Raw genomic sequence first — 243793 nt, 5'->3', positions numbered from 1 at the left:
ATAATTAATTTAACTACATTTTGAAGCTTTAAAAATTATTTTTATTATTTTGTTGGGTTCAAAGTAAATTTTATTATCATGGTGAAATTCTTCTGATATGATTCTAATCTCTGTGGAATTTAGATCTTTCTGATTCTTGAGAATAAACCAGCATGTAACCAACCCGAGGGTTTCATGTACCTTTCAATTATCCTTTTAAACCTACAGATATTCTTCTGGCTTGTGCTCTGGAGGTCTGTGGTTCCCTCTGTTCTCGGAACAGTATCACATTGGTGCAGGTGGGACAATCGAGGGAGAATGGTACAGAAACCTGTGAGGCACTTCAGTGCAAACACATCAAGTGGTAACACATTTCCTAGTAACTGACAGAGACCTCATGGGTATTGCTTTGGGACCATCTGGAACGTAACTGAAATGACAACTTCGTGGTGAGGACATAAGACGTACTGCTCAACACTGGCTGGCTTTGTGGTGGCTTTGACTTTGACCGCCCTGCATTTGAACAGGTTGACAGTTCCCATTATACTGTTTCTTCCCTCCTCTTTGAAGCTTTCTCCGTCCTGAGGCAAAAATCAAAGGTTCTTGTTAGTACTGGGAGTCCTGTCTTCTCACCTCAGGTTCTAGATATGATCATAAGGAAAAAAATTATGAAATATTTCAGGCATACTAAAATGTATAGAGAATACTATAATGAGGATCAAGTACTCACCTTCTACCTTAAGAATAAAACATAACAAATACAAGCGAAGCTCCTTGCATATTCCTTCTGCCTCCTCAGTGGTAATCACTATTTCCATACATGTTTTTTGTTTTTGCTACATAGTGTACATCCATAAACAATATATAAAGGTATGTTGTGTGTTTTAAATTTTCATATAGATGGTCTCCTTTTTTCATATTATATTTAAGAGAAGCTAATATATATAGTTTTAGTTTATTGATCATCATTTACCAGTACAAAGTATTCAATAGTATGGATATACAACTTATTAATTAATTCATTGGTTGATGTTTCAATGTATATTTAGCACAGTTCTCCTTGAGCAATGTGTGAGAATTTCTTTAAGTTACAGACCTAGGATCACAATTTTTGAGTCATAAATATGCATGTCTTCAACCTCAGGAGGAACTGTCAATCTCCGGAGATTGAACCCCCTCTCTTCAACAAGCCCTAGGGTTCGAAGTTTTAGATTCATTTGTCTGGAAGGGGGTAGCGTGGGGGGGTAGTACAGGAACCACCTGCATTTCTAACACGCCCCCATGCGATGCTCTGAAGTCCCTGCTGTGGCGGTGCGGTGTCTGGGGCTGCGTTCTGAGAACTGGTGCTCCTAGAAAAGCCTACGGGTGGCGTTTTGAAAGAGGGAGCTGATGGGGCACTATCTGAAAAGTTGTGGCTGGTGAGGTTTTTTGAGGTAACTGAAAGTTAGCCTGCAGTATAATTTTAGCATTTGGATTCTAGGAAAAAACCTGACTAAATATAGATAATATGTAGTAAATAACCAGTATGAGCGATTGTCATCACAGGCTAAATTCTCAGGGAGAGGCGCTGCCAGCTGGGGCCTCTGCGGCAGTCTGGCCGTTGCTGTGCTGGGGAGGGCGGGGGCGGGGCCGGTGGCCCTGCGCCAGGCCAGGGTGCGCAGGGAGTGTGGCTGCCACAGGTGTGTCTTGTCTGCACCAACGAAACCCAGGCGTTGACCCACGCGCAGGTGTGAACATTCACTTGAGGGTTCTCACGATGTAAGGTATGGGGCTATTAAGTCTTCCTGACTTGGCTGTTTTTAGATGTGTATACACTAAACAAAAGAAAATCAATCTTTATATTATAGATTTTTAAGAAAATTATATTCCAAAGTTAGTACTATGGTAACACAATGCCAGGGAGGTTTTCCTCAAATATTCTTTCAGCAAGAACTTATAAAAAATATCGAAAATGAAGTCTTCACATGGTTTAGGGTAAAAAAAACACAAATAGACTTGCAAAGTCTGAAAATGTGAACATAAAAACTGGAAGGAAAGTGCATTTTATTTCACATTTGGCAATAGAAAAGGTAAATAAGGAATAAAACTGTACCAGTAACCAAAAGCATTTGTTTATGTCAGTCCCCAATTTACATAACAAGACAGTTGATTTTCAAAACCGGACAACAGGTTCAAAAATACTGCTTTCCATGCCTGTAGTGATACCGGGGGGAACGAGCGCTGGTATCAGGCCATTTACTGCAGGCACGCTTTCAAAGAGTGCCGGCTATCAGTGCTGTCAGTTCTATCTTCTTTCTTTTTTCTCTCTCATCAGCTTTTTGCTTTCCTCCCTTCTTCTTTTATTCACTGGATTCCGAGGATCATAGATTTCAAATGTGTCTGAGTCTTGCATGCTTGCATCTTTCACCTTTCTGCTTTTATCCTCAAACTGAAGTACATGTGACATCCTAAAGAGGGAGAGAGAGAGAGAGTTCAGTGATTTGGGTGTGGACACTGAGTGGAAATTCTGTCCTACACTCGCCGTGGCATAATGAACTCTAAGGGGACAAAACAGCAAGATGGGTTATTGTTCACTGGTGCTTGTACCGCATGGAAACCAACTTCTCAGAAAATACTTGAATTTGAAAGACGTCTGTAGGTTGTTCTGTTGGCTTGTATTTCTAGTTGTGAGTTTCTTTGAATCAGTTTTCGCTTGCGCTTTTTTCCCTGATAGGAGGTTAAAAGAGCTCTACACAGAAGCATGCCTTAGACTAAACCCAGAGAACATTCTGCCGTCCGCCTTTGAGGAGTGCACTCTCTTAAGCAGAGTGAGCCAGGCTGCAGAGCACAACTCCTGGCAATAAACCAGCTCTATCTGATTTTCTTTGTTTTGAGTAGTTAAATGGGTCAAGAGTAGGTAATGTGTTAAGAAAATTCTTGTTCCAATGGTATTGACACCCTTTTCTGTGGAGTTGCTGAGTCAAATATGTATTTTTTTCATACAAAAGGAAAGTAAGCTTTTGGCATAGCTCCTCGGACTAATTTCCTCCTCCTGTTGATTACACCAAGTCTAACCATCCTGCTCTCCCACTTTATCAAATGCTTACTGGTCTTAAGGTATCAACATGTGCTTGACTCATAAGTGGTCATAAGCCGGCGATCCTTAGCAGCAGGGAAATATGTACGTGATTGGCTCTGTCCCCATTAGGAGGTGTCAGGAATAAATGGGGGAATCAAAAGACCAGGTTACAGAGCTGTTGAATGAATCTGGAAAGAGGAAAAGTTCAGTTTTTATACGTAAACAAAACTACTAAAGCTTTCCCACTGGTTATGTAAGCAATTTTTAAAGCAAGCGTACATAGCACTGTCCTTTATCAGGGCAGATAGGGTGAACTGCCTATAGGATTAACACTCTACATACACCAGTTATAACTTTCAGAGAAAACTGAAATATTACAGTAGTTTCTTTTTCCCTGCAGTAGCACAAATGCTGAGTGAAGTTTAGTTATATGACCAACTACCAAGGGTATACTCAGATTTTAAAGAATCCTAAAAAGATTTTGGGAGGGAAGTAAGATGTAACAATATTAGTGATACTGTAATTACTAAGGGTTCACTAGCTACAGTTCACCAGGGCTGACAGGTTGAGTCTTACTTTCATTTCCAACTCTTTCCATCCCAGACAAAGCTGACTGGAATGCAGTGAGTACGAGTGATATTATTATACGGATGATCTAGAGTCTATTTTAATTTACTACATGAGGTAAATCACATTCACATTTCTATAGTTTGTTATTAAAAATACATTATTTGTATCAAATTCGTAACCAATCTCAATATATGAAAATAGAATCTCACATGTGAGAACTCTTGATTTTCAATACTTCCTGTTGCTTTAGTAAACACCCTTACTTAGAAAATGTATCATAGGATCATTGCTTATTCAGATGGATTCCTCAGAGTCTGATTTTCTTGTGCATTCTATTCCCTACAGTGTTTAAGTATTAGCTTCTGAGAATAAAACCACCTCCAACTCCTAGGCAAAGGCTGGTTGTTCTACAGCCATGATAACAAGTGACCACTACAGCTGATCTGAAACAGTCACACTGGGTTTAATCAATTAATGTTGACCCCCCCCCCCACAAGCCCTGGCCTAAATGATCAGTGATAACTCACTTCAGTAAACACACCTCTGAAAGCCAACTAATCAGTGACAGCCTTCTGCTTTTGAGAGCTGGCCAATCAGTGGCAGACTCACTCCAGTGAAAATGCTTCTGAAAGCCAGCCAGTCACTGACAGTCTCTCCTGAATAATGAGCTTCTGAGGCTGATGTCCACCCCGAAACAACCCCTAACCCCAAAATCTGTATAAAGATTTGCAACCTGCTTTGTTCGGAGAGACTGTGTCTAAAAGCATAGCTCTTCCTTACTTCAGGAAGCATTGAACTTCGCCTTTTGTTTCAGATATTGAGAGATGGTCTTTTCCTTGGACACCTCTTAGCATCTGTTGCATTCCCCACAAAATGCACTTTTTAGAAACTGTAAGTGTATTGCCACTGTTGAGGACTGAGTTTGGAAGAACGGTGAGGTCCTCTGTTGCACAGGATGGGGAGCCCAGCCCCACGCTGCATTTCAGTGCGTGCCCAGCAGCTTTCCAAATGACTGTGCAGCCGCCCGAGCCCAAGTGGGAAGTAGCTGGCATCATACGCCCTTTAAAATATTTTATTCAATATTCCTATGTTGATGTCCAAAAAAACCCCACTATCTTAGTTAACTATTAATACCTGTCCATACATGCATTCTTCTATTTTAAAAAATTTTCTGCCCCAAAGTACAGATGGGTTTTGTGAAATACCCATTTCTAGTAGGGACTGTCCATGTTTAAAATGACTTTACCAGAATTTGTCGATTAAAACCATAAAAAGGCACCTTCTTTCTTTCTGTGCTAGGAGACAATCGTGCAACTATTGGCTTGAGTTGGCTCTGATATAAGAAATGACATCTAGAAACAGGAACCACAGCACACAGTCCAGAGAAAGAAATAGATTTGCCTACAGATTTGAAAAAAAAAAAAAACACAAAAAACAAACAAAAAAACAAACCCAACCTCTGTAAATTAAAGTAGCTGTCTTTTTCAACTGTTTGTTTCATACACCACTGCACTAAACAAGTCCAACATTTTGATTAATAACAAACCTAAGCCCAGAGGAAAGAAGGGGCTATCAGCTTACAAACTACTTCAGCTTTAATATCATAATACTTAGCATGGCTGGTTACTCAGCAATAATATTTAATCTTTAATAGAAATAAAAGCGTAATCAAAAATGTTTCACCCATTTATCTTTCAACATGCTTCAATCACTTCATTTTCAAAGGCAAACAAAACAGTTATTATGATTTTCAGCATAATAAACTCCTGACCTGTGTGCCTCTGCAAATCACAGACCGCGTGAATTGAAAGCATGCCCACATTTTATAGTCTCCTGTGAGAATGCACATGCAGACTTACACCACAGACTTAATTCGCGTACACAAGGGTCTGGTAGTTTACAGTTTTGTACGTACCAATAACTCAATGCTATCCACTCTGTGGCTGGCCATGGAATCGGCCCGAAAAGAGCAGTGAGAATTAAGTACACGATGGTCATTTACATATGAAAATTTTAGAACTTGTTCACTTGAAGGCAAAGACAAAAATTAGATCTTACTAATAAAAAGTTTTACATGAACTCAGATCATCAGTAAGAGCACTAACTTCAGCGTATTATAGAAATATGGAGGGTTACCATTTTCATAAAGGTTGTGTTTGATAGGGAAGGATTTTTTTTTGTGGTTGTTATGAGACTGTGTGAGATTACAAACAAAAGTAAACAACAGATTCTTTGAGAAGGACCTGGACCTTGACTAACCTCACTAATTTAACAACCAGTTTTAATGTTTTCACACAGTTGTGAAATAAAGTAAGATATGACAGCAATTAAGATTAATGGGAAATGCAACAGAGGTACTGATTTTCAGACACATGGTAAGAAACTCAAACTAGAATTCCAATATTAATAATTCACTTCTGACTGAAATGCATTTACATTATTTGTGCTTATGTAATAAAAACAGCTATCTTTTCCACTGGGAATTCTTTAAACCACTCCTGCCAACTTCCAAGTTTCCCAAATTTAGGAACTTAGCACTCAGCCCCAGATCGGTGTGGGTGCCCGAAGTGCTCTACACCTGTACTGTTTCTCCTTCTTATCCTTCAAGGGCTCCAAAATAACGCCCTTACACATTTCTTTTATAGCATTCCTTTGAGCGGGAACTATCAGGTATTGTATGAGACTGAAATACCTCAGCCTGACCCTTAAAACCCTCTAACAATGGGATCTTCCTCTCTCACCAACCTCATTTCGTTTTCTTTCATCAGCACTCACTATTCTGTAATTGCCTGTTTACTTAATTGCGAACAGACTGTCAGTTATTCAATACAGTTTGAACCTTGTTCACAGCTGTATTCCCAGTGCCAAGAATGGCGATTTGTGTTGTGAATCAAAGCCTTCAGGCCCTTTGTACGGGCCAGGCCTGCTGGTGGTACTTGCTGGTTTCCTAAACTAATACTTGACCCTGCTTTTGTGGGCAAGGACTATCCTTTATTTCTATGACAAACTTCTAAAATGTCTAAGAGACTCTGCAGATCATGCTCAGCACAACCCACCTTTCCATGGCCTCGCTCCGCTCAGCACGCACATGGGGCTGCGTTCCCATTGCACCCCTGTCGGGGGCGCTGGTTTCACTCCCCGAGAGTGCAGTGGGAGCAGGCCTCATGCTCGTTTCCGTTTCCTAGGGCACCCAAGGTAGAACTAAGTAGGATATTTTTTAAAGCAGTGTTTCTTAGAATCTCATCTTAGAGCCCTGTATCAAATGTAAATTCTTCTATGCTTCTCAATTCACTTTTGATACTGTTTAAAATATCAATGGCAATTTCGTTTAAATTTTTTGGCATTTGCCTATAATTTCCAGAATATTTAAAAATTCAGCCCTGGCTGGTGTTGCTCAGTGGATTGAGCGCAGGCTGCGAACCAAAGTGTCGCAGGTTCAATTCCCAGTCAGGGCACATGCCTGGGTTGCAGGCCATGACCCCCAGCAACTGCACATTGATATTTCTCTCTCTCTCTCTCCCTCCCGTCCCTCTCTAAAAATAAATAAATAAAATCTTTAAAAAAATTTCAATGGAATGATTCTCTCATTTCTGTATTTTAACTATCAAAATATAATATTTAGGTAAAAGCTATCACTGACTCATCTAACTTAAGGTTCCCTTTTCACAAATGTTCAAAGCTTCTTTAGGAATTAAGAAGTTAAAGATTTAGATTCCCAGCCAGGGTACATTCCTGGGTTGCAGGCCATAACCCCCAGCAACATCACATTGATGTTTCTCTCCCTCTCCCTCTCCCTCTCCCTCTCCCTCTCCCTCTCCCTCTCCCTCTCTCTCTCTCTCCCTAAAATAAATAAATAAATAAAATTGTTAAAAAAAGTTAAAGATTTAAAGAACCAGACCTATGAAAAAAGCATGAATCTTTTTCAATATAGATAGTAGAGATGATATTAATTGCTAAGCAGAGACAGAGAGATAAAACATGAGTGAGTCCACAGATCGAAGTATGTAAAAAAAAGTCTAGTACAATGAGGTCACTGGCGTTCTTCCTGTCCAGCAGAATAGCATGGCACAGGACAGAGATGACTGTGACAAACAGAACAGAAATAAAGAAAAAAGCCAGACAAATGGTGAACATTCAGAAGAGATTTAAATTTGATGGAAGAAAAGCAGGAACAAACAGAAATAAGTATAGGAAAACAGGGCATTAGGTAAACCAAACAGAGAGGAAAATGGACACTGGCCTTTGAAAAAAGAACAAAAGATGAAAACCCATAGATTTTCTTTTACTGTTCACCGTTAACAAGGAAAACCTCCTTTGCTCTGAACTTTGAGCAAATGTTAATACTCTCCCCTCAGTTTGGTGTTTTGAAAAGCCAACTCTTAAAAATGACTTTTGTTTCCCTCAGTTAAAAAGAATAAAAGAAATCGTATCATAGTGTCTTTAATAGATGTTGAGTATTGATGGATTAAATGTGAAAGATGTGATTTTCAAAATATCTTCAGCAACATGGGAATGCAGTTTCTCGGCTTTCCTGCCTATCTAATATACTTAACAGTTAGCAGGACACAGTTGGAAAGATTTGAGAGCCTTTCCAGAATAAATCAGTAAAGTGCATTCTTACCACTGCCCTGGGGTTAAACAACTGCTCAGCCAATAACATAATCTATGGCCAGTGAACCAACGAAAACACAGGGAAGGTAGAGTTCCCAATCAAACAGGCCTAGTAAGCAGCTGGGATACATGACTATCTGTCTGTCTCTAAAAACAAACGCACGAGCAGAGCAAACTGTCCTAACATGATAGAAACTTATTTCAGGGCAAAGTATATGAAAGTACAGTCAGTACAGAAGGGCTTCCTTCTTCCAGAGGAAAAATGGCAGAAAAAGGGGTGATATCAGGGATTCAGCAGGGGGCTTAGAATGAAAACAATCACCTTTCCAGGGTCAGCAACGGTGGCAAGACCTATTTATGAAAGAGCCTCGACGTTTTCTTGTAGCACCGTTTACTCCCCGTGTAAAACGAGCACACTCACCAGGAGACCTGAGGGCTAGTCACATTCCTCCTGGCTTCACCTTCTCACTACCTTAGGACTTGGCTAAGACAGAGGAATGGAAGCAAACATTTACATTACACTAAGCTTATGATTATATGCTTTCCAAAGTGATGGTATTCTTTTGCTTTCTATTTAAATTATATTTATAATTAATGTCCCCCCCTCCTCCAGCTTTGTGTTTAGTACTAGCCTCAAGGAAAAAAAGACTATTTCATTAATGAGTAATTACTGTTCACTGTAAGGTCTCAAGTCTCAAATTTATTTTATTTCAGAATGTTAAGAATTACAACAGAAAAGATGTTAACCATTGCAACTCATTATGCCTTAACTAAGAAAAGGTCACAAGAACTGTCAAATGTTACAGAAAGAGTAGAAACTCCAGTGATCATGTTGATGGCTCTACTGACAGGAGTCAAATCTAGAGAAATAAATTCTTAAAAATATCAATGACAACACTGTACATGAAAACAGCCAAACATTTATTGAGCACTGATCGTTCCAGACATCCTGCTAAATCCTTTAAAAATAGCATCTCATTTAACCCACAACTAACCTACCAGAAAGGTACTGTTATCACCCCCAGTTTACACGTTACAGAACAGGGTGGGAAGGCTGTATGACTTGCCCGAGATCACACAACTAGTACTCGTCGAAGCTGGGACTCACACCCAGGCCTGGCTCCAAATCCCACACCCCGCAGCACTCCGCTATTTACATTTCTATGAAAAATGACGAGTAAGTGTGGCAGGAACTTCTTGTTCAAGTTAGGCAAACTTTTACATAACTTTTTGATTTTTAATTCTTCAAGTAATACAAGGATTATAATATTAGGGATATGGTCTTAATATCTTCTGTGATTTAAAGAGGGTCACACAATTTTTGACCAAGAGTCAAGAAAGTCCTGCAGTCACTTGTTCGGCATGATTACTGTAGTTGGAAACGTCAACAGTGCTACTTTATCTGAAAATATGAAAAATATACAGGCTAGCTCAATTAGAGACATTGCTGCAGTACAAAATCACAAGAGATAATGTCCTCAAAAAACAAATAGAATTAAACTTTTGGGCCTGGCATGATTGACTATTTCTGAGTTCTATAACTCCTACATCTTGACCTAAGTTACTTAACCTTTCTGTGCCTCCGGTTCTTGCCATGTAATTTGGGTATAAGAACAATATGTAGCTTACAGGTTTAAAAAAGACTGACTTGTGCTTTGTAAATGTTCAGTAAAAGGTAGTTTCTTACTATAACTTTTATTTCTACTAAAAAATAGCTCAAGCCCAATATTTTACCCGTCATGGGTGTCTGAATTATCTGCACACAAGGAACAGAACAATATTATTACGTTTAACTTATTTGCACTAATACCAGAAAGGGGAAGAGATATTAGTAATTCAAAATGGTGGGTAGTAGAAAAATTACTAATGAATGTCTTTGGAAAAGAATTTTGTGGTTTGCATTTATATGTAACCATCCTAGATGTCCTGGAGATTAGCATCAAATAAAAATAAAAGTAACAGGTTGTCTTACTTTTGCAAGAGGTTGATGACTTTGTTAATCCTTTGTGCTGTTGTTCAGTACCAGAGAAATGGAAGAAAATCTGATCACACATCTCATAAACACAGTTATATACTTATAACAGAAAATGGCAATCAAATATCCTTGATTCCGGTCTTTTTTATTCCTCATGCTACTTATTTTCCACACGTGATCTTTTCCATCACTTTGAAGGTAGGGGGTTTGTCTAAAGACTGATTATTTCCTTTTTGGCACTAGGGCCGTAATTCAGGTAGCGGCCACCTGTTAAATAATGGGGCCTTTTTATTGATTCCATGGTCAATTGTCTAAGCTTTTTCCAGGTGTGGTTAACTAACAAAAAATAATTATAGCACATTATCCAGCTGCTTAAGCTTTTAAAGGAAAAATACATATTGAACAATAAAGGTCCAACTTGTTTACCAGATACTATATAGTATTATACTGCTACAATAATTTAGCAGTGAGGTATTGACCCAGGAATAGACAGAAAAATCCAAGTAGGATAATAAAACTGACTGAAAAAAAGATATAAGACCTTACTCTATGCTAAAGTATAAATTTAATATTAGTGGGGAAACAAGATTATTCACTTGTGGTTAGCAATTTAGAAAAAAAGTTATAATATTAACATAATATAATACACCAAATCAATTCCATGTGGATTAAAGATGTCAAAATAAAGGAAAAACAAAGCCATAAAAATACCAGGGGAAGATATAACTAGGTATTTATACAATCCTGGGATTAAGAAGACCTGAAGAATGACACTGGGCAGAAAACATGAAGAAAAAGATCGCCAGATTTGGCAATGCAAACTTAAAACTCCATGTTAAAAACAAAACAAAACAAAAAACTCCAGAAAAACTGTAAGGCAATGATGAATTGTAAAACTATTCAAAACAAAAAATAATATCCTTAATATTTAAGAGCTTTTGTAAATCAAGGAGATAAATAATCATTAGGCTGTACAATTAACAATCACAGCCACATAATACAATATAAACAGTTGATTAACACATTTTAAAAGTTCAACTTTGCCAGTAAACAAAGAAACACAAAATGCAAGACAGAAACTGGCAGAGATTAGTATAACTATACTTGTTATCTGTGATACATTATAACACATATATACTACATAAGACCTAGAGGAAGGAGCAACTGGCAACTTTATTCACTGCTGGTACAGGTACAAGTGATCCTACTTTCTGGAATGCAATCTAGGAAGAATGTCATCAAAGGGAAACCTGAGCGGACAGAAGTCAGAGTGGCTGGGGACAGGGGACTGGCTGGAGGGGTACTTCTGGGCAATGCAAGTATTCTATACCTTGGATCGGTGGTGTTTACGTGAATGTGTACAGCTGTCAAAATTCATCAAAGTAAACAGATATAAACTGTATCTTCTTATATTTAAATTACAAAGGAAAAAAAACACAACACACGACTCAGCTGTTTTATTTCCTTCAGCCCAACAAAGGAACAGTGAATTTGCAAAATAATTTAATTACTGGCTTATTATGGATGAAAGCTTATCATAAAAAATTGGATGAATTTTTCCATTTTTGGAAAAAGTATATATATAAATATACGAGGATGGATTAAGAGCCTTTAATAATGATTATTTGTGGGATATAAAATTATTAGTATTTTTTTCTTTTCTGTCCTTATTTAAATGTTTTATATATTGAACACATAAACAGAAATTAGGTTATTTGAAAAATCAATATGACTATTAGTATTAACTTCATGTAATAACTTGGGAACATAAAATGACACATTGTTTAAAACTGCCTTTAACGAAACACAAACAACTACATACGAGTTATGTATCTTCTTACTACTTTGGTTTTTCTATCCTGTTTGAGGCATTTAACTTTCAGATTTAGTTAAAGTACCAGAGTGCCTGTTGATAATTTCTTGACTGCCTATATAATGGAAACTTTCGTTTTATGCTAGTTTGGTTGTTATCTGGAACTACCACTGTGAAATGACTTTTTATTATACGTGCTAATCCCAAGGACCCTTGCTCTTTACATTTTCTTTCCAATAGAAATAAACCACTTGTGCTTACTTAGCTTTTATCTGTTCCAAAATGCTGTCTGCTAAAAAGAAAAAAACAAAAAAGATTCTGGAGAGTCCAAAATTTATGATGGTATAGACCCAGCATAGAAAAGGTGATCTTGACCATTCTCCTCTTTCTACATGATTGCTAAATTTATATTCACTAAATTCTGCAAGCCTTGGCATTTTATAATCTCCACTGAGTAGAACAACCTGTTTTAACGATACTTTTCTCTTTTTCTCAACAAGTTTTAAAATAGAACCACTGAGCATTAGCAAATTTAATGTATATTTTTACATTTCTTCTAGGTCACAGATAACCTATCTGAAGTAATTTACCATTCACCTTTTCTTTATATGTAGTTTTCTTTGAGGTTGTTATGAGAGGGCTGTGTAACTGACATTCTGTCAATTCAATTTAGAATGTTTAATTTGTGCTGCTTGAGTAATTTGTCAGGCTGTACCAACAGACCCCAGTCCTGTGCACCCTCCTCCCTTTCTTACACTTAATATTTCCTGAGCACCTCTGCCGAGTCAGGCACCATGTTGACTACATTACATGAGTCATCTGCTTTCATTCTAACAACAACTCTGAAGTAGGTTTGCTACAGGTGAAGAAACTGCATCTTGCAGGAGACGTTGCTTGCTCAGGTCACTTAGCAGTCATTGTCAGAGCAGGGATTTGAACCCAGGCAGTCTGATTCAACCACCCACTGTATAAATAGGAGATAATTTGATATGTGGGATTACAGAAAGCCTGTGTGATGATGCATTTCTTTAAAGGAATGTGGAAGGCATTCCAAAGATGAGAATGGGTGATAAATGCTGTAACCAGCTCCAGAAGACATATTAGTTAGAATCAAAGGGCTCTGAAAGTCAAGACGAAATTTTTTTCTTATCCCACTGATTATTACTTCACAATGAAATCACTGTTTGTAGAAGCTGGTGTTCTGGAAGCATCGTGGGCTTCTATGTGTGATCCACAATCTCACCATTCACTACTGTGTGATCTTGGACAAATAACCTAATTTCTTTGAGCCTCAGTTTCCTCACCTATAGAATGGAAGTAATACCAATTATCTGATGGAAGTACAAGAAAGAAATCCACCACAGATAGCCCCTAACCTGTGGACCCCAAGAGGTTCTTACGAGGGGTAATGAGAGAAGACAGCATAAAGGTCCCAACAGGCCGCCTGAAATACAGTTGACCCTAGAACAACGCCAAGGGGGTTGGTTAGGGTGCCAAAAAATCTGTGTAACTTTGGACTCCCTCACACTTAATTACGGTTGGACCTTTGCGTTTGTGAATTCAACCGACCTGAGAGCAAAGGCAGTGTTTTTGATTCATGGTTGGGAATCCATGGTTTGGACACCGCAGTTGGCAATGCAAAACTACTGTTTCAATTCATGGTTGGTTAAAGCGGAGGATGCAAATGAAAAGGGCTGACTGTACCACTGAAAAAAGAGACTGCATGTAAGTGGGCTCCTGCAGGTCAAACCCAAGCTGTCCAAAGGTCAACAGCATATGCAAATATTTGCTTCAAGAATGAATTGGTGAGATCCAGAACCACCATCATCTCTTACTATTGGTAGAAGAGTAAGAGTAAAAAAGGCATAAAAAAGATGAATATTTAATTTAAAGTCAGGTATAAGTGACTTCTACTCATTTATTTTATATAATTTTATTAATTAATCTGAGTAATTTATTTTTAAAAAAATATTTTATTTATTTATTTTTTTGGAGAGAAGGGAAGGGAGGGAGAAAGAGAGGAAGAGAAACATCAATGTGTGGTTGCCTCTTGTACCCCCACTGGGGACCTGGCCTGCAACCCAGTCATGTGCCCTGACTGGGAATTGAACTGGCAACCCTTTGGTTCACAGGCTAGCACTCAATCCACTGAGCCACACTAGTCAGGGCTGAATAATTTATAATTGGTTAAAAAGATACTTAACCAATGATTTTAAAAGAAAAAAATAAAATTTCACATAAAAGTACTTCTGCAGATGTGTCAAAAAAAGTCTGTGAAAAAGAAATGTTCTACACCCCCCTACCCCCCAAATGAATCTAGACACAGTATTTAGACCCTTCACAAAAATTACCTGAAAATGGATCATAGACATAAATATAAAATGCAAAAGTATAAAACTCCTAGATGATAACACAGGAGAAAACCTACATGACCTTGGGCATGGCAATGACTTTTCAGATAACATGAAGCGGGCAATGTATGAGTGAAATAATGGATAAGCTGGACTTCATTGAAATTAAGAATTTCTGCTCTGTGAAAAACAGAGCAGAGGTGGGGGAGGGCAGTTACAGGACTGGGTGGGAAGGGTGAGGGGATTAAGAAGTAGAGTTGGCAGTTACAAAATAGTCATGGGGATATAAAGTACAGTACAGGGAATACAGTTAATGATGTTGTCATAACTATGTATGGTGCCAGGAAGGTACTGGAAATATCAGGGGGAACACTTTGTAAGGTATATGATTGTCTAGCCACTATGCTGTCCATCTGAAACTAAAACAAAATAAATTTAAAAAACAAAAGAATGAAACCATCAAGAAAATTAAGAAAAAAAGAAAAACAATGTCAAAAGAATAAGACAAGCCACAGATTGGGAGAACATATGTACAAAAGACATCTGATAAAGGATTGATACTCATATATACAAAGTACACTTGGAACTCAACAATAAGAAAATGAATAACCTGATTAAAAAGTGGACAAAACCCCTTAGCAGACACCTTACCAAAGTAGATATACAGATGGCAAATGCCATGTGAAAACATGGTCACCACCACAGGTCATTAGGAAATTACCAATTAAAACAACAGTGAGATACCCCTACACACCTATTACCAGAAAGGGCAACATCCGTAACACTGACAACACCAGATGCCAGTGAGCACGGGGAGCACCAGGAAGGCTCATTCATTGCTGGCGGAGATACAGAATGGTACAGTCACTCTGGAAGACAGTTTGGCAGTTTCTTACAAAACTAAAACACATGACACAGCAATCGTGCTCCTTGGTATTTATCCCAAAACTTAGGTTTACGTAAACATTCAGAGCAGCTTTATTCATAACTGCCAAACCTGGAAGCAAACAAGATGTCCTCCAGTAGGTAAATGGATACACTCTGCTGCACCGAGATGATGAAATATTATTCAGTGCTAAAAAGAAATAAACTACACAGTCATGAAAAAGACATGGAGGAAACTCACATGCACGTTACTAAGTGGAAGAGGACAATCTGTAAATGCTATATAGTGTATGATTCCAACTATATGATATTCTGGAAGAGGGAAAACTATAGACACAGTGAAAGGACCAGTGGTTGCCAGGGTTAGGGGAGAGGGAGAAATGAACAGTCAGAGCACAGAGAATTTTTAGGGTGGTGAAACTATTCTGCAGGATACTATAATGGTGGCTGCATCTCATTTTCTATTTGTCCAAACACATGGAAGGTACACCACCATGGAAGGTGAGCACTAATGCATAGACGTGGAGTGATAATGATGTGTAATAACGTACCACTCTGGAGTGGGACGTTGATAGTTGGGATGGCTGCGTGTGTATGGGAAGAATGCAAGCAGGCAGAATATGGGAACCCTGTACTTTCTGCTCAGTTTTGCTGTGAACCTAAAGCTGCACTTAAAAATACATTTATATTTTTAAACATAAAGTGTATTTATAAAGTTTATAATACACTTTATAAAATAAAGTATATTAAATTTTTTTCACCTGACTGGTGTAGCTCAGTGGATTGAGCATGGACTGCGAACCAAAGGGTCGCTAGTTCATTTCCCAGTCAGGGCACATGGCTGGGTTGCAGACCAGGTCCCCAGTGGGGGCCATGTGAGAGGCAACCACACATTGATGTTTCTCTCCCTCTCTAAAAATAAATAAAAACATTAAAAAAATGTTTTTTTCTGAAAAAGTAATCTCCAGGTTTCAATGGCAAATTCTACCAAATATTTAAGGCAGAAATAACCCCAATTTTATACAATCTTTTTTTTTTTTTCCAGAAAATAGAAGAGTAGAAACATTTCTCTCCTTTTTTGAGGCCAGCCTTACCTGATACCTCTACCCGACAAAAACAGCAGCAGAAGACGATAGAGCAGTAGCCCTTATGAACACAGGCAGAGAGATCATCAACAAGGAATTAGCAATTTTAATTCAGTGAAAATAGAAAGGAAAATACACCATGACCACGTGGGGTTTATTATGTGACTGCAAGGCCATTCAAGATTTGAAAATCAATGAGTGTAATTACCCTATTAATAGCCAAATAAGAAAAAGCACATGATCATATTAGTACACAATAGTATTTCATAAAATTCAATATCATTCATGTTACAAACTCTCACCATACTTGAAGATGAAGGGAACTTCCTCAATATGATAAAAGGCACCTACAAAAAATCTTAGAAAAGATTTTCAGAACCAGGAACAAGATTACTCAAGAGCTGAGGATCTTGAGAAGAGGAGTCACATTGAAATTTGTACCAGTTTTATTTAAAACAGAAGCAAATCAAACTGTTGGTATTTTTTAAAAGTTTACAGAGAAAAGCATTTCTCCTAAGGTGTTACTCTCTTTCACTAAGCACTGCAAAGTACCTTAATTAAGTCTTTGAGATACTAATAGCCCTAGAAGCAACTCATAAAATGATGTTTACTTGGGAGCATAAACTGGAAGGACACTTTGGGAGGGCAATTTGAAAATCCTCTGCAGAAGCCTAACATGAATGCCCACTGACCAAGAATTCCAGTTACAGAAGTTTATCTTCAGAAAATGGCAATGACAAAAATACAAACATGCTCATTACAATGTTGTGTACGATAAAAAAAGGAAAGAACTGGAAAGAGTCTGAATATCCAACAATGTGAAGTTGATCAAGTACATTGTGGTTCATCATACTCTGGAACAGTACATGGCCATAAAAAGTTTAAAAATTATATCAAAAAGTTATGTATGATACAGAAAAATATTCACTGTATGTTGCTGAGGGACAATGCAAGTTATAAAATTGTGGCATTATGTTATCTCATTTCTGCTTAAAATATGTTTATGCACAAAACTATCTGGATGGGTATACACATGTATAAATTAATAGTATTTATTATTGAGTTTTCAATCACAGGTGATTTTTACTTACTTTTTTTTGAGGAGTCTGTATTCTGGTTTCCCACAGTAAACATATTTTCCTTATATAATAAAAATGTTAAGATGTTTACTGGAGGCAACCATGTAATTGTTAGTGTTTTTCTGACTCATAAAACTGACTACTGTAGGTACTGTGGAGAGCGGTGGTGGGGAGAGAGGGAGAGGGAGAGGAAGAGGGAGGCAGGCAGACAGACCTCCCTTGTGTGCCATTTTTCATGTATATTTGTTGTAAAGTTTTAGGTTAATCTTAGATGTAACTATCTGGAAACAATTTTTAATGGAACATAGTAGTGAATAGATAAGGTTCACAGGATCGCAATATAGTTGCATAGATTTAATTTTTCTCCTTTCCTTGGAATGCTGGTTTTGTTTCGTAAGGAGCAGGTGGCTTTCTTTTTTTAAGTCTCTCCACTGCCTTGTCAGACACAGCTCTCTCAGAACTTTTTTGGGAGCTAACCAAGTTTTATCTAAACAAACCCAAAATGACATATGGACTTCATCCACATGGACATATGAATCCTTTGGCTGATGACTCCAGCCATGTATCTAATTGGTTTTATAAAATCCATGCTCGAGAAGGATTCTATACGAGGGTGTAATGCTGTGGGGAGAAGGAATGTAGTGGCAAACAGACCCGAGCTGCTATGCTGGAATCTGGTGCCGCCACTGCCACCAAGCATAGGCAGTGTATATCCCCATGAAAAGGAGAATCCTAATAATGTCAAGTGAAAAGTTTCTATCATGCATTTCGGCTTAGGCCTACTAATAACACTTTTTTAAATGCCTTGTTAGACAGTGAAATCTGGGAATAATTATCAAACACCATATATAGTGTTTACAATAGAGTCATATTTCTTCTCTTTCTCTCCCCATCCCACCTTTTTTTTTTTTGCATAAAAAATAGAATGCTGCTGAATGGTACCCAAATGTCTGTTGTACACCATGCCAATACAGCAGCCCAGCCAAAAATGCGAATAGAACCATTCGCCAAGCAAAAGAAAACATAACAAATTGGTAATGGTTTCTATCTTGACAGAAAACGAAAATGATCCCTCAATGTGTGGTCACTCATGCGGACACATAAAAATGTCTCAGAAGCAATCATTTTGCCTCAGATAACAGACCCTGACAGGGCAGGACAGCATGGGCTGACTTTCACTTCTGAGAAGAGCGGCGACCGTGACCTACCAAATACTCTGGGAGCCATGTAATTTATGCATAACACACACGCACATGCCATACACTCATAATATTTGCTATAAATCATTCTGAATATAAGACTTCTTTTCTGAGTGGGATATACTTTATGAGAGATGATCTAAATCTCTAGAGGTTTGATAAAGCTGAACTGGTTTATTTATGAACAGAAATGATGTTGTTGGTTATAAGGTTACAACATTTCAATGGCCTATATTGCAATAAAAGGGCATTATATAAGGGTCCTGGGTACTATATATGGTTCTGCATAGTGCCTTGGATACTGAAGTTACTTTATGAGATGTCAGATAAAACAAATACCCCCAAAATGTGCAAGTACATAGTGTATGGTTCTGATTTTCTGTTTAGGAAACGGCAATTAAAAGTAGAAATGAACCCCCTGAAGACATAGTGATGGTTCCTTTAACATATTTCCCTTTTTTCCTTTACCACTTATTTTTGTTCTCCGAGAACTGGCCAACATCACTGACCAGTGAGTTTTCCCCTTATCTAGAGCAGTTTTCCCATTTGTTTAATTTTTTAATGAGCGTGTTAGAATAGTGATTGCACTGTGAAATCACATCAAAAACAAGAACGACACTGTTAAAAACACTAATTGATACCTGAAGCTAATGAGGAATTCAGAATGAGAAAATACTGAACCAAAGAGGCTAGGAAGAACCTTGGGAGTTAAATGGCCTTGCTGAGTTGAAAGTAAATTTGAGTTCTGTAGGTTGTGAGTTTCAAATGGAACTTCTGGGTTTAAATTTGTCGGTGACTTTCCTATTCAATAAAAATGGACTTAAATGGCTTGTAAAAAGGTTAAAAAAACTTATTGGGCATCAAGCTGCTCTTACAAAACACCCTCTTGAAGAGTTAAGTGTAAATGAATCAGAAACACATGGATCATATTTCCTTAAGAAATGTGTACGGACTCAAAAATAAGGGGATGAGGACTTGGTAAAACATTTGTGTGTGCGTGTGTGTGTGTGTGTGTGTGTGTGGTGACTGAATCCAAAGCATTTAAAAGATATTTTGAGACAGTCAAGGAATCCAGAATACAACCAGACCTGTGCAGTCATACAAAAAACAGAAGTTCCCCACTGTGCAGTGTGCACTTATCTCTACGGGCCCATCAACGCTCCCGGGCCTTCGCTTTGGCGCAGAACTGTGGGAGGAGCCAGCTTCTGTCTTTAAGCAACTTAGAAGTTAAGTATAAATAAATATGTAAGTAATACAAACCTATTAAGAGAGACCCACGGTTTTACAAAAAATCTGGCATCATAACCCAGATCACACAGAAACTGTATATAGGTAAATACACAAGGACTTTTAGGGTCCCGGGGTAGGCAGGATTCATTCCATTCAAACCATCATCCCCTTGGCCCTCTTGATTAAAGTTATATATTGCTGCCGAGTCTTACTTGCTTAAATGTTTTCTTAATGAGTGTTTTTATGTCTTTTTTTAATGTGTGTCTCAGCCCTCTTTCCTCCACCCTCTGGATTTGTGAGTGCTCAGCAAATCTTGCTGACTGGCTTCCTGGAGGATGGGAGTGTTGAACAGAGTTTTGAAATAGGGGAGAGATGCTGTTTGGCAGAGAGGAGTGAGCTATGATTCTGGGTTTGGGTAATGGCACCTGGGACAATTCAGAGGCTCCAAGGGTGAGTCATGTGTGGGGGTGCCGCACAGGCTTGCTCGCAGCGATGCGCCCCAGCCAGCGTGCAGTGGGAGCCGGAGGCAGTTAGGTGTGGGGAGGCCTAATCTACTGCTTGTGAAGTCAACCGAAGGGCGGAGGAGTGAGTGCGATAAGGAAAAGCACAATTCTTACTCTTCCTTTTATTTTGCCAATATAGGATAAAGTGCTAAGCACAGGATAAAGTAATTAATTCCTTTATTTCTTATCAGTGTTTTAAGCAGCTGAAAAGTATCCAAAGATAAAAATAAGTTAATTATGCATGCATTGCTAGGATCCTGTAGGTCATAAATTTGAAGAGGAACTTAGTAGGATTATGAAAGGGATTACTGAGCTCTGAAATACTGGTCAGAAAGTATGAAAAATTAATGATTTAGAACCTTTGAAGGCCATTTTTTTTAGTTGTTTAATGTGGGTTTTATCTTGACCATGGTATTAGAAAGTTATTTAGGACAGGGACAGTGTTGTGTAATTCTTGTGGATCCTGCACTGGCCAGTGCAATGCTGGGAATACACCACATACTCAATACACGCTTCCCCGAGGGAAGTGAGGTCAAGGGTGCTGAGGCCCCGTGACAGTGAGGGTGTGGCTGAAGGTAAAGTCTGAAGAGAAAAACACCCGGATGATGTAGTGGAAATGCCCTAACAGTGTAGTGTCTCTGCTGTGAGCCTAGTTGTTCCTGGCGAATACACAGAAATCAGTGCCCTTACCATCCTTCATCGTCTTCTACTTCCACTTCAGAAATGTTACTTTCAGGAGTTTCAGCAATTGCTTGCGTGAGTTTTGATCTAAACTGGTTCAGCAGCGCAAGGGTCTGAAAGAAGAATAAGACTGCTAAATTTTCTGATAAGGAGAAATGTAATTTTAGAAGAGACACTTACATTAGTTAGAAAAAACATGTCCTACCTGAATAAATGTTTAATTTTGAAGGAAAATAATGTAGAACTGCCTTCCAGCTGCAATAGTGATTGATATTCACAAACCCTGACATCACTCTCTGTGCATTCACACTGATATTTTACCTCAGAGATACAGGGCTACCTTCTTACTTGGGGAACATAAATTTGCTTATATAGAAGACATTTAAATTTTAAAATGCGTGCTTACTATCCATAGCTAACTTTTTAATGTCCACAAGACAGGGTGGTGCTTCATTAAGACATGTAAAATCAAAAACAAAATACCAACAAGTAGTGTATTTTCACTGAACAACTTTCTAAAAATGTAAACATATCAATGTTGGGAAAGGCAAAATAAATATTTTTTTATTACCAGAACACATTAACTGCTGTAAGATGGGTAAAATGAAGTGGTATCTTTAGAAAGCTCTTAATATGTACTAGAAACTTCAGAGGATCATTCCCTTTGCTTCGATAACTCCAACCCTGGGAACATATGCAGAAAAATAATCTAAAACACGGGAAATGGCTTACGCAGAAGACGTGCATTACAGCAGCAGTCACTCGAGTGGGAAATGGAAACATGAGATGTCCTGGCTGGCGTAGCTCAGTGGATTGAGTGTGGACTGGGAACCAAAGTGTCCCAGGTTCGATTCCCAGCCAGGGTACATTCCTGGGTTGCAGGCCATAACCCCCAGCAACCGCACATTGATGTTTCTCTCTCTCTGTCTCTTTCTCTCTCTTTCTCCCCCTCCTTCCCTTCCCTCTCTAAAAATAAATAAATAAAATCTTTAAAAAAATAAAGGTCTAGACACACTTTGGTAAAAAGTAATGACTATGCCATTATATTCATTAAAAATTCTATACATGAAGCATTACACTCTATTGTTAAGTGAAAAAAGTAGGATACAGATATCAAGTGGAGTATGTTTTCTAAAAAGGGGACCGTTCCTCTGAGTCTTGCTGGGTCCCCACGCCCCTCTTGGGGGAGAGGAAATGCAGAGCACTTGCAGCTCGGAGACCATGCCGTCTCCCGGCTGCATGTTAACCATGTGCTCCAGAATGTGAGCATAGAACAGAAGCTAGCAAAAAGTTGTATTCTGCAGCTTCAAAGAGTTTATAATTAGGAAAATGGATTAAATACTATCCGTATATAAAAACTAAGTATCTAATTAAAACACAGATACATGGAACTCAGTGCTAAAATAGATTTTGTAGGGAAAAAGTTGTGTTATAGCTCAACCTGTAAATAACAGGTACAATAAGGAGTTCCAGTGAACTGCTAGGCTCCAGAATTTTCCTAGCAACTGTCATTGAGACCACAGCTCACGAGAAAATTAAGTAGGTTTTGTTGGTGTAGAACCTAAACTCAATAAAGACAGGTGCTGACAAAACAGGAAAAAAGGCAGTTATTGCTAACAAATGCTAGTGAGATGTGCCTTGTATGTTTCTGTTAACATTTTTAAAAAAGATTTTATTTATTTATTTTGAGAGAGAGAAGGGAGGGAGAAAGAGAGAGGGAGAGAGAAACATCAATGTGCGGTTGCTGGGGGTCATGGCCTGCAACCCAGGCATGTACTCTGACTGGGAATCGAACCTGCAACACTTTGGTTCTCAGCTTGCGCTCAATCCACTGAGCTATGCCAGCCAGGGCTCTGTAACATTTTAAAAAAGATTTTATTTATTTACTTCTAGAGAGAGGGGAAGGGAAGGAGAGACAGGGAGAGAAATATCAATGTATGGTTGCCTCTTGCACGCCCCCTACTGGGGATCTGGCCTGCAACCCAGGCATGTGCCTTGACTAGGAATCGAACCTGGACCCTTTGGTTTGTGGGCCCGAGTTTGATCCACTGAGCTACACCAGCCAGGGCTGTTTCTGCAACATTTAATGCCTGGACAGCAACGGGAAATATGCACGTTACCATGATGCAGAGTGAGATGAGTTTGAGAGAAAAACTATAAATTCCTATAGAAGATCCTCACAGGCATTCCAAAGGCTGCTTGGTATGTTAGGGCTTAGATATTTGACTCATTTCTAGGGTAGTAATTATAGGATTAAGTTCTTCAAACAATGTTGACAGATAAAGAATTCCTTGTTTTTAAATCTTATTCATAAAAACAAATCTTTTTGCTTATAAACTTTTATTGTATTTACTTTAAAATAAGAAAAAGGTTTATCGTAGAACTATTAGAAAGTAAAGAGGAGCAAAACAAAAGTATCTATTATACTACTACTCAGAATAACCACTGTTGATATTTTGGTATATCCTTCAAGCATTTTATGTGTTTTTGTGTGTGTGTGTATGTGCTTATGTACTTAGATCTATATTACATAAACATATATCTTCCTATGCACATCTATCTCTTACTTACAGGTAAATCTCGTCAACTTTTAATGGCGGATTTTTGTACACTTGGAAATCTCTTTTCTGAGGGCATAAATAAAAATGAAAACAAAGGAGACTTCTTAGTGAAATGAAATTTTAAAACTTCCTAGCAAATTACACTAGACCTGGATCTTTTTTTCTTGAGTTAAAAGTGGCAAGGCAGTCTGTTTTCAGAGCCAGTCAATATGCTACTGGCATTTCCTCAAAGACAGGGGCTGTGACAAACAAAAACCATCCTCTTGGCCTTGCTTAGCATCTCCTACACTCAAGATTGGGCTTTCTTTAGCTGCATTCTAAAGGCAAGAGAACCCACTAGGCAGAAAAGCAAACATCACAAAAACGATGGGGTAAAGTATGGGGTGAAGAAGATGGGAGGTGCATGGAGGCATTTCTGATCAGCATCCAGAGGGGAATTGGTCCCCTGCCTTTAGCTGAAGGGTGAACGGCCAACCACTAACAGCATAGCTCTTCAGCACAGCTAGAGTCTTCCCAGCACGGAGAAGATGATTTGAAGGGATCCTGCCTTGGGAGATGTTGTGCAAGCATAACTGCACACAGAGCCTCTCAGATGGCCTCTGAGTCTCTAGTCCTGCCCTGGGTCCAGTCTATTCTCCTGACTGCAGCCAGGTTGGAGGGATCTTCTCAAATTGCAAATGAGATCATTATATCTCCTTCCTTTGATGGCTGCCCACTGCCCGTAGGGTACTCTAAACTCCATATTAAGGCTCAAAAATACCTTCCTTGCATGAGTTAGCTTCTGCTTACGTCTCTAGCACCATCTCTCTCTTCCTCATTTTTGTTCCAGTCATACTTAACATCTTCTAGTTCTTTGCAAAGAGATAGAAGACTTGTTTTATGCTGTTCCTCCATCTAGCCACACATATCCTGTTCAACCTTCAAAGGTTGCAGTGCTCGCTGGGTTTTCTCTGACAAATTGTTTTCTCTGGGAGGCCTCCCCAGATTCTTAGGACATGTTAAGTCCTAGTATTACACCTTTACATAGTTCTCTGTACCTAAGCTGTCATAATGCTCACCCCCTTTTACTGATATTACTGTATTTGCTCAACGGCTCTCTTCCCTCATAGCTCAGAAAGGGCAGGGATATGTCCAACCCTGATCATCACCAAATACAGTGAGTAGTACATGGTAGATTCTATTTTTTTCCTTTATTGAATCTAGATAGAGGGGAAGGAAGGGAGAAAGAGAGAGAAACATTGATGTGAGAGAGAAACATTAATCAGTTGCCTCTTGCATGAGCTGAACTGGAGATCAAACCAGCAACCCAAGCACGTGCCCTGACCTGGAACAAAACCAGGGACCCTTCAATTTGCAGGATGACACCCAACCAAATGAGCTACAATGACCAGGGCATGGTAGGTTGTTAAATAATTATTTGCTATGAGGGAAAAAGGAGAAATGCATGAATAAAAGTGATGCTTAGCACCTTTGGTAGTATAGTGATTATAGCGTGACTCCATGAACACAAGTTAATACTGTACTTTTTCTTAATTTTATTTGATGTTCCATTTCTTTTTTTTCTTAAGACTTTATTTATTTCTTTTTAGACAGAGGGGAAGAGAGGGAGAAAGAGAGGGAGAGAAACACTGATGTGAGAGAGAAACATTAATCTGTTGCTTCTCATACGTGCCTTGGCAGGGAACTGAACCTGCAACCCGGACATGTGTCCTGACCAAGGATTGAATCAGGGACCTTTTGCTTTGTGGGACAAAGCCCAGCCAACTGAGACACACCAGTCAGAAGGATATTCCATTTCTTTTAAAAACTGTACAAGTTAGTTATCTGCAAATATAATTTATTATACTTGACTTCTTGTTGAACTTTCCCTATGATTATTTTCATGTTAAGTACTGATGGATGCTTTCCTTATCAGTAATTAGGTGTCATTTATAATATATATTCTATATTAGATAGATAGATAGATAGATATCAGCACCAAAGAGAAAAGATTTCAGTCTGCCCCCCAGCTTTTCAAACACGAAAGGCTAGGGGGATTTACTGAGTGCTGAGAGCTGCACGGTGTGCGTGGTGGACTCCCAAATCATTCAGCTAGCTCCCTGTCTCTTTTTATTCTTGACTTCTTACAATCTTCCCATATTACTAACTTCAAGATACAGGAATTACCCGCAAAAAGCAGAACTTTGTAATATTACTTACAATAGAAATCAACTAGTAGACCAGCTGCCTTATTTGTAGGCAATGTATTATACAATTTCAGGTGGAGCTGGCTAGTCAGCTTGTGAGATGCCGGGCCAGAAGAGACCCCTTCATCATTTACAGTCACCTCTTCTCTATTTCATAAAACTCACTCAGAAAGAGGTTCTGCCCGAGTAACTGATAACATGTGGGTTTACAAGAGTCCTGTGCTTGATACAGGAGTACACGTTTAAAACCTGGAAGGTTTAGGCTTTTCATCTCCGATGTCTGGAAAGAACTCTATCATCTGGACCTCTGCAAGAGTAGCCAAGGTCCTTGTCACCCCACCCTATAAACACATGCTTTTTCACTGCTAAGAGGCAGTGTTTCCCCTGACGTATAATCAAATTAGGCTCCAATAACAACACTTGAAGGCAACTGAAAGATAACAAATTACATATAAATTTAGGTTGTGAAATTACCTGGTCTTCCCGGGAAGTTCCCTTCTTTGGCTGCTGCTTCCTCAAAGCTTCATACTTTTGCTTTTCTCTTCTGTATTCTGCAACAGCACCACCCACAGCAGTGTCTTCCTCTGAAGAATAATAGATTATTCTTAGAATAAATGGTAAAAAGGCTCTGTGGTTTTCCTCCATTTAATTTAAAAACCAACCAATAAACTCCACCAGCTTCACAACTATTTCCTAGATTAGAAAGTGACTGATGTGAACGTATTGACCAATTTTATGAACATCTTTATTATATACTGTAATATTTTATTGTAGTACATACTGTACTATTGTAATTGTTCTTATATTTGACTATAAAATCACCTATGTCACTTTTAACATATTCCTGAAACTCAGCAATACTATTTTACATTATTCTCTTGCCTTATAAGATACGTTCTTTCAATAATGGTTGATTTGCCAGTTTTGTTCTCCAGTGAAAACAACCACAGTAATAACAACAAATAACTTCAGCTTGATGGCATCATACTATATGCATATATCTAGCAAGTAAGTCAGGACAGTTACCAGAAGCAGGCAAAAATTATTTTCACTAAATTAAAAATCAGAAAACAAATGTATGGATTTGATACATATAAAGATTAACTGACATCTGGATTCACATAATACAGTTTTGCTTCAAACACACAAGTCCTGTACTAACATTGTATAATACCTTATAGGTACATGTATTAGTGAAAGTTTGTGACAAAAAAAAAACACAACAAAAAAACAAACCCAAAACAAATAACCTATGTCTTCTCATCTTTGACTGGCAAACCAAGATGAGCAAGATGTAATCACGAATGATAGTAACTTTCTACTCAAGTCCAGGTTTATTGTTTGCCTCTTTGTCACCTAGTTTAAAGAATAGTATTAATGTGCAATGTATGTGTTAACAAGCAGCCATTTTTTCAACAGATACTCTAATTAAAAAAATGTGTGAACTAAGAAATAAGTAGTCTTTTTATGGTTACCTAATATCATGATTTTGATGTTGGTCAGAGGGTACATGGGTATAATTGTGTGGGACAGGTGAGTTCTGGAGGTTTAAGGTACAGTAAGGTGACTGTGGTTAATACTATAACATTGTATAGTTGAAATTTGCTAAGGAGTTGATGCTAAGTATTCCCACTACAACCCCCTCACACACACAAATTAACTCTATGAGGTGATACGAGAGTAATTAGCTTGATTGTGGTAACCATTTCACAATGGCTTCTCTATTTCTTGGTCTTCTGAGATAATTAATTGCCTGGTTTCAGGATGTCTTTTCCCTCCTCCTGTTTTAATTTCTACCCCAAATGTACAGGCAAACAGCTTGACAATAGCTGCAAGGTTGTCTGGTCTTTTGTTACATGCATCTGTGATACCAGGATTAAGCCTGCGAAAGTTACATGTGGACCACATGAGAACTAACCCCACACACTCACATGGCACGCACAACCAAATGAAATAATGTCTGCTGCACACACTCAACTGTGTAAAAAATCTGATCCAGTCTTCTATTTCTTAATGGGTATACCATATTAGTATAAAGTCCTGTTTATAAATGTGTGATCAACTATGAATACTCACAATACATTCACTTTTCCTGTTTCCATTTCTCAGCAGTATATTCTGAGCTAATGTCCTTAGCTCTGTATTTCAGTTCTCTAACTCTCCGTTTACTTGTATCTAACCATTTTTTGAGATATAAACTGTCTTTGCTTTTGATAATTATGTTTTTAAAAAATTTCTAGATTTTCCATTTGGTTCTTTTTCAAATTCACCCACTCTATTTGATAGTCTTAGTCTTTTATTATAATTTCTATTCCTTAAAAAATCTTTTACATTATTTAAAACACACTTGTTGTATTGTATTTTTCAGATTGTTCTTGGGGATCCTTCTGTTATATCTTCTGACTCTCTCCCTAGAGTGGTCATTTCTCTATGTGCTTTCTAACTTTTAATTGTCAATTTATCTTCACTAGAGCTGCATCTCCATCATGCTCCATGGGAATCCTAGGCACTTAGGATTGTTTAAAGATTTCTACAGGGAACTTCTCCATTTGTTTCTACCAGGCAACTAAGGGGTTCTGTAGGTTCAGGGCCATTTTTCCCCAAGTTAATATCTTGGCTTAGAATTTCTGTACCACACAGGTAGTATACATTAAGACTTTGCAGCCATGCCTGGTAGAGATTTATTAGAGTTTTGATTTTGATTTTTTTATGTCAGACTTTTCCCCCCCTCTCACATAGTTCTGAAAAATGACAAGCTTCTTTGTGGCCTGCCTGACCAGGTAGACAGTTTTTCTAGTTTCTACCTCTCTTGACCCAAGGCCACACCTCTGTCCAAGTGTGAGGTTAAAACCCAGCTTCCAGCTAATAGAGCCTACATCTGGTTCCAATATCCCTCTGGGCAACTACAGTGCCAGTTTGCCCATTTAAAGCTCTGGTTATGCTTCCTCTTTGTTTTTGGTACCTAGGAAATTTCTTCTCTCTCTTGCTCTGTAGCTTAGCTAAGTACTTAAATGGGGATATATCACATTTTATCCAGCATTACTGTATATTTGTAGGAGAAGGAAGTTCTGTGTTAACTCACTCCATGTTGCCAGAACAGAAAGTAGCACATTTATTTCTCATGTGTTTGAATCCCTCTGAGTAAACAAAAATTGAATAAATGACTGGACAATTTTAGTCACATAAAACTGGCTAATAAATTACACAAGGAATTTGAAAAATTCAGTTTGTCTAAGTACAGAGTGCTCTCAATGTACGCTGGATGATAATTCATAAATTATAATGATGTAGCATGATGACTATTTGTCATTAACTGTAATTTCTATAAAACATATGTTAAATAAATAGCAATGAAGAACAGGGAAAAATTTTGCTCAGGATGTAGTATATGTTAGGCACCATGCAAAGGTGCTTTGATTATCCATGAAGAAAGTATTTACAAACCTGTTTTAGAAATGAGGAAACAGAATTCAATCACAATTAGAATACAGTACAGCTGAGATTTCAGCCCAGGTCTGCATGGTACTAAAGACCTGCACTGTGCCCTACTATCTTCTACTAAAACTTCAATTCAGAAAATAAAATTTACTGCGTTCACCATATACCTGGCACTCTGAGAGCTGCTATGAACGATACCCCAAACATTTTTAATACAGGGTTTTTGATCTAGAAAGTAACTGAAAGGGTAAAATGAGTGTAACATATGTAAAAATAGTTAAGATACCAGTTACTGATTATAAGTGTCAAATTGCTGATTCATGAGTAGAATACCAGCCTTTTTAAGAGGGCTTAAAGCTGTCCCACATTTTTAATGTTGGAATAAAATTTTAAAAATATCTTAGCTTTTTCTGAGATAAAATTAGGTTATATCCATGCAAAGGCCTGGTGAAGAGAATATCCAACACGATACAACCACTAATTCACTACTAGAGTGTCAGTTTACTGGGGCACCAGAGCTAACCTGGGGGGTCTTCTAATCTGACTTTTCAATTGAAAGGTGAGGTCACCAAAGTCCAGGTAAATGAGGTTACTTAGCTAGTGTCCCATGTGGATTAGAGGCAGCGCCTGGGCTAAAACCTGTGTCCTAACTCTTAGTTTAGGTGACAATTTGTAGAAAGACTTTTTGTCCTTGTATGTTATAAAGAATGCTTCTAACCCCTCCTCTAAAAATTAGTCAGAAACTTAATATTTGCTTCACTTGAATCTCTTCACTATAAAACCTTTTTGTTCTGAGCATAAAGTGGGGGCAACTACTCAGTTATAGGTTACTTAGCTAATGAACCAGTGGTATCCATCTACAAATCTTATTTCATGCATCAGAGCACTTATACCCACTACTATCTCAGTACCAGAGCTCAGGGAGTGACAGAGACAAGCAGCTTCACATTTATTCATTTTTAGGAAAAAGTTTATTAAATAATTATGTATCAGAAACTGTCAGTAATGCTGCTTATGAAAGATGTTTTAGTTATCTGGATTCACTACTTCAAGGAAATTTTTAAAAAATTCCTATTTAAATAAAAACTTTTACAAAAAAGATTTTATTTATTATTTATTTTTTAGAGAGGGAAGAGAGGGAAGAGAGGGAAGAGAGGGAGGGGAGGGGCGAGAGAGAGAGAGAGAGAGAGAGGGAGAGAGAGAGAGAAACATCAATGTGCGGTTGCTAGGGGTCATGGCCTGCAACCCAGGCATGTGTCCTGACTGGGAATCGAACCTGCGATGCCTGGTTCACAGCCCGAGCTCAATCCACTGAGCTATGCCAGCCAGGGCTAAATAAAAACTTTTATATAAATACAGGTGATGTGATGATAGTAAACAGTATTTGAAAACAAAAGGGATGGACTTTAAAGGATATAGAAGCACTGGCTGGTGTGGCTCAATTGGTTGGAGCATCATTCCATAGACTGAAAAGTTGCAGGTTTGACCCCTAGTCAGGGCACATACCCAGGTTGTGGGTTTGATTCCCAGATGGGGCATGTACAAGAAGGTAACCAATCAATGTTTCTCTTTCACAATGATGTTTCCCTCTCTCTTGCTCTTTCTCTCCCTTCCTCTCTCTCTAAAAACAATGAAGAAATGTCCTCAGGTGAGGATAAATAAAGAATAATTTAAAAAAGAATATAGAAACCTGTCTAGTTATATTTCATCATACTTTCTGGAAGCTACAAAGTATGCTTTTATGAAATTTTATTTACACCAGATCTTAAATTAATTCCAGGAAAAGTACTAGATTTGAAAATGGCAACCATGATACCTAACATTTTAAGTACTCACTAGGTGCCAGACAGTAGAACCTGCATTACATGTTTAATCCTCATAACCAACAACCCCACGAGGAATGCATATCATTAGTCCCATTTTGCGCTGGGAACTAAGGCAGTAGAGGTTAAAGAATTTATCTCAGATTATAAATATGGGAATATAAACACATGCAGTGTGGTTCTAATGTACAATCTCTTAACGAGTTTGTTTTTTTCCTTCTTATTTGAGACACAAGAAAACTGAGAGGAAGATATTTAAATATGACATAAAAAGGCATCAGGTCATCAACTGGATGTGTCCTGATGAAATAAAATCCTACTGAAAAAGGTCCTAGACGCCTCCCAGACCACAATAAACGGATAGTGCTTTTACATAAGTGATTTCCACCTAGGAAGAATCCTTTATGGCTTTTTCTTGATTCTTTTTAATTAATGATATTTTCCCCTTATTTGAAACTTTAAACACTCTGTAGCTCCTAAACACACTGTATTTATAACTGCCTCTTGGTGGTATTGTCCCCTGAGCTATAAGCCCGTATGACAGAAACTGGCCCCTGTCTGTGGCCTGGCATATGCCTTGCATACAGTGTGTCCTCAATAAATAGTAACTAAATGGACAAATGATCAGACTGACCATTTTTGCATCTTAGATAGGTCTTAGATTACCACAGTGCCCATAGCACCTTATTACTCTTGCTAGATGAAGCGGCTCCTTCAGGCACTTGTAGGGGCCTAGGGCCCCTAGCATACAAATGCGTTTTCAATCCATAGTTGTCCAATTAAGTTGAATTGTAAGGAATGAAATGATTTCTACATAGAGGTGAGAAATCTACATAGATTTCTACTCTTACTACATAGAGGTGAGAGAAGTAGGAAAAGTCACCTCTATGGCAGGTGCCCCTGATTAAAGCCCCTCAGCACTGAGTGTTTGGGTAGAATCCCTGTCATGGCAGCAGCTGTTCACCAAGGCTTTAACCATCTCATCGAGGAGCTCCTGGGGATTAACTACACACTCCCTCCAACCCCCCACCCCCCACCCCAGGGCAGAAAGGCTGGCTTTTCGTTTGTTTTATTAAAAAAGTACTTCGCCCTGGCTGGCATAGCTCAGTGAATTGAGCGCGGGCTGGGAACCAAAGTGTCCCAGGTTTGATTACCAGCTAGGGTACATTCCTGGGTTGCAGGCCATAACCCCCAGCAACCGCACACTGATGTTTCTCTCTCTCTCTCTCTCCCTCCCTCTCTCCCTCCCTTCCCTCCCTAAAAAATAAATAAATAAATAAAAATCTTAAAAAAAAAAAGTACTTCATGGAAATGATAATGAGAATATTCTGTGACATTGAAATGAAGATCTTCATATGGTATACTCTTTATTATTATTCTTTTGTAATTATAATCCATAACATTTATTAAGTGACTAGAGGTTAACCGAATCTATACTAATTTTATTTTAAAGATAATTGAAAGTTGCTTAGATTATATCTTTAAAAAGTGGATGAGAAGAAAACTCTCTTTAGCCAATTACAGAGCCCAAATGAAAATTTATTCATAATAAAGATATTGTTTTATGAAGGTGTCTATATGCACATTTACAAAGACTATGCAGAAGTTTAGGCTAAAAGTTTATTTTTTTCTGTACTCTGAACTAAAATAGGAAATCAACAATTTATTCATTTTATTTAACCAATTTTTATTTTCAGCATATTTTTTATTCTACAAATTGAAAAATACTGGCTCCACCTGGTGGTCAAAATAAGCCTCTAGAGTTTCATAAAAATTAGTCAAAAGCAGTTACATGATTTAGGGACTACCTGAAATATTCTTGAACATTGAACCATAAATATTAGAGTATGCTTCAACATTGACCTTGATTAAGTGGAAATCAGTCTACATTTTCATGAAGTTTTTCTTCTGCTTTTCTGGTTATTCATCCTGGTTTCATTGCTTCCTGTTATTTTAGGGCTTAAAAATTCTCAAAATAAAGTAACCAAATGTTTTCCTCTTTTTTTCTTAGCTGATTTGAAAAATGTGAAATTAACAAGTTAGAATATAGCTAAATTTACCCAGATTTTCAAATTGTATTCTTTTTTAGAATATAAACTATAAAAACACTCACTGATTTTAAGCTGTATTTTCTCTGACACATCCGGAAGGGGAAGCTAGTTACTATACAGAATATTAGTACTAAGAAGTTTTTGGGCAGCAATGACTGGCTAATTTTACAGACAAAACAAAACCAAAACCAAAAACGGATGCAGAAAGGTTAAATCATTGTGCTACACTGGAAATATAGGAAGCCAGGTTTTCTGACAACTCAGTATTGTTTCCTGTCTCTGTACACTACTACGCGTGCTTTCTTTTTGCAGTGCGTCATCAATACAGATATTTCATTACGACCTAATAGTCACTCTGAAATTACATATGTTTATAGTGCAGTGTGACATTTATAAAATGGCAATGAATCCCCAATACGAATTTAATTCTCTAATTAGGAATTTTCTTAATTTTTACTTTTGTTATTTTCCCTTAAGATATTAGAAATTTTGAAAATCTTATGTTTAAAGCTTTATCCCATCCAAATTCAAAATTTTATCTTTTTTTCAGAGTTATATTGTTAAGTTTATAATTCAAATAGAAGTCATATTGGTAATATCTTACAGTCATAATAGCTCACAAATTAGTTAACACAAAGTATTATATTAGAAACCAATTCAAGTCAATTCAAGTGAACTTATCTAAAAAACTTAGTGATAAAGAGAATTTGGATCAGTAAAGACAGGTTCTGAACACTAATCATTAATTTGGTTTAAACTGGGCTTGACTTACCTTTTAATATAATATTTATTTATATAACAAATTATATGGAGCCTACCGAATACTCTTTTTATCAGGCACTTTGCCATTCATCTTAATAGTGATTATGAAAAAGAATTACAATATATAAATGATTGTTGAAAATTAACGGAGGACACGAATAGCTTTTTTTCTGGGGCACCCAGCTTTTCGCCTGTGAGCTGCAGTGTTTGCTCCAGTCCCGATTTACCTGCCCCCGCCCACACGGACCTCAGGACCGGCACCGAGGCTGACCGATGGCGCCCTCAGGTCCCTCCGCCGCAGCACGCACTTTGTACTTCTCCAGATGGTGTGACCCACAGTCCTTGTCATTTGATGGCCAATGTGGGACAGCACTCCCACGTTGCCCTGTCTTTCTAAATGTGACAACTACTAATTATATATTCTGTGTTGTAGCAGTGAGAAAAGTAACATAAAATTCTTCAAGATTACAATATTTCATAAAACCAATAAGGGAAAATACTAAAGAAAGAATTGCTATGGCTACGATAACTCTAGCAAATTAAACACTGCAAAATACCTGCATTTCTACAATAATAATACTAAGGTGGGTTCTGTTGTTTTGTAGTATACCCATGAGGTACTTTTCTCCAAGCAGTTGTAAGAGTTTACAAACCAGTACAAAACAGTCCTTAAATACTTGCATGTGCGGTATGGCAGAGAGTTCTTTACATCCCCTGTATGGCTGAGGAAAGGGAAGCAATAAAGTGGCTTCTGAAATACAAGCACGACCACTGCCACCAGCACCAGCACCATTTTTCAGGGCTTAGCATGTCTGAGATAGAACTTTAGGAACTCTGGGCCTGCTTTCTGCCTGAGTTCTGTCACAACAGAAGGGGTATTATCATCTCTGTGTTATGCGTGAGGAAACGGGTTCAGAGAGGTTAAGTGTCTTGCCCAAGGTTATATGGCCAATAAAAAATAGAGCAAGGATTTGAAATCAAGCTGCCAGACTTCAAAGCCCATGCGTTCTCTATTCTATTACATTGCATACAGTCATGGGGGAGAGGGGGCACTATTATCATGGGGGTGAGGAAAACAAGGAGAGTTCCCAGTGCTGAGGAGCATAATGGCATAAGGGATAATGGAAAAGGGATAAGGAAATATAATTAATAAAATAAAATAAAAGATAATATAATATTAACATAAAATAATATAATATAAGCGAGGTCTTGACAAAGGACTATGAAACTCACACAGAGGAGGAGAGGGAAAGCTGGGTGGAGGAGGTGGCAGTAAGTGTAACTGGGCCTTGAAGGGGAAAGGAGATTTAGCTGCAGCAGGTACGAGAGGGATCCAACCAAAGCACGAAGGCAGCCTAGTGCAGAATGCACATGGGGAAGAGGAAAACTGTTTTGTGAAAATGAATAATGGGTAAATGAGATGGGGGATAAGGAAAATAAGGTAAAATTTGACCATTAAAATCCCTGAGTGTCAGATCAAGGAATCTGAACTTTATTTTGGTAAGCAACGAACAGCCACAATATGTATCAGCCTTTTATGAAACTAAATGAAGTGAGTTGAACCCCCCAGATGGTTGTGTTGTTACAACTCATTTCTAAGAACTTTTTAAAAGGGTGTTTCTCATGGTACTAGCTTGAGTTAGTTGACAACATGGTGGGGGAGGAGTCAAGTTCCAAATTTCCTGATGCCCACACTTCTCTCAGCCAATGAAAACAGTCCATTTCTCAGTAGTTTGGTGAACAAGAGAGCAAACGTGGGTAGAAGAAAGAGACAGAGTGACTTCCAAAATCTTGTTGAGGTTTTCTCCAATTACTTTAGGAAGAGACTTTGGAAAGTATTCTGGTACATTATTTTCCCATACCTATAAGAAGATTCTAATTTAAATGTGAACATATACACAATTATTTGAAAGCACCATGCCCAGTTGTTTCTGGCTCTGTTCACTGTCTCAAGTTTTTTACCTGCCTAGACCATGTTCTCTACTGTAGGTATACAAATCCTGGCTCAGATTTCACCCCTCTTTCCCAATCCCCATATTTAATGACATCTCTAGCAAGCTAAATTTTCGAGATGATGTGAAGATGGAAAAAAGTCATCAAACCAGGCCGCATCTGAAGTTGACCTGTGTCCAAGTGTGCTTTTGGGTCTTGGGACTGGAGGGTGAGCTGGGGGGATGGGGGCGTAGGTTACCTTCCTCAGTCCTGGTGGTATTGCTATAGATTAGAGGCCAGAATCTGTCTGCTGATTCTGGCTTCCGCTAACAGGTCATATTGCTTGTGGCTTATTTTATTGTATTTTTTAAGGAAACAATGGTTTACAGTTTTATAGTGGAAAGAGTATCGGACAGAAGAAGATCTGGCTCCTTAAATCTACTGTTTAAGTTAGCGTGAGTACTAAACATCTTAAATGCTTTGGTTTCTTCATTTGCAAAATGGAAACTATAATACTTGTTTAATCTACTTCTCAGGACTGTTACAGAACTACATGTAATGAGGCATGTGACAGGGCTATGTAAATTGTTCATGTTATATAAATGTGAGGTATTACTATTTGGCATTGAATACAGGGCAACATATTCTATGTCTGTAAGCTACTTTATTAGTCATGGTTCCCTCCAAATGATTAAATCTCACCTGAAGAAGCAAGTACAATATTTTTCATTTTATTAATATACTCCTTTGAATAAAAATATTTTTGTATATTAAATCATATTTTCAAAGCACCAATAAAACTTATAATTGGAATGTAGAAAATGCTTTTTGAAGTGAATTATCAAAACTTAATATATATTTCTATACAGTTCATACAATTTCTATACAATTCAAATGTAGGACTCTTATCATGAGGCTTACCTATAATTCTGAATTTGTTTAAGAATAAGCAGTACCTGCTGGCATACTGCTAGGACAGAAAATGCTTTGCCACTCCTATCTTCTATTTATAGCCAACACTTGTACAAACAGTGCTTTCCATGTGCCAGTCAGTATTCTAAGTGCCTTATGCATTATAACTCATTAAAATATAATAGGAAAGTAGTTGCCACTAAAAGGAACAAGGAATTATACTTGGAAATCTATCCTTTTGGAAAAAACCGAAAACTAAAAACATATGAGTGAATGTGAGTGAGCTCTGACTGAAGGAGGCACCAGAGTGGGACACAAGAATAGAGTTCCTTGAGGGCAGGGATTTTAAAAAAATATTTTAGAGAGAAGGGGAGGGAGGGAGACAGAGAGGGAGAGAAACATTGATATGAGAGAGAAACATTGATTGGTTGGCTCTCACATGCACCTTGACCAGGGACCCAGCCGCAACCCAGGCGCGTGCCCTGACCAGAAATCGAACCAGCGACTGATCCTTTGCTCTGTGGGACGATGCTCAACCAACTGAGACATACTAGCCAGGGACTTTTCTGAATTATTTGCCATTTTATGTTCAGAGCCTAGAATAGTACTTATAAAGTTTCAAGAATCTGATAAATATTATTTGGAGAAATTTAAAAAGTTTTTAAATGAAAAGTGATTTTTTTCAAAGGAAAACAGATTCCTAGAGAGAGTAATTGAGAGACAGAGTGGGATAACGCAGAGCAGGCTGAATAACTGGCCTTCCTTGTCCCACACCGTGAAGACCTGCAATCATCAGGTGCCACCTCAGGCTCCATGTCTCTGACGTTTCTTAGGGGGCGCACAGCCACACATAGCAGTAAACAATACAAATGTAACGCTCATCAAAGTGATTTATGAACTAAAGTTAAAGTCTCTGGACTTTATATCACAAAAACACATATGCTGAGGAAAAGAAAACATAATTGTTTTTAAAGTGCCTCAGTTTCAAAATTGCATCAATTAATGCTTTAATAAAGAAGGGTTATTTTGGTTTGCCTGATTAATTTCATAAACTGAAATTGTTACTAAGGCAATGTTACACTTCTTCTTGGTGAAGAGGAAAATTTCTCACACTCTTATTTTGGATTAGAACATAATTACAGACACATTCTCACTGATTAATTTTTAAGAAATCTTTGGCTTAGTCACAAAACCAAGTCAACACATTGCATGGACTGGGTTCAACATTTCAAATTAGCAACTTCACATTCTATTCCCAGCTCCATCACTCAGCGGAGTAAAAGCTTAAGTCGATCCCACAAATGCTTTGTCGCTGTTTTGTAAGACGGTAAACTCAATGTTAATTACTACTGCCTTAAATGTATGCAATGTAGTAAATTAATTAGTGTGATACACTGTTAAAAATATTCAGAATAATAAGAGCGTGAAAACAGAAAAATAAGCAAGCCAATATTGAGAAATACTTCTGAGAAACCGATTGGATTTTATCCCAAATGTCTGCCCAGCATCTTCACTGGATACCACAGACAAATAAAGTCTTTGGCTGTAATACAGTAAACATTACAACCACTTTTCTTTAATCATAACCAAATTGGTAAGAATAAACAATTATTTTTCTATATATGCCTCACATGGCAACTCAGCACAATGTGGAATAAAGTGTAAGGGACTTCTCCATGGGTTTTGTAGAAAGGAAAGTACAAAGGGCTTATTTTTGATGTTGCTTTTCTATAGCAGAAAGCCAGCCTCCTTAAGTCACAGAAAACACTGCAATTAAGTATTCAGAAATAAACCAGAAAAGAGTGGTAAAAGGAAATCAATGCTGCTAATCTCAATTGGGATTATTTGAAAGCAGCTCAAACTGTAAGGCTGCTTCTACAGAGAAAGGTTTAGTAACATAGCATCTAATATTCACTGCCAAATAGTAATAATAAAACTATAGACTTGAGAGAGACGATAAAAATGATTTTATATGAGCCCTGGCTGGTGTGGCTCAGTTGGTTGGAGCACCCTCAGGTATTGGTTCCCAGTCAGGGCACATACCTAGGTTATGGATTTGATCCCTGGTCCAGGTGCCGATCCCTGGTCTCGGGGCATATGGGAGGCAACCTATTGATGCTTCTCTCTTGCATCAATGTTCCTTTCTCTCTAAGAAGCAATGAAAAAAATATCCTCGGTGAAGATAAAAACAAAATAAAAAAAATGTCTGTATGAAAAACACCACACCCCTTTCACTCTATGCTCCAGTCACAGGCCTGCAAGGTAAGAAAAGGTATCATGCTTGCTCTAATCTCCACACACCTGCACACATTTTATCCTCTGTCTGGAACACCTTAATTCAACTAACTTACTCAACCTGAACAAGTCACTTCAAAAATTTGTAAAAGTGAGAGGTGTCTAGACCACAAAATGACCCATTTAGAAGTGAAAAGAAAATGCTAGAATTCTACTTATACTTTGTTGTATCTTTGAAACTGTTATATTTGGGGTATTTGTGTTACATACAGTACATGATACATTTGTTTAGTAGTACCTATATATGAGTTATAAACACATTTAAAAATACATATATTGGGAGTATCCACACCGATATATTTTATAACCCAAATGTCCATCAACTGACAAATAAAATGTTATAGCCATAATATGGAAGATTATTTAACAATAAAGAGGAATGAAGTACTGTTACATTGAACAACGTAGATGAACCTTAGAAATATTATGCTAAGTGAAAGAACCCAGTCACAAAGGCCACTTACTAATTATCCTATCCAGATGACATATCTAGAACAGAGCAATCTGTGGAGACAGGAAGTAGGGTAGTGGTTGCCTAGGGCTGGGGGAGGGGAGGCTGAGGCTGCAGCAGGAGACAGTCAAGCGTAGAGGGTTTCTTTCTGAGATGAAGAAACTGTCCTAAAATGGTCTGTGGTGATGGTTATATATGTCTATAATATGTCCATAAAACTTACGCCTATAAACATACTGAAAACCACTGAACTGTGTACTTTAAATGGGTGAATTGTATGGTATGTGAACTGTATCTCAATAAAACTGTCAAAAATAAAATAAAAAACAAAAATCTTCATTCTACAGGGGTAATAAAACATATTTGGAGATTATCCATTTCACTAACTGATGATTCAATTTGGGTTAGTGTATCTAGGAAGATACGTTGTGATCTAGATTTAATTGCCGTTCCTTCGCTCCCTCAAACCTTCATGAGAATACACGCCATGCTGTATTAATATCTGGTAGTTTGCCTCTTTCACCTGCTAAACTATAAAATCTTGTACCCTCGCCCCACATCATAGATTAAAATAATTTTCAGGTGGCTCACACACACAATTAAAAGTACAATAATAAAAGTAATTAGAAGTAAACATGGATGAATATTTAAATCATTTTGACCAGAACCTGGGAACCTTCAGAAAGTACTGGCACCTGGATCATACTTCCTGAGCTGAGAAATCTCCAGGTGCTTCTGATATGCAGAAAAGTTTGAGAACCAATGTTCTAGTGATGGAGATCAGGAAAGAAATCTTACAGAAACAATCTCAAACAGCAACTTGAATATCGAGGCAATATTCATAACATGTAGAAGGCATTCCAGGAAAAGGAAGCCAGGGCACCAAAGGCTGAGATGGGAAATAGGTTGGTGTGCAGAAAAATTTAGCCTTTATGGAACATCGGATGCACAGTGACAGATGATACTAGTGTGGCAGACAAAGTTTAGGCAGGCCATGTAGGGCCTTGTATGGCATGCAAAGGATTTTATCCTGTAGGAAATGAGACGCCATTAAAGAATTTTATGAAGGGGATTGACACATGATCAAGTTTGTGCTTAAGAAAAGCCACACACAGAATGTATTGGCAGGATCTAAGATTAGGAACAGAGATCTGTTGGCAGCCTGTTAGCAGGTTGTTAAAATAGCCCAACAGAAAAAAATATTGTGGCTACAATGGTCATGGTAGGGCATTAGGTACAAACTAGAAACCTGCAGGGAAGGGGAGGAGTTTGCAAGAGAAATGTACAAAGAACAGATTTGTTTTGAGAATACTGCAGTACTTTGAGACCTGAATCTAATTCTTTTCATTCAGAAAAATATGCAAACACCAATCCTTCATTGACACATGATAAATGATGTTTTTCTCTTAAAATACCTCTACGTATCTAGACAATAAAAGTTTCCAAAATAATTATCCTGAGGTCTTGGATTTCACATTCATTTTATGAAATCTTAAGAAAATTTTTATTTCCTAAGTAAAACACTGAATTTCCATAAGGTTATAATTTTCCACATTTTCCAAGGTTCTTAAAAGAAAAATCAAATCTAAAAAAATAAACCAAATAAAAAAACCCCCCAAAAACCCCAACAACACAACTAAGTAAAATTAAAGCTGTTTGTAAGGTACCATAAGCTCTAAAGTGAGATTTCAAAAGTCCTCCCAAACAGTAGGTCTTTGATCACATTAAAATTAGTGCTTTTCAAAGTGAAACAGTTTTCTGATCCCATTTCATTAAAAGTATGTGTTATTCATGACTTCTCCCCATATATAGAATCAAGGTTCTGCAAACTATTGAACTCATGTTACAGAGATGCCCGTGTTATAGGAAGGTACCATCTGCACTAGCCAGACCCATTTCTCCATTTCACCTCCCTTGATGAGAGAGCTTTTCTTAGCCATAGCAGTTCTCCTGGCTCTGAACATCATGAAATCTCATAGTTCATGTGCACACAAAATGTAGCACTTGAAATGTGAATATATTTAGTTATGACTATTGATTATTGATATTGACTATTAATTATAAAATGCCTGCTTCCTGTGAATTAATCTTGTTCTACCCAGCAGAAGCTAGCTATTTTAGAATTAGGGGGAAGTGTTCTGTGGGGGTTTTCTGGGTTTAGCACACTGCTGTTAGACTTTCATTCTAACCCAGTGGTTTTGGAGCTCTTGGATCACGACCTCTTGTAAGGGATGTTTTCTTTTTTGTAAAAGGGGTTTAAAAAATGAATTTTAGAGAAGAGGGTGGGGGGAGAGGGAGAGAGAGAGCGAGAGCAAGAGAGTGAGAGAGAGAGAGAAATATAGATTTGTAGTTCCACTTATTTATGCATTCACTGGCTGATTTTTGTATGTGGCCTGACAGGGGATCAAATCTACAACCCTGGTGTACTGGGACAATACTCTAACTAACTAAGCTATCTGGCCAGGGTATAAGAAATACATATTTTCATTTGAACTCTATATAAACATTTGTTTGGCATATAGCTAATATACAAAACCATACACGCACACAAATAAATATAAGGTTGAAATTACTGATATTCTATTGTTTTATCTATAAAATAGTAACTTCTTATTGCTCAACCAAATATAATTAAAAAAATCAAAATTTCATAAAACACTATTTATTGTTGCTACATATAATGTACTCTGATTTTTCCTTGTCTACACCATTCCAATAAATAAAAAAATGTTAACATACATTATTGATTTCGTAATCCACCAGTGAATTTCTGGGTACAATTTGAAAAACCCCACTGGAACCTCCAACCTATAGTCTAGGCCTGCCTCTAGCTTAAGTCTTAGGGTAAGAGGGTAAAAGCATCCTGAGACTCACAAGTGGACCAGATTGGCAGGGTAAAGAGGAAGCAAGTAATGAGGATGGTGCAACTGCCTAAAACTTTCTGTACACTTAGCAGTGACAAGGATCATACTAAATGGAGAGAATTTTGATGTTGGAGATTTTGACTAAGTCTTTTCTGAATTGACAACTGAAACTGATTACATAACATGCAATGCAATTCAGCATGGTTGAGTGGCAATGCTCAAAATCAGGGTTATCCCCAGGGACACAGTGATACATTTTATAAGGCTCTCTCCAAAGGCCTTTCTGAATCTTAAAAAAAAATCCCCCAAAACAAAGAAACAAAAAACTTTGCATGTAAGTCCAGATTGCTTTCCACAAAGAGGGGAAGCCCATAGGAAATATTTCTGTCTGACACTTCTTTTCTGGCTTTCTAGAAGATTGTCATTATGCTAAATGAACTTTATAACATTTTCAAGCTGTATATCATTTTCCAAAAGTGAAGCTTTTAAAATATATATATATTTAAATATTTTATTTATTTATTTTTAGACAGAGAGGAAGAGAAACATCAATGTGTGGTTGTCTCTCATGCACCCCCTGCTGGGGGCTTGGCCCTCAACCCAGGCATATGCCCTGGCTCGGAATCAACTGGCAACCGTTGGTTCGCAGGCCAGCACTCAATCCACTGAGCCACACCAACCAGGGCAAAAAGTGAAGTTTTTTCAGTTCTGTTAATAACTAGTGAAACAGTAAAGATGATAACAGATTGCAGGCATGCTGCTTATATTCTGATTTTTAGCTTATTAAAAATGATATTTAGCTTATTAAAAATGTTTATATAAAAGTCTTATACAGATGCTTAATTGTTAACCATTGTGTCAATAACAACCAAAAAAAATGCGTTCTTATCCAAATGACTCAACGATTATCAGAATGATGCAGATACATGCATGGGTGAGTGTTGCTATTAGCACCAATGTACAGCTAAATTAGACTAGATTTCAAGCAAGAGCATAGGCACACAGGCTAACACAGGAACAGTAAAAGTGCTGTCAGCTCGTTCACTGGAGCTTGTATCGTGTGCACGCACACCACCTCTTCTCATCCACAGTCCTATCTGATGGAACCGTGTTGACAGAACTTGAACTGGTGCCAGCCCCACTGATGAGGAACAAGGTGGAACACTTGCTGGCTGGAGGGAATGTTTCCTTTTTAGGAAGTAGCAGTAAGATGATATAAAAACATGGTTGGAATGGACTGTCACACGTTGCTAGTACAAGAAATGTTTTTAGTTTTTAGAAAACTGTGGCTCCAAGACAGTCAATCAAATGGCCAATGTATACAAGAAGGCACTTAAACACTGAGGTGAAAAATATAAAGTACATAATAACTGGCCATATAGATATGCCTACTAGCAATTGAACTGAGTTCTAGTAGATGCGAGATTATGTTTGGCCTTTTACATCAGCAGAGTAAGCATGAGAAGAATAGTAAGGGCAAGAATGGTAAGTCTAGTCAGCTGAGAGGCCCAACCACTCACCGTGCCAACTGAAAACCACAGAGACCCTATGATGCCAATATAAATATGAGATGGAAAAGAAATTGCTTGTATAATTGCAGGAAAGAAGTAAAACTTGAGTCAGGTAAGTTTTATAGCTGTAAAAGCTAATAAGGGCAAATGGCAAGAGTAGTTTTATTAATAAACATCTTTCTAAAATGTAGCATAGTATATTCATTCTCAAGTCCAAGACCAATATAAGCCAACTGCTTTCATCTGCTCCATCATCTAATCTCATGTGAGAGCTTAAGGCAGCTGCTGTGTCTTCTCCACTGAATAGCAAACCTGAACGTCCATTATTCTATTCTCTACAATTTTTGTCAAACTGAGTTATTTGTTTATCCACAATGCATATGATACATGATTTCCCTGCTACCAACCAAAAGGAGCCAAAAAATCCAGAAATGTGTTTTGAAATGTTAAAGAGGGGATAATCATATTCAGGTTAGTTTTAGTGTGAATATTTTATTATATGCATTATACGACATGTACACAGTTATGGTATATGTCTACATAATTATACATTTATACTAGTATATGGCTAGTGTGCTAGTATTTAAGCATACTTGAATACCTTAAATAGTTCCTTCTAGGTAAAAAAGTTTACAATTATCTTTTTTCTACCACCTAACAAAAACAGGAGACAATTATGCCTGCTCACCTTATTTGCCTGATTAAAAATAACAACTTTATTTGGCACTTGGAATGTTTTGACTGTGGTTCTGGCTTGGGCAGTTGTTGGAAGAGAGAATTTCTGATTGGGAAGACTGGAAATGATGTGGGGAGAATAAGGAGGAATCTGATGACAAACCAACATATTCTGCATTCCATTGTGTAAAAAGTACACCCTGGCAGTAAATTAGATATCAGTAACTAATTTATCACTTATTATGGAAGTACTTTATTCCAAGATATATAAAGAAATAGAATCTTGTATTAAATATGCTGTGTTTTTTTTTCATTTTGAGATGACTGGCAAAAAACAAATGAATAAAAAACCCAGCAGATTCATAATCACTTTTCTGTAGCTAAAGGCTCTCTTGGTTCATATGCAGGGCCATACAGTATTCCACAAAATATTGTACTACATTTTAATCCTTAACCACTATGAAAAAAGGACTGCAGTTGCTATTAGGCAGTTTCAGTCCAACCAGCTGTGTTGGTGCTCTTGGGGAAAAAAATCAATAACTTATATGAGCCACTATTTCTTTATGTAAAATACTACAAGTTCTACCTTCCTCACGATTTCTTATCAGAGAGAAATGAGTGGGGAAAGAAGAAAGGCATAACAATATTCATAAGTATGAACTTGTGTTAGACATAGCTGATTGCTGAAGCAATAATTCTATCTTTTTTGCTAACAAAATACAGATTTGGTTTAGGCAACAGAATGCTCAGTATCAGAGGACACATCATGACTGTTTTAAGCCATTTAGTTTATCTTTCATCTTTCATTGGAAGAGGTCAGATTATATACACCAGATCTGCTGATCAACTGGATTGGGGATATAAAAGAAAGAGAGTCTAAGATTAACTGAGATAGGAAAGAGCAGGTTTAGAAGATCAGGTTTGGGGCATGTTCAGTTTAAGATGCCTATTAAACACTTTGGAAATCACTAGCGTATAGATGACATTTAAATCCATGAGATTAAAAGACATGACCAGAGAAGTAAGTATGGCATACGAGAGAAGATACAGGAGGTCCAGTGGAAGACGATTCAAAGAGGAGGGAGGGATCCACGGTGCACAATGCTGGTGACAGATCACTTACAAAGAGGGTTAAACAGTTGATTTGTGAGGATGGAAGTGTAAAGAGTACATTCAAGAGGGAATGGGAGGAGAGGAACTAGAGATGGAAAGCATGTACATTTTTTAAGGGGTTTTTCAGGAAACAAGGTAGAGCTAAAGGGCAGTAGCTGGAGGAGAATGTTGGGACAAGAGAAGTTACACACACACACACACACACACACACACACACACACACACTTAATGGAGAAAATACAGAATGTTTTTATACTGATGGTTAAGTGATTCAGTAAAGAGGGAAATTCAATGACACAGGAGAGAAAGAAAAGACCTGTCAGTAAGTGAGAGGCGGCAGGACTCAGTGTACAAGTAGAGGAGCTGGCCTAGGAGTATGCATAGCTCGTTCATAGTTACTGGAGGGCCAGCAAGAAAATGGCCCAGATGCAGGTGAGCTTGTAGTTGTGCTGATAGTTTTCTTCTGGTTGCTTATAGTTAAGAAAACCCACTCCTCTTTGCCAGTGATTGGTTCAGGTCACAAGTTCAATCTCAGTAGACCCACTTTTGGTCAATGGTATGTTAAAGAAACTCTGATATGATAGCAGTTTCTGGGGAATATTTTCTTTCCTATAAAGAGAAAGATCTAGGAGGAGGAAGGTCTTTTGCAACCACTTTTCCTTCCAGCTTTGGATGCTATTCTATGAAGACATGAAGCTTAGAGCTGCTGTAGACATCTTATGACGGTGAGGGAAATCTACAATATCCAGTAACTTTGCAAATATGGATGGAATGTAAGGTTCATCAGGACAGAGGTGTTTTCTTCCCCCCAGTTTTACTGAAGTACACTTAACAAGTAAAGTTGTAAGCTACTTAAAATGCATGCTGTAATGATTTGAAATATATACATGCATTGTGAAAGGATTCAGAGGTCTTTATTTTGTTCCTGGTGTGCTTGAAGTGTCCACGAGTGCCTGGCACATAGCACACACTCAGTCAGTACTTGCGGGATAAATGAGCTCTGACCAAGATGGCCCATGTTCTACAGAAGCTCACAGTATAGTAACACAGGGTGGGGAGAAAGTAGGATTACGGTTGTGAGTATGCGAGACAGTTTATTCTTGTATTATTATTTATTAATTACAGTATTATTTTCCACACAAACAACTGTAAATCTACATTTGCCCCACCCTGTATATACAAGCAAATCAAGAGACAATTACACTCCCATGCTCTAAGTAGTAAGATAGGGGTAAGTACAGGGTGTTAAGAAGCTGAGGCAAATTTAGCTTATCTTGACTCAGGAATTAAATGAACTTATTTACAGACTGAAAATCAGCTCACCACTGTTTGAATGTTAATTTAAAAATGTTTTGTCCCATGGACTTCCATTCAAGAAGGAGGCGTAGGTAAACACACCTCACCTCCTCATATAACTACAGCAAAATTAAAACTAGACCACAAAACAAATACCACTTAGGACTGTCAGAAAACTGACTTGTATGGAAGTCCGACAACCAAAGATTTAAAGAAGCCATATTCATTCACAAGGGTAAGAGGGGTGGAGATGTGCAGACATGCAGAGAGGTGGAGAGGAGTGGAGACATGGAATGGGTGGCCCCACATCTACCTGGGGTGGGTAAAAATTGGGAGGGATACCTTGGGAGTGAGGGATCCTGGCCCCAGACCAGACACCCAGGCCAGGGTTCCAGTGCCAGGAAGATAAGTCCCCATAGTTTCTGGCTGTAAAAATCAGTGGGGGTTAGGGTGGTGGAGGAAACTGTGGGATTCTCAGAAAACTCCTCTTAAAAGTCCTGCAATAGTCATAGGACTTAACACAATCTCACCCCTTCTGGGATTCAGTACAAGGTAACAGCTAGAAGGGCACCAGGGCCAAACGGGGAGAAACTGAAGTGACTGGAATCAGGATGAGTGCTGGGAGATAGCTTCCTCCCAGGCAAAAGTCCACAGGCCAGGCAGTGGCACTGTCCTCTCTCTCAGCCTTCCCACACACAGAACCACAGAGTGGTGACATGGGTTGCCCTGCACAGACAAACACCTAAGGCTGTGCCCCATACAATTTATAGGTGTACTTTTCTACAATAGGCCATGCTACTAAGACAGGGAGTCAAAGCAGCTCTACCTAATACACAGAAATAAACACAGGGAGGCTGCCAAAATAAGGAGACAAAGAATTATGGACCAAATGAAAGAACACAACAAAACTCCAAAAAAAGAACTAAACAAAAAAGAGATAAGCAACCTATCAGATGCACAGTTCAAAACACTGGTTATCAGGATGCTCCAGGAACTCGCTGGGTACTTCAACAGCATAAAAAAGGCTCAGGCAGAAATGAAGGTTACGTTAAGTGAAATAAATAAAAACCTACAGGCAACCAACAGTGGAGGGAATGAAGCTGAGAATCAAATCACTGATTTGGCACATAAGGAAGAAAAAAGCATTCAAGCATAACATTAAGAAGAAAGAATTAAAAAAAACATGAGGATAGGCAAAACAGCCTCTGGGACATCTCTAAACACAACAACATCCAAATCGTATTGGTGCTGGAAGGAGAATAGGAAGAGCAAGAAATTGAAAATTTATTTGAAAAAATAATGAAAGAAAACTTCCCTAATTTGGTGAAGAAAATAGGCACAAAAGTCCAGGAAGAGGACCACACCAAGACACATCAAAATTAAAATTCCAAAGGTTAAAAATAAAGAGACAATCTTAAAAGCAGCAAGAGAAAAGCAACTAGATATCTACAGGCAAGTTCCCATAAGTCTGTCTGCTGATTTCTCCAAAGAAACTTTGCAGGCTAGAAGAGACTGGCAAGAGTATTCAAAGTAATAAAAAACAAGGACTTACAACTAACATTTACTCTATCAAGCAAGACTATCATTTAGAATTGAAGGGAAGATAAAGTGCTTCCCAGACAAGGTAAAACTAGAGTTCATCATTACCAAGCCATTATTACATGAAATATTAAAGGGAACTTTATAAGAAAAAGATAAAAACTATAAACATGAAAATGGCAATAAATTCACAACTATCAACAACAGGAGCAGAATCATAGATATGGAAATCATTTGGAGGGTTATTAGTTGGGTGGGGGAAGGGGGAGAATGGAGGAAAAGGGGCAGGGATTAAGAAGCACAAATTGGTAGGTACAACATATACAGGGGGAGGTTAAGAATAGTATAGGAAATGGAGAAGCCAAAGAACTTACACATATGACCCATGGACATGAACTAAGCTGGGGTGGGGGTGGGGATTGTTGGAGGGTAGGGGAGTACTGAGCAAAGGGGGGCAAAAGGGGAAAAACTGGGATAACTGTAATAGCACAATCAATAAAATGTATTTCAAAATATAAAAGTAAAAATAAAAAACTGTTCCCCCTTTACATATCTTATAAAACAGAAGATCCATTTTGCTCCCTACCAAAAAAATGTTTTGTCTGATATCAATATTTTCCATAATTTCTTCAATTTTTAAATAAAAATAAATAGAAAATAAATATATTTTACATAATCCTTATATTTTTTCCTGGTGAGACACAAATAGGACCATGAGCTTAGGTAACATTTGTTTTATTCATTAACTTCATTTTTTCCCTTGTCTCCATCTTTTTTGACCTAGGAGGACACTCACACTGATGAAACATTTTACCACAGCTATCACCAGTTTTTATTGAAAACCATACAGGATGCCCTGTTTTAAACATTTAAGAGTTTTAATGTCTGTTTTTTTTAAAAGAGTTATATTTCTATGTTCCATGCCAGCATGCTTTTTCTTCCTTTCATTTTAGCAGATACCATTATCTTGTTTTTTTTTTTGCTCAAAATCACTTTTGTATACCTAAGTACAATAAGCTCTTTCACTGTACAACAGAAGATAAAGTATTTACAATTTTATTATAAGGACACACACGTGGCATTATATGCACAGGAATAAAATTAAAGCTGAAGCATCCAAAGCCCAGACTAAAACCGTATTTATGCTGCTGAAGGCAAGAAAAATTATTTAGTCTACAGTAACAAGAAAGTAGCAGCAAGACAAATATTTGGTTGACTGAAAAGTCAATGCTTTCATTACTTGTTATAAGCATAAAAGCTAAAAACAGGTTAACCAAGCACATTTTGACAGCAAATAACACATCTATTCATCAATCTTTTGGTATATATAAAACTGTGATTCCTAATTTATGGGTTTATGTGTAAAGAATATAACCAACTTTGTCTTAAATACACCATAAGCTATTATGAATATATATATATTCATATTGTCCATTTACTTTAAAAAGCACTCTTGCAAAATTTTTCTTTGCTAGTACAACATCCAGTATTCCCTGCCCTTTAAAATGCTATAATCTAGTATAATACACTTAGCATACCAAGCAAACTTATTTATGTACTATTTGTTTTCACATGTAAATAGCTGCTTTGATAATGTGCAAAATGGTTATAAATTGCTGACGGTTTCCTAAGAGTCTGTAATTGGCGATTTACATATATTATTTAATACCTTATAACAAATTTATTTATTATTATTGATCTTACAGATAAGAAAACTGAGGCTTAGAAATGACATGTCCAAGACTGCCCATCCCCCAAATCAGAATGAGTAAGGACGCCCACATTTATCTGAGATAGATTTCTGTAAAATCATACACCTGATAATGTGGCAGAGGGTCTAAAATGTCTCACATGTAAGATCTTGCATTTAGCAATTTAATCGTCAATTCTATTTTAAAAATAAAAACATAAATATAAATATACACACATGAGGTCTATTTGAAAAAAGTCCAGCCATTGTTAATTTAATATACTAAGAATAGTTTACGTGACATCAATATAACCTGGCAGCCAAGGAGAGTGGACTGGAACTCACATGTGTGAACAATGATGACTTCACTGTACTAGTCAGTGGGGGTGGTAGACACTGTTGAGTGAGCATGTGTACTGTGTGGCTGTCACATTTAAAATAACTGAGCAAGTAGAGCAACAGTGTGCATCAAGTTTTGTGTTAAGCTTGAGCATTCCTCCATGGAAACTATTTGGATAATTCAGAAGGCCACAGCTATGGGCAACTGGTGATTGCCAGCTTCATCACGACAATGTACCCATTCATGCATCATGTCTCGCGCAGAGTTTTTTGGTGAAACATCAAATCACTCGGGTGACTCAGTCCCTCTACAGCCCAGATTTGGTGCCCTGTGACTTCTAACTTTTCACAAAACTAAAATCACCTTTGAAAGGGAAGAGATTTCAGACCGTTGATGAGATTCAGGAAAATGCGATGGGGCAGCTGATGGTGATTGAGAGAACTGTGTGAGGTCCCAAGGTGCCTACTTTGAAGGGGACCAAAGTGTCATTGTCCTATGGACAGTATTTCTTGTGTCTTGAATCTTCTTCAATAAATTTCTCAATTTTTCACAGTACATGGCTGGATACTTTCTGGAAAGATCTCATATGTGTGTGTATATATTTTTAATATATGCTTGTACAAAGAAAAAAGAATAGAAATGTATACTGCAGTAGCTATTTCTGGGTGAGAAAAAAGGTGATTTCCTTTTTTCATTTTATTTTATGATAAAAATTTTCTGCAATAAGTATATGTGACTGTATTTACCTGAATACAAGAATTAGCAAAGGAACACAGTTTCTTGCTAGTGAAGAGCAGTTACAAACAGGGAAGGGTGGGAAGATGAGAATGTACCCTGTGGTGTGTTACTGTGATTAGACTATCAATGCATCTCCCACATCTCCTGGCTGAGACAGACGAAAAACAACGGGAATGAGCACGCCTAGCACTCAGATCTTCATTTCTAAATACTATTCTCTACTACAAAAGCCATAGCTCCTTAGGAAAAATAATAATTTCAGGCTGGGGCAAAGAAAGTATAAAAGTCTAGAACATCTTGTTAACATCAGAAAATAAGGACATGCTCCAATAATAACAGGAAAATATCAAAAGTATACAGTCACTAGCTTGTATGGGCTCCTACTGCCCAAATAAAAATGAAATAAAAAGATTTATTTTGAGTACCAAAATAAATAATGAAAACATACTATAACCAATGAAATTAGATTTTATGAATTTATACTGATATGTATAAGTAAATGGAGAAGAGAGGATAGCTCTTTTTTATAATAAATGCAAACTATATATATAAAAGAAATGATGGAGTCAGAACTCATCTATGAATACTCAAAGTAACAGTAAAGCTGGATGAGGAATTAGATACTTATATGAACATAATCTCAAAAATATCTTGCCACAACTAGATATTTTTGATGCAATAACTTGGATCGGTTCCTGGCGTAGGGAACGGGGAACAGGTCTAAAGGACATTGTGAGGATAAAAGGCCAAATATGAATTTGGACAGTGAATTAGACACTACTAAAAGTTTGTGAGCAACTTGTAATAATTAGTATTATGTCAATGTTAAATTTCCTGACTTTGATAATTATATTGGTCATATAAAAGTACTTGTTTTTAGGGAACAGACACTTAACTATGTTGACTAAAGAGCTGACACCACTAAGGTGCACTCAAGTGGTTCAAGGAAAACACATTATGTAGACACAGAGGCACAACATGCATAGAGTACGTGCAAATGTAAAAATGCAAACCACTAGCAAATCAAAGTGAAAGATATATGTGTTCATTCACTGTATTTACTTTTTGGTAAGTTAAAACTGTTTTCAACATAAGTAACTATCTCTTATGATTTGAATGTTTAGTCCCTGGGACCTATGGAAAGTCAGTTTTCCCAGGCTTCAAAAAAGAGATTCCATTCTAATCAACATACAGCCACACACAGCTTATTTATAAGACATCAGGCGTGGTCTTCCATACCAGCTACAGTAATGCTTCTGAGTGTGGTACCCAGACTGGACCTGCAGCACCAGCTTCACCTGAAAACTTGATGGAAACTGAAATTCATCAGCTCCGCCCCAGACCTATCCATGTTATACTGGTAGAGCACAGCACAGTAATAGGGGATGAGATGGTAAATCACTTGAAAACAAGATTATGCAGAACAGAGGTAGATGACTTTATAGTTAATATGGTATATAACAACATACTACTAAAGATTTGTGAGCAAAGGAATAATATAATAATTATATTAAGAAGATCACTATAATAGTAGTGTACAGATCACTTCTGGGAAATTTTAGGGGAAAAAAAGGTTTGTTTCTGTATAGCAGCGTTAAGAAAGGTATGTTAAGAACCTGAAATAGCCCAGGGGACTAGAGCAGGACAGATAAGCGATTCCACAACAGGTGAGTGCACAAGGCCTGTCAATTCTCTGAGTGGGGCATGGGCACAGAGGTAAGAACAGGGGAAAAGGACAAGAAGAGACAAAGGCATCAAAGATTACTGAGAATTTGAGGCTGGGTGGTTGAGAGAACAACTTGAATTTAGATGAATTCAAGAAAACTTCCTATAGCAGGACTTTTTAAAGGCTAAGGATCCTAGCCTTATAATCCTATAAAAGCATATTCTTCCAAACAGTGTCAAGTAAGGAAGCAGTAATTCCAACCTTATGATTCTATAAAGCATGTTCATCTAAACAGTGTCATGTAAAGAAGTGGTTTTCAGACTTGGAGATTTTAGATATCTGTAAACACTGCAAGCAAACTTATAATGGATGAGATGCTTTTTAATTTTACAAATTGAGAACTTTAAAAAAACACTTCTACTAGCTATTGAGAGAGGATAAATTGGTAAAACCACTTTGGGAAAAAAAGGCAGTATCTAGAGAAGCAGAGGGTGTTGTATATAGTGCATTTGCTAAGAGCATACATCAGTTGAATCAGGGCTCTTGTGCTTCTTATCTGCAGAATTTTGGACAATGTAATTGCTCACTTAGTTTCTTGATCTGTAAAATTTCGGTAATAATTGTGTCTACCTGTTGTTCCAGGAATGATATAAATTAATACACACAGGGCACTGAGAAGAGCTCCTGGCACCCCACAGAGGTAAACATTCCCTACCACTGTGATCACAGTGATGACGGCAACTCACACCCAGTAATCCCATTTCAAGACAAGCCCTCAAGAAACTCTTGTTTATGAGCACAGGGGAAATGTACAAGAATGCTGTCCCCAAAATGTTTAAAATAAAATATATATGGAAAGAACTTCAATGTCTGTGAACAGGAGAAAAATCACCTGGTATGAGCATGCAGTGAATACATATCACTTAAAATGAATAAACTAGTACTACCCATAAAAACATGGGTAAGTGTGGAAAGCATAATGTTAAGTAAAAAAACAAGGTGCAATTGGCACACTAACAATAAAGTGGCACACTAACAATATTATTATTTTCAATGGCTACACACAAACCCATGATGGAGTAAAAGAGTGAAAACATGCACAGGAGAACACATTGACTTCTGGGTACCAGGTACTTCTGCGGAGAAGAGAAATAAAACTGGAGTGTATACAAAGGACCTAAGTGGTGTTTGAAAAACTTACATTTGAAAAGTCTAAAACAAATGAAAAAATTATGATCAGTTGGGTAAAATCAGTTAAATCACTGTACTTTTCTGAATGTTTAAAACGCTTTATAATGTAAAAAAAGAAAAAAAGCAACAAAAAATGAGCCCATCAATTTGGATATATTTTAAAAATTGACTATATTTTAATATTTTTATTTTGAAATAATTGTAAACTTACAGAAAAGTGGAAAAGTAATATGAAAAAGTATATATTCTATGAAAAATCACCAATTTTTAACACTTTTTGCCACAGGATCTTTTCTTTCTTCGCATATTCCACCCCCCTGGCCCCCCACAACCACTTGAAAATAGTTTGCCATACACCATGGCTTTTTACTCCTAAATACTTTAGTGAACTCTTTTATTGTTCCCTATTTTAGTGGACTACTTGCCAGATTTACTAAATGATACAGCTGTTCTGAAACTGTGGTCATCCATATTAAACTAAAAATTTGAAGCTATCCAATCAAATTGCCAACAATATGTTACTCATTTAAACGATGAATTTAAAAAATAAGCCCTGGCTGGCGTAGCTCAGTGGATGGAGCGCGGGCTGGGAACCAAAGTGTCCCAGGTTCGATTCCCAGCCAGGGTACATGCCTGGGTTGCAGGCCATAACCCCCAGCAACTGCACATTGATGTTTCTCTCTCTCTCTCTATCTCTCTCCCTTCCCTCTCTAAAAATAAAAAAAAAAAAAAAAAATATATATATATACCCCTTATGAAATCTGAATTAGAAACATGTTCATTTGTGATTATATGTACACATTATATTTACATTAATTTACCCTAGTGATAACATGAGCTATCTAAAAAATTCTATCCACCATTATAGCACTTAGCAGAATGAAGTGGCTTAGTGCTTGATGTTCAATAAACATTGCTATTACACAGTAAAACTTACCCCTTTTTTTTGAGAAAAGTTTTTAGGAAGGTCTCTTAATTTTTAGAGCAAATCAAAGGAACTTTACTATATAAAACAGTGGCTAATCCCATTTTAGAAAGAGATTAAAAAGGAAGAAAGTTTTAGAAGCTGAAAAGGCCTTCTTTGGGATAATTCTGGGAAGTAAGTAATATAATATGATCTTTCCTGCCATTTATTTGAAGTCTATCCCCTAATAATTTCCTTTCCAACACTATAATATTACAACACATAGCATTTAAAAACCAACCAACCAACTGAAAACCAGCAGAACTGTCATTACCTAACATTACACTGCAGGTCCTTGAATAACATCATTTCATTCAACCTTGTTTCATGATAACATTGATGAGATGTCACAGGAACTTAACTTTTGTTTGTATTAGGTAGCTTATGGTAAAATTGGTTTTGCTAAATGCCTTTTTCCTTAAAGTCACAGAATCTATCAACAGTGTTAAGTGAGGACTTAATGTATTGTGTATGCACATTACTGCCTGTCCAACCCTCCCCATGCCAAACTGAAATGTAAGTAGGTGCCATGAGAACTGACATTTCATCATTTTGTTCTCTGTCTTATCCTTGGTGCCTTAAAAAATGCTTAGAATATAGTAGGCACTCAATAAATGTTAATTAATAAACAGAAAATCAAATAAGAATCTTAATGCATGTAAGGAAGAAGCAAGACTACGAAAAAAGTTTTTATGATATAATACCAACATTGTGGATTACTAGGAATTGACTTATATTTGGTTTATTAGATCACTACTTAATATCTAAGACACACTTGAGTCAAGTTTATAAAATTATTAAATTAAGATTAAGGTTTTATCTTGAATGCAATAAATGGTTTAAAGTTTCATAAGTTATGTATATTTAGTTGAAATTATGTTTAATGAAATAAATATTTATGATATCTTCTGAATATATGATATAGATTGATACATAAGATTAACACAAGGCAGTACATGGTACATAGCATAAGAAATTCTCTGAAATATCCAGATAGATGTGTCTTAGGGGTAAAGCTAGAAACGCAGAATGGTGAATTAGCTGGCAGGGGAATCAGCAATCACATCTTTTGTGAGATTTTGGATAGAATCTAAGGGAGATTGGGAAAGGTTCATAGGAGTTAGAATGAGATGGGACAGGAAGGACAAAAATGCCATAGACTAAAATGGTGGATGGTACTCAGACCAATGGAATTACACTAGCAACACGACACAGACAAGGAGTGGGGTGTAAGTCGAAGATCCATGAGGGCATTGGGGGAGAATATAGAATTTGTCTGGGGAAGTAATGGAAAAAAGGACTAGATATCTGTATTACAGTAGATCTTGGGGACTCTGCATATGGTTGGCTAGAGAACAGAATGGGCACAGACAAAGGTTTTTAGCGGACACACCTTCCCCTATGCCCCTGAATCCATGTGACTCTAGTGGTGCTGACTCTATTTCTGGCTTGAGAAATGGCATGTGATGCAGGATTGGTCAATTACAGCCTTTTCACAGGTACAATGATCGATTCAGGGATGGGCACATGATAGTATTAGCACAATGAGATGGTGAGAAATTTCTGTTGAGATTTCTGGGACAAAGGCAAAGATCCTTGCTCATCGAATTGGAATCTGGGAAGATGTGAGGAGTTGCTATGACTATTCAAACCCCTGGGGGGAAACCTGAGGACCTTTTGGTGTATGGGACGATGCTCCAATCAACTGAACCACACCAGCCAGAAAACCAGTATTTATGGTAACAAATTTTCTGATTCAAATGACAAAATAAAGCAACAAAATCTAGTTATTTAGTTCTCTCTCTATATATGCACTCAAACATTTATATCTTTAAAGAATATTATAATGAGGTAAAATATACAGCAAAAATACATGGATATAACACAAAAAAGGATTTGTTTTTATGCCCTGCATTTCTCCGTGGAACTTAAAATTCTTTAACAGACATTATCTCATTGTTTTAAGAACTGTTATGAAACAATCTGACATTTATATAACACCATTCATTTTCAATAATCCCAAAGGGCTTTACAAACCCTGGAAATGACTTTGCTCATGTTCAGCATCCAACCACTGAGGGATGGAGGTGGGCTGGGTGGGTAGAGACAAGAACAGGACTGTGGTAGATAGTCTGTGGAAAACAGCAGTAACATTATACAACCATTTAAGAGAGGAAGTGAAAGACATTAAACCAAAACCATGAAGAAACAAGCAGAAAAGATCCAAGGTAAGATTGTATTACACTTGTTAAATTTGAGAAAAATATTAATACCATGGGGCTTATTCCCATTTTTGTGTTTTATTCAAATAATATGTACATAGCTTCAAGATTTTTTAAAAAATAAGTATCATCTGCTAAATCAAGAACTCCATTTTCTATAGTGCTTTTTATGTGCGTATTGGTCTGTTTTCCAACTGCCAACCACATCCAGGATGCTGAATTATTATTAATCATACAGTATATGTGTATTAAAAGACATCTCCCTTCCTTCTCTTTATGGACTGAGACTAGGATGCTGAAAAAGCAAACTCAGCTGGAAAAATTAAAAAGTTTATTGTTGTTTTTTTAAATTTTTAATTGATCAGATAGATGTATTAGGGTTCTCCAGAAAAACAGAACCAACATATAGGATGCATATATATGTAAAAGGAGACATTAAAATACTGTATACTTTACATACTTATACCTTACAATAAGCAAATAATACAGCCATTTCACAGGAGGAAACAGTGGATAAGAGAGGCCAAGTGCTGTAGGCATGTTTTCATTTGGGTAACATACTCTCTGATCCATTCTTCTGATAACAGATCCTGTCTCTGATGACAGAGAGACACATGATCAATCAATCAGCATCTGTCACCAGGGACCTGGGTGCTCAAGAAGGCTAGAAAGAAGCCAGGGTGAGTCGTCCGATGACAGATCTTAGAACGAGCCCAAGGGCTCCTGCCTCCAAGGCCCTGGAGGGGCCCCTGGTCTTCCCGCCCTTCCTGAAGCTGGGCTCCTCAGTGCTTTGTTTCATTTTGTGTGCTATCTCAGTGTCCTACGCCGCGGCTTACGCTGTAGTTGGTTGTAACCAAGAACATTAAGGAATATCCTGGTACATTATATAGTTCAATCAAAAGCAGATCGATACCAGTAAAGACACAAACCGACATTTTTCTGACTTCAAAAGCTGCACTCTTAACAATGACACCTCACTGATTTTTGAAAACTGGGATCCTGTAATGTTATCTGCCACCAAACGATATTATAACATTCTCCTGATTTTACATCTTGGCTTTAGTGAACTTTTTGAAAGTAGTTAAGCTAACATGGAAAATCCTGTAAAATTATTGTATAAAATATAATTTCATTGTTGAAAGGGAAAATCTTTAGTGGGCATATTTGAGTTGGGCTATTTGGATATTATATAAAAAGGGCTGCCAAAGGTATGAGAAAATGCTTGAGCTGTGCTCTTTCTCAGTGAGAAGATACAAACAAAACCTTCAGAGAAGCAGGTGAAGAGAGCACAGACTTTCTGTTGCAGGTTAATACAATGGAAACACCCAAACAGCCAGATTCTTCTAGTTCCACAATTGTGTGAAATGGGTGAATTCACCTCTCTGAGCTTTAGTTTTCTTATCTGTAAAATGGGGATGGTAATATCTATCTATATATAGTCACTATGTGTGTATTAAATTACGGCTGGTTCTCCATAGCTGAGGGTTTTGTGCCTGCAGATTTAACTAACTATTGATTGAAGATATTTGCGGGGGGGAATCCCAGAAAGTTCCAAAAAGCAAAACTTGAATTTGCCATGTGCTGAATGAGCACCATGAGCACTATGCCGAATCCATGAGGATGAAGTGATGTGTAGGTATACCCTGATGCAGCCTATATACAAGTATAGGTTATATGCAAACACTAGGACATTTGATACAAGGACCTTGGGCATCCACAGACTTTGGTATCTCTGGGGGTCCAGGAACCAATCCCCCACTGACATTGAGGGACAACTCTAAGTAATATACATAAAGCTTACAGTATAGCTCCTGGCATATAGTAAGCATTTGTGTTGCCATTGTTATTGTAGTTGTCGCTAAGCTGAGTCGGTTACAATGGTTAGGGAGCTGACAGGAGAAGGCTGCTGAGAAGAGTCTGGGACTAACACAAAATTGGAAACCAAAAGGACAAAAATATCTAATGAATACAAATTTTAAATTTTTGTTAGGCTCTCTCACATGTGTATGCATTTAGTCTTGTACTTACTGTGAAAGGTAATACACATCCTGAAAAGTGCACAGATTTAAAATGTAGAGCTCAGTGGTTTGTCACAAAACGAACACCCCTAAGCGGGGAGATCAAGCCCTGTTGGTCTGGCAGAAGCACCCCTGCTGCCTATCCCAGCTACTAGCTACTCTCCCTCCGCTACAAAAGATCACTGCCCTGCCCTTTGTGATAATTATGTCCTTTCTTCATAATTTTTCCACTTCAGCATGTGTTACTAAACACTACTTAATTGTGTCTGTTTTTTCGATTTTATATAAATGGAAATACATATTACATATTTCTTGTGTCTAGCTTCTCTGGCTCAACATTATATTTGTGAAATTTATTCATATTGCTGTGTGTAGTTATAGGTCATTAATTTTCATTGGTATATAGTATTCTGTGGTACGAATCTGCCACAATTTTTAACCACTCCCCTGCTGATGGATGTCTGTGCTGCTTCTGGTTACAGGTAACCCTCTCATGAACGTCCTTACATGTGCATACATTTCTGGTGATTATGTACCTAATGGCAGAATCACTGGGTCACAGAGTACTTGTATTTTTAACTTCAGCAAAAATACCTATTGTTTTGTGAAGTGATTATGTCAATTTACACTCCCAATACCAGGGGATGAGAGTCCCAGTGTTCCACATACTCACTAACAATTGACATTCTCACTTTTCTGGAGGTTGTGTAGTATTGGCTTCAGTTTGCATTCTCCTGAATGAACATGAAGTTGAGCAAATTTTCTTAGGGTTATTGGATACTGGATATTTTCCTTTGTGAGTGGCTACTGAAGATTTTGCCCATTTTTCTTTGAGTTATCTGTCTCCCAATTAATAACAGCACTTTAGATATTCTGACTATATTGTAAATATCTTCTATCCTGTGGTGTGTCTTTTCGTTCACTTCAGGGTGCCTTTTGATCAATGGAAGCTTTTAATGTTAGTATAGTAAAACCGAGCAAACATTTCCTTTATGGTTAGCTCTTTTTGTGTCCTAGTTCTTAAATCTCTATACCAAAGTCATAATGACATTCTCTTAAGATATTTCCTAGAAGTTTTATTGTTATGCTTTTCATATTTAGATCTGCAGTCTATCCAGAATCGATTTTCATGTATTGTGTGAGTTAGGGGTCAAACATCTTTCTGTCCTCAAGTTAATAATGCAATAGTTCCAACGCCATCACTTGAAAAGACTCGCCTTGCCTCATTGCTTTTCAGAGCCACCTTTGAAGGTTTTCTATTCTATTGATGTTTTGTCAATATCTGTGTGTCACTGCACCAGTTCCACACTATTGTTAACTTTATAACAGGACAATATCAGATAAAATTATCACCTTTTTCATCCCCTTTATGGCTCTTAGCTACTTGGATTTCCTTTTTAATTTTAGAATCAGCTTACAGGATTCTATGAACCTGTTAGATTTTGATTAAAATGGATCAAAACTAAAGAACAGTTTGGGAAAATCGACATCTTTCCAGTTCTGAATTATCCAATCCTTAAATGTGGTACATCTCTCCACTTAAGGTCATTTTAAGTGTCATTCTACAAGGTTTTGAAGTTTTCTCTGTGCTGAAAATCTCTGTAGTATTTATTCCAAGGTATTTGACATTTTATGCTAATGTAAATGGGATCTCTTCTTAAATGTCAGTTTCTAAGGTTTTGTTGCTTATATATAAAATGCACTGATTTTTGTATACTGAATCCATACCCAGCTATCTTATACATTCATTTATTAAACAACTTACCTGTTGATTCTTTTGGATCTTGTATGTACAATTGTACCAGAGATAGAAAACAGTTCCTTGCTTTCTAAATCTTTTAATTTCTAATTCTTGCCTTATTACACCAGGTAGAGTCTCCAGTAAATCCAGTAAATGTAATAATGTTGAATAAGAGAGATCATAGTGTGCATCCTTAGCTCATGCCAGATATCACCATACCATTCTGTATAGCTGCTGTGTGTTTTTTAAGGTACCCTTTATAATAGTACAGCTCTATCTCTAGTGTGCTAAGATGTTTTACTAAAATCATAAATGCATGCTGAATTTGATTAAATGATCTTTCTCTTTTTATCAAGATGATAAAATAATTTTTCTCTTGATTCGAATACTGTGGTAAATTATACTGGTTACTTTTGAATGTAAAGCTAAATTGGTATTCTTGGAATAAATTCAGAACTTGTTAGAATGTATGAAGTATTGAAAATACTGTCTCATATGATATACTGGTAGTTTGTTTAGAGCTTAAGAAGGTTGTTTTATGATTTTCTTTTCTTGCAATGTCTTTATCAAGTTTTCTTTTCAAGGTTATATTGGCTTCTTAAGTTGAAGAGTTAAGTGCTCCCTCCTTTTCTGTTCTTTGGAAGTGTTTCTATTTTATAAGATTGGTATTATTTATACAAATCTTAAGTTATGGATTTGATTTCTCTAAGAGTAATATTCAGAATTTTTCTTCCTGGATTAGTCTTAGTAAGGTGAAATAATTCTTAGTTGCATATGGTTTATATACTTTCTTCAAAGCATTTTAGTATTGGTAGGATCTATAATTAAATCCTTTTTGAAACTGTTAATGATTATTCACACTTTTTCTTATCCAGTTTTATTAAGTTTATCAATGTGATTTAATCTTTTAAAAGAATTAGTGTGTCTCTGTCATCCTCATACCATATGCATGTTTTCGATTGCACTAGTTTCTGCTCTTATTTTTTATTATTTCCTTCTTTCTTCTTTCTTTTGGGTTTAATTTGCTGTTCTCTTCTAACTTCTTAAGAGGGATACTCAGTCTTGTCTTTGAACTTCAAGAACAAAGCAAGGATATTTATGTTAAAGACTGTTTCTGATCATTTCATTATCTGGAGTCTCTTCAAAATTGTTTCTATTTGTTGTTTCTGCTGGCTTTTAGTGAACTGATTTTGTGTCTTTGTATGCCTGCATATTTTTTATTGTATGCAAGATAATGCATTTGCTGACTTGTTTGTAGAAAAAATAACATCTAAAATTATATTATTTTCCTCCACTGATGATTTGGCTGCTGCTAATGTCTGAAGGCACTAGCAATTCAGGGATCACCTTATTCCAATTTCAGGGACTGAGAAGGTTCTAAGCTGGACCTGTATAGGCCTGTCCACTTCCAGCTGACCAGTACTAACAGAGAAAAGCCTTCAGGTGGCCAGACACAAAGTGAGAGGCAGTCACAGAAATCCCCTTCCCAGGCCCTGGACTCCACGCCCTATCTCTTTCCTTAAGAGGCTGAGAGGTGCTGAAAGCACTGCATCACCTCTCAGTCCCACCTGAATCAGCTGAGCAGCTGCTATGAATTCTTCCCCTTAGTTTCCTAAGGGGAAGAGTTGCCCCAAATCCCGAACCTCCATCCCCACTGGCTCTTAGCCCTGAAATTCTTCACTTTCTTGTTAGTTCTCCAGTGTCTTAAAGATTAAAAAAATATATATATTTCTAATGTTCTTTATAGCAGAATCTAGTTTGCTATAAAACATACTGAGTTTTTAATGTCAACTATTATTTTTTATTTCTAGGTTTCCTGACTTTCTTTTAAAAGATACTTGTTTGTATTTTTAAACTTATTTCTTGAAATACATTACATACACTTACTTCACATTCAGTGTCTGAATAAAATCTGAGGAATTTGTGTGTCTGATTCTGTTGCCTGTTGTTTCAAATAGTTTTTGTCAGGGTGTCTGTATTGTGCACGTGTGTGCACGTGCATGTGTGAGTTCATTCAGCACGACTCATTATCTTTTGTACTTTCTTTGAGGACAGGGAATGAAAATAGGTTTCTCCTGAAAGGATTTATGTTTGCTTGTATCAGACTTCTGGGGGCACTAAGAATCCAGGATCATTTTCAACTAAATTCTTGGCTGGAGGACACTGAGGCCACCCAAGCAGGGTGAATTGGGACTCCAAACTGATGGGAAGGCTGCCATGTGGCTATAGTTCCTAGGAAATGCTTTTGCCCCTGAATATCTTGTGCCATAATTCAAAATGGGCAGTTTTCCTGTAGTCCTCCGATGACAGTGAGGTGACTGCTTATTTCTAATTCTCCCTGCCATTTAAGATGAGGTCCTTTGGGTGCATAGGATAGTCTCCTATTAGACACCCCCTGCCTTGGGAAGACCTTAAGCTTTATATTCCCTTCTTGTGAGATCTCAAAAAACAATGCTCCAGTTCACCCAGTTTAGCAAATGTCATTCGAGCTAAAGCTAAACCTAGTGCTCCATTCCTTCTCCCAGTTCAGATCTCTACTTATTCCCTGGTTTGAGTATTCCTTGTTTTGTTTTGTTTACAAGTTCACAGAAACATATCAGAAGATATTTCATATCATAGCCAACATTTTTTGTTGTATTCAGTGGGAGAATCAGTTTGGACTCCTAGTCTGTCATGTTGCCAGAAGCTGATTTTCTGTAACACTCACATTTTGCCATCCATTCCAAAATTGTATGTTTAGTTTTTGAAAAGGCAAAACAAGTATGATAATAATGTCTTCTTTACAGGACTCTAGGTTTATTAAGGAGTTTATTGAAACTATTCTCACCAAAATCAATGTGGTTTTTAATAAATATCAATTAAAACTTTATGGACTGTTTCTACTCAAGGTCAGATCAAACTGAAAAGAGCACTGGACTGGAAGCCAGGGGCCCTGGGTTCTAGTCCTACCAATTTGCTGTGTGATCTTGGGAGAGCAGCCCCTTAGCGGGCTGGTGCTTCGTTTCCCATGCATGTAATGGAGGCACAGGACAGTAGTGACTGCACACCAGTGTGCGACGTGGATGGAACACACTCAAGGTCGGAGTTTCTGATGCACGAGATATTTCTTAAAGTTAGCCCACTTTCGCATTCTAAACACACTGTAGCATAATATTTTAAATGAGCTTGCATTTGGGTGTGGCCACTTAAAAAATCAATATAAACTACTTTTTTACTTCTAAATAGATGTTCAATGATTTTTAATATATTGACATCATCTTAATTCTGAGAACTTTATTATTCCCTTTTCTTGCTCGTATTTCACATTCTTTTTTTAAGTTTATTTTATTGTTGTTCTTTATTGTAGCTGTTAATATAATTTAGGGATTATCTGCTTTCTGCATAAAAAATTTCTGATATTCAAAAGCTGCATCTGTACCATTTGCCAGGAGTTGATGTGAAGAATTTTGAAAATAAAACCATTTAAAATCATGTTAGGATATTGCATTAATCATTTAAAAATTCAATCTAATACCACACAGATTAAACTGTCCAAAGTAAATTTTAATGTGACATATTCACAGGTTTACACTATAAAGTTGTAAAAAGAGTATCTTTTTCAAATTTGATTAAGTGACGCAAGATGCTGAAGAAACTCAGCACTCAAATGAATTACGCATTTGATGTCATTTTTGGCAAAGCCTCGGAAAATGTCACATAAAAAAAAAACATTGTACTTAAAGTAAGGTCTTGACAGCAGCCTGGAATAGTTAACAACTCTGCTCCTGAACGGGAGTGCTGGTTGTAAACAAATGGCTAATGACGATGTTAGTCTCCTCACTGTGAGACAATCTAAATACCAAAACAAACAAACAAAAAAACAACACATGCACACACACACAGCCCTCACCTTATTTACTTTCTAATTTGTAATTACTTCAGTTCAGTTTTCAAATATCTAATGTAATTTCTAATGTTGTCTTGCAGGTGTATCAGCGGCCATGTGAGGAATGAAGAGATGTCAGGCTACCAGGCAAGTCAGTCAGGTCTTTGTTTGTGGTTTTGCTTTAATTTATGAGAGGCATAAATAATTTCATCAGCAACAGAGATGAAGTTCCTGGGCGTCAGTACCTCACATTTTCTAAACCCTAGAGGTGAAAATGGTAGGAACTTTCCATCTGTCAACCACATTGATGCAGTCTTTATATCCAATGTCTTCTCAATGTATCTTACCCTGTTATCACAGCTTTCTCTGATATGAGAGAATTAAGTGGAAAAAAATACCCTTATAAAGCAAGTGGTCCATTTAAAAGTTATTGGCCAATTTTACTTGAAAAGGTTTTTTAAAAGCATATTACCAACAAGAATATAACAAATAATATTATGGAAAAAATATACATGTGTATTTCTGGCATGAAGATTAAAAAGAAAAATAAAGATTATATATTAAAAAAATAAAAAAATAAAATGCCAAAAAAGAAGATTAAAAAGTCCAGAAAAATAAACTTCACAAAATTAAGTATGGTTATCTTTGGCAGAAGTATTATGGGGTGATTTTTCTTTTTATCTATATGTTTTTCTATATATTAATATTTGATTTTTTTGCAAAGGATATATGATACCTATAATTATAATAGGAAGAAATAATACAGCTCTTTAAATAGTTATTGTGAAAGATTAATGCTTACCAATATCAATTAACAAACCTATTTTAACTGGATTAGGAATGGCATTGATATTACTAATAAGAAGACAAACTAAAGTTATGGCAAATATAGCTAAAGGGTTTTGTTAATTTCCTACATAGGAATTACATCAACCACTGGGCAGAAAATATGCTGATTGAAAGACTATATAAAGACAGTGAAGGGCTAAAACGAGATACCCCTAACACACTGGTTCTTATAGATGAGTCCTAAGTTACCATTAGGAAGTCTAAGATGAGAACGAACTCAAGGAATATAAAAATATATGAATTGGTTAGAGTTGATTTTTCATTGCACATAAGAATTAAATATGTACATTTCTACAATAAAGTTTAATAAGATTTTCTTTTGATGGCTAGTGAGAAAGTTGGAGATAGACTGTCCAAAAAAGAACAAAGCACTTTATGGACTCTCAAATTAAGAGGAGCATCTCTTATTCACCTTACCAAAAGATTAAAATTCTCCGTCTAACTGTGAGGTTTTGTATATCCTTACACATATCATATACCTTTAAAAGTCTTTACTATTTATAAAATATATACTGTGAGAAATGTGCCTTTTGGCACATGAAGACAGAACTGAAAATGGCAGTAATACGTATGCAATGAAATTTCACTTGAGAGACTGATGGTCCTGACTACAAAGGGTGGCTTTATTTTTTCCAGGACTTCCAGGAAATAGGTTGTTCCACACAATTGAACATTTCAAATAAGAGGATCTTATCTTTAACTGATTAATTTTTTTTATCAATTAGGTTAGAATCATTGCCCATTCCCTGCCTTACGAAACAATAATAAATACCATCTAAACTTTTCTTAATGAATCAGGGTCATTATAATGAGCATCAGACACTGTCTCGCAGAATACAATGGTATCATCTACAGCAAATGATTCCATAATATTCCACAGCTATGGTCTCCCTTACCTCGTGACAAGTGGTCAGCTAGCACCTCTTGCTGCTGCCAGAACAGATGTCCTTGGCTATGCCTTTCTCTCTCACCTTTCTTAGCCCAATAACACAGCAGGCTAGGGAGAGCCACAGGTCAGTCTCTGCCCTTGCTTTTCTTTCACTTGTTCATTGATTTATTTTTTTAATTCTTGAGAGATATATGTTATATAGTCATAAATTTTATGAATTTGCCAACAAGGAAGGGTATTCTCCCTCACTTTTATTATTCTTTAATCTGTTTTGAAATCAGAACCAGATAATCAATTTGTCAGCACTATGCCTGATGCAAGAAATAAACAGAGTACTATTGATGGCTGGTCTGCGAGGTTTCTATAAGCCCAGGGCATATGTACTTTCACTTTTCTCTGTAAATAACATTACAAGTTAGTACACAGATTGAATGAAGACTGCAGGAAAAATAGGTCAGATAATTCTGGCCTCCAAGAAAAAAAAAAGTGATGACTCAAGAATACCTGAAGAAAGTGAGCTGTTTTGAGAAAAGGATTTTTGCTTAGTTTGCTCAAAAAGAGGAATTAATTCTACATGGTATTGGGCACAACACAGAGCTAACATTCCAAAGAGATTTCTGTTGCTTATAAAAACCAAGATTAAGCTAGTTTAATATTATAGGTTAGACAGATGAAAAGTAGTCAAAAACTGTACACTTTCACAGCCTATCAAACCTGAGGGGCCCTAGTGTGACTTAATCCAGCATCAAAAAGATAGTTTGAAGAAACCTGAAATAGCCCAGTGCTACTTGAGAGGTACTAAGCACCTCAGGGTTGTGTTTCATGAAGAAGTTTTAAAATTTTTTCTTGATTTACAAGCTCAGATTGCCCTTCCTCCTCTACTTTCAGGCAGTAGCCATAGAGAAGGTATTGTGTTCTTAGAACTTTCAAAAGAGGACCTGACACCTTATCTCCCTAAAGCTGATTGGAGAGTATGTCCAAACCTGTATCTCTATGTGACTATGTTCAGTTTGGTACTAGTTTTGATATGATGAAATATAAAAAAATCTGGAAAGTACTTAGAAATATCATTTAACAAAAAGGATTATATAGTTTATTAAAGAACTTGACATAGCCAAACAGGAAACCAACTGTATCTCTAATCAACTACCAATCTTATTTACAGTTTATTATCCCCCACAAAAATCCTACCCACAAGCCTGGCTGACTTACACTGGCACTAAAGAGGTGAGCCTAGGAAGTGAGCCTAGGAAGGCTGCAGAGAGAATTGCCCTGCAGTACATCTCTTTGGCAAGGCTGGTATCTAAAGTAAAATACCACATTTCTTGTGTACCTACATTGGGGTGTTGCAGCCTACTGCAGACTCTGTACTCAACAAAGAAATGTAACTCTTTTGAATTTTAGAGCCAAATTTTATGCTTCTATAAAAATTCTAATTATATGTCTATAATAATGTTTTTTATCTTTTAATTTATTTGTATGCTTTTTTTATTGTTGCTCAATTACAGTTGTCTCCACCTTCCCCTCCCCATTACTCTCTCCCGTCCTACCCACCCGTACCTTCCACATTCAATCCTCCCCCCATCATTGTCTTTGTCCATGGGTCCTTTATACATGTTCCTTGACTTGGCCCTTCCCCTTATTTCCCCCATTACCTCACCAGCACTTGTTTGTTGATTTGTTTATGACGACCATTCTGACCATGTGAAATGGTATCTCATTGTGGTTTTAATTTGCATCTCTCTGATGGCTAGTGATGCTGAACATCCTTTCATATGTCTCTGGGCCCTCTGTATGTCCCCCTTGGAGAAGTTTCTGTTCAGGTCTTTTGCACACTTTCTAATTGGATTGTTTGTGTTCCTGGAGTGGAGTCATCTGAGTTCTTTACACATTCTGGAGATCAAACCTTCATCTGAGGTATCATTTGCAAATATATTTTCCCATATGGTTGGTTCCCTTTTCATTTTGCTGTTGTTTCCTTTAGCTGTGCAGAAGCTTTTTATTTTGATGAAGTCCCATTTGTTTATTATTTCTTTTATTTCCCTTGTTTTGGGGACATATGGGTGAAAATATTGCTGTGTGGAATATCTGAAATTTTCCTGCTTATGTTTTCCTCTGGGACTCTATAATAATGTTTTTTATTTGTTTGTTTGTTTTTTGTTTTTTTAAGAGAGAGAGAGAGAGAACCACTGATGTGAGAGAGAAACAATGAACAGTTGCCTCTCATAGGCAACAACCTAGGTAGGCACCCTGACTGGGAATCAAACCAGTGACCTTCTGCTTTGTGGGGTGATCCCCAACCAACTGAGCCACACTGGTCAAGACCTACAATAATGGTTTTATTCCTTGACATTCTATTTCTTTCATTTACTGAAGCCTTCTTTTATATATTATCTGAAGCTTTTAAGAAGTAAATAGATGGAAAACCAATGGCAAAAGCTATGAGGTCATGTTTAGATAATGCTTTTCTTCTTATATAGAGGTATAATTATATCCATTATCTGACAATACCCTTATAAGGAACATCAGATCTTGAGCTTTACTGGAAAGACTGAAAATGAATAGTGACATGTGCATTTTTACCACATAGAAAGCCTTTTTTCCTGTGGGGGGAATGGTGTTATCAAATTACTGAGACACTTCCTTTGTCTCTCCCCTATAATATACAACTAGTGGGGCATTATAACTCAACAAAGATTCTTCTGCCTCATGCACTACAATGCCTGAGAGACCCACACATCTGTAAATCTGAAGGGGGGTGCATTAAAATGCATAGTAGTGGTAGAACTGAGGCAATGACAGGGATAGTTCCCACGTCCCTGTTTCCCTGCCATGTGGCTGAGTCTGCAGCTCTAGTGAGTACAGTAGCAGCAGTGGGGACAGATCTTCCAACTCTATCCCCACCTCCATAGCCCCAGCAAAGAAAAAGGAGAGCATTAGCATCAGCACCCATGACTCCAGTGCCCCCTACCCCCCAAGCTGTGGTGGTGCTACACCACTAAAGAGCCTAGCAACAGAAGCAGGGGCAGCGCATGACACTCTGGCCTTTAGCCACAGTGGCACCAGCAGCCACAGGGAACTGAGCGGCAGCTGTGGTAGAGTCTGCAATCCTGGCTCCCCTCCCAACCATGTCATTCACCCCAACCCTTCACCACAGCAGAGATGCCCAAGATCCAGACAACCCCAGACATAGTGGGGGCACATGCTACCACTGTGACTCTGGTGGGACATCTGTGATCATAGCAAAACCCACAACCATGGTGACATGGAGAGCAGCAAAGTGCTAGTCACCCTGAAGGCATAAGCAGCGCTGAAGAGGGTACCTGTGACACTGCTGGCAGAGGTGGGGGATGGTGGGAAGTGCTGGCTCCCAAACATAACTAGAACCAACTCAGGTAAGAGAAATCAAAAACTTGTGCTATATATAGCAAATAACACACACTGGAAAATAAAGTCCTCTAATCAACAACCTGCTAAGTTGTTAAAATTAAAAGAAAGCTGTAGCTAAATAGGAAAAGTGTTCACTAATTCAAATGTGCTAGCAGAGGAATAGCCCATTAAGCACCATGGATAATCACAGTAACAGAATATCACAAAAAGAAAATGACAATTCTCCAGAAACCAAACTCAGAGTCATAGAAGATTCTGAAATGAATGACAGGGAATTCAAAATAGTTGTCATAAAGAAACCCAGTGAGATACAAGAAAATCCAGAAACAATTCAATGAACTCAGGAATAAAGTTAATCAACAGAACAGTACTTTACCAAAGAGACTGAAACCCTAAAAGAACCAAACATAACTTCTGGAGCTGAAGAACTCAATAAATGAGATGAAGAATGTATCAGAAAGCATAAGAAATAGAGAAGACCACATGGAAGAGAGAATTAGAGGACTCGAGTATTGAAATCTAGATATAATTCAGGTGGAAGAGAACTAAAAAAATTTCAGAACCAAAAGAACTCTGCAAGAACTACCTGACTCCATCAGAAAGAGCAACATATGGATAATGGACTTACAAGGATAAGAGAGGGAGAAGGGAACAGAGAGACTAAGTAAAGAAATAACAGATGATTCTTAGGGTATAATCCCAGCAGTGGAATCACCAATCCCAAAGAACCTATGCACACCAATGTTCATAGCAGCACAATTTACAATAGCCAAGTGCTAGAAACAAGCTAAGTGCCCATCAATCAGTAAATGAGTGGGTCAAAAAACTGTGGTACATTTACACAATGGAATACTACACAGCAGAAAGAAAGAAGGAACTCCTACCCTTTGAGACATCATGTATGGAACTGGAGAGCATTACGCTAAGTGAAACAAGCCAGGTGGTGAAAGACAAATACCATATGATGTCACCTATAAGTGGAACCTAGTCAACAAAACAAACAAGCAAGCACAATAGAACCAGAGACTTGGAAATAAAGAACAAACTGATAGTGACCAGAGGGGAGGCGGGAGGGGATAATGGGGGAAAAGGGGGGAATGGTTTTTGAGAATATCTACAAAGGACACATGGACAAAACCAAAGGGAGGTAGGATCAAGGGTGGGAAGTGGGGATGGCTGGGGGTGGGGGTGGGGACTGGTGGGGGGAAAATGGAGACAGTTTTGTTGATCCTTGAACAACAAAAAGTTAAAAAAAAAAAGAAAGAACAGATGAGAACTCCCAAAACCTGGGGAAGGAGCTAGACGTACAAGTACAGGAACCTAATAAACCACTTGATTGCCTCAGTGCAAAAAGACCATTTCTAAGGCATTATATTAAAACTGTCAAAAGTGGGTTTGGCTGGGGTGGGGGGGACTGGTGGGGGGGAAATACAGACAACTATAATTGAACAACAATAAAATAATTTTTTAAAAAGTCAATGATAAAGAAAGAATACTAAAGGCAACCAGGAGGGGAAAGATAGTAACCTAGAAAGGAATCCCTACTAGGCTATCTTTAGATTTCTCAATCTAAACTCTACATGCCAAGAATGAAAACTCTACAGGCCAAGAGAGAGCTGAGTGACATATTCAAAATATTGAAAGATTGCAAACTGCCAGCCAAAAATAATCTATCCAGCAAAATTATATACTTCAAATATGAAGGAGAAATAAAGCCTTTCTTAGACAAATAAAAGCTAAGGGAGTTCACCGCAAGACCTGCCTAATAAGAAATGTTGAAAGGAACTCTTCTACTGGAAACAAAAAAATGCAAACAGTACATAAAACTTTGACTAAAGTGATAAACAGAATCAGAAAATTGCAGCCCTATTACAGAACAGGAATTTAAATACTTGAAGCTACTTCAATTTGGTAACGAATTTGCAATATAAAAAGGCATAATTTGTGACAACAAAAACTTAAAATGGGAAGATGAAAAGGGCAAACTTGTAGAGGCAAATAAAGATAACATGCTATTAGAAGAAAAAAAACCCCGATTTTATGTATGAGAAGTTTTATATAAACCTCATGGTAACCATAAACAAAAATCTAGAGAGACATGAAACATAAACAAAGAGTAAACAGAGAAAAACATCATGAAATATACCAAACTAAAAAGCAGACAGGAACGCAAGGAAAAAGAAACAATGGAGATATAGAACACTCAGAAAACAAATGATACAATGGCAGCAGTACACCCTCGTATATCAATAATCACCCTAAATGTAAATGGACTGAACTTACCAATCAAAAGGCAGAAAACAGCTCGATATGTTAAAAAAACATGACCCAACCATATGCTGCCTTCAGGAAACTCGGCTCCATTGGTATCAAAAAGATTAACAAGTTGACCTAATTACTGACTCAACTCTAGGTGTATACTGTCTTACTAGGCAGAGATGTTAGGAGACTTGGGGTTATAGATTAATATGTTTTAGGGGGGCAGCTTTGTTGAGGTGTAACTGACGCACAAAAGAGCTGTGCCTGTTTGGATGTGCGCAGTCGGTGAGTCCTGACAGGAGCGGACACCCAGCCACTGAGGCCGCCAGCAGGTGTGCACACGTGGGCCGTTCAGTTGTATGGACCCTGGTCATTTACTAATACAGAAACAACAATCTCTCCTTCAAGAGAGTTTTAATTACTTTATCTTGTCAAAATGGAACTGAGGAAATTAATAAAAAGTTAATACAGCAAAATGTAAAAAATAGAAATAACAGATCTCATTTATAAGCTTATATGTAGAGAGAAATAGATGGTTCCTAGCTTTAATTTGTTTCAAATGACAGAACAGATATAGAATCAGAACGATGGTCAGAACATAAATTCCAAATTAGCTATACAAATCTAGCCCAGATTGGGTAAAGATGATAAAACCCGGGAAATACCACTTTCCGATCAAGGGTGGTTTCCTCAGACAACAGAAGCCCCGAAGAGAGCATCGTGCCCATTAGAGCACCAGGCTGAGCGGGGAACTCAGTGCACACAGGAAGGACCCAACTAGAGACAACGATGCACGGGCACCATAACACAGAGCTTTCTGGGTTTTAGGGGTTTCTTCCCAAGTACTTTTACTCCAAGGATAAAAAATTAAATTCTACAATGAAGTGTCAGTGGTCAGCAGGTATTAGGCTTGCCAGATAAATTCATGAAATCAGGAAATCAAACTACTGGAAGCTTTACTTAAGAATGTATACAAGACTACACACACACACCTTTTAAGAAAAATATGATTATAGAAATGCGATTGTGAGAATGCATAAAAGTTTATTTTGAGATTTTATTTAGTCATATTTATATGTAGCCCTACTGATTATAAGCTTTAACAGCAACTAACACAGTATTAAAATTTATATTTTCAATTTGTAGGATGTGAACAAAAACCAAAATAGAATTATAAATAGCTATATATTTCTCCTCCAAATATAAAATTGTTGTTTTTATATCGCAATGTAAATTTGTTAAAGGTTTTCTCATTATCTAATTTACTTCTTGTAGAAAACTGAGAAGTGCACAAAGCATTATACAATAAGAAAGCTGAGTTGCAAAGGTTTAAATAACTTCACTGGAATGAAGAGTTTCAGTGCTTTCCTATTTATTTTTTGAGAAATATAATATTCCAAAGCATTTGTATATTATTAGTGTTACATATAATGAGCACCCAGTATTAGTGTCAAAATTACTATTAAAAATGAAATTAGTGCATTTTTAGTCTCTTTACATTGAGCAGATGTGGTATATGCATCCAGATAAAATTCATATGAAAGACAGGTCTATATAATACAACAACTTACTACACACCAAAACATCCACAAGTCTTTTTAAAATATTACCTACTTCTAAGTTTATTGGCAAATTAAATCGCTAGATATAGCATATCATGTTCAAAAGACCATATCACTCAGAGCTGCCATAATACTCACATAATTTAGTCTTGGACTAAAATAAAGCACATTATGAAAGCCTGATGTGTAGCCATAGAGCCCAGTTGAGAAATCTTTCCTGAATAGGTTCAAGAGGATATTTGGCTCAACTGATGCATGAAGTTGTAAGGCTATGGTCAAATGACACTTTCCAACTTCTTGTCATGAAATAATCTCACTATGCAAATGTATATGTGAACCTTTGAATCTGTTCCCAGCGTTTACATAGTTCTAACCTTAGAGTATCTGTTGGCTGGGGAGGCAGGCTAAGCTCTAGCATACATTCAAGGATGCCTAAAATCCCACTTCGTTGCCACAGCCCTACACAGTGAGATGGCTCGCGGTATCATCCTCAATCATGGGGAAAGAAGGGCTATCAGACTTAAACACTTCACAGGCATGTGTGAATATTAAATATAGTACAGTGTTTACTGAAATTCACAAATCTTTCATACTAATTTCTATCATACGATCAGCAATACCTGTGAATTTTAAAAGATCAAAGTAAGTTTAGAGGAAATACAATCCTAAGAAGAAGGTAATCCATAATGCATCATAGATATGGGCTAAACATGAATTTTGTTAAGCATTCTAACAAGATAGTGACAAAACAATATTGTTCCTAATAACACTTAATAATATTAGAATTAAAATAAAATGGCCAACTTATTGTCCACATCGTGGTTTCTGAATACAAACTCCAATAAGAGAAACAGGAGTTACTTGGAGAAGTGTTCAATTCCAGGTGTATAGAAGGCAAAGCACAAATCAACCTGGAGCATCCTGTGCTAGAAAGTAAGAAAGTAAGTAGGGGGCAAGATGAAAAAAAAAAAAGAAAAAGAAAGTAAGTAGGATGGGGGCAAGATGAAAGAACAGAGGCCAACCAGAAAGAGCTACTATGAGCCAATGCTGGTATGGTTTGAACAACAAAATAAATAATAACAGTTTGGGAGTATAATACATAGAATAAAATAAATACTTCTAAGCCAACTGACACAAATAAGTAAATAAATAAAAAATAGAAGAGAGAGCTCTTTCTTACAGAAGAATTCCAAGTAGTAAAAGTAATAGGAATCAGGGAAGTAGAAAGTCACCATAGAACCCCACAGAAAATAAGTCTTGCCTACAGGCAAGATCCATCCACTGATGCTAAAATTAGTGGGAGAAGCTTGAAAAGAACCAGAATATTTTATATAGTCTCAAAGTACCTCCCCCTAAACACTTACAATCTCAAAGGAAAAAAGAGTAATTTTACAGTGTAGCAACTCTGTAAAAAGACACCAGTAAAGAGACAATAGATACCTTGTACTTCTGGTATAATGCACTGGGAAGGACTTATCACTAATGTGGCAATCTTGCTAAAAAATGTATAACCTCAATCTAATCATGAGAAAACACCAGACAAACTCAAGGTGAGACAGTCTACAAAATATCTAACCAGGACTCTTCAAAGTAGCAAGGTCATGAAAGGTAAGAAAAAACTTAGGAACTGTCCTAGATCGATGAGAATATGGAGACATGATAAGTGTATAATGGAATTTTGGACGGAATCATAAAATCAAAAAAAGAACATTAATAGGAAAATGGATGAAATTCTAACAAGGTCTACAGTTAATTAACATTATTGTGTCAACATTACTTGCTTGGTTTTGATCACTGTACGATGGGTATATAAGACCTTAACACTGAAGGTAAAAGGAAAGTCTGTATTATTTTTGTAAGTTCTCTATAAGCCTAAAATTATTTAAAAATAGAGCAATAAACTAAATAAATAAAACGGCTCATTCTGAGGCTGGAAAAAAATAATAGCAACCATGACCCAAATTTTTTTGAAGCTAATTTTAACTGTTATTTAGATTAAGGGAAAAATTCATGCATTTTTAGATGATATAAAGAAAATTAAATTCAGAAAAGTAATTCTAATTATGGGAAAAAAAATTTTTAACATAGCCAACTATTGCATAAATAGATTGAAATAAGTTGCATAAGAATCTTCTTTTTAAGAAATCATACTTTAGGGCTCAAATCTTTCTTTACCTAGTTGTATTCAATATTTCAAAAGCAGATAAACACAGCACTATGTCTAATACAGGCCCTAACCATACATCACTATGACAGTAATTATCAATCTTTGGTTATCTCACTCCTTCTAGATTATGAACTCTGAAGGCAAGAACCATCCATCTTCTATGCCAACTGCTCAGTCCTAGTCCAGCATGGTTCTCCAGATATGGGGTACTAATAATTATTAGCTCAAAAAATTTTTTTAAGTAAAAGATCTTTCTGGTTGAAAGGACTTACTTTCATATATTTAAAATGCTTTTAATTATAAGAAACAATCTCCATGCAATTTATGATTATAAGAAGACAAATTTGAGGATTCCAATCTGCTATTTTGAAATGGAATATTACATGCTTTATAGCTGAAACAGTTTTAAAATACAGATCTTCAGTAAAATAGCTTTCTTGAAGCTTCTAGCTTCACAAAAATCATAGTGAAATAAAGAACATACTTAACCTACATAAAAAGCAGGGTATTATTTTGATCAGCTTTTGACCAGTTTTATCAATATTTTAGATTTTCTGTACCTAAACATAAGACTCGAATAGAAAACAAACAACTCAAACTAATGCATAACTGTTTACAAAAGTATCAAACATAGGGACTAAGTACTTTTCTTCGATGTTTTAAATGGTGTGCAATACAAAATAGTGAACATTCCATTCTGTGATCTTCTAGATATGTGCTATGGCAACATTTAAATTTTGCCTGACATCAAGTATTATTTTTTTAAATTTAGGAATAATAGTTACAATCATGTTTGATTGAGTTTGCTTCTCAGACAAAAGCCCAAAGAAAGTAGTAAAAAAAAAAAGGCAAAATTCATCCTAGGAAGGAACAGAGAAAGAGAAGGAAAAAAGGAAGAGGAAGAGAGGGAGAAGCACTAAATGAAAATATAAGCCTCATAAATGCCCTTACCTTCACTTTGTTTTTCTGCTTGTTTTGACGCATTTTCTACTTTTTTTTGTTTTGCTGCTAAGAGTTCCCGCTTTAATTGTCTTGCTTCTTTTCTGAGCTCTTCACTATAAAGCAAACACAATTATATAAATATACAATATACTGAGAAAAAGTTACTTAGCAAAAACAAGTAATTCTGGTTTTGAGGTACACAACTTTTAAGAGAAACAAAGTGAATAATGTAATTCATTTTGTTTCTGTGTATGTGTATTTCTGGTATGAAAATGAATTATTATAAAATATACCTTGTTTCAAGTATACCAAACAGAAGTACGTAAGTGATAAATGACCCAGTGTTCGCTCTCTAATTTACTTGCAAATTTAACATTCTAGTTTCAGCTTAATAATTCAGGGAGTTCCAAATCAAAGCAAAATTTTTGATAAAGTACTATTCACTAAAAGATTTGGCTTTAAAACTCATTGAATTTTTTAAAATTTATTTTTAGAGAGGGAAGGGAGGGAGAAAGAGAGAGAGAGAGAGAGAAACATCTATGTGCAGTTGCTGGGGGTCATGGCCTGCAACACAGGTATATACCCTGACTGGGAATCGAACCTGTGACACTTTGGTTCGCAGCCTGCGCTCAATCCACTGATGAATTTTTGAACTAGCACAAATAACTATCATTTATTAGCACAAGCTAGTTGCAGTGCTAAAATTTTTATAAACTCAATTTTTAACCTATTTAATACCACAATTTGGCAAGTAACTTCCTCTCCTGTGAAAATTATCAGACTGATGTATTCCAATGATAAATACAATCACATATTAAAGTCAAACTGAAATGTAACTCACTGTAAGTCAGAAGTTAAAGACTAGTTTATACAAGCCGGTTTTAGGACAGGAGATTCAAACTTATGCCTGAAGAAAAAATTATTAAGTGCCATTTGATGAACCCTTAGGGTCACTTGTGAAAAGTCAAAACTATGCATTTTATATCTGTGGATGTCAAACATTCACTCTATTTTCTAAAGCTAGAATGGATCACAGAGACAGACTGAGAACACCCTAGTCCAAGCAGGCTGTCATTCTGGAAATGGCTCCAAAGACACCCATGCCAAGGTTTAGTGGGATCTTAAGTCTCCAAAATTCTATACTGATTCAACCTTTAGTTCTTCCTCCTGATCTCTAATGTGTTTTTACCACTGTCCTAGAAGTTACCGAACTGAGGCCCTAAAATGGGCATGACTCAGTTCTTACTACCTCTTTCCCACATCAAACACACACAACCATATTCTGTATTGGCTTGGCCTCCAAAATCCTGACTTCTGAAACTTCCCTCTCTGATCAACATCTACTACCTTTTACTTTCTCAGTCATTCATTCATACTTATCCTGTGATCTCTCTTAAATGCTTACCCATAGTTCATGATCTACCGGTCCTATTCTAACCTCAACAGACTATCCATACTGGATGATATGGTTGGCCATTTCACTGATGTGCTCAACTATACCCTTAATCTTCTTGACATGTCTGTTCTTACGGATACGTCAATAGAAGAAGACAAACCTCCACAGAATATGATTTGTTTAGATGTTGGATGTTGCCTGGGAATTTGTGCTGGAACAAGTTCCCCAGGTGGTTCCATTATGCACTCAGGCTTGGGACCCAAAGCGTTAGCACCTTACTATGGAAATTATCTCTCTTTCTTACAACTTCAAGCACTCCTACTTCAAAGATCCTTTCATTCAGCCAACAGACATGCTCACATTTCCCTGGACTCTGCTCCAATCAAGTGATTATTATCTTCCCAAGTGGACTCCTTGCCTGAAAGAACAGTTTATATACACAGCCTACTCCATCACCTCTAACTTCTTACTTAATCTCTTGCAATCTATCCTTCTTAAACTCTACTGAAACTACTTCTGTATCAGCCAAATTCAATGCCTTTTCTCAGTCTTCCTCTTTCTCTTTGACCTATCATTCAATGATATTAACCACTCCTTCCTTCTTGAAATTCTATCCTAATCAGACTTATCTACCACTTAAGAGTCTTGATTCTCCAATTCTCCTCCTTGTTATTCTTTGTCTTCTCATCCTATAATTGTTGGCATTTTTCTCATTTCTACTCCCTGTACACTGGCATTTTTATCTAATTATCACATAACATCAAGTATCGCCTTTACAAAGGTTATTGTCAGATGTAGATGTTTTGCCCTGATTTTGGTCCTGCATTTCTAACTATTGCAAATCTCCACATATATTGGTGCTGTTGAACAGAAATAAATACAAAATAAGACACATATGCAATTTTATGTTTCCTAGCAGCCACATTTTTTAAAAATAGTAAAAAAAAAAGGTTAATGTCCAAAATATTTTTCAACATGCAACCAATATAAAAATATTAATATGATATTTTACATTCCTTTTTGGTACTAAATCTTCTAAATCTGGTATGTATTTAGTACCTCTTAATTCAAACTAGCCACAGTTCAAGAACCCAGATTTAGGGGAACAGCTGAGGCTAGATGTTACAATAATGACAAATGCTCTACGTTCAAACTTGGAGTCATTTCCTTCCTGTCCAAATCTGTCCCTTCTTCTAAAGTCCCTATTTAGTCATGGGACCACTTTCTGTCATAACCAGACCTTAAAACTCCTCTGGGGCTGTTCTCCCTACCAACTGAATCATTGTTGAAGTACGTTATTTTCCAATCTCACTCACTTATAAATGCTCTTCTTCATTTTCACCATCATGCCTAGTTTATTTCTTAGATAAATGTAATTACTTCCTATTTTTGAAGTTATATTCATATAAACACAGGGAATAGCAAGAAAATATGACCCAAACCAAAAAACAAAAACAAAAAACAAACAAAAACCAAGTAAAAGAAACAAACCCAGAAATGACAGAAATTATATGATTAGCAGAAAACTTTCAAACACCTATTATAAATGTATTCAAAGATTTTAAAAGAAAATAAATATAAAGAGAAGAAGCTGGGAGATTTTATATGTACACAAGAGGAGACCCACTAAAAAACCTGGAATTTATTTATAAAAAATTGTGTATTTACTCTTATATGTTTAAACTTCATTTGCCTTCAAAGTAGTCTCCATTTGATGCAATATACCTATCAAGACTTTTTTCCAATTCTCAAAACAGGTTTTGAACTCATGGATTTTGATGCCTTTTAGTGCTTCTGTTTTTTTGTTTCACCTTTTCCACACAGGGAAAATGTTTCCCTTTGAGGACATTTTACACGGGCAGTGGACACAACAAAAATTTGCTCCAGGCAAGAGCAGGTGAATAGGGAGGGTGAGGCATGGGGGTCATGCCTTTTTTTTGGTCAAAAACTGCTGAACACACAGAATGGTGTGGGCAAGTGCACTCCTAAACCACCCACCATGAAATGGGCAAATGTGTTAAAAGAATCTTCAAAAAAAAAATTCATTGAAGCCAAATGCAGCCTGTCACAACAATGCTAGTGGGGGAAGTCTATACTCCAAGAGGCCCAACCTCCAGAAGGTAATCCTATTTGGGGGGAGGTCCCCCATACATAAATAATAACTACAGTACATAATAAAAAGCAATAACTACCATGACAAAGAAATGACTAAAGCATGTTGAAATTCAGGGAAGTAATTCCATAGGTTAAGTAAGGATGGCCTCAGAGGAGGCAGTTGAACTGGGCCCTGAGAGATGAGTAGGAGTTGGCCATGTGGAGACACAGTGAAGGAGCATCCGAACAGTGTGCCTAAACCAAGGCAGAGAGGTAGGGAAACACAGGTACACGCTAGAGCATAAATGTCTTAAAGGGGTGGGAGGGCTAGTAACAAAAGACAGAGCTAGAAGAGAATCTGGGGCAAAGTCTAAATGCTAAACATTTGTGAGTGGCCAGGTGAGTATATTTTCATTCAATTTTTCCACACCTTTGAGCTTCCAAGTTTTTTTTCCACAACCAATTTCTTAACTGCTCTTTTTGTCTTCCTTCAACCCACTCTCCACCTATTTTAATACCTTACTAGTAACCCACAAAGTCCTAAGATTACTGTCTTCTAAGAAGTAACTTATGATATCGGAATAAAAATGTTCAAGAGCTTCCCTTTACATAGTAACTTAGACCTTCTGAGAATCCGACTTTGTTGACCTTTGCTCTCTAACATACCAGATCTCCTTCTCCCTTTTATATATTCTTTGTTTTCAGTGGTTTTACTCACCTTCTGCTCCTCAAATTTAGGTGCTTCTCAGTAGCCTAGCTTAACCCTCTCTCTCTTTAGAAATTTCATCCATGTTCAGACTTCAATTCCATCTATCTTTTTTTAAGTACATTTTATTGATTATGCTATTATAGTCCCATCTTTTCTCCCTTTTCTCCCCCTCCACCCTGTCCCCCGCCATTAGTCTTTCCCTCCTTAGCTCATATGATTCCATGTATCTTAATGGAGCACTTGTATAAAATCAAGATCGTTGGCCTGATGGTCTTTAGACATTTCTACTTTCAAGATTAAATTGATGTTTCTAACTGCCAAATGAATACTTCCATTAGATATCCCATAAATGCATCAAATATATCATTTTAAAAGTCAGACTGGTCATTTTGGTTCCTCTTTCCTACTTTTGATCAAGTTACCAGAAGGCTGACAGTGAGCTCCACCTTCTGGAGCTCCTTTACTTCCTACAGCTGATAAGGAGTCTTCCTTTCTGTGGTTAGAGACAGCTCTCCGGGCTTTCCTGACTTCACTGTCACCACAGTCTCCCACTAGGTCTACGCCCTTCTGCTCGGATGTTTTTTCCATTCATTTTGCATACTTATGCCAAATCCTACAATTCTACACCCATGATCTTCCTAACTCCCTCTTATGAGCTACCTTCAAACTACATTTTCAACTTTATCTCTCACCTATCCTCTACAGTTACATTACATTTTGGCCAAAATGTACTAGTCATAATTACCTTGGCAAACTTTGAGCTGCAGCACACATGCCCATTTCTTTGTGCCATAGTCACTACCTAAAATGGTCTTTCCTCCCTATTTCTGTCTACTAAAATCTTACTCATGTTTCAAGGCTTTCTGGAGAAAGGGGCAGTTGACCATAAGCCTTCAACCAAAGTTGTCGACCTCACCGAGCCTCAGTTTTCTCATCTATAAATTGTGGCTATATTCAGCAAATGTATTATAACAAGGCTAATGCAAATATTAAGAATTAATATATGTAAGAACACTATCTGGTGCTTAGAAGGCAGTTTTTTAAATGACAAAATATACTACAATCATCTCACAACTGTAAAATTACATAAGCAATTTAAAGAATTAAAATGGTACACAAAAATGATTTCAAGTAAAACTTAATGACGGAATGATACTAATTACTATACTATTAAATATATCTACTCTAGTGTTATTGATAGATTTTTTTTAATTAACATCCATTCCAAAAGGTTACACATTTGGGTTAAAAAAAGAGATGTTAATAGGAAAACCTAGACCTAACATCATTTAGATGGCCACAAGAAAGCAATTAGTTCTTGTTTGCCTTGGTTTTATCATCAACTATGATAGTCTAAGGAGGGTATGAATAAATATGTCTGAAATGCATACCCATAATGTACATTAAAAAATGATTACATTCTGCAGATCATTATATTTCAATTCCTTTGGATTTATGATCTTAAACTCCATTATCTGAGGAAATATTGAGATGAAGAAGAGTCATCTTTATCTCAGACACAAAGAAGTTCAAGTGTAGATAGTAAGAGATCTTTTTCAGTATTGCCCAAGTTGATAATGGGATGGCAAATATGATACAGACATCCTAATTCATTATGCAATTTCTCACTTAACCTTCTAACTATCCACTAAATGAAAAGTAAATTTAACTTGAGTGCCTTATTTTTAAGCTAAACATTTTTTATGCAACAGGAGACACTATGAATAAGTGACTATCTGGAAAAGTTTTTATAACTACAGTATGTTTACATTTTAATCAGACTATTTATATTACTTTATAAAAGTTTCAAATCTTGCAATTTTTTAAAATCATGCAGCTTTTCAGTTTGAAATTAAAGATTTAAAATGGCAATGACAAGTATCTTGCATAATTTGCAGTGAGTTTTAATTTTTTTCCAGGTGCTTTTCTCATTTTCCCTAGTTTCCAGGAATGTGCCTTAAGAAAATTTTGAATTGTATCTGTTCTTTTTTCTTATGGCATGAGAAATATTTTTTAAAAAAGATTTTATTTATTTATCTTTAGAGAGAATGGAAGGGAGGGAGCAAGAGAGGGGGAGAAACATCAATGTGTGGTTGTCTCTCATATGCCCCCAACTGGGGACCATGCCCACAACCCAGGCATGTGCCCTGAGTGGGAATCAAACCAGCAGCCCTTTGGTTCTCAGGCCGGCACTCAATCCACTGAGCCACACCCACCAGGGCTGCATGAGCAATACCTTAATATAAAGGTAGTAAACTCAAATACTGCCCTTCTCTAACATTCACCTTTTAAAAAAAAATGAAAAGTTGTCAAGACCTGAGCATTTGATATGTTTTTGAGGAGAATTCTAGTCTATAAATATGAATAAATATGTATAAATTTCTTATATTAGACAGTAAATAAATTTGCTTGGAGACCTTGTTAAGCAAGCTGACAGCTAAACATGTCCATTGGAGGTCACTGTTTCTTGGGCATGGATGAAACACTTGCAGTTAGCTTATGTCTGCTGTTTCCCAACACCTGATAAAAATTCCTAACACATGGAAAGACTGAAAACCAAACTGTACACTCTTCATAGTTTTTAGTCTGTTGCTTTAATAACAAAGGTACCAGTCTGTCTGTAATAAAACAAAAGTTTGGCTGTTAATGTTTGGCTATTGATGAAATCATAAAATGGTCATAATAAAAGCCCTTCACAAGGATTAGAAGACACGACTTTTATACTTTCTTATCATCAGCAATAGAGGAGAGGCATGTGTAGCATATTTCAGAAAGTATCAGAATATACTATAGTTGATACACGAATTTTGAAAATATATACACATATATCCAGGAAATATCTAACCAAATCAAATCAGGGAAATCCGCTTTATGTTCAAAGCTTTGTTCTACCTATTAGTAAGTCTCAGTTTCCTCATCCTGAAGTGAAAACAGTAGTAAGGTTGAATGGAAAAATACAATTCCATGGAAATGACTCAGCATACTTAATATGGTGCTTGGCCCAGAGTATGTACTTAGCATTAGTTTGCTTCTATTATTACCATTATTGTTCTCACTTCTACCACCACCACTTTCATTCTTCCTGTTTGCAGAATCAGTTACTGACTAAATGAGACCTCTGACTAACTAAAGAGATTAAAAAGGCAAATCCTTCCATTTTTCTCATGGGTGCATAGATTTACAAAGCTTAAGTTTTTGCATTTGATGTACTGCTTGGATTAAATACCATATGCTGTAAAAAGTAAGTTTTAAGAACTTAAATAGTTTAAACAACTAAAAATTACAAAGTTCTATATCCTAATTCTGGTCAGGAACATTTGAAATGCAATTGTTTATATTCTTTCATTATGATTTTCTTGAAAGGTAAAAAATAAACATGTCAACAAAGAAGTATGAGAATCAGCCTCTATGAGACAGTCTACTAGAGAACCTACATTATTTTAATCTAACTGATTCTGGAAAGCACCTATCAGAGGATAAAATTTAATCTGAGAGATACTGATCTACATGCCCTTTTCTAATCTGCTAGACCAACAGTAGGAACAAAAAGACTGTATGTGTATCTACTGGTAAGTACATTGCAGTTTGGGAAGGAGAAAGCTCAATGCATCCACATAAAACCTTTAGACTTACAATCTTACTCCTTTCATATGAAGGATCACTTCTATTTTTAAATAAAAAGTTTAGATATTTGATGTCAATTGCCATTAATCTTTGTAAGATATCTTTCAAATCTTAAAAAATGGTATTGTCTTTTCCAAAATAGACTAAACAAGAGCGAATACTGCATAAAATCATAAAATGTCCACGACACTAGGTGATATTACTGTTCCATCTAAACACCAAGTAAGAAGTTCAGAATCAAACATGTTATTATTTCACAGCAAGAACTTGGCTTAGCCAATATTTCACAGAAGTGGAGCAAATCTGTTGTGGCAGAAATCTGGCCTTTAGCAATATGTCTATTCCTCAATCCAACTTTATACGTGATATTAACTCAATATGAAAAACAAATGAGATTTCCATTTCCAGTAAGGCAGCATACCAGTAACGTAAAAACTCTCTTGCAATCAAACACCTAGAAATGTTCAATAAGTACATTTAAAAATTAGTTGTAAATGCATAGCTTAGCTCACTAAAAACACAAGGGTTAAAAAAATAAGGAGAAGACTAAAACCAAGAGCAAAAGCTTTGGAACTGTTACTGGGACACTCTGAGTTACTGGTCTTGGTAATGTGGGAATATAAGTTTTAACATGGGGTTTTAATCACAAGGGTAGAATTGCTGCTTCTACACATAAAACTAAGTGTTCTCCACTCATGGAAAGTATGGGAATACACACATCTATTAAAAGACACAGGAGGACCACAAAAAAAGCTTGTCTGTCTCAGATTCATGCAGGCAAGCAGGCTCTCAAGCTAATGAATATTCTCAGGGTATCTAAGGAGTGTGTTTAAGTAAAATCACCAGTATAGATCACTATATGCACCTGTTAGAACCAAAGGCAAATTATATCTGAAGGAAGGAATCCTCAAACCAGATTTCACAGAACTTTAAAGAGTTCTAAAACAAAATAGATACCAATTTAAAAAAAAATTCATAATATACAATAAAACCAGGCATTATTGGTGAGAAGCAGGGCAACAACAGATAACAGAGCCTGACCCTCAAATTTTCAATAGTGCAAAAATACAACAAGCATGCTTATTATATGGAGAGAATAAAAGAATAAAAAATTGAATGTAAGATCTACAACAATAACTGGGAAAAGAATCAAAACAACCTTTAGAAGGCATGAATAGAATAGCTGAAGTTAAACTCCATGGAAAGTTGAGTAGCTGAAAAAGAGAGAGTTGAGTGAATTAGAGGATACATGCACAGCTTTCAGGATGCAAAACACTGTATCAACTATAGGAGGTTAAAAGACATGGAAGAGAGTGAGCAAGTCCTCTACATATATAAATGGAATTACAGAAAGAGAAAATAAAGACACTGAGACTGAGACAATAATGTCTGAGAATTTTCCAAAATTGATGAAAAACTTTTGTCTTCAGATTTGGGAAGCTCAATGAATTCAAGCAGGATAAATAAATAAAAAGAAAATTCAGATGAAAACTTTGCACAAAATGCAGAGCACAACAAAGTGTTCTTGAAGCAACCAGCATAAATTAATAAGAATAAGTCATTTAAAATTAAGTTTACTTTTTCTCTTTGACAGAGAAACTAGACTGCCACATTGTGAGAAGAAAGCCATCATGGACTTACATAACATAAGACGTAAATGATGTCTTTAATTACAACCATTAAAGCAAAGAACAAATAATAGCTTGATGCTTAAACAAAAATGATTATGGATTAGTCCTAACTAGCTTAACTATTCCAAGAATGCTAAGTAACTAGTCAAAGTTAAGTTTTCTCTTTCTTACTCTGAGAACCCACTTGAGCTCTGGGAGGTAAATCTCAGTACTGTGGAGGCCCCCCGTGACCAGGTCCCCCCTGGAGTTTTTAACTCTCAGACTTGTCCACACTGGGCCTCCCGCAAGTTGTTCCTGTGGTGGCTTCTGCAGCTCCCTGGATTCATCTCCCTCTCTTCAAACTTGGAGGCAGAGATCCGCCCTGTGTCCTCACCTCCCTTAGTGATGTGAGAAGAGGAAAAACCAAGGTTAAATAGGTAATTTTATTAAGAGAATATTTTGTTTTATTTTACTTGAATTTAACATGAAAATACTAAATGGATGTGAAATCCATTCAGAAATGGAAATTTCTAAATTGTATATAAATGTTTCTTTGTCTGAAGTGATTTCCTAAGAAGTTCCTCCATTATGAAAAAATGTTATGAAAATATAAAGAGATTAGAATTATTTTTAAAAAACTACATCATTCAATTTTAGGCTGTACTGATTAATTTCCTGCCCTAAAGGTTGAGGAAATTAGTATACTTAATTTTTTTCCAAGTTTTCTTTCTCCCATTTTCTAATTTGGGTTAGTGGTATTATTGTTTTTACATTGTCAATGTCCATAGCACTTATTAGCAGAATTTTCACAGTTGTACAGTCTTACAGTTTTATATTTAAATGGATCAGTAACTCTAGTCCTAAATTCAAGAGCTATCTGGACTAATCCCACTCATTGTCAATGACAGTTATTTCTGGATGTTTTTAGGTGTGTTGCTGTTTTAGGTTTCCTGTTTTCTCTCTGATATAGTGCCTCAATTTTTTATAGGTAAGCATCATTTTCACAAGAAATTAAAGTCACTTAGAAAAAATATTTAATGAGCTACTTTTATCACAGTATCTAACACCATGATTCAATATGTAGTACACGTTAAGTAAATATAGGCATAACTAAAAGAGAAATAGTATCAGAGTAGCAATCTTGGAAACCATCAGAAGTGTGGGGGCTAGGAAAGAGAAGTAACTGTGGAAAGATAGACATCTCAAATATAGCACACAGAATAAAAATCACCAAGAAACAGTGTCAGAAAAAATAATGTACCTAAAAGAGATGAAGTCATTTTTGTGAAGGTCATACTTGCTTGGTGACAGATAAGCATTATGTAAATTATTTATGAACTATTTCCCATTTCCCACAGTGTCCTTAGCCTGCTAAACTTGCTCTCCTAACATCAAAACGATTATGTAAAAGAATGAAAATGTGAACAAATGTTTTAAAATACAAACATGGCATGGATTACACAGGGCGGTAAATAAGGCACAAGTTTTTCTGGTATTCAGCTAGACTTTCATCAGGAAGAATCAGAATTATACAAATCGGCTTCTAGAGGATCATGAAGTTTTACACAATGTTCACAGAAAGAAATGCACGTAGCTGATCCTGTTAAATCACCTAAACTTTTCACATTTTAAATTTAGGGACTGTTGGCCCTGCCTTTCTTACCCAATATATTTTTGAGACCTGGAGTTCCCTCCTTCACTTTGCAAGTCCATTTCACATGGCTTCTGAATCATTTTTGATGAAGACAAAAAGCATATTATGAGGTTCTATTCCACTCCAGAATGAGTCACTTTGTTTTAGGTCTATAATTAAGTATACCTAAGTGTAGTCTTTCTGATAATAGCTACGAGATGATGATAGTGATGATAATATCATTATACCTTGTTTTTCTAATTCTAATTTTAGATGCGAGTGGGTGGGTGCAAGCTCCTGTTTCCCCGGGGAAGTAGTTTGCTTGCTTTTTCAAGACAGAAGAGCCATTAGATAAATGATGCTTTTGCTTACTGACTTTGAAAATTGCCCTCCTCATTGCCTTGTCTAATTGGTGAGCTTGGACTCTTGGTACAGATGCCTTCCCAAATCAAGTTCACCACATCCTTTTGACCTTGGCACTCTTTGATTTGCTTGCCTTCAAGTTACTCCTTAAACTACAGCCATGGTAATTTTTTAAGGCTCAAATCTGATCTCATTGCTTTCTTACTACACTATCCCTTACTTCTCAAAATCCATACTCAGGAACTCTACTACAAGGCTCTCCATGGTCTCAGCTCTGCTTTCTTCTCTACCTCTGCCTCTGGCGCCTCACCCCTTGCATTCATGCCTCACATTCTAAAATCATGTTAGTTCTCAGAGTGCGTCATAATCTCTGATACCTATTCCTTAGGGCCTAAAGCACTCCTCCCTTCCACTGCCCTTCTCATAAATCACATTTATCTTTCAGGTCTCAGTTTCCATGCCACTTTCTCTACAAAGACTTCTGAATTCCCCATATTGGTATACAAGCTCTCTGTCACACTTACCATATAGTATTTTAACTGTTACTTCTTTTGTAATTTCCATTAGTCCAATAAAATTGAGTCATTTCACTTTTGCAACCCTCACAACTAGCCCACAATCTGACACATATGCAGTACTCGGAGCTCAGTAAATGTCAAATCAAACTAAACTGCTGGTAGCACTAATTTTTCCTTTAGATTGCTTAGTGTGGCAATCTTTCATCATTTTGGTAGGTTAAAAAGTACATTTAACACTATAAAATCACTCATTTCTTTTAAGCACTGACAAAATGCTTCCATGCTAAAAGCATATAATCCTTGAACTCAGGAATTCCAGGCGTTCACCCTAAGGACTCAGAAGGGTGCAAGTACCTGGACAAATGCAACTAAAGAATGTTCTGGCTGCTCATTACAATACTGTTTATAATGGGAAACGTCTCTTTGAAATGATTAGAATACATAACATAGATTACATATAAAGACCAAGTATTATTTGATTTATATAAAGTCATGTGTTTATGAGTGTGTGTGCATGCCAACATATATAAAAAATTAAAGATTTGAAAGATCTACCAAAATAAAAACTAATTAGTTTTGTAGAGTGCAATACCATGTGACTGAGTGATTTTATAAACTAATAGTTCTCATTATAAAGATAAACCTACTTCTGTTTAGAAAAAGTATAGTTTCTTTTTAGTAGAATATTTCATAGGATTCAATGCTCCTTCTGTGTGCTTTTCTAAAATTAAAAAAAAAAATTACAACTAAGAGGTTAAATTTAATCTGCTGAAGATACTCTCATGTCCACCATACTAATGTATCATTTTTACTGATTTAAGAATCCAGGTATTAAAACTTTTTGATTTCTACAATGTTATCACTGCATAGTCTCAAATATTTTAGAGTATTTTAATAGAGTAAATTAAGTCAAGAAGAGACGGTATGGCATAATCAAATGCTTGCTTACACAATGCTTAAGACTTTTCTATTTTCAAGACAAATAAATTTTATCATAGGGTATAGTCCAATTTGTACTAAGTAATACCACAATGACAGTATTGAAACTTAAAGCAATTTTTAAAAATTTCCATTGTAATTTTATTATCACGATGGATAAATAAATACACTATATGAATTTGATACAACTATAAGCCTAAGCACTCAAGAACATTCTGCTCAAATTTGATCTCACGTATGGAAAGTAAACATTTTGGGAACTATGCTGATAAATGCTTCTGTTCTATGGCCACTATGCCACTAAGGAGGTATTTTTGAGAGTGAATAGAAGCCTTCACATTTTTAAGAGGTTCTTCCTATTCTAAGAGCCATGTGGGCAGGAGATAGGAGGAAGACTTCAGCAAATAAACAAAATGGTAAGAAGGAAAAAGATTTTACAATTTTTTTTAACAGCAAACAGTAAAACTCCAAATACAGAGGGAAAAATAAAATAGTTTCCCTTCCTCTCTAGCTATATAACGTACAATATAGTAAAAAGGTATCATGGATACAGTAGGTACTAAACCATAGCAGGGGTCATCAATTGTCCATCCTGACTTTTATAAAAATTTTTACCTACACTGTACCTTAAAGATTTACTCTAAAGTAATCTGCAGATTACATACTTCTAGAACTCTGGCTGACATTTGGCTAAGAACAAGTTGCATCCTCAGAGACAGTAGTGACTGGACGCAGAGCTGACTAATGCCCAGGCTCCTGCTGCGGAAAGGCCAGTTCTTCTTTTCCGTAAGTCTGCGTAGACTTACCCTTTCTGTGGGTCTCCTACTCTGTTACCACCTGGCAGACAAACAGGACCAAAAAGAATTTTGCTTGAACTGTGCTAGACCAACCCTTCAAGAAAATAAGAACAAGATGTGAGCCAGGAAAAGCACTTTGGAAACTACTTGCACCTAATAAAAGCATATTTTTAATTTAGCTAATGTGAAATCCAAACTAGTTCAGTCCAAGTGGAAAAGATGCTTTATTTATATTTATGTGAGTTCTTAATTTAGGCTTCATTCATGCTTCATGAATAAAAGCTACCATTTCATAGAATAAGCTGCACATTTGCCCTTCATGTACCCCTACTACTTTTTGTTGAACTAATATATGTGGCAAGATTCAATACTGATTATTCATTGTCGATAAACAAAAATTTTCTTTAATGAAGTAAATTCATTAAAAAATTATAATCAATAAAGTAACATGATCACAAACTTCACATGGATACTTTCAATCCTTTTCTCTACTCCAAAAATGTTCCAAGTACTGTGCTAAGAAGCAAATCCATATATACTATATCATTTTGTTCCCACATCGAACTCTAAAGGAGTTTTATTTTCACAGGTGGGGACTGGACAGAGGAAATGGTATATGCAAAGAGACAAGAAACAGCAAAGCAAGTGAGATAACACTTTGGCTTATCTGATGGATAGTGTACAATTATTTCTGGGCTCTCTATTCTGTTCCATAAAAATGATATATTTTACATCTACTACACCCAAAGCACCAAAACAAAGAAGTTTGACTGGACATACTAGCTTAAGGAGCCCTTAAGAAAACAATGGAGGGCAGCTGAAAAGTATTTTCAATGGAACAGAGTTTAAACAGTAGTTCTAAAACTTGAGTGCATGTCAGGATCATCCGAGGGCTTCTTAAAACACAGGATGCTGTGCAAAAACTTTTTAAGTTTGATATGGTCCCATTTGTTTATTTTTTCTTTTGTTTTCTTTGCCTCAGGGACATATCTAAAAAAATATTGCTAAGAGTGATATAAAATAGTTTATTGCCTAATTTTCTTCTAGAAGTTTTATGGTTCCAGTCTTACATTTAAGTCTTTGATCCATTTGGGTTTATTTTGTATATAGTTGTAAGATAGTGGTCTAATTTTCTTTCTCTTCCTCTTCTTTTTTGCATGTATCTGTTCAGTTTTTCCAATAACATTTATTGAAGACACTGCCTTTACCCCATTCTATCTATATTTCTGTTTCTTTTGTCAAAGATTAGCTGACCACAAAGGTGTGGGTTTATTTCTGGTCTCTCTATTCTGTTCCATTGCTATGTGTGTCCGTTTTTATGCCAGTATAGTGCCATTTTGATTACTATGGTCTTGTAGAACAGGTGACCTAAGGTAGCATGATACCTCTAACATGTTCTTCCTTAATATTTCTTTGGCTATTCTGGGTCTCTTGTAGTTCTATTTAACTTTTAGGATCACTTATTCTAGTTCTGTAAAAACTGCCATTGGTATTTTGATAGAGATTTCATACAATCTGTAGATTGCCTATAAAACACTAATTTGAAAAGATATGTGTACCCTTATATTCATTGTAGCATTATTCACAATAGCCAAGATATAGAAGCAACCTAAGTATCCATTGGTAGAAGAATGGATAAAGAAGACGTGGTACATATATATACACACAATGGACTATTACTCAGTCATAAAAAATAACGAAATCTGTCCTAATTGGTATGGCTCAGTAGATTGAGTACTGGCCCGTAAGTCAAAGGATCACCAGTTTGATTCCTAGTCAAGGCACATGCCTGGGTTGCAGGCCAGGTCCCAAGTTGGGGGGATGCAAGAAGCAACCACACATCAATCTTTCTCTCCCTCTCTTTCTCCCTCCGTTGCCCTCTCTCTAAACATAAATTAATAAAATCTTTAAAAAAAAAAGAATGAAATCTTACCATTAGCAACAACATGGATGGACTTAAGAGTGTATGATGCTAAAATAAGTTAGAGAAAGACCAAATACCATATGATTTCACCTATATGTGGAATCTAAAAAACAAAACAAAGTAAACAAACAAACAAAACAGAAACAAACTCATAGATAGTTGGTAGTCAGGAGGGGTGTTAGGGTGATGGATGAAAAAGGTGAAAGGAATCAAAAAGTACAAGTTGTCAGCTATTAAAATAGTTACAGTAGGTAAAGTAGTAATCCAGTACAGAAAATATGGTCAATAACAAGTGTGGTGGCAGAAGGGTACTAGACTTCTTGGGATTATCACTTTGTAAGGTATCTAAATGTTTAATCACTGTTACATGCCTGAAACTCATTTAATATTGTATGTGGACTGTAATAAAAAAGAAATAAAAAACTTATATAAATAAATAAAATACATCTATATATTTTATATGTAAATACTTATATATAAGTATAATACTTATATGTAAAATACCTACTCAAAACTCTTATGGGAAATTTTAAGCCAGAAAAGAATAATTCTGTCGTATTAATGACAGTAAAAACCAAACACCCTGATGGGTTGCATTGAACCCATCATAAAACATAGTCAAAACAACTAAAGAAAACACCGGAAAATCTAGCCTGAAGATCAGCAGCTGGGGCTGGCACTTCGGCTTTATCTGATGATGTCCACCACATGACGGTGGCGTGCTTCAAAATCACATGTAGGGAGGTTCACGGCTATAAGGGCACTTGGCCCCAACAGCCTAGGCAGACAAAAGCTCTTTTTAGATAGATGGATTTTTGATGTTTTACTTAATAAATTAATGACTTCTGCATTTTATTTACATTGAGGGCTTAAATATATTTTAAAATCTTGTGTTATCATATTAAATATTCTAATTCTTTCACTAATGATATTTTAATTCATTTAAATATCAACAAATGAATAAAACTGTTAAAATTGGCAGCTTGTTAAGAATGTAATGGTAAGGTCACTATGGCATGGCAGTTACAAACGCATGGTTGACTGAAGTGAAACCACCTGGGTTGAAATTTCACTGCGGTACTTTTCAGCTTTTGAACATGGCTCCTCAACTCAAAAATGGGTCTAATAATAGTAACTATCCTGTAGAGTTGTTGAGAGCATTTAACAAATTAATGTAGAAGAATATACACATAAGATGTGCTGAGCATTTTTATTATTATTTATTATTATTTGTATATTTTTACTTTACCAACACTATGATGCTGGTATTACAACTCAAAAGTCAAAATAAATGAACAACCACATTTTAAGCTTTCACACTCTCTGGAAAAAGGCTCACTAAGAAGGAGAAAATCAACATAAAGGAGTGAATATAGTCCCTGGTACACAATAAACATGCATGATAAGAACAGAATCTAATAAAAAAAATCATAAGAAATCATCTGATTCTGCTTCTAGAAGTTGCCTTCATGCTGCTTATAGACCTTCCTTAGACAAATTTCATATAAATGGTCTATTTTCTTTTTAACAACATGCTAAAAACACTGGAGTAATTTTATCATTCTTGACAGGCCCACTTCCTATTACTATAGAACTGTTTGCCATTCTACGCTAAATTGTAATCAGGTCTTTCTATCTTTTAGAACTTTTTCTTTTTTCTTTGAGGTACAATTTAGATACAAGGTAAGTGTATCTCGAGTGTCAGTGAGTTTTGACAGGTATATACACCTGTGTAACCCAACCTCCAAGAATGTTTTCATCATCTCAGAAGGCTCCCTTGTACTCTGCACGTAATCTGCCATCCGTGCCACCTTCCCACACCCTGCCCACAAACACTGTTCTGTTTGCTAGCACTACAGGTTAGGTCTGCATGCCCAACAATGCATATGAACAGTATCATGCAGTGTGTTCTCTTTGGCATCAGGCTTCTTTCCCTCAGGACAAAGTATTTATTGTGAGTCACAGAAACTACTATAGTATCAGTAGCTGTTTCTTTTTATTGCTGACTACTATTCTATCACATGAATATACAGTTTGCTTATTCATTGTCCTGCTGATGAAAATCTAGGTTGCTTCTAGTTTTGGGCTATTATAAATAAGGTAATTATAAACATACATGTATAAGTAGTTTTGTGGAGAAGTGCTTTCATTTCTCTGTGATAATACCTGAGCATGAGAAATACCTAGGTATGATGGGTCACAAGGTACATGTATGCTTAACTTCATAAAAATGGTCAAACTGCTCGGCATATCTGACACTCCTACCAGTGATTGGTATTTAATAGGTCCTGTTTGCTACATCCTTGCTAAAATGAGGTTTTCTCAGTCTTTTTTAAAAAATACATTTTGTTGTTCATTTATAGTTGTCCCGCCTTCAGTCTTTTTTTAAAAAAATTTTTAGCCAATCCACTGGGTGTTACAGCAGTTTAATTTGTGTTTTCTGTTGAACTTTATTTTCATTTTCTTATTGGCCACCCATTTGCCTTTCTGTGAAATGTCTATTCAAGCCCTTTTCCCATTTAAAAAATTGTTTTCTTATTTTTGAATGGTAAGATTTTAGATACAAGTCTTTATCAAATGTACACATTACAAATATTTTCTACCAATCTGTAGCCACCTGTTCATTTTTTGATAATGTCTTGTGATAAGCAGAAATTTTTAATTTTGTGGAAGTCCTTGCTACCCCTTTAAAGTACAATTGACACGGAAATCATGTAAAGTGCAATCATAATCTGATAAGCATTTGTCACGTCCAGAAGAATGCACACTGGGGCCCAAATGGGTTTTCAGTAAGAGACCTCGATCTGTCGCTGCCTTCTGCTCCAGGGTTTCTTCCACCACTCTGACCTGACTAAATGGCTCTCCAGTTTTAAGTCTTTTCCCCCCTGACTTTTAAGATCATTTTGAATGATTCACTGACTTCTAATATTTTAGTGTACTGTCTTATTTATGCCACCAAATTGAGATTTATCTGGACTCCTTTTTCAAAGTCAACAAAATGGGTATTAATAAGGAACAGGCACTCGATATATTTTCCAGGTTGCCAAAAGCTAACAGGTCCTTTGTGGATGTGATTCTTAACTTATTTAACAGTAGGTCCCTAGCAGGAGATCTACTTTTATAGGCTTTTATTACTGGATTTCTTAAACCTGGTAGCCATCAGGTGAAATCCTGACTGAGCATACTGTGCCCACATCAGCATTTGTCTTTGTCTTCTTTGGAACACGATGGAACACCAGTCAGTGAATACATGTGGTGAAAAAGGATGCACAATCTTTATCAGGCAATGATGAATGAACTGAATACTGAAATTTAAACTGGTAATAAATGGTGCTGCCTAGACTTTATTATTTAAAACAATATATTGCCCAGCTGTTAACTTACTCAAACCTTAAATCAAACGAGAGCTTACAACGTCTCTAATGCGGTACCTTCTCAGGGAGAATGGACTGGAAAATACATTGTCAATGGACACTTTTCTCTCTGCTACTTAAAATATTACTATTTTTATGGGCTTTTACACATTTATAGATTTTTATCAACATACTTATATTCTCAAACTGGGCTAGCAACATCTGGCTCACCACACAGTGTTATGAAGATCATTTACAGAAATTGTAAAACTTAATGTAGATTTGATTTTCAGAACTACAAACAATGGGATTTATTATACAGAAAGGCTATGAAAAGACAACTAAGAACAATTCAATTTCTATTGCTTCCAGATATTCCTTCAAATTCTTATTTTGAACTCAAACAATTTCTATCCCTTAAAATTAACACTATCTTAATACAATCTTCTTTTCTTGTAATGGACACGCTATTCCAGAATGGTCTGAGTCCTTAAATTTTTCTTGGAATTACTTTTCTCAACTAGACCAATAAGACAGCCTCAAAAATTTCTTACCCCATGTGTTACCATTAAAAAACAAAAACAAAAACTTTTTGAAAAGCAAAACTATTAAAAAGTTCAGATTGAAATCTAGGAACCTCTCGTATATATACTAAATTTCTTTAAGATGAGCATGAAAGTGGCATAACAGCTCTCAAAACATAAATGCAGGAAACAGTTTTGAGAAAAGTCTAAAAAGTTATCAGTTTTACAGTAAATGCTTTATAAGGTTTCTTCTAATTAGGAAAAGTAGTTACATTCATTTTTGAAAATATATTCTACAGGAAATTTAATTAAAACATAAATATATTAACATTTAAAAAACTGAAACAATTAGAGCAAATCAATTGTGTCCATAATAGTGATTTACCTGGTGAGTGCTAATGATGTAATTGGCCACCAAGGGACCCTTTTTGTTTTTTTAAAAGAATATGAGCTACATGCTAAATATATCAATGTTGAAGATTGCAGTCACCTAAAAAAAACCCACACACACAAAATCTGCATCCAAAACAAATATTCTGTAAGCTTTTGGACTAAAGAAGATGGCGATGTTAATAATTCCCCCTAAGCCAAGCTCCCTCTTGATAGCTGAACTTACGTTTGACCTATTCATATTATAAACTTTTTAGAAACAGCTATTTTCTTTCTTTGCTTATCCCTTGGAGGCCTAAAACAAGACTGCATTAAATCATGAAAGAATTATATTTTATAAGAGCAAGTGTCAGGGAAAATGCCTGAATAAAAACGGTCACTCCCATGCGTTCAATTTTACAGTTACTCATACTTCCACACCAACCCCCCATCTGTCTTGTCCTATTATGTAAAAAGCAAACTTGAAGAAGTTTTCTGAACAATCTTTTTGTACTCAACCAAATATTATTTGTGAAACGGTCAAGATGGGACATGATTTAAGTAGGTACAGCGTTAACCAGATCATTCCCTAACCGCTCACTGTGCTGGCTTGCTTCGACCATTATTCCGTAACGCTCTCTCTGTAAGGTTAAAAGTAGGTGTTCTGCTGTTTGAGTCTCATAGCACTTGGTTTCATTCATAAACAGAATGTAATTGCACCTTACACAGTTCTTATATCGCTCTCAAAGAAGCAGTAAATTAATTGAAACTTCCTTGCTTTAAACACAGAAGGACCTCTACAGCAACACTACACAAGGCGAAACAGCTACAAAGCACCAGAGTGATCGCGACACCGACATGTTCAGAGAAAGGCGTATGTGACATACTTGCGAGCACAAGGTCGCTGAGGATTTTGATTTCCCCCACTTCTAACAAAATACTACTTAAAAATGTAATTACTTAGGAGTGAGAACTTTTTGCTCTTTTACTCTTTCATTTATTCCTAAATCATTTTTTCCCAAATATGACAACAATAAATCTTTTTTAAAAGGCTAAAAATTTCTAATTGTTAGACTATTAATATTGAGGTTACCAAGCATTCAGTCAAGGCAGCAAAAATCTGAACATGACCACACTAACTGTAAACTTGGCTCAGAGCACCAGTGACCTCACATCAGACCGTGGGCACTCACATCAGACAGGGGAGGAAAGGAGAAGAGAAAAACTAAATACCACAATGCTAAATGTAGCAAATTAGATTCTTTTTTGACAAGAGTCTTTAAAAAACTCCAAAAACCTTACTTCCTAGGTACACTAAACAGTTTTCTTATGTAAGAATCAGCATGTTCAGCTTTCACAAGTGTTATGAAAACTGCTGGAATTAAAGAGAGAGGCACACTACTAAAGCCATGGATAGTTTATGACCCTAAGCTAGGACAGTGATGAGTATTTATGAGAATAACACATAAAAGTCAACACCAGTGCTGAAAATCGGAATATTAATAGAGCAACAGCCACAAGAAGAGCTATTTCTAAGTTGCGTCTTTATTTTATCTTAAAGCACAGAACATTGACTCTATTAAGAATCTCTATCCAAGATCAACTTTATAAGGCAAACACTGCATGAAACATAACATACAGTTTTAGTACACCCCACCAGAAGGTTTCATAGAGCAGCTGCTATGCGCTGGATATTGCCAAGGCACTGGAGTCAAAATTCTGTCAGTACTCCTCACACTCACTCAGATGGCTACTATCAAAAAAAGCAAGCAAACAGAATATAACAAGTGTTGACAAGGATGTAGAGAAACCAGCACCCTTGTGCACTATTGGCGGGAATGTAAAATGGTACAGCCCGTGAAAAACAGTGTGGCAGTTCCTTAAAAAATTAAAATTAGAATTACCTTATGACCTAGTGATCCTATTCATGGGCATGTGTCCCAAAGAACTGAAAGCAGGGTCTCAAAGAGACATTTGCACCCTCATGTTCATAGGAGCATCATTTACAATAGCTAAAGGAGGAAGCAACCCAAGTGTCCACGGATGAATGAATGAACAAACAAATGTGGTACATAAATATGATGTAATATCATTTCATTTTAAAAGAGAAGAAAACACTAACACATACCATAACATGGAATGAACCCTAGAGATATGATACTAGGTGAAATAAGCCAGTCATAAAGAGACAAATGCTATACTTATATAAGGTCTTGAGAGTAGTCAGATTCATAGAAACAAAGTAGAACAGTGGCTGCCTAGAACTTGGAAGGAAGTAAAAATGGTGGATTGTTTACTGGGTATAAAATTTCAGTTTTGCAAAATGAAAACATTCTGGAGATTGGTTATACAAGATGAATATACTTAACACTACTGATATGTGTATTTAAAATGGTAAGGATGATAAATTTTGTGTTATTTGCATTTTACAACTAAAAAATTTAAAAAAATTTAAAAAGGGAATTCTGGGGGAAGGAAGCAGAAATTATATAAATACTTTGCATGTGATAGTACTCAATACATATTAATTACATTAAATTCCTGATGATATGCTGAAATAAGATCCAAAAGTTTTACACAGTTCCTTCAGAGAACAGCAGAGGTTCAACATTCAAGTCAAAAAGAAACTTAAATTTCATTTCTTATACCCAGAAATAAGAAGTCCACTCCCTAGCACCTCAAGCAAAGGGCCACTAACTCATCTGAACATTTGTACTTCTTAGTGAAATAGATACGTACTCCTTCCATTTTGGGTCAGGTCTGCCTGTCAGAAAGTTTTTCCTTATTGTTGAACCCAAATCTGTCTCCTAGTAACTTTCATTAATTGACCTTGGTTCTGAGCTTAGGAGCTCAGAAAGGACATAAATAACCTACTTCTTCTTTCATATGAACGCCTTCCAGTATAAAGCGGTCAGGGACAATGCCACAATACAAACCCTAGTCTCTAGTTTCTCTGCCAGTAACTCTGTCACTTCATTGCCCTGAAGGATGGGCAACAGGACCCATGTAATTTTAAGTCACTCTCTCTTTAAATAAAGTTTAAAATGCTCTAATTAGAAATTTTCAGAGGAATGACAATTCATTTAAATCACTTATAATTTTAGGTTTTCTTTCTATTTGAAAAGGCAGGCAAGCATTTAATTTGGTAATGGAAAGAGCTTTACTTCTTGAATCACTTCAGCCAGACCCTGAAACTCCATTTGGCTCCTTTGGTCTTTCCCCCAAGTAGATCTCAGATGTCCAACAAATGCAGTTAGCACTTATCTTGTTATCTTATTAGTAGCCCTTTATTTCATTTTGACTCTGGTTGGGGATTTTAGCTGTTCATCACTTACTTGATCTAAAGCAATTAAAATGTTTTTCATCACTGCGGTAGCTGCATAAATATGAACTAATTAACACTAGGTACTAGCTAGCAGCAAATACAAAATCCCTGAGGCACTCTAATTACTTATGTTTTTATCTCTAGGGTCATCACTTGTGCTTAAGTACTGGTGAAAGTTTATTTCAGGAAATAAGAAAAATAACAACATTGAGTTTTAAAAATTATACTCATAGGCCAGGCCAGGCTCCCTAAATTATATTGAAAGGCTATATCCTGCACTGAAATAATTGTAAGCTTTTTTTGAAATGTCTGGGTCTAAATACTTAATTGAAAAATTCATTAGCTTCTAAAAGGGTTGGTATTCAGCTGAAAAAGTAAAAGAAAATGAATAAGCTAAATTAAATATGATCAGGTTTTTGACAAATTGTAGAATAAATGAGCATCTAATTGCCTTGCACTTAGTAAGCAAACTGAAATGAGCAAAGTTGCTTTTTACTCTGTATCTTTTGTTTAGCAAATGAAATCATACAACTAAGTTTGATATTTCTCAAAACTTCTCCAGTATATTTTATTGTTATTTTATTTTTTTATTAGGTTCAGTTATGCAATTATCTTTATCTCAGTTTAACAGTTCAGCAATAATTAAGGTTCCTTTAAGGGGTTTTCACCATTAACATTCAATAAATATTTCTAAACAAAAACAGGGACACATTTATCATTTCCTCCAGCGTTTAGACAAGGTAAATATTATCTCTCAAAACACACTTCATAATATTTAACCAGATGTTCATTTTTTATGGCTATTGTGTGATTTTTTATTGATTTATTTTAATTGTTGTTCAAGTACAGTTTTCTGCCTCCCCCCCAGCTATCCCCCCAGCCCTCCGCACCTCCACCACATTTACTTGCTCTTGTAGATGTTCATTTTTAATATTAGGTAAATTGTAATATAGGAGAATTATCATTATCCTTTTAGTTCTTTTTATTTTTTAGTTTTACATGATTTGATTTTGTTTATTGAACTTATGGGGGTGACACTGGTTAATGAAATTATATAGGCTTCAGGCATACAATCCTAGAATACATCATCTGTATATTTGCATTGTGTTCACCACCCCAAGTCAAGTCTCCTTCCATCACCATTTTCCAATATATTTTATTTATTTATTTAATTTTTTAAAAAGACTTACTTACTTACTTATTTATTTATTTTAGAGAGGGAAGGGAGGGAGAGAGAGAGGGAGAACCATCAATGTGCAGTTGCTGGGGGCCGTGGCCTGCAACCTAAGCATGTGCCCTGATTGGGAATCAAACCTGCGATGTTTTGGTTTGCAGCCCGCACTGAATCCACTGAGCTATGCCAGCCAGGGCCTAATACATTTTATTTTTAAAAAAGGAAAATCTATGTTTCAACTTGAATGGTTACAACTACATTTCCATTTTGATTTCCCAATACTATAAAATCATTTTCATAAAGAGATAAGCAAATAATTTCCTTTATGAAGGATCTGTGATCTTCCCCAAATTAATCAATTTCTTTCATTTTTAACCTAGAAGACAAGAATCTTCTCTTCTATTAGAATTCTTTCCACTGTATGCAGTACACCAAAACATGTACATAATACTGTTTTTTGGAAGGGGCGTGATTTTTGAATACTTTCAATTTCTTCTGGGAATTGTGTTATTAATGGAGTCTGAGACTAAACTTGCAAATGAAAGGCCTTAACACCACACACACACACACACACACACACACGCACACATGTATATATATACACATACAGAGGGTCTGGCAGAAGTAATGCCATTGAGTGTGGTTGGTAGGATATGTGAATGCCTCACATGAGATGGACAGTAACTTGAACATTTTACCATATGAACATGTCATATGGTATGCTTGAGTGTGACATTATTATGTTACAGAATTACATGCTTATGGTGTATAAAAGATTTGTATGTAATAACAAAGGGGTTTTATTTGTGCTGGACCCTGTATATTCATTCATGTATATACATATGATTTAATTTGAACTGAGATGCTAGAATGAATATTTGGATATATGTAGCAAAACTTTGATTCTATTCTCTCTTGCACTGAAAACAATCTAACTTTTCCATTGTGGTGAATCTGGAAGTCCATAAAAGGCTCTGTGAGTTTCCTGATAACATACAGTAGCACTGTTTTCAGAATCACAAAATAAAGGAAAAGAGCAAAGATGTTAAGATCTTAGCAAACCTCAGAGTTCTTGCTGAACAAGTAAAGCTAATGTCGAGCAACAATATGTACTCTCTTTCTTTTTACTGACATACACAACTGACAACAAATAGGCCAGGGTTTCGAAAGAAATTGCTCATAACAATACAGATTCAGAATCATCAGAGAATCCCTATTCAAGGATCTTGAAAGACTCATAATATAAACATTAATGGAGAGTGTTCTCATGTAAGTAATCCCTTTAAGATGAATGATCACAAAGGACTTGAAGATTGAGATCTTAGGGTTTATTAGAAAAGCCATTTTGAGGAAGAAAAACTAGAACTCATCATCTGTAACAAATGCTGAGGAGTTGTAGATTTAATTCTGTTGGCCGTTGGGAGACATTGAAGAAATATGAGCAAATGAGCAAGGGAGACTGATGTGAACAGACAGTGTTTTAGGAAAATCACGCCACCAGGACAGGAAAGGCCAGCCTGGAGACTGAAAGAGGGGAAACAGGTTATATCACACTATTGTAAACAAGATTTCCATAGAGGGCAACACGGTTCATATTTAGGCTTTGTAGGCCACGTGTGCAGGATCACAACTACTCAGCTCTGTCCACAGACAAAAGGCAAACAAAGGAACCTAGCTGTGTTCTACTGAAACTTTCAAAAACAGGCGATTCAAAAACACAGGGGCAGGATGGACTTGGTCTATAATAGGCTGTAGTTCGTCAACCTCTGTTCTAGGTCAAAAACAAAAACCAGAAATTGTCAACTACAGTGACAATGAAGATGTAAAGAAATCAATCTTAAAGGTTCAGGAAAAAGATCTGGTAGGCTGGTGACTGACTAGACGTAGAGGTAGACCTATAGAAGAAATAAGAGTTTAGGATGACTTCCAAATTTCTAGCTTGGGCACCTAGGTGGGTAAGGACATAGTGCTTGAGAGAGAGTATCTGGGATGTGGAGGAATTTTGGTAAGGATGGTGTTAATTTCTGCTTTGTACACACTGAATCTGAAGTTCCTGTGGGACATCTAATTGAGCCAGTTTTAAAATGAGGGGATGTAATAAAGTAGAAACAGGCAAGTACAGCGTGCTTTTCCAGTTCCATGCCTTATCAAACACCACATTCTGTCAATCCTTCCTTATAAAACTCTGAAATTCCTTTCCTTCTTCGCCTTTATGACTTGGACATCAAGCATCGGGCCCTCTAATGCATTGTCCACACTATGGCCAAAGGAACCGTTCTAAAATGTAAATCTAATCGTGCCCCCACCCTGCCCCCAGGCTTAAAACTGTTCAGTGGCTCCCCGACAACACATAAGCCCTTTTATTATCTGCCTTCTATTGTACTTGCTGTTGACAAGTAGTAACAAGCAATCACAGTAGGTCTCCTTTGCCTTTATATGGTGCATACTGTTACCTTCAGGTAAAAAAAAAAAAAAACGTGCTTCAGATAAAAACTTGTAGAAATTACCTCAAAATATTAACAACTTTATATAGTCTGTGGAAACTTTTTTCCCATGTTTTTAACCTGTTTTCTAAAATGTCCTTAATAAGTTACATGTTACTTTTTCTTAATGAAAAGGAAGATCATTAAAACACTCACATACAAGAACAACAAACTCCTTTTTCTGCCAACTCCATCTGATTAGTTCTTGGGAAGCCTTGGTCTTCACATCTATCCCCCCCCCCCCCCAGGACACTTCCTGAGCGCTGCGGTCATCCCTCCCCTGTCTGGCTCCTGCTGCTGGTCCTCCTGTGCCTCCTGCAGAGTTCAGTTCTCTGCCTGACACACTATGCCACTTGTTCTCACCACAATGACTCCCAGAAACAGGGTTGGAAATCTGGCTCTGGAGAAGGCAAGCCTGAAGGGCTGTGTCCATGGCAAGAAGCTTATCTGCAGAAGTTTCCTCCCAAAGAGGTTAGGTCTAAGGGAGTTTATAATTTGTAGTCTTCTGGCCACAGATGATCTTGCTTAGGCAGTTAGCACGTTCCTTATAGGAAGTGTCAGGAATCCTCTCTGATTCCATCCTCTTGGGCACTCAATCAGTTGCCATTTCTTCGTTCACAACCAACTTTTCCCTATCTTCCTTTCTATGATCTTTTCAAGAGCTTTAATCTCTCCCTGTGTAACTGCCCTAGATTCTTAACCAATCTTTCTGCCTCCAGTCTTCCTCCACTGTATTCTATCTCATTAATGCAGCACTCAGAAACCTTAAATAGACCTCTGAAGGAAGCTGAAACAGCCTGCCTCAAGATCTCCACACCCCAGCCCAGCAGTTCTTTTCCCAGTATTTGCCCACGGAGATAGTTAGGCCTCTCCCAGTTCCCTCACCAGGTGTCATGTTTTCTAGCTTCTGGGTACTTTTTCATATACTTTTTAAAAAGAAATAGCCTCCTTCTACCTGTCTTTATCCTACTCAGTTTTTAAGGGCCACCTTAAACGTTGCCTGCTCTGTTAAGTTTTCCTTGCTCACAAAAGCCAACCTGAATTCCTTGAATACTGCCTACATCATACGTACTTGTTCCTCAGCCCCTGTCCTCCACCCCACCCCACGCTCCCTTACACCACAGCTTTTGTACCCTCATTTTCTTTATTCTTGGAATCTTCACAAGAGGCCACCATTACTCAATGTATAGAAGATGACTACTGAATGAATGTTTCTTCTGAAAACAAATATTTTAAGAACCAAGACTTTGTCCTCATATCTCTGTGCACCCAATGTGTTTAAGGGTCTAATGAAACTAGGTAACAGATACAAGTGCTTTATGTATTCACTCTCTCAATAAACATACCTAGAATATGTCAGGCACAGAGTTTCAGAATTCATAAAAAGGACTGGGTTAAAATTATAAAAATGGTCTGTGACATAAGGAAAAATATATATATATTTGGTCTATGCCCCTGGTTCTTGACACAGGGCTCCTAAAACTCTAGTAATTTCCTGAGTTAGGGGGTGACAGGAGTCCCTTACCCACAGCTCCTAAATTCCTTGGAATTTCCTCGGTGATAGGAACATCTTCTGTTCTAATGAGATGACTTCTGGTGGGCTAACTTGACAGTTGTAGGATAGGGGCTGGTTACCAGAGAGACCAAGCCATCATGAGAAGCTTGGAACTGTCAGGCCTCCCACCACACCATTCTCTGGAGAGGTGAGAGGAGCTGGAGATTGAGTTACTAATCAGTAATGACCATGTAATGAGCCTCCACGAAAACCCCTAAACTGTGGGGCTGGGAGAGCTTCTGGGTTGGTGAAACATCCATGTGCTCGGTCAGTGGTGCACCCTAAACTTCACTGGCACCCTTGCAGATTCAACGCTATGTACACATCACTTGGTGGTGCATTTGCATCCTTTATAAATTCCTTTTTAATAAACCAGTAAACGAAAGTGTTTCCCTGAGTTTTTGAGCCATTATGGCAAATTATCTAAATGAGAAGGAGGTTGTAGGAATTCCAGATTTGTAGCCAAGTTAGATTGAAGTGTGAATAAACTGGAAACCCACTACATACTTGCAACTGGCATCTTAAGTGAGGGGGTAGTCTTGTGGGACTTCAGAGTAAAAAAAGCTACAGTATAGAGAAGTATGGATGGGGCGGAGGACAGAAATTAGGGAGTAAGTTAGGGAGAAGTTAGGTATGAAACCTATGGGGTGTGCGCTAATTCTGGGTATCAAGTATCAGAATGAAATTAAATTAAATTGTGGGACACCTAGTTGGTGTCTGTGCAGAATGACTTGGTTTAGAAAACCGACACATTTGGTGTCATAAATGCTGTGAGGAGACAAACAGTTATTTTCTTTTATGATACAGCCTTTGATTATGTCAAAAGATTATTTTCCTATTAAAGAAGAGATATCTTAGACAGTTTCTCAGTTCCTTGAGTCAAGTTTTCTTAATGTGATTCATTATTTTTCATAAATAGCCTAAGTATATATGGCCACATTCAAACCTGAGTACAAAAGTCATTCTAAATCCAAACATATACAATTTTACAAATTTGGTCAATTTAGATGACCATACTTCTGTTCCCTTTCTTTGAGGCAAAAAACCATGAGCTTACTAGGTTACTTTAAGATTCAGAGTTATAAATTTCAGCTTTAATACTTATGGGGAAATGGGCTTTCCAGAACACTTGTAAGTGAAGAGGCAGAGGACACCTGGGTATTAACTCTGCTCTCTCCCTCTGGATGAGAAAGTGTCCTTTCTAACACTGAGTTGGGTTCAAGAACCAGAAAAGTCTGGTAATTATAAACATTCCCTAAAAAGAAGCCTGCAGATTGTCAGTGCAAGTTCTGGAATAATGAAAACTGAATAGTCCACAGATTGTTACTTATTTTAGAAGAGTGGATATTAAAGGGTAGTGACATGGCAAGAAATGAACTTTCCTGAGTCAGGGACCCTCTCTTGTATGTACACTGTTATTAACAACTGCTGACCCCTACTAGGGGCCATGGTGGCTAGGAGAAGCCACGCTGCGATCTACTGCTGTATCTGCGTCTGCCATGACTTTGCTTCTGATAACATACCGCATCTTTGGTTAATGAAACTGGGAATGAAAGCCAAAAGGTGCACATGTATATGTGTACATGTCTATACGGTCTCCTATTGCCAATCAATAATGCACCCAAAACAGTGTACTTAGAGAAAAACTAAGACAGCAGAGGCGATCTAAACACGTGTTTGCTAATTAGTGAAGAACAAATCAATTATGTGATCAATGCTACTTATGGAGAACGCTTATTTGATTAGTTGAGGAGAGTTATTCTACTTAAGTTGGGAAACAATATGTAGGAAATGCAAGAATCCCTAGGTAAAATGGAGTGTTAGTAAGATGCTTTTGATTTGATAGATACTTCAACATTTTAGAAGTGATACCTCAAAAGACAGAAAAGGTTAAAAATGCTTTCCAAAGGAAATACTATTAAAAGTTTCCAACTTCAGAAATACTTGAGAGGAGAGGAGTTTCCAAAACCAGTAACAACTACTTTAGATTTCATATTTTGGAACAAGTTCAGCAAAATTATACACTAAACTAATGAACTGTAAAGTTGCAAAACTCTAAATAAGATTCCTGTGAGTTGTTTTTGCTCTGTTTGTTCGTTTGCTTTTTAAGTCCACAATGGAAAAAAAGAGTGGGAAAATAGATTTCATTATGCCTGGACTCCCTGGCTTCAAGACAAGCCATTTTGCGATATAATACAAGATAAAACTAATCCTAACTATAAAACACCAACTTCACTGAAATTTTTTCTGGTGGTCTTATGAAAAAGAGACTGATTTATCTTCTCATGACTTGTGACACCAAATTTGGCACTTTAGCAGCCAAAGTAAGCGATGGAGTCGCTTACTTTTTACCATTAAAAACTCCATCAGTGTAAAAAGTTCTTTTTAGAAGTGAACTAACATAAGAATGCTATTGAGGATTTTAACATCTTTAAGTCTCAGTCCCCAAAACTGAAAATATAGTTACCTACAATAAAGATTACAATAGTGCCATTTCACGCCAAAGGTGTTAGATTTCTGCTTGAAATAAAGTAAGCCCCTCATATATCTACTTCTATGCAACAAACAAACAAACTTGTAAACCTTAAAGGCTAAACCTCATTCCAGAAATGCAGACGGAGGGCTAATTTTCTGAGGGTTTCTCAGGAGTACCTGGAAAAGTCTTGAGCTTGAATGACTTGTGAACCAGTTACGCACATCCACAAATGTCCTACTGCAGGCACGAGTATTTGTTTGTAACCTTTGGTGGGTAAGAAGTGGCAAGCACAAAAGCCATCTTTTTGCAAGTTTTCCTAGTGGATGGAAAATCTTAGTTTCTCATTTATGTAAACCAGTCCGTAACTCAGATAAATATAACCTTTTTTAGGATAGAAGCATTACAGCAGCCTTGCTTTTTCCTCAGCTAAACTTAGAGTATTCGATGATGGGCACATTTTCTGGGCTCCACCTTCTGCAAACAAATTTTAAAGTACTGAAAAGCAACCAAGGCTTTACATCACAGAATAACAGACTTAAGAAAGAGGACTGGAGGAATGTTACAAACAGTACTGTTAGCCTGTTGGGTAATTTTAAACAGTAAGATTTATTGTCTACTCTAGTCTAAATTCTAAACCATGGATTTTGTCAAAGGTTAGTACTAACTCACTTCAAATTGAGCTTGATGTGAATGGGCCAGCTCACCCCTAACCACATACTAGAAGTAGGAAAATGATTTGGCTTTTTTTTAAAGGTCACATGCGTGGGACCTCAGCAAACAGCACTATTATTGAAGGAAAAAAACTCCATGTGGTTCCAAGAATGGCAAAAACATCTTCACAGAGGAAACTCTTGATTAGCAATTGAATGAAAGTAAAAACATAACAGTTAAGTGAAATCTAAAAATAGAACATATCAAATACGGCGCTGCAAAGCCCCAGCAAACAATCGGTGCTAATTGAGATTCACCTCTTTTCTCTTTCCTGTCCTTTGGCTTCTAGAGCCACCAATGAACTAGGTCATTGCAGAAGGGTGAGCTTATCAACACTTTGAAAAAGTTGGGGCCTCAGCAATATTGAACCTAATTGCAAGGCATCTGCTGAAGGTTCACTAGATACCAATATTATTTATAAATTGGTAAGAATAATATAGTCTTGGCCAGCTGCCTTAGGTGTGATAATTAAGTACTTATTTGAATATAGTATTCAAATATTTGTTAAACTGGATGTGGGATAAAATTTGTAAATTAGTTTACTTTGAGTATCTCCATTGAATATTTTCTTTTTGAGTTAAGCAATTTAATGTCTATCTATATTATCATTAAAATTACACCAGGAAGTTTTAAATAGTTGTTTGGACTTGATTGCCCACATTTCAACAGTCCCCAAAATTAAGATAGGCTCACAAAAAAACAAGAGACACAGAAGCAACTTACATCATGACAAAACAAGTCTTTTTTTCCTTAGGCAAGAATACAGAGGTGTCCCTCATAAAAATAAACAAAAAAGAAACCCCATAATATAGATGTATCCTGTAAAACAAGTCACCAGAGAAGTCTGATTAATTTTGCTAGCGGCTATAATTCCACAGACCTTTAGAGAAAAAAATTACTGGATGATACTGGGTCTTCCAGCCAATGAAAGGATATTAATATAAAATCTACAAATTATACCAAATATTTGACCATCAAATTGTGGCAGACTAGTCCTTCTAATAGAAATGAATCTACATTACCTATATTTAGCAAGATATCACAGAGAAATATACAGCTATTTCCACTGCTAATTTACATAATGGAAAGTGGAAAAGTTTGCTGTTTCCATATCCCAAGCCAAAGTATATAATTATTTTTGCCAAACGTTCCGCAATCTACAGTTTGAATGCATGGCATACCCGTCGCCAGGATTACCTTCAGTTTTATGGACAGCACGTAATGGGAAGGAGGAACACAGATTTAGCCTATAATCCTCTAAATATGTGATTTAGACGTTTACCTCACATAGAAAATAACTGTTCATTTATTTAGCAACTTTTCAAAAAGTAAATTTTTCAATTATAATGTTGGGTGATGTTTACTATTTAAAGATGCTATGTACACACTGAAGAAGCTGGGTGGACATAGCTGATTGTTAGAAAAGTTACTATTATGTGCCTGAAAGTGCAGCTTTTAATTTATCAAATAAAATTACACTTGTAAATACAAAAACCATAAGAAAGCACACATTTATTATAATGTTCTCCACTGCTGTTTAGTTAATCCAGATTTTAAAAGATGTGTCTGTGGACTGTTAAGAGGGGACCTTCGCAGGCTCCAGAAACCATCAGTTACTCTGGAGGTGGGAGCCAGGGAACTCCCAGAATTGCAAACTCTTTTCCTGTTCTACAGCTGAATCCAAGGACAATCTTTAGAAACAATTCTTGCTTCACCAAATATGAAACTTTCTTTTGGAGATGGCTCAGGGGAAAGGATTAAGAGCTTAGGTGTACACAAGTCTAAAGAAACAGCCTAGGATAAGCATATGAATGGGAAGTTTGGGGCCCTAGGTATAGAACACATATGTGTCCTTGACATTTACAAAGAAACACTTTAGTTTCAATCAAAACAAACAGCAGAAAATACAAGAAAGGACATACATCATTAAAAATCTAATTAAGATAAGTGCTTGAAAATCTCTCCATTTTCCTTCTGAATGTGTCACTGAACTGAGCATTACCTTTTGGCCAGGCTGAGAAGAGTGATTATCATCTAGCCTAACTTAGAATGAAAGGCGTTTCATAGAACTCCAAAAACCAAATTATAAACATGAGGCTAAAAGAAAATATGAAATTATTCCAGATCTTTTGTAGGGTCCCAGCAAAGTACGTCAAAGTTCCCTTGGTTAAAAAAAAGTCCCTTTTGTGTTTATGATATGTAGAAGAATACAGAGTTAGTATGAGAAGACATAATATCAGAATTTTACAGAAGAGTTCATTTAAAGTTCGAATCAGAAAAGAGCAGGGTTTTGTTGCTGGTTACAAAGACGACAAAACGAATTGTACTTATTACCCTTTTACACAAACAGATGTAATTTGATAAATGTGGAAATTTTTCAAAGAATCAATTTGGTTTTATTTTCTTTAGAATGTAAATTAATTAATTTATGTACTAATGATGCAACATTATTTCTTTTTTCCAAAGCAGGGGGTGGTGCAAATTTTGAGGTTGCTCCAAAAAAATTTTGCAGTTGTTTCCCCCCATCTCATGTTTAGTAGTACTATATAAATGTAAGTAAGCGTTATTTACTATTCTAACAAATCAATTTCATTCAGTGTGACTGATCAATAGCATAATGACTCCTGTTGTCTCCCAAAGAATGGTTAAGCTACTTTTACTTTCAATCAGAAGTCCTAGCAAGTATGTTCAAAGTAATCGATAACCTGTGTGTTCTGGATAAATGATGAATTTAACTTAAGTAATAATTAATTTTGGCTATATTCATAGACTCAACATTTTTTCCTCTACACTGTGTTGGCAAAGATGATAAATAATCTCTTAGAACAAAGCTCTGGGTAAAGACCATAGGAAAAAGAGAATGAAAATTTGAATATATCACAGAGCTAACAACTTTCAGATAAATCCAGGTTGCAAAGAATATATGAACTGAAAGCAAGTACCTACAGAAAGCAAAACCAAGGGCTGTTTAACTTTTAAGAGTAGACAAATTGTGCCATCATTCAATACCAAATCAATCTATCACACTGAAAATCTCTCTTAAGGTCATTTAAACTGCAGAAGGAGCCCTGATCAGTGTGGTTCAGTTGGTTGGGCATCATCCTGCAAAGCAAAGGGTTGCCAGTTCGATTCCTGGTCACAGCGCATGCAAGGATTGCAGGTTTGTCCCCGGGGGCGGGTACGAAAGGGAACCAACCACTCAATGTTTCTCTCTGGAGACTCTCTTTCTCCTTCCCTTCCCCTCTCTTTAAAAATAAATAAATAAAATCTTTAAAAAAAGTAAACTACAGAAGGATTTATCTCCAAAGCACACATTGATGAATGAGAATCCAATACAGAATATATGGGGAATCATTTACATTCCCAACCCTGCCGGCAAAGCGACTCAAAGTGAACTCTGAAACCTGAAGTAGTAAAAACAAGATATACAAACAACTATCCCTGAGAATCTTCAGAACTAAAATATGTAACCTATGTGGTCTTGTTTAAGTATGAGCTGATTTGAAAGTGGTGAGATAAACTTGAATGGAGTTTTCAAATATCCAGAATTAACCTGTACAATACAAAATAATTAGTTGCAAGCATGGAGGTTTACTCTGCCAGGTACTGTTCTAAGAGCTTTAACTGTATTAACTCATACCCTCACACAAATCTTACATACAGTACTATTTTAAACTCACTTTACAAATAAAGCTGAGGGAATTACTTGCCCTAAATAGCTAGATCTCACAGCTAGGCAGAGCCAGATCCATTTAGTTCTAGAGGTTGTGCTATATGCTCTTAAATCACTAGACAAATGTTATCAGTGGAAGTGGAGTTCTTGCGATGTCAAAAGGAAAAGAGTTTCCTGAGACCCACATGGGAGGATGTGACTCTGTGGAATGGTTTATTGATGATGTACAATTAAGAGGGTTCCCCTCTCGACTTCCCAATGTCCCATCTCCATCTTTCTCACCATGGAAAAAGTCTAATCTTGTATTCAGTAGGGCCGCATGAAGGCTGCTGCCCAGAGTTTATGCTCCCTACTGAAGGACCATCCAGTCCAGCATCTGGGTAGCTTAGTGTGTGTTTCCAGATGTAGTCCATTTCAGACTTCTTCCCTGAACCTGTGTGTAGAGTTGCATGGCCATGGGCTATGAGGCTGCTAGGGCTACATAGACATGGAGAGAAATGGTGAATGCACCATGCAGATGCAGGTTATGAGCAAAAGTGGGAATTCCTTTGTACTCCTTGAGCTATAACCTGGAGCTTGGGTTTGGGATGGATAACAAGCTTCTCAAAATGACAAATCAACTTCCCAGGCTTCCAAGGGCTTTGGATGGGCTTATACCCCCTTGTTAGACTGACAGGTGCCTATGGTCCAGTGCCTCCCCCTGCACCTCCAGAATGGCTGGTATTGGAGAGGGGAAGCAAAGAGCATTAACTGCCCTGGCGGAGCAATGCTGTGATCCCCTGGTGAAGTAAACAGGCTACTGTCTCCCAGTTTATTAAGCTTCAGTGTCTAGTCTCTTTTGCTCCTCTTCTCAATATCTAGCAATATACCAACAGTAACACAAGTGGGTCCCAAGGTATGGTTTGCAGAGCCTGGAAAACCCTGAAACCACTTCAAGAGAGTGCATGAGGCAAACACTATTTTAATAACAATATTAAGATGTGATTTCCTCTTTTCACTGTTTTCTTATTTGCACTGATGCTACAAAAGCACCGGTGGGTGAAACTGTGTAGCGCGGCAGCTAACTGTGCTAGAAGTCATTGTATTTGTCACTGCCAGTCATTCAGAGTAGAGAATAAAAATTTTTAAAGCCAGTTTCACTTAAGAATATCCTTGATGAAGCAGTAAAAAATATCAATTTTATGAAATTTCAACCCTGGAGCAGAATATTTGTAGGCCCTGGCTGCTTCCATAGTCACTACTCATCTTCTGGAGCTCTGTTTTGCTTCTGACACGCAATTCCCTATTTCTCTACTGTGAAGAGAATGCACTTACAACAAACATAACAATTAGAATGGCAATTATAATTCTATAACTCAAGAAACTGTTATTCAGCATTTTAAAAAGTAGTATTTTAACTAAGCAGAGATTAGTAATAATAAATTAGAAAGCTATGAAGGTCAAATGAGAAGGAAACCTGAGTACTCCTGAGTGCTTGAAGAACACAAAATTAAGTGCACTATTCACAAACAGATGGTATTTAAAAGGCAGATATGGATAAGTACAACATAATGCAATATACATCACCTATTCAAATCCTTTCCATCCTTAAAAGATCCAGCTGAGATATAAACTTCTTAAAATCCTAATCATACAGCAGATGCTGAGTAAATGTTAACTGAAAATCTAAGTGAATGAACTGATTTAAATGATTCTCCTTCTTCACACTTGTCATTGAAATTGTTGTCAGGAAATCTCCCACAATCATGCACGTGTGCCTTATGTGCAGTGGTTTTGATATTTCATACATTTTACATACATGCACACACACATACTTTTGTGTATGTGTACAAATATTGGTTATATATATATATATATATATATACATACACTTATTTTTTCCTAGTGGTGTTCCAATAGATCCCAAATTAAATTTCCCAAATTGGGAAAAACCAGTTATCAATTACAGCCTGTTTCCATAGGAAAATTTCCTTCAGTTCTAAATAACATACAAATAAAATTGCAAATATGATCCATTTATACAAAAAGTAAGTACCCTGACATTGAGCCAATAGTTCTAAAATTGGAAGTTGACTAAATTTCCTGGCTCTAACACATAATCTAACAATAAAAGAGTAAAACATATGAGTCTTAAAAGGTATAGGTAAGGTGTTTTTAGAAATCCCAAATCAAGAGATATCATTTTTAAGAGAAATGACATTAATAGCCTAATTAATTACTCCTTTGTAATTAAATTTGTCTTAAATATACAAATACTAACAATTACGCTTTAATTTTGCACAGTCACTGGCACCAGCATGTGCACGATCATAGATTCAACATCCCCTCAGTCAGCTCACACAGGTTGAATGTTTACCATATGCCATGTCATGTGACCACTGGTTAGCCGGCTTCCTGGCCTTTTACTTGTGTGTATCCTTTTTACTACTTAGTGAGTGGGGGGAAAAATAATGTAAACTGAATAGCTACTTACATAATTTAATATGTTATTATAAACTGATGAGTGGTTTGGAAGCTTTCAGAGGGAAGTACAGGGAAAAGAATGCCAGATTTACATTCAGCTTCACTGAGACTACCTAGGTTGACAGTAACAAAACAATTTTGATCAAGTCACTTAACCTCTAAAAGTTCATCTGTAAAATGAGGAAACTGAACCACAGATAGCTAATAGGGGTCTTCTAACTTTATACTTTCACAATACTATTTAGGTGCTGTGGATATTTGGCACAGGAAGATTAAGTGGGGCAGGAGATTAAATGCTACTTGATGGGGAAACAAAAGTAGTCTAAATGACTCATCCTAGATATTTAGAAAAGTATTACACATTAATAATTTTTTCTTAAATTAACAAACTCAAATAGTAAACTAAACAGTATCCAGAAAGAAACTCTTGAAAGATTCTGAAAATACATTAGAGAATAATATTATAAGTACACAGTATCCTAAAACAGAGAGAAAAATAACAGATGTGATTTTGATAACTATGATTTATTGAATGCTCTCAACTCATTTTACCATATAATAATCTGATAAAAAGAGGTATTTTTATTACTATTTTAAAATGAAAAAGCCAAGGCTCAGATTAAATAATTCATCCAAAGATACTAAATTTAAAAATGGCGCAGTGGGTATTCCAACCTGGATCTGTGTGACTCCAAAGTAATACTTTCCCCACTATAACAATATAATACATTTTGATTCCTACAAATGAGTCTCTTTTTTTTTTTACGGTCAAGTTTCAATTACTAATGGTAATGGGAAAAGGAACAACATGGAAAAATAAATCCTAGACAAACACGGTTTAACAGCTTGTGACATGGAATAAATGCCAGTAAAATGAGTTCTGGGGCTGGGTGAGATTCTGTGTCAGATGGCTTCTTAGGCACCTTCCAAGTCTCAAATTTAAGTAATACCCTCAATTCATTAAAGCTTAAACAGGTTATCTAATCTGTTTTCCAACTCATTACAGAAATTTATAACATATACTACATAAGTCATAGATGAATCACAAATAATAAGCATATAATTTTAAAGGAATAATATGGGGAGTCTTCTAAGGATCCAAAGACTTGCTTTTATTTAACTTACTGTTTTCCTTCACTGAGTTTGTTTAAAAGGAAAACACTCTGAAAATTCAAAAGGCCTTTTTAACCCTGGCTAATAATGCTTTCTTAAAGATGGGGAAAACTGGTTCCAGAGAAGAATACACTGCTTTGGTTTATTTCCATGTGCTTTACCTGTTCTTAGGCCGAGAGAACAAAATGCCACACACACAAATGCAAAACTTTCTGAAGAAAATTCAATAGGACAAGTCCAAAAAATTGACCAACTGAAAATTTATTCTTGGATAATCAACAGGAAACTCAGAAAGAGTTCTAAGTATTATACAGAATAAAACTAAAAGCAAAAGACATGAACTAACAGTAGTCTTCTATTATGACTTACTGCAAATAATTGAGTAGCAAGGAACAAAATAAAAAGAACTTTTATTAATTGAAATAATTAATGAAGTATAAAGAAAGAGCTTACTGCTTGGTCATTTAGATTTTCAGATATAAACTCATTTCAAAAAATCTGATCATCAAGGAAATTTGTAAGCTACCAGGTACAATTTAAAGCATTAAAGTACAAGTCAAAATGTTGGGGTCATTTATAGAAAATTCTAAACAACTGCAGCAGAATACACTTTCTTTTCAAATGTATATGGAACATGCACCAAGATAAACCATATCCTGGGCCAAAAAAACAAGTCTTAATAAATGTAAAATAAATGAAATCACAAGGGATATGTCCTCTGACCACAATAAAATTTAGACATCAGTAACAGAAAAATATCTGGAAAATTCCCAAATATTTGGAAAATAAACAGCACACTTTTAAATGACCCACAGGTCAAAAAAGAAGCCGCAAGGGGAATTAGGTTGTATTTTGAACTCAGTGAAATTGAAAGCGTATTTTTATCAGTCCAGGTTCAACCAGAGAAATAGAACTGGTTGAATATGAATATCTATAATTATATCTATATCTATATCATCTATATCTATATCTATGTACCCTAATCTCCCCAAGATTTGGATCAAGCTTTTGAGCAAGCAGGACTTCCAAAACGGCAAGCTGGAACTTTCCCCATAGCAGAAGCAGAAACTGCTACCCACAACTGGAATTTCACCTTCAGGGAAGCCTCAGCTCTGCTCCTCAGCCTCTCAACTGACTGAATCAGGCTCCCAGATTATTTTTGGCAATCTGCTTTACTTATAGTCACTGATTATGGACTTTAATGATACCTATAGAATACCTTCACAGCAACACCTATACTAGTATTTGATTAAACAAGCAGGGTCAGAAGTCTAGCCGTATTGACACAGAAAATTGACTATTATAACAACATACTAAAATCGATACAATGCAGAGAAAGCAGTGCTTGGAGGGAAATTTAGAGCTTGAAATGCTTCCAGTAGAAAAGAGGAAAGGCCAGAATTAACTATCTAAGCTTCCAGTCTTGAGAAGCTAAACAACAAAACAACAAAGCAGACAAGAAGAGGAAAGGCAGATGAGGATAAGGAGAAGGAGCAAATTAAATAGAAAGTCAGTAGACAGAAGGAAATTGGAGGACTACTTGATTTCTAGACTTACTATTATAGGTCATTTAAATAGACATCTTAAGGACTTTTAACGACATATGTGATAACTTGGAAAATTCCTGGCTTCAACTTCTCCCTGCTTACCATGCTCCAGATAAAACTTTCTTAGAAGTTGAGAGCTGGATGCACTCTTGAAGTCAGAAGGCAGTTCAGACCTTTCATATTCAAAAAAAGGTACACCCAAGGACAAACATCTGAAAAAAAATAATGCTGTACAAGGACTAGAACCCTGGTTTTTGAAGCCCCTTCCCAGAGGTCTTCCTACTGCCATATACTGTCTCCAAGTTGCCTTCCAGGTCACTAAAAACCTGCCACACCTAGGCCTTTGCCCTGTAGTAACCACTGGGAACACATATCACCATGTCTAAGTACTCATTATCTTTTACTTCCCAAATTGATCCACAGGCTTAATATATGAAGTATCTTTATGTGAATTAGGAAAAGGCCCTTCTTTTGGGGAACCTCCTAAGAAATAAAAGGCACCCATTCCTTGAGCCTAGCATAGCCCTTCACCAATGAACAAGGGTTGGAGTGGGGCTGCAGACCACCACCCTGTGTGACTAGGCCCACTTTTTCCGGTTACAATCTGCACAGCTGTTTTCAGTCGCCCTGCTCATTAGCAATCATCTTGTCAAATGCAGAAAATCAGGTAATGGCAATCCTTAAAAATACTCCTTTTACTCATAAATGAGTTAAAGGGAAAAAACTTTTAAAACAATATACTAAAACACTTAAGCTGTATCTTAAAACTCATGGCACACAAAAAGTCTAATATTGTAAATATTCAAGCAGAATCACAAGGTTAAAAGTAGATAGGAAAACTTTATTACTAGTACTTCATTTTAAAAAGTGACATTTTATGTTTGTTTTGTTTTGTAAGATTTTAAGTGCTATATTAAAAAACACATAGAAGGAAAAAATAAAGCAACATGTTTTCCTAAGCAATAAATGTCATCACTGAATTTTCAGCAGGACATTCATCTTTCTAAAATAAAACAGTTGACTACACCAGCTGAGGTTGGAAATTTATCTTTAAATTTGTTTCCTTAAGTGAACATGTCCATAATCACATTTGTAGACATATGCTATTTTTGTTTTACAAAGTTAAGTTTTTATTATAAACAGGATGTTCTAAAAAATAATGCTTCCATTTTTAGAAATACCCCAAATTAGACAAATTAAATAAAAATAGTAATTAAAATTTAATTAAAATACAAAAAATTAGCATAACTATTATCTTAGAAGAGACCATTTCTTTTACTAGCAAAATTCTCCTATAACCCACTTACTCCACTTGAGGTTCCGGCTGCTGGCAGAATAAACCTGCCTTAACACACACCTTCAAAAATACCAATTAACCTCATCTGACTTAACAAATTTTACTTGGAATTTCCTATGTATTTAGCATGCTCAGTCTGTCTATGCCATTTGGAACTTTTTAATATATTATGGTCTTAAGTAAGTTCACGTGCTCATGTTTCACAGAAACATGATTTAGGCAATAATCGCATCTACACAAAGTACATTCTCTGTAGTCGAGAGGGACGTGGGAGGTGAGAGAACCAGGATGCTTATAAAGGACTGCAGTGACTAATTTTCTTTCTAGGTAGGCTTGCCTTGTTTCCCCAAACTGTCCCCATGGATGGAGTTCACCTCTTCTGCTTCATTGGTATCATGCCCCTTATATATATACATCCTCTCAAATACTACCTCTGGGTAGCCATAAATCCTTAATAACTATTGTCAATTTCCTGACAAATTAATTTTCTCATTTCATTTTGAAATATGCCATCATTGGAAGAAGGTACCAAAAGGTGAGCTCTTCAACGGTTGTTAAATGGCAGGGTCACATTGTACAGCATCATGGGCATTTTAACTCTGTGATCATAGGCTGTCAATGGCATCCTGCTTCAAGAGTAGTCTCATGTACATTCTTAGCCCTGGCTGGCGTAGCTCAGTGGATTGAGTGCGGACTGGGAACCAAAGTGTCCCAGGTTCGATTCCCAGCCAGGGTACATTCCTGGGTTGCAGGCCATAACCCCCAGCAACCGCACATTGATGTGTCTCTGTCTCTGTCTCTGTCTCTGTCTCTGTCTCTGTCTCTCTCTCCCCCTCCCTCCCTCCCTCCCTCCCTCCCCTCTCTAAAAATAAATAAATAAAATCCTAAAAAAAAAAAGAGTAGTCTCATGTACATTCTTTCATTTAACTTGACCACATCCCTGTTGAGAGGAGGAAACAGGTTCAGAAATGTTGATTTGTTCAGATCTCATTTAGAGTGAATGATGCTGGGATCATAATCCAACTCTTCATAGGTCACAGCTGTCATTAAATTTGAGTAAGATTCATTACACAAATAACATTTTTAGCATAGTGCTAGAAATAAAATTTATTTTCATCTTGCTACTAGGTAGATTATTTCTCTCTCTTAACTACCACCTTATTTATTACAGGGATTTGGTATTCATTTTTCAAATAATGAAAAGTAAAATAAACATAACCATCTAATATAATCATCTCACCAAACCCTCCTACTCATATTATTCTTCTCCAAAAATGTAGAAATCCAGTATTCACCCAACCTCGAATCTGTCAAATTGATTTACTCCAGTCAAAAGAAAGCAGTTGATCTATGTTTATCTGTACACTTGAATTAACACATAAATCAAGGAAAATGAGTTATATCTGCAATTTACTGTTCTGGAAGGTACCTCATGATCTGGTCCCAACCTATCTTTCCAGTTTTATTTCCAACTGTATCCTCTCCTCTAGTCATGACAGAGACAGATTGTTCAAATATACTCTGTACTTGTCTCCGTTTCCTCTATTGGAAATTCCCTTCCCCACCCATTTCCTCTAATTCAAACCCTACCTCTTCTTCAAGGCCTAGTATTAATGCTATCTAGTTTGCATACTCGCAGACTTCCTGATCCCTAGAGTCAAAATTAAACCCTCCCTCCTCCATGATGCTACTGTATTTTCTCTGAGCCTCTGTTTTATATAGAGTTTGTTGTGTACAGATGACTATCTGGTTCAGCTGAGAGCTTTTTTGTGGCGAGAGTAGTATCTTTCTGTGTCTTTCTATCTACTACATGCATATTGCAGATGTTTGAAAAAAAATGTTTGCGGAATGCAAATTACCTAGCAAACAAAACAGTGTCTTAACTGAGGTTTTCATTATATCTTGCCTGGACTCGATGCATTAAAGCAGCCTTCTAGTTGGCCTCCCAAACCTATTGTCTTGGTGCCCTCCAATTTATTTTCCATGTTATTACTACAGTGATCCCTCTAAGACAAAAACCTAACCATATCACTTTCCAGTTTCAAACTTTTATATTGTTTTCCACCCTCTAAAGGACCAAGTCCAGTTTTGAAATATACCACCCAATGCCCATCTTAATCTGGCCCCAGTCTGCTTCTCTAATACTTTATACCACCATTCATTCCTACAGATGTGCGTCCATAGGTACACAAGTTCCCACAGTCATCAAGATCTCAAACTCTCACCTATTTCCTTGCATATGGTATTTGCATCCTTGGTCCATCATTCTAATATTTCATTCTTCATGCTGCATCTCAGGAGAGGTAAAATATGGCAGTTAAGTCAAACATACCTGTAGGGTCATGCTGGGTATGGCTCTTCTAACCCCCATAATGGAAGGCTGGCCAGAGGACCCCTGGCCAGAAGGAATGTGTATTGTTTTGGAAATGGATTGTAACTCCCTCCTTGTCACCTTTTTGGGAGCAGCTTCTTGTCCTGTGTGACTGCTTCTTGATCTTTTCTCTCTGCACACTGAGGTAATGTAGTTTAGAACCATGTGCAAGACATGTGGACCCTTTGTCTGGGACCCCTTAAAACAGGTCTTGGACCCAGGGAGGCGCAGTCCTGCTTCACTGATCTGCTTACGTTGGAGCGCCCCCTAATGTGAGTAATAAAGGCAATGTCTGCTTCACCCAGTGCTCCTTGTGGTTTCTTCAGCTTATCCTAAAGAGCAGGTGAGGTCCCCAGGCTTGACCTCCTGCATTACAATATCTGAGTTTAAATACTAGATTGTCCATTACTTAGACAGTAATCCTGAGTAAGTTAAACTTTGCAAACAAGTAAGGGAATATCGGAGAGCTTTCTAGCTTCACCGTTCTTCCCTTACTATCTTGGCAACACTTTGCTCCTGTGCTTTGGTAGGCAACTTCAGGGTTTTCTGTAAAATACAAAACTAAGAGCCAGCATTAGAAACTAAGCTCTAGGTTCCCTATGGGGAGAAATAATTAATTAACTTCCAGATTTAAAACCCAATAATCTTTTACCTTTCTTTCTAGTTCTTTATTCGCTACGTATTAAAATGTGAAATAATAATACAAAGAAATTTTAAGTCCTTTTTTGCTTAGAATAGTTCCCCATCTCAGCAAGAATGTACAATAAAATATTTTCATGTATTGTTTGCCTCATATCTTTGGTGAAATATCTGTTCAGATCTTTTGTCCATTTCTTAAATTGGTCTGCTTTTTTTTTTTTTTTAGATATTCTGGGTACAGGTCTTTTATTGGATGTGTGATTTGCAAATAATGCTTCCCAGCCTGACGCTTGTCTCTTTATCCCTTAACAGAATCTTCTGCACAAAGTTTTTAAATTTTAATGAAGTCCAATTTATCAGTGGCCTTAATGTGTGTGTGTCTAAAACCTCTTTATAAAACCCAAGTCCACACAGATTTTTCTCATGTGGAAAAAATGTTTCTCATGTTTTCTTTCTGAAGCTTAGTAGTTTTTGAGTTAACGTTTGTACAAAGTGATGTGTGTGTCAAGGTTCGGTTTTGTGCATACGGACCTCTAGCTGTTTCAGCACCATCTGTGGAAATGACTATCATGTCTCAATCAAACTGTCTTTGCACTTTTATCAAAAATTAGCTGATAATATTCATGTGGGTCTATGTCGGGGCTTTGCATTTGGTCCCATTATCTATCTTTTAGCCATCTTTTTTTTCCTCTAAGATACAGTAAGCATGTAACGCTCTGGATTTTGGTAAACAGGGCATACTTTAACCAAGTAGCCTCTCTACTTGAAGGCATGATAGCGCTATATAAGGCTTTCTTTTTGTTCTAATAATCAGAAATGGGAATATAAAAACAACAAAAAAGTTAACTTAAGCAGAACTTTGCTAATGTGAAGCAGAAACAGAAAGCTGTAGCATGCAATAATGCACTGAGGCTAGGCAACTGCTCTGCCTGGGAGTTTTTCCACCTTAAAGAGCCAGATGAGGTGAATCCCTTTGGTATGCTCTATTTCCCTGTCAGATTTATAGCTCTGTAGGAGGTTTTACTGTTTGCATTTCGTTTTAACCTGGTTTAGGTGCCAGGTGTTCATCTATATTAAACCTCAGCAGTTACTGTGTTTTAAAAAAGGACAGTTCAAAGATACATACCATATGAACTCATGTTCTTCAAATGTCAGTTTAAAAACTTCTTAAAAGAACAATCTGAAATTAATTGTCTCTCATACAAATATGACTTTTATGCTTTTTGTTGGAATGAACAGTAGTCATTGTTTTAGGAAAAGTACTTTGAGTTAGTAGGAGCTCTTGTATTGCAAAAGGCTCTAATTCTATGAATTGAGGTAACTCAAACATCCTTACATATTACGGCCATAACAACAAAAACGCAAAGCACTGATGCTGCAATTCACCCATTCTTAGGTTATAACCCCACTCAGGGTGCTAGGTGCTTAATTTTTGTTGCAGGTTGTGCTTAAGTACTATAACAAGTTTTATGCCCCTTTCTTCCTACTAAAAAGTATTGCCATTTACTAGCACAGCATAGAAACAAGGCTAGTTTGGCCAAGAGAAGGGCCTTCTCACTTCATCTCTCTAAAGCAGGCTGCCCATTGTCTTCCACAAATATCTGAGCCTAGCACTGAAGAAGAAAGAAAATCTAGATCCAAATGTGCTTTTCAACCTTATTTACCTTTATTCCCCTATGCTTCCAACATATGGGAAATGGTTAAGTAATGCGTGTGCTCATCACTAATTAATTTGCTACAAAAACTACATGCAAAGATCTTTGAATGTCTACTAAAATGCAAACACATTTTGTTCCAACATTCTTTCCATACAACACAGCACAGGGTAAAACAATAAAAGGAATAAAACATAATTTTAGCCCTGGCTGGTGTGGCTCAGTGGATTGAGCACTGGACTGTGAACCAAAGGGTTGCTGGTTCAATTCCCAGTCAGGGCACATGCCTGGGTTGCAGGCCAGGTCCCCAGTGGGGAGTACACGAGAGGCAACCACACACTGATGTCTCTCTCCCTCTCTATCTCTCTCCCTTCCCCTCTCTCTAAAAATAAGTGAATAAAAATCTTTAAAAAAACATAATTTTTAAAACTTCACTAGAATACTGGTAAATCCTACCTGAGATTACCATAATGAGCATAAAGCCAAATAATTAAGGCTGGTGAATAATCTTGCTATGTTATCCCAGCCTTCAATTTCTAGGCTACTCTCTGGCAGCAGCAGGATTAGACATTTTCACTGTCTATCACTCTAAATGCACTTTCACAGGTCAGCTATAAATCTTTTTTTGTAGGTGACTGGGCAAGTACATACAAATTGCACCTAAAACTAAACTAACACTAGAGTCTTACCGAGTGGCGGGAGGATATAAAACACCACTCGAACACTCTAGTCTTTGTCTGAGCCTTACAAGATATCTTTCTGAACTCTTTGAAGCCACGCCAAGGGTTTTCTTTGTGTCTTTAAGGAATTTCAAGTTACTGTCAATATTGTGAACAAACAAGCATATCCTGAAATTTTCTATTAATTTGTAATGATTAATAAAACTAAAAAAGTAAATTCTTATCTAAAAAGGAAATTGGCAGGAAGTCATTATATAACTTTCAAAGTTAAGAAAACATTCTTTTTCATAGAATCAAGAAAATCAAATATACATTAAAGAAAAAAATCTAACTTACTATTTGTTGAGTATGTATATACCTTTGATCTAATGAATTTCTAGAACAAGTTGAAAATACAAATTAAAAAGAAATGATTCAGTACTTCAGTTCATATGCCAATTAATATCTGCCTTTCACCAAAAGAAAAGTGCTTTTCAGTAGGAAGAGAAACCTACTCATTATCATATAATAAATTTAAGACTGTTTAAACAAGACAGTCCTTTAGAGAAGCAGCTAAATCAACACCATATATTTTAAAATGGAAATCAGACTAAGTTGACTAAAATTAGTAATTAGCAATGCCAGGGAAATGTATTAAGAATCTTTTTTAAAAAGTGAGTAGAAGAAAAGTAAATCAAATATAAAGTTATTACGTTAAAAGTCTAGTAAGCCACTGATACACTTCCAAGTATAATGGAAATCCTATTTTAGATTTAGCACTCCCATAAGTGCATTTAAATAATAAACACATTGAAATCAATATAAATGTAACATGCACTGAATGAACTGATATACATGCTATTCCAATATCTACATAACAAAGACTAAAGAAGGAGGAAAGTCAAATATTACTAACATGTCAAAATTGGCAAAAAGGTAGGAAAGAACTGTAATGAATTTTGTGAGATTCCTCTAAAGTATAATTTATACTGTGTCTACTTTTTAAAAGACAAGCTTAAATAAAGGCAAAGATTCAGTAAGGTTAACAAAACAGCAGAATCCATTCATTTAGCAGATTAATGTGGATGAAACACTACAGTTGTTCTTAAACAGCCGTAGAACTTGTAGACAAACTGACTGTGGCTAGAAGGGGCCCTCTCACTTTCTGCCCCTGGAACGGAGTGACATTGTCCTCTACAAACGTCTGAGCCTAGCACTGAAAAAGACATAAGGCAGATCTAAAATTTCTTCTAACCTTATTTACCCTTATTCACCTATGTTCCCAATATACAGGAAAAGGTTAAATAACATGTATTTTCATCATTAATTGGCTACAAAATCTATGAGCAAATCACATGCCAGACATACGGAATGACAGTTTTTGTTTGTTTGAGGGGAGTGGGACCTAGGATATGCATTATGTAAAGGTAAACAAACTTTTAAAATTTGTCTCTGGGTCATTTGGATAGTTCCTATTTCTCCTAATGTGGTCTGCAAAGGGCTCACTAGTGAAATGATATTTGAGCAAGACACTGAATGAACACAAGGAATGGTTCCTAAGACTATCTCAGAGAAGAAAGTATCAAGTTAAGGTAACCTAAAGTACAGCAGTCGGAAAGAATGACCTTGGTGTGTCTGCGGGACAGAGAGGACAACACGCTTGTTATGAAGTGAGCAAAAGACTAAAGTGGATAATACTTGTACCGAACTCTGTAAGACAATGGGAGGGCGTGAGGACCAGAGCACAGTGTGGTCAAACCAGCAACCTAGGGGTGATCTGGAATATACCCTTTTCCTGCACGTGTCCTACATCCCATCTGTTACTTCCTTGATACCTCTCAAATCCATCCCCACAGACGCTAAACTTCTTTAGACCCTTATGACCTCTCCCTTGGGCTAAAGTAATAATGTACTAATTTGTCATTCTGCTTCGTTCTCGTCCCTTGAATTCAGAGATTTTCTACTGGTGTGCCATGGCAGACACACTGGTATGTTGCAAGAATTGTGAAAGCATACCATGCTTGATTATTTAGTCGGGGGCACTGACCTCTTTTCCCTTAGATTGTCAGAAAAGAAATGACAACAGCCAACACAACAATAGCCATCCAATGTGAATGAATCAAAACTATACTTATTTTGGTCAGATCAACAAAAATATCTATTTTTTGGTGTGCTGTGGAATTTTAGTAATTAGTTTATATGCCATGAGATGATAAAGGCTGAAAACAGCTGCTCTAATGATTAGACTGGTGGATTAAGTCTAATTCCTCCTCTACACTTATATAGAGCAATATTTCTAAATGATGTTACACCTTTGCTGGAAACATGCCATGTGAGGGTCACACTTTAACTGGACACATGACTTGGGCCTGGCCAACCCCTCTCTAGGCTCCATTAGCTGTGTCAGACCACCACAGGTTCAAGTGCTGGCTTTGCCACTACTTGAGAATCATAGAATCTCCTTAAATGAGAGTCACTTAAATGAGAATCATAAAATTATGGCTTGTTGTGAAGGTTAAATTAGAGAAATAAATTGATTTGGCACATTGTAGAAGAAAATAAATATTTGTGGGATAACAAAACAACTGTCTGGCTCCAACACCTATGAGTACTTCACAGCCCTTATTTGCTCACAGACTACATGCTTTGTTAGACACTACGCAACCTGAGAAGAAACCAAGCGTTAATCTGGGCATCCTAGGACCAAGCACAGTGCCTGGTACAAAGGAGACACTCAAATGTGCAAAAGCAAAATGATATCTGAAAAGGAGTGAAATCCCTGAAATTAGAGGGGAAGGAGACAGAAAAAAAAAAGGCCAGAAACAGAAAAAATAAAATCACCAACTATAATTTTCTGCCAGGTCCTTGTGTAATCTCATGTGCTTTTAACTTTGTGCTAAGCAAAGAACTTTGTGTCTTGGGTGGCTCTTCTTTTCCTCATTTTACCCAAATTATACTTGCCAATTTAATCTACAGATGAAGTCATTAGGAAGACCAGGAAGGCAGGAAAGCAATGAACATTTCAAAACTTTTCAACATGACTATGTGTTCCAGAGTAGAGAGAGAACACTTCCTCAAATGTTGAGTAACTTAAAGAATGCTTTTCTGCACATAATCTCAATACTATATGTCAAGTATTGAATTCCATTCCCTATAAACAACTGATACTGCAAGATCAATAGAATGTAACTCTCAAGGGTAACACAAATCAACACATTCTAAAGAGATGCAAATACCTCTTTTTGTTTTGACAGGAGAATCTCCCCCACATGTGTACTTCACTGCTTCCTGTCTGCCCTACAAAAATCTAATTGGAAAAACAGTAGGGTTGTCATATTTCTGAAGTGTATAACTGAAATTCAAGATTTTTTTGTTTTATTTTGAAGGTGATTCCTTGGATATGGATTAAGGTTCTCAATGAATCAACTGAACATTTTTAAAGTGGCATTTTATTTCAAACAGCCCAAGGAATGGTTTTGTCCCAAATATCCAAAATTCTTGCTATAAAGATCCAAACAGAAGAAAAATGGAAGCTTGCCAGAAATGACAAAAGATGGTATGGTTTATATTATAATTGTTACTATTTAAAAAATTTACACATAATAGGTAAAGGCAATAAAATAACCATCTAACCTGCATTCAGAGATTATGCAAAATTGAATTTAATGCTGAAATGTTGTTTCTTTTCAATAATAGCCCCCCAAAAAGGTTTATCTTACTAGTATTAGGGTGAAACTTACAAAATTGCTGATATTTGACTGTTCTTGACCTACAAAAATGGCAATTTTATATTCAATCCTTTTTAAGCTGGTATTTTGAACTTTTCCTGAAATAGATATTGTCTATTTAGATTCCATATTTGCACACACTTTTGTTAGAGTACTCCTATATGAATTGTGGTTAATTGTTCATTGTTAATTCTTACTCGTACACCATATTATGAAAATTTGCAGACAGAAATCATTTCTCCTTTATTTTTACGTCCCTGGAGTCTAGCTAGCTCTGTCTGGCACATAGCAGTTCCTGCAGTGACTTGCAACAAGAGTAACATATGTTTGAGAATGGAATGACTGGCCAGGAAAGAACATATAAAAGCTGAAAACCAAGTAAATGTGAACTTCACTAGAATGCGAACTGCTCCATAGCTTCATGTCTACTGTTAAATCCAAATATTTCTTGAAAGTACAATGCTTGGACCACTACTACTCTATATCAAAGAAATAATAATGGCAAATTTCCTTTATTTAGAGACCAATTACCCAATATGGAGATCTGTGTTTCTCTTCCTTACTTCCTTTCAATGTTTGCTTAAGTGCAATATCCTGAGGCAAAGAAGGTGAAGGAAAGCAGAAATGCTCTGGCTGGTCACTTCACGCCTTGCTTACAATTACTCTGTGAGATGAAGGGGGGTACTTCTTGCGAGATGATGACTCTAATGGTCTTAATAGGGTTGTTAGATGTCTGTGGATTTCAGTCTTGTTACTACAGTCTTATAAAATTTTGACTATCATTTAAAAATGTGTACTATCTTTTTAAGTTTTTGAAATTAAATACTGTGCTGTCTTTTTGAATTTGCTAAAGCAAACAAAGTTTATGTACAGACAACTGTATTTCCTAAGTCTAATCACTGAGTAAGAGAAACCAAATTACGAAGTATATTAAGACTCAAAAATTCCTAAAGGCTAAGAGAAAGATGATTAATGTTTTTGAGAAGGCTAAAAATACTGGGGACAAAATTATTCAAAATTCCATAAGAAATCCTAACAAAGGGAGATGTGAGAGACTAAAGTTAGCAACAGCTCCTCTGGGTGTTCACCCAGGCCTCAGGAAGTATTTACGACTACTACCCTTGCTTCATAATTTAAAGTTCACGCCAACTCATTAGATCTTCAACCTCAACTGAAACATTTATATCTAAATCCCTGACACTGTCATTATAGTACGATATTTCATATTCAGTCAACCTAATACAGTTTATGAGTAGAACAAATTCTACCTAACATTACCCAATGAGAGGGCTGGTTTACAACAGAGCGCCACCATCACCGTTTCAACACCAAAACCAACAGCACTCTAATTAATCTTGAATGCTTACTGTCAAATCTTGAACAACTGCCATTTGATGGTTATGTGTCAAGAGTTGATTTCTATTTCGATTTGCTGAAAATAATTTAGAAAGGTAATCTCAATAAAATTACAAATGATAGAAATCACACAATAAAAGAATTTTCATAATGATTGTAGTCGTCACAACAAACCATCGATTTCTGACTATCTGGTCACTTGTTACATCGGATTTCACGGGTCATTTACTGTGAATCGATACACAGATGCTAAAAACCAGGAGGGCAGACAACTTGATTTGCTTTACATGATTAACTCGCAGCAGCTGAGCTCCATCTACAGGCAAGAACGGGATTCTTTACAATAAGCTTTAAAATAGGATTTTCCAAAAGACAAAATCCAACTAGCCCAAACTTTCAATCAATTTTGACGTGAACATCAGAATAACCTGCATTCTTTTTAAGCATTTCTATGGTCCCACACCAAAAATTCTGATTGACTTGATCAGGTGGGGGACCACTTGTTCTTAGGTAATCCAAATATACAGAAAAGGTTAAAAAACACTGATTTAAATCCTTAACAGCACACATTTTTAGAAAATATCAGGAATACTCAAATATCACATTTTCCTTCTAAAATACTTGATATCCACTATCCTGACCCTTATCTTTTTGAAAGATGGACACTAATTTAGTTGATATAAATGTCCCTGTTAGACTGCACAAAAGATCTGAGGTGACACCAGAACTTTTATATCCGCTTTGGTGTTATTCTGTTGGGCATGTGTGTTTGGCTGGGGGGGTTGGTAGGGTCCTTAACCCTGGATGCACATTAGACTACCTGCGGCACTTTCATAAAGATTACTGTCTTAAATTAACATATGTTTTAGAAGTTAGAGAAGTGGTTACTCCTAGGAGATGAGGGGGGAAGTAACCAAATGGGGAAAGAGGGGGACTTCTGGAGAAGGGAAATTTTATTTTTTGATCTGGGTGATGGGTACATGGGGTATATGCAGTTTGTAAAAATGGAGCAAGCTGTTTGCTTATGATATATGCACTGTGAAATATAGTTTATACAGATATGTTCAGTAAGTATTGACACTTCAATTAAAAGTTAAAAAGTAAAAAAAAAAAAAAAAAAAAAAAAAAAAGGATATGCCCAGGCTTCACTGCAGATTAGATGATGCAGGCTCTGTGGGAGAGAGGACCAGGTATCTAATGCAAGCCTAATATTAACCTAATGTGCAGTCGGGAATGAAATCTAGTGAATTTAATGTGCAGTCGAAAGTGAAAACCATTCTTCTAATGAATCATAACTGTACTATTTGCTTACTCAAACACTCATTACACATACTTTAATGACCAATCACTGTATGCATACTATACTAGACATAGAGCATATAAAGATAAATAAAGCAGTCTCTGAAGGAGCTCAGTCTCAGCAAAGGATAGGCAAAGCAATAAATCCCACGTGATAAACTCAAGTTACTTACAAGACCTGGAGGAGAAAGTGATTTGTCAATTCAAGATTCACTCATTTTTTTTTCTATTTACACAAATATTTAGGTACCTATGATGCTTGACCAGAGATACAAACATAAAGGGACACAATCCCTGCCTTTAAGAAAGTTACAATGTAAGTACACAAAAAAGAAAACAAAGTATAACCTAATATCATACTATCAGAGGAGTGTGAGGATGGTGCAATAAGAATGCCCTGGGGAGCCAGAGGAGGTCCTACCAAGTTGCTGACTTTGGAGTTAAGATGATACAAACTTGAACTACTCCAGCAGCAGTGAGGATAAAAATTAGCATTTTAGAGGAGTGCTTCTCAAACTTTAATGTACATACAAATTACCTGGGGATCCTGTTAAATGCACATTCTGAGTCAGGAAGTTTGGGGTGGGGCCTGAGTCTCAGCATTTCTAGAAACGTTCCCAAGTGATAATAATGCTGTTGGTCCACGGATCATATTTTAAGAATCAGGTTCATGAGGAAGATGGGTTTCAAGAGGATAGATAAAAAAAATTCTACTGCACAGACACCAAAAAAATACAAAAACTGGCAAGCAGCCATTACATTTGTTAATTAGATGGCCTTAGTGAGAGTAGTTTCAGTGGAGCGATGAGGGGAAAGCTAAATGATGTACATATTCAGAAATAAATGTGAAGTAAGGGGGTAGGGACAGGAAGTAAAATGGAGTGCTTTTGTGTTTACTCTGGCGTACTAGGAGATGCTTAATCATAAGCTGAAGGGAAGAAACCAGTGAAGAGAGTGTGGACAGAAAGGGGCCACACACCAAACCTGACAAGCTCAGGGCAGGTCTGCGAGGCAGCCTTGTAACCTCACAGACCTACAGTAACCACAGAGGATGGTCTAAAATGAAAATTTATTAACCAAAAGCAGTTTATGGCAGGTAGTCATGTCCTAGGCTACAATCTTCCTTGACCAAAGTCAATCTTTCCCGTAACTGAACCTGTCTGTTGTCTTGTGGAATCTATGATGACGTGCCTTTGAAATGTCAACTTTCCTTTTTCTGGACGCCTCAGTGAACAACCACCGCACCAGAGTGGAGGCCACAAACCCCTCATTGCTGCTGTTATTATGCTAATTGTTGACAGTTAACCACCTTGTACCCACCAATGTAAAAAATGTATGTCTATCCCAGAGGTTCCCCCTACCCTCATCCCACTCCCCTTTCTCCTGCCCCCTTAATCTATCACCAGTGGATTTCACGTAACCCGCTTACTGTCTTCTTGTTTGGTTATAATGTATTAAGAGAGGTGCAAACTGCCATTCTTCAGAGCATTTCCTCAATCTGTTGAGGTTTTGATCCTTGAGACAACTGTCATTAGTTTGGCCCAAATAAACTCACAAAAATTCTCTACTGGTTTAAATATTTCTTATGTTGACAAGAGAAAGCCCGAACACAAAAGAAAGAGGATGGGATCGTTTTGGAATGACAGAGAGATTCCTCTCCCTTTAAATTGCAGGATAAAGATAAGCTTTGGTCTGAAAGCATAAAGGTTTAAAGAGAAAAGAGGAAGAGTTGAAGAAGTTACTCCTAGTTTCCAGACCAGGAAGCCAGAGGACCTGGGGAGGGTGAGACCCAGGTTTGAAGTATGCACAGGGGCATGGGTGATGAAAAAGCACTGCAGGCACAGCTAAGGCTGGGCTCCTACTTGGCTGTGTGATTTTGTTCATCTACATCCAGTAGTCAAGGCAGAAGCTTAGAGAAGGCGCTCTGAGTAACAGAGCGAGACTGATGCATTTAGAAAAGAGAGGAGGCAAAGGACCAAAATCCTGAAGAAGTCAGAATAAGTATAATGAGGAAAAAGAAAGGAGAGAAGGTAGGAAGAGCTATGGATTTGTTTCTCCTGAAACCCTAAGTACTTGTTAACGGAACAACTAGAGACATTGCTGAGTTTCATTATTAGGGGAAGATTCTATTCTAGTTAAATTTGTTGAAAATTATATTGTTAAATACCATCCCCAAGCTTAAATATTAAATACTCAACAAACCTGCTTGTAGGTTTAACATTCAAAGTGATAAACAGATTTAACAGATTCCAGATGTTTCTTTACCAATAAAAGCAATACCAAAAAATTTCAGTAAATTTATACTTTGAATGGCTCCTTGCCTGAAGGGCTGGTATGCTAGTCTAGTCCCTGAAGGGCTGGTATGCTAGTCTAGTCCCTGATCCCTACTGCTCAAATAAAAATTGGCCAAAAGATAATAGAGTGCTCCAAGCACATCCAGATGAAAAGTTTATATACACTAAGAACACTGAATTTTTAAACAGACAATGATTTCACACTGACATCCCATCTGACTGGCAGCTATAATTTGCATTGTAATTCAACTTAGGCTGTGCAGTGATTTTCCTTTAAGTATAATTATCCTTTTCACCACAGTACAAGTTTTTAAGACTCTTAGAGGTTTTTTTTTTAACATAAAACTAACCTGAGACTTAAACTATAGTGAAGCTAATATATCTGACCAAAAGTACTAGTGATTTGGGAAGTTTTTTGTACTTAAAATAAGTGGTCATAAGATAATCATGAAAATTTATAAATAAGACATAAAAACTCTATTTTCCCTTAGAAATTCTGTACTTCTCCTGATCTCCTCATTTTTCTTTTATTTCTCTTTGTAGGTAGGAGAGAAGATGAAGAAGGGAGAGGAGAAGATGTGAGTATTGAAATTTGGGAAAGAAAATACTTACAAATAGATGTTTGGTGTTTATTAAGGCCAGTTTTGCCAAATAAGCTCATTGAGTACTTCAGCTTTGCTAAATTATAAGTTCTATTTATTACAGCATCTATAAATATTTGAAATTATATTAAGGCCAAAAAGATAAAGTTGAGGATTTTAGAAAACATTTAAACAACAAATATTTGATTAATTTATATTAAAATTCAAAATATATTTTTGTCATACTATAAACCTAATTCATAGTTCTTAAAAATCAGAAAACACTTCTTCTGAATGAAAGAGAGAGAGAGCACATATCCTTGATTATACTCATGTTTGAGCATCATGAGATGCTCATCCCCATTTATGTACAAGCATATACATAAACACCAAACTCTTCAATTAACAGTGTCCCAAGTTAATCTACTATATTAAATTATTCAAAGTGATTACTTGTCAGGTGAACGTTGTTGGGAAACAACATTCTAAGTACCATTTCTGAATGCAAAAGTTATCAGTGGAAACTTCTGGGAATTACTTTTCTGGTTACATAGAGGAAAAAAATTAAGGGAGCTAAGCAATGACAACATGGGTATACTTTTTAAGTTTTTTATATGAGGTTGACAAATATAACATGTTGTTTATCTGTAGTTAGATCTATCTTATCCCCAAATGTAGGCCATTCAAAGAAAACAAATACTATTACTTCTTAAAGCAATATTAATTAAAATATATATCATAAAGTTGTAATAACAGAATCATAAAGAAGTTTTTCAATTAAGTTGAATCTCAGGGGGACAAAATGTTGAGTTAAAAACTCAACAGCTCTTTATCATCAGACACTTGCTGAAATTTCTTTTATGACACCACTGAGATTAGGAGGGGTATATAGCATAAGTCAGACCTGAAGAGGTTTTTAAGAGTATTTATGCTCACACACTTTCTTAACTGGTTTTGAAAAATTTTACTCACCTAAATCTGAAGACATCTTTTTTATTCTCCACAATTACTCTACTGTTCTTGTTGATATTAAACAAATACAACCTTCACATCTAGCTAGTACACTGCTTGCCCCATATATAAAAACTTACAGATTTTAAAGAAGAGATCAGAGAGAAATGAAGCAGAATTTGACTCATAGGACCATTGCTGTAATTACTTTAAAACTGGTCTATTTTCTTTTAGCCCTCCAGATGAGCTAATTTAGCGCAACTGGTACATATATCAAACATTATAAAGGTAGTATTTAAAAACGTGTTAACTGGTGTGGCTTAGTGGATTGAGTACCAGCCTGGGAACCAAGGGGACCCTGGTTCAATTCCCTGGTTCAATACCCAGTCAGGGTGCACATCTCGGTTGTGGGTCACGTCCCCAGTAGGGGGCGTGCAAGAGGCAACCACGCATTGATGTTTCTCTCCTCCTTCCTTTGCCCTCTCAAAAAATAAACAAATAAAATCTTCAAAAAAAAAGTTAATTAGAGGACTCAATCTCACTTTAAAATAAAGCATAAAAAGACACATACTCTGATACCTAGAAGTACAATAACTCACCTGCGGCTACCCAATTTCTTCTCTTCTCCAGCTGATTTAACACTTGCACTTGGGTCCTTTTTTAACTTTTTTGCAACTCTTTCTCTCATCAGGCTCTTTTCATCACCATCAATATTTTCATCATGCTCTGCATCTTCAAATTCTCCATCCTGTAGAAATTGAAATGGAGTATTTGCCGGGTGTTCCATCTCCCCTTTCACTTTCCGAGGTCCATCTCAGACTTGCGTTGCACCCTAGGCCAGATTTAGTTTTTGTTTTGTTTTGTTATGAGTTAGTAAGGGCCTGAAGAATGTGCTACAGGCGGGAATACCCCTGTTATCTGCTCCAGGTGAACTATGTAAATGTGAGATACCCCAGTCAACGTTTGCTCCATTCACACCCAGCCCCTCTGTGCAGCAAACAGCTCCTTTTGTATCACCAGCATCCCGACCTTAACCAGGGATTAATTCAAGTAGAAGAGGTGAAGGTGGGACAGCTGAGATTTCTTCCCATAATCTGAGCCACAGGTGGCAAACACAAGGCCCACGGGCCAAATCTGGCCCTCCATCTTGTTTTATCTGGCAGGCACCTTGTTTGTACCCCCTGGCAGTGCTGAGCTCTTGCTTAACTGTGAAGGAGTAATTACATTTATATGGTCCTAAAACTACATTCGGCCCTTTGAGAGCAACTGCGAGGCTGATGTGGCCCCTGGAGAAAATGAGTTTGACACTGCTTATCTAAGTCATAGCCATTACTCCTCTTCTCAAAACCCTCCAATGGATCCCCAAGTCATTCAAGATCCTATGCAATCTGTACCTCCCTGACATAATCACCTACAACTCCATCCCAACAATACTAGCCAACTTTGGAGTTGCTGTTCTCTCCAGCCTTAAACATTCTTATTCCATATATCTGTGCGGCTTGCTCTTTAATCTCCTTCAGATCTCTGCTCAAATGTTACCCTCTCCATGATACTTACCTTAATCACCCTATTAAAATGGCAGAACTACCCATCCACCTCCAGTACTACATTCCTCTTCCTTGTTTTCTCCCCAAAGCATTTATAACCCATCTGAAAAACTACACATTTTAATTAGTTATGTGTTTATTGTCTATCTCCCATAACTGTAGGAGGCACTCTATGAGGGCCAATATTCTGGACTATTTTACTTACTGCCATATCTTCATGTTCCAGAAGAGTTCCCAGCGAAAACAGAGAGAGGGAGTGGAGAGAGAAAGGAGGAGGAAGAAAGTAAGGGGAGGAAACAACAGAGGGAAGATGCTACTCCAAGTGCATCTTTTTCTCTTGTGTTTCTCTGAAGCAAGATTCTTAATTGAGGTCTGGAACTTTTGAGCAGTGGTCCTCGAAGTCTGCTCCTCAGACTACATTAAGAGGGGACCCAAAAAACCCTGAACTGCCTTCTGGAGGGCAGGCCCCTTGTAGCACAGGCTTCTCCCTTTAGATGACTGTTCTAGGACACCCATCTGTATCAGGGACCAGTTGGCATTGTTGTAACAGGCTGCGTTCAGCTTCAGTGAATTTTTTTTAAAGACTCTTTCAATAAGTTTGCCCATTTCATGATGGGTGATTTATAAGGGCACCTGCCTACATTGTGCTGAGTGGTCAGCAGTTTTTGACCAAAAACAGTATGACCCCTTGCCCTACCCTCCCTATTCACTGGATCTCACCCTGAGCAATGTTCTTTTGTGTCCCCAGAAGAAAAAAGTCCTCAAAGGGAAATGTTTTGCTGATGTGGAAGAGGTGAATCAAAAAAATGGCAGAAGCACTAAAAGGCATCAAAATTGACAAGTTCAAACACTGTTTTGAGTCGTGGAAATAAGTCTTAATAGGTATATTGCCTCAAATGGAGAGTACTTTGAAGGTGACTGAAGTTTAAACATGTAAAAATAAATACACAATTTTTAAAAAATAAATTTTGGGGTTTTTTTGGGTCCCCCCTTGTATAACATAGTTATACATTTACATATACATAGTTTACATTTTCTCTGTTGTTGAGAAAATGTAAAATCCTCCCAGTCTTTCCAAACCAAATCTCTAGGAATAGAAATTGTGAATGTTTTCAGTGAAATGTTTAAGAAATTCTTTAGCCCTAAAAGTTGATAACCACTAGGTTTTCCATGCTTAGTCCTCAGGAGATCTAAAAAAAATCCTGGCAAATTCATTAAATTTTGTTTGTGTTTGTAGTATATTCTCTGGAAAGAAGATTTACAGTTTAAGTGATTGCAAAGGATCTGGAACACAAAGCAGGTTCAAGACCACACACTATCCTCAGATGACCTCACCCCCACCAGGCTGTAAGAACAGATCTATACTTTTACATTGGGCCTTGATCCAACTATCTTCCGACCCAACTATCTTCTAACTTCCTGTTTTAATATGGGTCGGAATTATGTACATGGGCGTCTCCAAGTTCTCTGAATCTCAAAATGTACATAATTAACCACGTTATTTTTCATCTTTCTCCCCACCTCAAGCCTACTCTTTCTTGTGATTGTCCCAGACTCGACTTTCTCCCTCACCTCATAATATCCTATCAGTCTCCTCTTAGACTATATATCTTTCAGGTCTCTTTCCCACGTCACAGCTGCAGTTTTATATCACACTGTCCTCTTGTGATAGCTGCCCAAGAGGTCTCCTTGATTCCAGTCTATTTCTTCTAATTTGTCTTCTACAATATTGCCAACAGTGACCTTCCTAAAATGTAAGGTTGACCATAGCACTCTTTTTTTTAACTAACACCCTTTCAGCTGCTCCTCATTACTTTTGAATTTAAACTCCTCACCATGGCCTACAAGCGCTCTCATATTTGGCCTCACCTACCTCTCCAACCTCACCCCCTCACTCCTGTCATGACCCTCCAGTCACACCCATCTGCGTTCAGCTCCAGGCGCACACCAAGCTCTCTCCTGCTTCCGAGTCTTTTGTGCATGTGGTTTCTTCTACCTCCAACACTCTTCCTCTCTGCTGTTCACATAAGGCAGGTTCCTTCTCAAACGTGAACCTCAGCTTGTACTTTCTAAATAAGGTATAATCTCTCCTTGTTACCATGCTTTATGCTGTTCTCCACGCTAAAGGAACTCTGCCCTTTACCATGTTCTTTCTTTGATCTAGTCGATGCCCAATTCTTCTACACTATACAACACAATCATCTCTTTCAGGAAGGTTTTCTTGAGTAGGTTAGATATTCCTCCTTTCTCTGCTACACATAGAAAGAACCCCCTCTTTTGACTGTGGCAATCGATGTCAAGCTGTGTTCATTCGTAGGAAGTTATGTACTTCCTGCTGAACTACACGATGCACACAGATCAGTGGGTTTTTACATAAAGTGACAAATGGCTGACTTGAAAAACTTGGTCACTTATATATAAAGGAAATTCTGCCTCCTGTTTTATCAGATTTAAACCAGTACTACTGATGAAGAAAGAGCACTACAGTCATGAAACAGAATCTCCTGAAGTGTGTGTAAAGAAGGAATGCTGACTACTATAAATGACTGACCCAAGCATTTCTCTTACATCACGAAGGGCACACAGGCAGCAACATGCCACCTTTCCACATAATGAAATAAAACCAAGCCATCTGAATTTGGAGTATTCAAGTAATGTTATATCATAGGGAGAAAAGACAGGCTAGAAACTTCATATATAAGATTCCACACACAGAGACATGCGCTTCAAAGAAAATATTATATCAAAATAAGTGACGAATTTTTCAAAATTTTCAGATTTTCTCAAAATTTTATAACTGTAAAAGTTATATATATGTATATGTATATATATATAGCCTTATAAGAAAAACAATTGAATTTTTTAAGATTTTGAATTTTCTTTAAATGGTTCAAACTATATTTGTATTAAAATACTCACATCATCTAAATCTGCTGCATCACCTTTTTCACTGCAAAAAAATAAGAAAAACAATAAATTTTAGCTTCAAAATGAAACTAATAAAATTGTTCAATAACCCCCAAATTTAGAATATTTTGCTGGACGAATACTTCAAAAATGTATTTTAATACAGGAATTTCAGAATGGCATTCTAGAGTAAATGGAAACATACTAAAAATGAATCATCTTTTAAATGGAATAAGAGGTACTCCATTACTACATATACAAAATCAATAGAATTAAAAGAAAAAAATGCAAGCAATAACCAACAATGCTATTTTTATGAACAGAGGGCAAGTGAAAAAACTTTCTTCCACTGGTTTGATGTACTCTGGCTGGTGAAAACAAACCCTTCAAATGCAATGATGTTAAGAAGACCGTTTTGGAACAGAATTTCCGAAAATGAGCTAACCGTAGTACAACAGTATTTTAGTCTCCCTTTGAAACACTGGCTGAAAATATCATGTGCAATTATAAGGAACAGCCAGATATCCTCCCTTCTGAAAGAGGAGAAACAAAGATAGTAAGGTAATTTTCTGTTAACTCCAGAAAATATGTAAGAAATAATACTCAAAGGACTGGCCAAAACTGAGGTGACTTTCACAAAACCCTTCAATTCTGCTTTATCAATCATACCAAATGAGACAAAAAATGCTTCAAGAGAAAAGTTGGCAATGTAACTTTGAATTAAACATAAAAACATTAAAGCAAAGTTTCCTACTCTGCAAACTATCCCAAGACTTAAAAGTTTAACAATTAATTTCAATTTAATTAGTTGGACTCAGGCAGATAGCAAGAAGAGTGAGCGATAGTGCTTCTCTCCACTGTGGTAGAACTTCTACCCACCACCATTGAAAAAAGGCTTTAACTTTTGGCCGGGTTGAAAAAGTTTGACATGTGAGAAACAGCTATTTACTCACAAAGGAAGTTGTAAATTATCTGAGCCAGAAAATAAGAACTTTGGATCACACTAGCACCATACTAACCTTTCAACAACTGGAACAGAACTGAGATGTGGGTCATCCTTCAGCAAGTCATGACTGCTTTTGCTTTTCCCCTTCATGCTCTAGAAAGGAATGCAGACATCATCATGAGTCGGGGAAAACCAGTCTTCCAAAAGGACGATTAACAAATTTACATGAAATCTAGGACTGATATAACATGGTTAGCAAAAGAAATGTGTTCCTGAAAAGTTCAGTATACAGTAAAGCTTTATAAATAAGAATCTTACTCCCCTATTGACTGAAAATATTATATTAGAAACACCTTTTTTGTTTTTTAAATTTAATCTTCATTGTATTTTTCTATTACCATTTAGTCCCCTTATATTCCCCTCCCCGCAGCAATTACCACACTCTTTTCCATGTCCTTGGGACCCTTTTGCTTTTTGCTCAGTCCTTCCACCCCCAACCTTCCCTCCCACACTAGCTGTCAGCCTGCTCTCCATCTGTGACTCTGTCTCTGTTTTGCATGATAGTTCAGTTTGTTCATTAGATTCCACATATGAGAGCAATCCTATGGTATTTGTCTTTCTCTGACTTGCTTACTTCACTTAGCAAAATGTTCTCCAGGTCCATCCATACTATTGCAAAGGGTAAAATTTTCTTCTTTTTTATGGCACATTGTGTAAATGTCCCATAGTTGTTTTATCCACTCATCTACTGATGGACACGTGGGCTGCTTCCATGTCTTGGCAATTGTAAATAACGCTTCAATGAGCATGGGGGTGCTTATGTTCTTTCAAATTAGTGTTTTGAGTTTCTTCAGATATATTCCCAGAAGTGGGATCTCTGGTTCAAAAGATAGATGCATTTTTAATTTGTAAAAAGCAGTATCTCCATACTGCTTTTCACAGTGTCTGCACCAGTCTGAATTACCACAAAAAAATGCACTAGGGTTCTCTTTTCTCCATGTCTTCGTCAGCACTTGTTGTTTGTTGATTTATTGACGATAGCCATTTTGACAAGTGTGAGATGGTATCTCATTGTGGTTTTAATGGGCATCTCTCTGATGATTAGTGACATTGAGCATCTTTTCAGATGTCTGCTGGCCATCTGTATGTCCTCTCTGGAGAAGTGTCTGTTCAGGTTCAATTAATTTTTTAATTGGGTTGTTTGGGGTTTTTCGGTGTTGAGTTTTGTATATACTTATAAATTTTGGATATTAACCCCCTATCAGATGTGTCAGCAAATATGTTCTCCCATTCTGTAGGTTGTCTTTTTATTTCATTGATTTCCTTTGCTGTGCAAAAGTTTTAGGTTTGATGTAGTCCCATTTGTTTAATTTTTCTTTTGCTTCCCTAGCCCGGGGAGATAACATCCAATAAAAAGTTACTATGAGTAATGTCTGAGATTTTCCTGTCTTTCTAGGATTTTTGTGGTTTCAGGTCTAACATTTAAGCTTTTGATTTATTCTAAATTTATCTTGTGTGTGGTGTAAGAAGGTGGTCTCGTTTCATTTTTCAGCACTTATCTGTCCAATTTTCCCAATACCATTTACTGGATAAACTATCTTTAGCTCATTGTATGTGCTTGCTTCCTCTATCGAATATTAACGGACTATAAAGGTGTGGGTTTATTTCTGGTCTCTCTATCTGTTCCATTGATCTATGTGTCTGTTTTTATGCCAGTACCATGCTGTTTTGATTACTATGGCCTTGTAGCATAGCTTGATATTAGGATTGCTATTGCTATGTGTGGCCTTTTGTGGTTCCATATAAATTTTTGAAATATTTGTTCTAGTTCTGTGAAATATGTCATTGGAATCTTGATAGAAATTGCATTGAATCTATAGATTGCTTTGGGTAGTATGGACATTTTAATGATATTAATTCTTCTTATCATTAAACATGGTATGTCCTTCCACTTATTTGTGTCTTCTTCAATTTCTTTCTTCAGTGTTTCATAATTTTCCATGTCCTGGTTAGGTTTATTCCTAGGCATTTTATTCTATTTGAAGCAATTATGAATCAGATTGTTTTCTTAATTTCCCTTTCTGTTAGTTCGTTATTGGCATATAAAAATGCAACTGATTTCTGGATGTTAATTTTGTATCCTGCTATTTTGCTGAATTCATTTATCAGTTCTAGTAGTTTCTCGGTGGAATTTTTGGGGTTCCCCATGTACAATATTATGTCATTGCAAATAAAGAGAGTTTTACTTCTTCCTTTCCAATTTAGATGCCTTTTATTTCTTCTTCTTCTCTGATTGCTGTGGCTAGAACTTCCAGTACCATGTTGAATTAAGAGAGGTGAAAGTGGATATCTCTGTTTTGTTCCCAATCTTAAGAGGAATGCTTGTAGTTTTTGCCTGTTGAGTATGATGCTGACAGGGGTTTGTCATATATGGCCTTTATTATATTTAGGTATGTTCCCTCTGTTCCCACCTTGCTGAGAGTTTTCACCATAAATGAGGGCTGGATTTTATCAAATGCTTTTTCTGCTTCTAGTGATATGATCATGTAGTTTTTAATAATAAGATCACTGGGTATGATCTTTTTTATGCATTTCTGTATTTGGCTTGCTAGTATTTTGTTGAGGATTTTAGCATCTATGTTCATCAGGGATATCAGCCTATAATTTTCTTTCTTTGTAGTGTTTTTATCTGGTATTGGAATTAGGATAAAAACTGGCCTGGGAAAATGAGTTTGGACCCCTTGCATTTTACGAAATAGTTTGAGAAAAAGAGGTATTAGTTCTTCTCAGAGTGTTTGTTAAAATTCACCCGTGAAGCCATCTGGTCTAGGGCTTTTGTTTGTTGGGAGTTTTTTTTATTACTGCTTCAATTTCATTAGGTACAATCCATCTACTCAGATTTTCCGATTTTCCTGATTTATTTTTGGAAGACTATGTCTCTAGGAATTTATCCATTTCATCCAGGTTGTCCAGTTTGTTGGCATACAATTGTTCATATTTTTCCTATAATCCTTTGTATTTCTTTGGAGTCAGTTGTTATTTTTCCTCTTTCATTTCTGATTTTATTTATTTGGGTCCTTTCTCTTTTGTTTTTTCTTGATGAGTCTAGTTTAAAGGTTTGTCAATCTTTTAAAAGAAACATCTCTTGGATTCATTGATCTTTTGTATCATTTTATTATAGATCCTATTTTGTTTATTTCTGCTCTGATCTTTATAATTTCCTTTCTTCTACTCACTTTGGGCTTTGTTTGTTTTTCTTTTTCAAGTTACTGTTAGTGTCAAATTAGATTGTTTATTTGAGCTCTTTCTTTTTTTCTTCCTTCCTTCCTTTTTTTTTGAGATAGGCTATGAATTTCCTTCTTAGGACTGTTTTCCCAATGTCCCACAGATTTTGGATTGCTGTGTCCTCATTTTCAATTGTTTCAAGGTATCTTTTGATTTCTTCGTTGTTCTCATTATTCACCCATTCATTGTTTAATAACATGTTAATTCATCTTCCATGTATTTGGTGATTTTCAGAGTTCTTGGGATTGATTTCTAGTTTCATAGCATTGTGATCAGAGAAGATGCTTGATATAATTTCAATCTTAAATTTATTGAGACTTGTTTTGTGTCCTCACATGTGGTCTCTCCTAGAAAATGTTTCACGTGCACTTGAAAAGTATGTATATTCTGCTGCTTTGGGATGAAATGCTCATTTGATGTTGTGTGTTGTTTAAGGACACTATCTTCTTATTGATTTTCTGCCTGGAAGATTTATCCATTAAAGTCAATGGGGTGTTAAAACCCCAACTATAACTGTATTTCTGTCGGTCTCTCCCTTTATGTCCACCAAGATTTGTTTTACATAATTAGGTGCTCCTATGTTGGGTGCATAAATGTTCACTAGGATTATACAGCAGATGTAAGTGTTGCTACCTCAGGTTTTGCTTTCTCTTTTCCATTTGCATGAAACCTTTTTTTCAACCCTTTACTTTTAGTATCTTTTGATCTGAGGTGGGTTCTTGGATGTAACATATATACATATATATGGGTCTTATTTTCTTATCCATTCAGTTACCGTCTCTCTTTTGGTGGGAACATTTAAGCCACTGACATTTAAGGTGATTATTGACAGATACATATGTAGTGCCATTGTATTGTTAGATTGTTTTCCTTTTGTTTTTTTTTTCTTCTTAAACCAAGCCCTTTAACAATTTATTGTAGTACTGGTTTGATGTTAAACTCCTTTAGCTTTTTCTTGTGTGGGAAGGTCCTTATTTCTTCTCCAATTTTAAATGATAGCCTCACTTGGTAAAGTAGCCGCGGTTGTAGGTCCTTGCTTTTAATCACCTTTAATATTTCATGCCACTCTCTTCTGAGCTAAAATGTTTCTGTTGAGTAATCAGATGCCAGTGTAATTGGTGCTCCCTTGTGGGTAACTACCTGCTTTTCTCTTGTGGCTTTTAGGATTCTCTCCTTGTCTTTAAGCCTTGTCATTTTGGTGTAGACCTTCTTTAGGTCCAACTTGTTTGGGACTCTGAGCTGCCTGGACTTGTGTGACATTTTCCTTTGCCAGGTTAGGTAAATTTTCGGTCACTATTTCTTCAAGTAGGTACTTGATCCCTTGCTTGCTCTCTTCTCCTTCCGGCATTCCATCATGCAGATCCTGTTACACTTCATGGTGTCCAAAATATTTCTTTAGCTCTCCTCATTTTTTTAAATTCTTTTTTCCTGTTGTTGCTCTACCTGGGTACTTTTTTTCTACCTTGTCTTCCAAAATACTGACTTGATCCTCTGCTTTATCTAACCCAATGTTTATTCCTTCCAGTGTATTATGTATTTCAGATATTGCATCTTATTTCTGACTGGTTCTTTTTTATGGTTTCTATGTCTTTTTTCATGCTGTTGAGTATCCTTATAATCATTACTCTAAACTATATCTGATGACTTGCCTGCTTCTATATCATCTAGTTTTCCTGGAGAATTCTCTTGTTCTTTCATTTGGAGTCTATTCCTTTGTCTTCCCATTTTGGCTGCTTCTTTGTATTTTCTGTCTTAGTCATTAAACTGATCAATTGTTTGTCTAATTAAACTGTAAACAGCAGCCAGGCTTAAGGGTGAGGCAGAGTAATTCCTGCAGGTGGGGGTATTGCTTCCCCCAGGCTGATGCCATTCAGAGAAGTGCTCTGCCTAAGGACATGGTTCCTGCAGTATGGGGAATGATGCTGCACGGGGATCCTGGCAGCTGTTTCTTCAGGTCTCTCCCCAGAGCCACCAATCCCAGACTCTTCTCAAGTGTCTCTAGTCCACTCTGCCCTTCCTTTGCTGGATCCCAGGGTAAGTGGCTACAAACAAGATTTTGTGCGTTAGCCCTTTAAGAGGCTCTCTGCATCTCCAGCAGTTTCTCCCTGGCAGACAAAAACCCCCAGCTTTTCACAGTTGGATGTTATCTGGGTTCCTTTCTGGCTCTGATGATGTAGCTTGGGGTTTAGACCCCACACATCTCAGGGGGAGCCCTCCAGCTGCTGAAATATCCCTCTGGAACTTCAGCTGCCACTGTGGGAGCTCAGCCAGCCCTCTTACACCTCTGTACTCCCTACCAGTCTGGCTGTGGTACTTCTGTGTCTCTGTGGTTAGAAGGCTTCTCTCCAATCTGTGTTCAGTTGGTTATTCAGGATGATTTCTCTACAGTTTAGTTGTAATTCCAGATTGGTCCTGGGAGGAAATTTATGTAGCTTTCACTCACTCTTCTGCCATCTTGGATCTCTAGAAATATCTTTTTCTTTCAAAAAGTGATATATCCTTGAAAATAAGTATGGACTCTTATTTCCAAATGCTAAATCCTCATTATGATTTACATACAGGTAAACAAATTAACTTTTGGCCCATATATTAAAGCTTGAAAGATAAATCACAAGAGTTATTTGAAATAAATGTACACTATTATCCTTCAAATATACTCTTTATACTACAGAGAATCTCTTCTAAAATGTACCCAAGCAATCAGATGAGTGCACCTGTGAGGTGCTATTTAACGAAGAGGAAATGCATGTGGAAGAGGCTCTCAGTGACCAGACATGTATCAAATGTTTTAATGTCAAAGGTCATGTTCTCAATAAATTTGTATTTTACTAGAGAAACAAGGTGTAGAAAGAGATAAAAAGTATTACTATAAAATAACTACTACTACTACTACTACTACTATTTTTAACTATATACTTTGTGCCTGGTAATGTGCTACAGTACAGTATTCCTACCCCTCATTTCCTCCCCTCCCCAAATGAAAATATGTAAAGTGGGCACTTAATATATATATATATATATATATATATATATATATTTAAAATATATAAAACTAGCCACAGTTTACAGATGGAAAATTCGACTGAGTTTATGTAACTTACTAGATAGAGGTCACAACACTAGTCACTATTACAGGATCTACGATTTAAATCTAGGTCGGTCTCACAAGAGATACCAAAATGTAAAGGTATCTATTTTTTCCCTAGAGACCCCTAAGGACCCAGAATACAGACCAGATTTCAGAGCTGCAGACCATCCTACAGACTTCCCCACCACAGGGTGAAGAACCTTCAAACTCACCCTCTTCCCCTCAACCAATCAAGTAATAGTGAACAATAAGAGGTTTGAGTTAAGGAAGAAAGAATGATTTCTATTTACTTTGAAAGAAAATTTTACTTTGAAAAGTTCATTACAAAGTATGTTAATTGAAATTTTAAAACATTAGATACAAAGACATGAAACTATCTCCTTCCCTTAAGCCTCATTCACTCCTTTTAACAATTTTGAGGGCAGCCTACTAAATTTGGTAGGTATTACCTTGAGGCAAATGTATGCCTTCTGAAATATATTTTCATTATTAAAAGAAGAGGTTTAACTTTTGTTTTAACATGAAATTCTCCATATTTTAAGTCTAATTAATTAAAACATATTTATAGTCTAGTTTCACAAAACAAATCTCCCAATTAATCTAAAGATGCTATTCATCTGTAGTTTTAGAAGGTTATAATCTGAATTATGTAATTATCTGTATTTCTAAATCTATAACCTTACATAAACCAAAGAGTGATGAAAAAGCAAAATATCAACTAATTATTTGATGTCTGTCCAACTTTGAAAACTGAAAAATAACTTCAAAAATCAGAGAGTGGTATAGTAGAAAGAATACAGGACAAAAACAAAGAGAGTAGTGGGGCCGAATGAGTTTTCAAACCTAATATTCAGTAATTCTATGAGTTTTAGCCTGAAATTTATCCCATCTAGGAAAACAGAATGGCCTCATCAGACCTCAGAACCCTTGCCTACAAATGGAACTAATTATAATAGCAGCCTTGCCTACTTTACAAAAGGAAACTAAATGAGATATGTGCAAAATTGTACAAGTAAACATAAAATGACCTAAAACAGAATAGAACTTGAACATCCTGTATTCATGCTTTCCTTCCCTAAGATTGGTTCCTCCTGCACCTCCAACAGTAAACGTTTACCTTTATCTACTCTAAGAAATATTCCCTGTCTAATTTCCCCACGGGGCTCCCTCATGGAGTTGCAATCACAAACACCACAGCCAGAGGTGGCCTCGGCCTCCAGTCCAGCCTCTTAGTAGCTGGCAAAGGTAGGGTAAGAGATTCTCCCTACAGCCTCTAGAAGGAAGCAAGCCTGGCCAACACCTCGATTTCTAGCCCAGTAAAATCTGTTTGGGACTTCTGACCTTCATAACTGTAAAATACTCAATTTGTTTTGCTTCAAGCCACCAAATTCATGGTAATTTGTGATAGTAGAAATATGAAATTAATACAAATACAGTAACATCTTTTTAGAATTAGTTAAATATAAACAACTATAAAGATAAGTAAATTAAAGTTTCATGTAACTTAATGGGGCAAATACTTCATAAATATTTTAAAACTTCTGACAACCTCTGTGCAAATGGCCTGGAAGCATGCTCCATGCTAGGCCCACCCCTAGCTCTCAACTGTTGGGGAAAATTTAGTTTCAGGCTCTGGCCAGGTAACTCAGCTGGCTGGAGTGCTGTCCCAACACGCCAGGGTTGTGGTTCCATCCCGTCAGGTCAGGGCACATACAAGAAGCAACCAAGGAATGCTTAAAGGAACAACAAATCAATGCTTCTCTCTTCTCTCTCTCCCTCAAATTAGTTTAAACAAATTAATTTCACGGAATAAATGAGAATAGGGCAAAATATTTCCACTTTATTCTTGAAAATGGCTTATTTGTTTATCAACATAACTTTTTCTGAATGCAAAAATGCAGACCTTCATAACTGGATTTGAAGTAAAAACGTTAACATCTCGTGAAGTGAGAGAAGTGTAGTGGGTCACTATTGTGAATGTGGCGCAGTTGAACCCTCATTTTAAACTCTAGTTACTGAGAGGCTTTTAAAATGGTCCACTGTTTAGCTTGCCTCATGAAAACTACTTGTCTAGTTGTCAGCTTTCATTTGAAAATATTTTATGACATTTGTATTTAAGTTATACATATAGATTCAGGAGTAAACTTTGAATCTACACAGACACTTGAAAGAAGTATTATTTAAGAAAGTGACATGCAGGGAGGGAATCTTCCAGACAACCACCTTTCAGATATCTGCAGCCTAGCGTCACATTTTCACTTCGTTCTCGCTCCCCCACAGCATATCCCGTTCCCCAAGCAGTCCCTGGGTAAGACAGCTTCTGGTGGCAGGCCTGCCTCCCCACGACCCTCCAAGCTTCTGAGTGTGTGTAGTCTGTCACATTTTCACACATCCTTCTTACATGTGTTCAGAACTAAACACGATGTACACATGGGAGCCCCCAAATGCAAACAAACAAACAAACAAAAAAGTTAAATTCCTTAATCTAGAGACTTTACTCTCAATAACTCAACTATGGCTTACAGGCTATTAGGTCTGATACCTATTCAGCTGATTTCATTAAACTAAAGTATAGAGTTTACAGGTACTCCTATTAAATTTCAATTTACTATTTCAAATAATCAGGCACAGATTGACAACAAAGCACTCTTTGGGCAGAAGTATTCAATCAGCTATAAATCCACCTGACTGTACTATCTCCCAGATCACATTTCCCCATGCTGTCCACAAGAATATCATGACAGGCTCTGACAATGTGCTTTCCTGAACTCAAGATATGTTATTATGACACCCCCTATCATGCAATCCTATCAAGAAGGAAATGAAGTCAGTCTGGAAAGTCACTTAACCAGAGTCTTAGTTTCCTCTTCTATAAAGAAAGGAAGTTGGACTAGATCCCTTTGAGCTATAAAATTCTATTATTCTAAAAGAGATCTCTATCAGGTAGTAGAAAGATACCGAAATAAATAATGGAGGAAAGCTAACCCACGTGGGAGAGGCGCCTTGTCATGAATAAATGAGTGGGGTGAAGCAGTGTCTGTAACCCCACACTGATAATCCATAAGCCAGAGGGGACTCTATCTCATTTCTCCTTTCACATAGGTGAAGCCCCAGTTCAGGCTTTACCAATTACTAGCTTGTGATGCAGACTGGTTCTGGAATAAAGCTTAACACTGGAGTCACTGAGAAAAGAAACCTGATAAGCAAATGAATAATGAAACAATTATTTTTGAGTCCTCTAGAAATATTTAATTTCATGCAAACCACTACAACTGCAAATTGTTCTGAGTCACTGTAAAAGACACTTGACTCTTTCTAGTTATTACATACATTTAAAAACAGTGTGGTTAAACTTTAAAAAATATATATTCTATCAGTCATCCTTGTCCAACAGTCAAGTCAGCCTTCCCTTTCCTTACCAAGGTTTCATTTGAAGAGTGCTCCTGGTCTGAAGAACAGGACAAAAGCAAAATAAACAAAATGCACTTCCAGGTCAATTCTCTCTTGAATTTATCTCATGTGCTCTGGAGAAATTTTCTTTCCTCTATACCAGTAAATGTCAATGACTTTTTTGTTGTGGTTCTATTTTGTCAAGCTAAATTTATCTATGACTCCATTATATAAACAGACAAAACAGCTGAGCCCTGTAGGCCACAGATTCTGCACAGCGTGCCAAGACCTACTTACATGTGGAGGACGGGTTGTGATGGGTCCTGGTGTACAGGTGTACGCTCATGCTCTCCCAGGCTGCTCAAGCCACTACCTAGGACCCCGAGGGAGAGCTCAGGAAAGGCTCTAGGCCAGTTACACCGAGCTTATGGCTTTCTACCCCGGAAAGCTGAACTGCTGGGGAAGTTTCTCCCCAGCCTTCTAGATCGCTTAAGCATGAGGGTATCAGCCTCTGCATAATAGTTATGATCATATTAGAGTTTGTTTGATACTCTTTAGCTCTCTGAAAATAAGTTACAAATTATAACCTAGAGTACATTGTTTACTTTAAAGACATTTAACTTTCAGAAACATTTTCAAGATTGTATAATATATCAGTGTAAGGATATCCACAGCCTAAATTCCACCACTCTAAATGGTACATACTATTTCCATGTAACAAAGAGAAAAACTGAAGATCAGGGAGGCTAGGTTATCCAAGGTCACCAAGTACCAGTGGAAAGTAAAGTGTGAATGGAAGTTTGTGTGACCCCCAATTCATGCTATTTCTCCTCCAGCACACTCTCACTCAGACATGACACAAAGTTCACCACCAGGGAGCCCACAGCCGGGAGCTCCACGCATAATAAGGCAGAAAGAAAAGGGTGCGATGTTTCAGTACTAAACAGTGAGAAAACAGTCATATGTTTCTTATGTAATAAAGCAAAAAGAATGTTTTAAAAAAGAAAATGTGAAGATCACAAGAAAGGCAAAGGTTATTAGATTAGAAAAAGAAAAGACTACAAAAGAGTGGAAAATACATTTAGAAAAGATGTTATTTTAGGTGTTGAAAATAAATATGACTGTGACATGCAAAAGTGAGATAGGACACTTCAGGCAGGGAAAGGAACTCAAAGACACACACACACACACACACACACACACACACGGAAAACACAAGGCACTTACATAAAACAGTGAACAGTTCAGATCTGCCAACGCAGGGTTTCTTGCATTTCCCTGACAAGAATTACAGGGAATTCAACAAAAGCACAGCTTCCCAGGTCTCCTCCATTGTCAACTCTGATTAAATAGGTCTGAGATGGGTCTAAGAATTTAATTTTTAAAAAAATTCTATAAGTGGTTCTTATCAGCAGGGAAGTTGAAGCAGTATTATGCTGAAAGGCAGAGTTGGCAAAGGGGAGTCATGAAAGCAGAAGCTTGAAACAACAGGCCAAAGAATTTGGCCTTATTACTATGGTCAGCAGAGCGCAACTGTAACATCTTAACGAGGCTTCAGGAAGACTGCTCCGAGTGATGAGTGGAAGGGAAGGAAGAGAAAGGAGAGGGGAGACCAGTCTGCAGACTATGGCGGCAGCCAAGGCCAGAGGTAATGAAGGCCCGAACAAGGGGAGCAGCAAAAGAAATTAAAGGGAGAAAGAGATTTGTGGTACATCATGGATGATAAATTAGTAGAACAGTAGCTAACTGGTTATAGAGAGTAAAAATAAGAAAAAAAGTCAGGACTGAATCTAAAATACTTTAGAGGATGTTGATACTAGGGAATAGAAAGAAAAGTCATAGGGCAGAGAGAAATTTGAGGAGAAACTATAATGAATTAAGCCTCTTAAGCCTCAGGAAAGGCTCTAGGCCAGTTACACCGAGCTTATGGCTTTCTACCCCGGAAAGCTGAACTGCTGGGGAAGTTTCTCCCCAGCCTTCTAGATCGCTTAAGCATGAGGGTATCAGCCTCTGCATAATAGTTATGATCATATTAGAGTTTGTTTGATACTCTTTAGCTCTCTGAAAATAAGTTACAAATTATAACCTAGAGCCAGGGCTTGAGCAACTGGTGGGCTTTTCAGAGAGCTGTCCAGTAGGTAGCTAAACAAAGAAGAGTAAGCCAGCTGGGAGACACGGATTTGAAATACTGCCATTTGGGACTACATGGATGGACCTTGAGAATATTATGCTAAGTGAAATAAGTCAGGCAGAAGAAGCTAAGCACCCTACATGAGATATAAAACTGCAACTTGTAGACACAGACAACGGTATGGTGGTTACTGGGGAAAGGGGGGAGGGGGCGGTAAAGGGAGAAGGTATGTGGTGATGGAAGATGATTTGACTTTGGGTGGTGGGCACACAATGTAATATACATATCATGTATCATAGAAATCTACACTTGAAACCTGTATGATCCTATTAACTAATGTCACCCCAATAAATTTAGTTAAAAATATGAGTAATCGCCCTGGCTGGTGTAGCTCAGTGGATTGAGCGCAGGCTGCAAACCAAAGTGTCACAGGTTCGATTCCCAGTCAGGGTACATGCCTGGGTTGCAGGCCATGACCCCCAGCAATCGCACATTGATGTTTCTCTCTCTCTTTCTCCTTCTCTTCCCTCTCTAAAAATAAATTAATTAAATCTTGAAAAAATTATGAGTAATCCAAGCAAGAGATACAGATTTGAGAGTCAAAAACGAAACTATGATAATTTTCACAGAGCCCACCCTATTAAAGAGTCAGATGAGAAATACGATGACACCATACTAGGGTTATACTGCTCATCTGCTCAGGGACCAAAGGGTGCAGTTTTCTTGGCAAAGAGAAAAGCATTGACTTAGTCTTTCTACAGTTAGAAGTGCTTTTCAGGTTTAAGAACAAGCATAAAGAGCAAGCTGGCATTATTTACGGTGGTATCCCCTCACATATCAACCTTATGGCAAGCACAAATTGCTTTTGGAGTATCAAGTTTACTATATTCAGTATAAGGTAAACATATCTTTTTTAAAACTTTGTGCAACAGTAAGCAGCAGAAGGAAGATGGCTTTCAACATTTAATACATGCTGTTGTTACAAATAGGAAAAAAACTGAACTAATTTCTTAGTAAAGTCAGCCTCAAAGTAATTGTGAACAAAACTTACTTTAGACCAGATACTTAATTCAACAAAAAAAATACTGACAGAAAAATCCCCTTCTCCTGCTCTTGATCTCCAAGGCTGCTTATCACACAGAATCCAAGACCCTGTGGGAGTTAGGGAAGGGCGGGGACCAATCGCACTGGACTACCTTCCACCCCACAATGCTGTGCTACCAGTGAAATTTCTCACAAGCCTTTTAGATGGCTTGCAATTGAACTAGGCAGCTTCTGCACCATTCAAAATCACATCACAGACTTAAAAAGCTATAGAACCCTAACTTCAAATTTCTGATTCCACCATGTCCTAAGTACATGGTCTTGGACAAGCAACATAACCTCTCTGAGTATTGGCTTCTTCATTCACAAAATTTGTGTATCTCATGGTTGTTATAAAATAAATATTTGGCATAGGTAGCAGATAAGAAAATAAATTAATACAATGAAGTGTAATAAATGCTTTTGAAGGCCAGAGACAGACTATCCCTGAAAGAAATGAGGCTCAGCCTGGGTAGGAATTGGTTGGGAAAGGGAGGTAGAGGTAATCAGGAGATGACAGAACAGCTGAATCTTTCTTTTCTTTTTTTTCTGAACAGCTGAATCTTTTTTTATTTTTTAATTGTTGTTCAAGTACAGTTTTCTGCCTTTTCCCCGCCAGCCCTCCCCACCACTCCAGCCCTCCCCCATTTTCACCCCCCACTTGTTGTTGTCCATGTGTCCTTTATGATTGTTCCTGTAAACCTTTCACCCTTTTCCCCCATTATCCCCTCCCCTCTCCCTTCTGACCACTGTCAGCCTGTTCTCAATTTCAATGTTTTTGGCTATATGAACAGCTGAATCTTAAAGGAAAAACAAAAATTAGCCACATAAAGGAGAGAGCACACTCCAAGCACAAGGAAGAATCAGAGGTGGGAGGGCTGGGAGGAGGCATGAGGATGCAGGAAACTTGACATCCTTAGAAAACATCAGTGAAAGGAAAGCCAGGCAATTTCCAGATTTAACATTTGCAGTTTTGTCCATTTACAAATACACCCACAGGATCGTGACACATAACTCTTTCATCTTAACGAGGCACAAATTTGAACCATGAATAATGTAAGACTAGTGCACTGACATCTAACGAAGATGGCTTTATTGGGGTGACAGCAATATCGGTGATACTGACGAGGAATAGGGAAGGACGTTTTCATGTAAAGATGAATTTAATTTTGACAGCTGAAGTAGAGATACCTCCTAAAGGCAAATCAGAATGAAAAGAGCCCAGATAAAATATTCAGCTTTGTCACCTCTTTCAGAATATTAGTATGCAGGTGATAACTGAATCACAGTATCAATATTTCATTCAAGAATACTGAAGTCAGCAAGAAAAATAATTCTGACCAGAATATTTCTTATACATGCCAACTTTAATTCAGTTTTAATGCAAGGGGTATAAGTAGAGTGCTTATACATGCTCAACATTAGCCTACCAAACCCATGCTCAATGGTGAGGGAAGAAATGCACATGGATAAAGATGTAAAGACAAGGGTAGCAACAACGTGCCTTTAAGCCAATGCTATTGTTAGTGCCAGTAAGAAATAGATGACTATGTTAAGCAAGCAAGGCAGTGCTAGGTATAGAGTTTTAATTACTACGATAAAGACTTTGAACCTAATCCTTTAGATCTCAGTGTTCAGTAACTGTCAAGAAAGGAAGATGTGTCAGAGTCTTTGGGAGTAAAAACCCGTTAGATGATTTCTTGGAGTGTACTTATCAGAATCATTGCTCTAAACAAGGGTGGGGCACTGTACATGATTCTGTCACAAGCACTGTGCTGAAAGTGATACTGAGCAAAACCACACTTGAAGGTCTACGGGAAGCACTGGTGGGGTAAAAGGCCAGGAAGCAATGTATAATCCAAAGACAAGGATTTTATAGTGAGATTGATGTAGTTTCAAATTCCAGTTCTAGTTACCTTATTGGTTCTGTGACTCTAAGCAAATTACAACCTATCTATACCTTAATTTATTCATGGGTAAAGTAAGGAAAATAATACCTATCTTAAAGGGCTGTGATGAGAATTAATGAAATGAATAAGTATATATGAATATTAAAATGAATATAAGAGCTTTGGTCTATCACTGTTTATTATAATCATCATCATCATCATCACCTAGCAAAGACAAATAGTAATTAAAATCTGAAACATAAAGTTCTTTAACTTTAGTTCTGACTATTAAAAAAATTCAGGTCTTAAAAAATCACTACAATTTTAAGAGGGCATATGTTCTCGGAAGTTACAAATATTACTGACCATAAATCATTTTACAAATTAATACAATGAACATTTCCTGAATGTACACCACGTGAAATGTGCTGTGCTGTGTACAGCGGAGAGACAAACACGAATAAGAGATAAACCCTAATTTCTTTTATAATTCAGAACAAAGGGCAAATTCAAGTTTTACCTGACTGACTCGATTTACTTCTTCCTCTTCTTCCTCAGCTTCCTCTCCAAATGAAAGTAAACTAAAATTTCTAATTAAAAAGAGGAAGAAAGGAAAACAGAATAAAAGAAAATCAGCAAGAAAAAGTTAAATAAAACATAAATATGCTATTTTCAAAAAACAGACTAGAACTTACAAGAAGAAACACATTCTAACCATTTAACAATAGGCAATATTACTTAGTATTCAGTAGAAATACACTAAGGATCCATGTTTTCGACATAGTGTTACGGTTTTGGCCTTACACCACAGATGTTTCCTATGTTAGACTAAACTAATGGCTAAAAATCCATTCTGAGCACTACCATTAAATAACTAAGTCAGGTATGACAGAAATAATTAAGCTTTTTATATTTATCAAAACTGGTTAGCAAAATGAAGACTTCTAAAAAACTAATATATTACACTACAAATGGGAGGCAATTAGTCTGATGTCTTCTAAAATATGGTTTAATATTTTAAAACTAGTAAAGTAAAATTATTAAGTAAAAAAATAAGCAAAATAAGCAATAAACTTAATTTAAAAAAGTAGCCCATGGGGAGAGAAAAACTAAGTGTCTTCTTTAAGCCTTCAAACCAAAGATATCCCCAGGACGATCAATAATACATGACTAAGAGTTTTCCTCAAATATTGGAAAAATAAAAGATATGACAACAAAAGAAGAATTTTTATTTCAAAGCCTAGATGCAATCAATGACTACCATATCATCCCTAATATATTTATTATGAATTGAAAACAAAAATAAAAACACCCAACTTTTAGATTTGTTGTCAAGATAAATTATAGAAATAAAATACTGTATTTGAACATAGAGTGACCTTTCACTAAAAGATAAATTACTCAAAATAAATGAATCAAAATGTAAAAAGAAATCAAATATATAGATATATATATGAAGTTACTTTGCCACAAGACATCAACTGTTTATTAAAATGTCTGCTTCATATCTGAGAGTTTATAAAAGCAACTTAACTTACTTACATTGGTGGGTATCAAGGAAAAAAATGATTATGTATTGAATACTATACTACTGGGCATTTTCAAATTTAATTTTTAAAATTAAATTCTCATTTAATCTTCATGACAACCATGTATTTTATTTATTTTAATCTCCATTTTATTAGATGGGGGAACTAAAGGCCAAAAAGGTTAATAAACTTTGCTTCTTAGGCAGGATTATACTTAGAACTATCTGAATCTAATACTTTAAGTACATTAAATCCCTAATATAGATTCTACAATTCAATAAATTGTAGAATGAACTGAATGAACTGAAATCTAACTCTCTGACATCTATTTTAATAAAACAAATAATATAAATACCATTCATAAAATCCTAGAACTTATTATAAAAAGAAATTTCTACGTTTTGAAAACTATCCTAAGAAAATAATTCAGATACAGAAACAGTGTCCTGTTTAAAAATAGTTATAAGATTAATTTAATAGCACCAAAAAAAGAATGAAAAGTTATGTGAACATTCAGTTATATCCTTCATAGCTTACTTTCCAAGCTCCTTATGCTGAGCATATATTAATTGAAAAATCAAGTAAAAAACAAAAAATTCTCAAGAACTCATTTATATAAATAATTACTATAGTAACCCTATCTATTTATATTAACACAAATTTTATATGGACATCTGAGACAATACTTAGCTTAAGTTTAGGTTGTATACTGTATTTGGACACAAAAAATGCTCACTTAGAAAAAAACACACACATTCATAATTCAGCTATCTCCCTGGTCCAAACCGGCCGCCCTCTCACTAGCAAACAACTTTTACAAAAGGAAATTAAGCAAACTATACGAATCAGTGTTGCATTTCAAGCTGAAGGAAAATCTTACTACTGTCATTACTTTGTGCCTTTGGGTTTCAATTCCTTCACTTTCTCCTCCGGTTTCTCTTTTTTTGGCTTTTTTATTTCTCTTGGAATGATGTCATCAAAAGGATTAAACAAAACCTGTGAAAAGAAATATGTTGGAAACATTATTCCATTTTTAACTTCAAAAAAATGAACACCAGTCTTTAACGGAGGTGGCGTCAGTGTCTGTGTGGTTTGCTCACACAGCCACCACCAGTGCAGCGAAACGGACACCATGTCAACAGCTCACACTTCCGTGGGCTCACTGGGTTATCATATAACCCCACACGCTATTAAGTAAAGGACACTTTATCCCTATTTTACAAAAGGAAAAAATATCTAAGAAAATTTTATAGATAATAACAGGGACAAAATCAGGTGTTTTGACTCCAAATCAAATGTTCTTCAAGACCACCCCCAATGGCTTCCACTATGAAGGGTCACTTTTGACTTACTGAGGAAGTCACTTCACTGGGTTAAATAAACCTAATGCCTCTAGCTTTCCATTCTGAATTAAGCTTTTCATTCATTGGATTATCAGCTAAAGTTTTATCTTAGAATTCAAAACCTTTAATTAAAAAACAAACTTCTTAATCAGAAACTGTGCCTAAATTACAGAGATAAAATCTGAGTTGTGACTTAATTTAGTATAAAGCCTTCACCTGATAGTTTAAAAACAGTAATAATCAATTTCTCTTAAATGACAATTTAAGTGCTTTATCTTATACGAGTCATGCTCCTACCTCACAACTTTTTATTCTGTGTGGATTAAGTGGTCTTTCTTCATCATCGGTGTCTACTTCTGCCAGTCGCAGCATGTTATATATTGTGTCCCCCGTAACCTACCAAATTAAAATAAAAATTTAGCAAATTATTACATTCATTCTTTTAAATGAGGGAACACTTCGAAAATACTTCATATTGTTATATAAGAGCATATGCATTAATTAATTAATGCAAATAAAGCAACTTCATCTTAAGAGGAAATAGCATACATGAAATTCTACCCCTCAGTAAAATGTTTGGGAAATTTCAAATATATACTTAATATCACCTTTTATTAAAAATTAAAATATAGCCCTGGCCAGGTAGCTCAGTTGGTTAGAGCACAGTCCCAATATGCCAAGGTTGGGGTCAATCCTGGGTCAAAACACAAAAAAGAATCAACCAACGGGTGCATGGATGGGTGGAACAACAAATCAATGTTTCTCTCTTTCTCTCTCTCAAATCAATAAAAAAAAGAAAGAAAAGAAAAAAGAAAAACTAAAATATAATGCCAAATAGTCTCTTACTGAATGATAACTTTTCATTCAAACATCATAAATAAATGTAGACTTCAGAGTAGGGTAGAACAAGCAAATAATAACAATGGGGTAAGTACTTTGCAGATATTACCTCATTTAATCCTCACAAACATCCTAGAAGTAGGTACTATCATCATCTTCCTTCTCCAGATAAAAAACTGAGGTTCAAAGAAGTTCTAGAGCTGAAAGCGACAGCCTTTCAGAATGCTAACCATTATGCTCTACTTTATCTCTGATACATAAGTCATATAACATCAACTATAAACAATGGTGCAGAATGCCAACCTAAAACTCATTTGATCATAACTTTGATTATTTTAAGTAATAGGAAATAAAACCTACGAACGTCCAACAACCCGTGTCAGAGTGGCTCAGCTATGCCAATGCATATTTCTTAACTCACGTTGCTAGTATTAAACAATAATATTTTACTGCATGCTTTTTAGCTGACTCTTTTTATTCAACATTTCTCAAAAGTTTTAAAATAATACTAACTTTACATTTGTGCTGTTTGTTTTTTCATCATCACAAAATCCAGCTTTGCCTAGGACCTGGGAAACAATTCGTACCGAACCAGCAGAGGGAGCTGATACACTAATGACGTCTAACGTGCCTCAGACAAAACACAGGGATGCAGTATTTATGAGAAGGGAGAAGAGTAAGAAAAGAACCTTCAGAAACTCTTTCTACAGAAAACTGTTAAAAATTCTATGCAAATGACATTCCCTGCTATAATGCTGATTGTGTGCAGGATTAAATAGATATTACTGAAAGTAATATTTCAAGCAAACAGTTTTAATGTTAACATAACTTTCACTTTAAACTTAAGGGAATTTATCATTAGCAAAATAAACTTTGTACCATCAAATTTTATTACCTTGGTATCTTTCTAAAAACATAAAAACAGTATGAGCTGAGTGACATAGTAGCTGATACAGTTAGTGTGATTTTAGAAAAAAGAAATATTTAAAGTCATAACCAATGCCTTATTGGAAATAAACAAAAATATTCAGGTGGTCCCTCACAGTTCATTATAACCGGGATCTATTCCAGCATATTTGAAGGTAAATAAATATTCTAGGGAATAATTTGTGAAGGCAGCTCTTAGATAAGTTGACCATATATATCATAGAAGCCTAAGAAGATGAACACAAACCTTTCCAAAGATGGTGTGCTTATTGTTAAGTTCATCTGCTCGACCCAGGGTAAAGAAAAACTGGCTGCCATTATCATGAGGACCAGCATTTGCCATGGCAACCAGTCCTCTCCGATTAAAACGCAACCGTGAGTGGAATTCATCCTGAAGCATGAAAGAGAAAAGATTTAGTGAATGACCTCAGTTAGAAGGCCCTTCATATTCAGCTAATCTGCATGGGCCCCATACAGCTTCTAATAAATATGCTGAAGTTTTATTTAACTGTTTTTCAAATATAATCAAATCCAATGTTTACTATTCCTTCAATGCTATTAAATTTGACTTCAGTAGCCTGTATGTTCTAAATATGCTCAGCTACAAATTTAGCCTATTTCACGGAAAGCTGCCTACTTACATAGAGAAAGGGTACTTAAAAGGGAATAGATTTCTAAGAGCTATTCCCCAATTTTTGCCATCCATCAAAGTCATCTAAGCTTATAGAACCTCTATTTTTTTCCCCAAGAAAACTACCTTTGAATCACTGCACAGTCTGCAACTATTGCCCCTCCTCATCCCATTCTGAAAGTCAGGAAACAACTACTTTCTTCTTTTTTTAACTCAACAAATCTACTATGGTTATGTTATGTGCTTTACTGTGCTTTTTAGAGTACTAAGTTGAATTTTTTCTGAACTGGCAATGGTCGCATGTGCCATTTTTTAAAAGGCCAGTAGCAAGCCTGTTTAAGGTGGTTTTCTTGCTATGGTCAGACTACATAACACATACATTAGTTTTTTAGTTAATGGAATTTCTATCCAGGCCTGATACTAGACTCATTTATACTACAGCAATGTTATATAATCAATGCTTTTCAGAAAGGAAGTTAGTTATTTTCCCTCAATTAATAATTTTCAAGAGATTTGAACTCAAAGGATAACTATGTATACTGTATTAAAAATGACCTAATTGGAAAACTGACCAAAATAAGTTATTTCTTGAACATGATTAGCAAACATCTCAATTCAGAAATAAATTATCAAAAAGATCTATTCTCTTATACCAAATAAGAGAATAAAGGAATGATTCCTACTAGATTGAGGCTCTAAAATCGTAAGACATCTCAATCTGGTAAAATATAAACATCTGAGACACTTTTATAACCACTCCACATTTTCTAAAGACATTATCATCAGGAAATTAAAGCAAACAGTTCAACTATTTTTCTCAAGAATCAGATAGTGACCCAGTCAAACATTAAAGGAAACTCTGTCCCATTAGTATAAACATAAAATCTTTAAAAGAAACTCCCATATTTTAAGAACTGCTAAGGTTTACTCATTCAAAAAACATGATGGTGGTACCATCAGACTGATAAATAATCCAACTTTTAGCTTTTAGTTGAACCCACTGTTATTCTTAAGAATGACATTAACTCTTTTCTTTTTAAGATCCATGTTGGCAATGTACAAATTACTGACTTATTAATATTCACACTTTTTCTCTCACAATTTTATGTTGCTGCTTCTTTTTCCCTTGTGATTTCCTATTCTGGTGTGCATTTTGTGCAACAGAGGTCTATCTATGGTGTAAAATTTAGACTTAACTCTATTATGCACTAAATTGTACTTCCCTCAAATTCATATTTTGAAGCTGTAACCGCCGATGTGACTATATTTGAGATAAGGCCTGTAAGAAGTTGATATGGGTTAAATGTGGTCATAAGAGCAAAGCCCTAATCCAACAGGGCCGGTGTCCTTAGAAGAAGGTGAAGAGACACCAGAGCTCTCCCCCTTGACCATGTGAAAACATGGCGATAAGACAGCCATCTGCAAACCAGGAAGAGAACCTTCACTGGGAACTGAATGCCAGCATCTTGATCTTGGACTTCTTAGCCTCCAGAATAGCAGGAAGTAAATTCCTGTTGTTTAGGCCACCCAGTCAGACGTAGTCTGCTACAGAGGTCCAAGCAGGTTAACACAAAGTTCATACAGTATTAAATAAAATGTTTTAAAATGGAATGGCATATGCAACGTTCTAAAAATGTTTTGCATTTACGAGTTGCAGAGATCAGATACAGGCAGATATCAGGAAATACGTTATATAGTCCTTAATTTTTTACTCACTTTTATCTCTACCTGAATTCAATCTAGCATAAAAGTTTATGATAAGACAATTTAGAAAGAATGCTTGATAGGGTAAGTGCTATTCTTATACCTGCATAATTTTAAATATGTGATAGACACCTGATTTGGGGCACTAATGTGAAATGTATTTTCTTTTTGTGGGGCACAGTCATTTTCAATCAAATAACCCAAGCTGACTTGCAAATGAATAACGATGAGGAATTAGGTCTCACCTTGAATGGGGCTCCATAGATAGACTCTCCACCAGTTCCTGTGCCAGTAGGATCTCCCCCTTGGACTATAAAACCAGGCACTACTCTATGAAAAACGGTCTTGTCGTAATATGCTGAAAAAAAAATTATCAAAGTCTAAAACAAAGTGTATCTATACCAGAGTAAATACAACTAGCGTCATAAGATTCCCCCCCCCCCAAATGTTAAATAGGTTCCTAAACCAAAACTTTTTCTTCCCTACTCATTATAAAATATCTTCTCAAAACACCACATTTTCTACAGAAACCATGGTGGTGGTTGTTTTTGTTGTTTGTTTGTTTTACTTATTTTAAGGATTTTCTCAAATTCTGGATTACAATTTTCAAAATAAAAATTAGAGTTTTGGTACATATCAGTGGTCTCAACTGGGGGCAGAGGGAAACACTTTTGTTCCCTAGGAGCTATTTGTCAATATCCAGAAGTACATGGTTGTCACACAGGAGAGACGCTACTGGCACCCAGTGGGCAGAGGCCAGGAACACTAGTAAAAACCCTACAAAGTGCAGGAGAGTCACCACAACAAAGAATTACTGGCCCAAAATGTCAACAGTGCAAAGATCGAGAACCCTAGTGGAGACAAATGCCTCATTTCCTAATCTTTCCTCTTCTCCCCATAGAAAATTAACTTCCACAAACAATACAGAAACCCCAAATATATCAAAATAACTCACTGACAATAGGTCTAGCATCATCAGTGCACTGCCCCCTCCCTGAGAAATTTTCAATAAATAAAGAATCAACACAACATATAATTAAGTCAAATCAAACTCTCAGTAAGTTTGCTAAATGATTGAAATTATTTATATTTTATATAGATAAATTATTTGGAAGCCACAGACATACAAGGGGATCGCATATGATCTCCTAATAGTTACTGTCTGGAAGCTAGCATCATTAGGGAGGCTTCACAGAGAGAGAAGCAGGGAACAGCAGAATCAGGGCAGGTCCACGAGGGAAAGCATGAGCACAGATTCTGCTGAGGGTGGAAGGGCAAGCATTAGGGTTTGACTGAATCAGAGAGTTAATACTAATAAGTAGCAACAAGGACTAATACGCATAAGAAAAGATTTTCCAGCATCTTTAGTCATGAGGGAAACGCATATCAAAACTACAATGAAAGACTACTTCACACCCACTAAGATGGCTATCAGTCAAAAAAAAAAATAGACAGTGAGGAAGTGGAGAAACTGGAATCCTCCTCCTTGGTAGTGGGTTGTAAAGTGGCACAGTCACAGGAAAAACTGTACTGATACAATTGCTGAGCTAATTCACGAAGTACCCATTAAACAGGTACTTTGTGACACCATGAGGTTCAAAACATGACTCCAGTTTATCATAATTCAGAAAGCACTACAATGCAGTACTTGCAGGCACCCTCATAATTATTTGTTTGTAAAACAAAGGTGGATTATAAAATCCATTTTTCAAAAAAAATTATTCTGTAATCTAACAACTTTATCCCGTACATAGGATGGACTGGAAGAAGTAGAAAGGAAGAGCCACGGATTTTTTTCAATCCCTTCTCCCAGTGAGGAACTGTTGGGGTATAATCACAAGAGCTCCCCAGGGCAGACAAGTTCTCCTGAGTTACAAACACACACTGTAAAAACCAAGAGGTGTGAAAGTATCTCTCCTATATCCCTAGGTAACCATTTACTTGGATTAACACTGTATGTAGAGGTAAGGAGGTCTGAGTTTTATTAGGTAATCTTAAATTCAATTTTTTATTGAGATATAAGTGACATATAACAATACATGACTTTTGGGTGTACAACATAATGATTGGACACATTCAATATTGTGAAATAATCATGAGTGACAACGTCTAGTTAACATCTGTCACCAGGATTGTAATTTTTTTCTTGTGATGAGAACTTTTCAGAGCTACTCTCTTAGCAACTTGCAAATATGCAATACAGTATTAACTATAGCCACCATGCTGTACATGTAATTTTCTCATTATAAAACTAAAAATATAGAGCTGGCTGGATTGAGCACGAGCTGTGAACCAAAGTGTCGCAGGTTTGATTCCCAGTCAGGGCACATGCCTGGGTTGCAGGCCATGGCCCCCAGCAACCACACATTGATGTTTCTCTCTCTCTCTCTTTCTCCCTCCCTTCCCTTTCTAAAAATAAATAAATAAAATCTTAAAAAAAAAAAACAACTAAAAATATAAATTAACTCACAGAGTTGTTCTGAAGATTAGATAATGGAGAGGCAACCTATTAATTTTCAAGTTCAACACAAATATAGTGTCAAACTTGAATATTTTTACTTAAATTCTACAAATTCCTATTCAAATCTGAATGTAAAACATACTCTAGTCTATATCAGAGAATGAAAATAATCCCTTAGGCCCATAGTATGCCGTCAATCAACATTTTTTGAGCACATGATCATATCTGCTTTATCAAAAGATCACTCAAACTTCCAGAATAGAGAATGGATGGGATGCCAAAAGATGAGAGAGAGATGGAGGGAGGGAAACCACTTTTGTTCTAAGAGTCAAGTCAAAACATTCTTGAAGTGAACAGATTCACAAATTCTCTAGGAAGTTGGATAAGACTCAGAAATCTATTAGATGTAAAGGAAGAGGGACTTAAAAGGTCTTTAATTACTTGTGCTTTCAATTTTTAAAGTTAAATATACTTTTCTCCTATGTCTTTTTTTGGTAAAGATTTTATTTATTTATTTTAGAGAGAGGGGAAAGGAGGGAGAGAAACATCCATGTGAGAAACATCAGACAGTTGCCTGCATGCGCCCAATTAACACAGACTGAACCTGCTACCCAGGCATGTGCCCTGACCGTGAATCAAACTAGTGACCTCTTGCTTTACAGAACAACACCCAAGGAACTGAGCCTCACCAGTCACGGCTTCTTTTCTCCTATTTCTTATTCTTTCAGTGATGTTAGATTTTTACTTTAAGCTTTTCCCCCCTACTTACAGTCTTCTTGGGTGAATAAAATTATTATAATACTATGTATATTGACTAGGGATTTTCTATACTTCTCTACACTATAATTTTGTTTATTATCATAGCTAGAATTTCAAATTTTCATACCCACTATTTTTACTTCCTTGTGATTTACTAATAATCACTGTTGAACTATGCATTTATAGTTTTCCATTTCTTTGAAATTTATTATTAAATCACTGTTGAATTATGCATTTACAATAGTTTTATAGATTACTATGTGCTATATAATAGATTTTGCCACTCGCAACAATGCTTTCTTTTTAAATTGCATGTATCATTCCTGTGAGTATTTTAAAGAAAGGGGTGTTTATTTCATTATGCATGTTTATAATATCCTCCAGAATTTTCTTCACTATTGAAAACAGAAAATTATATATACCTTCCTTATATATATATATATCTTCCTTATTGTAGAAGTTCCAAACTGGCTGTTCTAGTTTTAGTTGTTCCGGTATTAGTCGTTCTAGTTTTTATTTGTGGCTGTATAATCAATGTGTATCATCATATATTTTGATTGATTATATTTCTGCCCAAGTACACAGAAGTAAGTACACACAGGAATAAATACACATGAGGTGATGGATATGTTACGAAACTTGATTGTGGTAATCATTCCACAGTGTACATGTATATTAAGTCATCACATTGTACACCTTTAAAAAATTGTGTTGTATAACTAAATAGATACAATTTTATCAACTATCCCTCAATAAAACCGAAAAGCAAAAAACTCAGGACTTCCCTTTAACTGAATACTGTTTTAGTTGACAGCCCTATCTGAGGCTGCGCTCCCACTTCCTCGTTTTTATTCATTTACCTTTTAATTATGGAACCATGTTTTCAAGCAAATACTGCTGTGAATGTCACAAGATCTAGGAATATTATTATTGTTAAGAAACGCTTAATACAAATAAATCATAGAGCCAGAGAAGTAAAACGGGGTTCTCTGAATTACGTTTTTTTAAACCTTGGCTTTACTCATTTAGGAGTGTATCGGCTTAAATCACTCTGCCTGGACCCCTTGTTGTCCTATGCAACGGTATTTTTATCTCTCAACTATTCTATTAAGAGAATTGCTCTGCTTATTTTTCTTATTGTTTTTCTTTCTTATTTTCTTCTTGTCTTCTTAGGAAAAGGGGACTAGTTTCTTATTGTTATAATAAGTCTCACCTTCACCTAACTTAAGAAATGTATTTCTTCTTCATTGTCATATTAGATCCAGATGTCTTCTGTTTCTTCCATTCACCTGGTCACGGACTGTAACTTACCATTCATTCTTTCTAATGTTTTTGTACTTCCACTCTTCTACTGTAAAATTTGAGCTTTTGATTCCTCAAAACTCCTTTCCAGAAACGAGTCTGACTTTTCTGTGTCTACTCTGTTTCTTAACTCTGTTGACAGTTATTTAAGGCTTCTCTGACTCAACTACCTGTCTGACTCAATTTCCTTCCTGCCTGCCATAGCAATTATTAATAATGGCCTTTGCAGACATCTTTTTTCTTTAGGGGCAGGGTCTGGGTATATGTGTTCCTTAAATCTTCCCGAATAACTACCTTAGTCTAATTATCTATTGAGAGAACTCTCCTGTACTCTACTCTACTATTGGATACTTTTGAATTCTCTTTCACATCTTGCTTTTGACTCAAAATGCTGTTTAGAGGAAAATAGAAAGAACTGGAAAATAATCAAGGAGACCACAAAGGATCGAAGTTATCATTTGGTCAAATAGTACATTTATTTCTCTGTTAAAGATACATAGACTTATTTTGGGGGGAAATTTTTTATCTCCTCTCTCCCTTTCCTGACACATGGCTCAACACCACATCACTCATATCAACTCCTCTTGTTCATTACCACTATTTAACATCAGTCTTCAACGTTGTAGATGAATACACTGCAGCTTATTTTTAAAGTAGCAAAGTTTCCCATACAGAATGAAACCCAAGAATTATGATTACCTTCTAAACAAAGCTGAATGAAATTTCTGCAAGCTTTAGGAGCTTCTTTTGACCACAACTCTATATCAATATCTCCAGCTGTAGTTTTCAATAAAACCTGTAGAAAGAATATAACTTCATTATATCAGATCATCCTTTTGCTTGATAATCAGTTGAATGGCCTGTCAACTTGTAGCATTCACTAATGAGTCTTCAATTTTAAAATAAAAATTAGAAGCTTTTCTTGGCTTTTGTTGTTATACTAAAAAAATTTCAGCTATTCATACAAGTCACTGTACATTATAGCTTTCAAATACCATTTTCAGAAATAATTTAAGATTTACAATTTTTATTATTTTTTAATTTAAATTATTTTATAATTTAGGATTTAAGAAAAAACAGTATACACCTCGTTTAATCACAGGAAAAAACACATTCATTAAACAATCAATAATTTAAACTTATTTTAATTAAGACTTTTTTTATAGAACTTCCAATAAAACTGGTGTAGCAAATTGAGAAATTAAAGAACAATGAACATATGAAATTGTGACACTATAAGACAATTTTACAATTACACTTTCACATATAAACACTCCACTTTCTCATTAAAAATCATGCCATTCCTAATTTATGAAGGAATAGTCTTAATCTAATTCTGGCTTGTATATTATTATAATGGAAATCACCATCTATAGTCAACGGGATCCTTTGATAGCCTACCTCCCACCTGCTCATAAAGTCAGTTACGCCCTAGCGCAACCAGCCATCTTTCAATAGCCAGAACTCCTACTGAACCCATGGGAGGAAACAGCCTATAACGTCCTATTAATAACCAGAAATAACCAAAAAGAATGTTCGACTCTGAATTTGAACATTATGGCACAGTGGGGCTTCAATTTCTCTAGGATCACTCTTTCCCCCACAACATACTGAGGTAGAGCAGTATCAATCATTGATCAGTGGTCAATTGTGACCGTCACCATCATTTTAGAATGTTCTTGCAAATAAAAAGTATGCAGTGTGACTATGTGTTTTAAAACATGAGACTGATTCTCCTGGGAAGTCAGTATCAAGATAATTATTTTGATACTTTTTATTTTCCAAAACTCCTTTATCTAATTTAGACAAAGTTTTTGCAGTTAAGCGCCCCCTCCCGAACCTACTACACAGGTGCCCCGAAGAATTGACAAACTGCCCAGAGTCTGGGAGCCTGTTAATAGCAAAGCAGGAATAGCACTTCTCTCTGCTCCCTCCTCATCCAGTGCACTTTTGGTCAATTGCCTTTCAATTTGTGTTTCAGAAGCCCGGATTATATTGCCATAATTTATATAACATTGATGAGTTTGTTGTATATTTTGGGCTTTTATAGCTCCATTGTTCTTTTATAACTATTCTTCAATAAGCAAGGGGTTGGAGGAGGTGGAAATATGTATATTATAGGAGCTTTTAAAATGGATTCCTGAACCCTTAAAGAAATATAAAAGAGCTAGAAATGCAAACGCGCATAATTTTCTCAATGAATCCATTACACTTCCTCTACAAAAAGAAGGGAACATTTGTTGAGTGCTTTCCATGTGTCAGCTTCTGTGGCAAACACTACAAGTCTTATCTATTTTAATCTTCACCTACATGGTAGGTACCATTACTCCCATTCTACTTCTAAAGAAACAGAGAGTCAGAGAAAGTACTATATGCAAGGTCTCACAGTGAGCCACTGAAGCCCAAGGCTGTCTGGCTGCGAAGCCCATGCTTCTAAACCACCATACTGCCTCCACCAAGTTCTCAATGAACTCCTCGCCATACAGGAAAAAATAGTCCATCAAGCTCAAGGGCCTGCCACAAGTCTAAAAAGAAATCCCCAGTTACCTTGGTCTGAACTGATTTAAGTAGAGAACAGTGCCTAAACCAAAAGCAATCACATACTGGCTGGACATAAGCAAGGTCTTCTAACTAGGTTTGGCATGAAACAATGCCCCAAAGTGATAATCCATATCTCTTACACATGGTGACAAGCCAACCCAACTGGATTCTCACTCTCCTGAGAAGGATATATTTGGGATTCTGAGGGGCTAACTCCCTCTACCTCAGACTGTGTAACACCTGATTTTCCATGAGGTCTGACATACATCCAATCTTAAAAGTACAGTACACCTAAAAACACAATGTCTTGTCTTACTTCATTATGCCCTCATAAGCTTGAAATAAAGATTGTTAAAGGGAACCTAGACATGTCTTCTCTTCCTTGCAATTCTAAAGCAGTGATCTCCAGGGTTTTTATGAGTGTGCATCGCTATTAGCAAAAAAGAAAAGGTGGGTGGGAGGGAGGTCAGGATTTGGAGCACACATACCCAAAACATGTATATTTAAATACACGTAGTACTATATTATTCTAGTATTATATTATAAAGGCGTAACACAAAATAAAAAAAGTAAAGGATTACAAAACAACACTTTTTAAAAATAATTCTTAATGTAATTAATTTTCTTTCCTAATGATACAATGAAACCATTTATTTATAATAGCTTTATTGAGCTATAACTCACATGCCAAACAATTCACCCATTTAAAGCAGTTTTTAGTATAATTCAGTTCAGTTCAAGTCACAGTTCTGCAACCACCACCATCATCTATTTCCAGAACATTTCATCACCCCCAAAAGAAGCCCTGTGCCCATTAGCAGTCACTCCCCGTTTCCTCCTACTCCTATCCCATGGTAACCATGAATCGACTTCCCGTCCCTATGGATGTGCCTACCGAACGTTACATACAAATGGAATCATACAATATGTGGCTTAGGTGCCTGGCTTCTCTCACTTAGCATAATGTTGCTTTCACATTGTAAAGGCCCATCTTCCAGTCCTACACACTTAATTTTTAAATGTCTTGAAAATCAGAGTGGCTTTATATTCTTAGTGATAAATATGTCAAAGCACAAGACTAAGTTTACCATTAACAATAATAAATAGAAAACAATATTTTAAATGATTTTCATAATAATTTATAATTTCTGAAAGACTTCCCATGCTAAGGCATCAGCTCTACCCTTTTCTTGTGGGTTGCTTATGTTCAATCTGAAACTTGCGAGTGCTGGTTCAGTTAATCTAAATGCCATGGAATGTAGACCCATTTAGCAAGGCATCAGGAAAAATTACATCACAATATGTAAAACGTGACTGACTAACTGAACTTACATGTTCCTTTTTATATATAAAATAGTGCATTTAAACAAATAAAGGAGAAAATAAATACAAACAAGTACATAGATTTTCTCCCCGTATCTCACGGATGGTCTTGCACACCCCTGAAGTGTACACTACCTGGTTTAGAAACCACCACTCTAAAAACAAACTAGTGCACATAACCCCACCCCCTCTCCAGGCTCTAGAGTCAGTTGTCCAGATTCAAATACTGAGCCTTTTGCTTACCAAGGGTAACAGACCTTGGGCATGATGTCTATTTCTGTGACTAAATTTCCTTATCTAAAACCAGGAATAAGAATAACCTCATAGGTTTGTTGTGGTGACAAAATGAGTTATTGTACATATGCTCCTTAGAACAGCACCTGACAAATAATAAACATTTAAAAAATGGGAGCTATTACTGTTGCCATTATTATTTTCATACAATTTTTTTTGGACACAGGCTACTTACATCTTGTAAAAAGAATGCATATATGGATATGGTTGGGCCACCTTCTTACCAGGGTTTCTTAATCTTCACTGATAAGCCACTGAATTAAAAAAAAGCCACATGACTCCCTCCTCCTTTGCCCATACATTCCTATTGGCTGTCACTATTTTGTCATACATCAGTGGCTCCTTCAGTGAAAGCTCCCAAACAGAGCAATACTTTGAAAGTACAGTGGTATCTTGGTACTGGGAACTTGAGACAAGTGCCAAAACTAACAAGTACTAAACGATAAAGCACTTTCTCTCGAGGAGTGGCATAGCGACTCATACAAATTCTAGCAAGTGCGACAAGTTCTGAGCAAGCGCCGAGTGCTATAACATTTTTTCTTGTCAAAATGCGACAACTGCAAAGTTTGATGAGTTCTGAAGCCAATGAGTACCAAGGTCTGACTGTAAAATGTTTCTTAAGAATAAGTATATGTTCATATATAATTTAGATTAAATTATTATATCTGGAAATTTAATCTTCAGTGGATAAGGAAATTTCTATCAAGTAGTTTTTTTATGCCTCATTTTCAGAGGCCAGAGTTACAGCATAATAGCAAAGCACATTTATGGAAAATTGCCAGGGGTCACCCCGCATTATTATGTATTAATTACTTCCCAAGGTGATATACTCTGAATGGAGGAATTTTGGCCTGTTTATTCTTAATATCTCTACGGTGGAACCTTAATTCTTTAACTTAATTTGTCCTGGAAGGCTGTTGAGAAGTGATTTGTTTGAAAACCAAATATCCTTTGTTTGTTGCCAAAGAGGCCTGTGACTGACCACACAGACATCAGTATGAAAGGGTTATCAAGTTGACAACTGAAGTTTTTTTGTTTAACAGCTGAGACAGTTCTCCCATGAACAACTTGGTCAAAAACCAAATCGTTCCACAAGGGAGGCATTCAAGAATTGAGGTATATCCTTTCAGTAGTTAACGTAACATTAGACAGTATAAGCACTAAGCATTTATTGAGCAAACTTGTTATTACGTCTGCTTTGAATTCTTTCCAAGCCAACCTTTTTGCCCGTCTCTCTCTGGTACAGAACTTTGAAGCTTCAATGTCTTCAATCAGCCTTATGCTGGAAAAAGTCCCAAACTGTTTTTGAAGCAAGACTTGAGCCATGCCTGTTGCTCTCCCTCAGTCCAATTTTATTCAGAAAAAGGGCAGCATTTATCACAGTCTGCATATACTTATTTGCATGATTATTTGATCAATATATATTTCACTCAACTAACCCCATTATAACAGGGACAATGCTGGCTTTTCTTTCCATGGCATCTCTAAAACCGAGCATAGAGCCTGGCACGTGCTAGATGCTCAACAGACATTTGTTCAATGAAACATTTCTTGTTCAGATGTGTACCTTTGTTAAAGGTTTTCATCTTTATGACCATGTAAAGCCTTCCTCCAGAGTCAATCAACTAAACTTGTCCTTGACCAGCAGCTGTATAATCTCAAACTCACTGATGCTTATTAATACTTTTAGAAGAGAAATACAGTATTAATTCATCCATTCATTCAGTACATATTTGAACTTCTCCTACCACGTATCACACACCATTAGAGATTCTTATCTCTGTCCTCACAGTGCTTGCATTCCATGGGAGGAGAGGGGAAGAAGGATAGAGTAACCATAAATAGTAAGTACTATAGAAAAAAACTTAAGAGATTAAGGGGACCAGAGAATGCTGGGATGCAGGACATGAATGAGGTTTGCTATTACATAGAGAGCAGACATATAAGAATATGTCTAAGGTGTCTGTTACAGTGACATTTGAGCAGGCCAAGAGTACATTAAAGAAAGGAACAGCAAGTGTCAATGCCCCGCCTAGCAGGATAGGCAACGTATTCAACCTCTACCAGGATTTATTAACTGGGGAGTGATATTACCCTCAAGAAAAAATCTGGAAATAAAAAGAGGCAGGTATTCTGGGTTTCCACAATGAAGTGGGAAAGGGGTGAGGAATGGAGAAAAGTTAAAAAAAAAACCCCATAGAATTATAACAATTGCTTTGCCCAAAATACCTACTAAATTTTTGCTGGGGCTATCAATCACAACATATCCGTTATTGTTTTCAGATTGCCCTCAATATATTACCAAATGTCTATCAACAAAATATTGCATAAGTAACTTAAGATATAGTCATGCAACAGAATTATATCTGATGTAAATTTAGTTTACCCTAATACAACTGTATTGTTTCAGTCCCACCATTTTCTACATCATGCTGGTTCATCATGTGTTGCTGGTGATACACTCTAGGTCTCAGATCAATTCAGGTGATAGCCCATTACTGACTCCTTTGCTCCATACTGCATATAAACACCTTGGAAGAGAACTGGCATACCTAGACTATCAGATCAATTAGAAAATCATTCTCTCATTTCAGTATGGGAACATTTCCCATGTCCCACTTGCTCTGACTGACAATCATCTCATGTTTTAAGACCAGCTCAAAAGATACCTCCTCCATGAAGCTTTTCCCAACTTTCCCAGTTGCTTGCTTCTCAGTACTACTGTAAACAATATACTCCTCTCTCCGTAAGAAGTCTACCAGACATATCATAAGGTTTTTATTTCCCTGCTTTGCCTCCAAACTAAACCATAAGCTCTTCTAGGGCAACAACTAGACCTTATCCATCCGTGTTTGTATTCCGGCACCTAGTATAGTGCCAGGCGCCTAGCAGGAGTTCAATGGTTATAAAATGAATGGAGAAAGCGTGAAATGTACATAAAAAAAAGTCAAATTTTAAAACGTACTTAGGTTTTTACATAAGACCCTAGAAAATGCCCGAATGACTTGGGTTGAAGCAAGGAATAGTGCCACATAGTTGGTAGATGGAGAAATCTCCACTTGGGGACTTTTTCAAAGTATACATATGCTCAGAAGTGCCAATAGATGGTTTTCGATGCAATCCTGATCAGAGGCAGGGAAAAGGACAAGACTTCTTGTGATCTCTTCCAACCCAAAGACCCCAGAACTCCCTTAATCGGGGAGGTATCACCTTTGGGAACCCAGGGATCCTAGATGGGATCTCACCTTCCCGTTTGTGGGAGGCTCCTGAATGTAGATGTTGCTCATGCTGGTCAGTGGTCAGGACACTGCTCCTTATTCTGGATGAAAGAAGATGGCCGATCTCTACAGTTATCGCCCTATCACCCTTCCTAGAGTCGGGTGGTCGCGAAAAGCTCCAGTCTGCCAATATACCGAAAGAAAACAACACCAACCACTATCTTTTCCCAAAACTAGCCCTCACGGACGCCGCCATGTTGCTCCTGGACCTGAACACCGCTAACCCTGAGAAGGGGGATTCCAATGACCTCCAAGGAACGTGAAAAACTATTAAGCTCCTAAGTAGATAACTTTAATTTGTATTAAAGCTTTAATAAGAACGATTCTTAAGCTTGGGGGTTGTTTACTTCCCTACATGCGTGAGCAGTTCTCATTCATACCCCGAAACTGGCACTAATGGTTCGGACCATGTGCGTTCTGCAATTTGACTCCCCCGGAAACTGCATCAGCGGCCACTTGGTTCCGCTATGGTTAGAGTTTTAGAGGGCCTTCCGGACTATCCCTGAGCTGCCGCGGCGCGGTCGGGAGGAAAGACCACCTTTGCTGCGCGTTGCCCTCGCAGCCGGCGGGAAGTGATCGTGCGCTCGAAAGCCTAGGGCTCCTGCGATCCTTTTTATCAGCTCCATGGCAGTCCCAGGTGAAGACCAAACTGCAGGGCTGCTGGGTTTGAGCGAGGAAGGAAGCGGGTGGGGTAGGCTGGGTTGCGCTGGGGTAGGGAGTAGCGCCCATGGGCACTTAGGCTGAGGCGTTAAAATGAACAGATTCGTTTGGTTTACGTGAAAAAGCTTACACTTCAAACATGAACTCTGACAGAAAGAAGGGAACTGTCTCCCCCACCCCAGCCAAACTCCAACTGCATTGAATGGATCACAGGGAAAGTGTAGGATCGGGAGGCAGTAACTAGGCCTCGCTGGCCGGTGGCCGAGAAAAACTGACTGTACTTTGATATAGCTTGAAAATAAAATTTGAGGTGGGAACACTTGATGTACCCAACTAGCCAGAGGCATTGTCTGTAGTTGAAGTCGCAGGGACAGAATGGGTATCTGGGGTTCTGCTTCTCTCTTCCTGTTTTATGTAGTTGTTGTGTGGCCTTGCACCGGTCGCCTTGCCCAATGGGGTTCAGTTTCTGCGTCTGTAAAAGATTTACCAATGTATGCCTGCGGTTACTAACAGCCCTCAGATTCTATACCCAGTGGGTACCGACCGAAAAATGGTGAACCCTGCGAAGTAAGTGCTTCAGAGATACCCCGTCCACAACTACCAACTTCGTGGGAAGTTCTGGTAGGGGAGGGCATCTCCTTAAACCAGTTTTGCCATTTTTTTTTTGTACAGAACACTGCTTGCAGGAGATATTTTGAGAAATGTACCCCCTACATACACACGCATACATGGAACTTGGAGATTGACAGTGCACTTTAGCATAGAAAAGACTGAGAAGCACTGTGGTTCAGAAGCTCAGTGTTTTAACCTACCCTCCCCAGTACAATTTGACCAAGATTGTTCTGTGACAACTTTTTCTGAACTTTATTTTATAGATAACTGTTTTGGAAGGTTGTGCTTTTCTACCAACTGTAGTTTGGGGAGGAGCATGGGGGGGATTATGAGAGAGAAAAGATACACTCATTCATACACATGTTTTTTTAAGTGCCTACTGTGTGCTTGATGCTTTGCCAGGCATTGGGAATACGATGGTGAGCAAGATGGTTGTTCTTCAAACAGAATTTACTAAAAAGCGGTGAAGAGTGAAAAACTACAGGAAACTCAGACTGGTGTATGGCAGGGAAAATACAAAACCTACAAAAGGAGCACACAGTAGAGGCACCTAACAGGAAAAAGGAGGGGACAGAAGGACTTTGCAGAGGATGTGGAACTTAGGATGAGACCTGAATAGTCACAGGAGGGATGGAGAGGTGGGAGATGGGATTGCAGCCAGAGGGACTGAGTTTGTAAAATGTAAGTGGAAATGTATGAGAGGAGGAAATGAAAGACTTTAGTGTGGATGGAACTTGGAATGTAAATGGGAGAGAAGTGAGAAATTAACAAGAGAGATAACAGCAGCTGAGACTTGGGAAGCATTTACTGGGTGTCAGATGTGTCAGACATTCACACCCACACTGTGAGCTAGTATTAGTATTTCCACTTTATATGAGGATACTGAGGGACAAGAAGTCGAGTAACTTGCCTATTATGAGACAGCTAATGAGTGACAGGTCGGTCTGGCTCCTCTAGACCCTGTGTGCTTTATACATTTTCCCATGTTACAGTATAATTTACAAGGTAGTTTCCAGCTCTTCAAGGACTTCGTAAGCCATGATAAAATTGGAATATTTTCTGAAGAACAATAGGAAGTCACCTGAGGGTTTTTAAACAGATTTGCATTTTGGAAAGATCTTTGTGGCTGCATAGCTTGCAGGGAAGCTGGTTTGGAGGCAGAGACACCAGTTAAAAGTAATTCTCATATGTTCAGATAATGCCTCAGGTGTGGTATTAGCAGGAAGGGAGAGAAACATAGATTGGAGGTATATTTTTGGTGGTAGAGTTACTAGGAATCGGAGACTGAGTCAACATAGGGGATGAGAGAAGAAATGTCTGGGTGCGACTAGTTACTGAAACAGGCAGGCCCTGACCAAGAAGGACAGTTTTGAGGGCGATGATGACTTTGGTCTGGGGCCTTTGCTGAGGTGTAGTCAGATGTAGGAATGGCAATATCTAATAGACAGTGAGAGACACAGCTTGTAGTTAGGAGACAAGCCAGAGTTCAAGACAACAATTTGATGTCATCCATACATGTAATAAGCACTAAGTCCCTGCAAGTAGATTCCTTCGCTCAGGTGAAGTGTGTGGAGAGTGGAGGGAAGGCCTGTGTCACTGAAGCTTGGAGAATATCAACACGTGAAGGGCATCAGAAAAACCAGCGTGCACAGTAGACTGGGCGTCGGATGGGTCAAGTCAGCCCAGGCGATCTTTGCGTTGCAGAGCTGCATCCAGAGTTGACCTGCGGCCACTGTCATTTTCACTGTTGAAGCAAACATTTTGAGCACCTCCATGGTGTGGGCAATCTGGGGGACACAGTGTTCCAGTCTGTGCCCTCATAAAACTTGTATAGGAATGAAAAAGTGCTGCTTGAGAAAGAGGGCAGCAGTGATTTTTTTAAAAAGTCCTTGAAATTCCCTTAAACTTAGACCAGTGTTATAAAAACTTAGACCAATTCAAAATAATGTGTTAAAGTATAATAATCTTAAATTGTGCCATTAAGCTAGATGGTAAGGCATAATTGAACTGTTTAAATCCAGCAAAAAAAAAAAAAAGGAATAATAGGTATGACAGCACTGTAAAAGTATAATAAAAGTACCATTAGCAAATACAGATACAGAAAATGGTAAGATAATTTTTTGATCAATCTAGATAGTGATTTGAAGGAAAATAGGGTTCCATCAGAAACACTTTGAGATAATCATCAAAAAGGACAGGTACTGTTGTGCTCTTTTATTTTTAAGTATAATGCTCATATGGATTCAGCATGGCATTTCCTGGGCGGTCATGCTAGAGATTACAAGGTATTACTATAAAGTAACAAGGCTGCTTTCCACAAAGGAAAACTCGCCTCATCTATTTCATGGTCACCTTCTTCAGCTGCTTTTCCACAGCACCGTGTATCAGCTTACACTATTATGTAGGTAACAGTGAAGTGTGTACTCTCTTAGAAAGGGAAGTCATAGACTCTTAGTCGTTATTAAAGAAATTACATTTAAACTCGGGTGTCAGTGAAGTTTACTTTCTTTTACAAACTGCTTTTCCTGCTCACAGTTGTTTACATTCGTTCCGACACTCATTTTAAGTCTCCATTTCCCATGAAGAGCTGGCCTGGCACAAGTGGCAGTCTGGGTTGCCGATGTGCTTGGCCCAAGAGCTCTGTTGTTCCTTCCTTCTGGGAAATCTGTGTAACCGAGGTAGGGTTTTCTGTAGCCAAATTAACAGTTCATCTGGCATATCAAAAGTGAATCAAATTCTTAGCACACATTACAATAGCATCTTAGTAAAAAGAATTGTGAATTACGATGCATCCAGTTTCTTCCCTCTCGTAAGCCATACTACACATAGTTTCTTTTCTCTCTAGTCTATGATACTGCACGTGGCTGTTGAAATGATTTTTCTAAATCATGTATTTGATCTTGTCATTCCTGGGAGGGTTGATTCATCTCTGAATTTTCTGTTTCTCTTCATGTGACTTAACCTTTCTGAAGCTCAGTTTCCTTGTCTCTGTAATGAAGGAGTTGATGATTAAGCCTTCTTTCCCTTCTAAACCCTTGAATGCCAAAGCTCCCCACCTCTGCAAGAAGGAAGTGCATGCCCCGGAGCATGGCCAAGTCACTCCTGCTACCCTTTCTTCCCACCTCGCCGCTCATGCATTCCGAAGTCTAAAGACGTGGCCAACTATTCCCAGAACCTCTCACGGGCTTTTCTGCTTACATACTTTTGTTCTTACTGTCCTTCCTCTCCTGTGCAGACTTACCTGTGGGAAGTGTTCCTGATCCCTCAGTGGAAAGTCTCACACCAGTTCATCCTGCTTATTAATAGAGCTATGTGTCTTTTATACTGGCACGTTCCAGCATGTATCACAGCTGTGGATGCATTATCCTAGACAACCTAGTATAGGTTGCCTACAGGCAACCTGTAGTTGCCTTTAATATAGGAACTTTATTCAACTCTGTTGTTTCTCTAACATCATTTCAGAGTTAGACCCTTAATAGGTAAATAATGCTTAAGAGGGTTGATCACTAGAATTGCTGCTGACTGGAAACTAGTACTCAGACCGAACTAGACTGAAATCTTGATTTTGTTTCATTAGATAATAAGTTAAACATCTTCATGTCTCTTTTTATTTTAAACTGGTAATACCTATAATGTTTTTCTTCACAGGTTACTTGTATTTTCTGAGGCAAGTGGACGAAAGCATTTTATACGTTTACTTAAGTGTTAGCCCTTCCACGATAGTAGTTTAAAATAAGCAACTCTGATTGATTTAGTTTTATCTCTTCTTTTGGGCGTCAAATAAGATTATGAAGACATTTTTAACTTAAAAGTGAGGACATCCACTCTTTCAGAATATTTATACCAAGGAACTCATCTAACTTTCTTTTAGTTCACAAAGAATTTTTAATTTCTGCTCTTCTTTCCATTCTTCCTTCAATACATATTCGTTGCTATAAATTCTTTATATAAAGCAGTAAAAAATGTTAAATACTTGGAGTTTTCTTTGCATTCAACTTAAGTAAAATATATTTTATAGATACTAGCACCTATGTGCTATAAAATATGACCACAGTTGGAATTTTAAAAGCAGAAGACGTCGAAGCCATCTTTAAGGGTCCTCACATTGTGATGACTAAAGCTGACACGGGGTAACCGAGTGTAAAACTTAACGTGTTACAAACAGGAACGGAATCTAATCAAATTAAAAATAGAAAGGACAGAGGGGATTGTAATTGCTAACTACTTAATAGAAATAACACTTAGTTATTTAAGCTGTTTGCTTTTAGATTTAAATGATTATAGAAAATATTTTAATATAAAGAGAACTTTGGCCCTGGCTGGGTAGCTCAGTTGGTTAGAGGTTCATCCCGATACACCAAGGTTGTCTGTCCCAATCCCAATAAGGGCACATACAAGAATCAGCCAATGAATGCATAAATAAATGGATCAACAAATTGATGTCTCTCTCTTTCTCTCTCTCTGTCTCTCATGAGTAAATAAAAAATTAAAATAAAAAAGAGAGAAATTTGACAGCCTTCCCCAAAGTCTAAAGTAAAGTAGTAAGAGAAATATAATACTCAGTTACACATATCACTGTTAAACTTTCCAATAACTAAATTGTTAGCTTGGAAACAGGTGATATGAAAATTCAAGAAGGTAGATTTAGGTCAACATGATGGCCTGCCTTACCTGTGGGGGCCACTGAGCAGCCTGAGGCAGCTGTGGGGACACTCCAGCCCTTTCTCTCATGTGTTCTCATTCCTCTCTACCCATGTCCCTAGATTTGGGTCTTCTCTAACCTTCATTTTTTCTCTTCTTTGCCCTACAGTTACTTTTTTTTTTACCTTCTATGCTGACTACTTTACTACGCTATAATTTACATGTTAATATGCACAAATGACAAACGTACAGCTTGAAGAAGTATACATATGCATACATATATGAACAAAGAGCAACAGGTAGAAGAGTGTAGTATGTTGCCATTTGTATAAAAATTATATATATAATATGAATTATATATAGATTTTATTTAAAGATAGAGGTATGTAAAAAAAAAAATCTCTGTAAGTATGTGTATTGGTTACCTGAAGAAAGAACTGGGTCTTGGGGAAGAAAGGGTAAGAGACATGCCACTATACACCTTTGGTAACTTTAAAATTTTAAGCATGTAAATAAATTACCTTCTCAAAAACCAAACCAAGAATCCTCACTCAAACGAAATCCCAATACTACGAAGAGTTGCCGTCATACATGCATTCTTTGACAAAAGGCAACGATTGCACCCGAAAATATTTCAGAGAAGTTACATTGCAGACTTTCAATAGAACTTTATTAACTGATGGTTTTAGGAACATATTTCAGAGGTTTTTATTACTTGCATTCGTTAAATGTATAAAGGGCTTACTCTGAATCGATAGTTCTGTTCAACACCCTGAGCCATAGGGAAGGATATAGGTAATGGGGCTGGTCCTTTGCTTCCCAGTAAATTACAGGGGTAGAACAGATCAGTTTCTCTGGATCCTGGACCTTGCTAGAGAATTTTGTATACAACTCAGTGCTTAGCATAGTGTAGAGTCATTATGAGGTCTTCAACAACTATTTGTTGCCTTGAGGTTCAGACTTAAGAAAATACTTTAACAGTGCAGAATAGGTAACTTCTGTAGACCCCTGTCATCAGGTATGAAACTAGACAGTATTTGCAGTGGCACTGGCCTCTCTGAGACATGACAGCATTAGAAGGAAAGGAATATAAGAAAGAAGAATAATAGAAAGCAAAATAACTGCTGGGCAGAGGGAGGGGAAAAGACAGAGGCACATGGGAAATTTCTGGGGCAACAAATATTCAAAATCTTGATTTGGGTGACAGGTGGAGATATATTTTTCTCTATATAAATATATATATATGCATATATGAAAACCTTTAAGTACTGTATATAACCTTTTCAATCTTTCATATTCTGGTAAGTAAAAAATGGAATCCCAGTATAGATTTTAATGTATACTTTACTTACTATTTTTTGTTTATATTGTTTTTCTAAAGTATATTTTATTGATTATGCTATTACAGTTGTCTCATTTTTCTCCCTTTATCTCCTGCCCTGCACTCTCCTTCTCCCCAGCATCCCCGAACCTTAGTTCACATCCATGGGTCGTACACAGAAGCTCTTTGGCTTTTCCATTTCCTATACTATTCTTAACCCACCCTGGTCTATTTTGTACCTACAGCTTCTTATTCCTTGTACCTTTTCCCCCACTCTCTCCCCTCCCCTTCCCAACTGATAACCCTCCATGTGATCTCCATTTCTGTGGTTCTGTTCCTGTTCTAGTTGTTTGCTTAGTCTTTCCTTGTTTTTGTTTTTTTTTATATTCAGTTGATAGTTATGAGTTTGTTGTCATTTTATGGTTCATAGTTTTGATCTTCCTTTCCTTAGATACATCCCTTTAACATTTCATATAATAAGGGCTTGGTGATGATGAACTCCTTTAACTTGACCTTATCTGGGAAGCACTTTCTCTGCTCTTTCATTTCAAATGAAAGCATTCCTGGATAGAATAATCTTGGATGTAGGTCCTTGCCTTTCCATGACTTGGAATACTTTTTTCCAGCCCCTTCTCGCCTGTAAGCTTTCTTTTGAGAAGTCAGCTGTTAGTCTTATAGGTACTCATGGGTAACTCTCTCCCCTTCTCTTGCTGCTTTTAAGATTCTCTCCTTATCTTTATCTTGAGTAATGTAATTATGATATGTCTTCATGCGCTCCTACTTGTATCGAACTTCTTTGGGACTCTCTGAGCTTCCTGGACTTGAGTGTCTATTTCCTTTATCAGATTGGGAAAGTTCTCCTTCACTATTTTTTAAAATAAGTTTTCAAAGTCTTGCTCTTCCTCTTCTGGCATCCCTATGATTCGGATGTTGGAACATTTAAAGTTGTCCTGGAGGTTGTTCCTAAGCCTCTCCTCATTTTTTTTGAATTCTTGTTTTTTCATTCTGTTCCGGTTGAATATTTCTTTCTTACTTCTGTTCGAAATCATTGATTTGAGTCCTGGTTTCCTTCCCTTCACTGCTGGTTCCCTGTATATTTTTCTTTATTTCACTTTGTATAGTCTTCACTTCTTCCTTTATTTTACATCCATACACAATAATTTTTGGGATGCTCAGGATGTGAGCATCCTGATTACCACTGTTTTGAACTCTGCATCTGATAGGTTGGCAGTCTCCGTGTTGCCTAGTTCTATTTCTGGAGTTTTGATCTGTTCTTTCATTTAGGTGGTGTTTCTTTGTCTCAGTGTACCTGTTATGTTGTAAGGGCAGAGCCTTAGGTGTTCACAAGGGCAGGACAACCAACTTTACTATGTTATGGTGGTGTATGTGGGGGAGAGGCCAGAGAGGGAACATTGCCACTTGCTTGGCTCTTGCCCCACTTTTAGTCACTTCCCCCACTTCTCACAAACTATTGGGCCCTTTAGGTGCTGATTCCAGGGTGGGTGGGTTTGCATACAGTCTAGGACCTCTCCAACAGATTCTCCTGTGAGACTGGGAGGGTTTAGCATCTCTCCCTATGTTTCAAAACTGTTTCTTTTTCTGTGAAATTTCTGCTCAGTTTCTTTGCCTATTTTTTTATTGTTTGTTGGTCTTTTTCTTAATGATTTGTAGGGGTAATTGCCCTTTTTTGGTGTTATGAATTGCAGATATTTTTCCCAAGTTTTCGGGCATCTTTTCAGTTTGTTTTTGGTAGTCTTTGTCATTCATTTTTTTTTATGTAGTCAAATTTATAGGTTTTTATTCAAAGCCTTTTTTTGGATTATAGGTCATGATTGTAAAGGAAGATTTCGAGGGGGGGCAAGCTCTGTTTAGGACTCTAAACAGCCCTAGCAAACTTTAAATCTTTCTTTTTTCAATCCTCACACAAGAACATGCTTATTGATTTTAGAGCAAGGGGGAAGAAGGGAGGGAGAAGGAGGGAAACGTTAATCAGTTGCCTGTTATATGCCCCAACCAGGGACCGAACCCACAACCAAGGCATGTGCCCTGACCGGGAATCAAACCTGTGACCTTTTGGTATACAGGACATGATTTGACCAACTGAGTCACTCAGGCCAGGACAGCCCTAGCAAACTTTAAAGAGGAGTAGAACAAACAGCACCATGGGGACCTAGGATGAGGAAATGGTTAATTTCTTATCGGAGGAAGGGTCCCATAATATAGCTTTATTACTCATTCTGACCATAGATTTCAAATATGTGCAATTGTGTTGGCAGAGTTCTTATACTAAACAACAAAATGCAGCTGGTTACTTTTAGCAGAAAGGAGAGCTATCAGGGAGCTCACAGAATCTAAGCAAAGGCTGGAAAATACGGCTCAGAAGATAGGGGAGATGAAGGAAACTCATAGCCAAGATCCTGCACAGGGCAGACCTGGTGAGGGCTGCCTGTGCCAGTTCTGCCACTGCCACCAGAACCAGATCCTGGGAGCAGACTGAGTGCGCTGTCCCCACTTCACTGTGTCGCTTGTCTCAGATGTATTGTGTCAGTTGCATCAGGTTCAAAGTTCCAGGGAGAAGCATGAAAATTATAGATTAATGAAGCTCAAAATCCTAATTTAACCCAAAGACTGGTAAGGAAATAGCTGATATGGAGTTACTTTATTTAGAGTTCTTGTTATATTTCCCTTTCTTATAAAATTTATAACTCTATTAAAGATGACCTACTCTGAAAAAGTTTCATATTTTGTTTATTCGAAAAATATGTTACTTAAATGGTGAGTTTTATCAGTGTCTTTCATCATAATTGATTTAATTTCTAATGCATGCTTAGATAAGATCATTTTGGATCTGTCCATTACATTTTTAGTTTGTCGTAGGAGTGGTAACAGTGCATTTAGTACAGTTTTTTAAAATTCAGTATTATTTAGCGTCTGCAGTTTCTATGGAAACAGACAACATTGACCTGGATTCTCTGAGCTTTTTTTCCAACATGCAATTATTTTATATTGAAAGAGCCTCGGATTGTATTATTAATCCAATTTTATTCCACATTCTGCTACAGTGCAGCATACAATGTTCCTATTCTATGCGATCAAAACCACAATGTTTATGAGAAAAAAAAGATTAGGCACAACACTCAAAAACTTCATCAGTGATATATTAAAAAGTAACAGGAACAAGTATAAAGGACACATGGACAAAAACTAGGGGGGGTGGAAATGGGAGGGAGGATTGGGGGATGGGCTGGGTTGGGAGTAAAAGACAGAAAACTGTACTTGAAGAACAATTAAAATAAAATTTAAAAAATAGGAACCTGATGAAAATAGTAGTATAATTTTGCATATGTTGATTGGTTGAAAGATACATAAATACTGCAATAAATGGGGCACTCTACCTTTTAAAAGACCTGAAGTTTGAAGCTTGTGGGTTCTTCTGAAATAATAGTAGGACGGTGATGGTATGGAACCAGAGGGAAAGTTGTCACACCAGATGTGTGGACACCGCTCACATCACTCACAGTGAGCTGAGGTCGCTAGAAGTGGTTTCAGTTGTACTGGTCTGTGTATGCTGTGTGTTCCTGCAAGACTCAGAGCAACTGATGCAGTTTTCTGCATTTACCTGCATTTTTCATGGGCAAAACTTATGTTATGCTCATACTGCCCTCTCTTATATCAGTTGCATTGAAACAAATCTATATCTGTAAAACAAGCATTATAATAGAACTGACTATTTTTAGTAGAACAACTCAGTAATGTATATTTTAAAGCAAAATTGGGGTTGGGGAAAAATGACTAATATTTTGACTTCATAACATTAAAATGTTTGGAAAAATGATTTTTAAAATAAGCAATGTTTTATATTTGTACTATATGCACTTTATTGTTACATTGAGATACTACCTTTATTTGAAGGGTTTAAGGGTAAGATGGCCTTCATTAAGAAAACAGAGTAATACTGTACTGACCCTCTGATTGATTGATAGAAGTCCTTATTGGAAGTTCAAGTTAGTTTCAACTGTGTGTGTGTGTGTGTGTGTGTGTGTAAAATATTCCACACACACAATGGAATATTATTCGTCCATAAAAAAGGAATGGCTTTTTTATATATGTGCTATAATGTGAGTGAACATTGAAAACATGCTCAGTAAAATAAGCCAGACACGAAGAACAAACACTGTATGATTCCACATATGAGATACCTAGAATGGACAAAGTCAGACAAAATAGAATAGAGATTACCAGGGGCTGGGGGTAAGGAGGACTCGTCAGTTATTGTTCAATGGGTACAGTTTCTGTTTGGGATGCTGAAGAAGTTTGTAAATAGATGGTGGTGGTGGTTGTACAACATAATGAATGTACTTAATGTCACTGAATTGTGCACTTAAAAATGAGTAAGATGGTAAATTTATCACAGTAAAATTCAGCTTTAATTTATTTCATCCATCATTTATATCTTCTATATTACATGCATATTCCAGTAATTATAGAGATACTGTAAATATGTCTGAGCATTGCTCAGAATGAATATATGACTAATTTTCTCTTATGAGTGCTTATTTGAGTGCTGCATTGAGATATTTTTTACAATACCCAGCAAGTTAAGGATTTTTCTGGAATTTCATCAGTTTCTTTAAGAGAAAGTCAGTTCCTCTAAAGGAAAGCAGAAAAGCATACATGAACTTGAATGTTCCTGTATATCTAGTAAATTATTTTACATTTGAGGGTCAGGCTAAAGTACTCTGGAATTTCTTCCTTGGTGTTACAGAATCAGGGGAGTGTTTAAGCTCTTGACTATAATATTGCATTTGTTGAATTAGAGAACAATGTTTTCATAAAGTATTTGTCAAAGGAAGTAATTTGAGTAAACTGGCTTTTTCAATGATTCCTAGTAACCATAATGATTGAGTACTGTTACTAAGCTGCATCGAGTTGATTTTTTTAAAGAAATAAATTCTCCAAGTGGTTTTCTTAGGTTTTTCAAATGATGAAATTTTTGTGTTTTTACTTTATATGTCTCCTAAAATGTTATCCAATTGTATTTTAGGTTGCAACAAGGATAGTGTTCGAGCAGGCTGTAAAAAATGTGGCTACCGTAAGTACATTAAAAAATAACATTGTGTATGTGGATCATTTCCTCATTGGGCACTGTGATCCCAGCACCCAGATTCCAATGCCCTGGGCACAGAAAGAAAGTCTTTTAGCCCTGTTATTTAGCTCATGTTTGAGGTAATTTAGAACTTCTGTCAGCCCTAAATATTCACTTTTATTTCCTGCTACAGACTAAGTGACGGGGCTATGGAGCTGGTGAGTAGCCAAGATGTCATGAAGTACACAGGGAGTAGTAGACTCAGGAGTCTGGACAAAGTGTGTGCTCCCAAAAGTACATGTATACCTATTCTTTTGCTTCTTATCCTTCCACATGCTAGGTGAGAGGGAAAAGCAAAGAAAACTATTTATGAAGCATTTTCCTATGTATTGAATTTATTCCTTGTAGGGGTGAAATTGGACCGAGAATTTCTGCTTGCTGACAAAATTTGATTTAAATGATTATTAATCTCCATTATGATTAATGGAATGGAAAGTAAACTTTAACCTGTGTAATCATATACCCAAAATTTATCATTATATACTATAAACAAATATTTCATTAGTTAAATGTGACAATTCCTAAGACTTTGATAACAGCCATAATAATATTTGCTGTTTTTTAAGGTGTTTGGAGACCTTGCAGATGAGCCTGGATTGTTGTTAATACTCCATATTTTGTCAGTATCTTTCAGTAGTAGTTATATTGTTTTAGAAAGTTTCAAGTTAAGGGTAAATATGTTAGTAAATAACATGGATCTCAGTTTTTCATGGCAAAGTTCCTCAGCAAAATTAGAAGAACAGTTACTTCTGTAATAGGGTGTTCTTTGTTCTTTGTTTTTTTTTTAAGTTGGCAACTCCTGAATATTGAAAAGCTACAAGGACACTAAGCCTGGCTCCATGGAACACGTCTCAAATGATGGTAGTTCTCAGAAAATATGTTTCAAAGTTCAGTACAGTAGACTATAGTTGAGCATTTGATCACAGAAACAGGAAGTAAAAACATGCTTAAATACCCTTAACATTTCATTTAATTTAAAATTCAAATCTACTGATACATAGTCATGACCTTTTCTTTGCCTGTGGGCCTGCTAATTGGTGTTACACGTAGTCTTTTGAGTGAAAATCATATCTGAAATGCCTTTTCCGCTTTTATAGCTTGTTTCTTCAAAGATAGGGAAGCACTTAAGATACAAGGAAATTTGAGTGCAAAGTTTTACTATCAGTAGTTCTCAATTAGGGGTGATACTGCCATCTGGAAATCTCTGGATGGTTTTTGAAAGTTGTCCATAGGGGTGGGGAGCAGTACGACATTTAGCATGTAGGATCCAGGGATTAGAAATGTTTTACAGTGTTAGGACATTCCTGGACAATGAAGAATTGTCTGTCCCAGAATACCATGGCTTCTCCTTCGAGAAACAGCAATGTTTTCTCATTGTCCTAGATTCCCCGCCCCCATCTTTTACAATCTTCTTGCCTGTGTCTATTTTGAAAACTGGTTTTTAAAACAATTAATTTACTTCAAGTCTTTCCAAAAGTACAGCTTTATTTCATAGAAATAACCACTCATTTTTTTCCACACTCACATTTTTTGGCCTACATGTTGTTACATAAGCACATTTTGGAACAACGAATAACCGACTCTCAATACAGTACCAGTGCATGGAGTGAAATACACAGGCATGAGCTGAGGGACAGTGACGGAGAAAATCCAGTGCCAGGGGGAGCAGGAGTGGGCCGCATCACAGAAGCCAAAGAAGTAAAGTTTTTTTTGTTTCTGTTTTTACATTGAGGGGCATTGTCCATCGTGACAGATAAGATTTATAAGAAACGGACTGAGAAATGTTCATTGGATTTGCCAGGCAGGATGCTCGCTGACCTTGGCAAGATTAGTGTAAGCAGAGTTGTGGGTCATGAAACAGACTCTGTAGATTCAGGCCCGAGAGGTGAGAAACAGAAAAAAAAAAGTGGAGAGGAGTGGGTGTCTTTGTTTTCAAGAAATTGCAAGAGAAAAGCACACTCCTGTCTTAGTCCATGGGGGCTGCTCTAATGAATACCAGCGGCTGGGTAGCTTCTAAAAAACAGACAAGTCTTGCTCACAGAGCCAGGGCTGAAGGTCCGAGATCAAGTACCACCATGGTCCTGTGAGGGCCCTCTTCCAGATCACAGACTTTTTGTCCAATCCTCACATGGGGGAAGTCTCTTTTATAAGGCATTAATCCCATTTATGAGGGTACCACCCAGTGAGGCAGAGACTATTTTTCCAAGCTAGGAAATTAACATTAAAAATTGGTCTGGTGTTATATTCATTAAGAAACTTAAGTCCAGCTACATGTCATCATTAATAAAACTACCAAAACTACCAAAAACTAAAAACTACATAGAAATTCTCATATAAAGGGATGGAGGAAAAGAACAGGTAGATATTAGGCTGAAATTGTTGATATTCAGCTGTTTTACTCATAAAAATTATAACTTCATATGATGCAACTAATAATAACAAAAAACACTAATAAAACAGTTTTAATATCAGACCTTTGAGGCAAGAGCAGTACGAAAGATAGAGATTCAAGAACAATCAACCAAGAAGATAAATTAATGGTCTTGAATGGGCTTACTTATAATCTCAAAATATGTATAGTGGAAACTATTCCAAGGAGAAACGGACAAATCTATGATAGAGGTAGTTAAAATTTCACTGTCAGAAGTTATTACACAAAAAAGTAAAATGGAGAAGATTCTAAGAACAAAAGAAACATAGAACCCTATTCAACAGATAGTGATATATATTCTTTTAAAATACATATGGAATCTCTTCCTAAATGTACTACGTGGTGGACCACAAAATAAGTGTCAGCATATACCAATGAACTTATACCACACCAACCCCATTTTCTGACAACAGTGTAATAAATTTAGAAATCAGCCGAAGCATAGCTGAAAACTTCCTATGTTTGGAATCTAAAAAGAGCACTTCCGAGTGATTCATTTGGAAGAAAGGCACAACAGAAGAAACTTGTTCCAGCAGCACGGCAGATTGCTCCCCCCTGTAAACCACTGAGACTTAGATGCAGTGTGGAGTACCTGTTCTAGGTGTAGTAGCGTGCTAGGAAGAAAATAAAGAATACTCAGGGGGCAACAACAAAGGAAAGCAGAAATCGTGAGAGGTAGGTCTAGAGGGTATCTGCAGAACCCAGGGCTCTTGAACTTCTGTTTTCATGAAGTGACAGGATGCAGGGGATAAAAAACGAGGCCCGGGGCTGTGCCCGGTGTTGGGACTCTCATAGGAGATGCTCCTGTGTAAATCTAGAACTTTTCCAAAGGACTTCATCCTCAAGTTAAGGGAGAACTAGAAATGAACCTTAGCACAGATGTGTGGTGAATCATCTGCCATCTGTGGGCTGTGAAATCAATTATGTGGTTACCGTCAGCATTGGTTTTTCTGAATATCAAATATAGTAATGCTCCGTGTAACTTTTGTTTGGATTGTTTTGTGGTAGTGTACATCTGTATATGAATGTGTATGTGAATATATTTGGTTGCATTGTAATTTTTTTACCATCATTCAATCATAGTCAAAAAAAAAATTTGAAAGCTGCTGCTTTGGAGGAACCATGCTGTATGTGCACAGAGAGCCATGAACTGCTGCTCATGTCAGCATTATTTAGAATAGCAATGGCTGGAAGCAGCCTGACACTCTGTCAGTAGTAGAAAGGGTAAATAAATATTTTTATGCAAGGAAACATTACTCATCAGGTAAAATGAGATAATGTCATCTACCATTAACACAGATAAATCACACAATATTCAGTGGCAGAAACAAGTTGCAGAGTGAGAGGTAAGCAAAATTGAGTTTATGTTTTGGAAAATAATAATATAACATGGTGTTTGGTAAAGAGAGACACCGGCTTCTGTACAGCAACTACTGCAGACAGAGGATGGAGTTGGGTGGAGGCAGAGTTCCAAAGGATGGGACGAGCTCTCTAGCTTCATGTGCACAGGGAGGCAAGCATTTCCCTTACAAAAACTGTAGGTGAACACAACAAAATAGTAACCGGCGGGCACCAGGCCCTTGGGTATTGGTTATGTTATTTCCTGCACTTTTCTGGTGTTTGTAATACTTGATCTTTTAAAAAATGGCATCATGCTCTAAGTAGACAACTGTTGTAGTTACAGAAGGAATCTTAAGGGGGTGAATGAAGTCAGAAGTACACATAGTTCAGGTGTGCTTTAGAAGACCACATTTAGTTATGTTATTATGGTGCCTTTAAATATGTGACAGCTATGCAGTTACATGAGTGTAGTAGTAAAGATGAAAAGAAAAGAGTATGTGAAAGGAATTCAATATAAAATCCTAAATATGAGAATATTTTCTTTAGTATATAAAAGAGAAAATACATTACATAAAAAGGGGAAATACAGTGTTCAGTACTCAGAAAAAAATGCTTATTAAATTAGAAGCCCTGATGAAAAAAGGAAAAAGTTCTCTCTGAGCATTATAGTCAGGGGAAGTGAACTACCACACACTGATTAAAAGTTGAAACTAAACATTATATTATATTATTAAAATTGTAACTTGTTGCTTGCTGTGAGGCAATAAAACATTTATATGATGTATCTATCATTTTGTCCTTCATATTTTTTGGTTTCACTTAGCTGGTCACCTGACTTTTGAATGCCGCAACTTTCTCCGAGTAGACCCCAAAAGGGACATAGTTTTGGATGTCAGCAGTACAAGCAGTGAGGAGAGTGATGAAGAGAATGAGGAACTGAATAAGTTGCAGGCATTACAAGAAAAAAGTAAGCAATGCTTTTTTCCTCTTCATCCTCTCAAAATGTTTCTAAATGTTCTGCTCTGTTATGTCATATTCATATTTTTTTTCTGTTGTATTCATCATTAAGACATCTCTTCTGTTTTATGTAAGAACTCCTGTAGAGGCAAGGACATAGGCTTTGAACATTGTAAGTCAATTGCCTAAAATCTAACAGCTGGTCAGTTACAGGACCAGAGGCAAGTCTGTTTTTATTCCAGAACCCATGTTTTGTTGTTGTTCCATCACACTACAGCATGACCCATGGAACAAAAGTCTGATTTAACGCTTGGTTTCTAGCCCAATATGCTGTTTTTTTAGCATGTGACTTTCAGCAAGTCACTTTACCACTCAGAACCCCAATTTCCTTGTGGAATAACACAGAAGACTGGGTGCTTAATCACACTGATTCAAACCAGAGACCTCAGCCAGTATCCAGCTTTACTAAGAATGTAAATATATAAATGACCATGAGGCATAGGCAAAGCAGCAGAGTTCTGGGATGGCCAGTACGGCTCCCCAGGTGTTTTCTTCTTACTTCGGAACCCACTGTAGCCAGAGTTAACATAAGAAGTTTCTATAGTACTTACACAAAAGAAAGTCACTTTAGTCACGAAAGATCTCAATTTTGTCTGGATAATTATATTTTCCAGGGAGTCATGCCCCATAAGTCTGTCGATTCCAGGATTGTTAACCATAAGGAATTTTAGACAAACTAGATACCTTCTACTATAAGCAGTCTGTAAATGAGGATTCTCTGGCCAACAGCTTGATCATGGACTTGTAGCTTTCAGAACTGTGAGAAAATAAAGTTCACTCCCCTCTTCCCTCCCCCAAAGTCTTCTCTAGCTAGCAGATACCATGCATTTGTTTCCAGGAGGTCTGTGACTAGCACTTGTATAAAGAAATTTATTTCCTGGGGGCCTCTTCCTCTTCCTCCCCAAGCCCCTCAAAGAGAAGAGAGGTTACAGACCTGTTTAACTGTTTCTTTCCCGTCTTCTGTATGAAATGGCCTGTCTTTGCTGTGGGGTTTTAGGGACTAAATGTGTGGTTGTCTGTGAAAATACTTTGTAAACTACAAAATGCCATGTGGCAGGTGTCACACAAAAGCAAAATACACTTTATTTGAATATGGGTTTAGGCACAGGATGAGAGAAATACAAGAATTTTAAACTCATTTAGGTCATCAGGTAACAATAAACACTTTAGAAATGTTTACACTTTCCATGTTCTGTCTGGTGAAAGGAAGTGAAGAGGGGGGATGCCAGGATGCTGGGAGAGTGAGAGCGCAGAAGAGGACAAACACGGGCCCCCTGCACGTGTGTGCCGGCTGCAGGGTGAAGACAGGTGCTTGAATACACACCCTCACCTTTGCTCCCTGCTGAAACATCCCTGAAATGATAGTAGAAGATTTTTTTAAAAGACATAACCTGACAAGGGCAAAGAAAATGGGATAGGAAGCAATAGTGATGAAGTTTCGCTGGAATGCAGGCGTTTTAGTGAGAACAGACTGCATACTTGAGAAAGATACATTCTTTAACAGTGAAACAATGAAGAAATCTGAGCAGTTACCTGATAGGCACTTTGAAACCTCCTAAGGATACTCCTTGATAATGAGTATCCTTAGATACCTTTGTAACTGAGGAATCATGAAAAACTAAAAACAGAGGGATTGGTTAAAAAATCTGAAGTAGATAGATGCTCAGTTCCTTCCTCCTACTCTGAAGCCAGGTGGCTTCCCCCCATCACCTGAGCTGACTACTATCCATCAGTTTTCCAGACAGGGTAAGACAAAGGCTCCTTAAACGGGGACACACCAAACAGGGGTAAGAGCAGTACGTTAGGGGTACATACAGAATGGTGAGAACCTTTCAGCAGTCTTCAACTGTTTGATTCCCAGACACATATCACCTAGGCATAAGATTTGAAATTTTCACCTCTGGGGACTCTGACTCATCTAAGAAGAAGGTAATAAAGAATCTGACGTCGAGGTTCTTCAAGAACATGGCCTAGCCCAATTACTAGTGAAGTCCAGATTTCCAGCCTTTGCTTGCCGAAAGCTTCCAGTCATCTTTTCTGACAATCAAGGAGCACTGAATTTCTGGGGAAAGACTCTAGCCTGAAATACAAATACCAGATCCAAAAAACTAAAAAAGTCAGCTTGAAGAATATAGTCGGTGAAGGGATAGGAAAACCTAAAAGAAGTAATTAATATCTAGTTTTATGGAGGAATAAGGTACAGCATCCATGAAGCATGATTAAGGTACTGTAAAAAGAACAAAATCCAAAAGAACTTTTAGAAATTAAAAAGAAACAGACATAAAAATGTGATAAAGATGAGAAGAAAAATCTTAGCAAAATGAGAGAAAAATGATAAGACAATTGAAGGATCAGTCTAGGAAATAATTCATTCAAATGAGCCACAAAAAGAGAAAATAGAAAATATTTCCAAGAACTAAAGAACATTAGTTTCCAGATGAAAAGATTCAGTAAGTACCAAGCACAGCATTAAAAATAGGCCCACACAAAGACACAGAATATGAAACCTCATACCACAGGAAACAAGGAGAATATAATTCAAACTTTCCAGAGCCAAGGTTAAGACAGGCCATAGGTAAAGTCAGGAGCCGGAATAGCTTTGTATTCTCTAAAGCCATCCTTGTAAGCTAGTAGGTGTGAATAATGCTTTCAAATTTTTGAAGGAAATTTGTAGCCGAGTTAGAATGATACACCCAACCAAATTATCCAAGTTTCGAAAAATGTACCTCTCCCATACCCTTATTCCAGAGGTTTCCCACGGAAGTCAGGGAGTAGACCCAAAAAGGAAGTCATGGGCTATAGGGAATGAAAGTGGTAAGAAGGGAACGAATGCCCAGGGTGCTGGCAAAGGGCGGTCCCGGGCGGGTAAGGCAAGCAGCCAAACCGCATGGAGCGGGACAGACGTTCTTAGGAGAGAAAGCCTAAGCCTGTCCCTTCCACAAGGGCAGCTTCTGTCCCATCCATCTATTCAAAAATATTAATGCGTGAAATTTTAGAATTAGGAAGGATCTTAGAGAACACATAGTTTAAACACCTAGTTTTATAAAAAAAAGAAAAGGAAGACAGGTAACCTGTCCAAATCAGTACCAAGATCCAGGTTTCTTGACTGCTAGTCCTCTGCTGTTTTCGTTACAACACGCAGCTCTCTGCCATTAAAGATCATCCGTCTGTCTCTTCTTACCTTTGTGTTTTCCTCATCACAGCAGTGTGGAAGGGTAAAGTACACTCCCATCCTGAGTAGTGGAGTGGTCTATTCTAGAGGGGATTTTTCAATCAGAAGACCTGGGACAAACTCACCCTGGGAGGAAGGGGAAGGGATTAACATAGAAACTCCAGGATAAGTAGTTGGTAAACCTTTTTTATTAGAAACAGTTTTCTTCTAGCCTCGAGTTGAGAATGACAGATTCCATCTAACTTTTTTTTCTTCTTAAAAGTATATGCTTGTGCATAGTCAATTAAAGGTTCAGAACTTGTTTCCAAGTCTTAAGACTCTGACCCAGAACAGTGCTCATTTCAGTATATCATGCAGATTCTAGTAATAAAGTTTTACAAGAGGGATGCTGCTTTCTTTCACGGTCACCTAATGCAAGCCCCGTGACCTACCCCTATCCAAATAAACAATAGATAGATTGGCTGCTGAGTAGTTGGAGGAAGAAAATGTAAAGGTTGTATTCTTTACTCCATTGATAACTTTCTGATATTGCTCAGGTCTCTGAAGGGGTAAAACACTGACTTGTTGCATGTAAGTTCTCATCCCGTATCTTTCAGGTCGTCCTGGGAGTTTTTTGACTCCTTCCGTTGGTCCTCGGAGGTAGAAAACTCTTGTAAAAACTATCTTGAATATGGTTAAGGTTTTTTGTTTGTTTTAATGACAAAATTAAAAAGCACAAGGAGAAAGCAAAGAATTCTTAATTAGCATAATTATGTAAATAGTTGTTCTCCTGTTATGAAATAGAGCCATGAAAAGGAAGGGAGGGAAACGTCACCACAAAAACAAGACTCAAAACTTATTTTTGTGTAAGTTCTATTTTCTGTTTTGCCCCTGTATGTATTTGTTTGCTTCTATTACATTGCTTACTTTCCAATGCATTTAATAGTATCTTTCATTTAAAACATGCAAAAGTCTACATCACAAACATCAATTTTTTGTGAAAATTAGAGCATAGGAGAGCAGGACTCGACATGGACGGGAACAAGTATTGTTGCCTTATTACACTTGGACCACCTGGGCCCACGCCTCCTGAGAACACGCCATCACGGGCTGCGAACAGGGAGCTGTCAGTCAGTGCACGGCAAGGGTCCTGAGTCCTCTCACTCTCTGTGCTGTGCACGCAGTTCTTCAGGAAGCTCCTTAGGGTTTCGTGCTGTGTTTTGAACTTCCTGAAGAAACTTTGGAATTGTACATGGTAGTAGCAAATATCTGAAGACCCATTTATGCTGCAATATGCATAAATTTCAGTATTTACAAAGAAGACAAGAAATTCAAGAGTATGGGTTTTTAAATTAATCAGCAGTTTGCCTGGCATTAGGAGATAGTCCTCTCCTCATATTTCATCCCTTAATATTTTACAGTATTCTTTTTGTTTAGTCTGGAAAAGAAATGTATTTTGACAACATGGGATTTTTTGGTCTAGTTTGGTTTTCTTGGCTTGTTTGGTTTGTTTAAGAGAATTTTATGCTAAATTTATACTTGATGTTATTTAAAGACTGTTGACACAGAAAATTGCATAGGAGAAAATACCAAAATCAGGTATTTTCATGTTGCCATAATTGTGTCTCTCCTTCCCTTTAGTAACTGCTGGAGTCAAATTCAAATGAATGACTTACAATGGTGGTCTCAGGCTTCATGGAGATAGGGCTTAAATGAATTCACACAATAATTGGAGTAAAGCTTATCTATGGCTCAAAATGTACTTTTTTTTTAAGAGAAGGAAGGGAGGGAGAGAGAGAGAAACATCAGTGTGCGGTTGCTGGGGGTCATGGCCTGCAACCCAGGCATGTACCCTGGCTGGGAATCAAACCTGTGACACTTTGGTTCGCAGCCCATGCTCAATTCACTGAGCTACACCAGCCAGGGTCTAAAATGTACCTTTTTAAAGACAGCTATTTGCTAAGTAGTTGGAAGATACAAAAGGGAATAAGAAATTTAGATTAATGGATCTGGGTTTGAAACTGCCTACACAGCTATTTAAAAGTAGCTGGAGTAGCTACAAGCCTGGTGACAGATTCACAAACGAAGATATAGTAGCCGAGCCTGCTTGTACTGCTAGGATGGATCTTCCATTCTATCCCAAACCTCTACGTAAGCACTGGTCCTAACCTGCAGCTCCTGTGTGTTACATAAGAGACCGCCACTCTTGCTGATCATTACAAAATTTAAAGCTAAAGTACATGGAATCTTCTTGCCTTCTATTTTGTACTCATAAGGCTGGTTGTATCATTTTCCAAGAAATCATTTTGCAAAAACTCGTATTCTTTTTCCTGCTATGCCCATGTACACTTTAACATCCTGTCTCAGAAAGAACCTTGAAGAACGGAGGTGGAGTAATTTTCAGAGTGGTAGTGTAGAAGCACTGAACTTTCTAAAACGAACTTTTGTCTTCAATGCTTGCATTCTCATATCCTGTTGTCAATACTGCTAGTTCCTAAGGGTGTATGGCACAGAATAAGTATTTCTTCAATTCTAGGATTATTTTGTTTTTATTAGAACTAATTTCTCTATGTAATCTTTTCTCCCCACATTTTTTATTGTTATTCAAATACAGTTGTCTGCATTTTCCCCCCACCACTCCCCTCAACCCCAGCCATCCCCACTTCCCACCCTTGATCCTGCCCTCTTTGGTTTTGTCCATGTAACCTTTATACCTGTTCCTGAAAACCCTTCCACCTTTTCCCCCATTATCCCCTCCTCCCTCCCCTCTAATTATTGTCAGTTTGTTCTTAATTTCAATGTCTCTGGTTATATTTTGCTTGCTTGTTTGTTTTCTTGATTACTCATCTCTGTGTAATCTTATCTGTGAACTTCTTATTCATCATTCCTAAGTGGACAAGGAAATGATTTCCATAGCTACTGTCTTATTTGCTTAGTTTCTCATAACCTTTTATTTTTTAACATGTTTACAATTAGTCATTCTGAATTTATTATAGCTACCAAAAAAAAAGACAGCTACTCAAGAAACAGCTAAAGTAAATATTTTAAAGATTTTATTTCTTTATTTTTAGAGAGTAGGGAAGGGAGGATAAAGAGAAGGAAACATCAATGTGTGGTTGCCTCTCATATACCTCCTACTGGGAACCTGGCCCACAACTTAGGCTTGTGCCCTGACTGGAATCAAATCTGTGACCCTTTGCTTTGTAGTCCGATCCTCAATCCACTGAGCCACACCTGCCAGGGCTAAAGTAACTATTTTAACGTCAGATCAAGTACAAAGAATATTGCTACGGATAAAGAGGGTTTTTTTCATAAAGATAAAAGTGTCAGTTAATCAAGAGGACATATAAATACTAAGTGTTTACACACCTAAAAACAAAATTCAAAATTTATGAAGCAAACCCCTGATAGAACTACCCGGGAAAATTTTTGTGGATACATAAATCTACAATTATAGTTGGAAGTTTCAACACACCTCTCTCAATAATTGATAGAACAAATAGACATTATATCAGAAAAGACATAGAAGACTTGAATAACATTGTCAACCAATTTGACATATCTAGCATTTATAGAACACCTTCCCAAACAACAAAATATATGTTTTTTTTTCAAGTGCATACAGAACATCTACCAAGATGGACCTAATTCTGTGCTGTAATTCAAGTCTCAAGAAATTTTAAATGATTCTAGTTATTCAAATTTGTGATTCAAACATCAGATCTTAAAAAGTCATTAATGATCAATATCAGAAAGTAAAGAAGTGACAATACTACAGATTATACAGATACTAAAATAAGGGAATGTTATAAACAACCTAGTGCCAGTAAATTCAGCAACTTAGATAAAAGGGACATGTGAAAGATACAAAGTACCAAACCTTTCAAAAAGAAATAAACTAAATGGCCTGCATTTAATGAAGAAGTTAAATGTTCAGTTTAGGAATATCCATAGCTTGGCTTCTTTCATGAATTTTACCAAATATTTAAAGGAGAAATAATACCATTTCTACATAAAATCTTTTCCAAATTAAATAGGATGGAATAGTTTTCAACTCAATTTTTAAGACCAGCAGTACCCTGATAAAACCATATTTTATCTACGAGAAAACTAGACTCCCATAAATATAGATACAAAGAGAATTTTAAGCAATTAAAATTATTTTAGCAAATCAAGTCCAATGATATTTCAAAATGATACTATGTTTTGACCAAGTATACTGTATCCCAGGAATAGGAGATTTTATTTCACATTTAAAAATCTGACAATGTAATTCTCCATTTTTAACAGACTAAAAACTCCTATATGATAATTACAGTATTTTCACAAATTATTTTAGGAAGTCCGTTTTCCAGTTCAGATGGAAATTGTTAGCAAACTAAGGAGCTTCATCAACCTATAAAGGATGTTTATTTTAAAAAAAAACTGACGAGATCGGGCATGTTCAGGATGGTATGGCCGTAGACAAAAGAGAAAAAAAATGTAGGACTTTATGTAGCAAAGTCTGTGTAAGGGATTGCATGTGCGCATTTGACTATATAGAGAGAAAGCCTAGAAGAATGCACACCAGATTGTGTGCAAAAAAAAGCAGGTTAGAGAACAGTGTGTACCCTCTGGTTCCCTTCCAGGACACCAACCACATATTGTCTGTTGTTATTGTCCTCTGACCCTAGAATTCTTATCCTAGGGTCCCATGACACCAATTTTGTGTGAAAAAGAAAATTAAAAAACTGTACTTGATTGTATGGTGTTTTTTTTAAGGCTTGGAATGGTACCCACCATAAATTGATTTGCTATAGGAATTGACATTAAAGTACTAGAATTTTTTACTCAATGTACTTATTAGTATTTGAAATCTTTATAAAAAGCATATGATAAAAAGCAATGGACCTTGAAGGCATTATGCTAAGTGAAATAAGTCAGAAAAATACAGATACCATATGATGTCACTCGTATGTGTGATCTGAAGGAAAAAAAGCAAAGTGCTAACTAAGCTCATAGATACTGAGCACAGATCGGTGGTCGCCGGAGGCAGGGTTGGGGGTGGAGGTAGAATGGATGAAGGGGTCAAAAGGTACAAACTCTCCATTATAAAGTAAATAAGTAATGGCAATGTAATATGCAACTTGGTAATTATAGTTAATATTACTGTATTGTATATTTGAAAGCTGACAAGGTAGATCTTAAATGTTTTTATCAAAAGAAAAACTATATTTGTAAGTATTTATAGTGACAGATGTGAACTAGATTTATTGTAGTGATCATTTCGCAATATTTTCAAATATTGAATCAGTATCTTGTACACCTAAAACTATTACCATGTTATATGTCAGCTATACTTCATTTTTTAAAAAATCAGGAAACGGGAAATGGTTACAAGGAATGTACAATATCCTAACCAGTGAAAATCATCAACCAAAATAAAAAATGTATACATATCAGTACATAGACCCATGGTGACCCAATTCTTTCCCATCAACACAGGAATCAATGAAGAAGAGGAAAAGAAAAAAGAAAAAAGCAAAGAGAAAATCAAGTTGAAAAAAAAAAGGAAAAGGTATTCTTTTAAACATAATTAATGGATTATGTTGTTTTCTGGTGTAGTAGAGTTTAGCACTTTTTTTCTCAGTCCGAGTTAGATGCTCAATTGTTTCAGTAAAATAACAGAAATCCTTCATTTCAGGAATTAAAAATAAAATCAACATTTAGCCACCTTAAATTTTCTTTTTGGAGCAAATCAAAAATAAATAAATAACACTCCTGCCTTTTATATATTTAGAATTTTAAGTTTCAAAACATCAGTTAATTTTTTAATGGAATATATGTCTAAATTCTTCACATACATATTTGTCTTCATCTGTATGAAGTTGGAGCTTAAACATTTGTATTTGCAAAATATTATTGCCTTGTCTAAAAAATTAATTGTTAATAGGATTTATGTACTCACTCACATGTCACGCTAAAAATTCCTTCAGGTCATTCAAAACCTTGATCAGCTACCTGCAAATTTTTATATCAACTCTTTTAATTTAACTGGTTAAAGAAATAGATCAAGAGAATTAATGAGCAACTTTTTGCATGGTTAATGAGTGCAGTTTCATTCATACTAGAGCATTTCACTCATACTAGAGTATGAGAGTATTACTCATACTCTAGAGTAAGAGTAATGTCTCTTACATAGAGACATTATTTATCATATTTGGCAATACCAATTTGGCTTTGGCGGTAGATTCTGCAAATCAGGTGCTGTCACTTTGTAGTTTTTATGGAACATTTAATATATACATTTTAACACCTCAGCTATTTTATAAATTACAAGTTAGCTTGCTTTCAAGTTCTAGGAGTTAAATAATAATCTTTAATATAAAAGCTAATAGGAAGGTAGACTCAGTGTATTGTGTAGTCTGACTAGTATATTGTTGAATTATTGGCATTCCCACCACAAGGTGGATTGCTTATAGGGAAAGTTAGATTATCTCTTTTCTTTCAAATCTAATATACTTGTTTTATAGTAACAGATTGCTTATTCTAGCCTTTCTATCTTGGGCCTACAAACTTCAGACAGCCCGAAATTATGTGAACTTTTCCAGGTACACTTAACAGAGGTAATACCACCTAATAGAGTTACTATACCAAAGCCTAATGTTTTGCCTTAAAAATGAGAATCCAGAACCAAAAATCGAAAGGAAAAAAGTTGTGTAGGCAGAAAAGCAGCTTTAGTTAGAATCCAAAGGTCATACAAGGTCTTTAAAACAGAAAAACACAGAAGAGTTGAGAATAATAGAGACAAAGTAGAGAAAGAGACTACATTAAAAATAAGCTTCTGAAATGGCCAAAAGTCTTAGGAGAAGGAGGAGAAGGGAATGCAGCCTCACAGAGATGGGGACCCCTGGGGGCCCCTGAGTAAGGAAGGCAGCGCTGGAGGAGTCCACCCCTGTCACAAACCTGCAGGCTTGAGAGTTTGCTTTTTCTCCTCTTTGTGTCTACGTTGGATTTTTTTTAGTTTGGGTTTTAACCTCTGACATTTAGATCACTGAACTAGCTGTTGAGATGCCTATTTCATTTTAAACTCACTCGGTTTCTCTCTTGTAATACGTATTTGGGGTTTGCATGTGGGTAGGTTGTTACACACTTCATATAAAGTCTGAAGAGATGGCTTTTTTTTGTTTTGTTTTTTCTTATTCTTTTTTTTAATATTAGAGGAAGGACTTCTACAGTTTTTCGTTCTTAATTTAGTATTACAGTAATGTTTAAAAAGTTTAATGATAAATCATCCTCATTCATCTATATAGAAGATTCATTTAAAAGTATCTTTTCTGCAACTAGTAAAATTATTTTGAAATGAAAGTGTTCATCTGTATCACTCGGCATCAGGACTCAAGTACTTTAACTTAAAAATCAAAATAATTAACGAAAGTGCTTTTATTTTACTAATTTTCAGCTTTTATTCATTTATACAGAGGTACATAATTATAACCCTTTTTATATATATAATTGCATCCTTTTGTGACTCTTTTAAGAGAATATGCCAGTGATTTTCAATCTGTGCCACAGAATTTTTACAACATGTAATACCTGACTATTCAGTCAGGGGCACGGACCTCTTTTCCCTCAAATTGTCAGAAAAAATGACAACAGCCAAAACAATAGCTGTCCAGTATGAACAAATGAAAATCATACCTATTTTTGTCAGAACAGCAAAAATATATATTTTGGTGTGCCACACAATTTTAGTAACTAGTTTATGTGTTCCATGAGATGAAAAAGGTTGAAATCTCTGGAATATGCTAACAAGTTACTGCATACACAAGTGAATTGTATATATAATGAGGCTTGGTAAATGCAGTGTTGTTTGCTTAACATGGTTTTGAAGGGTACGAAGGATGAAAACCTGAAAATCAGAAAAATAATTTTCATTCTTACCAAAATTAAAAATTCTATAACTATAACTATATAATTTATACAGTTAGAGTTGAGCAGAATAGAGATACTTGTTTTGTCAGTTTCTGTGACCAAGTAGCAAAAAATTCTAAATTCAGCATTTTAAGAGAATACAAGTATACAAAGCGCATTTTGAGTTTCTTTGTTTATACCCCAACCTTGCTCTAAGAAGGATTTAAGGCAGATCACATCCATTTAAATTTACCTATCAGCTATAAATGCAATTATCAGTCAGTATATATTACTGCCCATAGGTCTTATTCATCGAGTTCCGCTGAAGAGGACACTTCAAAACAAAAGAAACAAAAATATCAGAAGAAAGAAAAGAAAAAAGAAAAAAAGAATAAGTCCAAAAAGGGGAAACATCACAAAAAGGAAAAAAAGAAGAGAAAAAAGGAAAAGCATTCTTCTACCCCTACTGCTTCTGAAATCTCCAGAAAGTGACTGAGACTGTGGCTCAAGCCATTACATTTAAACATTGGTTTTGAAAATCATTTCACCTTTCTTGGAATTTGCTATATAATTTTGCTTTGCAATAAATCACAGGCTTGTCCAGATAAACATTTTTTTTTCATATATAGGACCATTATCCTCTGGCAATATATTTTCAATGTACTGTGATTATAAAGTATTGAATTAGTCTTACTACTTGATAGCCATGCCACAAGTACAGTTATCTATAGATACAAAACACATCATTTTTGGTATTTGTGTCTCTATGTTTGACTAGTGTTTTTTACTTCATAAGTTGATTGTAAATGGCTTTACTACAGTCAACACAGGTAATCTACCTGGCTGTCAGTGAGTATTTCTGAATCAAGTGTCTACCTTCCAGTGATACAGCGAGGTAGAGGAGAATGCTTCGCTCTTGACACTGATAAACTTAATAGACTTTTATATCCTATGATAATGTAAGATAGTGATATTCTTCACTTGTTTTTTAACCTCTGGCTTTTTTTAATGTTATAGAAGATGAAGCTGATTTTTTTATTTTGACAAGGACTTTTTAAATGAATGGTATCAACAGGAAGAGGATAATGAAAATATAACAGAGTTTCATTGTTTTATGACATGCAGCTAGTACCTGCCTTCTTTGTTTCTGTAACTATTAAAATATGTCTTCCTGTTTAAAAAGACAAATCTAGTTCAGCCTATTAGTGAGTCTCATAGAGATAATGTTGTGTTGACAGGATTTTTAGGATAGACTCCTGGGTTGTTTTACAAATGTGCCATATTGGCATGTCCCAAAGTGATACCTCAGACACAGAACTTTTTATTGAGAAAGATGACAGCTAAATCTTCATTAGAACTGACTTTTGTTGTATTCAGTATATAAATTTTATGAAGCTTGTTTCTATGAGTAATGTGGAAAATTTTTATAAATGTGAACATATTTATTTGTCTGAAATAATTTGTAGTTTTGAAGCAGGTTTCACGCTGAACTTATGGTTTCATAAATGACCAGTTTGGAGTGTTTCTCTCTTTTATTTCAGTCATAAACCTTAGGAGCAGTGACAAAAATTTAGGATTAAGAATTTCATTCTGTACTTTTTAAAACTTAAGAGCCAGGAGTTGCACCATGAAAGTCTTTATATAACAATGGGAATTTTATATGGGTAAGAATTAGCAAACAGATATTAGTAGATATAAGTGTGTTTTACATTTTAAAACCCACAATGATCGGTGTTAGTTACTTTGCTTAATATTCAGGTATTGCTTATGCCCAATAACTTAAATACTTTTTATGGTAGCAGCATCAGAAGTCAATCCATTATCAGTACACAGCACCAAAAATGGCAGGTACCTCACTGTGGTGCAATTACAAATTTTCAAATTGATAAACCTACACACATGGATTCAGATGAATTCATTATGGTGAAATCAGGTAAGTACACACAGGCTGGAAAGGTGTACTCTTTCTTTCTTCACCCTACACCCCTCCCTGACATGACCTCAGTAACCCTGGGGGAGCCTCATAACTCCACTTAACATATGCTTACCATGCTCAAATTCTAGGGATGCCACTCGCACATCCCTGGCCTATAGCACCATAGCCATGGAAGCTCTCACACCAGTATCTTTTCCATGGCCTAATTTAGTCATAGGGCCATAAAAAGAAATTGTCTTCTCTAAGTTAGGTATAGTCAGCTATTTGGAGAGAAACACAGAGCTAGAGAGAAACACAGAGCTATTAAGTTTTTAAGGGCTTATTTTGCCATGGCTTTATTTTATGTATTTTTGAAATCTGAATTTTCTGAAAATACAGTTCTTTGGCTATCAACATGAAAAAATTAGTAAACTTTTTAAATGATTGGAAAATGCTGTGTATAAAGGATGGCCTCATCCCACCCACTGAGTGTGTAACACGATTCAATACGAGTTTAGTGAGCAGGGTTAATTTAGTTATCTGTAAGTTTTGTTTGTGTTAATTATCAAGATTACAGTTTGGCTCATTAAGTTTTTTTCTGAATGATGACATGGTGAATTATGGTTCAGAAGAGTCACATAAAATCCAGCCCCAATTAACTATACTGAATGCAAATTAAAAGATTTTAATGCTCAACAATTATTTCTCCCCAGAAACAATCTTGGAATTAAGAATAATTCCAAGCTAAGTAAATTTTTATATGAGAGTAGTTTATGAATATCTCATCTGAATAAATAAATTTATTTTTAGTCAAGTCATCTTCTAAAGTGATATTATCATTATTGGGCTTGGATACAAATCCTACTAGTATATTTTGGAAAAATTAGTAAAATTTCCTCTCCTGCAGTAGGTAGCAGAAGAAAAATCAATTTAATAGTAAAAATCCAAAGAGTCCTGGACGTTCTCACTGCTTATGTGACCTCCAGCAAAGTCATTTGACTTCTCTGGGCCTTGGTGTTTTTCATCTATAACATATTATGCCAAATTATCTCCAAGATCGCTTCCAGTCCTTAGTATATACGAGTATTGATATTTTACTAAAATTCAAGTATTATTCATTTTAGAAATTATCACAGATAAGGAGTAGCAGTTTGTAATAGTAAAGGTTGTATGTATTAATAACCACTGTTCAACACATTCACATCTGTAAGCAGATAATCGATATTTGGTTTTACATCCTTATTATCCAACATATGTCATTTTCACAAGATGCAGACAGAATTCTTGTTTTGAACTTGTCTGTAACCACATTATCTGAACACTCTGAGGCATTGCGTTCAGGGTGATGGACCTACTCCCCACACATGCCCCTATTTTCTCCCTATCATCTGTTAGCTAAAATCTCTAGATGAATCCCCATGCTTCACACTTAGTACACACCTGTTTGTGGTTCTCTGAGGCCGAACCATCTGTTAAGTAGTAAACAACTGTGTGTGGTCTGTAATTACTACTCTCAAAATTACAGAACCCTGTGTCATTTTCAATTAAACTAGGTTGAAAAAGTTATGAAGAGCATTCATAAAAATGCCATTCATGTTGAGTGCCTAGCATGGCAAACACTCTGATAAGTACTGGGATACAGAGGTTAAAGAGAGACTCATATTTCCCCCTGAAGATGTTCATCACTTACTTGTAAGGAGAAATAGCAGAACATATCACAGTGCAATAATTGACCCGAACATGGGTTTATAGAAACACATGGGGGTATTGTACTTAGACTGGAGAAGTTAGAAGAGCTCCTTAAGCAAGTAGTACCTAAAGTGCATTTTTAAAAAAAGATTTAATTTACTTATTTATTTAGAGAGGGGGCAGGTAGGGGAGAAAGAGATGGTGAGAAACATAAATGTGAGAGAGAAACATCAGTTGGTGTTCTCTTGGACGCACCCTGACCTGGGACCAAACCTGCAACCCAGGCATGCGCCCTGACTGGTTATCAAACCTGCAACCTTTTGCTTTTCAGGACGACACCCAACCCAATGACCCATACCCATCAGGGCTAGATTGCATTGTGGTTGAGGGTGAGGGTGGCAGCTGTGGCAATTTCTGACAGAGTGGGTATGCTGTGAACAAAGACCACAGTAGAAGCTGGAGGGTGTGTGTGTCACGAATTAACAAGCAATAAGATTTAGGGGAGGTGAGGGCAGGGAGGGATTGAGCAAAATGGAAAAAGGACTCATGGATATGGACAACGGTGTGGTGATTTAGTCGCCTAGTGGGGACTAAATGGTAATGGACAAGAATATAATAAAGATTAAATTAAAAAATAAAATGAATTAAAAGATTTTGAGACTCCCATTTTAGGTTCTCAGGAACAAAAGGAGGAGGTCTTAGCTTCTTGTGTTAGGGAGTTTGTAAACAGTGAGACACCATGAGAGAGTTTTAAGGAAAAATGTCTTACATTGGGATTTGGTTTAATTCATTTCATAAATCTACAAGTTTTAGAAGATGAAATTGCTCTCATTAGATGGCCACATAGAAATAATTTGAATCTTTTGCCCTATTATTTGTACTCTTCTAGTCCCACTTTTCTAAGATTTGATTATTACCAAAAATTATAATGATTTGTCTCGTAAAAATATAAACCTATTGTATTCTTTATTCAGCTCCACCCCCGGAATTACAGCATATGTACATACTTTTAATGTGCTTTGTTTGATACTGTATGTTAGAGTATTTTTCACTGACAATTCGTTTAACTATGTTAGTATTTGTTATGTCCAAAGTAAATCATTTAAAATACATCTTGCAGAGTATAAGACTATGCTGTAATTTGATAAGGCTTCTTGCTTTTAATATTTTGTCTCAATCTACAAAGCACAACTGCTCCAAAGTAACAGACACAGGTACCTGTTGGTCCCCTGGGTGAGCCCTGTGGCTCTCAGGTGACCTCACTTCACAGGCAGTGCTTCAAGAGCTCCAACTGATACTAGTGCTGGGGTTTGGTCTTCTCGAGCAGTGGGCATTCACGAATAGGAGGTTTCTCAGGCCAGCACAACACTAATCTCACTTGTAAAACCCGGGGTCCTCTGACCTCATTTATCTTCTCCCAGCTCCTCTAGGACTGTGCAGTGCCAGAGAATTGGGGTGCATCTTCCGGAGCACGCCCATGATGCATCCAGCCATGCACAGCCCTGTGTCTGTCCCGTAGGTTAGGAGTCTAGAGACCATGAGCATTTCGCTGGACTTCAGTCTAAGTTTCCTACTTCTTGTGTCATTTGTGGCCTGTGCCCTTCCTTCCCTGTGAGCAGCAAAAGTAGAGCTGTACCAGTGCCTCAACTAAATGTAGCCTAGATTTTGACCTGAGACATCCAATGGGTAATATAATGATTAAGATCTGGGTATTAAAGATAGCCAATTTTCTGGGATTTTTTTTTTAATCAAGCTGACTACAAGATGAAGAAGTACCACAAATGCTATATATACTTCACAACAAAAGGAAAATTCTTTGCTTTTCTGACCACTTAAAATGTGATTTTAATGGTAATGTTTTAATTTCCAAATTTCCCATGAACTGTAGACAATTTTAATATTTGGACATTGACAAAATTGTGCTCTTTTTGAACATGAAATGTAACAGGCAGTAGAATGTTACAACATTGATAATGATCTGGAACTGTGATGTCAGCATAGCCCTATGTGGCTATTTAAACTAAATTAACTGAAAAAAAAAAATAAAAATGTATCCAGTTGCTCTGGCCACATTTCACACAGCTGCATTGTGGGGGGCGGGGGGGGGGGAGGGTTGTGGCAAGCCTGCCAGACTGTGCACGTACAGAAAGAACATCTCCGTCTCAGAAACTGCGACTGCACAGTGCTCGCTTAGAAGATATCTCCAGTGCTCAGCAGAAGTTTTGATCACCTAATAATCAAAAGTTTCTATCCCTGAGCTTTGTACGCCTGAGAGCTATAAAGCATTCCTTTTGTTCCTCTGTTAGACCAGAGAAGCTACATTCGCCACATTTGAAAAACTGGTCTTCCAACTACAGAAACTATGTAACACAGGGATGTACGTGTTCAGCAGAGCCAGCTTAAAATTAATCCTTTTTTCCTACTACATGCTATTATAAAACCAGATGTGTTCTTAAAGTGGAAATTATACTTTAAAAATCTTTTAAGATAATTATAGTTTGCAGAAACTATCATTTTATTTCTAGATTTTTAAGTGGTATTACTTCATCAGCCTTAGGTGGGACCAGAGAATTTGTTTGTTTTATAAATTTCATTGTAGAAATTCCTTAGGAACTTTATCAGTGAAGAATTTTTATTATGGCTACCCTTTGATATGCAGAAAATATGTATTATGCAAATTATGTTATAATACATTTTGTTATTCAACGTTAGCTTTTGTAAAGGCAACATAATGTTAGCATGTCCAGCAAATCCTCTAAAAAAAGCATAGGTTGATTTCTAAGAGACTTAAGACCATCATTGCACCTAGTTTGTAAGACCATTCTCCTAGAAATCTACCCATTTACCCAATAAACTTAACTGGGGTGACATTGGTTAATAGGGTCGCAGAGGTTTCAAGTGTACACTTCCGTGATGCATGATCTATGTATTCCATTGTGTGCCCTCCACCTGAAGTCAAACCATCTTCCATCACCACATATTTGGTCCCCTTTAACCCTCTCCAGTCACCCACCCTCTTCCCTCAGGTAACCATCAGGTTCCCTCAGGTAACCATTGTCTGTGAGTTTCAGTTTTATCCCACATCAGTGAAATCCTATGGTTCTAAGCTTTTTCTGACCAATCTGTTTCACTTAGCATGATATTCTCAGGGCCCGTCCATGTTGTTGCAAATGGCAGTATTTCATCTTTTCTTATGGCTGAGTAGTATTCTGTTGCATATATGCCCCACATCTTTATCTAGTCATCTATCAAAGGGTGCTTTGGTTGTCCCCATGTCTTGGCCACCATGAATAATGCTAGGGTGAACATAGAGATGCATATATCTCTGCAATAAATGCCTTCGAGTTTTTCAGGTAGATACCCAGGAGAGGGATTGCTGAGTCATATGGTAACTCTGTTCTTAATTGTTTGAGAAACTGCCAGGCTGTTTTCCATAGTGATTGGAACAGTCTACATTCCCACCAGCAGTGTATGAGAGTTCCTTTTTCTCCACATCCTCTCCAGCACTTGTTATTATTTGTCTTGTTGATAATAGCCATTCTAACAGATATGAGGTGGTATCTCATTGTAGTTTTGACATGCACTTCCCTAACAGCTAGTGAAGTTGAGCATCTTTTCATATATCTTGGTTATTTGTATGTCTTCTTGGGAGAGGTGTCTCTTCAAGTCCTCTGCCCATTTTTGATTGGATTGTTTGTTTGTTGTTAAGTTGTGTGAGCTCTTTACATATTTTGGATATTAATCCAAATACGTAGGTGCTGTTATTTGCAATATCATCTCCATTCCATTGGTTGCTGTTTTGTTTTGTTATCAGTTTCTTTTGCTGTACAGAAGCTTTAGTTTGATATAGTCCTGTTCATTTATTTTTGCCTTTACTTCCCTTGTTTGGGGTCAAATTCATAAAATGTTCTTTACAACCAAAGTCTGTAGGTTTAGTACCTATGTTTTCTTCTATGTAAGTCATTGTTTCAGATCTTATATTAGGTCTTTGATCCATTTTGAATTAATTTTTGCACATAGGGACAAACTGTAGTCTAGTTTTATTCTTTTGCATGTGGTTTTCCAATTTTCCCAGCAACATTTATTGAAGAGGCTTTCTTTTCTCCATTATGTGTTTTGGCCCCTTTGTCAAAAATTATTTGCCCATATACATGTGGTTTTATTTCTGAGACCTCAATGCTGTTCCAGTTTGTGTGTCTGATTTTTTGGTTAATACCATGCAGTTTTGATTATCATAGTCTTGTAGTGTATTCGAAGTCAGGTAGTGTGATACCTCCAGCTTTCTTTTTTTTTTTTTTTAAATTTTTCAGGATTATTTTGGCTCTGGGGGGTCTTTTGTGGCTCCATACAAATCTGATGATGTTTTTTCTATTTCTTTAAAAATGTCATTGAGATTTTGATGGGGATTGTATTTATATATGTTGTTTTGGGTAATATGGCCATTTTAACTATGTTGATTCTTCCAATCCATGAACACAGAATATCTCTCCCATTTTTTCAATCTTTTTTGATAATCCTTTTAGTTTTCAGAATATAGGTCCTTCACAACCTTTTTAAACAATGTTGATTCTTCTAATCCATGAACATGGACTATCTTTCCATTTTGTGTCTTTTTCAACGTCTTTTAACAATGCTTTGTAGTTTTCAGTATATAGATCCTTCACATCCTTTGTTAAGTTTATTCCTAGGTATTTTATTCTTTTTGTTGCAATTGCAAAAGGAATTGTTTTATTTCTCTTTCTGAAGTTTCGTTATTAGTATATAGGAAACCAATGATTTTTGTACATTGATTTTGTATCATGCAACTTTTTGGTATTTATTATTTATTGTTTCTAATAGAATTTCAGTAGAGTCTTTAGGGTTTTCTATATACAGAATAATGTCATCTACAAGAAGTGACACTTTTACTTCTCCCTTCCTGATTTGGATGCCTTTTATTTCTTTCTCTTGCCTGATTTCTGTAGCTAGGACTCCCAGAACTATGTTGAATAAGAGTGGTGAGAGTGGACATCCTTGTCTTATTCCCGATTTTAGAGGAAAAGCTTTCAGTTTTTTACCACTGAGTTTGAGATTAGCTAGAGGTTTGTCAGATATGGCCTTTATTATGTAGAGGTATTTTCCTTGTATAACCATTTTGTTGAATGTTTTAATCATAAATGAATGTCATAGCTTAGTAACTTATCACATTCTTTTTCTGTGTCTACTGATAAGGTCATGTGATTTTTATCTTCTGTTTTGTTAATGTGGTGTATTACATTGATTGGTTTGTATAAGTTGAACCATCCCTCTTCATCCTGGAATGAACCCCACTTGATTGTGTGTTATTTTTTTAATGTATTGTTGTATTTGATTTGCTAGTATTTTGTTTAGGCTTTTTGGCTTCTGTATTCATCAGAAATATTGGTCTGTAGTTTTCTTTTTTGTGTGCCATCGTTTCTGGACTTTGGTATCAGGGTTATGTCGTCTTCATAAAATGTGTTAGGAAGTATTGCCTCTTCTTCAATTTTTGGTGAAGAATTTGAGAAGGATAGGCATCGGGCCTTCTGGGAATGTTTGGTGGAATTCACTAGTGAAGCCATTTGGTCCTGAACTTTTATTTTGGGGGAGGTTTTTGATGATTGTTCCAATGCCTTTACTGTTGATTGGCCTCTTTAGATTTTCCAGTTCTTCATGATTCAGTCCAGGAAGTTTATACATTCCCAGGAACTTAGCCGTTTCTTCTAGGTTATGGAATTTGGTGGCATACAGTCTTTCATAGTATTCTTGTAGGTTCCTTTGTATGTTTCTGATGTCTGTGGTGACTTCTCTTTCATTTCTGATTTTGTTTATATGAGTCTTTTCTCTTTCTCAGTGAGTCTAGTCAGAGGTTTGTCCATCTTATTAATCTTTTCTAAGAACCAGCTCTTCACTGTATTAATTTTTGAATAGTCTTTTTGTTCTCTCTTTTATTCAATTATGCTCTAATTTTTGTTATTTCTGCTGACTTTGGGTTGCTTTGTTCTTTGTTTTCAAGTTCTTTAAGATGTAATGTTAGGTTGTTTGCTCGGGATTTTGCTTATTTCTTGAGATAGGACTGTAATGATATAAACTTCCTGTTGTTACTGCTTTTGCTGTATCCCAAAAGTTTTGACATGTCGTATTGTTATTCTCATTTGTCTTTACATATATTTCGATCTCACTTTTATGTATTCTTTGACCCCAGTTATCTTTTCATAGTGTGTTGTTTAAGCTCCATGTATTGTGGGTTTTCTTTACTTTCTTTTTGCTGCTGATTTCTGATTTCTTATAAAAATAACTGCCTCTAAGTACAAAAAAATGTGAAATTCTGGTAAAGTGAAATACATTTTTCATTATACCTCAATAAGATAGGTTTGCTTGTCTGTGTTATTGATAAATTCTTTAATTTTGCCTGAAGTATTAGCATAATTTTGTGTAATATGCAAACATTTTAATTAGCAAATAAAAGTAAACTTATGCACATGAAAATCTATCAAAACTTTACTGTGTGTTTAATAAAAGGATTGAATGATCCAAAATGCAGCTATGTTTTGCTTTGTGAGTGGCAAAATTTTGAAAATTATTATTATGATCTGTATTTGAATGCAATCTTATTTTTGTTTTTCCATCTCTCCAGTGAGCTTTTACAACACCAGATTTTAATATACCGTGTTAATTTGTGTTGTATCCATTGCTTTTTCTGATTATATCATCAGCTTCATAGGTTGTTTCATTTATTGAATTGATGTTGCATTTGAATTGGGGGGCTTTGATTTTCCTATTTGAACTCCCTGCAAATACACAAAACAAATGAATAATTATGTGATATGATGACATAAAATTTGAATTTTTAACATTTTTGCTTAAAAAAATAAATTGTATGGCAATATGGAAAATATGATGTCCTGAAAACACTATGTGAATAAATGAGCCTTGAATAATTTCAAAAGTCATTTTTTGAGTATTTCTTCCTGAAAGTTCAATAAGAGAAATGTTCAGTAATAGAAGTAAGGTTTTATTACCATGCTTGCTTTTCTCCATGCTTCCATGGAGATAACTAAGTATTTTGATGAGAAAGTCATGATTTCCGAGTTGCTTAATAAAGTGTGACCGTCTCTATTCATAAAGCAAACAAAACTATACTGTAAGCCAATCATAGTAATTTGCAACACTTTTAAGGCTTTGCATCATAGTCAATTTAGATGTGATTTTTAAAAGGAAACCACACTTGTTCTACAATTTCATTCACTCAGGTGTAACTATAAGTCCAGAGTGCACAAGAGTAGAGAAACTTTATGGTGGCAACATAATGTTCTACTTCTTGACCATGCAGCCATTGCTGTTTCAGTTTATTTAGTTAATTTGTAAAAGCTATGTTGAAGGCACATTTTCTGACGTGGCAAGTAGCCCTCTGCTCAAACAACAAGTTAAAGCTGTTAAGATCAATGTAGGAGGGGACGCTGGCATGAAAATTTGATGACTGGGGAAGTTCTTGACTGTTATTTGCAAAGCAGACTTTAAAAATCTTTGGTTCAAATTTACCTAGTATTTAAACAAGTAGCAGGATATATTCTATATGAGGGCCCTTGAAATTATTTTCTTCTTATAACATTTGGAAAACAGGATGTTTGTGGTTTATTTTTCATTTGTTTAGTAGTATTTGTACCCTTCAGTATCATAGCAGGTAGAGATAAAAGATCAGTTTCGTATTATCTGGGTAGCACTTGTATCTTATGTAAGCATTTCTTTAAACACCACAATTGGAACATTTTACTGGGATTTTGGAAATCTCAAAACTAATGTGTAACTCAGGCCCTTGTGTTTCCTAAGCTTTTACATACTAAATTCATAATATTTAATCAGATTTGCAAGGTGTTATTGTCTACCTTGTCACATACAGTTTTGTTTTTGTCTTTTTTTATGAGAAATAGGAAGTTATTTTCGGACTTCCCTTGGGGCCCTCTCTAAGACTAAGTCGTCTACATCCTGACAGCCCCAGTTCCCATCCTGCGTTTGTCTGGCAACAACAGCCATCTGAGATTTGAGGGCTCACAAGTACATGTCAATACTATAGATTTTTCTTCATTGAGGACTCGTGAAGCCCCCTTCCTCTATCCTGACTCATTGTTTCCTTGGCTACTGACCGGATTCTTCTAACTAGCATAGGTACAGAGATCATGTCTTAGATTGGCCTCTTAAGGTAAGGCAGTTCCCCTAACACAACCAATTTGTACACAAAGGAGAAAAGACTTATTATAAACATTGTACTGCCATTGTTTGAAGCAGGAGCTTTGATTAGCAAGTTAATACCCCTAATGTTCTCTTCCTGCAGCTTATAAAACTCCCAAAGGTGCCTTCAGTGCATTTCCCTCTGTTAAGTTAGGGTAATTGGACATGTGGAAAACCAGTTGTGATGAGTGGAGCTGCAGTGATAACAGAGTCCAGCTAACTGCATCCCTTTGGAAGGATTTTAAGAGAGAAAGAAGGAAAAGTCTATGTTGCTTTAAAACATAGAAGCTAATTTTCTTAACGAACAAAATAGAAAATAAAACCAGCTGCCTCTTTTCCATCACAAAAATTTCAATATGGATTTGATTTATATTAAGAAATCTGTAATTCTACTGAGCTCCCAAGGCATTGCTCCACATAAAGGGTTTTTCTTATCTAATTCCTCCTCTTTACCTGAGTACAGATTAGGGCGGGGGTGGGGGGTGTGGAAAGATCCAGCATCACTGTGCTTTCCTGGTTGACAGATGCTTTCTGCTGCTGGTTTCCCATTTTCATTTTTTTTTTTCTTTTTGATCTGGTCATCATATGTAAATCTCAACCTTCTTTTAATCCTATACTTCTCAGACTGGCATTTAAATTAAGCTTTAAACCTTTGCCAATATTAAATCCAGTACATCAAACGAATAAAATTCATCATTCAAATCACATCAAACAATCTTACCTATCCTCATCACAAACTAGGCCAATATATTTTTTACTAATAAGAGTTAAAGTTCACATTCATTTTCAGAAACATTCCTTGGGGATCCATTTATTCTATAACTCTTTTATGAACTCGGCTTTCTAAAAACTAAATTTGTTGGAGTAACATTGGTCAATAACATTACACAAGTTTCAGGTGTACAATTCTATATTACATCTTCTATACATTGCATTGTGTGCTCACCACCCAAACTCTAGTCTTCTTTTATCACCTTACATGTGACCCACTGTACCTTCTTCATCTTTCCCCCACTCACCTTCCCCTCCGCTAACTACCATACTGTTGTCTGGGTCTATGAGTTTGTTTGGTTAGTTTCTTTCCGTTGGATGTCCCACATATAACTGAAATAATATTGTCCTTGTCCTTTTCTATCTGACTTATTTCACATAGCATGATGCTCTCAATTGATGCTCATAGCATGATCCATGCATGTTGTCCAGAGGGGCAGTATTTCATCCTTTCCTATGGCTGAGTAGTATGCCATTGTATGTATTTACCACATCTTCATATCAACCACCTATTGAAGGGCACTTAGGTTGTTTTCATGCCTTGGCCACCATGAATAATGCTGCAGTGAACAGAGGAGTACACACATCTTTACAAATAGTTTTCAAATTTTGGGGGTAGATATTCAGAAGAGGGATTATGCAGTCATATGGTAACTCTATTCTTAATTTTTTGAAGAACCTCCATACTGTTTTCCACAGCAGTTGAACCAGTTTACATTGCCACCCACAGTGGATGAGGTTTCCTTTTTTACTTCTTGTCTTATTGATAATAGCCATTCTAACTAGTATGCAGTGTATTTTATTGGGGTTTTGATTTTATTTCCCTTACAGCTAGGAAAGTTGAGCATTTTTAAAATATATCTGTTGGATATCTGTATGCCTTCTTGGGAAAAGTGTCAGTTCTGGTTTTCTGCCCATTTTTTAATTGGATTGTTTGTTTTGTTGTTGAGTTGTATGAGTTCTTTATGCATTTTGGATATTAGCCCTTTATTGGATGTGCCTTTTACAAATACCTGCTCTCAATTGGTTCATTGCCTTTTTGTTTTATTGATGATTTCTTTTGCCACATAGAAACTTTTTAGTATGGTGTAGCCCAATTGATTTATTTTTGCTTTTACTCTCCTTGCCTTTAGGGACACGTTTACAAAAATCTCTCTGAGACCAAGGTCCTTAAATTCAGTACCTGTGTTTCCTTTTATGTATTTTATTGTTTATGAACACTGCTCTTGCCTGCCATTTCTAAATAGATAGATAGATAGATAGATAGATAGATAGACAGACAGACAGACACTGGGTACCTCTGCCAGTCTTCATCTCCTGGCTACCTGGCAGAATGGTAACTAAACTCTTCTGCCATTGTCTGCCTGTTCCCTGGCATCTGTGTACCACTCTGCAGTCCCATATATAGCTGCTTCTCATTACTCACCAGCTGACTCACTTTATTACTGAGGAGAAAATCTACACACCCCACTCATCCCATCGTGCCTTCTAGTGGAAACAAACATTCTCAAGTTTGTACCCTAATAAGTTTTTTTAATTTAGAAGAGGGTGGTTTCCCCTCAAGTTTAATATAATGCACAGACCTGGATGTGAAGTAAATGGTGAAATGAGCAAAACTATTGACTTCTTCAATGCCCCGCCTCCCCGTCAAGGATATACAGCTATCTCTTGTAAATGGTAGTTAAAAATTCATTGTGAAAGTTCAAATATTAGGCTTGTCCTTTTCCTTTGTCCATTTGTCAATGAGTAAAGGCAGTTTTATCTGGAAATGTTTTCTTACCCTATTTTATTCCATAATTAGTCCTTTTTTCTTTACATTTTCTGCATTGTTACCTTTCCTCCATTAATGATTAACATAACTAGCAAAAGAATTCAGCTGATGTTTTAAGCCCTTTAACTGCATTTTCACAATAAGAGACAGGGATGTATTTTTCTTGTTGGTTCCAGCATCAGCCAGGATTGGCTAATGCTGTGCCCTGAGGACTACGCACAAATGCTAAATGTAGCAGTAGCTCTGCTGAGCAATTTGATTTTCTACATTTTAGGAACAAAAACAACCATAGGAAATTCCAGGCTCATTATTTTAAGTAGAAAGCTCCCTTTAGGAGCCACAAGTGGCCTTTTCTGCCATTGAGTTCAAATTAGTTCATCTTCTACTAAGATCTTAATGAATTCTTAAAGCCTTTCTGAAACAAAGAATGGTATTACAAAGTAATTTGGCAGCCTAATTAGTGAGTTTTAATCAGAGTTTTGTTGGAGATGTGTTAAGCCCACTAAGAAAAATAGTTCAGAAAGGTATCTGTAAATGGGGTACAAAAACCATCAAAATGCCACTTGGTTTTTAAAATTTTGACTGTGTCATTCATAGATTTCCATATTTGGAAATCTACTCTTACAAGAGTAGCCAAGAAATTTTGAAAAAGAAGCATAATGAGAGAGAAGAGGAAGCCTTGCCTAATCAGATAGTAAACTCTATAAGTACAATGATTTTAAAAGTATATTACTAGCTTAAGAATAAACTGATAAATTTGAAAGAACAGAAAATCTAAAACTAGATTCCTGTATATATAAGAATTTAGTTTATGACAAAGGTGATATTTTAAATTGGCAAAAGAAAGATGACTTTTCCAATAAATATGTGGACAATTAGCTTCTTATTTGCAAAATAAAAATGAAGGCAAATCTCTACCTCATACTTTAACCAAAGTTAAAATTCCAAGTTTTTCAAAGATTTAATGTTAAAAACAAATCAATTAATGTATTAGAAGAAAAAATAGGTGAATGTTTTATATCTTAACAGTAAGGTGAGAAATTTCTAAGTTGAAGCTAAAGAGAAAAATCACAAAAGGTGAAACAAATTAAAAGACTGTCACATACAAAATTAAAAAGGAAATATCCATGAAAAACCTTTGTAATATATGTGAAAAATAATTTAGTTGTTGTAAGGAAAGTTCTCATGAAGCAACGAAAAAAGAATACTGCCGTAGAAAAGTTTGTGTAAGACACGAGCAAAAACATGCCATAAAAAATAATCACAAACTTTAAAATGTCCATTCTTACTCCTAATTAGATAAAACAAGACACGACATTATGTTTCTGAATGAAATTAGTAAAATATACACCTTCTGAAATAATACCCATGAAACAGCATTTTTCTGGAGGGCAGGTATCAGCTGGCATCCAAAGCCTCCAGGAGGCTCCCGTGCTTTGGTTGGCAACTTCACTTAGTGTTCAGTGTGTGTGTGTGTGTGTGTGTTAACAGAGAAAAATGGAAGCCAGGTCAGGGTCAATAACTGAGTAAGATATGGCATGCCCGGACTCTAGTTTCTGAACATGATTCACAACTGAAATGAAGCAGGCTTCTTGGAGAAATGGCAGGTTCCAGGGCTGGAACAGGGACAGTACAGCCCTGGAACATCTTGTGACAAAAAGCCAAAAAAAAAAAAAAAAGCTTAAAAATAATGGACACATTTCAAAAGGACACTGGACCTAGTTTAAAGTGGCTCCCACAGGCCAACTCTGAAACAATTCAGGGATCAAAATAAATAGTGGTTGTAATAGAGTGTTTTAGGATAAAGAATCTGAGTCTATGCTGATCTTACTAAATAAACAGGCAAATAGGGAAGAAGGGGAAGCTCTTCCTGCAGCTGAATAACTGATAAATGTAGAAGGAGTGATGAGGTTAGAAAGTCACCATTTACACCTATCACAACAATAATCCTGAAGTTATTTTGAAATTCTGATGGGGAAATTCAATTGCGTACCATTAATGAGTAGGTTATCAGTTTCAGGGGGAACAGGCTACTCTCAGAGCTTCAGAGTACCTTCCCACCAACTACTTAGTAACGACAAAGGGACAAATAGTGGCTTCATAATGGATTAATCCAGCAAACGCAGCCTTGCCCGAAGAATCCATGTTAACATCACGAGTAATGGAACACACCGATATTACGTGCTTCTTGTTTTGGTGCCCTTAGAATATAACTTTTGTGGTATTTCTGTCAAGATATGTAATCTCTCTCCAATCATGAGAAAACGTCAGACAAATTTAAATTGAGGGACACGCATAAAATAACTGGCTTTTACTTTTCAAAAATGTCCAGATCATGAAAGACAAAGAAAGACTGAAGATTAAAGAAAACTAAAGAAATATGACAGCTAATTGCAAGGTGTAATTCCAAACTAGCTCTGAAATAAAAAATAGCTATTGAGGGCACATTTTGAACATGAGAGGAGTTTTGATAATACTCCTGTATCAATGTTATATATCCTCACTTTGATAAATATACTATAATTATGTAAGAAAAAATTCTTGTGCTTAGGAAATGCATACTGAAATATTTATAGTTAAAATATGATATCTGCAAATTATTTTCAAGTAGTTCAGAAAATGTGTATCAAGAAAAAGTTGATGAAAATGACACAAAATATTAACAATTAGTAAATCTGAGAAGAGGGATGTAACCTCTGAAGTTTTTTTCTGGAATTGTGAATTATATCAAAATAAAAGAATAAAAACTCTTAGCATGCCATCAGGGTACTAAAACAGAACCGTTAAAAATGATGGCAAAGGCATCTCTTCATTGGCAAACAAAGATATCTGTATTGCTCAGTGAAAAAAAGACGTGTTATTCTAAGACTCATTTCCCCCATTTTGTTCTGTACATGTGTCTGTAGATGCATAGGGAAAAAATCCATGGGTGTTCACCATGTGTTAATATCTATTAGTGTTGTGTGGTGGGATCATGAATGATGTTATTTGTTTGTCTGTTTCTCTGTATTTTCTAATTTTCCTCCAGTGAAAGTGAATTGAAAATTTTGTTTTTGTTCTCGTCTTTAACTTGGGAGTGAAGGTGTCCTCTAAGAAGCAGAAAAATATCAGACCTTTCTGAGCCAGTCCAAGTCCTGTTGTGCTCACAGACAGAATAAATGATTCGTTTATTCTGTGATTTTCCATTTGCTTCCTTTCTCAGTATTCCAGATATAATTTATGTTTTTCTCCTAGACAGCCATGTAGTACCACTGATTTGCTTACCCTTTGTCATTTATATCACCTGCCTGTACAAAAGAACTCACCCAATGCAGGCTTGGAGTTGTCTATTATTCCCATACAACTGTACCATTTATGTGTGCCAGGCAACGGGGCTATTATCTGCCTTCTAATTTCCATCAAAAACTCTGCTTCTAACACCTCTCCTGTATTCTTCACCCCACTCTGCAACTGCAGGGGGTCAATGGATATTCAAAATCACAGGATGAATTTGCTTTGTTGTTCTGGAGCATCAATTTTGCTCAGACATGGAAAGGAGATATCGTTAAAGCAAAGGAAGCCATTACATTGTGCAGTCAAATTGAAAATTCCCACAAATTCGAAAAAATAAAATGGGCAACTTGAAATAATTGAAAGCTTCTAAGGCTTAAGGCAAGCCTTTCCATTCTATCCCTTGAAATTCTGAAGGCACCAAGTGCTTTTTCAATTTCCCTTTAAGGGTTCCCCGATGGAAGAATCTGAGAAGCAGGAATCCAAGACTCTCACCCTTCCACTGTTCCTCTGTTAGCCATTAATTCTTCCACATCTTTTGAAATGAGCCCTCACCCTCAAGAGTGTCTACTCAGAAAGATGCCTGCCCTTCACACAGCCATCTTCTGCCCAGAACTGTACATCTTACACAGCACAATTTACAAACCATGGCATTCTTTTTAAGCATTGGCATTTGAAACATGCATCACTCAAAACATCAGAATTAAAAAGGAAGAAAATGGTTATGACACACAGCTTAAAAGCCAGTCAATTGCTTAGCAAGGGGACACCTCTGCACAAAGGGAGCCCTGGAGGGGGCTCAATTAAACCTGCAGTCATGGCCAAAGAGCGGCTTCCTTTGAGATCAATTCAGGATGGGTAAAGCCTTAAGCTGTACAGTGTAAAGAATGAAGCCCAGTAGAATACAAATACAGGAAGGGTACATCTTGGCAAATTTGTTTAAGATTCAACTATTTTAAACTTACTGTCATTTATAGCGATTAAAAAGCAAAACACCTGGCTGGCGTAGCTCAGTGGATTGAGCGCGGGCTGAGAACCAAAGTGTCCCAGGTTCGATTCCCAGCCAGGGTACATTCCTGGGTTGCAGGCCATAACCCCCAGCAACTGCACATTGATGTCTCTCTCTCTCTCTCTCTCTCTCTCTCTCTCTCCATCCCTTCCCTCTCTAAAAATAAATAAATAAAATCTTTAAAAAAAAAACAAAAAAACTAAAACCCTCCAGTGCCCTAAGTCAGCTTTAGGTATGCACAAAAAACACATTTCCCTTGAGGACATTCAAATTACCTATAATGGAAACAGTCTCGATTGTAAAAATTAATTTAAAATAAAGGGAGTTTGCCTCTTAAGGATAGGAAGTTTTCAAAGAAAGGAGTGCTAACTGGTGAAACCAAATTTCCTGATAAATGTTTACTTGTTTGATTATTGCACAAACATTTGATCATGTTCCTAACTGTAAGGCATTTGTTTAATAAAGACTTGTTTTCTCCATAGCTGGAACCCTGGCATCTATTCCCACATGGGAGAACCATTGGAGTGAAATGAAGCATGGATTTTGAACAATAGGTACACCAATGGCTTTTATTTATTGCTTCATATGGGTCACTTTCAAATAGAAACCATTTTTTCTCTCTGTTCCAGTGACATTTGGATGATTTATTTTGTTTTGGGCTCTCCACTATGTCTGATTTGGTTAAAATCAACCCAAAGGACCAAAAGCCCCTCATTTGAAAGCAGCAAGAAGGTAGTGGTCATATAGAATCCTTCCTCACCAATAGCAAGCCCTCAAGAAAGGTTGTTGAATTCATTTGCTGACAGCGGGGGTGCAGGGCCACGCCACTCAACTCACTGAGCAAACATTTGTTAGCTGTTCTGAGACACTAGGGATACAGCAGTGAGAAAACAAGACAAAAAGTACTACTTTCCTAGAACTTACTTTCTAGCTGGAGCAGAGGAAAGTTAGACAATAGATAACTAGAATATATTGTGTAATAGTGGTAAATGCTTAGGGGAAAAATAAAGCAGGAATTGTGGAAGGGCAATTACATGTAGATAGAGTGACCAAGGGAGAACTTCCGGTCATTTCATTTAAAGAAAATGAAACTGCAAGTCATGCAGCTGTCTAAAGGCAAAGCATTCTGGACAATAGTGACAACAGGTACGAGAACCCTGAGACAGAAGTTTCAAAGCACAGCAAAGAGGCCAGTGTGGCTGCGCATAAGGGGATAAGAGAAATCAAGGTGAAGAGAGCAGACAAGAACAGCCCTGGAGGTCACAGTGGAGGTGCCACATCTATGGAGAGAGATGGAAGGTGATGACGGTTTTGAGCAGGAGTTACAGGACATGACTGGTTTTATCAGGCTTACTCTGGCTGTTCTTTGAGGAGCAGACAGCAGGGGAGCCAGGGCAGTGGAGGAAGAGGAACTATTTGTTTTAAAAGGCAGAGCCTGGAGTTTGCAGCTTTTAAGAAGCTCCCTAAGTGATTCTTACGCACGGTAAAATTTAAGAACTAATACCTTAAATTATCTAAAAAATTGAGACAAAAGTCGATTTTATGGGTGTGATTATTTCATAATCATTAGTCCACTGCCTGATTTTGCCTGTGGAGAAAGAGGATCTAACCCGTAACAACCTGTCAGTTTGGCCATGCAGTCTCCAGATTTCAGAAAGTGCTTCAGAAAGAAACCTCCGAGAGATCTTGGCCTCTAGCTCTGTGACTCAGGATACCCTCCAAGAGAGCTCCCTGCAGCGAAGGAAGCGGGAGCTAATGCAATCCTGCAGTAGCAGTGTGCACGCATCTGAAAGGTCACAGAGCATGTGCTCCATAAATATAAGTTTCGGGATTCAGCTACAACAGAGCATAGGAGCAGAGAATTTTCTAGATTCTTTTATACAACTTAAAAATTTTTCTTTTTACATGGAAGTTAGTGAGCATTTCTGTTTTATTCTAAATATATGTTCTAAATGTTCATTAAAATATATTCTAAATACAGCAAAATAAAACTTATTATTCCTACTTGTTAAATACACTTATAGGAATTTATATTCACAAAATATTAACAGTTCTTTCTGAGTTCCTTAGTGATAAAAATTTGCATTTGTATAGCATCTCTATAGTCATGCTGCGCCCACCACTATATGTTAACTAGTTCATAATATATTCAAGAAAAGAGATTCTTCTATCTATTTTTCTGTGTCCTTTACATGCCTCTGAATCACTTTATAGGGCTCCTCTGAATTCCCTACACCATACACACACAGTTACATGCTTAACTGACCATTGACCGACCAGCCTGGAGTAACGCAGCACTGAGAATCCATTATCAGGTGTTTTGTTTCTCTATTTATTTGACTTCTGTGGCTCTATCAACAACAAAATTTAAAAATTCCAAGAAGATAAAACCTTTATAACTGAAAGTCATAAACATATTAAAGTGGATTTATTGGCTCAATGTATTATTTTTCACAAGAACATCTACATCCTGCTGCTGTTTTTCCTTGGGCACAATTTCTCTAAAGTATTTCATCATTAAGACCTAATTTAATGTGAATTTTTACAAAGACACATAATGAATTGAATTTTTAAAAGGCATTCATTAACATTATGATCTGTTACCCAGGTACAGGTTATTCTTTCAAACAGAGTACAGGTAATTGGCTACAAGTAATGGATAAAGATTACCTTCTTGAGCAGACGAAGCCTCTAGGTGTTGAAGTTTCAGGCCAGTGTCTAATGGTTGAGGCTTTGTATACAGAAATAAATAACAAAGGACACAGACGCTGATGACAAAGGCCAGTAAAACAAGGGCAGCAATTCCCAATCCAGTCAGGGCACCAATGCTGAGGAAAACAGAAAACATTCTGGTTTGCATAGGAACTAAAGGGGAGGTTTAAATATTGCTACTTCTTCCTTCAGATAGTCATGATCCTTATAGTTTAGTATAAATAGTGCGTGGTTGAAATCTACCACTCACATTTTTCTGCTGTCAAAGTCTTATATTTTCTCTATGCATGTATGAAGGGTGTCCCCCCAAAACCCAGAATTATCTTTTGGAGGGCTGGCCCTTTGTAGTACAGGCTTCCCCTACTAGGTTAGTGTTCCAGGAACCCATCTGTATCAGTGTGCCAGTTGGCATTGTTGTGACAGGCTGAGTTCAGCTTCAGTGAATTTTTTTGAAGTCTCCTCCAACGTGTTTGCCCATTTCATGATGGGTGGTTTACAAGCACACCTGCCCACACTGTGCTGAGCGTTCAGCAGTTTTTAACTGCATAACCAAAAACAGCAGGACCCCCTGTGCCCCACCCTCCCTATTTACCTGATCTCACCCCAAGCCAATTTTTTTGTACCCCTGGATGAAAAAAGTCCTCAAAGGAAAACATTTCGCTGACATGGAAGAGGTGAAACAAAAAACAACAGAAGCACTAAAAGGCATCAAAATTGATGAGTTCAAAAACTGTTTTGAGCAGCGAAGAAAACATCTTGCTAGCTGTATTGCATCAAATGCAGAGTACTTTGAAGGTGGCTGAAGTTTAAACATGTAAGAATAAATACACAATTTTTTAAACAAATTCCACTTTTGGGGGGTCCTCCTTGTATATGTTAATATTAGCATAGAATACCATGTGAATTCATATGATAGGTAAAATGTTACAGGATACTCTGGAGATAGTTCAAAAACATTTCAGTTGAGCCTCTGTTATTAAAGGAGCAAAGATTGGGAAGCCGAATATAAAAATACGTACCTCTGTGAAAGTAGTGAAACAAATGTTTACCAGAAATGCAGAACTTTTTTTGAGACATGTATGGGAGATATCACTTACTAATATGCAAAACCATAGCTAACAAAAGATAAAAAGAAGACTTAATTAAAGGAGAGGTATAGTTACAAAATTCATATTAAGTTCATGTTCAGTCTGAGTTTTTCCCTTCTAAAAGAGCATAATACCAATAGCTTCTAGGATTAAAGAAGAAACCCTTGTACTTTCCTCTGAAAATAAAGTATGTATTTGAGATATTATTTGCTCTGCACCAAATTTGTAGTAATTCTTTCTGATATAGTTGTCTATAAGGCTAATCATTTGAGAACTAACATAGTTTACATGGAGCTTGGAAAAAAGAATTATTCTGAAAGACCTGCAAATATCTGTACTTTCAGGAACCATATGTACGTATGGGTGTGTACATATCTATAATTAGATTTTAAGCTGCCCAAGGGCATATACTTCTGTTGACTTTCCCGTAGTGTTGTGAAAATTTAGGAAAAGTGTTTATAGAGTACTTAGTTTGTAGTAAAACTTCCATAGATGGAAGTAAACAATAATTAACTGGTGATTGGCCCTCTTGTAATTGAGAAGTCATCATCACTGAAAAGTAATGATCTTTCCCTTCGTTATCTTCCCAGCTTCCCCATAAGCTTCTGCTCTTTCCCAGACATTAGGGCCACGACAAGTTCCGCGTGTACCAAGAGGGAGGGAAGGGAGAGTTTGAGCAGTGCTGCCAGGTGCGGGAGTCAGGAGAACAGAATTAAAAGTTAGGGGCTAAGCTCGTCCAACTTATCCTTGTTTTTAAGAGGTAAAGCACTTCTGCAATTTAGGGGTTGCCTCTTGAGCCACAGGTATGGAGTCAGACTTCCGGAGATTCGTGTGCTGGGTTTATTCTTGTCAGCTCTGTTCCTCTAGCCCTGCACACAAGTGAAGACTGGTAATTCTGTGGTTAGAATCAGTAGATAGTTATACATTTAAACTGGAGTGTGCCCTCACTTGATGCACCCCAAAAGGTAGACTCTCGGCTTTGGCAACTCCTCTTTCTTGCCTTTTGCACCAAAGCTGACTTTCGTAGTCTGTATAGATCAGGGAGGGTTAGGCCTCCCCACAGACACAAGGCAACATGACCCACTTCATTAACATTATCCACTGCACAAGGCAGCTAGGAGGCCAGACATCTGGAAAGATTCCTGAAATGAGAACCCAGTTATTTTTTTTTAAATCTTCAAAGTAAAAACACAATTAAGTCCATTTAAAAGTAAAATTGTCGAGTTAGTTAAATTCAACATACATATTGCAGGCTTCTAATGTGCACATTTAAAAAGCCAGTCCACATGATTTGAAGCAAAAACAAAAACAGCATGCTATTTTTGCTTTCTGTTTTAACAGGAGGTTTTTCCACAATCTCGACGAACTGTTTCAGTGTCCGAGTTCCACTTCATAGAAACATTGCTTGGTGCATGCGAACCTCTAGGTAAAGATGGAGCTCTACGAATCTCTTAAAATATTAATTTTGACAAATACTTACTGAACTCAAGCATCACCCTGTGCAATAGGCATTATTTTTCTAGGCCCTGAAGAAGGCTAAAACCTAAGAGGATGGGGATCTGTAAGAGAAGAAAAGCCGGGAGTGTCCAGACACGGAAAAGGAAGAATCATTCTTTCATCACGGCACTGTGTGGCCGTCCCTGAGAGAGGATCCAAGGCTGTCATCATGTAAACAGAGCGACTGATTCTCCTGCCGAGCAACTTACTTCTGCCATTCTCCAGCAGCTGCAGAATCTCACAACAAATATTAATGACTTCTGGACTATTTTTTGCAGTTGGACTATTTTAAATTAGGCGTGGAGAGAAAAGAATATGAGGGAAATAAAGCTCTAGTTTTTTTTTTACCTCCCTAGTGTGTCCTCAGAGCTTAATAACTAACAAGACCTCCAGTTTTAGCATCGCCTGCTGATGCTGTCAGTTGTGAAGATTTTTGTATTTCCCAGGAACTGAAGAGCACTGTCCGTGTTGTCAGTGCTGAACCAAGGCCCCAGCAAGCTGTCCATTCTTTTGTGCCCTCGCAAATCTTAGGAGAAGTTTTAGCTTCTGCTGCTTGTTACTTTGCAGTGAGTCAGGAATGTGAGAATCCCCGGCACTTTGGGGATTTAATTCAAATAATTGAGTTTGACTTAAGAGTTGCCAGTCTCTGTTGGAGGCGCTGCTACCATTATCAACACCTCTGAAGGCTCAGAGCTGGGTTCCTATAATATTTTCCAGAGGGCCAAGTAATATGCCAGTGCAATCGAGATTGCTACTCCAAGTAGTAAGAATAAGCTGTCATTATTTTTTGAGCATTCCCCTCACTCTGACACAATACAGCTTTGTTAGTTGAACTCATTGGTAAGTGGGCACTCCTTTTGAGATTTTTTCTGAAGCTCTCAATACATAAAACATTTATTTTTACTGCTTCAGGGAATAACATTGAAGTCATCGGCTGTAGCCTTGGCATGTGTGCCAAATTCCGGACCGTCCTAGGAGACTGGGAGGAAGGATGGAGGGTGGGGCACAAGCAGGTTTACAGTTGTCCCTATGGAAAATAATGCAACAATTAATAAATAATAACACCAGAATAAACTCTGTTTTTACTCACAACTGTAAGCATGCTTTTTAAAATAAAATAAAATTGTGTTTTTATTTGTTCAGAATGTTTATCTTTAAACTTAGCTGAAATTAAAAATGATCTGTGTGCCAATAAAGTTAACATCCAAAACTGTGAAATTCAATGTTAAGAGTTTACAATAAACACAGGCATATAGAGGGTCGTGGCTGATATCAGATGGTAATATACACCCCGTGCAATGGCATGCATTCTTTTATCAGCATGTGCTCTCCCAAACAGGTCCAGAAACACAAACGTAGCAGTGCTATTGCATTTTTTTCTATGTTCCAGTATAAGATTTTAGTTTCTGGAATTCATAAACTCAAAATTATTCACACAGATTTAGTTTTTTTTTTGTTCATTTCTGAAGAGCTTCTTTCTCTAAGAAATTTTACATTTTAATCTTCCCTTTAAAATATGAGAAAGGTATGGAATTTCCTGAGTTATATAGGCAGCTTATATATTCTTTAAGTTATTTTTTTCAATCACAAATTAGTCATATATAACCATAATACACACCCTTGCTGTTCACATACTTTTTAAAGCAAGATTCAAGTTTATTTGTGCTTTGTATGTTTACATTATTTCAGAGCCTATTCTTAGTTTTCAGTAAAACTCTGTATCTATAAAGAGTTCCCAAATATTTAATAAATGAAGCAGGTTATGAAAATCTAAACTGCTATTATAGCTATTTATCTTTAATTTTTGTATGTGTTTCCTGTCAACCATGTAATTTCCTCTTCTTTATGGAAGCTGATAAATTTTTATCTGTATAATCTCAACACTGCTGCTTTCTCAGCTTGGCATAAGAGTATAACTTAGCTTTTCTGAACACACAGTATTCACTCTGTCATATCAGCTGTAGCAATGGAATCTGATCATCTTCGTATTCCTCATTTCCAGTTATTTCCATGGCAGGATGACCTTATTAGCTCCTTCCAAGGAATTTTTTAGATTCTACATCTCTTTTTTATTCATTTCAAGAAAATACGGTTTGACTTTACCATTTTCCTTTGCATCTAGATGAAGGTTTAAAAGTAGCGTTTGTAATGTAGCAGTCTCATCTCTGGAAAGTGCAAGCTTTCACTGTCCATTGAAACCCTTAGCTGTACAGAGGAAATATCAACCGTTTCTTCCAGCAGAGACTGCTTCCTTTCATTGTTCCAACTTTTCAAGCACTTCATGGTCGCTTCTTGACGAAATGACTTCAACTGATTCAATTGCTAAGATTTTACTTCATCAGATAATCTTTTACCAGCTACAGCTTTTCTTCTTATGGTAGACTGAGATTACTTATTAAAACTATTGAAAGACATACATGAACTCTGCCTAACTTGTGATAAAGATGTACTTGCTGTTCTACTTCTGTTTTGTAAAGGAAGTTAGTAAATATACAGCAGTAATGGGACACACTTTTTACAAAAATTCAAAATGCTTAGACACAGGACCCAGTGACACAAAGTTGGATACTGTGAATGCCAGGTAACCAATAGGCACTGGAATATAGAATGCAAACAAAATATTTCAGCACATGTCTGTGAGAAGATACACAGGCCAATACTATGCCCTGGGCTCTCACCAACTGCAGCTTTGAAAAATTGGGTAATATCTTCTAGAACATGCATCCATTCAGTGGAATCCCAAACACTCAGACAATCTTGGTAAAGAGGATAAGTTCCACCACAAATGCCATCGGTTATTTTGTGAAGAGGCTGCCCCAGCTCCACTGAAAGCTTCTGCAGCTGCCGTAAGGGCATCCTCTCTTCTAGCTCCATTCCTGAATTGTAAACCCACTTTTGCCCACCCTGTATTCTTCCTCTTAGTAGTGCTCTCTCTCTCTCTCTCTCTCTCTCTCTCTCTCTGTGTGTGTGTCCATCCCTCCTTCACTCATTTGAAAGAAACAATTTAAGATGGAAGGCAGGTGTAAGTTCTTTCCTGTAATCCTAACACTCCATTCATTCTGTAGGCAAAAGGAAAAAAATCAAGTTCAAAGTTTGCAAACCTTTGGAGTATAAGGGGAGGAAAAGCACTTCATAATGAAAAATATCTGCAAAAATACTAGTTGGAATAAGTAAAATTCCCATTACAGGGAAAAAAAAGCAAGAAAGATTGCACCTGAGAAAATCTCTTCACTTTTAGCAACAGCCACCCTGTTGAGAAAGAGGGTGTCCTAGAAAGGTTCTACAGAGTGCATAATACTAGCACCTCAAACTATGTATATGTACCTCTCTGTGGCTCTTGGTGTCTCCATTTCGGTTTGGGGTCAGTGTAAGATCATTTGGAAAGGGCATTATAAAGCCCACTTGCTTGCTGGCTGGCTGGCTTGCACGAGCACATGTGTACACACATGCAACCCACCAACTTTTTGATATTTTAAAGAATACTGTCAATTCCTTTCTGCCTCCGAAGCGGCTTAAAATACTCAGATCCTCCGCTAAAGCCTTAAAATGGGTCTCATAGGAACCCCCTTCTATTCAAATGCACCAAGTGCCCAATCAAATCAAAAAGAAAATTAAAACCTCCTTAAATTATCTGCGTATTTTGTCTCTGCCAGCTGAGTCACCTGCCTGGGACTGGTCCCTAGAGAGAGTGAAGAGCAACCCGCTGAGGCGGGGCTGGCGGGGAACTGAGCCTGGCCAGCAGGGGCCGGCTGAGTGCGCCCTAGGCGCGGAGCCCGCGCTCCTCCCGCACGCCTCGCCTGGGGTCCCGAGAGAATTCACACTCATAGTGGCAATGGTCCCTCCTTGCGCGAGGAGTCCCGGCTCCCTGGGCATCTATCTCCTAGCGGGCCGGTTTTCTCTGCAGAGCCCTCACCCGCCTTCGATAGTTCCGTGTCCTTCGGAAGAGACCTGACCCGGGCGAGTCGTGGGACCCGGGCGACTTTCCCCTCCAGCTGTAGCACTGCCCGCCGCCTCCCAGGACCCCGGCCCGCCAGCCACCTGCCCTGCCCACCTGAGGCTCCACATGTAGCTGTGCTTGTAGGGAAAGTAGCTGCCCGGCTCGCTGCAGCAGTACTTGAGGTCTGCGAAGCCGCAGCAGTAGAGGAGGGTGGCCGCCTCGCCGCGCCGGGGACACTGGAAGGGCTCCACGAAGCTGTGGTTGAGGCTGTAGTAGCCCGAGCACACCCGGCTCGCCTCGCCCATCCCAGCCGGCTGCGGGCAGGGCCACACCAGACCCGGGATCTGTCCTCCGACTGCTCGCGTCCCCCGGGACCCGGGCGCACGGACCCCCTCCTCCCGGTCTCCCGAGTTCCGATCTGGGGTCTGGCTGCTGGGAGTTCGGCCTTCGCGCGTGTCCCCTGCTCTCTCTCCTCCCGGATCTGGCCGCCTTCCTCGCGCTTCTCCCTCTCCCTCCTGAGTGGTTGGTCCTTTCATTGGCGGGTCACCAACCCTGTGCCTCTTGTCCCGCTTTTTTGGTCTGCTTTTTTCGCGCCCTCCCGACAGCCCTCCTCTTCCCTCACTTCATCCACAGCCTGTTCCCACTCCATGCCAGAAAGGTTTCACCTGAGGAAAAAGAGGAGGTGTAGGACTCGTGGGCCATGTGGGCAAATGAGCCAAAGTCGCAATTCTGTTTTGCTTAAGGACAGGGCAGGTGGGTTCCAGGCAAATAGAGCAGGGCAGGGGGAGCCCTCACCCACCACTGCCGTTGCCCCAACGAGGTGGGTGGTGGGCAGAACAAAAGGCGCTGAACTACCTGCCAGCGGGGGGTGGGGGCGGGGTGTTGGGAAGTACACGTGAAACGTTAAAATCTGCCAGTTTGAAAACCAGAAATTAAATTTTCTCCAAAAACGAGCAACACATTCTATATTCAATTAAACAGCCTGAGAAGAGAAGGAAAGGTAAGAGATTCAGTTAAGAAAGAGAGAGGACTTTCCGCAGAGGTAGGTGGGGAAGGAAATAGGGAGAAATGAACTTGGTAAGTTTTAAAGCACTGCAGAAACTTTTTTTTGTCCGCTTTTTGTTTGGCTTTCTCTTTTTCATAATTCTTTTGCTCACAAAGTTTTTTTTTTAAGTAACAGTAGCCATGGAGACTCATTGTAATAAGTCAAACAATACTTTGGTGTGTGAATAAGAAAATAATAATAGCTTTACAATGGGAGAGGAGCCCACACTATATAACCTTCAGAGAATTTCTGGGGAAGATTTAGCGTTGTTTCTTCCTCTTCATTTTCTGCTTCCTTCCCTTGGCCAGGAGGTTGATTGGATGCCAGAAGCATGAATTTTACTTTGGGTACTGGGTATTTTTGTGTTTCAATAAATAATCTTAAATTCTGTTCTGAGAGGCAGTTAAGATACTTGGAAACAGTTGGATTCTTTCAGGTTTCCGTGTAAGCTCTGTTAGGCAGGACCAGCGCAGGCTTGAGGACCAAATGTTTTCCCACAGCTGAGGTGATAGATGCCCTTCTGAACATTCCGCTGGATACCTTGCGAATGACAAGACTCGCCATTCTGACTGGTGGGAACAAACTAGTTCAGGCCCTGTGAGAGCTCCAAGGAGTGTTCCCTCTGCTCCTTTTAGGTGGCTCTTTTCCTGGATTCCAGTGGTTTCTTTACAGAAATGTACTAATCAGTACACAGCTGAAGATGCAATGAAATAGCATCTTCTCCGCAGCTCTCTTCTCTCTGGTATTCTGTCCTGCTACATCTAGCTACCATGTCTTCCCCTGGACACCCAGCTCTGTCTCTTCAACTCAGGGAGTCTGTTGGGCTCCTCTTGGGTATCTTCATCTTGTGCTGCAGCCTGGATACTCTCAAATATCCATGTTCAAAACCCATTGCCTCTCTACTCTGTGTATTTACTTAGTTCAGGCAGGAGGGTAACTCCAGTCCCTGTTAAGCCATTTAAGCTGGACTTGCCAGGGGCCTGGACCTGGTCCAAGCTAGGCAAGTAAGAGTCTCTCCTGGAACTGGGATTCTACCTTGTGGATATGAAGCCACAAGAAGCGAGTGTACAAGAGAAAAATGGAGCAAACCAAGAGAAAAAGAAAAGGAGGAGGGAAAGAGTGTGAATGGCTTTGCAATTCAAGTTCAAGTCCTTTCCTGAGACCATGGCATTCCTTACCATTGGGTTTCTGAAATATCCTTGATTCCTTAGAATAAAGTCTCCTTTTTCTGGCTAAAGTGCATTGAAGTTGGATTCTGCTGCTTGCAACCAAAGGGTTCTGACTCATCTAGTATATCTCCAGGCAAAGGTGAGAGGAGGAGGCACTTGAAAGGGGAAATATGAAGATCTTTAATCAATGAAGCATGCTTCATTGGAAAGGGGAGAAACAGTCATTTCAGGCAACGGACAACAAAGTGGACTTTGCTACCTCTTGTGCAAGAGGAAAATAAATTTTGAGATGAAAAGGAAGGAAGTCCTTCAGGACAATGATGCTGGTTGTCTCAGTAAAATATACAAAAGTCTTCTACAGAACTTGACAACAAGGGTGAAATTTGAGTTCCTGAAGAGAGAACGGAAAGAGTAAGGTTAAGAGTAAGTCGGAAACATGCCTGCGTGACAGACTGAGTGGAACAAAGGATTGGGTGCACCCTTCGGGGCCCAGTTATGGTTAGAAATCATAGCTTTCTGGTGGAACCAACTTCTTGGTTCATGTGATTTTCTCCAACAATGAATGGTCAACAGTCCAGGAACAGGGGCAGGGATATGAACAGCAGGATTTGTCAAGATGCTTCTCTGGGGCTGTGCTCTGGCCGCTGTTGCTTCTGCAATCACAGCAGCACTCCTAGCCCTTTGCAAACCCCAAATACAAACAAAAACACACAGGGAGAACGGCAGGCCCACAGCTGCTGGACTCTACCAAGCTTCAAGTATCTGAGGCCTCTTAAGTCTAAGCAAACAAAGAAGCCTTTTACCCACCTACATGAGGCTGAAAGCCAATGTCAAGATGGGCTTTCAACAATAGTTGTTCAGAAGATGCATACCACTTCCTTGAATTCCCTGCTGTGGGATCTCATGTCACCAAGTCCCCAGTTCTCTGCCTCTAATGGTTCTGGCAGGGAGTAGGGGTGAAGGAGGACCAACCCCCCCCAAAACCCTATAAATTGCATCTTTTATTTTTCTTGTATCTCACTGTTTCTACACAAAAGTGGTACTCCCCTTTAGGGAACACGTAGGGAATATTTTGGAACTCAGGGTACATTTTTTGGTTGTCATGATGATTGACATGGATGTGGGCCAAGGATGCTAAACATCTGACATCCTGCAGCATGCACAGAAAAATGAGGAACCGGCTGTGACTTTCAGATGTTCCACAGAACATTCATGTGATAGTTAAAAAATGTATTTATAATTATCTTTGCCTAGCACCTGTTTCTGTGTTGCAAAAATACAACGTAGTTCTTGAATTTTCCAGGACTATAACTACCATTTAAATTGAAGAAAGATTGCTCTTTGTTTTGTTTGGCACTTCACCAAGAGTTTTTCACTCTTTCAGAAAATGATGTGCCAATGGTAACGTCACTCAAGATTTTGTATTTGAGTGGCCAATACTGCAAGCCATCTGTTTCAGCCTGCATTTGTGTTGTCACTCCATCATGATTTATAGCTGGTTGCATGCCCAGTATTAGTGTAAATGTTATCTTTTGGTATAGTAGTACTCGAGCCTTTAAAATGTGGAAATACATATCCCATTGTAAATTACATTCCATTTGTTTCTGTTTTACATCACAGCAAAGTCATGATTTATCATTCCTGTTTGCCTAGGACTGCCATAACTGAGGACTGGGAGGCTTAACCAACAGAGATTTATTTTCTCACAGTAAGGGAAGCTAGAAGTCTGAGATCAAGGTGTCCACAGGGTTGCTATTTTCTGAGGGCTGTGAAGGACAAATCTGTTCTCTCTTCTTGGCTTATAGATAGCTATCTTCTCCCTGTGTCTTCACATTGTCTTCCCCCGCTGTGTGTTTGTGTCCACATATCCTCTTCTTGTGAGGACCAGCCACACTGACTCAGGGCCCATTCATATGACCTAATTTTAACTTAATTACCTCTGCCTCCAAATACAGACATATTCTAAGGTAATGGGGTGAGGACTTCATGATATGAATTTGAGGGCATACAGTTCATCCCATACAATTAGGTATGTAAATCCATTATAGTATAGATGAATTTTATTTCAAGATAGTAAAGAAGAATTACAGAAGTCTTTCTTTAAAAAACAAACATTGAGTCCAATAGGTTTGAGAACTGCTGGCATAACTTAACCACAGGACAATGATGAAAGGTGTGCCTCATACCTCAGTGCTGTTCCCTGCTTCTTATCACTAGCCTGACAGCGTTCACCCAAACCTGGCATGTTAGAACAAATGGAGAAGAATTAGGAACCAGAAATATCTGGCCATTGGGTAAAAGCAAGATCAGGGTTCAAATAAAGCTGATGTGGCTGTAGAAATAATGAAGAAGCCAGATGAGTGCTTTGCTCAAAAACCTTCATTCAACAGATCCTTATTTCCGAAACTCCTGTAATCAGTGCCACGCCACCTTTGCATCTTGAATGATCTCTTGATCATCTCTAGCATGCTTTCTTGCTCTGGAGAATCATTCTTCTTCATGCCCCAGTAATATGTTCATGTTATATTTTTCTAGCCAAGAAATATGATGACTTTCTTCTTTCCCTCCAAATCTTTGCCAGTTTTCAAAGCCCAGCCACAGGATTGTCTCACCATGTGGCACCCTAAAACATCCCTCAAGCTGATAGAACTAAGCAATTACCAGGTGAAGTAGAATCTGAAAAGACATACAGGAAGAGGCCATGAGGTAACAGGGTCACAAGGAAGCTGGAATCTTAGTTTATGAGCTATAAGGCAGAAGAACAAGCATATGGAAGAATAAAAAGAATGAAATGACTTGTAGGCAATAAAATGAGGTGAGAAGCAGAGAGGAGAGTTACTGAGTGATCATAATGGTGGTGATGGGTGGGGTATTAATGAGTCCTTGCTGCTGAAGGATTAATAACAAACCCTGTCCCCAGAGTGTGCTCTATTTTTCAGGTAGCAGTCTCCGGGAGACCTGGATATTCTTGGATACCTGTGAGTGCCCATAGTTGGGATGGAAGTCCTCCTTAATATATTCCACTTGACAGCTGTCACTTCCTCTTTGGGAACAGATAGCTAAGGCCAGAGAACCTTCAGAGGCACATCCTCCCACAATTTCCAAACCACGTCATGACTATAATGGATATTTGTTGCTATCTACCTGTGTCCATCCTTTCCTTCCTCCTTTCAAGGTTATCCATATATTACTTTCCCTTCCTCCTTTCTATTGTTATTCATGTATGAGTTTCTTCACATAGCTCTGAGCTTCAGAAGTGGCTGACCCTACTCCAGCACCAGGGACAGCCCCTGACTGATTAGCTGCAATCATTAGTTCAAGGGTTAAGCACAGCCCTAAGTATGTTGAGTCTGGGTGAGTTTTACTCTTGCTTGAAATGCTGGGACATGCTGTCTGTTTCCTCCTGGCTGTGGAGGAAAGCACAGGCCTGATGCAGCTGGTGGTGGCCATCCCAGAACCATGATGACGGCCTGCCTTGGGATGAAGGGAGCATTGCGGATGCCGGGGCTGAGAGGCAGAAAGACACTGAGTTCTCTTCCCACACTGAGTCACTGGATCAGCCAACCCCATGAGTTTTTTGTTACATGAGCCCATTAATTGCCTTTATTGTTTAAACCTCTTTTGAGTCGAGTTTTCTGTTACAACCTGAAGTATCCTAACAAACACAGGGCTCCCTTTGACATTCCTTCTCGGATAAGCCATAGGAAGAAGAGGAACATTTTACTATTTGGGGAAACTGATGAGTAGCCTACTCTCTGGCCATAGGGTGGTTTAGAAGCTGATTTGAGCCCTGTGCTATAAATTCTAGAGAAGCTTCCACTGCAAATGACTACAGCAAACAGCAGTGTCTTTTTTTTTATATTTTATTTATTTTTAGAGGGGGAAGGGAGGGAAAGAGAGAGAGAGAGAGAGAGAGAGAAACATCAATGTGCGGTTGCTGGGGGCCATGGCCTGCAACCCAGGCATGTGTCCTGACTGGGAATCGAAACTGCGATGCTTTGGTTTGCAGCCCGTGCTCAATCCACTGAGCTACACCAGCCAGGGCCAAACAGCAGCGCCTTTAACAAACCACGCACTAGATTAAAAGCCATGGGACTAATTTTATAGCTGACACACAGAAGTCAGTGACAGCAACATTACCAGATAGCAGGATGTGGAGCCTTATTAATATACACCATGGGGATGCCTGCAAACCCCAAACAAACCGGAGGAGAGCAGCAACATGGCTAAGGAAGTTATCCAATACTCACTGTCTCTATTTCCGTGTGTTGTCCTAGAACATCCCCTCATTACCAGAGAAAAGCAGAGAGGCTCTCTTTTCCTTCCCTCCACAGGATCCCAACCACACGCAGACAAAATGAGTGCTAATGGATACTGTGCATTGATCATTTTTTATGTGCCAGGTGCTGTCATGAACACTTCACTGATATTATCTCACTTAATTCTAGTGATGAACTTGAAGGCAGACACTATAGATATCTCCTCTTCAGAGCTCAGAAAACTGAGGCACAGAGAGGTTAAGGTCTGACGGCTGGTGAGAGGCAGAGTAGGAAGTTAACCACTGCATTGTGACTCTGGTTTCTGAAACCCTATGCTACACACTATGTTTCCTTTTCTGCTCCGGGACCCCTCCAACAATTTGTGAAAGGATAGTCAGCTTTATGCTTTTAAATTATGGATTTTGCATATGCACATATGCTGTTTGTGTATATTTTATGTGTGTAAAATTATATATTATTTCATTGTTATATTTATATTATTGTTTTTTTTTAAGAGTCTTCAGAATATCCCCTCTCCTAAGAGACTGGGACCCATCCTGGGACCCTGAGACTCAGCTGCTGGTAGAAGAAGGGTACTCGGCCCAAGAGGAGGCTCCCCTCCTGAAGAAGCTGTGAGTAGAGGCAGCAGGCAAACTTAGAACTCACAGTCTGATGTACAGAAAAGTGCCAGATTTTATCCAAGACCTGAATGTACTTGGTGAACATTCTGGCCCAAAAATAAGCTAAAAGGGCTCATGGCCCAGTGGACACAGCTGATTCACACACTTCTCCCTTGAGATGAGCGTCACTATGTCTAGACGTTTGGAGAGTTTGTGCCCTCCTATGAGAACATGACTGAGCAGTGCCGAGTTGGAGGACCCAGCTAGTGACTGTGGAGACAAATAGCACTTCATTGGGAAGTGGTGGCTGTCACCAACAAATGATACAAATGTTCCATCGAAAGCACATGACACTGTGTAACTCCCATGACTTGAGCTGAGAGAACGGTCTTTTCCAGCTCTTAAGGGCCTCCATCTTCCTTTGGTCCCTGGGGTGGGGCAGAAATGAGACAAGGTTACTGTACAATAACACAGCCAAGCAACTGATTTCTGATCCTCTTCTCTCTCCCTGGACATCTCAGGATGTGGGGAAAAGGAAAGAGTCTCTTATTCACTTGAAGAGGCAGTTTGATTAACATTTCATTTGTTAGTAACCTACACTGGATCAGTATAACCTACTTTTAATAGTCACTGCATGAGCTGCTCTCTCCACTCCAAGGAAGTGAAAAAGGCTCTCATTCATTTAGCACTGACTATGAATCAGGTACTGTTATAATGACTATCTGGTCCTTTTCCAAGATTAAAGTGCAAATTGTGTTCTGGGGGTGATTATAAGGAGGGTAGAGGCACTGTCCTGACTGAGCCTGTTAAGTATGGTGAGAATGGGTGGTCTGGGGGCAATGAGTCATAGAATGACAGAAGTGGGGCAACCTAACACCTCTAGATCTTTAGTTGTGGTCCATGGAATTAGTAGTCCCCAACGTCAAAACTGATAGTCAGTTCACCAAGGTTCTGTTTGATATATATGGCTGTAGAAACTAATCTAAACCAGCATTTACTCCAAGATTCTGCTTCTCTGCTAGATTATATAGGTCTGGGAACCAAGGATGGGGATGGGCCCTGCTGGTCTGAAAGTTTGGGTACCTGGGGAGGGATGCTCCTACAAGGAAAAATGATCTTGATTTCTTTATACTGGGACACAAAGCTGCCCCTTCCATCTCAGTTTCTTCATACCTTCTGAGGAACATTCTTTTGTTTTCATCTTCTTGTCTATCCTCTTAACTTTGGTTGTAATTTCATGTGCTGCCACTAATATTCAAATGATTGTAGGGCTAAGTCCAAGCCGGGCCACTGCACCAGTGCTGGCTATGGCATCATCAGTGACAGCAACAGCTTTGTGGAGGCGGCATGGGTATGCTCAGTGGAAGCCAAGGGCCACTGTGGCAACATAGGCAGCCTTAGAAGGCTCTAAAGCTTTGCGGGCCAGTAGAGATCTCTGAATTGATGAAAGCCTAGAGGACTTACTTGCAAAAATTAGCTACCCTTAAAATTCACTTATAAATTTGTTGTTGAAACCTACCACAAACATGATGTCTCTATTTTCTTGTCTTCTTTAATAGCTCTGAGTATTCACAGTTTCTGCATGTTTATTGTTAAACTAATTTTAGAGTACTTTTGTAGTTGCTATTTTGTATGGCTTCCCCCCAGTCTTTTCTTTTCTGTTTTATTATATTTTATTGATTATGCTTTTACAGTTGTCCCAGTTTTTCTCCCTTTGCTCCCCTCCATCCCACACTCCCTCAGGCAATCCTCCCATAGTTCATGCCCATGGGTCATGCATATAAGTTCTTTGGCTCCTCCATTTCCTATGCTGTACTGTACACCCACCATGGCTATTTTGTTAACTACCTATTTGTACTTTTTAATCCCCTCACCTCTTCAACTATTACCCTATACCCCTCTCCTATCTGGCAACCATCAAAACCCTCTCCCTATCCATGATTCTGTCTCTGTTCTTGTTTGCTTAGTTTGTTTTTTTTTAGATTCAATTGTTGATAGATATGTATTTATTTCCATGTTATTGTTCATAGTTTTGATCTTCTTTTTCTTAAATAAGTTCCTTTAACATTCATATAATAATGACTTGGTGATGATGAACTCCTTTAGTTTTTTCTTGTCTGGGAAGATGTTTATTTGCCCTATAATTTTAAATTATAGATTTGCTGGATAGAGCAATCTTGGCTGTAGGTCCCTGCTTTTCATGGCTTTGAATACTTCTCACCATTCCCTTCTAGCCTGCAAAGTTTCTTTTGAGAAATGAGCTGACAGGTTTAAGGGAACTCCTCTGTAGGTAACTAACTTCTTTTCTATTGCTGCTTTTAAGATTCTCTCTTTATCTTTAACCTTTGGCATTTTAATTATGATGTGCCTTGGAGTGGGCCTCTTTGCATCCATCTTGTTTGGGACTCTCTGTGTTTCCTAGAATTGCATGTCTATTTCCTTCACCAAATTAGGGAAGTTTTCTTTCATTATTCTTCAAATAAATTTGCAATTTCTTGCTCTCTCTCTTCTCCTTCTGGCACCCCTATGAGGTGAATGTTAGACCTCTTGAAGTTGTCCCAGAAGTTGCTTACACTATCTTCAATTTTTTGGATTCTTTTTCCTTTAGGTTGTTCCAGTTGGTTCTTTCTGCTTCCATATGTTCTAAATTATTGATTTGATTCTTGGCTTCATCCACTTTACTGTTGTTTCCCTGTAAATTGTTCTTTATTTCAATTGTTTTATCTTTTGTTTCTAACTAGATCCTTTTTATGCTGTTAAGGTCCTCACTAAGTTTCTTGAACATCCTTATAACCAGTGTTTTGAACTCTGCATCTGATAGATTGTGCATCTCCACTTTGTTTAGTTCTTTTTCTGGAGTTTTGGTCTGTTCTTTCATTTGGGCCATGTTGCTTTGTCTCCTTGGTTTGGCAGCCTCCCTATGTTTGTTTCTATGTATTAGGTAGAGCTGCTATGACTTCTTGTCTTGGTAGCATGGCCTAATGTAGTAGGTGTCCTATAGTGTTTAGTGGTACAGTCTCCACTATCACCCAAGCTTGATACTCAAGGTGTGCCCTTTGTGTGGGCTGAGTACACCCTCCTCTTGTAGTTGAGTTTTTATTGCTGTTGGCAGGTCAATGGGAAGGATTTACCCAGGACAGTCAACTGCAAGGACAGGCTGTGACCACTGACCAGCAACCTCCACCCTCCATGGAAGATAAACGGTGCAGGGGCAGGGTGGTGGTACTGCAACATGGTCTGTAGCAGTCCACTGAGTGTGCAGGCTTTGAGGTTTCCCAGGTGATATGAGCCAAGATCAGCCCTTCTCCTGTGTTCTGCACTAGCCACCATATGCATAGGCAACCTGAGATGGCTGCTACTTGTGCTTGGAGGTTCCCTGGTGAAGCCAAGCTGTGAATCTAGGCTGGTTGCTTCTGGTGCCAGGCCTTGTGCCACAGCATGAGGTACAGGGGATGGGGGCCTAATGAGGCCAGCTTTTGGTTGTTTGATAGAATTTAGGAAGATGTGAATCATGAACCAAGACCAGCCATTCATATGGAAAAGTTACAGCAGTTTGAGTGGGCCCATAGTTGGATGGGACAGAGTCTCAGGGGATCTCCAAGGCAGGGCAAACAGTGTTAGCCAGGTTGATGGAGTCTCAGATATGGCACCTGCCTGTCCAACTCTGTGGCTTTATGGTTGGAGGGCTCAGAAAAGAGACAATGGCTTCTGCCTGCTTTTCTGTGTGGGAGAAAGCTGTCCCCCAGCTCTCACCTTGATGCCAGACACTCAGTTCCTCTTTGTGTGTCACTGGTGTCTTTCAAGCTGCTACCCTGGTGCTGGAGCTCAGAGGGAGTGAGTCTAAGTCTGTGTGTGGGTTCTGTAAGGGGAACTGCTTGGGACTACAACAGTTTCCTCCAGCGACTCAATCCCCACTGGTTTTGCAGCCAGAAGTTATAGGACTGATCTTCCTAGCACTGGAATTCTGGGCTGAGGGGCCTGGTGTGGGTTGGGACTCCTCACTCCCAAAATATTCCTCCTGAATTTTTATCTATCGCACATGAATGTGGGACCAGCCTGTTCTGTGTCTCTGCCCCACCTGCCAGTCTGGATGGATGTGGTTTCTTTAATTCTGTAGTTGTCAGACATCCATTCAGCTTGATATCTGATGGTTCTGAGTGATGGTTGTTCCATATTTTAGTTGTAGTTTTCATGCGTTGTGTAAGGAGGTGATCAGTGTTTGTTTGCCACCATCTTGACCAGCAGTCTATCACTTATAAATAAATGCAAGTAATTGGGAGGTGGAAAGTGACTGAAAGTGCTGAAATACTGAGTGGAGCTGAGGTAAAGAAGCACTTTTAATTACTATTTATATGACATCACTGTACTTCTGGAATGGTGCAACCTGGAAAAACACAGGCTGAGGGATTTTTAAGCCTGGAACACTTTTAATAACTACCAAATCAGAGAGAAGAAAAAAAGAAAAAATTAAATTTTTTTACCATAGTTATATAAGGTTTTCTGGTAGTAGAATTATCTAGGGAAAAAAGTTACTAAATTCTATGATTGATGTATTTTATAAATTTTGAAAATTTGATCACTTCCCATATTTTAGCAGGAAAAAAATACCCAAGATAAATTAGATTTTTTTATTAAAAAATCAAATGTTTAATCATGTACTATATTACTAATATTAGTTATGTTTTGGCAATGTTTATTATATTATGTTATTATAATTGATATATAGTTACCTTACAACACTCAGGTAAAAATCATTTCTTAAAATAAAATGAAATCTGATGCAAATACCAGTATAACTTATGGGGAATTTAATCTCAGTTATATTTTAGGAGGCCTTTTGCTATTCCCCTAGCAGTGCAAATGTCCTTGAGAGATTATGCAATTTCAAACAATTTGTAAATACCATGAATAGGATGGTAAGACAGTCTGCCTTATGTACAGGCAATAAGGAGATACATTTTTGTAAGTAATTAGGTAATAATAATACTGATTAAAAAGTTGTTCTGCTGTTTGTTATCACCACACACTGGAAATTTTAAATAGTAATTGATATTCCATTGTGAAAAACAAATTTTGTGGGTATAAATATTAAACAATTGCTATGAATATTGTTGAGTTTTAATAATATATGTAAACTACAAGTTAGCACTTTTTCTTATTTTTTTAAGGTTTTATTTATTTATTTTTAGAGAGTGGAAGGGGAAGAGATAGAGAGGGAGAGAAACATCAGTGTGTGGTTGCTTCTCATGTGGCTCCCACTGAGGACCAGGCCTGAAACCCAGGCATGTGCCCCGACTGGGAATCGAACCGGTGAACCTTTGGGTCGAAGCCTGTGCTCAATCCACTCTGCCATGGATCCATCAGTCATACACATTTGTTTAGCTACAAATTCCTAAAGATTAGGAATTGTTTGAGTGAAACCCTGTTTGCTACTGTTTGCATCTAAACAGTAGATTCAGTTCAAAAGAGGTAAAGAAAGCACGCTCATCATATAGATGGGGAAATAGAACTTCAGTTGCTTCAGTTCTCCCACTTACGTGACAACTTGTAGGTTTTATTTGTGTTTAAAATTTAAAGCAGTGAATCAGAATGTAAATTGCAGTTGCTAATATTTTCGTTTGATTAGTGCCTTTTAGTTCCTAAATAAAATATCCTATTGAGTTTGCATAATAACTTCTAAATTGAAAATGTATAGTTTACATTATTAACTCTTTTAAAACTAAGAAACAAATCAAGAACGTAGTTACTATTGTGTGATTAGTTCTTTAAAAATTTTGGCTGGTGGAGGTAAAGATTAGCTCATGATGTCAAATGTGCCAGCTATGCCCCTGCTCCAGGGTCCAGTCAGTTATAGGTACCACTGTTTTGGGCAGTAGGGCCTGTTTAGAAGTTATTATGCAAACTCAATAGGATATTTATTAAGGAACCAAAACAAAATATGTTGCATTTTATTTTATGTTGTATTATATGTCGTATATGTCACTGGGGCAGTCTCTGTGGCTCCTGGATGTTTATGTGCATATGGATGTTTATGAGTATACCGTCCATAAAATAGCTGCTTTCTGCCTTGCTGTAGGCAATGTGGGGGCCACTGTAATTGTTACTCCTTATTCTGGTGTTGGGTCAAGCCACGCCCCCCTTCCTCTTCACTCTTAGTACTTACTCTTCCTGGACAATCCTACTTGTTGCTTGGGTTTTTAAAAATAAAATTCTCATAACATAGCCCTCGTGCAGAGAAAGCTCACTTTCCTTTTTGAGTGTATCATTAAAAGGAGGTAGGTCAGGGTGGAGACAGGGGATTTGGAGTGATATATCTCATTGTTTTGTCTTGTTACTGGAGAAACATGAAACAGTTAAATTTTCTCTTAGGTTATCTTGTCACTTTAGTCAAGAGTACCATGGAATTGCATTGAAACAGAAATTGTTGTGAATACTATCAATTTAGAGAAGTAAAAACAATTGCATTTGCGGTACTCTTAAATCACGCACACTTAGAAATAGTATATCCACTTGAGTCACTGAGTTTGATTATAATTTGGATCCATTTTTGTGGGACATTGCAGTGTTCACTGATTATACTATTGTTCTACTGTGTTGTCAGTAAAATGCACTATTGTGTGTAACATAGGTGATGGTATTTCCTTGAAGATGACAAAAGATCCCACTTGTGTAAGATAGGATTTATCAGTCAAACCACGAAGTACTGGTAGTAACTGAGCACTCAGTTACGCATAGTGCTATGCAAGGTGCTCGCTCACCTACAGTTGTTAGGGATTTTGTCAGGATGCTCTCCTCAGCACTGCCCTGTTTTGCTTTGCAACACTGGCTACTCAAACTAAGTGGTTAGTTTTTCTTATGTGCCTATAGAAAATAAGTTACTAACCCTCAGAAGTTATCTATGGAGTTTCTTCAGCCTGGTACACTCAGCAAGAGAAGAAAAATTCCCTTTAATGGTAAGATGGGGAGTGCTGGGAGGATATCGCAAACAGCCAAGGTATGTTCTAGGAGTCTGACTCCTAATTAATCATCACAACCAAATTAGTCCCCCTACTGACCATGGCAACCATTCCCGAACGATTGCCTGGTTTTCTCTTCAGCCTCTGCGTAATCTCTTGTTTAGCACATAATGAACTTTAGTGAAACATCAGTGACCCTCTTGTTTTTCCTTTTCCCCTTCACTGAGTGAGTGAATGAATGAATGAATGGACAAGCAAATTATTTAATTCTTCTCTGCTGCATGCTAGTTTTCTCTGTTCCATGGCCACATGGCAGAACATGTC

General features: G+C 37.2%; 3 protein-coding genes, 1 long non-coding RNA gene and 1 pseudogene across 5 annotated transcripts; 2 read left to right on the top strand and 3 right to left on the bottom strand.

The window, feature by feature from the left end:
• Positions 1-1825: 1825 nt before the first annotated feature.
• On the bottom strand, positions 1826-173549 carry CWC27 (CWC27 spliceosome associated cyclophilin). The gene is made up of 14 exons (XM_028528674.2): positions 173290-173549; positions 166586-166682; positions 161610-161722; positions 159277-159420; positions 157560-157658; positions 156812-156915; positions 154911-154980; positions 139598-139677; positions 138591-138621; positions 134724-134872; positions 76931-77034; positions 26241-26350; positions 21029-21132; positions 1826-2426 (listed from the first exon to the last, which is right to left on the bottom strand). The coding sequence occupies exons 1-14, from the start codon at positions 173329-173331 to the stop codon at positions 2264-2266; spliced, it is 1410 nt and encodes a 469-aa protein (XP_028384475.1). The 5' UTR covers positions 173332-173549; the 3' UTR covers positions 1826-2263.
• Positions 95077-95885, top strand: LOC118499450. The gene is made up of 2 exons (XR_004901933.1): positions 95077-95585; positions 95625-95885. It is a non-coding gene; the product is annotated as an uncharacterized LOC118499450 (long non-coding RNA).
• Positions 173550-173777: 228 nt separating the features above from the next.
• SREK1IP1 (SREK1 interacting protein 1) lies at positions 173778-207170 on the top strand. 2 transcript variants are annotated; one of them, XM_028526685.2, is made up of 5 exons: positions 173778-173959; positions 185601-185648; positions 190298-190441; positions 199127-199199; positions 201838-207170. In XM_028526685.2, exons 1-5 carry the CDS (start codon positions 173947-173949, stop codon positions 202025-202027), a joined length of 468 nt encoding a protein of 155 aa, XP_028382486.1. In that variant the 5' UTR covers positions 173778-173946; the 3' UTR covers positions 202028-207170. The 2 variants fall into 2 exon arrangements, with proteins under 2 accessions (XP_028382486.1, XP_035876224.1); XM_036020331.1 differs by having other exon boundaries at positions 173778-174013.
• A 4632-nt stretch (positions 207171-211802) lies between these two features.
• SHISAL2B (shisa like 2B) lies at positions 211803-230229 on the bottom strand. The gene is made up of 3 exons (XM_028528846.2): positions 229535-230229; positions 222857-223014; positions 211803-211927 (listed from the first exon to the last, which is right to left on the bottom strand). Exons 1-3 carry the CDS (start codon positions 229954-229956, stop codon positions 211809-211811), a joined length of 699 nt encoding a protein of 232 aa, XP_028384647.2. The 5' UTR covers positions 229957-230229; the 3' UTR covers positions 211803-211808.
• Positions 227125-228415, bottom strand: LOC114510123 (annotated as a pseudogene).
• Positions 230230-243793: the final 13564 nt, after the last annotated feature.

This window comes from Phyllostomus discolor, chromosome 3 (assembly GCF_004126475.2).
Source record: "Phyllostomus discolor isolate MPI-MPIP mPhyDis1 chromosome 3, mPhyDis1.pri.v3, whole genome shotgun sequence".
NCBI classification, from domain to species: domain Eukaryota; kingdom Metazoa; phylum Chordata; class Mammalia; order Chiroptera; family Phyllostomidae; genus Phyllostomus; species Phyllostomus discolor.
This window is presented reverse-complemented; position numbering and strand designations above follow the sequence as displayed.

Coding starts and splice junctions, on each gene's coding strand:
- SREK1IP1 (XM_036020331.1), top strand. CDS start 173,947: ATGGCAGTCCCAGGTGAAGACCAAACTGCAGGGCTGCTGGGTTTGAGC. Junction 185,649..190,297: donor CTGTAAAAAATGTGGCTACC/GTAAGTACATTA, acceptor GGTTTCACTTAG/CTGGTCACCTGACTTTTGAA. Junction 190,442..199,126: donor GCAGGCATTACAAGAAAAAA/GTAAGCAATGCT, acceptor CCATCAACACAG/GAATCAATGAAGAAGAGGAA.
- SHISAL2B (XM_028528846.2), bottom strand. CDS start 229,956: ATGAAAGGACCAACCACTCAGGAGGGAGAGGGAGAAGCGCGAGGAAGG. Junction 223,015..229,534: donor AGCTACATGTGGAGCCTCAG/GTGGGCAGGGCA, acceptor TGTTTTCCTCAG/CATTGGTGCCCTGACTGGAT. Junction 211,928..222,856: donor GGCTTCGTCTGCTCAAGAAG/GTAATCTTTATC, acceptor GTGTATTTGCAG/GGAGTTCAAATAGGAAAATC.
- CWC27 (XM_028528674.2), bottom strand. CDS start 173,331: ATGAGCAACATCTACATTCAGGAGCCTCCCACAAACGGGAAG. Junction 154,981..156,811: donor TTGAAACCCAAAGGCACAAA/GTAATGACAGTA, acceptor CTTTTTAATTAG/AAATTTTAGTTTACTTTCAT. Junction 138,622..139,597: donor TCTGTTCCAGTTGTTGAAAG/GTTAGTATGGTG, acceptor ATTTTTTTGCAG/TGAAAAAGGTGATGCAGCAG.